The 288,358-nt window shown below is 31.9% G+C and overlaps 3 protein-coding genes and 1 long non-coding RNA gene across 6 annotated transcripts; 1 reads left to right on the top strand and 3 right to left on the bottom strand.

The window, feature by feature from the left end:
• Window positions 1–4,238: 4,238 nt before the first annotated feature.
• Window positions 4,239–25,023, bottom strand: LOC139486583 (FSD1-like protein). The gene is made up of 4 exons (XM_071271508.1): window positions 24,203–25,023; window positions 10,033–10,080; window positions 8,861–8,908; window positions 4,239–4,269 (listed from the first exon to the last, which is right to left on the bottom strand). The coding sequence occupies exons 1-4, from the start codon at window positions 24,694–24,696 to the stop codon at window positions 4,248–4,250; spliced, it is 612 nt and encodes a 203-aa protein (XP_071127609.1). The 5' UTR covers window positions 24,697–25,023; the 3' UTR covers window positions 4,239–4,247.
• A 22,661-nt stretch (window positions 25,024–47,684) lies between these two features.
• Window positions 47,685–53,231, bottom strand: LOC139486566 (uncharacterized). Its single transcript, XR_011655605.1, has 4 exons — window positions 53,122–53,231; window positions 51,488–51,644; window positions 50,622–50,699; window positions 47,685–49,311 (listed from the first exon to the last, which is right to left on the bottom strand). It is a non-coding gene; the product is annotated as an uncharacterized lncRNA (long non-coding RNA).
• A 25,179-nt stretch (window positions 53,232–78,410) lies between these two features.
• LOC139486565 (E3 ubiquitin-protein ligase TRIM9-like) lies at window positions 78,411–250,282 on the bottom strand. 3 transcript variants are annotated; one of them, XM_071271488.1, is made up of 5 exons: window positions 249,457–250,262; window positions 238,920–238,967; window positions 237,851–237,898; window positions 230,027–230,048; window positions 215,955–217,804 (listed from the first exon to the last, which is right to left on the bottom strand). In XM_071271488.1, the coding sequence occupies exons 1-4, from the start codon at window positions 250,230–250,232 to the stop codon at window positions 230,027–230,029; spliced, it is 894 nt and encodes a 297-aa protein (XP_071127589.1). In that variant the 5' UTR covers window positions 250,233–250,262; the 3' UTR covers window positions 215,955–217,804. The 3 variants fall into 3 exon arrangements, with proteins under 3 accessions (XP_071127590.1, XP_071127591.1, XP_071127589.1); XM_071271489.1 differs by lacking the exons at window positions 215,955–217,804; window positions 230,027–230,048 and adding an exon at window positions 78,411–79,070 and having other exon boundaries at window positions 237,847–237,898; window positions 249,457–250,282; XM_071271490.1 differs by lacking the exons at window positions 215,955–217,804; window positions 230,027–230,048 and adding an exon at window positions 203,175–203,773 and having other exon boundaries at window positions 237,847–237,898.
• Window positions 94,434–106,019, top strand: LOC139486564 (uncharacterized). The gene is made up of 5 exons (XM_071271487.1): window positions 94,434–94,821; window positions 95,818–96,531; window positions 97,232–97,580; window positions 98,805–102,701; window positions 104,006–106,019. Exons 1-4 carry the CDS (start codon window positions 94,558–94,560, stop codon window positions 99,545–99,547), a joined length of 2,070 nt encoding a protein of 689 aa, XP_071127588.1. The 5' UTR covers window positions 94,434–94,557; the 3' UTR covers window positions 99,548–102,701; window positions 104,006–106,019.
• Window positions 250,283–288,358: the final 38,076 nt, after the last annotated feature.

The raw sequence follows: 288,358 nt of genomic DNA, 5'->3' as shown, positions 1-288,358 counted from the left end.
CGGGGTTTTCTATAGTTGATGTGTTTCCCTGAGTTTTAGTTTGTAACCCGGATTTGTTTTTTGTTCTAAATCGATTTATTAATTCCGAAACGCGGTGTACTACTGATGTCTTTATTTGTAGAATGAAGGCAACAGTAGTATACCGCTGATAGAAGTTCATAAATCAATAGAGAAAAAAATAAATCCGTGTTACAAACTAAAACTGAGGGAAACACACCAAGTATAAGAGGAGAGTTACAACATGTTAAAATGTATCACACAGAGAAACGAATTATAATATAACAATGGCCATTTTCTTGACTTGATTCACGACATTTTAAGAAAAACAATGGTAGGTTGGACCTGGTTTTTTGGCCTTTCAAACCTTCCGCTGTTATAACAATGTTAATCCTAACAGTAAAATGACAACATTACATGATAGGACTACAATACAAATAAATGGGAGAGCCTATAGAACAGAGAAACAAACGAATAATAGCTAACATTAGGTGCCAGGTTTAAAATTTAATACGCCAGACGCGCACCTCGTCTACACAAGACCAACCAGTGTTGCTCTGATGAGAAAAGTTCGAAAGCCAAAACAAAGCTACAAAATTGAAAAGAATTGAGGACATACAGTTCCAAAATGTTGTGCCAAATATAGGGTTTTCTGTCTAAGATAAGAACATCCTTATCATTTAGAATAATTCATACTTTTCAAACAGTATTTTTTTTATAAAATAACTATACATGTACATGTATAATAGATATAAATGATAAAACTGGTGACTAACTACAAAATGAAAACTGATAGATACATATCCTATCACAAGCATATAAAAATTCGCAGCCGTGTTAGCCAAATCGATAAAAGCACAAATTTAAGTGACGTCACAGTGGAAATTCGAAAAATTTCCTAAATAATAGGATAGAATTCGGAGAGAATTCAAGATTGGGTTTGTAATGTTGATATAACATTTATTAATAACAATAAACATTAAAATACTAATTAATATCAAAGAGTGATAGTAATTAGATAAACAATTTAATATCTAGCTATATCGGTATTTCTCTTAATCAAACTGTAAACCAAATATATCGTATAAATTTAGTTGAACCAAATGAACTGGATGATTAATTATCTCTACCATAACACACGAAAACAGAAAAAAGTTAGATTTACAACTACAAACGATAAAACATTTGACAAAATCTGAAGAGAATAATAAATATTACATCAAAACTAAATGCATGGATTTCGGAGAGAAAAGTACCGTGACACGTCTTATAGCAATGCGAATTCAGACTCAGCAAAACAGTCACAATAGGGTATAAGTCACGTTCGGTAATTAAAAGATGTAGAAAATATGAATATCAAAAAGAAAAACAACTGGTATTTTTTCTTCTTTCAGTCTTGATTCCTATAGATTGTAAACTTTTAAGTGATATTTCAATCTCATAAAATTGTAAGAATGTCGGTTTAGAATATATAACATTTACCAAATATTACGATTCCCATCACTGTCTTTGTCATGCTGCCTACCGTCTTTGCTTTAATTCATGTATTCAACCAAAATATGTGTCAAGTAGTTAATTTACTACCAAGATAGCTACCTAAATTCTACATTACCGTATACAGATTATCTTGCATGCTCATTGGGTTGTTATTATGTGGGAACTTTACATGAATAAATTTTATAACGTGTCTTCTTACGACAGTGTTTACAAGACGTTAATACCAATATTTCTAGTGAAACCTTGTATTAGTTGTATAATAATTGTTTCTCTTAACTTGGTGTACCACAGTTTGTTTACACAAAGGAAGAGTGTCCCATTATGCACAGAGGTTTCAGACTTTGACAAGTATCCTCTAACAGTGATAGGTCTCACCCATGAACTCAATGATTGATTGTTGATCATTTGTCATATTTCTTGTATAATAAAGTGTTCTAATATAATATGAAGCTTATACTTACGAAGGTTCTTCTCTGAAACAAAATCAATATGATGAAAAATTAAACTGCATCAAATTATAATGTATTAAAACATAAGGAATAAAAATAAATAAATTTGTCATTGTTTTTGCCACTCACAACTATGAATAAAATGAATTGTAATACTACAGTATACGTTACAGTAAATGATAAACTATGTCTTGGATCTATGATCAGTCCCTGGGGTGTCCACTCTTTATATACAAGATGATAGGACATGCCGCTGGAATAGGTAACTTTTTCAAGCTTGTTAATATGTGAACAGGTCGGAAAAACTATTAAAAACATATGATAATGTCAATGAAATTCCCATAACTTCGTCTTTCATCTTTATTGGTGTTCCTGGCTGTATGTAATCAACCATTATTTCTTTTTATCTTTTGGCACTTTGGTTTCCCACTGTCACATTATACACCAAGCGAAACCCAAACAATATGGGAAAAGGTAACATTTTTACTTACTCAGTATATGAAAAGGTTACATTTTTACCTACTTAGTATGTGACAAGGTAACATTTTTGCCTAGTCAGTATATAAAAAGGTAACATTTTTACCTACTGAGTATTTAGAAAGGTAACACTTTTACCTACTCAGTATATGAAAAGGTAACATTTTTACCTACTCAGTATATGAAAAGGTAACATGTTTACCTACTCACTATATGAAAAGGTGACATTTGACCTACTCAGTATATGGAAAAGTAACATTTTTACCTACTCAGTATATATAAAAGTAACATGTTTACCTACTCAGTATATGAAAAGGTAGCATTTTTACCTATACACTATATGAAAAGATAACATTTTTACCTACACAGTATATGAAAAGGTAACATTTGTACCTACTCATTACATGAAAAGGTATCATTTTTGCCTACTCAGTATATGAAAAGGTAACATTTTACCTACTCACTATATGAAAAGGTAACATCTTTACCTACTCTTTACCTACTCAGTATATAACAAGGTAACATTTTTACCTACTCAATATATGAAAAGGTAATATTTTTATCTACTCAGTATATGAAAAGGTAACATGTTTACCTACTCACTATATGAAAAGTCACATTTTTACCTACTCATTACATGAAAAGGTAACATTTTTGCCTACTCAGTATATGAAAAGGTAACATTTTTACCTACTCAGTATATGAAAATGTAACATTTTTACCTACTCAGTATATGAAAAGGTAACATTTTTGCCTACTCAGTGTATGAAAAAGTAACATGTTTACCTACTCAGTATATGAAAAGGTAACATTTTTACCAACTCACTATATGAAAAGGTAACATTTTTACCTACTCAGTATATGAAAAGGAAACATTTTTACCTACTCATTATATGAAAAGGTAACATTTTTGCCTACTCAGTATATGGAAAGGTAACAGTGTTACCTACACAGTATATGAAAAGGTAACATTTTTACCTACTTAGTATATGACAAGGTTACATTTTTGCCTACTCAGTGTATGAAAAAGTAACATTTTTACCGACTCAGTATATGAAAAGGTAACATTTTTACCTACTCAGTATATGAAAAGGTAAGATTTTTGAAATTTGAATTATATAAAAAGGTTCAGGTAACAGAAACCAGGCGTCACCCCTATCAACTAAGTATTGAAGTGTGCACCTGCGCCCGAGGATTAATCGGTCATATTATTCCTTTAACTCCAGATCTGTTGTGAATACATTTGTGTTTATGTCAGATACTCAAATATATAAGTATGTACTGTTGTTAATAATATTTTCGTGTACAAGTGAAAATGATAATGCAAGATATTCTTTGTGTTCATCAAATAATCATTGTCTTTTCATATCAAGTTCGAGAACAAATTTTATGAAAAAAAAACTTTTCAATATTCCAGAACAGTTCTTTGGAACAGTATTCCTGTAGAAATCAAAATGATAGAAACGATAGAACAGTTCAAACAAAGTTATTATAATTTCTTGTATCTAAACTAAAAATGTAATTATCAGATGAAGTTTGACTACGGTCTTGTATATCTGAAACTAACAAAATATGTTCATGAACCATTTCTGTATGTTTTTCGCCATTTGTTTTTGAATTTAAAGTTGTATGTATGTCAACGTATATATTATATTATTGTAAAATTTTGAGTTATTCAGAGGGCATCGGGGGATATTAGTAATGATCTTTCTGAGTTTACCCTCTTTAGATAAAGTATTTATTATTATTATGTTATATCACATTTCTGTATCAAGTCAATATGACTTTTTCAGTATATTTTTCGTTAATAAATTTAAATAGAAGTACTTACTCAGAAGTTATTTCTGTCCTGAAATGTACACAATTTAGAGTTAAAATTATATTTGTAAATCAAAACACATATCAAAGAACCTAAGACAAAACAATAAATAATAGACACACATATGTTTGTTTTGTAAAAGTATGGTCTATTGCTATTTATACACACCGATGTGATCATACCATTTATAGTTTACTTAAGGGACGACATCAAAAGATCGATTTAGGATAAACTCCCCATGTTGTTGATGTTTCTGTTATAATGATGGAGACAAAATCTCCTTGTTGTTCAATGTTTCTGCTATAATGATGGAGACATAATCCCCATGTTGTTCAATGTTTCTGTTATAATGATGGAGACATAATCCCCATGTTGTTCAATGTTTCTGTTATAATGATGGAGACATAATCCCCATGTTGTTCAATGTTTCTATTATAATGATGGAGACAAAATCCCCATGTTGTTCAATGTTTCTATTATAATGATGGAGACAAAATCTCCATGTTGTTCAATGTTTCTGTTATAATGATGGAGACATAATCCCCATGTTGTTCAATGTTTCTGTTATAATGATGGAGACAAAATCCCCATGTTGTTCAATGTTTCTGTTATAATGATGGAGACAAAATCACCATGTTGTTCAATGTTTCTGTTATAATGATTGAGACAAAATCCCCATGTTGTTCAATGTTTCTGTTATAATGATGGAGACAAAATCCCCACGTTGTTCAATGTTTCTGTTATAATGATGGAGACAAAATCCCCATGCTGGTCAATGTTTCTGTTGTAATGATGGAGACAAACTCCCCATGTTGTTCCATGTTTCCGTTATAATGATGGAGACAAAATCCCCATGTTGTTCAATATTTCTGTTGTAATGATGGAGACAAACTCCCCATGTTGTTCCATGTTTCCGTTATAATTATGGAGACAAAATCCCCATGTTGTTCAATGTTTCTGTTATAATGATGAAGACAAAGTCCCCAAGTTGTTCCATGTTTCTGTTATAATGATGGAGACAAAGTCCCCATGTTGTTCCATGTTTCCGTTATAATGATGGAGACAAAATCCCAATGTTGTTCAATGTTTCTGTTATAATGATGGAGAAAAAATCCCCATGTTGTTCATTGTTTCTGTTATAATGATGGAGACAAAGTCCCCATGTGGTTCCATGTTTCTGTTATAATGATTGAGACAAACTCCCCATGTCGTTCAATGTTTCTGTTATAATGATGGAGACAAAATCTCCATGTTGTTCAATGTTTCCGTTATAATGATGGAGAGAAGATACCCATGTTGTTCAATGTTTCTGTTATAATGATGGAGACAAAATCCCCATGTTGTTCAATGTTTCTGTTATAATGATGGAGACAAAATCTCCATGTTGTTCAATGATTTTAAGATGGAGACAAAATCCCCATGTTGTTAAATGTTTCCGTTATAATGATGGAGACTTAATCCCCATTTTGTTCAATGTTTCTGTTATAATGGTGGAGACAAAATCCCCATGTTGTTCAATGTTTCCGTTGTAATCATGGAGACAAAATCCCCATGTTGTTCAATGTTTCTGTTATAATGATGAAGACAAAATCTCTATGTTGCTAAATGTTTCCGTTATAATGATGGAGACAAAATGCCCATGTTGTTCAATGTTTCTGTTATAATGATTGAGACAAAATCCTCATGTTGTTCAATGTTTTCGTTATAATGATGGAGACAAAATCCCCATGTTGTTCAATGTTTCTGTTATAATGATTGAAACAAAATCCCCAATGTTGTTCAATGTTTCTGTTATAATGATGGAAACAAAATCCCCATGTTGTTCAATGATTCTGTTAAAATGATGGAGACAAAATCCCCATGTTGTTCAATGTTTCTGTTATAATGATGGAGACAAAATCCCCATGGTGTTCAATGTTTCTGTTATAATGATGGAGACAAGATATCCATGTTATTCAATGTTTCTGTTATAATGATGGAGACAAAATCTCCTTGTTGTTCAATGATTCTGTTATAATGATGGAGACAAAATATCCATGTTATTCAATGTTTCTGTTATAATGATGGAGACAAAATCCCCATGTTGTTCAATGTTTGTGTTATAATGATGGAGACAAAATATCCATGTTATTCAATGTTTCTGTTATAATGATGGAGACAAAATCACCATGTTGTTCAATGTTTCTGTAATAATGATGGAGAAAAAATCCCCATGTTGTTCAATGTTTCTGTTATAATGATGGGGACAAAATATCCATGTTATTCAATGTTTCTGTTATAATGATGGAGACAAAATCACCATGTGGTTCAATGTTTCTGTTATAATGATGGAGACATAATCCCCAAGTTGTTCAATGTTTCTGTTATAATGATGGAGACAAAATCACCATGGTGTTCAATGTTTCTGTTCTAATGATGGAGACAAAATCCCCATGTTGTTCAATGTTTCTGTTATAATGATGGAGACAAAATCCCCATGTTGTCCAATGTTTCTGTTATAATGATGGAGACATAATCACCATGCTGCTCAATGTTTCCGTTATAATGATGGAAACAAAATCCCAATGTTGTTCAATGTTTCTGTTATAATGATGGAGACGAAATCCCCATGTTGTTCAATATTTCTGTTATAATGATGGAGACAAAATCCCCATGTTGTTCAATGTTTATGTCATAATGATGGAGACAAAATCCCAATGTTGTTCAATACTGCTGTTGTAATGATAGAGACAAAATCCCCATATTGTTCAATGTTTCCGTTATAATGATGGAGACAAAATCCCCATGTTGTTCAATGTTTTTGTTATAATGATGGAGACAACATTCCCATGTTGTTCAATGTTTCTGTTATATTGATGGAGACAAAATCCCCATGTTGTTCAATATTTCTGTTATAATGATTGAGACACAATCCCCATGTTGTTCAATGTTTCTGTTTTAATGATGGAGATAAAATCCCCATGTTATTCAATGTTTCTGTTATAATGATGGAGACAAAATCCCCATCTTGTTCAATGTTTCTGTTTTAATGATGGAGACAAAATCCCCATGTTATTCAATGTTTCTGTTATAATGATGGAGACAAAATGACCATGTTGTTCAATGTTTCTGTCTTATGCATTTACACGTTTACATTGATATGCGTGTACTTATGTAACATAATCCAAATTAAAGCAAACCAATCGGACAGGACAAAAGAAATGGTCAACATGAATATATTGGGTTAGGATAATTAAAACGGAAATACATCGATATCATTAATCAACAGCCATCTAGATCCCAATCATAGGTCTTTCAATGATCGTAGCCCCATTCTCGGAATTTCATTAAGAAGACAAATTGAAGTGACAAACCAGGTCAAAACATTACTTCGAGTATAGAGAGTTGACGTGGTATGCTTCTTCTGATATACATGTAATACCCTCAATTTATACCCAGTAAAGTATGTTACTATAGTTCAAATTGCTTTTGAGACATCAATGCTCCTATACAGAGATCTAAAACTGCGATAACATGGCACATATATGGACAATTGAGACAAAAACAAATCGGGATCGTTAAACATATATAATTTAAAACACTCTCTCAATGTTTTTGTGTTAGGAACATCGAATCGCCACCTCCTCTTTTCACACTAATAATGACATTTAGATGGGACGAGCGTGGCATATAAATTGCGACAGACAAGTATCGATATTTAAATCAATCAGCTGTAATTAGTCCAGAGGTAGAGAAAAGAGGATATGAATAAATTAATAGATTTTAATATAATGCAACCACTGACAAAGTCACTGTATGAGGACATGTATTTTTTATGTCTTACATATTTGAGGTTCACTATTAACATAAAGAGGGCTTAACATATTTTAAAATGATGTCTGCTATTATCACAATGTTTTTTTTTGTTCCAAAAGTTAAAAAAAATTTCTACTGCTCTACATTGTTGAATTAACTATTGTGTCCTCTTTATCATGGTGGTATATTTGTTTACTCAGGAACAGTCTCTTATATGTACTGATCAAAGTTATAAGTTATTATAAAATGTGCGCTTGTCTCTTCAAGTGGCGTCTCCCATGTTAGAGTTTGTGGTTATTTGATAAATATTGTATGTTCGTTGGAGTTTACGAATTAGAACTTATTAGTAAAAACATAAGAGTAGAATACATATTCCCGAATATATCCTATCACTTAAAATAGGTAAAGGTCAGAGTCTGACGATAAATATCTAATTAAGAATGAGAAGTGGAAATGATTTTTATCATCAATACTCAAAGATATAATATTTGGATCTATGACTGATAAAGGGTCTAAAATAAAATATGCCATGTTGTTATCTATATATATACTATACGCGCGTTTTCATAATATCATTCAGGAAAGTCGAATCAATGTGTATTGTATTAACAATAAAGGTTAAAAATTGATAGACACAGATCTGTTTCAATAATTGTATTATAACATCTTTAACATAAAATGAAATTGTATTGAAAGGGAAAAACTTGTTTTGTGCTTTACATATCTATGTTTTTCAAATTTGCATATCTGATTTCATAATGAACTGTGCACTTGTACTTAGTCTTTTGTACTCTTCCGAAAGAGAACTACATAACATCACACTTACTTGCAATAACTGCATCTGTATCTGTATTGTTTGGCTGTTCTTGTAACTCTATAAAAGACATCATATTTAGATATTCTCAAGGGAGATGTCTAACTTTCATAGAACTTGATTTTATATAAATATTCGAACGCAATTATTATTTGAATACTCACCTTTCATTTTGCTCAGAGATTTTAATATCATATCAAAAAGTAAAATCACAAAAATACTGAACTCAGAGGAAAATTTAATCGGAAAGTCCATAATCACATAGCAAAATCAAATGATAAAACACATACAAAACGACTGGACAAGAACTATCATTTTCCTGACTTGGTACGGGCATTTTCAAATGTAGAAAACGGTTGATTGAACCTGGTTTTATAGCGCTAAACCCTGTACCAAAATTATGCGCCCTAATTAGTCAATCTTTCAAAAGTGTCATTTTATGTCTTTGATCTCTTTTCTGGACAATTTTTTATCATGAAAACTTTAAGGTATGATATTTTGGAAGCTAAACTAAACGAATTACGTATATTAACCTTGTTTATATATGTCGTGCCACGCTTTAGTCGTATCTATCAAAAGTAAACAATATGTATATTCTAAAACCAACGTCGCTAACATTAGTCGATTACGCACAAAAAGAGACACAATTTAAAGCAATTTATGGTACTGCTAATCACTGATTAGTTTTTAGGGTTTGCTATATAATAATAACATGTCTACAAGAGAAAGAACCATTATTTAACATATGACAACTTAGTATTACCTTAGCCGTATTTGGCAAAACTTTTTGGAATTTCGGGTCCTCAATGCTCTTTAACTTTCTACTTGTTTGGCTTTATAACTATGTTGATTTGAGCGTCGCTGATGAGTCTTATGTAGACGAAAAGCGCGTCTGGCGTATTGAATTATAATCATGGTATTTTTTATAACCAATTAGTATACGTGCGTATTGTTAATATCATACTCATCGTTTCCTTTGAAATCAAGACCAATTGAACAAAGGATAAGTATAGAGTTCACGAACAGTACAACGCAATTTTATATGTAAATATAACTTACAATGACAAACCTAGGTATTTTGATTATTTGTATTAGTGTAGCCAAAGTCAAATCCACAGAAGAGATGAACACGAAGACGGGAATAATAGAAACAACTTTGTTAAATGTCTATTATAAATACAAACCTGACGTTCTCCTTAGGTTTTGGGTTTTCTTCTTTTTTGACAGTTTCTCTGCGTAAAAAAAATGATCTTATTAACAATTTCATTCACATCTTATACATGTTGTATTGACGTTAAAATTGTAAATTATTATAAAAATCAAATAAAACAGTGTATTTCTAAATATAAACAAATCGAATTAGCTATGTTATGAGAATCCAAAAATATCGCAAATTAGTTTTCAAATTGCATTTAAAGTACTGCTTTTTTATTTTTTATTTTTTTTTTAATTGTTAAATAAAGTTTGAACTACCACTTTTTAATTGAAAACTGCAGGTTCAAGTATGTCTATTATTAGTTTGTACTAAAACTTCATATATATGTCTATTAATAGTTTGTACTAACACTTCATATATATATATGTCTATTATTAGTTTGTACTAACACTTTATATATATGTCTATTATTAGTTTGTACTAACACTTCATATATATATATGTTTATTATTAGTTTGTACTAGCACGTTATTTATATGTCTATTAATAGTTTGTACTAACACTTCATATATATGTCTATTATTAGTTTGTACTAACACTTCATATATATGTCTATTATTAGTTTGTACTAACATTTCATATATATGTCTATTATTAGTTTGTACTAACACTTCATTTATATGTCTATTATTAGTTTGTACTAACACTTCGTATATATGTCTATTATTAGTTTGCACTTCATATATATGTCTATTAATAGTTTGTACTAACACTTCATATATATGTCTATTATTAGTGTGTACTAACATTTCATATATATGTCTATTATTAGTGTGTACTAGCACGTCATTTATATGTCTATTAATAGTTTGTACTAACACTTCATTTATATGTCTATTATTAGTTTGTACTAACACTTCATTTATATGTCTATTATTAGTTTGTACTAACACTTCATATATATGTCTATTATTAGATTGTACTAACACTTCATATATATGTCTATTATTAATTTGTACTAACACTTCATAAATATGTCTATTATTAGTTTGTACTAACACTTCATATATATGTCTATTATTAGTTTTTACTAACACTTCGTATATATGTCTATTATTAGTTTGTACTAACACTTCATATATATGTCTATTAATAGTCTGTACTAACACTTCGTATATATGTCTATTATTAGTTTGTACTAACACTTCATTTATATGTCTATTATTAGTTTGTACTAACACTTCATATATATGTCTATTATTAGTTTGTACTAACACTTCATATATATGTCTATTATTAATTTGTACTAACACTTCATATATATGTCTATTATTAGTTTGTACTAACACTTCATATATATGTCTATTATTAGTTTGTACTAACACTTCGTATATATGTCTATTATTAGTTTGTACTAACACTTCATATATATGTCTATTAATAGTTTGTACTAACACTTCATATATATGTCTACTATTAGTTTGTACTAACATTTCATATATATGTCTATTATTAGTGTGTACTAGCACTTCATTTATATGTCTATTATTAGTTTGTACTAACACTTCATATATATGTCTATTATTAGATTGTACTAACACTTCATATATATGTCTATTATTAATTTGTACTAACACTTCATAAATATGTCTATTATTAGTTTGTACTAACACTTCATATATATGTCTACTATTAGTTTGTACTAACATTTCATATATATGTCTATTATTAGTGTGTACTAGCACGTCATTTATATGTCTATTAATAGTTTGTACTAACACTTCATTTATATGTCTATTATTAGTTTGTACTAACACTTCATTTATACGTCTATTATTAGTTTGTACTAACACTTCATATATATGTCTATTATTAGTTTGTACTAACACTTCATATATATGTCTATTATTAATTTGTACTAACACTTCATAAATATGTCTATTATTAGTTTGTAATTACACTTCATATATATGTCTATTATTAGTTTGTACTAACACTTCGTATATATGTCTATTATTAGTTTGTACTAACACTTCATATATATGTCTATTAATAGTCTGTACTAACACTTCGTATATATGTCTATTATTAGTTTGTACTTCATTTATATGTCTATTATTAGTTTGTACTAACACTTCATATATATGTCTATTATTAGTTTGTACTAACACTTCATATATATGTCTATTATTAAAGACCGTTTAGTTTTTCTTTGGTTCCTGACTTCTTGGCGAGAATCCCAAAGTCTTTTGATAAAACTTCAACTAGAAATGCCAATGATTCAATGAAACTTAAACACCTAATACAGTCTATACCATGTATACGGAATAAAATTATGTATAGGTCTTAGTCATAATAATTTAAAAAAAACAGTTTTGAGATGTCTATATTACCGTACAACAGGATTCAGCAGGACCCTAAAACAACCTTTTATAAATTGGAGTTACAGTTTCCTATGAATTCATTTAACAGCAAAACTTTTTTGCTACAAGTCATTCATTTTTTCTTAAATTTGTTATATCATTAATCAAATTATAACTTCATTTTTGGACTATAACTTAATTTGCTGGTCAATTGTGAGTAATTGTAATGACAATATTAACAAAAACCAAAATGTATTCAACGTATTTGACATGTTGTCTTTAAGATAAAAAAATCATTATTATAGTATAACGACGTCTTCTTTGCTTTAGTAGCTATCGTTGATCCTACTAGAAATTTACTACAAATTCAGAGGTCCGTGTATATCTGCGTCCATTCGTTTTTCGTTTTGAAATATCAAAAACAAAAAACAAAAAGCGTTTTCATTTTTCGTTTTTTATTTCTTAAAAACCAAAATGAAAAACGAAAGTGTTTTCATTTTTCGTTTTGATTTCTTAAAAACCAAAATGAAAAACAAGAGTGTTTTGGTTTTTCGTTTTTGATTTCACAAAACAAAAAACGAAAAACAAAAGTATTTTCATTTTTCATTTTTGATTGCACAAAAACAAAAAAACAAAAACGAAAAACTAAAGTGTGTTCAATTTATCTTCCCCACACCGTCTTTAATTGTCATTCAAAAAAATGACAATGTTGTCATTTGTCATTCATTTAAAGGTGCTTCACACAATGAAATTATAACAATGTTGTCGATTTTTGTTACATACCAAAAGGGTGAACATAAAGTTTTGTATATAATTTTAATTATTTCTCGATTTAAAATGTAAAATGTTTTCTTTTCTTGATGTACAGTCATTGATAGTAAATGTTGCTAATGCAAACACTCCGGTATTCATTTAACATAATGTAGACAAAATAGACCGTATGACTTCTGAATTGAACTACGGTGATAAAGTAATCAAAGACTTTCAAATTACCTTGTTTATATCTTTGATAAAGAATAAATTATTATATTTAAATATTAAACGAATCACAAATTTAAATATAATACAATATAATATTATATAAAGGTGGTACAAATAAATAGATTGATGACAAATGATAAGGCTTTTTTCCAACTGATCAAGCGAAATCAATCCAGTATAAAGAGCAATGGTCCTGAAATTCTGATAGATGGCGATAAAACAGCAAAAACGCCTTCAAATCAAAGAGAAACTTTCGCAGACTACTTCAAAAATCTAGCCACTCCACAAGAAAATCGAAATTTCAAGGACGAATTACTTTCTAACAGCACAAATAGATGCAAAAAGAGGTCTCCAAAAATAGTACCAAAAGGAAAATACTAGTAAACCAACAAGTAATATTAAATGCTATTCAAAAACTTAAAAATGGAAAGTCGCCAGATGAATATGGTATAACATATCAAATATGCAGGGAATGAAATAACCCATTTATACCAAAACATTTTCAACCAGATATTTAAGGAAGGAAAAGTTGCAACCAGCTTTAAAACAGGCATAATAACGCCAGTTCCAAAAAAGGGGAAAGATTTAACTCAAGCTACAAATTACAGAGGCATAACAGTTACATCTGCTCATGGGAAAGTATACGAGTACGTGCTGATCGAAAAGACAGGTTTAAAGAATATCAATCAATCAAACCTACAAATCGGCTTTACTGAAAGACTCTCACCTACTATGGCGGCACTGATATTATCAGAAGTATACTCAGAAATCAATGGAAAAGATTTATTATTCATAACAACATTAAACAGTCAAAAAGCATTTGATGTAGTCAATCATCAAATCTTGCTAGACAAACTCTACTATCTAGGAGTAGATATTGAGTATTGGGATGTTATTGAGGATATGTACAATGGTGAAATGGCAAGGAGACACAAGTCTCGCGTTTAGTATTGATCAGGGAGTAAGACAGGGTGGAATCCTATCTTCACATCTATACAAACAATACATCAATGAATTACTCTCTGAACTAGAAACTTATAACATGGGCATATCTATAGGGAATACTTATGCAGGATGTCCTAGCTGTGCAGATGATATTGTACTTCTCTCAAACGACCAAAATGAAATGCAAGAAATGCTCAACACGGTGTATGATTACTCAAGCGACCATAGATTCTTAATCCATCCAGTAAAAAGCAATACAATAGTTAAAAGTGTAAACAAAAGAACTAGTGAAAGAATACAACAATCAACAGAAAATTTTACTTTAGGCGATAACATTATGAAATTTAAATCAGAAACAACACATCTAGGTCTTAAAAGAACAACATCTGAGGAAACTAAAATTAATATCAATGACAGGATATCACTAGCACGAAGAACTCTGTACTCTCTGATCAAGACTGGCGTTCATGGTACAAATGGACTCAACCCAAGAACTTCATGCAAGATTTACCAAGTATACGTCATTCCACGTCTTCTATATGGCTTATAAACTTTAAATCTCCATAACAAGGACACAGTAGCACTATGCAGTTTTCATCTTAGCACTCTGAAGCATATCCAATCACTTCCAAATAGAACAGCTACATCAGCAGTCTACTTGCTTCTTGGAGCGCTGCCAATAACTGCTGAGCTCCACAAAAGACAGTTGAGTCTGTTACACTCAATAGCAATGAGTCACAATAACTCAATACGTGAAATTGCATCGAGGCAACATACAGCAGGTCGACCAAATAGCTTCTTCAAAAGAATAAATGACACACTGGATATGTATCAACTCCCATCATTCAACGAAATAATGAATCAACATTACAACAAGCTTGACTGGAAAAACATCGTACGAACAGCTATTTCATCTCACTGGACAGTCAAACTAAAAGCAGATTGTGAAGAAAAATCAACACTCAACTTGCTATCAAAAAGAAACCTGAATATTGTACAAACTCACAACGTATGGGATGCAATATCGAGCTCCGTCAACGATGTTAGAAAAGCAGCGACAAAAGTACGCATGTTATCTGGAACATACATGCTTCAAACCTTAAAAGCAAAATTCAATCAAGCAGAGATAGATCCTACCTGCCCAATATGTAAGATTGAAGCTGAAGATCTTCCACCTTCTAACAAGTTGCCCAGCGTATAGACACATTCGAAAATCGCACTTTCAACAGATAAAAGAATATATTGTTAGCAAAATTGGAAGTAGTGTATGGACAATCAATTTCAATAGCAAATTGGCTATCACGGAATTATTGATAGACTGTCAAAGCTTTGTTGAAAGGAATATTCTCCCGAATGACAAACTGATATTAAGAACAATAGAAATGAAATCAAGGGACTACTGCCACCTAATCCACATGAAAAGAATGAACATTACTAATGCCTAGCTAGTGCGTGGAGTTAGGGGTATATCTCTGTGTAAGGTCATGCCAGTGTCATTTCAAAACACTTAAAAGTAATACGCCATACGAACATTATTAAACTAATCAAAATAATACTTCTATAACATCAAAGTCATGATTTCAGTTTATATAAATTTTCATCTTATCAGGAAACTTAGATACTTTATTCTTACACTAAAAGTACATGACAATTATACTATATCTTGGCAGTTTAAATTAACCTTAAGCATAATCAAATAATGTAACTCAACATCCAAATTAGTCATGCTTATGTTTTATATTGCATTGAAAAGCACCTGTTTAAATTTATGAGTCTGCGAACATGTAATTTATTTAGTATATCTCTTGCAAATTTAATACTACATTACTTTAAAAGTCCCTATATTAATGCTTATATATAAATTCACGACTTTTATGGTGGAGGATGCTGTTCATTCATATTTTACAGAGGATTTATTGTGTGTTTTAATGTACATATACTGTTAACATTTATTGGTCTCATCCGAGTGCTCCTAAACAGGAGGGAATTACGAAAGAAGAAGAAGAAGATGACAACACCACACTAACAATGGAGGTAACTATTTTTAAAACTGACACGAAAACTAGCCCGGTCGTTAAAGTATACATGCACAGTGGTTGTGAGATCAATACTACTTAATCGAAGATAATGTCGACGGATGCAAAAGTCTTTAACAATCTGAACAATATGGGCGGGTGAACTTTACCTTTAAGTTTAGAAAGGTGGATCAAAGATTATTAGAATTGATTACCAAGGTCAATCTGCCAGTATTTTACGAACATCGAGGACGATAATGTATTTTGCTGGATCAATTGATTAAAAAACAAATTTCTGCAATTTCACAATTCAAACCGGGATATTAAAAAATGGAAAACAACACGTATAATATTTTACTGCGTCCGAAGCGCTTTTCTGGATTTACCTTCATCAGGAACGCTCAAAGCCAAACATTTGAAATCCGAAGATGTATAAGTACCGAAAATTGTTGAAGAGCTCTTATACGTCAAAACTACCTGAAATTAAAGCACTCAATTATTTTGCCATTTGGAGCCTATTCGGTATTAGTTTTGCTTATTTGTGAAGACTATAAGGTGATATTAACTAGAGGCCGTTCATAGGGGATATTGGAATTGAGAATAGTGGACAAAAATATAAATGATAGAGACAATGGACCAAGAAATAAATAAAATAGCTAGAATAATGGTGTTAAAATGTGATGTAGTTTGTCTCTGGGAGATTGTTATTGGTTATTATACGGTTTCTATTTATTTCTATGTCTATTACTTAAGAAGCGTGCTTTCATTACTTGCCAACATATTACTTATTTTGCAAACTACGATAGATTTCGGGTAATTGTTCTGCATAAAACCACATTGGAGTCCCTGCATTTTTTTTTCTCAAGTGGACCTCGGTTACCCAACCTATCCCATCATTACATAACAGTTAATAAACAAATTTCTACGGCAATACTTTTGTCTGCACAATGTGTAAAGGGGAGCTGGGAAGCTAGATAAAAAAACCAAGGTTGCTGTTTGGCTTATTTTTTCAAAGATAGGTCCAAAGTTGGGGTCGAACACCCAATCCCATCCTTACCATAAATGTAATAAACATTGTCCCCACTAAGTGCAAAGGGAATCTGGGTAGCTGAAGGATACAGTAGAAAAAATCCAGGGTGTTGTTCTGCTTAGTTGTTTTTTCTAAAGTAGGTCTAAAGTTAAGGTTGGATACCCTACCCAACCCTTACCGGACAGTTAATAAAAAAAATCTGCGGCAATACTTTTTTCTGCACTAGGTGAGAACGTAAGTTAGAGATCTAGGGCCTACTTGATCAACATTACAAGTTAATTTATAACACGGATTAATCTTTTTTAGCTAATAAATAATGTTCTTGCCCACCATACTTCGAATACAAAAAATAAACCTGTTGTCCAATCATATTTAAGCGGAATCCACTAGTTCAGAGGTAGAATGTTTTGTAAAAACAGTTTTGTGTGGCAAAAAGTTAAAGGTTTCTTTTAATGCAGAATAATTATTATTCAGTTTCATGAACTATTTGACAGGATGCCGATAATAAGGAAAGCTATTTCACACAATAGTGCAATTTTGCCATCATTTAAAAAAAATAAAAATATTTACGATTCTATAAACACTCAAAAATGTTGACTATTTAAAACGTAAAGCGGGCAGTACGCTGTGTAATATATCGAAAGCGATTGATTTGATAATATAGTGGCTATTTATTAATTAAAACATTTGAAGTACGTTTGAGTCTTATGCAACATTTGTGTTTATATAAATATTTGAAAACTGGCTGCTTCCGACTGGCTGCTTGAGCCTGGTCTCACAAACTCCGCATTTTTATTACAGCTGATTACATTGAGTGTGTAGACAAAGGTTATATCTTTGTTGCTTGCTTGTTAGCTGCACCGTGAAGTCATTATTAGGTAAGATATACTACCCTCCTGTAGAATGATCCTAGTCCTACAGACAGATTGATTGGTTATCTGTCAAACTAATCAACTCTGAAAGGAGGGTAGTTTACCTAATCTAATAATACAAGCAAGCTAACCAAGGATGCTACCTTTGCCTACACACTCAATGCAATCGGCTGTAACTTCTTTACATAAAAGGTTGCAACACCTTGCCAAATTATGGGGTTCCAATAAACGTTTGGAAAATGAAAGTGCTTTCCCATAGGGTTTTCTGCAGAACAATTACCGGAAATCTATTATGGAAGCTTGCAAAAACAATATCAAAATCGAAATAATACTGAACAATGAAGTTGCTCACATTAAAAAAGGTTGAGACATCGAAGGCCAAATAAGTTTTCATATTTCATATTCTTGCGTGTCTTATTTTAATCAGACGGTCATTACAAAGAAATTTAATATTAAGACAAAAACTAATGTAGAGTTTCATTGGTGATATTAACACTACGATACAAATAAAGGATTCTCAAATGATATGACTTTACTTGAAGTAAAATGATCAATCCATCAATCAATCAATTGATCAATCAATAAAATTGAGAATGGAAATAAAAAATGTGTAAAAGAGACAACAGCCAGATGCAGGCTTCAGCTGGTCTCTAAATCAAAATATATACTAGTTATGTGCAAATGGACCTCACACTTAACTTAGATAAAACACATAAAAAACTAACAAAGACCGGATTCTCCTGACTTGGGACAGGCGCAAAAATGCGGCAAGGTTAAACATGCTTTGTGAGATCTCAACCCTCCAACTATTCAACTAAAGCCAGCTAATGTAAAATAAACAAACACACACAAATATGTACAGAAAAACTCAGTTTAAAAGAAATCCGAATCCGATGTCAGAAAAGTAAACAAAAGAAACTACGCAAAAAAAATATGATTCATCAATTGACAAAGAAATACTAGCAGTAACTGACATGCCAGTCCCAGACCCCAATTAAACATATCGAAATGACATATAGATATAATAAGATGTGGTATGAGTGCCAATGAGACAACTCTCCATCCAAGTCACAGTTTGTTAAAGTAAACTATTATAGGTCAAAGTACCCTCTTCAACACGAATCCTTGGCTCACACCGAATAGCAAGTTATAAAGATCCCAAAAAATGACTAGTGTAAAACCATTCAAACGTGAAGATCAACGGTCTAAACTATGTAAAAAACGAGAAACGAGAACCACATCAACAAACGACAACTACAGTTTTTGTGTGTGATTATTTGATCACTAGACCAAATATTTCATGATTTTTTATTATCTAGGACTGTATTTTGATTAATGATTGATTACCAAGTTTAATAAAAACCTAGTGTATGCATAGCAAACATATTAACTTCAGCTTGAAAGACGTTTATTTGTTTTTGCCTCGGCCAAATTGATAAGAATAAAATCCTAAGATTAAACGCGTTCGTTCAATAATCTTATTAAAATTCATATCTATATAAATGTTCTCATACACGTAAGTATAACGAAATCAGAGATATACCTTTTTATTAGATTAGTTCGTCTAATTTACAAATGTAGTATTTTTATCTGAAGTAAATTTACTAACTTCTTTAAAAAAGAATTTGAATAAGAATATGTCCGTAGTACATACATGACCCACTCGCACTATTATTTTCCATGTCTAGTGGACCGTGAAATAGAGGATCAGAACTCTATATTTGGCTTTAAAATTAAAAAGATCATATGATAGAGAATATGTGTACTGAGTTTTCCTACTCAAATCCAATCCATTAGAAAAATCGAGTTATTACAGAAGAGTGTCCACCATGCACTTGCACTGTACTATTATTAATATAGTAAAATAGAATGATATACAAATGGATGAAAATCATATGTACAATATGTAGTAACTGTAATATACAAATATTAATATAACATATACAAACAAACCAGAATGTACTGATTTGTATCACTACAATATACTACAGGACATATGCAAGATATTACGTTGAATTTGATTCCCTGTCATTTATTCAACATACACCCAATAACTTGTCTCAGAAAGAAAATTTTATCTGTATATCGACCTCACTTTCAGGTATAGAGATGTGATATTTTTTTCTGAAACAAGTGCTTGTGACAATCAAAAGAACTTGCAGTCATTCGATGTTCAGTACTTCAGTACTTTGATTGTTTGAAAACGATGTATAAATACCCTGCCACATTCGGTATGTGTTTTTGTTAGATGTTTTTTTCATCTGTTTTGTATCGATCTCATGCGTTAAGCCCTTTTCCGATGATTTGTATAGTTTGTTCTTATGCTGTGCTGTAACAAACTGTTTCAGGTTCAGGGGAGGATTGAGCGCTCACAAACATGTAAAACTCCGCAATATATTGCATGTGCCTGTTCCAACCCAGGAGCATGTAGTTCAGTGGTTGTCGTTTGTTGATGTCTTCATATTTGTTTTTCGTAATTTAAGTTGTTTTAAAATAGGCCGTTATTTTTCTCAATTGAACTGTTTCACATTTTTTATTCCACGGACTATTGTAGCCGACAATACCGTATGTTTTTTCTCATTGTTGAAGGTTATATGGTTGCTTGTATATAACTGCTTACATCCACTACATTTGAACTGTGTGGAATAGTTGACTCATTTGCAATAATACCATATCTCCTTATTAAAAAGATGAGGTGGGGGGGGGGGGGGGGGGTGTATTTCTTTGGAAAGTTTCAATGTTTTTCTCCCAGGTAATCCAGTTTGAATAGAATATTTTGACATTTTGCTGTGCTCTTGGATTTGAATTAAGAGCCAACCAGAGCTCACGGCCTGTTGATGGGTAGTTGATGACTATGGTAAGCTCTGGATGTCTTTTTGAGTATTACATACATGTACGGTGATTTGGTGATGTCTTCATGTCATGCATTGTCCCATTACTTTATATAGACAGCTTATCAGTCAACCTGATCTATCAAAGTAGTTCTCCTAGCCTTTTGTATAGTCAGACGAGAAGCAAGATATAAGCTAACTTAGCTTGGTGTATACATGTATATTTAATATACTCATATAAATATAAAAACGAAGATGTGGTATGATTGTCAATGAGACAACTCTCCACAAGAGACCAAAATAACACAGAAATTAACAACTATAAGTCACCGTACGGCCTTCAACAATAAGCAAAGCCCATACCACATAGTAAGCTATAAAAGGGCCCGAAATAACAATGCAAAACAATTCAAACAAGAAAACTAACGGCCTAATTTATATACAAAAATTTAATGAAAAACAAAAATTTAACACATAAACAAACGACAACCACTGAATAACGGGCTCTTGACTTGGGACAGGCACATACATTTGGAATGTGGCGGGGTTAAACATTTCAGCGGGATCCAAAATTTAAGTCAAATTGATATTTTAAAAGAACATAAAAATAAAAAAATGTAAAAAAAAATTATTTTAATAATTATTGTTGAAAATATTATTGTGTTTGTGAGTGGAAAACTGCTTGAAATTGTAGAAATATTCGAAAGTAGCTCTCTCGTTTTAGTCTGCAGCTACGTTAAAGGAACAACAATAAAGTAATCGATCTTTATGACTATGGATTCAATATTCAATGGTATACAATATCATGTTCTACTTGTCGCACACTCAATAATACTTAAGTTGGAATAGATCTACGAAGACTCAAGAACGGTCATGTGTGGTTTGGCAATTGTACATGCCTACGGCACAGATGTCCAGATATTGCTCGGAAGATGTTTTGAGAAGTTACGATGCTACCGGACATGGAAAATTAAACTGTTACAGTATATTACAGAACACAAAACTGGCTATCTTTGCTGTAAACACAAGTTCAAGCTGAAAAGGGTTACATTAAAGCTAAAAATCCCAATCCCACGGCATCAAATAATTAAAAAAAAAACATATGACCTAGGCCTTTAGCATTGGAGGGCTAAAACTAGCATTGAGCCGTATCCAGGTCCTAAAAGAAAATAAAAGATGTGGAGTAAATGTACACGGGACAAAATCGCACACAATGTATAGAAAAAATACAACTTATTAATTAACAGGGCTTTTATTCCTGTTCTTCATCTTGAAAGTAGCGGGAGGGTCTTCAACGAGGAACCGGACCATTGATACTCATTATACAAAAGTAACATGGGTTAGTGCATCGGACTACAAAAACAGAAGTTCCTGTTTCGATCCCCGTTCCGGGGAGAACATTGCCTATCCACTATTAATAAATAAGTTTAAACTAACAATAGTCACACACTTGACTATGTAGATTACATTGTTTTTTCTTCATCCTACATATGTCTTTTGATATTGCTTCTACATGTAAACACTAAAAGTCTTACACTGTATCATATATTTTGCTCCGAGACCAGAACATAATAAAATAAATAAGACAAAACTTGCGCTTTAGATTAAGAAAAGGTCCGAAAATTTTGTAAATTTTTTTCCAGTTCTTCCAGGGTCCTTGAGCCCTTCCCTCGCCAACATATAATTTGCTTTATTTGTAATAGAGGCTAGTTACGCTTCTATATTATCATCTTATATCAACCTCTCCAAACTTAATAGTTAAGATCACGCATCCTAAGTGTTTAGATTGATAAAGACTTTTGCATCCGTCGACATTTTCTTCGATTCAAATAATTTTGATCTGACAACCGCTGTTCATGTATACTTTAACGACCGGGCTAGTTTTCTTGTTAGTTTTAAAAGTAGTTACCTCCCTTGTTAGTGTGATGTTTTCATCAATTTTTTATTTGTACCATCTTTATATAATATTATATGGTAAAATTTAAATTTGTGATTCGTTTAATATTTAAATATAATAATTTATTCTTTATCAAAGATATAAACAAGGTATTTTGAAAGTCTTTGATTACTTTATCACCGTAGTTCAATTCAGAAGTCATGCGGTCTATTTTGTCTACATTATGTTGAATGAATACCGGAGTGTTTGCATTAGCAACATTTACTATCAATGACTGTACATCAAGAAAAGAAAACATTTTACATTATAAATCGAGAAATAATTAAAATTATATACAAAATTTATGTTCACCCTTTTGGTATGTAACAAAAATCGACAACATTGTTATAATTTCATTGTCTAAAGCACCTTTAAATGAATGACAAATGACAACATTGTCATTTTTTGAATGACAATTAAAAACAGTGTGGGAAAGATAGTTTGAACACACTTTCGTTTTTCGTTTTTCGTTTTTTGTTTTTGTGCAATCAAAAATGAAAAATGAAAACACTTTCATTTTTCGATTTTAGTTTTTGAAAAATCAAAAATGAAAAATGAAAATACTTTTGTTTTTCGCTTTTTGTTTTGTTAAATTAAAAACGAAAAACAAAAACACTATTGTTTTTCAATTTGGTTTTTCAGAAATCAAAAACGAAAAATGAAAACACTTTCGTTTTTCATTTTGGTTTTTAAGAAATCAAAAAAGAAAAATGAAAACGCTTTCGTTTTTTGTTTTTTGTTTTTGATATTTCAAAACGAAAAACGAATAGACGTAGATATACACGGACCTTCAGAATCATTCTTTTGCACATTTGGATATTTAATGTCCAGTAGTAGATATTGGAATGCTGATTTGTACTGAATTCCAATTTAAACTGTAAACATATATTTAGGATTCTATTAAGTCAACGCATAAATTTCATTGTTTTTTAACTCATGAAATGCTGATTATATTAATCAATGATCCGAGAACATTGACAATTTTGAATAACAGTGTATATTGACATTGCATTATCGCATATTCTATTAAATCTGGAGAACTTTGATTATCTGAGATACGAATACATAATATAATTGAAACAAAAAGCGGAAATGCCATAATTGTTCAACACTTTGCAGTCGAAAAGAGACTGCTTATATACCAAAGTTCATATGAAAAAAAAGGAAAAGACAATAAAAGTTTTCACAGCAATTTCATAGAATCAATAATTAAGAACAAACTTACCCAAATGTTAGTTCCCCAAACAGTTTTACTATTTCTCCCTCTGCTACTGTCTTTTTGGCATATCTGACTGATGGCATAATAGGAATCTTCATTTCTTCTATTTGATCGATTTGTGACTTTATTTGTTTTAGCTTTTGTAACAACTTCGTAGTATCTTTTATCCCCTGGGTGTCTTGATAAAATTTCTGCTGCTCCTTTGCCTTATCCAAAGCTGTTTTTAACTCATTGCCAACAGACTGTAATGTTTGAACATTCCTTCTATCTTTCTCCTTTACAGTATTAATAAGACCTTCGACTTTCTTATCAATCATCTCTTTCAAGTGTCTGCCTTCTTCTTTTATAGCTTGGACAACTTTGTGTACATCAGCTTGATATGTATGGGTACCTTGGTCAATATCTGTTATCTTTGACTGCAGGTTTCTCATCTTCATGTCGATTACCATTTTGACCTCATTTTTGATTCCTTCGATTGATTCCGATTTCAGCAAAATCATGTGATTTGTGTTTTTTAATTACACATATTTTGCAAATCGGCATATTACATTCCTTGCAGTAATATATAAAGTTTTCATCATGTTCTTTACAATATTGTTTAACTTCCGGGTTTATATTTGGACCACTTAGAAATGTGTGATTCTTTGTCATCTTTGTCCGTAAATGAGATATTTTACATCCATCACAAAAGAGCTGGTCACACTGTTCACAATAGTTATGCCCAGGTCCGGAAACACAAATTTCACACGTTTTAGAAGCAGCCTGGGCCATTTTGATTTTGTGTTTGCAAGTTGTTATGACAATGTTATTTAAATCCCGACCATATACGGAGATAGAATAACTTTTTTTCCGGATCATCAATGAATTTTCGTTTAATAAAAGGTAAAAGTCTTAATTATTCCTTTCATTAATCATTATTGTCATTAATGTTTTAAAAGGTTAAACTGTCATTTGTTAGAAGGATAAATGTAATCAGTTGTTACTGTTGTAAATTATCACTTCAATTCCATAATTTAATATACAAGTAACAATTAGTGGTTATCCTATATTTAATATCTTTTAATAGTAAAATGGCAATTGATATACATGATGTATTTGGAATTAGGCTACATTAGAAATAAGACGCTGGTTTTAAATTTTGACTGAAAGACAAAATTTTGCTGCTTCGTTTACTCCACATTTATTTTACTTCAAAGTAATTTTTGAATATGGTGGAATTTACAGTGTGACATAAAGGAATTGAAAGAGCAACGAATTTTTGTCGATGCCCCGATGGTACACTTGGCCAACATTTTGTCATATGTATATATATTTGGGCACCAAAGCTTTTCGCTTATGAAGTTCTTATTCCATTTAAAAAAAACGAATAAAATTATTCTTTTTATAGGAAATTTGACCGACTTCAACTGTTTCTTTGTAACCATGTACACATGAAATAGGTAAATATTTCTTGTGATAAAATAGTCAGAAGATATAAATAGTTGATTTACCTCTGCGGTCAACAACATTGAATATATTGATTTATTTAGCTACTCCACTATGTATATTTGTTAAAGGGATAATACAGTAAATACAATAACGACGATTATATTTCTATAGCATATCAGGCGATACACTAGTCAGATAGAAATAAATGTATGTAACAGGTATTATCGATGTTATACATGTTAAGATAGTACACATGGCTATGCATTCACCAAGCCTATATATCATGTAACTGTTAAATGCTAAATATGGTGATAATAGTTAACAAATTTTCATATCTAATATAAATCGATATGGAAGAGACAAACCAAAGTAAACACATAAAAAAGTGATTGAATTACATGAGTTCTTGATATTAAAAAAGTATAATATAGTTGCATAGTAAATTGACAAATGACGCGGACAAAATGACTTTCCTTAGACGATTGAAATTGACCATCATAGCAATAATTTGTTGTGATATAATTAATGAGTTACTTTATTATACTTTATTTCGCACTGCTGATGTTGAAGAGTTCACGGTAGGTATAATGTCCGGCTATTATCGTGGTTTTTCGAGTAATTCGGTTCAATTTTTTCGAGTGTAGTTCGGGCATTTTAGAGTGATAAAACACGTGGTAAGTTCAATTAACTGCTATTTCGTAATGATTATAGTTTTTTACATTACTACCCATCTCATATTGAATACTATACATGTTTTGTTCAACAAAGAAGCACAATTTCCTTGAATTTATTCACAGAAATCAGAGTTTGGTATTGTCAGGTTTTTTTTCGAGAGCAGCTGTGAACAAATGGTCTGTTTTTTTTTATCGAAAATTTGAATAAGAAAATAGACTTCAAAAAATTACTTTTTCTAGTTTATAGAAGGACAATATCATATATTCCCAATTAATCATCAAACACATAATATTATTACTACGTTTATCAAAAATTGGCTTTTTTCAATTTAATGCAGTATTTCCTGTTCGAAGAACTATTTCAAAGTGTTCATTTAGAAATTACTTCATCCTTTAGTAAACGGTGTTTAGAACATAGTTTAGTGAACTCATATTCATTGTAACTTCATTTCATGTTACTTTTGATTTTACAATAATAACATTTCCTTTGGTGAACCCTGGAGATTAACTAAAAAGGAGTAAAAAACATAATAGACAGCAGTAAAGAATCAGAAAAATGCTACGATACAAAATATATTCTACTAAAAGGGGCATGCCCCCGCCCCAATAAAAAAAAATCCATTAATAATAATATTTAAAAAAACACACACACGTTATCCACCCCATTGTTATTGCCATTGAAAATAAAGTTTCAATAAAATTTCATAATAATCAACAATGAAATGAATAGTCCATAAGCATGAATATGATCCTTTAGACATGTTAGTAAAAAGCAAATTGTGTATATTATATGCTTTCACCAGATAGATTTTCCAGTGCTTCGAACGACATCAGGAACAACATTGTAATGTCTTGATATATCTATATATATTATATCATATTTTTCATTGTTTAGGCAATTTTCTTGTATCGAAAGGAAGTTATGATGTTGTTTAGTTGGTGTATGACCAATTATTATATATACATAATCAGACTCCTCCTCACAGTAGTAGCATTTACACAATTTCAGTTTCCATTTCTAATACAATAAGACAAATGATTAATGAAATATTTCAAATAAAAAGCAAACTCTTTTAAAAACAAACACATATCTAACCTTACACAATATAGTTAGGTATGTACGTCTCAATCCGAATTGTCTATGCTTACATTTGATTTTTGAAATCACGAATACATTCGTTACATGCAATTTATAGGATGTGAGAAAAAGAATATATACAAATATACGCACTCGTAAAAGAGATATTGCCAAACATTTGCCTGGATTTTCCGATGACATTATTTCTTACTGTAACGCTTAATCTTGTCTAAGAACAAATTTACTTTCATTATTTGGTTATTTCAAATCTGGTTCATTACAGGGTTGTGCATGTTGCAGCTTTTGAAAGAAAACCTGTACTTGTGAGAATTGCGAATTAGCAAGCTTAAATATTTAAGAATGTAAAATCTTGTCTACTAATTATACATGTATTTATGTTTTACTTGGCAAAGTAGGGGGACATACACAGTATGAGAAATAATACACATGATATTTTTACTTTTAATTTGCACTAAAATGGCAATTAAAGATTTACTATGCTCAACATCAAATTTTCATGGGCTCTCAAGTCAAGCAAAATGTAAAGTAACTGAATAACTAAAAAACAACATTTGGTTGTAATTTTCTTATATCATATGTAAAAAATAATGTGATCAAGGATTACACTGAGTCCTGAAATCTGGTATTGTGCAGGTAATACATTTGTATTAAAACAAAGGTTAAGATATTTACCTGTCAAAATTACAATTTTTGATTATGTCTAATTGACACATACATAAGTTATGGTTATTGTAAAAAGTCTTTCTTAGTTTATCCTTTAATATAATATAGTCCTTTATATTATATATAATTTATTTTTGTGTCCTAAAATTCTGGTGGTATGATGAACAATGTGTAAAGTATCCACCCAAAAAATTAAATTGGGGAAAATATGAAACCATTAATTATAAAAAATACCACCCTAATTTAAAAAAAAAAAAAATTTAGGAAGAAGTCAAAAAAAGAATATAATGCTTTGAATCCACACAATGCATACTCTGTAATAAAAAAGGTGTTTCACGGCTGTTCCAAAAGTACTGAGTCTCCTCCAGGGATGGCACTTTTTTTTAATTATATGTGGGTGGTTATAAACTGTATTTGAAATACTTAAATGCAAATAATGTGGTTTCATAATTTATTTTTATTTCTGTGGTTGGTTTGGGTTAAAAACAGTGATGTCCATGAGGGAGATATAGTTTTTTTCTCGAACAGCCTTCATTGGTTATATATATTCTACTCCTAAAAAAAATTTGCTGCAGGAAAAGAACCTATCCAAAATCTACTGATGTCTATTCACATTTCAATATGCTTAACAAATAATCGAGATTCATTAGAATGAAGCATCGATGGTTCAGAATAGATGAAAATAAGGCCACAAAAGGAATATTTAGCTTTAAAGGATACAACATCTACTTGGAAGTAAACATACTTATGTTTTATCAGCTGAAGGCTTTAAACGATAAAAGTTCATAACAGATTGTGGATAAAAAGTGAGTATGAATTAATTGATAATATGGATATTTAAACAATTACAAGTCGGGCAAATCATCATCATCACTGTCAGAGTCACTGTTGCTGTCAATGTCATCATTGCCGAAATCTACATGATCCGAAAAAAGCCGATTTACAATGATTTCAAGGTCAATCTTCATCTTACTGCCATCAATGCAAAAATATTTTTACCAAGTTTCTCAAATCCTTCATATTTCCTTCCTAGAGTGAACTTGAAATATTGTAACTCTTGTAACACGTCCGACAAAACCTGTTGTTCTCCTGGTGATAATGTTTGTGTATGCCTTGAAGAATTGGGTGCAATTTCCAACGAAATGGTAATGGCTTCAGCAGCTGCACATGCTCTTTCTATTGTCGTCTGTGTCTTATTAGCACAACGCTGTTTAATTAAACACTGCTGGTTTCTAACTGATTGTTCTTGAAGGAGTTAACTTTCTTCATTGTTCGACCTCCCTCACAAATGATCCTTCAAGAACACGCAGTTTCATCAGGGGAGACAATAGGTACTCTACCTGTACAACATAATTAATGCATTCAAGCAGATACTTTCTTAAAGTAGAATGATTATAAAATAAGGACAAAGACATTAACAAATTAGGTATGATTCTGCTAAAGTCGCCATCCTTAGCTATTTTGTTAAGTACGTCAATGTGTAAAAACCACTGGGCCAAAACATTAAAATAGTTGTACATTTAATACTTGTTATGGCATAAAAAACATTATCATTAACAGAAGGTACATAATCAAGTTTTGAAATAAACAAATCTAAAATTTCATTTAAAGAGTCGAATTTGTCATCATTATCCTCTATTTGAATGTCTTAGTCACTTATGACTTGTCTTCCTTGTTCTGCAATAACAGATTCACCAACAAATGATAGAAACGCCATGTAGGATTTGAAGTGTCTTTTCACTTTGCAAGACACATCTGTTCTCTGCAGCTTTGCTTTGAAATATGCTAAACTGCCCTCGGCACGTACACTTCATTTATCATACATGGCCTTGTAGAATTTCTGAAGTTTAAATAAGGAAAAAATTACACAAATGTTATATTTCGTGTTGGCTGGCTGTTCTGTAACATTGAACATGGACCAATATTTGTTTACATATATGTGTGAATATGAGTTTAATGAAGAGAGATATTGGTAACTGGCTTTTGTAAATGATAACGAAATAGAGTATAACCTGTTAAAGTGTTTGAATATGCCATTTTACTTTTACTGTTGCATTTAAGGTCATGAAGGTAGATAGGCTGTCTAAATTATTATCCATAGAATTTGTTAAATATTTGCCAAACTGGAGATTAAATTGACAGATTTTGTACTGATGATGCATGGATAACCCAATTTTCTGCATTGAAGCGTAAGCGACACCATAGAATTTTGAGATGACATATGAGGAGACATCTTTTAGTGTGCTTTCAGTCAAGAAAAAGAAATAAAAAAGGTCACCGGACTTGTTTTCTTGCTACATTCATGACATTATTGAACAGGTAAATTCCTATCAGTAAACATATTCTATTGTTAAAGTACACTTACCTGAATTGTCTGCCCTTGTGTTTGAATTGCCTCCCCTAATGTGGTAAAAATACAGCCTTAAATATGATAAAACATGTCATTTTTTTCTATATTGAAATAAAAATACTTACAAATGAATTTCTTACTATTCTCAAAATTCTCAAAAATTGCACATTCTATTAAAGATTTATGCTTTGTTTTCTGGAACATTTTTGTGTATTTCTAAATCCAAGATATAGGAAGAAACACTATCTACCTCAACACTAATTGAAATTAAAAAGTTTGTCGAAGTTTCTAGGGATCAAAGAAGTATTCAAATGTCAGCGTTGCAGCATACAGTATTAATAGTTTGATTACTGAAGAATACCTCAAGCAAATTTTGTTTCACATGCCATAGTTCAACAACAAAAGGATCAATATCATCAAAACGCTTCTTGTAATTTGGAGACAAGCTTCTTAGGGCTTTTCACTCTTTCAGCCGACTCCTTGTCAATTAATCTCCTCCTTTGACTACCTTGAACTGCCTCAAATTTCATCTGAACCTGAAAAATCTGTAAAGAGAAACTTGTTTGGTTATTGTTAGCTTGTGCAGTTGAAGTTCATGTTTGCAACTATATGTAACAATGCTTCCGATGACAATGAGAAAAAAACATACCGTATGGACGGCTGCAAAAATCTATGAATGAAAATTGTGGGGGAAAATTAAATTTATAACAACCTTATTTATGACAAATAATTTATGAGAAACTGTTATGATATGGTAATTGTTGTATTTATTTATGTTGGCCTGATTTGTGTTGTGTGGCCTGATAGTTGTTTACAGAATAATCTTAGAACTGTGCAGTTTAGAAATCACTGGAACAATAACAGAATGATAGGAACTTTCCAGAATGATTCTAATAAAAGATGCGTTATATAAACTTCTACATTTTACTAGAAACGTCCGTTGTAACTTTCTAGGACGTTCCATTATAGAATGTTCCAGAATTTTCCGTGACAACTATAGATATACAGACACTAAAGTTAAACACACTTAGACTTAGACATCGATAGACATTAATATTCATAGTATTTGGATTGACACTTTTATTCTACAAACAAAATCATACTGGATTGTGACCTTAGTAGTGAACGTAATATTCAGATTGGATTCCCAAAGATTTCTGGATACAGATAAAGATAAAAGATTGGACTCATATTTTGACGGTTAAGTTGACAGTAATATTTGTGTAATACTTTTTGTAAAGTTTTGTATGATAAATATTGTTAAATTTTATTATTGATTTGTGTCTTTTGTTGGCTACAATTTAAAGGTCATTTCTGGCCGTAACAGAAATTGGGGGCTCGTCCGGGAGACTGAAAATATCTAGAATTTGTTTAGTAATTTTTATTATAACTAGCCAACGAAATTCTACAAAATGGCATTTGATGCCGGTTAATTTTTGAAAACGCCTGACCTGGAGGTGTTTGATAATTTAAAGAAAGAGGAATTAGTGTTGCTTGCTAAACATCTGAATTTAGACTTTTAGAGTATCTATGAGAAAACAAATTATAAAAAAATTGGTTATAGACAAATTAGTTGACATAGAAATTTTAGGTCAAGAGAAGCCTTTAAATTAAAACAGCTTGAATAAGAACATGAACTCAAATTAAAAGAACTGGAGATAAGAAAAGATGATTAACTTAAATTAAAACAGCATGAATTTAAATTAAAACAAGCAGAGCTGGAAATGAAGGAAAGGTTGGAAATAGAGAAAAAAAAGAAGATGAATTTAAATTAAAAGAACTGGAAATGAAGGAGAGGGAGAAAATAAAAGAAGATGAATTAAAATGAAAAAACTTGAAATGAGAGAAAGGCTAGAGATGGAAAAACTGAAAATTGAAATGGTCAAAGAAAAAGCAACTCTAAAGTCCAGTCGAAATCAGATTATTTTGATGCAGCAAAAAATATACGTTTGGTTCCCAGATTTTGTGAAAAAACAGTCTATAAATATTTTCCACAGTTTGAGAAAATTGCTCGTAATTTGAATTGGCCAAAGCCGTATTGGACTGCAATGCTACAAAGTGTTTTTGAGAGTAAGGCCGCTGAAATATACTCCGCACTTCCATCAGAAAAAAGTTCCGATTATGACACGGTAAAACAAAAAGTTTTGAAAGCTTATCAGCTAGTACCAGAAGCATATAGACAGAAATTTAGATCTTTTAAAAAGTTTGATTCACAAACCTATGTGGAATTTGCACGGGAAAAAGAAGATCAATTTGATAAATGGCTTACTTCAAAGAAAACAGATAACAATTTTGATAACCTTAGACAATTGATGTTATCAGAAGAATTCAAACAATGTGTTCATTTAGACTTAAAACACATTTAGACGACAAAACTGTTGGGACAATACATGATGCAGCTGTAATTTCAGATCATTATACCCTTTCACATAAAAGAAGTTTCAAGGGTCAAAAGGCGTTTTGTTATTTGATTTTGCCATGTGATTATGGACTTTCCCAATAGATCTTCCTCTAGGTTCAGTATTTTTGTGATTTTACTTTTTAATACTTCAAGTGGAAATAGCAAAAACCAAAGCACTGAGCGTACTGACAGTAAGCCTGTTGCACAGAATAAGAGTCAGTCCAGTTACAATATGTCTAGTCCAAAATTTGAAACTTTTGAGAAGAAGTCACTATTTGTGTTTATTGTAAGAAAAATGGTCACCTGATGGCTGATTGTTTTAGACTCCAGAAAAAGAATGAACGAGATAATAAGCCGAAGTCCAGTGCTTGTACGACACCTTATATTACCAGTGCGTTGGAATGTCCTGCGAGTCAAGTTTTTGTGATTACATGGAGGAATATAAACCCTTTGTGTCTGATGGGTTTGTTTCTATTGTTGATGATTCTACTCTTCAGCCTATTCAGATTTTACGAGACACTGGAGCTTCTCAGTCTTTATTGTTAGAAGGTGTGTTGCCTTTGTCTGAGAAGGCTTCTGTCGGTGCCTCCGTTTTATTACAAGGTGTAGAGTTAGGTTGTATAGATGTTCCTATCCATCGTATTTATCTGAAGTCAGATTTGATAACTGGACCAGTGATTGTGGGTGTTCGTCTTAATCTCCCTGTTGAGGGTATTACATTATTGCTAGGAAATGATCTAGCTAGGAACAAAATGGTTGCTGAACCAATTGTTACCAGTGAACCGGTGGTGGATGTTAAATTACCTGAAGCGGATGCGGAATTGTATTCAGCTTATGTTGTCACTAGGGCGATGGCTAGAAAACAACAAAATGAGAATTTGCAATAAAACCCGTTTGATTACATGGACCTTTCTGACACTTTCCTAGCCGACATTGAAGGTCCTGGTAGCTCAGAAAAGGCCATAATAAGACCACTAATGTTAACAAGAATGTAATAATGCCATGGCCAGACGTAAACGGCCATTCATTAAACAGAAAGAACCTTTTCGAAGAACAAAATAAAGACCCTGAAGTTCTTCAGCTCCGCAAGAGGGCACAACCACAGGAGGAAGCAGACAAAGTGGCTGAATGCTATTTCCACCAGGAAGGCATTTTAATGAGAAAGTGGAGGCGTCCTGATGCTACCCCAGAGGAGGAATGGAGAGTGGTATACCAAGTGGTGCTGCCTAAAGTTTATAGGCAAGAAATTATTGGTCTTGCCCATGACACCCCTTTGATGGACACTTAGTTATAAGGAAGACTTGCCTTAAGATCTTGCAGCATTTCCACTGGTCAAGACTTAGAAATGATGTTGCAGAATACTGCAAATCATGTCATATATGCCAGGTTGTTGGTAAGCCTAAACAGAAAATACCACCAGCACCACTTCTGCCTATTCCAGCCTTTGACGAACCTTTCAACAGAGTTCTAATTGACTGCGTTTGACCTTGACCAAAACTTGAAATGCGTATTTATTGACAATCATGTGTACATCCACTCGCTTTCCTGAGGCTATTCTGCTAAGAAATATCAAGACATCTACTATTGTCAAAGCACTTATCAAATTTTTCACATTAGTAGGACTTCCTACGTCTATACAGTCCGACCAGGGATAAAATTTCATGTCAGGTTTATTTCAGCAAGTCGTGTACCAGTTAGGGATTGCTCAGTATAGATCAAGTGCGTACCATCCAGAATCTCAAGGTGCCTTAGAACGTTTTCATCAAACATTGAAGAACATGATTAGAACTTTTTGTCTTCAATTTGACAGACTGGATGATGGAGTTCACTTTCTACTTTTTGCTGTCCGAGAGGCTGTTCAAGAATCCCTTTGATTTAGTCCCTTTGAGTTGGTATTTGGCCATACTGTAAGGGGACCGTTAAAATTGATTAAGGAAAAGTGGCTTACTGAACATACTGACTTGAATCTTTTAGACTGCTCAGAAAAACTTACAACATGTACAGAACAAGATGAACATATGGTATGATAAAGATGCCAGGGACAGAGTTTTTGAGCCTGGTGATAGGGTACTTGTATTTTTGCCAGTCCCTGGACATCCTTTTCAGGCTAAATATTGTGGTCCTTATACAATAGAGAGTAAAATCAATGATTTGAATTATATTGTAAAAACTCCAGGTCGGCGCAAACAAAACAGAGTGTGTCATATTAACATGTTAAAACCATATTCTGAGCGTACTAATGAATGTGAGAGTAAACCAGTTGACACTATAGGCATGGTTAAATTTGAGAACAATCATGACAAACCAGATGTAATTGAACCACCTGTTAGTACTAAAACTATGGAAGAGACAGTTAGATTGAAAAATTCAAAAATTTTGTCGAATTTAGACTCAAAACTTGCACATCTGTCTTTTGGTCGTAGATAAGAAATAAAAACTTTGGTTTTTTTCTTTTAAAAATATTTTTCCAGATGTGTCAAACAAATCCACTGCTGTTTGTCATGATGTTGATATAGGAGATACTTCGCCAATTCGGCAACATCCTTACCGGCTCAATCCACTCAAACTTGAAGCTATGAGAAAAGAAATTAAATATATGCTTGACAATGATATTATTGAGCCGAGTAACAGTGAATGGAGCTCTCCGTGTCTCCTTGTGCCAAAACCAGATAAAACCTTTCGTTTGGTGACTGCTTTCAGAAAAGTAAATTCAGTCTCAAAATCTGATTCCTATCCGATTCCAAGGATAGACGATTGTATTGACAACATTGGTCAAGCAAAATTTGTGAGCAAATTTGATTTGTTGAAAGGTTATTGGCAAGTTCCATTGACACAGAGAGCTCGTGAAATATCAGCTTTTGCTACACCAGATGGCTTATTTCAATATACTGTAATGCCGTTTGGCATGAAAAGTGCACCAGCTACATTTCAAAGAATGATCAATAATGTTATAAAAGATTTATACTGTTGTTATGCTTATATTAATGATCTAATTGTATGTAGTGATATCTGGGAACAGCATTTAGCACATTTGTATCATACTTTTGATAGATTGTCACAATCAAATTTGACTATTAATCTTGGTAAAAGTGAATTTTGTCAGGTCATTGTTGATTATTTAGGGCATACAGTTGGCCAAGGTCAAGTGAAACCTATTATGGCTAAAGTGGAAGCCATTTCCCAATTTCCTCCTCCTACAAATAGAAAACAACTTATGAGATATTTAGGCATGACTGGATTTTACAGAAAATTTTGCTCAAATTTTGCTACAGTAACTGTGGTTCAACCATTGACTCATCTTTTACGAAAAGATACTAAATTTATCTGGAGTGAAAATTGTCAAAACGCTTTTGAAAATAGCAAATCACTTTTAATTAATAGTCCAGTTCTGATTACTCCAGACAGATGATAATGTTGAGAAACATATATCATATTTTTCCAAGAAATTAGATAAACATCAGAAAAATTATTCAACTATTGAAAAAGAGTGTTTTGCAATGTTGTCAGCACTTCAACATTTTGATGTATATTTGGATCCCACTGTATATCATATTCTTGTTTGTACTGATCATAATCCTCTCACCTAAACATATACATAAAATGAAAAACAAGAATCAGAGGTTGACTAGGTGGAGTTTATTTTTACAGGAATAAGATGTAATTGTAAAACATATCAAGGGTTAACATAATGTAATAGCAGATGCTTTATCTAGAGCTTTTTAAAACATTTTGTATATACTATGTATATTTGTTCATATTATTCATGATACGTTTTTGTTACATAAAAACTTCTTTTAAGGGGGGAGGTGTTATGATATTGTAATTATTGTATTTATTTGGCCTGATTTGTGTTGTGTGGCCTGCTAGTTGTTTACAGAATAATCTTAGAACTGTGCAGTTTAGAAATCACTGGACCAATAACAGAATGATTGGAACTTTCCAGAATGATTCTAATAAAATTTTACTAGAAACTTCCGTTGTAACTTTCTAGGACGTTTCATTATAGAATGTTCTAGGGTTAGGGTTAGGGTTAGGGGAAGATTTTGCGTGACAACTATAGATATACAGACACTAAAGTTAAACACACTTAGACTTAGACATCGATAGACATTAATATTCATAGCATTTGGATTGACACTTTTATTCTAGGAGATTAATGAAGTATTCAAATTTCAGCATTGCAGCATGCAGTATTAATAGTTTGATTACTGAAGAATACCTCAAGCAAATCTTTGTTTCACATGCCAAAGTTCATCAACAATAGGATCAATATCATCAAAACGCTTCTTGTACTTTGGAGACAAGCTTCTTAGGGCTTTTGACTCTTTCAGCCGACTCCTTGTCAATTGATCTCCTCCCTTGAACTGCCTCAAATTTCATCTGGACCTGAAAAATTTGTAAAGAGAAACTTGTTTGGCTATTGTTAGCTTGTGCAGTTGAAGTTCATGTTTGCAATTATATGCAACAATGCTTCCGATGACAATGAGAGAAAAAAACATACCGTATGGACGGCTGCAAAAATCCATGAGATGAAAAATGTGGGGGAGAATTAAATTTATAACAGCCTTATTTATGACAAATAATTTATGAGAAACTGTTATGATATTGTAATTATTGGATTTATTTTTGTTATAATCTTAGAACTTTGCAGTTTAGAAATCACTGGAACAATAACAGAATGATTGGAACTTTCCAGAATGATTCTAATAAAAGATGCGTTATATAAACTTCTAAATTTTACTAGAAACTTCCGTTGTAACATTCTAGGACGTTCCATTATAGAGTGTTCTAGAATTTTCCGTGACAACTATATATATACAGACACTAAAGTTAAACACACTTAGACTTAGACATCGATAGACATTATTATTTATAGCATTTGGATTGACACTTTTATTCTACAAACAACATCATACTGGATTGTGACCTTAGTAGTGAACGTAATATTCAGATTGGATTCCCAAAGATTTCCGGATACAGATAAAGATAAAGATTGGACTCATATTTTGACAATTAAGTTGACAGTAATATTTTTGTAATACTTCTTGTAAACTTTTGTATAATACATATTGTTTAATTTTATTATTGATTTGTGTCTTTTGTTGGCTACAATTTAAAGGTAATTTCTGGCCGTAACAGAAACAAAAAGACCAACACAGACCAGAAATCTCGATCCACTTATCATTTAAATACATGTGCTGACATCTGTACATCTAAATAAAACACAGTCGAATATCAGTCCTTTATACATGCATACGGTAATAGGTTACTAAGTACATTTGCTTTTGTATATATATATATATATTTCCAAAAGATACATAAGACCGAAGTAACAACATCATACTGGACATGTACAGGTACAATTTCAATTCTTCTGCTCTATTTTGTAAAAATGAAAAACCTTCTATAGTTTAACTCATTGAGCAATTATTGTTTTAACTGTAACCTTTCATTTGTGTACCCAATGTTTTATTTATGTAAAAATATGGCTTTGCTCACAAATTGGAAGACAGCTATTGTCTTATACTTTTTAGATAATTATGGTAATAACTGTTCCTACAAATTACTATGTCCTTCACAGGAACGTTTTGTATAAATTTCATGCAGTTGGTTGTATTTGAGATACTAAAATGCACAAGGGGTGTTGCTCTAATTTATTATTATTTCCTTGGATTTTTTTTGGGGGGAGGGGTAGTTATTTAAAGAACATCCCTAATATTGTTGTTAATACCATGAGCCTCATTATATAGTTTTGTGAGGACTGTTTCATAGTGATCCATGATCTTTAGACAGTCTTCATGCTTGGACTCGTTAGCATATATCTGCAAGACATCACACATCCATCAGCAGCCATCAATATTTTGGCAAAAATATTGGCAATGATTGCCTAAAAGGAAGGGATTTATTTCTTTTGATAAAATTTCTTCACACAAACATTAGGTAATATTCATTTAATATGAAAATGTTACATTTAAACAAAGTAGCTGTTTACTATACATATGATATATGTCAATTTGTTTTATTTTCAGTTTGTAATAAAAAATAATTCAGCTGTTATCAGGATTTTGTGATGCAAACTAAATAAACCAGAAAAAAGAAAGGTAATAATATTGCTAGTACAAAAATTTATTAATTAACTTCACTGTTATTGGACTTAATATGATGAAAACTGCCTATGAAATATAAGGTGAAAATTCGACCAATACAGAAATACTTAAGTAATAATATCATAGTATATACATGTTACAATTGCTGGAATGTATAGATAATCTTTATTTAGCTGATTAAATTGTAAAGCATAATCCTTGGAATATTTAGGGTTTGATTTATCACAAACAAATCATTAGAGTTTGAATCATTAAGATTAAGCCCTTACCTTATACGAATTTATTAGGTGAACTCGTTGTTGACTCTTCATTTCCAAATTTTTTGCAGATATGTGCGGCAGTTTACTAGGCTCTGCATTTGAAATGGAAGTGTTTGCAATTCTTGGCAGTATAATGTTGGAGGCAAACAGATGCAGATCTTTTTTCCTGGTGATGGCTGTAATTACATCTCTTTTGATGTAAACATCTAAATTGCCTCCAGTGATTTTAATCAAAGGGTTGCCGGACAGCATGCTCACGATTAAATTTTTGCTGGATATTGGTGCCTCGTCCCGCAATCTCAACTTTGATGTAGGCGAAAGGGCAAGTCCATATTGAGAAAGTTTTGTTAACGCCTACAAAGCAAAAGATGTAATGATACAGGTAATCAAGAGAAATTGGGAAGTTTATGTGAGACCTGCTTATTCTTCAAGATCGTGCAGCATTTATAACCCCTGGTGTTTCCTTTATTTAATTTACAAATTTAGACATTTTAAAATTAATATTGAAAATGCATAATTTTTACAGGTGAATACAATTTCAAGCAAATGAAATTACAGGTGTCATTGTATTTACATGTTTCACCGGGCTTTGCTAGATGTGATAATTTAATAATTAAAACAGCAGTTTTTAAAATAAATTCCAACCAAAATTTCAATTGACCAGTATTTGCTGCATTTTCTTATTTAAAAGCATGATAATACTCAACACAAAAATTTAATGTTTGAAATATTAACCATATTTATTTAGTCTTTTAATTAATACAAATTGGATCTTCTTTATTAGTCTATGGAGAAATGCTAAGTTAAAAATATTCTAAATAGTAGTTATTACCGAATCGCCCACCTGACCTCTGAAGCAGACAGCTGAAATACATCTCTGCCATGCTGACATCATATGGTTCCTTTGAAATATCAATAAACCGTATACTGAAGATATTGGAGCTAAAACTGACGATGACATTTTACCAGCTGCAGCAACAAGTACGTTAAACAAAATTGATGCTCTGTGATTAGATGAAATATTTATAAGTACTACATGTAGAGTATCTTGATCACATGACTTATTTGTGTATTACTGTGGATTCATTTTTATTCGTGGTATACCAATTTTGGTGGGTTTCGTGGGTCACAGCGAACCACGAATTTAAGAATTCAAGGAAAAATAATCCCGAGAAATGTGTATGGAGTCGGTTGTTTGTTTCCGGTTATGTTATGCAGTTCTAGTATAGTGTTGACCAGCGATAAACATTGTAACATAACACATGTTCTCTATTGAAAGAAGATACAAGTATTTTAATTAAATCTATGATAAATATATCGAATATCAAAGATAATTTACTTTTTAAAATTGATTAAAACTGTTCATGGGAAATAACTGCAAGTTGTTAATTACCGTGTCATAGTTTGGTTTACCAGTGATTAAAAATCAATAGGATTAAGTACAGGGATATTGCCCGTAGGTAATATTGTTTATGACAGGAACATTTATTTTCACACCTTATACCTCTATCACTGTTTATTATATCGTGATTAAGGAAATGAGTTTTCAATCATAAAGTTTTGAATGCCTTATAGAATTCAGACAACAACTTATAAATTGTAAAACAACAAATAATTAGTTGTCTCTGTCCATTATTGTAATCGAAGTTATCAATGAACACTTTAACCTAGAATGACCAAGCGAGGATTATGACAATTCACAACTTTTTCAATAAAATCCTTCTTTTTTGTTTTATTTATTATTGATCCAAACAAGGAGGTTATATGATCTCCTAAATCAAAAAGAAATCCAAGAATTACGTATCTAATTTTTTTTGTTGTAATCAGCGATCCACGAATTTACGTATACCACGAAACGTCTTTTATTCTCTATCCACGAAAATTGATACCCACGAAAATAAATGAATCCACAGTATGTCATTACTTTCCTTCAGATGTCATTTTGAAACAAATAGGCCAGTTGACAACTGACTTAGATCATACCTAAAAATATTTTGGTTTGCCCAAACCTTACCCAAACATTGACAAAGTGGGTACATGTAGGTAGGCATTTTTATTAATTTTTTTGGCATAGAGACAGGTATATAACTACTTAAGGAAGGTTTTGATTGATTTTGGGGTTTACGGTTCCGAAATGTTAAGGAGTTAGGGACAAAAAAGAGCTCAAATAAGCAATAAGTTTTTGTTTTTTTCCAGACAATAACTTGTGTTAAAATGTATGAATTTTTGAATTTATACCCAATATGTCCATACCTAAGAAAGGATGGTTAGGATTGACTTTGACAAACAAATGAGGAATCGGGGCAAACACATTTTAATAAGGTTTTATCTGTTTAAAGGAAAATTGAGGCCATTTAAAAGCAATGTACGGGAGGTGATCTAAATCAATTTAAAGAACACTGTTTGATTACCATTAAATGTCATTTTATATTCTAAACCTTTTATGATGTATTTAAAGGTGTACTTATGGTTGCAAACTCCAAGTTAATTTGAATTGAAACACTGAAAATATCTTTAAATATTCTTTAAATTTAAAGTAATAGTGACATATTTTGCGTGTTTTTGGGCGACACATATATTTATAAACTTAAATCTTAGATTGACCTCAAATAGTATTAGAACACATAATGGCATGCTTGCTCCTTCATAATGCAATTTGTAAATATATTCTGCATTTGTTTTTAATTCAACTGCAAGTCGAGATACGTTTTAATAGCAATTTTTCATAATTTGATAAAGAAATTAATACATGCAAATAACACAAATAGTATCAGAAACAAATGATGTATTTTATATCTGACAGTGTTTAAAATTTCTAATAACTAATATATTTTGTTTTGTTTTATTTTCAATCATCTTTCCTTTTGGGCTTCTATGAGACATATGATCAATTGACATTGTCATTCCTAAATGATGTCGCCAACATCTAGAGCATAACAAGAAAACAATGGGATTCATTACTGTTGTTTAGGTATTATATATAAAGTATATATTCTATTGCAGGAATACATCCTTGTTTTTAGCTTACAACTAATGTTTTCTGAACAAAACGGGTGTCTGTTATTTTCTAAAGCTAGTTATCAGCCATATTGCCTTCAGTAGCAACGAAAGGTCAATCCAGGTCAAACATCTTGAAGAGCGGGCTAAGAAAAATGCCGAAGGCAGTGATTATTGTAGAATAGTATGCAGACCCGTATACGGATCGGAACTGGAACTGCCGGGGAGTTTAACTCAGATCATCGTACCTATGAATAGCAGTAATATCCGTACACAACTGTGTTCTGACTGTTCTACTACAAAACATTTTACACTGTAATGACTCTGATCATTTCTCAATGTTAACCAAAATAATACAAAAACTGCAAATTTTTATTACATCTGTTCAATTTACAAGCAATTGAAATTTAAAAAAAATCTCTTTAGCTGAAGCTTCGATGATCTGAATTGTAAATCTTAAAATCCCCGTCCCAACTAGAGTGTAACCTTTGTGGATTGGTAAATGTCGGTAAAACAAAACAAAAATCTGCATAAACGCTCGAAGAGCCATAAATCAGACATTAACAACAATGCAACAATTTTAGTCAGGATGATCAACCAATCAATCATGTGTTTGCAAGGTCGCTTCATCGAAACAATATACCACATGACCAACAAAAATATATATGCTATATACAAAAATTAAGACTACTAGATTATTGAATATCGAACTATGACCCTATACAGTTACAACATGAACAGTATAAGTACATTACATAGTTCTTCCTTACTTCGTTGACTATAATGATCAAGTTCACTCTACTCCTCGACGAAGACGCAATCCTGGTCATCGTCATTAATCCGTTTCTCTATGAGGTTAATGTTGTCAGATTTATTAGTGACATTCTTCGATTTATATATAAAAAAAGACTTTTCAGACTTGTTGATTAAAGTGATATACAGCCCTGTGTAAATCTTTCTTTTTTCTCCATTCAACAACTTGAGCGATATCCTTTATCATGAATACATACCTCCCTTCTATAAAAATCTGTGACAACGTATCATTTCTTATACTTATATCAAACCAATTGCAACTAAAATGGTCAACAAAAACACGTGCTTCAGTGTCATGACTAAGATCACAATAGTACTGGGGACTACTTATTACCAATAACACTTGTCCATGAAATATGTATCCCAAAACCCAAAATAAATCAAACAATTGGAAACGACACTTTGAAATACTGATTGATTAAGTCTATGACATGAAAAGACAAAGGGGACAAGAGGACGGAAATGCTCATTCTGAATTGACTAAGACTGTGCGATCGTTGATATCAAACAGAATTATAAAACTGAATGGATAAATGAATATAAATACATGTTCACATGTTACATAAATCTTTTAGACAAAACTATTGCACTTGTCTTACCTCCATGTCAAATACGTTATTGTCACCATATAATAAGCCTTAAAGCGACACTAGCTACGAGATGTATACAAATCTAAAGTATGATTTGTTTTTGTTCAATCAATAATAAAAGTGAAATAGTGAAATAATAATTCGGTTTTAGCAGCCAAATTGGGTCAATTTTGTCAAATTAAACTAAATAATATTGATAATGAATTATTCACTTGCAAGTGAAGAAGTGGACCTCATTAAATCCGTATTTATGTGAACTTCAATTTAACCTCTTAACTAGAGATGAACAACGCATGCTTTGTAAGCGTACTGTTTAAGGATGTTTGCTCCTCTATTTTTTGATTTTTTGCCAGATTTTCGGAATCCTCTGGTTTTATCCATGTATTAACATTAAAAAAATTGCCCACTAACCCCTACTTTTCTTTTCGTATTTTTATTACATAGTGTTTAAAAAGCCATATTTCAAAATCTTATGAAATCCTTGTTATTTTCATAGCTTTTTAAACAAAAAAGTGCCAATGTTAAGTGAAAGAAAAATCTAGAGAGAATTCTTTCCCGCCAAATTTTCAATAACCTATATCACGAAAACAAGCACACGGACCCTCCATTTTTTTCTGCTTATTTAGTTTCTCTATTTATATACTATCAATTTATAACAGTCTTTAGAAAAGCTTGTTATTTTAAAACAGAGTAGCAAACATCCTTAAGGAAAAGGAATGTCAACATTGAAAGTGAAACAAAGGTAAACAATGGTAAATCATTTGATGACTGATTCAATCCACTTAAAATCGTTTTTCTACATGTAAAAACGATGAAAAACATATATTTTTAACCTATAAAAAAAAATTAAACAGACCTATAAAAATCCAACTGCACGTGTTGGCTGAATGTATTTATATCTAATCATTAGTATATTTTTGTTTATATCACTTATATGGTCATCTGAGGTCATCTCTTTATTTAATTTGACTCGACTAAAATACACACGAAACGAAACCTCATATTGTTGACCCTGTGCTCTGTAAATTGTATATTTCACACTTTTGATTGTTTGGATAAATGTTTTACATTGTTAAAAATAAAATATGAGAATTTGAGTCAAATCGGTGAACATAAATTTGACAGCTAGTGCAACTTTAACACATATATCAGTATATTGTATTTAGTAAAACATCATTTTGATTCTAATAATAAAAAAATTCTTCCAACTACCAATATCAAGATGCTAATTTATTATCTTGATTGACAACGTATTAGTTACGTTTGGTCTAAAAAAAGATGTTTTTTTTCCACAAGAAATTGAATGAAATGTTTGTTTCACAGATGGCAACAGACATGTTCAAATTGTCGTGATTAAAATAACATCAATTTTAACCCGAATTTGACCTTCCGAATTATACTTGTCAACAGGTTTGTAATTACATAAACAACACCACAGCTTGTACCACATGTAGAACAGGATCTGCTCTCTCTTTTTGATCACATGAGATCACTCCTAGTTTGTGGCGGTGTTCGAGTTTCTTGGTGTTTAAGTTTGCTATGAAATATTTTTTTTGTACTGACATCCACTGCATGAAATGATGCATTTAATATAAAATATTATGCATATGTTATGCATATTAAATTTCAAATTACAAAAAATATTATGCATTTACTTTGCTGGAAAATTTCTAATTTAATATAGATTTAAACTAAATTTAATATTGCAAATAAATTCCCAAATTTCAACCTAGTTTAAAGGTATTTTTAAATCTAAATAAATTTCAAATTTAAAGAATTTAAGTATAGACTAAATTTGAATAAATTTCTAATTTAAAGAAATGTTTATGTAAATTAAATTTGAATAAATTTCTAATTTAAAGAAATGTTTATGTAAATTAAATTTGAATAAATTTGAGATTTAAAGAATTTTTAATATAAATTAAATTTGAATAAATTTCAAATTTAAAGAAGTTTTGATATAATTTAAATTTGAATAAATTTGAGATTTAAAGATCTTTTAATATAAATTAAATTTTAATAAATTTCAAATTTAAAGAATTTTAAAGATAAATTAAATTTAATTAATTATGTAATTTAATTACATGTAAATTCAAATAAATTTCTTGTTTATGACTTATTTAAATTAGAACTTCCATCAAATTTAATGCAATTTAAAGTCAATATAATCCTGTATAACTACTTGCAAAACAATAGTACAAATGAATAATAAAGAAAAGGCAGAATTTTTCCCTCTGTTTTTTGGAAAAGGGAAGTTGGGGATTTGTTTTTACTTTAACCCAAATATCTGGTTTGAAAATATCTAATTAAATAAAAAAACAAAAATTAGGAAAAACAGGAATTTTTAATGGTGATAACTTTGTAGCTACTGTACATATAAAATTGATCCTCCAACTTTTCTGATCCATGTTTACAAAGTATTAGACTTGAAAGGATTGCTGCTCTGTGTATTTACAGTAGAATAATATTTGTGGTTTCAAATGGCAATGTGCAAATGTATAATTTGTCAGAAAACATTGAAGACTGTATTTTACAGATGAAACTTAAACAATAATCCAACGAATACATGTCACTCATTTGCAAAGCTCAATACCATTTTGTAAATATGCCTTTACCTATATGTAAAGAATGGCAATGCATCTGAATTTATATAAGAACTTGAAGAGTTAGAATCTAAGACATACAAAAAACACAAACACCAGATATAAACTATAGGACAAGGCTATCTATGTGTGATTTGGATTTTGACAATGGCAGCAATATACAATAAAGGAGATAACAAAAATTTTTGGACAAAGCATAACCATACACAACAATTTCTAGCATTTTCTTATTGTCATCCTGTCTAGGGCATAGTTATTTTTATCACTTCTAATCGGGTCAGAATAATAAAAAAAAAAACAATTTTGAGTTATTTCCCTTTGTATATACTTCAATAAAAGAAACAAAGTATCTAACAAATTAATTTTATTCAGATACTGTCAGACAAATTAGAGTTGTTTTGGTGATAAATTAAAACAAAATGTCAAAAAGTTTGTTATACAATTTTAAAAACATTTAAAACAAATAAAAAAACACTTTTGTATAAAAAAAGTCAAGTTCTACATCAAAGAACCTCATCAAATTCAAACTAATTAATAAAATAATGGTTATTGACAAATTAACATGCTTACTTGTATAGATTATTTAAGAATCATAACAATTGGGTTATAACAAATAGCAAACATAGGCACCTCTAAATTTCAAGTTTGGCATCATAAAAATATTAATGAATAATCTCCCCTGCTAGCATTATTTGTCAATTTTAAAAACTTCAAAAAGCAAAAAAACAAAAAACATAACATTATTTACATGATTAACATAATTCGTAAATTCACAAGAGTGCACACACTGAAATGTCTCGCCTTCTTTACTTATCATTGATATTATGTTGATAGTCCTAAGTATAAAGCTTTATTAAAAACTGTCACATAAACTTAACATTAACCAAGATAACTAAACAAAGAGCAATGAACCATGAAAATGAGGTCAAGGTCAGATGAACCATGCCAGGCAGACATGTACAGCTAACAATGCTTCCATACAACAAATATAGTTGACCTATTACTTATAGTTTTAAAAAAATAGACCAAAACACAAGAACTTAACACTGAGCAATGAACCGTGAAAATGAGGTCGAGGTCAAATAAAACCTGTGCGACTGACATATAGATCATAAAATATTTCCATACACCAAATATAGTTGACCTATGGCATATAGTATTAGATAAAAAGACCAAAACTTAAAAACTTAACTTTGACCACTCAACCATGAAAATGAGGTGAAGGTCAGATGACATCTGCTCGCTAGACATGTACACCTTACAATCATTCCATACAACAAATATAGTAGATCTATTGCATATAGTATGAGATAAATAGACCAAAACACAAAAACTTAACTATAACCACTGAACCATGAAAATGAGGTCAAGGTCAGATGACACCTGCCAGTTGGACATGTACACCTTACAGTCCTTCCATATACCAAATATACTAGCCCTATTGCTTATAGTATCTGAGATATGGACTTGACCACCAAAACTTAACCTTGTTCACTGAGTGAAAACCGTCTGACAGGCATGAGGACCTTGCAAGGTACGCACATACCAAATATAATTATTCTATTACTTATAATAAGAGAGAATTCAACATTACAAAAACTCTGATCTTTTTTTTTCAAGTGGTCACTGAACCATGAAAATGAGGTCAAGGACATTTGACATGTGACTGACGGAAACTTCGTAACATGAGGCATCTATATACAAAGTATGAAGCATCCAGGTCTTCCACCTTCTAAAATATTAAGCTTTTAAAAAGTTAGCTAACGCCGCCGCCCGATCACTATCCCTATGTCGAGCTTTCTGCAACAAAAGTTGCAGGCTCGACAAAAAAAACATCCTGCTGCTCGAACATTGATTAAAATTTCATTCTAAATGCTGTATGCAAGAATAAAAATAATAAGGTGTAATGAAATACTTCAAATATGTACAATTGAATAAAATAGCACACAAATAAACTTTTATCAACAAAATTATGTAATGTGAAGCAAAAAATTATCAATATTGAATATGTACTTGGACAATTGAAGAAAATAATAAGTTTATATGCTTATAAATATATTTGGTGTATTGACTGTCTCCTGATTAGTTAAAATTTTTTAGTTTTATTTTCAATTTTTTTTGTTTACAAATTTTATGAAGTCAACATGTGCATGATGTGTGTACTTTGTTATTATTTATATAAATAAAATAAAAAAAAATTCTTTGAGCCTTATTTTTGATAGAAATTTATTTATAATGAATGGCAATAACTTATTTTGATTTTATTGAACCATAAAATTAATTTTCAACTATTTACATTTTACATAATCCTCTTCGCAGATTATCTAATGTGAAGATTCAAAAAGTTATCTCCCTTTGACCAAGCGATTATAAATAATGTGAAATCTTACAGGAAAAATTTTGACAGCAAATACAAGACACTGAAATGAGCAACACTCAAATTATTATTCAGCATTTAATTAATTAGAAAAGGCAACAGAAAGTTTAAGTAAAAAGAAATATGTAGCTTAACCAAACACATTAACATAATCTGATGTCACCGATATGCTGCACTTGTAAATAATTTTAATAAAAAATGCAAATGTTGAAATAAAAGAGCAGTAATTCATTTTTTTACTTTAAAAAATAATCAAATTCAATAAACCAAACCACTTCATTTTAAGGGTTCCCCCCTTAAACTGAAAACTGTCAACTATAATTCAAAAGTAAACATGAAGGTATTTTTGTTCTTGCAAATTCCAAAAGTGTACCTTTGAATTGGTCCTTATTAAAATTTAAAGAAGTTTTTATTGATATCTCTCAATTTTGTGTCATATGCCCTTAAGTAAAAATCCATGCAAGTTCTGTACATTTCTTGTGACAAGGCCTCTCTGATTTACTTGGACCTCAGCTCTTTGCCCTGTGCATTCAGCTGTCTCTGGTATTTACAGTCTAGTAAATGACTTTAGTTTATCCATGTAAGATTTAAAATCTTGTGACAGTCAAATCCCAGTTGTGATCAGGCGAGTTTATCTACAGAATCACTGTCCCAACTTGACATTAAATCAATTTGCATGGCCTTTCTAAATTTCTCCTTTTCTGACACTGGCAGTTTCTTGGCTTAAAGGGCCTTAGCTCTATTTTGTAGCTTCTGTAATAAAGTAATAAAAAAAATGTTTAATTTTATTAAATTGACAAGTGATATATATGTGACAAAAGCAATAATTTTCTGCATGCAATTATTCTATCTTAATGCAGTTGTAATCAAAATCATATATTTAAAAGATATTCTAATGAGTGACCCAAAAATATCTCGTGGAATAACTCTATAAAAAGAATAGCTAGAAGTTGTGATAAATTTTCTATTTTCAATGGACCATGAAATTGGGGTCAAACCATTAATTTATCCTTTGAAAGATCATAACATAAGGCACATGTATATTTATTTTTAAGTTGATTGGTCGTTAACATCATTAACAACTATCCTGACCAAAAACTTTTACCAAAACTTGAACCTAAAGCAGAACAGATGAAAGAATAAACAAACAAAAGCATGGATCATTAAACATAAACCCCTTCTACTATTGTAGGCTGGCATACAACTATTACACATTGTGATTTATTTATCAACATCAAAAAAAATATTGATTTGTATCAGTTTAGTTTTTCAATTATATTTTAAAACTAACTCCTTCTATCATTGTTTGGTCTTATTCACGGTGTAGAATATATACAACTTTTATAATTTAATGTGTGATCCCCTCAGGGGTTCAGGCTTATATTTTGGCAAGTGTTTGATGTGTCTATGGGCACTATGGAGGTCTAAAATTAGGTAGCACCCCATTTTTTCCCTAGGGAGATTGATATTGGAATAGCTCATTATTGAGTTTGTTGTCTTTATCAATTTCAATATAAATCACAATATCAGGTACAGCAATTTTTTTTTCTTTTGACATATAAGAAGTATTTGTAAATAGTATTAAAATACAATCAGCTGTATACAATATAACCAAAACAAAAATCTGAGACTGGATTACTGCCCTTTTATCTATTTATTATTTGATCTATAAAATAATATTTAATCAATAGAAATGTGAAAATTTCAAACAAGATTTAAGTCAGTTATTGTTTGATTTGGCTAATTCTACTAAATACACAATTATTTTGATTTTTGTTGTTTTTTTTTTTTTCCTGCAATTATTTTGTAACACTCTAATAAAAATGAGTATGAATTCAATCCTCCATGACTCTATTCATGCTATTTGTTAGATATCTCTACTCTCATTGGCAACAACACTTCATCTCCTTATAAATAAATTTTTGCAGGCCTCAACTAACAGTATTTTCCATAAAATATATAAAACAATAAAAAGCTAGTACAATCATGACAATGAGTACTATTAATTTATCCCAAGACTTGGTCTGGTCATGTCAAATTAATGTAATCACCAAATAGCTTACTTCAAAATAGAACCAGCTGCTGTTTTACATGTCCAGACTAGATTGTTTATGCCTATAAGCATCACAAACAGCTGCTTACTGCAAAATAAAACATAAAAAGTTCCTAAGAGGAGATAATTAGTTGAATTTAAACATTCATATTATATTTGTTAAACTTGGTCTAAGGAAAGGGTGTACAGGATTTCCAATACTCAATATATATATATATGTCTAGCGGGACGGCTGCAGTGTAGGCGATTTGGTGTCACAATATCACAGTAGCATGGGTTCGAATACCAGCGAGGGAAGAACCAAAAATTTGTGAAAGCAAATTTACATGTACAGATCTAACATTGTTAGGTTGATGTTTAGACGAGTTGTATATATATATATATATACATGTATATAGCCCAGGTGGTCGTGTGGTCTAGCGGGACGGCTGCAGTGCAGGCGATTTGGTGTCACGATATCACAGTAGCATGGGTTCGAATCCCGGCGAGGGAAGAACCAAAAATTTGCGAAAGCAAATTTACAGATCTAACATTGTTGGGTTGATGTTTAGACGAGTTGTATATATATATATATATATATTACAATGTTTGGCTATTTGAAACATTATGATCACATGCATATATGTATATATTCTGACAGACATTTCAACATACATGTAATATACATAAGGTATATTTATAGATTTTAACAAGGCTAAGTAAGTATATAAGCTGATAATACTAAAAAGGCATACATGTAACTCTATCTTTTATCAAAGACAATGGCACGTCTCTATTTGAATTACATGACTTACAATGTACATTTATATCTTTTGAAAGATTTTTAAAATCATAAATTCAGAAAATGTAGACAAAATATATATATACAATATATACCTTTATATGTGAAGGAACATGGATGGCTGTTGTATTCCCTTATCTTTGAGCATCTGTTTCTGCTTGAAATCGATTCTCTGTAACAATTGGTGCAATTCTTCAATTTTTTCACTGTCATCAAGATTTCTGTTTGGGAATCCATCATCTTCTTTATTAGCTAAGTAAAATAAAAACTTTTTGAGAAAATGTAAATATTCAACATGATGTTCATACAAAATGATATTAAGTTTAAATTCTTTTATATAAATGCCTTTTAAACTTGAGTCGCTGAACTGTAGTAACATGTATATGTTACAGTAAATACATGTAGGTGAAATTAGGAATTACATGTAATTACTAAACACTTGAAGTTGGTCAAAAATTATCTGTATTATTATGCTCAACTTAAACTATTTTGGATTAAAACTAAAGTTACTCTGATTTAACCAAATATTTGAAAGTCCATATTTATTTAAGATATTTTTTATACATATCAACCATTCAAAATTTTAAGAGTACTAACTGATCTTCTAGTTAGTATTACACAGCTAAAACAATGTTGTATTATGGTCAGGTGATCAAAAGTTATGGTTGTTTTAGCAGTCAGTAAATAGGTGTAAATATTCATTTTAAATTTAGTAATTACTGGTAATAACTGGGCCGTTTAAGGAATTACTTGTATTAACTAAGTGCATCAGGAATTACCTGTAATTCCTAAATTTTAGTAATTACATATAATTCCTAATTTCACCTATTTACTGTAACATATATATAAACAGTATGTAAAGGTTTGAAATGTTTCCAAAAAAATACTCAACAATCATAATATAAATGAAGGAAGTATGGTAACCTACATGTATGTATCATTTGTTTGGCTATAGTAATTGGATCAACATCAGTTGGTCTTTAGCGGATAGCATTTATTTTGGAAACATACCACATTGTTTACTTTAATCTAATTAATCTTCATATACAACATGTACAATGTACATATACATGTATCTTAGTTTTCTCGTTTGAATTGTTTTACATTGTCATATCGGGGCCTTTGTGGTATGGGCTATGCTCATTGTTGAAGGCTGTACAGTGACCTATAGTTGTTAATGTCTGTGTCATTTTGGTCTCTTGTGGACAGCGGTCTCATTGGCAATCATACCACATCTTCTTTTAATATATCATTAAGCATTTGAATAACAGGCACTTGTTTCTATCCATTGGAAGACCCACTATCAACGTATATTTTCGAGAAGGTACCCAAGTAATTTTTTCACCTCTCCGCTTAAAACCATTATTTCTGGTATATATATACGTTAATAGTGGGTCTTCAAATGGATAGAAACAAGTGCCTGTGATTTGAATTGATACCAATATCAAGGGTACAACTGATATGTCACCTGGGTAAGTAAGGTACATGTACCTATAGAACAAGTCAATTATCCAATAATCTTAAAAACTATAGCACAGTTTGTAATTATTCCGTGACAATAAACAATAATTTGGTTTGCACGACACTTTGACTATGTCCCCTCCTTTTTAAATAAGGTTTTGGGAATAAAATATATTGGGCATGCATCTATCAGATTAATCATAAAAAGTAAATTGATTGTGTAAGGTTATGTAATATATAATGATCTATATTAAAGTAATGCGGTTACCAAATCGAAAATCATGTTGAATTTGAAGTGTGTTCTTCTTTTGGGATTTGAAAATCCCGCAACATGACGACTTAAACATTGCTATAATAGAAAACACTCGAGACTACCGAAAGGTGCACGGTCGCACTAAATACCAATAATATGTTATTAAGCCAAAAAAAATAATGTATCCTTGATATGATGCGTATATAATATAATTGTTTAAAAGATGTGAATAACAGAATAAATGACAGACACATGATCTCCAGAAATTAACTATTAAAGATAATAAAGTATTTTCCTGGTCTACTTTTTGGTCTTAACTTACACTGTTATTATAACAACAATACAAAAAAAACCGCGGGACATGACCAGATAATAAATATAATTTTTCATACGTACAAATCAAGTTGATCGAGTTACCTGGACTCATAATATTCACATATTAGTATAACCTTTAATATATATTTCTCAAATTATTGCTTTACAAATGTAATAGTAAGCATAGGTACTTGGATACAGGACATTTTTTTTACCCTACCCTTTTTTTCCAAAATCTGTTATATTTTCGTTTTCTCACTTTCGTATTATTTATTTTTTTCGCGTCTGTCTGTACGTGTCATTAGAACATAAATACACTACAAATTACTTGGTTTTGCTATTTACTATCAATTCCAAGTTTACTATCCACAGCAGTCACGGATATATTACTAAAGAGAGTGAATTTTAAAATAGAAAACGAAAAAATAACGGATATTGGAAAAAAGGGGGAGGGTAAAAAAAATTGTGACATCCCATTAGTCTGACAACCATTATTCGGACAGCCCAATACTCCGACAACATGTACTATTGACAGCCCATTATTACGACAACCCATTACTCCGACAGCCCATTATTCCGACAATATGCGTTTTTCTTAGTGTATGGATAAATTTTCTCTAAAAAAAAAACCAACTCCGCTCTCTGATATTTGTGGTTGTCCGTTTTGATTCCAATTATTTTTTGCATGCGGACATTAATTTTGTCTCAGTATATTGGAGTTGATACACATGATTATAGCAACTGCTCAGTCCTTAACCTCGCCCCTCTTTCGTTTTGCGTGTCTAGTTACTTTATTTATCTTTATATTTCGTTGTTTGTGTGTCTACTATCAGTCTGTGCTGTTCTAGCTCGCTATTTCTTGCATGTGTGTCTTGATCTACCTTCTTTTCACTAGATCTTCGAATCCCCCTTTTCGCGTATCAGGGGAGTGAGGTTCCCCCACTATGAACTACATAAATAAATAATACATCGGAGTTGGAAAACACTACTCGCCCTCTTTGGTCGCAACACTTTCTCTCCTTGTATCACTCATCTGAGTTTTATTTAAATTTATTTTGTTGCAGAAATAATGGGATAAAGTAGCGTCAGTCAAAATAAGAAAAACAAAGAGACAAATACGTACCCAGAACCTAAAAAATAAGAAGACAAATAGGACGAAATATGTGCTAAGAAAAGATGAGCAATTCCAATCATGATCAATCATGAATACGGTATCATGTTCGGGAATGAGAATCCACGAAATACGGAGACAGTACATGTAGCACTTCTAATAGCGATCGTTCAGACATAATCCGAGAGATGACACTCAATATTTTGTTGGGAGACTGATTTTGTATCCTAAGATTATTTTAAATTCTAGAAAGATATGCCTCTTTTTTAATGATTGGTGGAGATGCAGGACTGCATGATGATTTACAACAAAACTTATTACGAAAAACAAATATGACGGACATGAATATTTCGGCAATTTCTATCTAAATATGCATAAGGAAAAGTGATATCGGGTCAGTGACTGTATATGTCATAGAAATATACAGTCAACGCATTTTGCCGGACTGCTCAAGTAGAACGAGTGCAGTATAAAAGACAATAACAAACTAGTAGAATAAGACAATGTGTGACATTCTTGTCCTTGTGTCTTTGTCAAATTGTTTAATTGTAAAAACTTAGTAATATGTGTTTTGTGGGAAACTTATTTTTCATTTAAAAATTGGTTTCAAGAAGAAACATATTTAGATATCATTGATTTTAAGAAAGGTAATTTATATGTTAATTCAGAATCGGTGCTCTTCCATTACATGAAGAATTGAAAATGCTAAATACTCAAAAAATCGTATTGTACAGCTGATAAAGTTTAGGATGAGCGTCATTTTTCAATCGACTGCTCACTTCATTATAATTTGAGGGAGGAATTCTTTCGCCATATTTCTAGCACATATCAGAACTTTAAAACGTTAGACAATTATGATTAATTTCGAAGTGAACACAAGAAAACTTTACTATTATGGAGAAAAAAAATGAGGATCATATCGTTAGTTCTTTTGAATAATGTAGTACATGTCTGGATACTGACTGTTAATTGATATTAATACGTATTTTTTTTTTATATTTTGTCTTAGCTCCGATTGTGACTGAGGCTTATAGTGCTATAAATATAATTATATCATATTAGTATTGTAATGTCTTAATGTTGACACAATCATTAGACCGCCGCTTCGAAAAAGTGGGGGTATACTGTTTTATCTCTGTCTGTCCGTCCGTCCAACCGTCCATCCGTCAGTTCCCTGCCCGTCCCATAACTATTTTCGTTGCATCTTTTTCATGAACTACATTACAAGGATTTCTAAAAGGTTTATTAAAGTCAGTTATATCGTGTGATGCTTTTTCAAACTCATTACTCATTACATGACAGCCAAGTTGAAAACTTTTGTCACATTTTTCTCAGGTACTACAATACCATGATTTCTGATATTTAACTTCAAGGTTTATATAAGTCAGTTATACTGTGTAATGCTTTTTCAGATTCACAACTCCAAAACTTTCTATCTACCGAAATCTTTGGGCAGGGTATCATCAGTAGCTCGCGCCATCAATGCTTGTTGTTGATTTTCATAGATCCTTTAATTTGAAAAATAAAATATTATGTTCTGTTTTATTCTATATACAGATTTCGAATTGAGAATTAACATTGAAAGTATACGAACTACCTTATTATATATATGTATTATATATACGGAGTTATTTCTTAAAATATGTTATTACAAATATAAACGTAATAATACAGACAGACACATTTTATTTTACCCTGATATCCTGATATTTGACTTGATAAGTGTCGGAATTATAGGTTGTCGGAGTATTGGGCTGTCGGAGCAATGGGTTGTCGGACTATTTGGTTGTCAGACTAATTGGTTGTCGGACCAATAGGCTGTCTGACTAATGGGCTGTCGGAATAATGGCGTGTTACCAAAAAAAAACAAAGTTCCGATGATAGTAAGACCCTTATTACTATACACATCCTTGATTCATGACAGTGATATATGCATTATAAACTGTATACAGATATGTCGTCTGGCGGATTTGCTTGTCTCTCACATTCTGAAGATGATGATATTCCTCGTAGTGAAATCGTTAATACAATGTACCAGTACTTAAGTATATCAGTGTCCATCTCCATGCAAGACTCGGGTCTGATGAAGGTTCTAAAACAATTAAAGATTCGTCTATACAGTCCTTCTGAAAGTCTTCTCGGTCAGATGCAAAAGAATGCCCGGTTAGCGCCTCTGGATTTGCCCGGGGTATGTGGAGGATCAGTAGATATCGACACACCAAATTCAGTTATTCGACGAAGAATTTCAACACCTATCTCATTTAACACCAACATTACACAATAATGTCAACATGGAGTCAGTAACTGAGGTAACATTAAGTTAATTTAGAAGTCAATATCTTGTATATTTCCAGACAGACTTAGTCAATGATGCAAATAATATTCTTGTATACTTGTAGCCAGACTGGTATATATATATATATATAAGCAGACTGGTGGACGTGTAGGACATGAAGGCAAACTGTTAGAAACGTAATCTGGCGGGTAAACATGTATATCGACTTGTAAACACGGAGACAGACTGACGGACACATAGAGACCGCGGTTAAAACGTAGTGACTTGTGGACATAGTCAGACTGTTGAAAATCATATGGACAGACTAGGGGGCTATAAGAAAGACTTGTGAAAGTAAAAACAGACTAGTGGATAATTGAAAAACTGGTGAACATGTAGACAGACTTGTGAAAAAGTGAATTGACAGAAAATATTTGTCAGCCTAAAAATCTAATTATAACTCTATTGGGTTTGATTTTCAGACTTACATTAGACATTATTTTATTAAACCAATCATGGGCCCTTGTCAGGCAAGATACAAAAACATCATACAGTGATTATATAAACATTAGTGAAATACACAATATTATAAGTAATACACAAATAACAAATTGATAACATGAGCATTGTAGGATATAATTACATGTATATGAATACGAAATCTATATTCTTGGGGGGGGGGGGGGGGTATTATGTTGTAGGGCAAGCTAGGGTAACAGTTATCAAAGCCCCCCCCCCCTTTTTTTCAAATAAACGATTTTTTTGTTATTAATCTTCATTTTGTCGGATTAGAAATGTTCTATGATCTCATTTATGATTTAAGTATAAACTAAAGGACACTTTTTTACTTGGTTGTGCTATAATGGATTTAGTATTACCATTTTTTTCAGTTAAGAACAAAAATGAAAATAAGGGATTATTTAAGGTTTTCTCATTTAAAATATTCAACATAATGATTCTTTATTTGCAAAACAAACAAAAAACAATTTTGATTATTGCAAATACATAGACTCACTAAACAAACATAATGAAAAATTGTAAGGTTAAATTAAGTGTAATATTTCCAAAATAAATTCAACATCATGTCAGCTCATCGGGTCAATTTAATTAGCCGGATATCGTTGCCTTTACCAATTATTTCACACCACATTTTACACTAGTTTAACAAATAATTCATACTTTTTATACTGATTCAGAAGCGTTGTCTATGTGGTTTATTTATTATAAAAGTTGTAGGTCACTGGGTCATTATCAAACACTACAGGAAATTAAACAATGTATAAATTTGTCTTTGGTATACACGTCTATATACTATACTGACTAATATAAGTTCAGCAGCGCATATTTTAATATATTTCAACAAATAAACAATACATATTGTCTGTGTGTGTGTTACAAGTATGCAAGTGATCTAATTATTACAGGAAATAAATGGAACCATAATGCGTGATTTTCTTTACTTGAAAATGGAAAAACTTGACAGAAATTAAGATAGATTTGACTTGAATGTATCTGTTGTTTTACCTTTTTTGTAAAGCAGTATATTTTGAATTTGTTAATAGTATAGAATTTTTTATTAATCTAATCAAGAACCCATAAAGGGCATCATTTTACAACACAATATGTTAGTATACTAGTATATATAATGCGACGTAGGTAAAGATTTTTCTTTATAAAATATTGTCATTTCCAATTTTAATGAAAACACATTATGTGGTCAAGAGGATAGCGTTGAAAAACTAAAAAAATGTTTGCACTTCGCCATTTTTTAAGTTAAACGGTCAGTTTCATTTGGCCTTATTAACATTTTTTAGTCGAGCGTCACTGATGAGTCTTTTGTAGACGAAATACCCGTCTGTCGTGAATGTAAAATTTCAATCCTGGTATTTATGATGAGTTTATTTACCATATTTACAAATATCTTTCTATTAAATATACCAACCGAGCTATACACTAGCTGTTGGCGCTTTTAATCTTGGTTGCAGTATTGAAAATAAATTGTAAAAATGAAACAATGTTACTTTTCTTAAAAGAGGATTTACGTATTCAGCTTCTTTTTTTAGAGTGAATGGCAATATATTTGTATTTTTTTTAAACAAATACTTGACAGGGTGCTGCCTGAACTAAAGTGAGGGGTATCTCCAGTCAGTTATTCCCTTTATGGTATATAATCAATAAAAAAAATCCCACAAACGGGGGACCCGGCCCCCCCCCAAAAAAAAAAATTGGATCCGCCTATATCAACCGAGCTATACACTTGCTGTTGGCGATTTTAATCTTGGTGTTATTTAACATTTGCAGCTATTGAGAATAAATTGTAAAAATGAAACAATATTGCTTTTCTTAAAAGAGGATTTACGTATTCAGCTTCGTTTTTAGAGTGAATGGCAATATATATATATATATATATATTTTTATATATTTTTTAACAAATACAGGACATGGTGCTGCCTGACCTAAAGTGGGGGATCTCTCAAGTCAGTGAATCCTTATATAGTATATAATCAATAAAAAAAATCCCACGAAAGGGGGACCCCCCCCCCCCCCCAACTGGATCCGCCTATACCAACCGAGCTAAACACTTGCTGTCGGCGCTTTTAATCTTAAGCTATTGAAAATAAATTGTAAAAATGAAACAATATAACTTTTCTTAAAAGAGGGTTTTTAAAAGTATTTAGCTTCGTTTTTAGAGTGAATGGCAATATATTTTTTTTCTTTTAACAAATACATGACAGGGTGCTGACTGACCTAATGTGGGTGGGGGTCTTTCAAGTCAGTGATTCCCTATATAGTATATAATCACTAAAAAAAATCCCACGAGAGGGGGACACGCCCCCCCTACACTGGATCCGCCTATACCAACCGAACTATACACTAGCTGTTGGTGCTTTTAATCTTGGTGTTATTTAACATTTGCAGCTATTGAAAAGAAGTAAAAGAGACAACGACTCGAAAACAAGCAGACGATAGACGAAGGCAATTGGGTCTTCAACGCGGCGAGAATTCCACGCAAAATACGGATATAACAGAAAATGTTCTATAATTGCCGATCCGACACATGTATTGTAACTATCCATGCAACCATCGATTCAATCGAAAAACTCGACGTACGACCTTCGACAATAAACCAACACATGCGAAATGTATATGCGTAACAATTTATAAAATGTCCCGATGTGACAAAATGTGAAACAATAGCGTAGAGTATGTAAAAACAAGAACAAAACAAAAAACAAAATTTGATAGAAAGCAACCATTGCATCCCTGAAAAATAACTTTCAATTCAGAAACTCAAATGTATTACGATCTTAGAAATCTTAGAATTCATGGCTATAAAGCTGAAGAGAAATGTTTAAGAATACTGAGCACTATGAGGTTTTGATTTTTTATAAGTATCAACTGCAATTTCAAGCTTATTTTATGACCTCACTTTCATCGAAGGGTATATTAATGTATCACCTACAGGTTCGTTCGTCTACCCGTTCGTCTGTTCGTCAAGCTATTATAGATTGGTTTGTCTGGCTATCACCTCGTACAGTTTTTGAGTTGCAACTGAAACATTTTAAGTCAAATATCCTCAAAATTCAAGGTAGTTGGATATATTTTATTATAAATGCAGAGAGAGATCATGGTTTGTCCTGCTTCCTCTTCCGACATTTTTTTAACTATAAATTTATAGTTTTAATTAATATTTCAGAGGTTGCCTGAACATACAATTGAGATGTTCATGCATGTATTCCTATATATGCATCTTGATTTTTGTCAAATATTCTTAAATGCCAGGAAGTTGAACCTTAACAATTATGTATATAACCAGCATCTATAGAGCTACTCCTACATTTTTTTAAGCAACGACCTTGATATCTTGTAGGATGCAGAGGCGTATCAAGGAATGCGGTAGCAGGTGGGCCTCCCCCCTTTTTTTTGTTACTGATTATAAAGAGAAGCACTGAAACATGACTGGCACAGGCCCCCTTTTCGGCAGTACTGAGACCCACTTTTGAAAATTTCTAGTTCCGCAACTGGGATGTTTATACGCATAATAGTGATGTGCAAGTCCATATTTAGTCTTAGATACATGATTTGTTTTATTAGTTGTTGGTGGCTTTGAACTAGCTGTCAGTTAACTGCGAGTACTTTGAGATATGTTCCTATAGTGTCTTTTTGTTGGGGGATGAACAAGTACCCGGCCACGTCCACTTGTAGTTTTGTCATCTGATGAGTTAAGCCATTTTCAAACGATTTTAATAGTTCGTTCTTATGTTGTTCTGTTATACTATTGTCCCAATGTTAAGTGCATGGGGTTGGGATCCCGCTAACAGGTTTAACCCCGCCACATAATATAAGAATGTGCCTGTCCCAAGTCAGGAGCATGTAATTCAGTGGTTGTCGTTTGTTTATGTGTTACATACTAGTATTTTTTTTCGTTCAATGTTTTATATAAATAGGGCCGTTAGTTTTCTCTTTTGAATGGTTTTACATTGTCATTTCGTGGCCTTGTATAGCTGACTATGCGGTATTGGCCTATCTTATTGTTGAAGCCTGTAGGGTAACCTATAATTATTAATTTCTGTGTCATTTTGGTCTCTAGTGGAGAGTTGTCTCGTTGGCATTCATACCACATCTTCTTTTATATATATATAGGATATTTTTTTCAAATATACATTCATATACATTATAACTAATAATTGGACCAAATCAACTATGGCTGGGGTATTTAAACGTGTCTTATAGACACACATAATTTACGTTTTACTTCTGTATTGCTTTTTGCTAAATGAAATGTATGCAAACCTATGTTGTTTTATGCAGTGGTGTCACAAGGGGGATGGGGAGGGATCTTCTGCATGCATATGTAGTTCCTAAAATTTTATACTATATTCATTTAAATCTGAATTACCCGGCATAGTTTTCTCGTTTGAATTGTTTTACATTGTCTTATCGGGGCCTTTTATAGCCGACTATGCGGTATGGGCTTTGCTCATTGTTGAAGGCCGTACGGTGACCTATCGTTGTTAATATTTGTGTCATTTTGGTCTTTTGTGGATAGTTGTCTCATTGGTAATTGTACCACATCACCTTTTTTATGTCGTCTTTCTAAAACATTCGATGAACATCTTTTCATTTTCGCCAATACATTATTTTTTTTCATTCGCCCAAATTTTAGATACATGGCGTAAACACACACTAGTTATTTAATAAAAAAAAACACACTTCTTTCTGCTATTTGCACCCGCCTTGTTCGCCATGGGACATGACTGTGTGATAATCATATATAGGCGGTATGATATAACTTATAACTTTTTGTGAACGGGATGACGATCGGAATTCATTTTTGTTAACTTCGGAAATTAGTACATACATGTACATGTAAAAAAAAAAGTTCTTATTTATAATCGTGTCAAAAATATCGCTCTACTATATATTTTGACAACCTGGCAGTCAGCACTGTTCTTCTTTATATTTCTTAAATGTACCACCCTACGCGACATGCGTTGCGGTAGACATAAAACTTTTTCACGGGCGTCCGAACGTGTCCGTGTTTCTGTCCAGCCACCTCTCATGTAAAATTCTTGTCAATTGTGAATCAAACTTATATATATCAGAGATGAATCGTCACAAATGGCTCGGACCAGTATTGAATTTTAACATTTTTTAAAATATTTAATCTCTATTTTGCACCGATTATTATTACTATTATCATCATTATTATTACAAACCTATACTGTTCGCTATTTATATACACATGTTATAAATTGTCATAATAATTGTTGTTCCTTGCAAATAGGCTGCTGTCGTTTTCATCTGCCGCAGAAATAACTGGTGTATGTGTGTGGGGGGTTTGGGGGGTTTGGGGGGGTCCAGTCTGTTGGGCTAGTAGAGAGAAAACTCAAGTGAAATTGGTAAATGGCTATCGCAGTTTTGCGGTGACCATTCCTTCCCCCATGAAATCGAGGATTGCTTCACGTTTGACATTATGTCTGACGCTCGAAGCCGTCATCCATGCATTCTAAGATGTTGTACTTGTATATGCTGAACTTCAAGTTAGCCATCTCATTGCTGGTCGGCTGCACGCGTTGAAAACTGTAAGAATAACGGTGCAGTTTTTCATGGATGTAAACAGAGTGCTTTTATCTTAATTTTACTGGTATGTTTTTAAACAGTTATACCATTGGCATTGTCCCACGTTAGGGCGATGGTTGGGATCCCGCTAACATGTTTAACCCCGAAACATTATGTAATGTGCCTGTCCCAAGTCAGGAGCTTGTTATTCAATGGTTGTCGTTTGTATATGTGTTTCATATTTGTTTTTCGTTCATTTATTGTACAAAAATTAAGCCGTTCGTTTTCTCGTTTGAATTTTTTTACATCGTCAGATAGGGACCTTTTTTAAGCTGATTATGAGGTATCGACTTTGCTCATTGTCGAAGGCCAAATGGTGACCCACAGTTGTTAATTTCTGTGTCATTTTTGTCTTTTGTGGGGAGTTGTTTCATTGGCAACCATACCACATCTAAATTCTTTTTTATAATCCTGCTCGGAAGCCTACTTTCACCTCCTCTTGAGTATGTTACAACAGTTATATACATGTTATGATTGACAATTTATAACTTATGTACTGGCTAACGGAAGAGATTTATAATGATCAAAACGACCCTGTAAGTAACATGTACACAAACAACGCAAATGAAACACAAATTCGGCAAAAAAGAAATTAAAAAAAAAATCAGCGCAAAAGAAATGCAGATCAGACCTGTGCAAATGATGAGTAATCAATGATAGCGTTAAATTAGTATTTGAATGTTATGGTCCCATATCATGGTTTAAAAGAATTAGGGACCAAAAACTGGCCATAATAAGCAAAACAACGTTTTTCTGGTTTCCGGACAATAACTTGTGTAAAAGTGTATTGATTTCTATAAAATTATACTACAAATATTTGCACAACGGAGGGAGGGTTGGGTTTTATTTTGTTGGTTATAGCTCAAACCGTTCAGGAGTAAAGTGCAAACAAGAATGTAAACACAATACACGGATGTCCAACTCGCACTATCATTATCTATTTTCAGTAGATAGTGAAATTGGGGCCAAAACTCTAATTTGGCATTAAAATTAGAAATATCATAGTATAGGGAAAATGTGTACTTAGTTTCGAGTTGATTGGACTTCAACTTCATAAAAAAAACTACCTTGACCAAAAACTTTAACCTAAAGCGGGACAGACGGACGACGAACAGACGAACGGACGCACAGAGCAGAAAACATAATGCCCCTCTGCTAGCGTTGGTGAAGAATACAAATGGGTATTTTTAATGATTTTCGGAATATCAGTATACTAGTAATAATATCTATAATTTAAAGCACAAGATTCATAAGACCCAGAGGCCCCCTCCCCATTTTTGTGGGAACAAAATGGTTGATTGTATAGGGAATCACTGAATCATGACTGGAGCGCCCCCTTTTATAGGTCAGTCGACGGGCCCCTCCTTATGAAAAATTATGCATGGATCCGCCACTGAGGTTTCATTCCACAAAAGAAAGGTTGGGTCGATTTAGGGGTTAAGGATATATTGCTTAAAATTGTTATAATAATAGAGGCCAAAACAAGACTTTTTGAATACTTTGTAAAACCTAGATAGTTATTAATCAAAGAAACAAAAACCCTTTACTTCTCCGAAATCATTCCAACTGAAAATGTCAGTTTAGTTGTATACATAGAGATGAACGCGTTACGGACATAATTTTGCATTTACTAATCAATACATGTTGAGTTGTACAATTCATATTTCAATAACTGTTTTTCAATTTTCACTGAAGTTATATAAATATATATTTTTCAGTTCGTGTTCCTAAATTCATGTCTTTAATGTGTAAAGATGTTTAGTAACTTTTTATCACAGTAGTATTGTCAGTTAAAATATTTTGGTTAATCTTTGGTGATGTATTTTTTTCCCTTAAGTTAAAGGTATATAGAGTAATGATCTCTTTTTAAAATGCATCAATATACTTTTCTATTGAACCGTCTAAAATATATTATAAGCTTATATTACACATTCACCTTTTAAATAATTTCAATACATCAGTTTTATTTAAAATTAAAGATAATTCTTCTTCTGAACACCCCCCCCCCCTTTTTTTTCTTTTTTTTATATGTTGTATCGGAAAGAAAGGATCTGAATCAGAATTTACATCTATTTTTATCTGTGATCATGTTTCATTGAACGCAGCTGTGTACCTAGTTGCATGGGGTTGATATAAATGACATGTTAATTTGAAGTTATGCAGTTACTGATAAGTTTCCTTGTCAGTTTTACTGGATAATTTAAGAGTGTTCAGACTGGAGCGTTGTCAATGTGCACAACTTGTGTTTTTAAATTATAAAATTTCAATAGCAAGGTCAACATTCCAAAACTGAATGATTACCTTTGGAAGACAAAACAAAAGTTTAGTCGGAAGAATAGCCTGCTACAATATTGTACAGATGCTCGAAAAGCATCTTTAACTGTTGTTTTTGGGAGAGGAGTCGTCAAAATTATAAAAGAGGATGTGTCAAATTCAGAGGCGGATTTAGAGGGGACCAGGGAGCCCCCCCCCCCCCCCCCCCCCCGGGTTTCTGGGGGAAGTTTGGTTGATTATATAGGGAATCACTGAAGCATGACCAGAGTGGACCACCCCCCCTAATCTTAGGCAGTCAGTGTGCCCCCCACGTATAACATTTCTGGATCCGTTAGTTAAATTCCCCATTCTCATACTATATATTTTTCTTATCATGGAACTTAATGCATTAATTCCCAGGGGAAGGCTATAGGGATAGCTTGAATAGGTCTTTCAAGCTTCATTAATATATGAAAAGGGTGGGAAATTTAAAACGGTCAGGGTTATTTCTAATTAAGTGTCTGATGCTAGTAGTATTTATCGTGTTGCGGTTAAAACCACATTAAAATTTTGTAAATGTGTCAGATGTTTCCGGCATTATTTGTAAATTTGCACCCATTTGACATCAAAAATAGACTGTAGGAATTTGCAAGTGTCGATAAGCTTTGTTTTAAAAATGTTTTAAAAGGGAATGGCAATGTAGCGCAAATCAGATCATTATATAGGTGTAGGTCTCCATTTTGGTATATAAATATCTGGAAATATACATGGACATTTATATCATGTTTAAACAAAAATATACATTAGAAAAGGGACAGGTTATAAGCAGATCCGGGTGGGTGGGGTTAGGGGGGGGGGCACGGGGTCGCCCCCCCCCCCCCATTTCCTGAAGAAAAGATTATATAGAAAATCACTGAAGCATGACTAGAGCGCCCCCCCCCCTCCTTTAGGTCAGTCATTGCCCCAAACCCCTAATGAAAAGTTTTGGATCGCCACTGCAGGTATATGGAGTCTTAATGGCTGACATCTACCTCCAAATAAATGAACAAATTAAATTCAAGATTAAACGGCCTTTTGGGAATAACTTTTTTGAAATGCCTATTTATTTTGATATTTATAAACATCATACAATAATATTTCAATAAAATCTTACTCGCAATGGGGATTCCTTGAAAATAAAGAGAAATTGTCTTTCAAATGACAGCACGCAGAACATGTATCTATATACATGTATGTTACTGTACGGCTTCGTTATCGATCCGTAGCATACCACATCGTCTTGGTTACATGTATATGCATAATTGTGTAAATTATGTTTGCATTTTAACCCGTTTGGGTATTATGGTTTGCAAAAAGATTATCAGCTAATTAAACTACTTATTTGGGTTTTTTGGGCCGCTAATTTGGGCTTAAATTTTATTTAAAAATTACCAACTTGACTGCCAAAAAAAATCTAAATATGTATATATTATAGTCCAGGCATGTTTCATATTAAAGAATTCCCATAATCGAGTTCTTATCAATATTAAAGTCAAACATCGAGTAAGAAAAGAGAAGATAAATGTTTAAGTATCGAGTTAACGAAGTAGGTTCACATTGTCGATCAAACTCAATCAACACTGATCGATGAAGCCACCAGAAGATCGATTTGACTCGTTCAACGAAAATTTTCGGGTGTCTATCTTGCTTGACACTGATTCCAATTTATTTGAGGTAAACGGACAGAAAGTCACAGGACAAAAGTCACAAGACAGAAAGTGAAAATTTGATAGGACAAACTAACAGTCACACTTACAATCAGTCACGCCGTTGCCGAGGAGGCATTAATTTTTAACCTTGTCTGTTCGTACGTATACGTAAAAATGTACTAATCTTATCGGGGCCTTTTATAGCTGACTAGGCGGTATGGGCTTTGCTCATTGTTGAAGGTCGCATGATGACCTAAAGTTGTTAATGTCTGTGTCATTTTGGTCTCTTGTGGACAGTTGTCTCATTGGCAATCATACCACATCTTCTTTTTTATAAATACGTCCGTACGTTCAAAAAAATGTATCCGTTCTTTAACTTTAGTTTGCCTTAACCAAATGTAAGAATCTCACACACAATGCTTATCACCACATAACACATATCAAGTTTGAATTTTGGTCTCAATAATTTTCACCGTTCCAGAGTTATGCCTTTTACAAATATGCAAAATTGCTGAATATTTCGTTTCCTGTCTCTAACTCAAATTTGCCTCAACCAAATGTTATGAAGTTTAAAAATGCTTACTGCCACAAAACTCACATCAGGAACACACTTTTAATGTTCTTGATTTATGAGCCTTTATAACGTCTTATGCAAGCGGGGGATTATCTGCATATGGCCCATGCACACATTCCCTATTATGTTTTTTTATTAAGTGTTTTCTTTTTCAAAGAAAACTAATCTCAGAACTAAATGACTATTTTGCCAAGTGACTTTTTGTCCGTGACTTTTTGTCTAGTGACTTTCTTTCCTACATATTTTAATGGTCAGTACTTGATAAGCTTGACTTTTACTTGATAAATAAATATGTACGACGCTTGGAGCTCAATGCCATTAATCTGCGTTTTATCTGTTTTCTAGATTTATTCGAACAATACTTCTTGATCACTGGCTGACTACTGCCACCATTAATAAATCCAAACCTGACCTATATTCGACTCTACCAAACTCGATCGCCTTTTGATTCCTATACTTAACCATGCACATGCACGAGTACAAATGATCGCTACAAGACTCTATGAAAGATATCCACATAGATAGGAAGATGTGGTATGAGTGCCAATGAGACAACTCTGCATCCAAGTCACAATTTATAAAAGTAAACCATTATAGGTCAAGGTACGGTCTTCAACACGGGGCCTATGCTCACACCCAACAACAAGATATAAAGGTCGATAAAAAAATACTGGTGTAAAACCATTCAAACGGGAAAAACCAACGGTCCAGGTCTGATCTATATATAAAAAAAAAGATAAACGAGAAACACTCTTTCGATCGAGGTATAATATATATCTGTTATTAGGGGCTGAAGGGTCCTGCCAGTCCATTCTATTATTCAAAATATTCATTTCATTATTTAAAATTGGCTATTTTTCAATGTTCACGCGTAATTCGATATTTAAGTCCTTGGTTACTCCTGTAATATCCGTTGCAGAAAATATTGACTATATACCTTTTGTTCCTCTTTTAATAAGCTTTCGATTGAGGTATAATATATATCGGTAATTAGGGGCTGAAGGGTCATAGCAGTCCATTCCATAAATCAAAATATCCATTTCATTATTCAAAATGGGCTAACATGTTTAACCCCGTCACATTATTTATGTACATGTATGTGTCTGTCCCAAGTCAGGAGCCTGTAATTTAGTGGTTGTCGTTTGTTTATGTGTTACATATTTGTTTTTCGTTCAGTGTTTTACATAAATAAGGCCGTTAATTTTCTCGTTTGAATTGTTTTACAATGTCTTATCGGGGCCTTAAATAGCTGACTATGCGGTATGGGCTTTGCTCATTGTTGAAGGCCGTACGGTGACCTACAGTTGTTAATGTCTGTGTCATTTTGGTCTTTTGTGGATATTTTTCTCATTGGCAATCATACCACATCTTCTTTTTTATATTTCCTCATTTTTACGCATGTTGTTGCATTTAGGTCCTCCGTAAACCCTCTTATGGTCATTGTGAATCAAAATATAGCTATAGTGTCACAGTCAAATTTTTTTTATATTTATTTCACTATTCACCGCTTCGATTTGAATAATGAAACATAAACCATTTCATTATTCATCATTCATTTTTTAATATTGAATAGTGAATAGTGAACTATGAATAATGGACGTACTTCAGCGCGGTTCATATATGATATATGGGTAGGCCCAAATTGAATACTAACTTTTTTGCAATCTTTATAATGTTCATGTCGTGTTTTTGATACTTTTCGTATTTCATCGAGCACCCATAATATTTCATAATTGAAGGATGGCTAAAATATAGAAATAAGAAATATATTGTTTATTTTCAAATACCACAAATATCTGCCAAAGACCAAACGACGATAAATTAAACAAACAAGTTGATAGACGGCCTTCAACAATTAGCAAAAGCCATAAAATGTAATAAATTGTTAGACAATTCAAACGAAGATCACCAACAGCCTTCGGTATGTTATGATAAAACATGATAAGACAGAAAGCAAAAAATCAGGTCCCTGAAAATTTGATTTTACCCTGAACACAGACTTTAATTTTACATGTGACAGAATCACGTTGTTTCATACTTCGTGCTTAAGAAAATAGACACATGCATGGCCCAGAGGCGGATTTAGAGGTTTTTTTTTAAGTTGGCAGCCCCCCCCCCCCAATTTTTGGTAAAACAAAAATGGTTGGTAAAACAGGGAATTGCCGCGGCATGATTGCAGCAGCGTACCCCTCTTCGGCAGTCAGTGATCCTCCCCCTTATGAACATTTCTAAATCCGCCACTGCATGCATGGCAAATTAGAAAATAAAAGTCAGGAATAAAAGACCAGTTTAAAAATCTTTGTTTTCTACTAACACTGTGTATATTTTAAAAAGAATATTTAAGATAACATCTTATTTGAAAACTATTTACTAGTAGGTTTGTTTGAAATTGGTGAGAGAAAACAATGTTGCAGGGAGAATAAAGAATTTCATTGAACTTTATATTTCACTCTAAGTCATAAGCCCTGATTTTACACATAATTTACAGTTTTATCTCAGCATGTTATCAGTAATCTGTTACATATATAAACTTTGTGGTCACACTTTCTCTATGGTTCACTAATTGTAACCAGATGTATGTTGACTAAGTAAACCTCAATGTTAAACTGTTTTTATCAGAAATTGTTTTGTATAATTGGTATGTCCCTGTCCTTCCACAGGTTTCATTGTATTTTCTGCTCTCTCTGGTCAAAAATATGATGATTTAAAAAAAAAATCTGGGACTATTAGACCCCGTTTACACTGACAAATAAGATCGATCTTATCGAACGCGGCCCTTGTCTTTTTAAGATCGATTCAAATAAAGATCGATTTAGTTTCGTTGCCAGTGTAAACAGGGTCTTATACTAATAGTATAATAGTCCAGATAACATTTATAATAAGAAAAAAATACAAGATTGATAATGAAAAAACGAATATTTATTTTCTATTCCTTGTATTTCTTAATCTAATTTAATTTAATAAAATGTATGGAAAAAAAAATCTAGATAAATTTCTCATTAACTTAATGACTTCCTATTTTTTAAAACTATTGTTGAAGTGAATTCAGGAAAAAACAAAGATGTACCATGATAAACAATTATTCCAGCATCGACAAAGGATCTGATATATATATATATATTCGTGCGTAAAAATTAACTCTTAAGTAGACACGAGGTATGCATTGCCCTGCCTGTCTAGTTTGTTTAAATGATCAAACAAACTTTCAATTCCAAGTGTAATACGTAGCTGTAATTAATAGAAAACAAATACTAACAGATCTTGGAAAAAGGGGGAGGGCTAAACAAAAATATTGTCCTTGATCTATGGATTCATTTTTTATTTATTTTAAATTTTAGATATTGATTGAACTTAAACATACTTTGGAGTAAAGTAGTTTTGACATTTTAGCTACCATTTATTTTACTTAAACTGCGGAGTCCTTGGGACTTTTCTGCGTGACAATTTCTTTTTGGCTTACGGTAATTCATCTTCTTGAATATTTTGTTTTCTTGGGAAAAAAGTTCTCCCTTGATGTCTTTAGCAAAGGTTTTAGGTCCAAAGTTGCATTCACTTTCTCCTGATTATAATTTTGATAGACACCCTTGACCCTAAACAAGAAAATCTGGAATAGGTGCAAAATGAAGACTTGCTGACAAGAAACCTGTATTTGAAAGACAATCTACTGTAACATTTTTTTGCAAGTGTTTGAACGGTTTATTCAATTTCAGTTCATTTTGAATATTTTATAAGTTAATATAAACTATACGAAGATTTCAATTGAACAATTTGTTTAACTTTAAAAATCATCAGAATTAATTAATCTATAAGTAAATTTGATAATTTCCAAGCTGGAAACGTTACAAGGTTTAAAGAAAATCCATAAAATAGGGTAACAAGAATTCTGATGATTTGTGACCATAACGAATCACCTTCACAATGTTATTCTATGAAACCCTACTATAGAAAATTCTAAAAGGTTCTATACGGAACTAGATACTAGCTTTTGATCATAAACAAGGTTCTATCCAAGTTTGGCAGAAATCAATGACAGTTTGAGAAGGTTATTATCATTTTTAAACCTTTTACCACAGAATGAATATTTGTGGAGGCCGCAACCAACTACGACGGAATGTAGGATGGCTATGTATCGCTTTTGCGACAAAACTTGCAGGCTCGACAAAAAGGGAGAAATATTAAAAACAAGAAAAATATCTGAAAAAACTGAAGAAAATAAAACATAGTAAATTAACTAACATGCGATACAAAATTTCAAGAAATTCCATCAAGTAATATGGGAGAATATTACAGCACACACAACTATATAAATCGAGATATAAATGTTGAAAAATAAACTTTGAAGTCCAAAGAGAATTTGAGCAAACTGGATTTTATGACAATATGCACATGACTTTGTTTCATTTTAAGATAACAAATCCATATTTATTTAAGTACAAATGCAGTAACAGCAACACATGATTTTCAAAAACTTGAAAAACATGAACTTGTTTCAGCTACCTGTATTTACCTATCTGGTTAATTAGTATGATTGTTTTGATAAGCATTCCTTTTTGTTGTAATAACTACTTGCACCTTTTTTTTTGGCATTTCTAAAGATATCTTACATATGTCTTCCTATGCAAGTCAATAAAGGCATATTGCCAAATTCCATTTCTACAAAAACTGAGGTAAATATGTCATTTGATAAATAACAAATAGCTTTTGGTGTCATTTCAACATCGCACACGCCCTTGTCAAAATCAATTTTATCAAAAGATAAACGAAAAATATTAATTACACCCCAAATGACTATCCCCCTTTCTCCCCCATAACAGTACAATGTATTTATCAATTTCTTCTTTTCCAGCCTGCCCATTAATGCTTGACAATATCTGAACCTATGTCATTCTCTTTTTAAAAGTGTGTAATATTTGCTACTGTGCAAAACAATTAAAATTGCAATACAACATAATCCCTTTGCAGTTGACATAGAATAAATTAAAGTTTAATTATAAATATTTTAATATATTTCTTTTTCTATATCAACTTCTGATATCAAACTTTCACATAGAATCGATTCTAAATGGGCTAGATTTGATTTAGTCAGTTCTATACATAGAACAGTATTAAGAACTCTTTATCTTAAATGTAAATAAGTCTTATTAATAATAATATATACATATTGTGAAGCCAAGGTGGTCGAGTGGTATATATAAATATATAAATATATACAACTCGTCTAAACATCAACCCAACAATGTTAGATCTGTATCTTTGCTTTCGCAAATTTTTTGTTCTTCCCTCACCGGGATTCGATTAAAACTGACGAGGAAAGGTAACACACGGGCGCTGAAAGCTTTATTTTTGTGAAGCCCAGGTGGTCTTGTGGTCTAGCGGGACGGCTACAGTGCAGGCGATTTGGTGCCACGATATGTCAGTAGCATGGGTTCGAATCCCGGCGAACCCATGCTACTGAGATATCGTGGCACCAAATCGCCTGCACTGTAACCGGCGCGCTAGATCACACGAACACATGGGCTTCATAAAAATGAAGCTTTCGCTGGCCGGGTGTTACCTTTCCTCGCCAGTTTTAATCTAGAATCGTACTACAGTACATGCTATAAAAGGCATGAAGATGTTATTTTTACAGATCAGCTAAATTATCTATATATATAGTGAAGGATCCTACAAATTAATGTAAGATACAGTCACAGAAATAATTATATTTACAAGTACGTCTGAACCAGTGACAATTTTACAACAGATGTATCCATCGGATCACCAGCAGTGATGGTGATACATGACTGTGTACATTCTGTATATACAACTCGTCTAAACATCAACCCAATAATGTAAGATCTGTAAATTTGCTTTCGCAATTGTTCTGTTCTTGTTATATATATATATATAGGGCAGAACAAAAAAAATGCGAGAGTAAATTTACAGATCTAACAGTTCTACCTATAACAGTTTAATACAGTTCTATCTAAAACTGGTTCTGACAGTTCTACTAAGAACAGTTTTTGGGGTAGAACTGTTCTAGGAGAGTTTACAACAGCTCTATGACAGATTATTCTGACAATTCTAACGAGAGATCAGAAGTTATATCCACTGTATGATTCCAAAAGAAGGTCCTGCATTTATTGTTCCCCTTCTTTTTTTTTAAATCAGGTCGTCATTTTGCACTTTTTTTTTTAATGACTCAGAGGACATAAGAGAAAAAGGTAAGCACGTGTAACCTGCCCCAAACGTTAGATTGTGTTTACGATAGAAACAAAAAGAAAAAAAAGCTGTTTACTTAATAAAACAGAATAAAAAGGGTGGGTTACCCCAACCTTGATATCCTTTTCCCAGTCTAGGCGTATCAGTGCATGTTCATAGATCTCCGTTGTAGAAAAACATCTTCCTATATCTATTTGAAATACATCCAATTTTGGGTCTTCATTGCGGTCTGCTTTTAAATCATTTCGATTTCTTTCAGAAACAAATGAAATACAGAATTGTGAAAAATATAAAATTCAACTTTTGAACATGTTCAGTTCAATATAACTAAATATGTACAGTCATTTTAAAAATGAATTATCTTAATTTACTTGTCATAGTGTTTCTGAAAAACTAATGCGCGCCAATGTAATTACGCAAACGTAAAAAAAACCAAGAAGTAATTGTAACAGGATGCTGTTACGAAGTCTCCCAAACAAAGCTCCCATAACTCGCCATTCCTATGGTACCATCCATTTACAAGTATTCAAACAGGAGGGGGTGGTGGTGAACACCAGGGACTTTACCTACATTTCATTAGATTTGTTTTATCGTCCCATACAAGAATATATATGGTTTAGGGGTGGGGATCTCAATCATTTAAAAGTTGTGGGGTGGGGTTGACCCCATGGACTCTCCCTATATTTCATTTGATGTGCTTTATTCTTCCATTCAAGAATATATATCGTTTAGGGGTGGGGATCTTGACCGTTTACAAGTTTTCTATCAAGATGGGGGTGGGGTGACTCTCTAGGGACTTTCCTTTTATTTCATTTCATTTGTTTTATTGACCCCTACAATAATATAGATGGTTAAGGGATGGGGATCTGGACTGTTTACAAGATAATAGCACATTCTCAAATTGAACAGGGTGGGGATGACCCCAGGTACTTCCCTTTAATTTCATTTGATTTGTTTTATCCTCAAATTCAAGAATGTATATGGTTTAGGGGTGGGGATCTGGACCGTTTACAAGTTCTCAAACAAGAGGGGTGGGGTGACTCCCTAGGGACTTTTCTTTTATTTCATTGCATTTGTTTTATTGTCCCCTACAATAATATAGATGGTTAAGGGATGGGGATCTGGGCCGTTTACTAGTTAATAGCACGTTCTCAAATTGAATGGGGTGTGGGTGACCCCCATGACATTCCCATTAGTTTTATTTCATTTGTTTTATTGTTCCATTCATGAATATATATGGTTTAGGGGTGGGGATCTGAATGGTTTACAAAATAATAGCATATTCTCAAATTGAAAGGGGTGGGGGTGACCCCATGGACTTCCCTTTTCTTACATTTGATTTGTTTTATTGTCCTCTACAAGAATATATATGGTTTAGGGGTGGGGATCTGGACCGTTTACAAGATAATAGCACATTCTCAAATTGAATGGGGTGGGGGTGACCCCCGGGACTTCCTATTAGTTTCATTTGATTTGTTTTATTGTCCCATTCAAGAATATATATGGTTTAGGGGTGGGTATCTGGGTCGTTTACAAGATAATAGCATATTCTCAAATTGAAGGGGGTGGGGATGACCCCCATGGGACTTGCCCTATGTTTTATGCAATTTGTTTTATTGTCCTTTGAGCATTTCTGAAGACTGCATGTGTCTATCACTTATAGTTTTCAAGTTATATTCTTTTGAAAATTTTAGAAAATAGAATCCTATGCCCCTCCCTTCTTTCTGCCCCCCCCCCCCCCCCCCAAAAAAAAAAAATAACCCTAAATAGACCCCAATGCACAAACGAACAATTATAAATTGCTCATCTAGACATATAAGTCTAACATTCTATGAAACCCTAAGTTAATCTGACAAGCGATTTGGAGAAACGCTGCGGACAAGTTCATTTTTAAAGTGGCGGAAGAAGAGGAAGAAGGAGAAGAAGAGGAAGAAGAAGAATAATAAAAATAATAAGAACTGAGCAAAAACAATAAGTCTCCAAACTTTGTTTGAGAGACTTAATAATCACAAAATGCGCGCAAATGAAATGCGTCCGCATAACTTTCACTTACGGAAAAGCGATTTATGTTGTACAAACGGGTATCATTATTTGCGAAAGAGTCGTTAGCAAAAGACGACGACTGGGAAAAAAAATCCCGTTTACTTCGTGAATATTGTGAAATTTGCGCTAAAACAGCTTTTACTTTTTTTTAGTGTGCCCTTTTATACTAGTATGCGGCACATTTGGTTATTTTTTTTTTAAAGAATTATCCACCCATCTGTAAAACTGTGTTGAATATATTAAAAAGAAAGACAAATTTTAAAATGTATAATCTTAAATCTTTACGCTTTTCCAATGTAATGGGAGATAACTTATTTTTAAAATAAATATTTTCCTCTGAAACAGATATGATTGTTGACAAGAAGAGTTACATCCCATCATAAATATTATCAAAAAAGTAATACGATATTTAAAAAATATCTGACAAAGTGCACTGTATAGAAGTAAATTTCGTATATATATGATTATTATAAATATCAAATGAAAGAAAAATGTCAAAATGTCAAAATATATTTAGTTTATAATAAGGGGGATAATCAAAACTGCTTGTTTCTAAAAATATATTCTATTTGTGTTGTTGATATGTACATATGTACTTCGATAAATACATGTTGTTTAAACTATTCATAACTAAATTATTCCTTATAAAAGACGATAAAAATCAATCCATGAAATTTAGCCATTATCCAAGCTCTTGTTATTTGTTGTGTTTTGTATTTTCTGTTACTGGGATAAAAGATAACCAGAACGTCCATGGAAATCTGACGAAGACCTTTACTTACTTGAAAATCTCTAAAGGTTTGGGGGATTTTCAAGATTTAGATATTGATTTACGTAAGTTGTAAATATTTTTTCAACGAAAGTTTCTTTTTTCTTCTTCTTCCTTTTGAACAATTATAATAAGCCCGATCGTAAAGTCGTCTTGTTTTCTTAATAACGTTTTCGCTCCATTTTATTTGGTACAACATGTATTCATATGACAGTAGTGAAGCCTTGTTGACCCTTAAGAAGAAGAATTACTTCATCATTGAAATTAAACAAGAAACATAATATAAAAAAGAAGATGTGGTATGATTGCCAATGAGACAACTATCCATAAAAGACCAAAATGATACAGACATTAACAACTATAGGTCACCGTTCGGCCTTCAACAATGAGCAAAGCCCATACCGCATAGTCAGCTATAAATGGCCCCGATAAAACAATGTAAAACACGTTACCAAAACTGGCATTAAATTTCAAATTTACCGAACAAAAATTGATCCGTATAAACTTGTTATTTAATCTAAATTAAAATTCAGTTAAATCGTTTGATATTAGTAGTTTCGATAAAAAATAAACGTATACCAAAACTGGCATTAAATTTCAAATTTACCGAACAAAAATTGATCAGTATAAACTTGTTATTTAATCTAAATTAAATTTCAGTTAAATCGTCTGATATTAGTAGTTTTGATAAAAAATAAACGTATGTTTAAACGAAAAATTTAACGGTGATAAACTAGATTTAAACCTTTTAAATAACAAATTTAAACTGCTATTATTTTTCAAATAAATAACAAGTTTAATAACCCATAAATCGGAATTAAACTAAAGAAAATAAGAAATTTAAAAAAATTATTAAACTTTCATAAACTACTAAAATAATTCTTCATAAATCAGACCTTAAATTCAAAACTAGAAATTTAATTTATGAATAAACTTTGTAAACGTATCATTTCATGCAGTGATCTTTCTACCAGAATACAAATATCGCAGAAATAAGCCACTGAACATGTAGAGCAATTAACAATTGGAAAACCATATTTCGATTTTATTACATTCGTATTTATTTGGCAGTTTATTTAACGTCTTAGCTAGAGATAGGTTAACTGATTCAATCCACAAAAAATCATTATGATACAGTCAGGTGTAAACTATGATTAATATTAATATGAAATCAAACAAATCTGAATTTTTGATTGAAATTTGATCGAACTTTCCTTTTTTGAATTTTACTGAGAGTGCAATGTTTTAGTAAATGTTTGCTATCCGATTTTATTTGTACTTATGTTTATATCGGGTTATATGAGTGTCAACAGTTTTCAGAAGTCACCTTGATCGTAAGATAGATGGTGTCGAGACGATAATACACATGAAATACTCATACCTTTTTTTTTCGAGCGCATGCATTTTAAAATGATTATTTTTGATTTGTGTAACTTCAATACATTTAGTAGAGTTATAAATTTCATATGGAAATTTGTATCAAATCGATGAACATAAATTTGACAGCTTATGCCTATTGATACATAGAATAGAGCATCGTTAAATTATGGTCAAAAGAATGTAGGGAAGAGACAAAGCAACACAAAAAACCCAAACAGACAGGCATAAATATTGGGTGGTAAAGGTTATTATCTTTACTAATTGGACTATATAGCACATATGTTAATAATAATGATAATCTATGCACTTTAATGTCTCAAAACATGTATGTAGAACATGTTTTTTTCTAAAAAAAAGTATAACAACCAAATAAACATTTATTCAATGATGCCACTTCTCGATTAACTTTATATTAATTAAAACAAATTAATAAGATATTTAGTACAACTATCAAATGTTTGGTCTAACAAATTAAGAAGACAACCCAACAAAAAAATAAATAAACTACATCTTGAAAGTAACACTCATAGAGAAATTCAAAATCTCGAATTATTGAAATATAACAAAGACACTTTTTGATTGATGAAGAATATATTTATCGACTTCTATTGGCTTAATAGACACCAGGTTGCTGTTACATGGCTATACACTTTATCTCGATTCATTTTGTATGGCCTCTCAAGAATATTCAATTTATTCATTTGTTATTATAGAAAATGCAAATTTGAGCTGTTTGAAAAATAGAATATTTTGTCTTTTTTGATATAATTATTGAATTTTCGGCATATCAACGTACTTGCTCTTATATTTTAAAGACTAACAGTACAATACTTTAACATGTATTGAAGAAAAACTTGAGAGTATAGAATGTCGTATAATATCTGCGAATATGGATTTGAAAAACAATTAACAATAATTTCATCAAGTGATAACATTTACGTAGCTAATTGTACAGCACCTGGTGCTTATTTCTTCAATAAATTTCTAATTTCTGATCCCCGAGTCCTCTATTTTTGAAAATCCTAAACGCAGTACAAACATAGAAGATCTGATGATAATGAATCTATTGATACTAGGTAATATTTGAAAATCCTTCAAATAAATTTCTGGTCAAATGCTTTGCATGGTCATTTTGTACTACATTTCCTCCACCAATTTATGATAGCGATTCCTTCTAAAAAGTAATAAAATACCGAGTAAAGTAGACTAAACAATATGCATGCCATAAATTACTGTATTTAACAATTAAAGATATCTCCTCAAATCCATATTTTTTTCGGTGACATGTTATATTTATAACACTAAAACTTGCTTGCTATGATAAATATATCAAAAAGTAAAATTTAGACCATCTCGATTTGTTTTTAATCCACTTTTTTAAACACACGAAAATGCTTGTACAAAGTTATGATTATGATAGTTGTTATCCATTTGATTGATATGTATGAGCTTTTCATTTTGTTATTTCGTTACGGACTTTAGGTTTTGAATTTTCCTCGGAGTTCGATATTTTTTTTTTTTTCTTTTTTAATAAAGATGGTCCTGATATCAGTCTGCATAGAAAATGTCATTGAACAATAGGTACTTACTGTGATGAAATAACTTAAGCATTGTGACACAGGAAATGTACCAGAATGTTCACGATAGAGAACGTCGTCTACAGAACGTACGACACGACATTCGTATATATACCAATAGATGTAACGGAATTTAATGGTTGGTTCTGAAATCACTCTTATTGGGAGTTTTTTTGTTTTGTTTGTTTTTTTGTTTTCGACGACTCATTGGCACATGTGGAACAGAATCTGATCAACCGTCCAAATCACCATAGACTACCGGAAGGGGCTTATGTCGTTCCGTCTTTTAACTTCGATGTTTTGTAAACTGTTGTTTGTATTATTTATCATTTTCTTTTCTCTTCTTATTGCTAATGCGTAGTCAATTACTTATGTATAGGTTTGAATACCCTTTGGTATCTTCAGGTTCTCTTTTGACCAGTTTGAAGTAAGATATGCGATAGTTATGAAACCAAAATAACAAATATCTCAGGTTAAGATATACCATTGATGGATTTGACTATACATGATTGTCTAATGAACAAGAACGGATTGAAAAAAAAAGTTATCCGTTCGGGATCCGTTCGTGCTGTCCGTTAAGGTGTGACCGGGGCTTAAGACGTTGATCAACATAAGTTTTAACCAACGAATAAAACATTTATATGTCAACAATGACCTGAAATGCGACTTTTCAAATAATTTTTTGGCATTATTATATAAAAGACTAAAAGCAACCAACGACGAAATAATAAAAAAGTGACAACACAAAAACAAAGACATACCATAGCTTCACGAACATCCTCAAACAAAACGTACTCAAAACATAAATTCAACTGTAGTCAGTCGAAGTTCGCCTTCTTCAGTCAGTGGTTTACTAAATTATGAAAAAAGAGGCATTGTCTTTAGAGAGATTATTTAGAACGATCCACGTTGATGTCAATTAATATGTCTGTGTGACGTTAGCAAATGGCAAAACTACTCCATTATTTTCTACTAATAATATACTAAGTGTACAGGTAAGCCTTTTCGCTCTCTATTCCAATTATAAGTAAGTGGTCTATAGTTTCTGGTTCATCCTTACTAAATGTTCATACATTACACTGTACATTACTGGTTCATTTTTAAAAGTAAAGTATAAGTACATACCGTAAAACAATTCGTCGGTATTGGAACAAACAGAGCTTGTTTTTTGTCAGCTGTGTATATTGTTTAGCAATGTCGTACATTGTTATTAAATATAATCTCCGAATTTCAACCAGCTACAATTTCAACCTATGTCTCTTTTTTATATTTGATAAAATTGTAATATACATGACTTTTGAACCTTTGTCCGACTTGTAGAAGTGATGATTCCTATAGATTGTAACATTTCTAATGATATTTCTTTGATAACGTGTCCTCTTACAACATAGTGTACTAGAGGTTAATACCAATATGTCTAGTGGGATCTTATACTAATTGTATAACAATTGTTTCTTTACATGGTGCATCACAGTTCATTTACACCACCAGAGAAGTGTTTCCCGTCATGAATTAAGCAGGTGCAGGTTTCAGACTGTGACATGTGTCATCTAACATAGATATGTCTCACTTATGAACTCAATGTTGAACTATTTGTCTTATTTCAGGTATAATTAATTATTTTAATGATATGATGCTTATACTTACATTCTAGGTGATTCTCTAAAAAAAAAATATAATGATAACATAAACTGCACAATATTGTGCAATATTAAAACATAATAAATACAAATAAATGCATAATATGCTTCAGTTTTTGCCACTAACATATATCAGCTTTGAGTAAAATGTATTGTAATAAATGACATACGATTTCTTGTGATCTATGATCGGTCGGTACTATCATTCCGTTAACTCCTTATCTGTTTTGTTGATAAGCATTGTTTGCACTAAAAGATATGATGGATATATTTGTGTTTATGTGAAATACTCAAATATATTCGTACGGGCTGGGTTTTTTTTAAATATTATTGTGTACGAATGAATATATAACATATCAGTATCCATTCAATAAGACAGACTTTTTCAGAATAGTTTTCGTTAATTAATTTGAAAAGAGTTACTTACTCAGAAGTTGTGTCTGACCTGAAATGTAGACAAGTTAGAGTTAACATTTTTTTGTAAATCAATACACATATCAATGAACCAAAGACAATATAATAGACACACATACATATGTTTGTTTTGTATAAGTATGATCTATTGCTATTAGTTCACACCGATGTGAGCATACCATTTATAGTTTTCTTAACGAGTTCCGGTTAAATAAAGGCAAAAGTAGTATACCGCTGTTCGAAACTCATAAATCGATTGAGAAAAAAACATATCCGGGTTACAAACTAAAACTGAGGGAAACGCATCAAATATAAGAGGAGGACAGCGACACAACAGAAATACAACATTTAAATGTAACACACACATAGAAACGATCTATAATATAACAATGGCCATTTTCCTGACTTGGTACAGGACATTTTAAGAAAAACATGGTGGGTTAAACCTGGTTTTGTGGCATGCCAAACCTCCCGCTTTAATGGAATGTTAAATATAACATTAAATGACTACAATACAAATAAATGGGAGAACATATAGGACAGAGAAACACACTAATAATAGCTAACAAAAGAAACCAGGTTTAAAATTAAATACGCCTGACGTGCGTTTCCTCTACATAAGACTAAACGGGTAAAGTATGCATTCGGATAATACATTCTTCTTCTCAGTTAATAAACATCTAATCTCATAAGAATTGAAATATATAATAATATAACATCATGCGGAAAGCATCAAATACTACTTTGCAATGTATTAAGAATGATGGATAAGGAATCTTTAATGTCTTAAGGTCTACCAAAATACATATTTGTTATGCACACACTCCAAGGTTTAATACGCAATAACAAACCTGTTTAAAATCATTGTATTGAGACTAGAAAAATTACGAAGAATAAGGGTGGACCATAATATAGAAATAAATAGTTTGAAGATGGAGACAAAATTCCAATATTGTTCAATGTTTCTGTTTAAGCATTTAAACGTTTACGTTGATATGTGCATACTTATTTAACATAATGCAAAACTAAAGCAAACCAATTGAACAGAACAATAGGAAAGGTCAACATGAATAAAATGGGTTAAAATAGCTAAAACGGACACAAATCGATATCATCAATCAACAGGCATCTATATTCCGATCTCTGTTCTTCTTTTAATTGTCCGGTGCCAAATTCTCGAAATTCCATTAAGAAAACAATTCAAAGTGAAAAACCAGGTTATCACATTACTTCCATTTAGCAGAGATGCCCACTAAAGTTTGTCATCAATTAAATTTAGTTCAGACATATATTCTCTTGTCCAAAGACATAAAACCTGGATAATATGGCGCATATACGGTTCATTGAGACATACACAAACCGTTGGGAAACTCATTCGTGATGGGGATCGCAAAACTGCCGCTATGTATATCTTTAAAAACTATCTAAACGTTCTTGTGTAAGGAGCATCATCACCTCCCATTTTCAAGTTAATAATGACCTTAAAATGATAACGTTGACGAGCGTTACATATAAATTGATAAATGTCAATGCCATCATATGCGACAGACAGGTACCGATATTTAAATTTGATAAGCTGTAAGTATTCCCTGAGGAAGTGAAACATGTGAAAAGAGGATATGAATAAATTGATACATTTCTATATAATGAACCAATTACCCGTTACTGAATGAGGACATGTATATTTAATGTTTATTATATTCGAGGTTAAATATTAACACAATCAGGGCTTGAAGTATTAATGCTGTCTGCTATTATATCGATGCTTGTTCCAAAAGTTCCACAGACTTTACACTATTAAATTAACTATTGTATCCCCCTTATCAGGGTGGGACATTGTTTACTCAGGAACAGTCTTTTATCAGTCAAATATGTAAGTGTCAGAGTCAGACGATAAATAAGAATGAGACGTTGATCATCAGGAAAGTTGAATCAGTGTGTATGTTATTGACAATTACTGTCATATATTGATAGTTAAACATCTGTGCCTACAATCTCTTTATAAAGTCTTCAACATAAAATTCTTTTTTTATAAGAATCGATACTTGCTTTGTACATTTGTTTTTTTCCGATTTGCATGCCTTACTTTATGATAAACTTTCCACTTATAATTGGTCTTTTGTACTCTTCCGAAAGAAAACTACATAACATTAAACTTACCCACATCCATTGCATCTGTATTTGTATTGTTTAGCTGTTGTTGTAATTATAAAAAATATCATATTTAGATATTCTCAAGGGAGATGTCTAAATTTCATAGCATTTGTTCTTATACATATATTTCAACGTAGTTTCTTATTTAAATACTAACCTTTAATTTTGCTTTAATATTTTACTCTCCTATCAATATTCTGCGCCACAATTAGGCAATCTTTCAAAAGTGCAATTTTATGTTGTTGATCTCTTTTTTAGACAAATTTTTATCATGAATACTTTAAGGATGTACTTAGGTGAGGGTTTGTGAAATTAAAAAAAATCAAGAATCAAAATAAGCAAAAAATATTGATAGGTCATGGACCCCCTTTTCGAGATATTTGAGAGTTAAAATATGGCCGGAAAAGGCTGACAGAGACTTTTACCTAATATTTGCATTGGTATAACTTGGGTCTCAACTGAAAAGAAAGAAAATCAACAATATTTTTTTGTAAATAACCTTTTATGAGCTATTAAATCTTGTATGAAAAAATAAATGGGTGTTATGGAGGACACATTTTACCTTATATTAAATGGAAAACACCGAAGAGACCGAATATTTGACAAGAATGCCAAAACCTCACCTAAGTACATCCTTAAGGTATAATTTTTTGGAAAGCTAAACTGAACGAATTACATATATTTACATTGTGTATGTATTTCATGCAACTCATGAGTCTAATCAATCAAAATTAAACCATATTCTAAAATCAACGTCGCTAAAATCGTTCATTACGTGCTAAAAGAGAATCAATTTAATTATGCCTAGGTCACTCATTGATGGATCACCTCGCCGGATCCACTACGGATTAAATCTCACGGATGATTCCGAAAATGCAGTTTTCGTCATCCGATACGGATGCACAAATACGGGTTTTGATGTTACTACCACAAGTAATAAATGACATGGGTAATTTGGGGACATGGGTGATACGGGTTCTTATGATGAGACACGGTTTGATATGGATATGACACGGTTTAATAGACAACGACACGTGTCGGGGCGTACATGTATGTACTGCTGATAAACATGGTTTACAAGGGTTTCAGTAAGGGTTAGTACGAATGAGAACGGTCTGAAATGGATCAGTTCGAACCGACACATTATCTAAAAGCCGTTATCATTTATAATTTAGCACCATGTGGTGTATTCGTATTCCGCGGACCAACGACAAGAAGCAATTCTTGAACATATTTGGGACAAATCTTATAAAGTTCTTCAATTTATTTGGAATTTCCGCACAAAATTCAGTCATGAGGAGCTCATATCGGTCATGGATAGGAAGTCCGTCTTTACACCACCATCTACTCTGCCTCCGGTGACCTCTACGTCCTGTCTTTAAATAGCGCAATTACAGCCCTGGCATTTTGTGCCATATCAATATCCTATTTCAGCCAATTAATTGCAGTTGTTTATCATTCATCTTGGATAATGTTATGCATACCTCAACGAGAGACAGAATACGTTGGACCCTATACGTAGAAGAGTATTTTTTACAGAATCCTTATGATAGTTTCATGTTGACCGTACTATCTGTATCGTTCCGTGTTGTAACGTATTAAACAGTTACAGACTGTCAAGGATATACAAGTACTACTATGTATGACTACGGCTAATATACGGAAATCTACGGACTAATATAGAATGCCATGAACGATGCCGGGGTCGCATCCGAAGCTGAACCGGCATCAAATCTGTGAATGTGTTATCTAGGCATAAAGCAATTTACGGTAATGCAAAAACTCTGATTAGTTTTAAGAGTTTGTTATATAATAATAGCATGTCTACAAGAGAAAGAACCAGTGAATACCATATGATAACTTAGCATAAAATACGCGCGTTTTGTTAAAATTATTCTCATCGGTTGCAGTGGAATCCAAACCAATTAAACAAATGATAATTAAATAGATGAAGTATAATACAACGCATGCTATATGTAACTTGACGTAGGAAAACAAACCTAGGAATTTTGATTGGTTGTATTACTGTAGCAATAGTCAATCCACGGAAGAGATGGACATGGACACGGGAACAAAAGAAACAACTTTGTTGAATGTTTATCATAAATACAAACCTGACGTTCTCCTGAGATTTTAGGTTTTCTTCTTTTTTAACAGTTTCTCTGAGAAAAAATAATGATTTTGTCAACAATTTCATTCTCATCTTATATTTGCTTCAAAATGGTTAATAAAAGTAAAATCAAATAAAACAGCGTATTTCAAGTATCTTGTCTTAGGAATAAATTCTAGTTTGTAAAGGATCACTCTGATTCAAACAAAAAATTCTCTGAAACTGATATCAAGATGCCTGATTTCTTGATCGACAACATATTTGTTACGTTCGGAGACTGTCGCCATTCCAATGGGAACAAACTGTGCCCCTCTACTTGCCGACTTGTTTCTTTATTTTTATGAGACTGACTTCATGAAGGAACTCCAACTCTATTTTCCGCTATATAGATGATGTTCTTTACTTAAATAATTCAAAATTTGTTGACTATGTGGAACGCATCTATCCCATCGAACTAGAGATAAAGGATACTACAGATACAGTTAACTTGACTTACATCTAAAATTGACAATGGGGGTCGGTTGAAAACACAACTTTACGACAAAAGAGATGAGTTTAGCTTTTCAACTGTGGACTTTCCATTTCTAAGTAGCAACAATTCAGCAGTACCTGCATACGGGGTATATATCTCCAAATTGAAACGATATTCCCGTGCTTAAATTTCCTATCATGATTTTCTTGACAGAGGGTTGCTGCTCACAAGGAAGCTATTAAACCAAGAGTTCCAAATGGTGAAGTTGAAATCATCACTTAGTAAATTTTACGGACGCCATCACGAGTTAGTTATGGAATAGCCGTTTCACAAATGATATCGAATATGTTCCTTACGTCGTAACTACAATCCCCTTACCTTTCATGGATGTGACCTACCGAATAAGACTATTTATCGGATGTGTTATCACAAAAGTAACACGACGGGTGCCACATGTGAAGCATGATCTGCCTACCCCTCCGGAGCATCTGAGATCACCCCTAGTTTTTTGTGGGGTTCATGTTGTTTATTCTTTAGTTTTCTATGTTGTGTCATGTGTACTGTTGTTTGTCTGTTTGTCTTTTTCATTTTTAGCCATGGTGTTGTCAGTATATTTTAGATTTATGAGTTTGACTATCCCTTTGGTATCTTTCGTCCCTCTTTTTCAATATATAAACAAACCGAATTAGCTGTATTAAGATAACCAAAAATAACGCAAACTAGTTTCAAAATTTAGTTCAAATGCAAAAGTGGAATTATAATAAACACAGTAATTTTGAAGAAAAAAAACTGTTTTCATTATGTATTTCCTTACGGGATTTATTTTTTATGACGTATTTGATGAAAAAAATGGGTAAAAAATGATAGAGTTAGATTGCACTTTATAATTAAACTATATCTCTATTCTAGAACTCCGAAAATTCAAAATAGAAAGTCCCTAAAAATATGGTCGAATCAAAAGCTTAAACATATCAAACGAATTAGTTCATCAGAAGTATGGTATGGTTATCGAACTAGAAATTTAGTTCAATATGGAATAATTTTTGGAAAAATTTGGATAGATTATCCACTTTGTACTGGATTTTAATAAGTTTAACAAGTATAATTATAATCCAGTACACAGTGGTATCTATGATGAGTTTATTTATATTCAGAATAACATTTTCTACTACATGTACTAGTAGACTTTTTAATTTCGATTCTTGATCCTATTGAACTCCAATTTGTACTGTAAACATATATCATGGAATCAAAACAGTCAACGCATAAATTAGTCTGTTTCCCGGCCGTTATTGAAATTCTTGACAATACCGTCCGGTATGGGCTAATTTTACTATTTCAAACAGCCGATTTCCGAGCATGCGCATTCACCCTGGCCGTTCAAATTCTTCGCTTCAAAGATGTGAGAGCAGGACATAAAGCACTGAAACTGTTGACTGAAGTAATTTTGTGTTGCCCAAGTTGAAAATAAGAAACTTATATATCATCTGAACGATATTATTCGGTTTTTAAATATGCAAATCCTATATTCTCAGATGGGCAAGCTTTTGAAGTGGCCAATTTGTCCATTTTTTATGTTTTACTCGCAACACCAGCTTCAATTACACTGATAGGAGACGAAACAAACAATGTAAACCATAAATTATCATAATTTTCACTGTATTTTCACTGTATTTTCACTGTATATAGATTTCTTCATGAAAAGAACTGTATAAATAGCTACTTAAACGAAAAATGAGCTGAAAAACATTTTTTAATCGTTCTGACATCGCGAGTCTTGACCAGTTTTTCAGAATTTCTTGCAATCACCTTCAGCCCACTATTTTATTTTGCACTTTTTATGGTGTGAATATGGGTGAGGATTGGCCTTGTAGAATTATGTCCCTAGACAAAAGGTTTTGATTGATGTACTTGGGTCAAATTGAAAATAATTAAGACACATAATATTGACACCATGGAAGGATGGATCCAAACCCCACAAATATGAAATAGATTTTAAAGGCATCTTTTTATATATAGAAGAAGGGCTAGTGAGAACCTTTCTAATTCACAGGCTGATTGTTCCCAATATTCTACTCCTAAAACACAGATCAAAAATTTATTGCAAATTAAAAAAAAAGAACTGGCTACAGTTTATAGATGAAAATGTAACAATACAACTGTATTATAAAGAACCAAATATTATTGTTACATTCATGATGAATTGGTTCCTTACCCGACATTGCATTCCCACAATCACCCTCCAATGTTACAATAAATTTTATATTAGGCCACACCAATTTAATCCCTTGTTCGACGGACCCGCCCGCACCTATTTTTTTTCAAAACAGATTTTTTTTTTATTCCCGCATCGGGAAATGTAATCGTGTCCATTTTCCGCACCGTTTTTTGTAAATATTATAAAAAGATATATACAGTCTTACCTTTATATAACGATTTTAAACATATAAGCACCCCATTTGTGTAAATATCTGAAATAATATTTGATTCAGCATGATACACATTTACACCCAAGACTAAAGTGGGAGTGCTCCGATAGAAATATGTAACAGAGGAAAATACCAGTCAAAACAAAACATTGGTTTCCTTCCCCTTACTGAAATTCTCTATCAAGAAATTTTCGTTGTTAGAATAAACTTCAAAGAACTTCGGAAAGAAATGCCTTCAACTGCAATTATATTGTATGCTGGTAGTGGTAATACAAAACTAATCCATACCCGCCGCATGTTTAAGCACCTTTCCTGATTGCTTCAGGGGCCTGTCATTCAGCAGTTACAATGTAGATATCGTTTGTTGATGTTTGAAAATTATTTGTTATTTTCCCGTTTGTATATATAAATAAGATCGTTGGTTTTCCAGTTCGAATTGTGATTGCTCTATGGTCGGGTTGTTGTTGCTTTGACACATTCCCAATTTCCTTTCTCAATTTTACTTATAATTTTGTGTCCCTTATAGCTTGCTGTTTGATCTGGGTCAATGCCCTGTGTTAACAGAGCTCATATGGAATCATTTTACTGTTGTAGAAAAGAAATACTAAGGATTTGTATAGTGCTTCTATACAAATCAATTGAAAAACTTCAATTTTATTACTTAAAAAGAGGTGAAATACATCATATTTTAAACAACTAGAGGTGTCCACTTGTTTTAAATAATACTAAATAAAATGTGTTAAAATGTCTAAGGTCCAGGAATATATCACAAAATTCTTGGACATGTTTTTATCATTTAATACCAGATAGATATAGTTCTTTGGGAAAAGATGAGGCCTTTTGTACTAAAAAGTGTTATTTACAAAAAAATACATTATAACTTATATTGACCCCTCATTAAAAGGGATACTTATAAAATTGTTTTTAGGATGAAGAATTGTCTCATTAATTGGCACACATACATATAGCAATTCCAAAAAATAAAGAAATGTCAACATGGTCAAAGTACAAGTGATAAATCAAGTTTTAAAATTGTCAAAACCTACTATTTTATGTTTACAAAAAAAAATATAGTCGCTCGCCTTTACTTTTCAAGCTTCGCCTCAAAAATTTCCAAATCAAATATTTTTTATTTAAATTTTCAAATCGCTCACTCGCCCTAATTTTTGAAGTCCAAAAATCTGTAGAACAAGAAATTAAATTGGTGTGGCCTTACTGTTACATTTACATGTAACCATACTGAAGGAATATGACAGCTTATTTAACCTCTATTTTGGGGCTCACTTGGAAACAGATATAATATAGATTATACTCAAGTTTTATCATTTTTATGAGTACAACAAAACATGAAATTACTCAGGGTCAGAAGTAAAAACCAAAAGTGTAACATGTAATGTAATTAATTTATTAATTATTATTTAACAATACAATATATAGATGTTCATTATGTCCTGATCAGGATACAATCATGACTTTAGTATAGCAACTTACACAAACAATGCATGCATTTCAAAAATACAAATACAAATTATGATACAAGTACACATGTAGGAGAATATCAATATAAACCAATATGGACCTCTAGATATCAAGTTACTTGCAATGCCTTCTTGAAACTGAATATATAATGTAGTGTTAACAATTTTTTTGTGTGATTAAAATATTGAATGGTGGTGGTATAAAACAACAAAGAACAATATTCAAACATGTTTTGAAAAAGATTGACTCATCACATTTAAACAACAATTGAAAACATCTTAAAAATAAATATCAGGAAAAAAGAACAGAAGTAATCCAACACCTTAAGATAGGTTGCTGATAAGAATATGATTTAAAGTCTAGACGCGGGTCATGAAAAGATAAATTGAAAATTGGAGGCAAAGAAATACTAGGCATATGAACAAAAGGTTAACAATATTTTGTTACTAAAAGAAAATTATGAAAAAAATATAATTTTGGACAATTTGTTAGAAACACACACATCCATGACAGCTTTATGATAAAAGGCCTTATCGGAATATAATGAAGAAATGGACACTTACTATTTTGGTCAAAAATCATAAATGAAATATAATGGACAGTTACAAAAAAAGAAATAGTAAAACTATGCAAAAATAAAGACTTTTAACTGTGTACTATCTTAAATGTTATTAAACATGATTAGTGTTGATTTAAGTGATAAAAAAAAGCATATATTTTTTTTTTCAGCTCCTGAGTGCAGTGTATGATTATTGTTTGCTGAAGAACAAAAGATACTGGATAGCCTAAGATGGCAGATATAACATATTTAGAGGTGAAAGCTATACATTTTATCAATCACAAAGTCTTCATTGACATTCAGATTGTGCTCTCTCCAATTTTTTCAAAGCCAACTAAAATATTCAGATGTTGAAATAAATTACTATGACATTTAAGAGATAACTGTATTGTATTTGAAGCTTTAAGGACGTCCATCGGTAGTTTTACTGTCGCAAATTTAGTTTACCTGGCGACGCGGATTTTATAACGAGATTCTAATGTCAAACAAAAATATAAGGTAGTTAAGGTGATTTTATTTTCGATGATTGTTTATATTGCAAATGATATTTTTCAGATAGAAGGCTTTCTAAAGAGAAAAAGGGAAAACACAGCATCCCCATCAATATCTCCTCTGAATAAAAAAACACCTGAAGTAAGTCTAATTCAATACAATTTTATTAACATGTTAAAAGTACATCTAATAAACTACCATAACTGCTGAATTGAATACAATACATATATTTAGTGCTTATACTCCTAAGAATAATGGTTATTGCTTGAATATTATAAGTTATCTACGTTCATATCCATATCTACGGGTATGAACGTGGATAACGAATTTATCCCCGGTCTTAGTCCGAATCGCGCGAGTTTTATGGAAATTCGGGTACAAAGTGTAACACAAAAACAACGTTTTTTTCGTTATCTAAAAAAGTTTTATTGAAATTTGGAAATTTTACATATTTTTTTACGGGGTGTAGGGTACTACCTGTGGTGGTAGAACCCTACAGGTAGTCAAATATAAGACGTTTTTAATACGGAGACGGAGAAACTGGATTGAGTCAAAGTTAACCAATCAAAATCCTAGATATATACTAAGCCGGGGATAATGGGGAATATTGTCCAGAGTAGAATTTCATATTGCACTAGCTTCTGAGAATGAGAGCTTATATTCACTGAGACAGTAATTGTTTTATTCCATATTTTGAGAGAAATGTATGTAATGGCAATTATTTACCAAATTCAGACGTTAATCTTTTACCAAAATTATGCACGTAAAAGCACGCAACGTTCTTTGCCGTGAATATCCCTTTCTGCAGGTGAATATGCTTATTTATTGAATAATTATTCAAAATCCTATTCATATAGAAAACCCTACTAAAATTTTATCAATATGGAATAATCCCAAATATTCATGCAATAACCATTTTATTGTATAGCAATATAACATTTGAATGTAAAAATCGGTTTCAACTAAGATTTTGTTGTTCATGATGTCATGAATTTTGAAGATTTATTGCACTAGTGCAATATTGGAATTTAACGCTAACTTTTGGTTACTTTCTGTGGGAAATATTATAAAGTACTTCATTGTAAAATATACAAATTGGTTTAAATTTCAATAATCTATTGTTGTAACGCTTATATCCTATATACACCATGTAAGCAGTGCAGCTGTTAACTGCTCAAATACATGTACCGGTACTTTTTACTGTAGATATGTAGTGTTGATAGAAATAATAATTATAATAAATGGACACCAGAAGAGAAGGAGAATCTTCTCGCTACAGTTACAGAGTGTACTTTTAATGACAGTACTGAGTGGAAGTCAGTAACTGAATCACTGAATGTGATGTTTGGAAGTAATAGAACTGGTAAGTAAATTATTTTCATAGTATTTTATTAATATTTGATATATGTTTGTAAAAATATCTTGTGTGTAGAAGTATAGGCATTGACATTTATTTGACATTTATTAATTATTTAAAGATTTTATGATTAAGTTCAGCAAGTCTTTTTTATTGACTTTGAAATTTTTGTACAGTCACATATTACAGCCTGTAATAACTTCATTTTAAGGGAACCAACTGCATGTACAAATGTATGTTAGTAAGTCTGTCATATTTGGTTCAGAGGTTTATGTACATGTATGACTATGTTTAAACCAAAAATTGCAGAAAGTTTTTCTTTACATAAGAAAAGTTCCTGGTACTGAGTTATGTTTTTTGCAAATAAAGTATTCATTCTTTATACCTCAATAACAGCAAAATCATGTCAGAACCAGTATAAAAGGATTATGGCTTTTAAAGACAGTGAAAATAAAGTGGAGATGGTCAATGCAAGTTGTCAAACTGATATAACGCTGAATCCAAAGTAAGTATTATACAGCAGTATTCAGATTGTGATATTGTGTGAAAGTGTGATTACATAATGCTTATTCTTCTGTACCTTTTACATTAAAAAAAATGGAAACTGGAAAAAAGCGAGGCTATGATGAGCATTTATACCTGTTTCCAGATGAGTACAAATAATAGTTTGTTTCGAAACAATGTATGGTTATTCTTCATATACTGCAACTCTTATAACTGTTCTTAATGAAATATATAAGGTAAAACTTTGCAAAAAGTACAGCTGGAAGATATATGCAATTTCAGTAGATGGTGGTTTAAATTAAAATCCAAACCATCCTGTATTAAATAGTAATCAGCAAACCTTTCAGTTTATATCCTTTGATTTAAAAGAAATATCCATTCAATTTTAGTCTTAAAATTTTTTTTCTCACTCATTCAACTCCAATTTTGAGTTTATGCTAAATAATTAATTGAATATCAAATATGAGAAGATGCATGTCCTATAAACTTATCATCTTTCTATATTGCAGTGATAACTTTGTTTTCATGAAAATGGATGAAGAAATTTTAGAATTGAGAACTAATTCTTCTGATTCACATGATTCAGTAGATACTGCATATGAAAGCGAGTCCTGCAGTTCAGTTCTGCGAACAATGTTGGTGAGTTTACCAAAAAGTCTTCATTTGTCAATTATAATTTTAGACATTTTTATGATGTTGTCTTTAGATATCGGATTTTGTGTTAGAGCCAACGAGACAACTCTCCATCCAAATAACAATTTATAATAGTAAACAATTATAGGTCAATGTCTGGCCTTCAACACAGAGCCTTGGCTCACACCGAACAACAAGCAATAACGGGCTTAAAAATTACTAGTGTTAGACCATTCAAATGAGAAACCCAATGGTCTAATCTATATAACATGATATTGTCTTTGTATATTAAGAATCTGTTTTGATGCAGCTTTATGGATGTCTTTACCAAGCCGATTGTTGTATGCCGTCAGAAGACTGAAATAACCAATTTTAATGTAATTCATTGCAACCAATGTAATAATTGTTTTTAATATAAAATATCTGTGTTTGATGACACCTTTTCAGCTTTTCATTTGATTACATTTGCAGCTTGATGACAGCTTTCTGCCATGCTTGACATCAACACCTAAGAAGCATGAGAAGATTGTTGATGAAAAAGGTGAAGGTAAAGTAATGCCAAAAGAAAACAAAGCAAGGGTAGGTAGTGACCATAGCTACATATCTGCATTGCAAATTAAACCTGCAAAACGCCATATAGGAGCACCAGGAAAAAGAGTGGAAAAATTCAACAAAATCATACCCCATTTGACAGATACTACAAAGTCCAAAGTAATAACTACCAAAGACATTGTAATGTTGAGACATACAATGTCTACCACACGAAATACAAAAAATATGTCGAAGATTATAATGTCTATTGAGCCGTTAAGGGAAGCTATTTTAGATAATATATCTAACTCAGTGGGTGACAGACCAAATGAGATGCGTAATAAAAAAAAGGCTACACCTCATACCTAATGGAGAAAGGTCCAGAGTCGCTGGAAGAGCTAAATTTTGAAAAAGTAATTGAAGAAATGAAACAAAAATTTCCTGAAGTATTGCAAATTTTAATATGTATTATGCTGCCAAAAGAAAAGAGATCTTCAGAAATTGCTCTGGCAAACATTCTGCCCAGACTGGCAATGATATATGGTATGATGATGCAGTCAAGGTACCATGAGTTAAGCAGGATACAGCGAGTCATTGCTATGTGCCTGGCTGATAACATATGTGACCAAAGTGTTAGTATCATCAATATTTAGTGTTCGATACTGTTCAATAATTACAATGCATGTTTCTCTTTGACGTGACTGTCCTAGTTCTAAAATACGTCCGCTGTGATTTAAAAATGTGTTAAAGTAACATCATGGTTAGAAAATATTTGAATATTGGGGGCTAACATTATGTTAAGGAGATCAAGTTTTTGTTAGTTTTGTCCTGTTAATACACCTTTTACTTCTTTTTTTCTCTAATCAAAGATGATATTTGCTTCAGACAGATGCTTAATTGAAGACAGTATTGGGTAAGGTATTACTACATCTGCCTATTTTTTAAATATTAAACATATCGGCTTGAATCATCAAAATGCAAAGTGTGAACATGGTTTATATATACAATGTTATTGGTATCATAAGTAAGCACCAAATTATTTTTAAGTGTTTATTGAATATATCTAAATGTTTTAAATATCTGTGAGAGGTCAATCTGTGTGGTTGAACTCTTCCAAATGCTTGCATACAGAGGTTTTAAAACGCCCTTGTAGTACAACTGGTTAGTACACCTAATGGGATTTTAGGAAATGTCAGTTCAATTCTGGCCAGGGACAAATTTACAAATCCTCAGCTAAATATTGCAGGCAATGGACAGTTACATATTCTGTTATAGCATGAAGTTGATTATGTTTTTCCAATCACATGGATACCAAATATTAAAGTTTGACTTATTTGCTTATAGATTCATAAATTTATTTAATCTGATTCAATAGAACGGTACATTTATCTATTTCTCTCCTTTGTGTCCTAGCATTTACACATTAAATATTCATTTTAATGAATAAGAAAAATTTTATGTATTTTTTTCAAGACAAATATAAGATCTATGACAAATTATTTATAAAGTGTGCTCCAATTGAATTGTTTAAATGCATTACACCTCCAGGGTGTTTAAATATGCAGAAATATACAGTTATTCTTTTCCATCTTTTATACAAGTGATGACTGATTTCTTATTTGTTATAGGTTTATGACAGATTAAACAGACTTGGTGTATCATCTTCATACTGTGTTGCAGTTGATACTATCACCAAACTTGGTAAACGGTATACTGGTTTCCTGGTCAAATTTTTAGAAGAAGGGAAGTTTATCCGACTAATAGGGGATAACTTAAATTTCACAGTTGGAACTAGTCATGAAACAAAAAGTCAACACAAGCATATGGTCCACATGTTCACATCATTAGCTCTCATTTCAGACCATCACTTTTTAACTAAGCCAGTTGAGCCAGAAATTTCACTCAATCATTTGAGCATTGATAATATTCTACTGAGCAAAAAGGAATACAAAATGATCAGACATGAAGTAATTGGATTAATAATTGACACAGCTGTTAAATTCCTCCCCAATATTTCTTTCCTCAAAGAAAGTAAATCATTAGAATATATTTCAGCTAAGACAGAGGTAATTCCTCTACCCTGTTTACCTTATAACGAAAACAAATATCAGGATGATGTAAAAATCCTTGCCTGGTACCAGCAGCTTCTGGATACCATCAAGAAGGAAGCTGGTGCAGATGCAGACCTCAAATTTGTCATTGGAGGAGACCAATTGACCAGAGAAAGGTTATCAGAAGCTATGTTACTTCGTTTCGGAAATATAGATCCACAAGACCAGTTTTCCCACATAAGAAGATGTGTTGCTGAATGTTTTCATCTTGGAATGAATTATTTAGAAAAGGTTATATAAGAGCAAAAGTAACAATTCTCCTAATCTGTTTAACTGAATGTCTGCAGAATAAATTGATATTAAAAGTGAAAAATTAAGTTAGAGGTTTTTAGTCAAGTTCAATAGTTTGCAGAAACACAAACTAAAGATTTTTTCAATACTGTATATATACTCTTTCAAGCATATGAATACATGTACTACAAAATGTACATATAGGACAATGAGATCAAAACCTAATATTACACAAGAAACACTATAGGACATCAAACAATCAAACCATGTTTAAGTTTTCAATATAAAAAAAAGAATATCTGTTATGAAAGTCAATGACAAAACTTTACTCAAGAGACTTAATTTCACATAAATTATTTATAGTAGGTTGAACCACTTTGCTTGTACACAAACCTCTTTCCATTACCTATCTTTCAGGAATATTAAGCAAAAACACACAAAAAACAACATCACTGTTTACTATCAGAAAGAATCATGTTAATAAATTGATATATATATATATAATAAAAACTATAACACAATTTCCCATACGTTTTGGCCATTATATATATATATATATATATAGCTTTTGTAACAGTTATCTTATCAATTCCTTTATTGAATGCATTTTGCAAATCTTGAAATAATTATTACCTTAAAATTTATTTCCTGTTTTGGCAATTATGAAATTGAAATGAAAATTAATGAATTTTTTTTCCAGGTCGTATTTGGTGAATTATGGAATGTGGAAGGAGTGGTTGAAAAAGGCACCCTCCGAGGAGAATGTGAACGACTAAGTCGTAAAACAGTTGACCCCAAAGTGATGAAGGCATACGAAGCAGACAAAGACTTTGTAGATAATTATTTGTCTGCAAATATTATTGAAGCACTAATGAGCTACTTTGGGATGGATAACCAGAATGATTTCCCGACACAAAATTTGCCACCAACATCTTTTGATGATGACAGAGCACGAGAGATATGGACATACAACACATTAGAACAATTTGTCGACACATTCGTTTTTCCATCTTGGAGTGGTCATGTTCAGGATGACCAGGTTTTAGAAGGTATTTAGCTAGTGTTACCAATATTTATTCATTTTCTATGTATGGTGAAATCACCTATAGCAACGTATAGTCTTCTTGAAATTTTTACCTGTTGTTGAAATATATATAGAATAACCATACACTGTCTCGAAATATCAATATTGTTTGTACAAGGCTTAGAAACAGGTAGAAAGTGAGGCTGTGCTGAGCATTTCTACCTATTTCCAGCCGAGTACGATGGACGTCCGCAAAGCTTCAAATACAATACAGTTATCTCTTAAATATACGGTCAGTGACTGTATATCAAATATGAATATATATATACGGTCAATGCAATTTGACTGCTCAAATAGCACAGCTGCAGTATATTTAGACAACATACGTATAGTGTCTTGAAATATGAAATTTATTTGTATGAGGCTTAGAAACGTGGGAAATGCGAGGTTTGGGGTATTTCCCTATGACTGTTGTCCAGTCGGTAAGACATTGACATGTTAATGAATTAAACAGGGATAATGAACTTAATTAATAACATTTTACAAACATGGTATATTAATGACCAATTTGAAGACATAACAAGTTTAAATTCGTAAAAGTTTGAACATTGTTAATACACGTTCTCATGGTTGTGATGTGACGTTGTTGATGAAATACAGTAGTTCCAGTAAGTAGGCGGGGCTTAAAGGTTAGTTGAGGTCATTGACGTATAAAGCTTATGTGTATATGTATAGCTTTATCTGTATAGTAAAATAACTGATTGCAGTATAAAATACATTATTATGTCAGCAAACCACCGATCAAAATTAGAAAACAGTTCTAGATAGAAACATACTGATCTCAATTATAGGCATTTTCCATACTATATGAAACAAGTAGACCAAAACAAATTTTTAACTTGATTTTTTAATTGTCATAATAAACCATATACAAAATATCAAATGAATATCTTCAAGCATGAAGAAAAAATTATGGAACACTAATGTGCTGGACTAACAGATGGATCAACAGACAGATGGACTGAGTGAAAATCTAAAGTCCCCTTTGACTTTGTCATTAGGGGACTTATAAAGCTAAAAATCAAACAATCTATGTAGAACACCTGAACCTATACCCTAAATACAAAATCCATAGGACCATGAATTTAATTTCTTATTTTGACTTGCTCAATGTAACATACATGTATATATTTGTATAATCAAATTGATAATTATATTGGATGAAAGGATTTTGTGATTTATTTTACAGATCCAACAGAGATTAATGAATACATAGAACTACTGCTAGATAATGGGCAAACAATACATATTCCTGTGGCAGTATCTGAGTATACTTTCCAAAAGTTGAAACCTGACAAGGTAAAATATTATGCCCATTACTCATTGGAAGTAGGACTGATCTTCCGATATTTTCTTAATCTTTGTAAGGAACCAGTAAGGGAACAGTTTCTCCCACTCCTTAAAATGATGATGGTGCAGCTCAGAGGCCATAGTATATGTGCTAAGTACCATAAGGAGATTTTACGAATGCTAATACAGCAATATTCTGTAATGGGTTTACAAGAAGCCTGTCAGGTATTCTGTGCTAGCTTTGTAAACCTTCATGGAAGGAAAGATGGCAATGTTCCCGCTGATTTAGTTCAAGAATGGAACGTAAAAGAAAGCAAAAAACACATTAAACATATGTTTTCAAACAAAGAAAATTCAACAATTGAGCATAAGACTTCAGCTCTACCAAGCATACACAAAATTGCAAGTAACTTTGACACTGAAGTTGGAACTCTTGTTAGAGCCAAACGACACAAAGATAAAAGCTATGATGATGAAGTATGTGTTATTATGGAGGATTTAAGAGAAATTTTGCCATTTACTCATCAAGAAGGAAGATCATATGAAACTTTTAAAAATATTCCTAAGTCACTGTGTGAGAAAGTCGATGGTTTGAAATTACAGAAGTGGTTCAAGAAACACAAAAACTCTTTTCCCTTGTAATCCTTTTGAAATTTATCATTATAGTTGCTTAACACACATTGATTATATCAGACCTACTCCAGGTAGTATGAGAGCATTTCTATAAATTATTTGCTCACAAAATGCCAAAATGTAGTTTTCTAAATTTTATAAAACTATAAATATAGTGCTTATTTTTATTTTTTTAATTCACTATGTGCAGTTTGTGCTTTGCTCATTGTTGAAGTCTGTACATTGGCCTATATTAAACTTTAAACAAAATGTAGTTTGCAAAGGTGATTGTATTGATAAATTTGAGAAAATATATATACTAAATTTTTATTTCTTCTTCGTTTAGATATTTGTATTATTTACATCTGTAATGGAATAAATAAATGTTTACATTACTAATTGCATTAATGCATCAAATTTATTTTTTTCATACTAAAATATAAAAAGTTAACAACCGTCAGCAAATCAAAATTACATTGGTCTCATACTACCTTGAATACAAATTTAAATAGACACTGTATTTGTACAGTCATATCTAGATGCTTTCTACTCTGGCTATAATTTTAGAAATGTTAAGAACATAACTCTGCTTTAAATCTGGGAAATCCTCTGATACTACCTGAGGGTCTGCATAACGCTTATTTACAGAAATTTTAAGAGCAAGATTTTCAGACAAACCTGTATAAATTTGTGGCAAAACAGAATTTTGAATACAATTTTCAGATCTGAAATAGGTTTTCAACATATTTAGGGCCACAGCCTTTTGGTTTTTTATTAAATAACAAAGATTCTAATGCAGAAGTGATTTCAATGTGTGTGGAAATACACAGTGAACATTGACATGTTCTCCTGCAGATGTCACAGCAGTTGTGTGCATTTCTTGTTTTATCTACTTCTGCCTCAAAGTGGTTAAGTAATACTTGTCTGCGGCATATTGATGTGTTTTTCACATACATTTTCATTTTTTCATTTAGATTTGTTGAACATAAATCTGTATTGTTATAGAAAAGAGTTGCACTTGAGGGCTCACCATCTCTTCCACATCTTCCGATTTCATGAACAAAAGCTGTAAGTAAAATATCAGTTGATCAAACATTACAGAAGAGCCTACACAACCACTCTATACTTATACATATCCAACATAGAAATTATCTTAATTGTAATAATGCCTACCCATGTTAAACTACAATAAAGTGTGGCTTACATCAGCTATTTCTTAAACTTCCATTTCTTAGTTACCATTATAGGTTGGATCAACTCAATCAAATAGTTGAAATAATTGAAAGTCTATCTTGCATGATTCATCTGACCTTGAGGTTATTTCATTTCATGGTTAATTGATTAAACTTTTCATTTTACATGTATTTTGCAGATACTTAAAATTACAAGTCAACTAAATCGTTTATGGATTGGACGAACAATATGTGATTAAAAAATAAATCTAATTCTTTAAATTTAAGACCAAGAACTGTGTTTTAACTTAATGTTTAATAGGAAAACAGTTGGATTTCAATATTGTTTTCATGTAACATACTTTCCATGGTATTTGGAGGCCCAATATGTACCACATGCCTCACATCAGGCACATCGATTCCCATGCCATATGCCTCAGTTGCATACAGTAGTCTTAGACTTCCTTTTTCCAAATCCTTCATGTCTTGGGTGATCCAAGCTTTTAGTGTGAAGGAGATATGGTTTCAAAACTTTGATAAGAACAGATCTCAATCATTGTTTAACCAAGGTTTTATAATTTTAAAATAATGACAAATGTTATAGATGATATTCACTGTTATAGGAGGTTTCTTCCTTGAATCTTAATATATTGAGAAATGGAACCTAGAAAATTCCAAAATGTTAAAACAAAATTTAAAAAAATACAAAGGATGACATAAATTTATGGCTTACTTTTACAAAGAACTATTGTCCAGAGAAATAAATAGTAAAAAATCAAGCAGGGTAATAAATGAAATTGGAATTTTGGTATATTTATGAGTACCTGCTGTGACTGTGGTGAGTGATATTGAGAAACTATAGGAGAAAAACTCTCTGCCTCAGTATCTGAAGTAACATTTCCAATAGATGTCACAGTTCTCTGGTGAAGCACCCCACACCATTTTAAGGGTACATATACTATTGTTTTTCTGTAGTTTTCCATTTTTGTTTTAAGTTCTTGGATTATGGGATCCACTGTTTTGAACATTGACTCCTCTGCAGTATTTTCCCCTCCAGTAGATGGGGGTCTTTTTTCTACACTGAGGTACACATTTGGTCTATTTACAAGAAAATGTTATGTGTATTTTAATGAATTATTTGTACAACCAGGGTTATAACAGATAAACTCTAATTTGATTTTGAAGAATTTTTTTATGTAATTACACCTTATGTAAGAATCTTGGATTTTGATTGGTTGATAGCTAGTGTATTTTTTCACCAATTTACTGTTATCAAATGAATATCGTTCATTTTTAAACACCGCCAGTGTATTTACCTTAGGTGCTACAATGGTGCGAGAATAGGTATATATTTTGCGTATACATTTTTATTGTAAACCTTAACTGGTTCACCATGGGTATGTTGTCCACATGGCTAAGAATATTGTTTGGGGATTACTGGAATACAAGGAATGCTTTAGTATACAGTCCAATTGTTTTAAATGACTTTATAATTTTTGAAAATATTTGATAAACAAACAAACAATCAGTTTGTATATATTCCAGTAGAGAAATGTGTGTTTTATATATGGTTAAAATAATACCATGGTCTCGGTGACCTACGAAATTACATATTGGGGCACCCGATCAAGTGGTGTAGTGCTCTTGTATTTAAGACTTAAAGACTTTCGGTGAGTCAGGATTTTATAAGAAGAATGTGCTTCTTAATTAATTCCAGTGTCTGACTGAGTATCAGAGATAAAACTGAAATTTTTTAAGGCTTGAGAAATTTAGCATTCCATCGACTGGTATTTTTTGCAAATACTCATCATTAACATAATATATCTGTTTACAAATGAATCACAAAAAAATAGAGTTATTATTGATAGTTAACTGTTATAAAATATTCATAATGTATTGTCAGCTTTATAGTCACCATTCCCAAGTTTTAATAAATTGATACTATGATATATGTAATGTATAATCAAAAGTTAAATTATAACATACATACATGTATATTGAGATATTTTCATGTTTTTATACGCCCGGGACGGGACGTATTATGGTATACCGTTGTCCGTCCGTCTGTCCGTCCGTCCGTCTGTCCGTCCGTCCGTCTGTCCGTCCGTCGTCCACACTTCGGACAATAACTCAAAAACACCTACACCAATTTCCATGAAACTTAAGTGAATTGTTTATATCTATTGACGTAAGCTCCCTTTCGTTTTTTTTAATTTCAGATTTTAAGTTTTGGATTTATGGGGCTTTATTCATAAAAAAAGGGGGGATTTTCAACACTTCGGACAATAACTCAAAAAGGCTTTCAACAATGTCCATGAAACTTTGGTGAATTGTTTATATCTATTGATGTAAGCTCCCTTTCGTTTTTTTTTAATTTCAGATTTTAAGTTTTGGATTTATGGGGCTTTATTCATAAAAAAGGGGGGATTTTCAACACTTCGGACAATAACTCAAAAAGGCTTTCACCAATGTCCATGAAACTTTAGTGAATTGTTTATATCTATTGATGTAAGCTCCCTTTCGTTTTTTTTTAATTTCAGATTTTAAGTTTTTGATTTATGGGGCTTTATTCATAAAAAAGGGTGATTTTTAACACTTCGGACAATAACTCAAAAAGGCTTATACCAATGTCCATGAAACTTTGGTGAATTGTTTATATCTATTGATGTAAGCTCCCTTTCAATTTTTATAAATTTCAGATTTTAAGTTTTGGATTTATGGGGCTTTATTCATAAAAAAAGGGTGATTTTTAACACTTCGGACAATAATTCAAAAAGGCTTTCACCAATGTCCATGAAACTTTGGTGAATTGTTTATATCTATGGATGTAAGCTCCCTTTCAATTTTTATAAATTTCAGATTTTAAGTTTTGGATTTATGGGGCTTTATTCATAAAAAAGGGTGATTTTTAACACTTCGGACAATAACTCAAAAAGGCTTTCACCAATGTCCATGAAACTTTGGTGAATTGTTTATATCTATTGATGTAAGCTCCCTTTCAATCTTTATAAATTTCAGATTTTACATTTCCGTGTTATGAATTTTTATGCTTAAAAAAGGGGGGATTTTTCCAATTTTGGGACAATAACTAACACTTTCACAAAATTTTATGTATGGATAAAAAATTAAAGACAACAAACTTAGTTAAATTTGAGGTAGCCTTAAAAGTTCCAATTTTTTTGTGCATTTTTATTTATTATTTGAGGGGGGGGGTATTTGACAGGGCTCACACTATTTCTAGTTGATCATATAAATTCATTTAAAGCATAAAAGACAAGTTAAAAGAGCAACAGGCGTATCATGCGCTAAAGCGCAGCCCTTTATTCATTTTGTTATTGGCTGTGAACTAACTGTCAGTAGATGTGTGTACAATATATCAGATATAGATTTAGTGTCTTTTTATTGTGGGGATGTGTAAGTACATTGCCAACTCCACTATATTTTTTGGTTTAAATGTTTTTTTATAAGTATCCATCTGATGAGTCAAGCTCTTTTCATTTCATCTCTGATTGATAGTTGTCTGATTGGCAATCATACCACATCACATATCATAATATCATGTTTCTAAATTTTTAATAAGCTTATGTCTCTACCTATCTGGTGATTCAACAATAATTACTGGCTCTTTCATTCTCAGTGATGAGCAAATATTTTTTTGAGACATGCCATTTGCTGTTGCTGCTAGAGCTAAGATGTTTGAGTCTTTCATTACAGCTCTGAGTAGACCTAGCTTCTGGTAAGCAGGCCGAAAATCAGAGTTTCCCCAGGATAGGACGCAATGTGCTTCATCCACCACAAGATGTGTTATCTATAAACAAGTAATTTTATCAGTTGGATGGAATATTTCAATTTTTTTTACGGATCAACTCTTCAACATCAAGGGCATTTTTATTTTATTTTTTTCATACTTTAAATTTTCCTTTTTTTTTCTTTCATCTGCCTGACCACAATGCATTTTATCATTAAAAATAACATACATACATCTTCACCCCCTTTAAGTAGTTAAGTAGTTTGTCCCTTTATTTTGTATTTATTTTGAAATTAAACTGGTTTGTTGGAATTTTGTATCAAATTACACGTTACTGAAGATTCTCCTCAACATTTGCCTTGCACTACATGACAAAAATGTAAGACTATACAAAAACTCAGACTTTAAACAAACATTAATACCACAGTTTTTCAATTTGATGATTAGGCTGTAAGCTTGCCATACAACACAGTGGTCATTTTTAAAATCAACCAATGGAAAACAACTAATGTATAATTTGTTTCACTAACGAATACTGGTACCTTTGGTGTGGTCTTATACATATATCCAAACACATTTGTAACGAATATGTTGTCAAAGTAAATCTGACAAAGATGTTTACAGGACAAATTTTATTTGGTTAAATCATGTCCAGGGTATAGATCTGTGTAAAATAAAATTTTTACCTATTTTTTTAATGTTCTTGGCCAAATTGGTACAAACTAAGCTATCATATTAATGCAGCTTGAACATTTTACCACATATGTTGTGCTAATATTATTGTTTACTCTGTAACTACTGTTCTATTTTATTTGTCGTATATTGTATATATTTTTGTTTGCCATATATAATTACATGTTTCAAATTTCATGGTTAAAAAATTCAAGGTTTTAGGGGAGTAAAGAATAAGAGATTTGAATAATGGGACACTTAAGAGGATAATTTTATACAGTGGTCAAAATTTAATTTCATAACAGAGTTTGAAATTGACAGTAAAATGTATAGCAATCATTTGAGGTACATGATGTTAGAATAATTTTCCGTACCATACCCCTTATTACTTTTGAAAGTGTCATCAGACATATGGCTATATACATATATATAAATGTCTCATATTTATTTTAAATAATGTTGGTATAATAGTACATACACGATTAGCAATATTCTTTTTCATGAGAATCTTTTTAACCTCAGGATGAACAATATGCTCAGGATGAGATATGATATAGTTAATTCCTGCATCACCGTCAGTTAATCTTTGCACAATGAGTGCAGTCTGAAATATTTAGAAGTATGTGTTGAGTTTTACAGTTATTATCTGATTTCAATTTTTGTTTTGTTCATTGATTGTTTATTACCATTGTCAAATGTACTTTTAGTCATGTGAAATAAAGGAATGAAGATGTAATAAAAATGTATTGATAAAGATATTGTCTAATTATTTTAATGTATTTAAATCTAATCAATGAAGTTTACAAGATAGATATTAACCTGTCAATATAAGTGATTCCTTTACATGTAGTACAAATGTAATTAATTCATTGCCAAAAAGCAAGGTTAATAAATTGATACCATACACATATAGTTATTTTCAATGATTGTATCAAATAAAAAACTGCAATTGCTTGCTTTCAATGTACAAATGTTTTCAACATGCAACATTAATATAACTGATATTTTTTAAGAAACTGAACCATTAAATGAAAAAGATTACACTCATGTATGCAGAACACTTCATCGGATAAACAAACCAAAGAAATAAATGTTCAGAAATATCAATTTACAAAAAGCAGTAGTTTAAACAATCCTTTAAGTTTACATGAGAGACAAAGGACCAGTTGAATATACATACTCCTAAGTTAAAAGATGGTTGTCAACACCTTGACAAAAAAGGTGAAATATTACAAAAGTAAAACAAAACACAATATATCAAGAGAAGTTAGTTCAAACTCTTAGAGTTATGTTAAAATTCAAATCTTGAAAGTTACAAATGAACATACCAAAGTATGCACAATTTATCCCAAAATATATTTTATGTATAACGATTAGAAAATGTGGTATGGTGGCCAATGAGAAACTGTCAACCATCAATGAAATAGTATTGATAAAAGCAACTATACAGAAGGTCACCATTTGGTATTCAGCAATGAGCAAAGTTCGCTATATTTGGCTACACATGAAAAATAAAGAATTGAAAAGAATGGTGAGGTGTATGCAATAAAGATTAAAGGAAACCCATTATGACCAATCGGTAATCAATTTCATTCTGAAAAGCTAAAGTAACAAGTTCTTCATGCATTACAGATAACAATCAAGATGTTCACATATAAAAAAAAAGTCTGATTGTGTCTGAAACATCTGTTCACAGGCAGTACTGCACAAAATCTTAGAGCAGACATTAATATAAATAAGAAGATTTAATATGAGGGCCAATGAGACAGGATTGTTTTTACAAACTTTATAATTTAAATTGTATATGAATGTATATATACAACATTACTTTACATTCTGTGGTGTATGTCTGACACTCTAAAAATCTCAGAAAGTTTTAGAACAGTTGAATTTTTTCACGAATTTATTATCGCTTCCCAAGTTAAATAAAAGAATAAAAACCAACAGAATGAAAAAAGTTGTGATAACCCTCACTTGTCAATTAAACAAATTTTTCACTTTCTCCAAATCATCAATCTGTGATTATCATTGCAACAACAGTTAATGCAACAGTAGAAAGCACATATTTGCATGAAAAGTTATTGTCAATGCCAAGAGTATCAGGACATATTCTGGGTGTAACATTAACCAAGGTCAATGTTAGCTTAATACCCAGTCCCCAATCATGTATATCAAATAACTGAAAATGCCAAATGTGCAATCTATTGCAATAACTACATTAACTGCAGGCAATGGAAACTGTACTTCGCTATTTATTTTATATTTGAATGATTTTACAATGACACAGACTCACACTATCACACTAGGCTTTATAAATATAACTTGAACAAGAAAACAGTAACACAATAACATTTTTGAAAAAAAAAATAGAACTTTTTTTTTCAATACCTGTTGGTTTTTACTATTTGGAGTTGGGAGGTCCTCTAAATATTTAATAATTTCATCGTCAATTACAATGGCTTTGTCTCCAAATCTAGTTTTTTGTTCTTGAATAATGCTTGTGAGGCCATTAATAATGACCACACAAGCATTTTCAGCTGTCAAAAATGGAAGAGCCTGTAAACACAAGTTCTCATGTAAAAATACACTCAAATCTTGAAAGATAAAATAACAGTAGCCTCATCATGAATAAAAATGTATGTGGGATATGATGCAAAAAGGAAAGCCTTCATACATCTTAAATTCTATGGTATAAACAATTAAAGAAAAGTAGTCTAAATAGAATTGGGACATTTTTTCAGCATTTAACTGAACACTAAAATAAAAAACTCTTAATATCCAGAAACAATCTATACAATAATCAAATTGCTAGCAACGAATTTTCTATTTCTTTTTAAATAATAATATAAATACCGTTGTCTTCAAACATATATCGAATTGATAAAAGCGGACTGTCAATGAGTCATTGACCAGATAAAAAAAAATCAATTAAAAACAACTGAGCGTTGCTATCCATTCTCTTAAATATTTATTATCATATCATGTTGATTCTCAATTGAAAATTGAATGATACAGCTTAAACAGCAAAAATAAAATAAAAGTTTGACAGCACATGAAACTAAATCTGCATTTGCCTGTATTATGACGGTTTTGCCGTATCCTGTTGGCAAAACTACTAGCACATCATTCCTCTTTTGACATTCTGTAATTGCTGCTGTTTGTTTATTTTTTAAAGATGAATACTGTGTAGTCATCACAGAGTTCATACGCTGCAAAACTCCAGAAACGTCGTCTATAGACGCTGACGACATTTTCAACTGGTACCGTATGTGGACGTCGTCAAACCGGGAACCGAAACGTTCAAGTTCAAGGCCATCATTAGCTCATACCGACCGTTAATATTTGTATATTCCGAAGGCATACTGAATGTTTTACGGAGGGGACCAACCTACGCATAAATTAGCTTGTTGCACGACTAATTATAATGCTGATCATGTTAGCCAACAATTCAATTTTGATCAGAAGATGCAGCATGCAATTTAATCCAAGAAATTCTAATCAGCAGTGTTTTACATTGCATTGCTGTTTCACAAGTTTAATTTAATTTAGTGGAGACCTTTTGATTATCTGATATACAAATGTAAATGAAAAAAGAGACAGAAGATGACATACTTGTTCAACACTGTATTGTCGAAGAGAAACTGACAACGATATGGCAGGAATTTTAAAATAAATAACGAATGGATCACAACAGTTTTCAAAACACTTCATAGCAATCAATAACTAAGTACTAACTTACCCAAATGTTAATTCCCCAAATAGTTTTTCTATTTCACTCTCTACTACTTTCTGTCTAACATATTTGACTGATGGCAAAATAGGAATCTGTATTTCTTCTCTTTTGTCGATTTGTGACCTACTTTGTTTTAGTTCCTGAAACAGTTTCGTGGTATCTTTTATCCCCTGTGTGTCATGATATGTCTTCTGTTGTTCCTTCGCCTTATCCAAAGCTGTTTTATTCTCATTGTCAATTGACTGTAAAGTTTGTAAATTTTGTGCTTCTTTCTCTTTCAAAGATTTAACAAGACTTTCAACTTTCTTATCAATCAGCTCTTTTAAGTGTCTCCCTTCCTCTCGTATAGCGTGGACAACTTCATTAACATCAGCCTGATATTGATTTGACTCTTGGTCAATATCTGCTATCTTTGACTGCAGGTTTCTCATCTTCATGTCGATTACCTTTTTCACCTCACCTTTGATTCCTTCGATTGATTCCTTGATTTCAGTAAAATCATGTGATTTGTGTTTTTTAATCACACATATTTTACATATCGGCGTATTACATTCCATGCAGTAATATATGAAGTTTTCATCATGTTCTTTACAATATTGTTCAACTTCAAGGTTTATATTTTGGCCACTTAAAAAAATATGTTTTTTGCTGATCTTTGTTCGTAAATGTAATATTTTACAGCCATCGCAAAACAGCTGGTCGCACTGTTCGCAACAGTTATGCCCAGGACTAGACACACATATTTCACACGTTTTGGATGCAGCCTGTGCCATCTATATTTGCTTACGTTTATCTATCTACTGCAGAAAATAAAAATTCAATTACAATATCATAAACGTCATAAATTAAAGTAATGTATGTATCTATTGTTTGATTAAACGTTGATATTGTTGTAGTTTTATTCAAATGGCACATTCCATTTATGACATTCATATTAAGAATTTCCAGTTACAAAAGACGCATTCCTGTTAGACATTCCAGAAACAAAAGAAATATTCATGTTACGAGATTCCAGTAAAAAATGTCGATTTTTTGTTTAATAAAGTTGTGGCTTATCTTACTTGTCATTAGAAAAGATTACAAAATTGCATGCTATATATTTCTGCTCGCTTAACCGGTGTCCGCACGGATGACGTCAAAGAATAAGTGTTTAGACCACAATTTCTTGTACTACCGATTTTTTGACTCCACAAATTGGGACGAGCGAGCGATTCGAAAGCTTTAATAAAACTAAGTTTGCATATTTTCAAGGTTTATTTGGTTGAAGCTGTTGGTTGATGTGTGTACATTTTAGTTGTTTGTGTTCTAAGTTGGTTGTCTGTGTCGCTGTCGTTTTTGTGGTCTCATTTTAGTTGTTTGTCTTCTTTTTTTGCACTATATCAATATAATATAATATGTATATAAATAAGATGTGGTTTGAGTGCAAATGAGACAATTCTGCATCACAGTCATAATCAGGTGGGAATAGTTATCAAAGGTACCAGGATTATAATTTAATACGCCAGACGCGCGTTTCGTCTACATAAGACTCATCAGTGACGCTCAGATCGAGATTGTTATAAAGCCAAACAAGTACAAAGTTGAAGAGCATTGAGTAGCCAAAATTCCAAAAAGTTTTGCTAAATACAGCTAAGGTAATCTATTCCTTGGATAAGAAAGTCCTTAGGTTTTTTAAAAAATTCAAAGTTTTAATTTGTGACAGGAAATTTATAAAAATGACCATATAATTGATATTCGAAGTGCTGACTACTGGGCTGGTGATACCTTCGGGGACGAAACGTCCACCAGCAGTGACATCGGCCCAGTGGTGTAAATAGTTATCAAAGGTACCAGGTTTATAATTTGATACGCCAGACGCGCGTTTTGTCTACATAAGACTCATCAGTGACGCTCAGATCAAAATAGTTATAAAGCCAAACAATTACAAAGTTGAAGAGTATTGAGTAGCTAAAATTCCAAATAGTTGTGCCAAATACAGCTAAGGTAATCTATTCCTGGGATAAGAAAATCCTTAGGTTTTTTTCAAAAATTCAAAGTTTTGTAACAGGAAATTTATAAAAAAATGACCATATAATTGATATTCATGTCAACACCGCAGTGCTGACTAATGGGCTGGTGATACCCTCGGAGACGAAACGTCCACCAGCAGTGGCATCGACCCAGTGGCGTAAAAAGTTATGAAAGGAAACAACTCCTCAAGTGATTGGTAACACCTAAATGTTAAAACTATCCTTTTTATGAGGGTAAATTTAAAGTTATAAACGGTTTTTGTTAAACCACTTTTAGTACAAAGGCGTGCATATTTATATTTTATGTTATATTTCCCAAAGAACTACAGATGGGTGCAGTCCTAACCTGTACAGCAAGTAAACTTGATGACCAGTCATTTGGACTGGTCAAAGTTAACCTGTGACCGAACTTAGGACTGCTCTGACCAGTCCTTGGACCTAAATCTAGTTAACTTGAAAAGCGGACTTGGTCCTAGGACTGTTTTTATGTCTGCCAAAAAGTTAACTTGGAAACAGGTCCGCTATTGATATAAGTTAACTTCGAACCAGTCCTGTCAAAAGTTAACTTTGGAACCAGTCCTGTCATAAAGTTAACATTTGCTTTGACAAATCCGATCGAAACCAGACCTGTTCCCAAGTTAACTTTTGACTGGTCTGATCAACACTAAGTTAACTTGTAACCAGGACCGCTCTATACGATTTTTTAAAAATATTTTTAATATCTTTGTTTCGTAGTGTAAACATCGAAAATAAAGTAAAATTAATACTTCCGTTTTATATCAGTATTAAATACAAAATGAATTATTTGAAAATTAAGTACGCATAAAACTTGCTTGTAACACAAATTTATCTGTGATCTGACTATCTATCAATTATAAAAACGATCTTGGTTACAATGATAACGGGCACTAAATATATATATTCCATTACCTATCAAATTCAACCATATTTGCACTTTATTATGTATATCTTTGGAAAGAAGTATATTTGAAGTTAGTTGTATACGTTCTTGTTAGTAATACATCCTTGAACTACGCAGTCACAATCTGCAATAGTTTGATTCATTTACACACATGACCACAAATTTTTGTTCGCATAAATTTCCGTTGCCAGCATGTCCTCCTTTAATTCAAAACATTGATACGTAACAAAATTTCAGTAGTTTTGATACCTCATGCTGATTTGTAAATCAAAATTATTTGACCGCATCAACCAAAACTGACCATATGTGCACTTTAAATTGTAAATCTATATACTCGCATAGAAAATCAGCCATATTTTTATGTCAGGATTCAATGTATAATACAATGGACAGCAATATCGCAATATAATAAGAACAAATTTTGGTTTGCATAAATTTAGGGTTCCAGCATGTCCTCTTGTTACCCAAAATACTGATACGTAACAAAATTTCAGTAGTTTTGATACCTCATTCTGACTTGTACAACAAAATTATTAGACCGCATTGACCAAAACTGACCATTTGTGCACTTAAATTTGTAAATCTATATACCCCCATATTAAATCAGCCATATTTTTTATGTCAGGATTCAATGTTTAATACAATGGACAGCAATATTCCAATATAATAAGAACAAATTTTTGTTTGCATAAATTTAGGGTGCCAGCATGTCCTCTTTTTTACTCAAAATACTGATACGTAACAAAATTTCAGTAGTTTTGATACCTCAAGCTGACTAGTACAACAAAATCATTTGACCGCATTGACCAAAACTGACCATATGTGAACTTTAAATTGTTAATCTATATACCCGCATAGTAAATCAGCCATATTTTTTTATATCAGGATTCAATGTTTAATACAATGGACAGCAATATTCCAATATAATAAGAACAATTTTTTGTTTGCATAAATTTAGGGTGCCAGCATGTCCTCTTTTTTACTCAAAAATACTGACACGTTTCAAAATTTCAGTAGTTTTGATACGTCATGCTGACTTGTACATCAAAATTATTTGACCGCATTGACCAAAACTGACCATATATGCACTTTAAATTGTAAATCTATATACCCGTATAGTAAGTCAGCCATATTTTTATGTCAGGATTCAATGTATAATACAATGGACAGCAATATTGCAATATAATAAGAACAATTTTTTGTTTGCATAAATTTAGGGTGCCAGCATGTCCTCTTTTTACTCAAAATACTGATACGTAACAAAATTTCAGTAGTTTTGATACCTTATGCTGACTTGTGCATCAACATTTTTTGACCGCATTGACCAAAACTGACCATTTGTGCACTTTAATTTGTAAATCTATATACCCGCATAGTAAATCAGCCATATTTTTTATGTCAGGATTCAATGTATAATACAATGAACAGCAACATTCCAATATAATAAGAACAAATTTTTGTTCGCATAAATTTATGGTGCCAGCATGTCCTCTTTTTACTCAAAATACTGATACCTAACACAATTTCAGTAGTTTTCATACCTGAAGAGTACTTGTATTCCAAATTATTTGACCGTATTGACCAAAACTGACCATATGTGAACTTTAAATTGTAAATCTATATACCTGCATAGTTAATCAGCCATATTTTTAATGTTGGGATTCAATGTATAATTATAATCGACAGCAATATTGCAATATAATAACAACAAAGTTTTGTTCGCATAAATTTAGGATACCAGCATGTCCTCCTTTTATTCAAAATATTGATACGTAACAAAATGTCAGTAGTTTTGATACCTCATGCTGACTTTACAACAAAATTATTTGACTGCCTCGACCAAAACTGACCATATGTGAACTTTAAATTGTAAATCTATATACATTCATAGTTAATCAGCCATGTTTTTAATGTCAGGAGTTTTTAGTAGGACCATAAATGTACATTTTGTCGTTGAATAATCCAGAGTTCTCTAAATATACTTCAGAAATTTACCCAAACGAACTTACTTTAACTAAATCTAACTAAAACAGCAGCAGTTGTCCTTTTCTAGATTTAGACATTTCAATTTCAAACGGGAAACTTCACACTAAAATTTACGACAAAAGAGACGATTTTTCATTTCCTATTGTTAATTTTCCTTTTTTAGACGGCGATGTGCCTGTGGCTCCATCATACGGTGTTTATATATCGCAACTCGTTCGGTTTGCCCGTGTGTGTTCTGATGTCATACATTTTAACGAACGTAATCAATGCATCACTGGTAAATTGTTGTGTCAGGGATTTCGATACCATAAATTACTTAAAACTTTTACTAAATTATTTCATAGATACAAAGATTTGATTAGTAAATTTGGCTATACCCGTAGAAAGCTAATTAAAAATGGTATTTCACATCCTAAATTTTATGGTAATATTGTACTTAAAGCGAGGAAATCACTATGTGATCCTTGTAAACTCATCGAACCTTTAAACAAATGGTTTTACACTAGTAATTTTGGGGCCCTTTATAGCTTGTTGTTCGGTGTGAGCCAAGGCTCCGTGTTGAAGGCCGTACTTTAACCTATAATGGTTTACTTTTTAAATTGTTATTTGGATGGAGAGTTGTCTCATTGGCACTCACACCACATCTTCCTATATCTATTATAAGTAAGGGTTATCGTACCAATATTGTAATAAGATCTCTGAATATAGTTCACATTGGCACTAATATTGATATTGTCATTAGCAAATTAAACCATAACTAAATTTCATTATCTTTTGAGGCGAGATGTATAGAGACACAGGCACGTTAACTTTTATTTCTAAAGAAGTCGCTCTTCACTATACTACTACCTGTCGATACATTTATTTTTGGCATTGCACAAGTCATGTCTTCTTTGACTATTAATGACGTTAAAATACTAAATCCCTGTGATGTGTTTTAGTCGATTTTAGTCTCTGATGCATAATTTTTTATTATTAATTGGTTTTGGCTTTTAACTAGCTGTCAGTTACTGCGAGTACTCTCAAATCGTATTTTCTTGTTAATTCGACCTGTTGATACTGTTTATAATGCTTTTTTGTTATTTTTTTATTTATATGGATCTTGTCTGTACACCAGCTTTGATTATTTGTAATATCTTCAATTTTTCACTTATTCTTACAACATTTGTATAAACTTCAAGATTATAAAAAAAACGTTTTTTTTTTCTAAAGTGAACATTGATTGGTTAAATATTTCTCAGTCATGTGTTTGAATTTGTTTGTTAGCTTTTTGGTCATGAATGTTTGTCTCTAATATTTAATTAACTGTGCATTTGTATTCAGATATCGCAGATCGAATTTATTCGTTCATTGTTTAATCATACGTTTTTTGATTGAGTTAAATCTGCCAATTGATATTTTATCGTATGTTTTTCTTTGTTGTGATGTTATGCTATTGTTTCAGAAAAAGGGAGAAGGTTTGGATCCATTTTAAAAACGTTTAATCCCGCTGCAAATGTTTGCACCTGTCCTAAGTCAGGAATCTGATGTACAGTAGTTGTCGTTTGCTTATGTAATATATACGTGTTTCTCGTTTCTTGTTTTGTTTATATAGATTAGACCGTTGGTTTTCCCGTTTGAATGTTTTACACTAGTAATTTTGGGGCCCTTTATAGCTTGTTGTTCGGTGTGAGCCAAGGCTCCGTGTTGAAGGCCGTACTTTAACCTATAATGGTTTACTTTTTAAATTGTTATTTGTATGGAGAGTTGTCTCATTGGCACTCACACCACATCTTCCTATATCTATGTGATCAATAATATTGGGAAACTATATAAACATGATAAATGAAAAAAAATCCGCATAAAATGAGTGTCAGCATTTCATCTCTTTATTCAAAATAACAGTCACGTCATATATAGTAGTTCATGATGGTGTGTAAAACAAAACTATTATGCCGCATCACCAAAGTACCAACACTGACATGTCTGAATACAACTTATAGCTAATCACGGCTGACCCAGACGATTGAACTTTTGACGCATACAAAAATCACTTTTCCATTGTGGCGTCAGATATTCTGTTTTATGACATCCAGATTTTTTGTGTTATTAAATTTGCTGTTACAAAATGGTTAAAAAATATTATAAATTAAGGAATGTATCTCCCTCGTGCAAAGCTCTGATTCCTTTCACGGATTTGGCTATACTTTTTGGAACTTTTGGATTATATAGCTCTACATCTTTTATATAAGCTTTGGATTTTACATATTTTGGCCACGAGCATCACTGAAGAGACATTATTTGTCGAAATGCGCATCTGGTGCAGAAAAATTGGTACCGTTAATGTTATTACTACCACTGGGTCGATGCCTCTGCTGGTGGACTGTTAGTCCCCGAGGGTATCACCAGCCCAGTAGCCAGTACTCCGGTACTGGCATGAAAATACGAGTTTTTTGTGTTATTAAATTTGCTGTTACAAAATGGTTAAAAAATATTATAAATTAAGGAATGTATCTCCCTCGTGCAAAGCTCTGATTCCTTTCACGGATTTGGCTATACTTTTTAGAACTTTTGAATTTATAGCTCTACATCTTTTATATAAGCTTTGGATTTTACATATTTTGGCCACGAGCATCACTGAAGAGACATTATTTGTCGAAATGCGCATCTGGTGCAGAAAAATTGGTACCGTTAATGTTATTATATAGTAGTTCATGATGGTGTGTAAAACAAAACTATTATGCCGCATCATCAAAGTACCAACACTGACATGTCTGAATACAACTTATAGCTAATCACGGCTGACCCAGACGATTGAACTTTTGACGCATACAAAAATCACTTTCCCATTGTGGCGTCAGATATTCTGTTTGATGACATCCAAATTTTACGGGAACCTGTGTGGTATTTAGCAATGGCGGACAAATAGCGATATTAAGGTGTATTCATTTGTAAATACTACCCTAGTTACAATGATTTAATAAAAAAGGTTTTCTTCTGGGAATAGTATACTGTTTATCTATTATGTCGGTTGGTTGGTTTTGCTTATAGTTAAACCTCAAGTGGCAACTATTTCATCAAAGTGCGCATTGAGTATAATTCTGGGACGTCCCATATCTCAATTAATCGACAAAGACAAATCTCTTGACCAATCTGACGAATTTGACGAGATTGTTGATAGTTTTACCACACCGTATGCTTACGGACACTGTACAATTTCTGTTAGAATATTCTGCGGAAAATAGAATAGTTAATCCAATGCAAACAAGTTGAATAACAATGAAATATCCATGCATGTACATTTATGCATAAAGTAAAATTAAGGAAGGGACAGGTAAAAAACGGGGAACAAAGCAACGTCGACAATGTTGTTGATATCCCGTGAATATTGCTCGGAAGCGTTGAACAACCTTTCTATCCGCCTTCTAATAAAAAAAAACACTCTATGTGATTGTATAGGCATTTTTTTTTGATTTATTTAAGAATACATTAAATAAAAAAAAGAGAATTTGTATAACATCTAATAAAGTCTAGCGAGTAAATAATAAATGATATCTGTGGAAAAAGAATGCGAATGTTGTTTACGTATTTTAATTAAAGTTCAAGTCTGATATGAAAACTCTTATAACGATATACTGTCATAAGCAGACCTGTCCTCAGGTCTGGTCAATAGCAGACTTGTCCACAGGTCTGGTCAAAAGCAGACCTGTCCTCAAGTCTGGTCAGGAGCAGACCTGTCAACTGGTCTGGTCAGGAACAGGCAGACCTGCCCTCAGGACTGGTCAAAAGCAGACTTGTCCACAGGTCTGGTCTGGGGCAGACCTGTCCTCAGGACTGGTAAAAAGCAGACTTGTCCACAGGTCTGGTCTGGAGCAGACCTGTTGATAGGTCTGCAGCAGTCCTAAAAAAAAAACAGACCGTAGGTCTGGTCCACCAACGACGAAGTTAACTTGCTTGACTGCTTATAAATTCTCAAGTTAACTTAGAAAGCAGTCAACAAGTTAACTCTAAGTTAACTTTTGTCAAGGTTAGGACCGCACCCATCTGTATGCATCTATCAGTTATAATATGGTCAAAACATGTCCGAGAATTATGTAATATTCCTGGACTTTTATATATTTATCTTCTTTATTTTAAGAATTAGAGTACGCCTCTTTTAGAAAAAAATGTTTTAAATATTTTGAATTTCCAGCCATTTAAGGTAAACATTCAAAGTTTTCCTTTTCTTCAACAGTGAAATTACCCCTCATTTAAGGAATTATGCATTTGGAGGGTTGTTCCCAACCTGATAATGTACAGCATTTAACGCTAATACAGTTACAGGTCATAGACATAGTATGGCCTTTAACACAGGGCTTAGGTCTTGACCAAACAGCAAGCTATCAAGCTACCCAAAAATTACTAGTGTAAAATAATTCAAACTTGAAAACCGTCGATCTTATCTATATTAAAAAAAGATCTATGAACCACACCGACAAACGAAAACTACTGAACAACAGACTCATAGCTCAGGACAGGTGCATAAACATGCACCGGGGACGGATAGGTTTGTTGTACAGGCAAACATTAAAGCAGTTAAAGGCAACAATTCTCCTTTAGAAGTTCTGCGTACTTTATTATAACAATGAAAATCAGCATGATTTTGCAGGAGAATGTAAGTAAGGGGAAGGAATTGAAACCAATGATAATATCTTTATATTATGTTTGTAATGTTTACAAGAAAAGGCGCGGGAAATACACACGAAGATTTTTCCGGATGCATTTAGCGGGATTATAAAAAATATATTTTACTTTTTTTCGTTAAGAAAATAACATGTGTGGGTTGGTCGGTCGAACAAGGAACAAAATTAGTGTGGCTTTACATTTGCATCTGTCAATCTTGTGTATTCATTTTAAGTGATAAACATGATTGACATTGAATGCTAGTGACCGTTATTTATACTCATTGTTATGTGTGATTCTTTGTATAACGAAGTGATTCAAACTTACAAAACCTTTCTTTGAAATCATTTTCTGAATAAGGTATAATTATTTTCACACAAGCAAATATATTGATGATGCATTACATATATTTATTGTGCCTGCTGTTTGAAAGAAAAGTTTTTACAACTGCAAATTCAGAAATTATTGCGTGCTTTTTTAGTGCAATTGTTTGAAGATTGAACAAAACGCAAGTCTATCTTTTGCGATTTTGGGGAACGCTACAAAAAGATATATATGTATCAGAATGGAAGTTTTACTCAATGAGTCGCATTGTTCGCATTAATGAAAACCTCGCATATCATTTCTGAAACTACAGTTGTATGATTCTTATTTTCCGAAGCTATTTATTCGGTTTTTCTAGTGAGACAACTCTCGTCAAAGGAATTCGGACATTTGATAAATATAATTGAGGCAAAGACTGAAATCAATCTTCACAACCTTGGAGGATTACATATAGTTGAATGCTCGAACCTCAAAAGATGAAAAAAATGTTTAACCAAATATTAAAGTGTACTCTATTGTACAGAATTCATGCTATTTGATAATGATTTTGATTGATAATTGGCATTTCAGTATTTTTATAACTGATTATGCGGTATGGAGTTGGCTCATTGTTGAAGGCCATACAGTGACCTTGAGGTTTTGATCTATGCTGAAGATATCTCATTGGCGATAATACAATATTCTCCTTTTGTTTATATCTTTTGAGTGTATTAATCCAATACAAGTCTTATTTTGAAAATAATTCAAAATACGAATTGAACAGTGTCCTTCCTATATTTAAGCTAGTTTATTTAACTAAGAAGCTTTTATTACATTTAACATGATACGATAATGTATCGATACTGTTTAGAACACATTTGATTGATCAAACGATATTTGACAAAAAAATATTACGACTTCTGATATACAAGTACAAGTTTTTACTCTATCTAATAAATTGATCGTCAATAATACAAAGGTTTATAAAGGAACTTCGATGAAAACAAACAAAAAATATCTAGTAAGCAGTCTTCCTAACATGGTGCACGGAAACAAAATCACGAAATATAATGTATCACTGTAAAAAGATATCAAGATACGTGCATTCAAGTTTTTAACATAAAAACGTTATAACGGCAGTTAGTGTTTTCAAAAATGTAGATTGTTATATATTATATTTAAAAAAAGGCCGTAACATTAGGTGGAATGTTTTTCTTGTATCTAATCTTTTTGCATCAGTTGCATACAACTTTTTGGTTTATGTCGAAAAATTAATTAAAATATGAGAATGGTATAAAATTAAGATCACGAATAACATGTTGACCTCATATTTGTTTCGGAAAAATGATAATATTGTCATACGTTTCCAAAAAGAAGTGAATACTGTGAACTGCTAAAACGTGTAATCAGAATGATAGGTCACTGATTTTTTTAAAGCTACATGCAGTCATAAATGACACAAAGTGTATGGAATTTACAGATCAAACGAATATCATTTTAAAATAAAGATATGAGAGAATAGCTCTAATAAAATGTATTCAAAAATGAAATCAAAACAGTTGTCACCGCCCGTTTTTCAGCCATAACATACCGTTAACGTGAAACAGGAACACAACATCCAGATATCTATTACATATTTCATGATTACCAAACTACGTCCCCTCAATATGGTTAATGAACAATAATTGATTTAACCAAAACTATCTTTGCAAAATTGTAAGTAGCTACACATGTATAAAGTAAAATTGTATAAATTTGCTGAACTAAGTGAGTTTTTTACTACCTATATCGAAATTTGTTGACTTTGATCATCTCAAACCGTAACTTATAATGTTCTTCTATTTTACATAAAAAATATCGAAAGACTCCCCATCTTTATAAACAAATCAACTATTTTGTCAATTTCAAGAATCAAAGTTGATCATTAACGTTATCAACAAAGTGCTACAACATGTATAATCAACTTAGAGTGCTCAAGAATAAATATAATCTGTATACCAAAATAAGTTATCTTACGCCGTATTTACATTACGACTGATATAAGATATATTCAAATTAATGACTTTAGTATGTACTATGTGTTTGATAATTATGGCAGGATCATTGTTGACATTGAACACAGGTATACTTCTATTGTCCTTGTTTGACAAAGAAACTACTATAACTTAGACGTATCCCCTTATTTCTTGTGTCATTGTGGTAACCTAAATGTATACCGTGGTGTTATTCATTGATGGTATACGGATGCAAATAAAACTTAAAAATCTAAACTACCTGTCACTATATCGACTAAAATTTAAAATGTGGATTGTGTGAATAGACAACAAATGAATGTTAAAAACAACGGCAGACATTATCTGTTAACAAAACTCTGTTCGTTACCGGTTAATAAGTTAAATAAAATTTTGGAGGATTGCAACACAATTTCATATAGCAGTCCTAAGTATGAAATTGTTCAAATTATTATGGCATATTGTTATTCTAAATTATTTCCAAAAATTGATCGCCCTGAAGATCATAAAAAACATTTTATTAAAATTAAGTATGTCAATAAAGGCTTTGATTTTGTAAATATTGCCGGTATATTTAACGACCATTCTGTTAAAGAACAAATTCCTGGATATTTTGACAATACTGAGCTACCTCTTATTTGTTATATTTACAAGAAATCTACCCGGAAATTTGTGTTTAATTATAGTCAATTGTGTAAAGATGTTAATATCAGTGAAAATACACCTACTTCATGTAATTGCAGTAATTCCGAATATATTTATGGACCCATGTCCCATGTTATAACAGGAGATCTTAACATCGTTCAAGACCGAGAGTTAAAATCATTCCTCAGTAAAGGACCTAAATATCGTCCCCCGTCAATTATCAATTGGAATGAGTGTCGTAATATCATCCACGACTCTCTCCATACTTACTGTACGAAATGGATAAAACGGGAAAAGGCTGACAAAAAATCTTTGGACTCTTTTTTTAATTCAGTAATGAAGATAGTTGATATACGTATTCAACATTTTAAAGAACATTTTACCATTAACAATAACCACAATAAACCCATTTCTCGTATCAAACATAAACTAAAAGAACTAGCCAAGGAATTTGTTTTTGTCCCGGCCGATAAAGCTGCTAATAATATTATCATTGTTTGACGAAAATTTTACATTTAGGTTCTGAACAAGGAAATCACCAATTCACCAACATTCCAACTGACTCCATTTTCAGAAAACGAAATCTGTAACAAACATAAACTTCTAGCCACCGCTTTACAAGCAGAGCCAAATACAATGAAAGTCCCAACTATGTATTGGCTTCCGAAGCTACACAAAACCCCTTACAAATATAGATTTATTTCGTCTTCAAGCCATTGTTCAACTACTAAATTGTCTATTCTTCTTACCAGCACACTTGGTACAATTAAAAACCTTATAATAAATTGTTCAAGTAAGGCCTTCGAAAATAGTGGAATAAATTACTTTTGGAGTGTCAAGAACTCGTTGGAAGTACTTGATAAATTGCATGCTTATATTGGTGATTTTGAATCTGTTCAAAGTTTTGATTTTTCTACCCTGTATACCACATTGCCTCACATTCTCATTAAGAAAAAAATCACACACCTAATTAAATGGGCATTCAAAAAATCAGAATGTGAATATATATGTTCAAACTCTTTTAGGTCATTTTTTAGTAGCAATAAACAAAAAAACTATGTTAATTGGACATGCTTTGATACTATATATGCCCTTGAATTTTTACTAGATAACATTTTTGTTCGCTTTGGGGATTCCGTATATCGTCAGATTATCGGAATTCCAATGGGGACTAACTGTGCGCCACTTATTGCGGACCTCTTTTTGTATTGTTATGAGTTACAATTTATGACAAAAATAAGCAAAGACCCATCAAAACAACATCTGATAAACAAATTTAATAATACTTTTAGATATTTGGATGATATTTTGGCTCTCAATAATGACGACTTCAGTATGTATATTAATGAAATTTATCCTGCTGAACTTACTTTAAATAAAGCTAATACTAACAATGACCACTGCCCTTTCCTCGATCTTGATATCTATATCACTAACGGAAAGCTGAATACTAAAATTTATGATAAAAGGGATGATTTTTCATTTCCTATCGTTAATTATCCGTTTTTAGATGGTGACGTTCCCTTGTCACCATCTTACGGTGTTTATATATCTCAACTTGTACGATTCGGTCGTGTATGTAACAATGTTTTAGATTTTAACGAGAGAAATTTATGTATTACTGAAAAATTATTACACCAGGGTTTTCGATATCACAAACTAGTCAAAACATTTACTAAATGTTATCATCGGTATAAAGACATCATTCGTAAATATAGCTCAACATGCAGACTTCTTATACGTTCAGGTATTTCACATCCAATTTTTTATGGAAATATTCTGTATAAAGCACAAAGGTGTCAGTATTCACCTCAGAAACTTACAAAACCTTTGAATAGACTAATTAAGAAGGGATATAATTACGATACTGTTGTCAAGTCATTAAAGATTGCATATTTTGGCGCTAATATTGAGTCACTGATAAGGTCTTTGCATCGGAACTAAACACATTTATTCTAAAAACGGTTGTTGGCTTGACACGGGTTATGTTCTTCTCATATATGTTATGATGGTATGATACTAAACCCCTAACGAGAAGGATTGTGCCTGATGTTCATATGATGAAATCATAATCTTTCAGTCAGTTTGATTGAAGTCTGGAGCTGGCATGTCAGTTAACTGCTAGTAGTCTGTTGTTATTTATGTATTATTGTCATTTTGTTTATTTTCTTTGGTTACATCTTCTGACATCAGACTCGGACTTCTCTTGAACTGAATTTTAATGTGCGTATTGTTATGCGTTTACTTTTCTACATTGGTTAGAGGTATAGGGGGAGGGTTGAGATCTCACAAACATGTTTAACCCCGCCGCATTTTTGCGCCTGTCCCAAGTCAGGAGCCTCTGGCCTTTGTTAGTCTTGTATTATTTTAATTTTAGTTTCTTGTGTACAATTTGGAAATTAGTATGGCGTTCATTATCACTGAACTAGTATATATTTGTTTAGGGGCCAGCTGAAGGACGCCTCCGGGTGCGGGAATTTATCGCTACATTGAAGACCTGTTGGTGACCTTCTGCTGTTTTTTTATTTGGTCGGGTTGTTGTCTCTTTGACACATTCCCCATTTCCATTCTCAATTTTATTAAACGTACGTTATCGTCTGTTCTGATATGACAGGAAAATAGGAAATAAATGTATCTCATCCGATTGGTACAACAAAAAAACATTAAAAAACACTACTTTTGCCGTTTTAAACTCAAATGAAAGGTTTCAATTTGTTTAAACTTTTACTTATTTTGTATTTTTTTGGGAAAGCGTTTACTATATCCGTAATGTACTTTCAACTTTAACAACTGATTTCTTGGCGTCTTTGACAGATTTATGTCTGTGTTTGTATGATTTTTAAGTCAGTTTGAATGCATGTAATACCAGGATTAGCATAATAAACCAGATCTTGTGTGTTTGACCTCAAATATCATTGATAATATAAAACTAAGAATAAGTGGTATGATTGCACATGACACAACTATCAACAACACTACAAATGAAGTGGATGTAAACAATACTAAGCATTCGTACAGCCTTCGACAGTAAGGAAAAAAAACATAACGTTTAGTCAGCTACAATTATTCACTTGAGAGAAAAAAAGGCCTAAATTATAACATAACAATACATATATACACCTTGAAAAAAGTATTGCAACACCTTGAAAAATCAGCCTCTCATTTTGGACGGAATACGGTAAAGTATTTATAAAATAATATTCAAACGTAGTTAATGATAACATTGGCATAAAAATGATAAAAAAAATATATGAAAACAAAATGTTTTATCTAATCAAAATTTGTATAACAAACGAAGTGTTTTTTTTATACAAAAATGTATTCTACAACTTTTACTGTAGTCAAACTTTACAATGTCAGACATTTCAAAATTAATCTTTAGATGATTGTTCGCATCATAGTTGATCGTTATACGTCAAAAAATAAGTACCTTGTGCGCAGCATCAATTCAAACTGATAACCGCATCTTAACGTCTTCTGATTCCGGCCATAAGTCGACTAATTTGTTGCAAAGGTATGAGCAACCATTCCTGACAAAGAGCATTGTTTATTTCATGACGTGTTTGAACTTGGGTGTCCTTTACTCTCAATAGTGTCCCATATATGCTCAATATGGTTCAAATTCGGGCTACGATCGGGCTAAGGAAGATAAACCGAATTTCATTGGAATAATGGATCTTCTTCCACGATGCTAATTTCCATCTTTGGTAAGGTCTGCACTATCTTTGATACGGGCAACTGTGTGTCTGTTCGTAGGCAAAGGTCCCCGAAATGGTCTTATCGCACAACAGTCGGGGCACTTAGCGAACTCCATAATATTATGGAATTGGCTAAATTTGACTGCTTTATGAAAAGCCATAATATTATGAGATTAAATAATATTTCCCGTAATATTATGCGTGTCCATAATTTTGAATATTATTGAATTTCATAATTATGCATGAAAAAATAAAATTTGATGTGTCGAAAATCAATGTTTTGGGTACTGCTAACAAGTTCCGTTATTTATTAATCTTAAAATGCTATTTTTATGATCATCTATTGATTATATTCATCCGACAATCGTCGCCTTTCTCGCGTCATAATTAAAATTCTTCCGTCTTCAATGTCTTTTATCTAGAACAGTTTTTGTACAAGGGAGACAAATCGTGTCGTCTTATAAGCCATATTTTTGTTAAATGTATTATCGTTCCTTAAACAATGAATCTATCGTGTTGTAGAAAATAAATGTAGAAAATAAGTGTGTCAGTTGACCTCGTTTACAATACATTAGTTTTATCAGGGGGAAATGTTATAAAAATAATAGTAAACATCCTTCAGACGTCTTTTTAAATTATAAATGACTATATAAACAATAGGTATAGAAACACATTACTTTCTTGGTTTATACGTCTTGATTTGACGAAATTTAATTAATGGTCAGATCCACAAAAACTCATTACATGCAATTGTTATTGTTTCAAATTCAGTTTATGTTGTAGACCGTTTTAATGTTGCTTATATGTATTTGTGTATATTGGGTAAGGTGGGTACATTAATTCGAATACACATACAACCTATTTTTTCTGTCACCATCAAATTTGAAATGTTTATTTTCAAATCCTTTAAAATTAAAATTGTGTCTGTAAAAGAAAAGTATCTTGTGTTGTCTTACATGTAAATAAAAATTACATCTTAGAATAAAAATCGAGACATCAAGACAGAATTAAAAAAAAATCATAATCTATAAACATAGGCAGGTAGAAATTAGATATTCATTTTGATGTATTATCAATAAATATTTATTTCGACGTCGGTCAATATTTGATGATAGATACACCTGAGTATTTAAAAGAGCACTATGACATGTATGATTGTTGTTTTCCTACATAACACGTTGCATATCAAAATTCAGCTATTGTCCATTTGACTTCTATATATCTGCAGTAAAAAATTCTTAAAAAATTAAGATAACATATTGGTTCTTGAGAACCACAAAATTAATTTATATACAAGTATAAAAACAGCAGAAGAAATAAATTGTAAGTATTAAACTATATTTCAATGCGAAGCAAGGTCATGTAATACAATATTATTAAGTTCAGCAGTATGATTAATTGGTAAGAAACAGATGACATAATTTACGTTTGATATGAAAATTTATACACATTGCAGAATGAACTCATAATATTAATGCCTAGTTGAAATTATATCACAACGTACTAATGGGAGTGCAATCTGTCAAAATAATCTTTTAGGAATAAAGATATAAGTACTGTATGAAATGTGGATGGTGACTTATGCATGACGACATTAATAGTAGACTTTTATTTTTGTTTGTTAATATATAATATTAAAATCGAAAAAAAATATTCTATTTCTATTTATCCAAATTTATTCGTTGACTTCTTTGCACATCATACTAGTCAAAACACGAAGTTTGTTAGTCAAAATTTAATATAGAATAATATAAATAAATATATTAAATATTTATAATATAGAGATTTGAACACTCTAAAGGAAAACAAATATCAATCACTACGTGTTAATCGCAATTCATTGAATGGTAAATCAGTTGATTCAAACAATAAAATATAATATAAAAGCTACGAGAAATGTTGTATAAAGGTTTAAAAATTGTTCTATTATCTCGGCTAATATTCTTAAACTATAACACCTGTATTCCTTAATTTCCGAATTAAGTAGTATTTTTTTATTGAGAGTAATGACTTATTGCTCCGGATTCACAATAATATGTCCGAGTAGGACGTCATGTCTAATTATATAAAATTGAGATCGAAAGAGGGAATATATGTTGTAAAAGAGACAACACTCCAGCCAGAGAGTAGACAACAGACTAACACTTTGTGAACTAGCAAGACTTGAATCCTGGTCAACATTTCAGACTAATAAAAAAGCCGGGTTGATATGGTATTATCGCGTTTTGTCGTAAGGAAACTGTTTTTCTCCAATTTAAATTCAAACGAGTGAATTCATATAAGATATATGACGTCCCATTGAATTGCTTTAAACTAATACAATAATAAATTACATATATGAATTAAGTTTACAAAAATGTCGCGCTTACAAAATACTAAAACAATGTAACTACTCTCTGTGAAAGATGGGCGACAGGTTCCAGAGGGACAGTCAAAACTTATAAATCGAAAATAAACTGACAAGGCTATGGCTAAAAACGAAAAGACAAACATTCAAATAATAGAACCCAATACACAACACAGAAAGGTAAAAATTGAGCAACACGTACCCCAACGAAAACTGTGGATGATATCAGGTGCTCCGGAAGGGTATGCTGATCCTGATCCACATGGGCACCCGTCGTGTTGCTCATGTTATTACAAACCCGGTAAATACTTTAATTCGGTATGTCATATACGTGAAAAGGAAAGGGGATTTTAGTTATGAAATAAGGAACATATCCGATATCATCTGTAAAACGGTTAATCCATAACTATCATTTATCATCTACAAAATACCACATTTAATAACCATACTATATCGACACCATTCAAACTCTCGTTAATGGTCATCTTTGAAAAACTAAAGCTAATGATTGAAGAGTTTTGAAGAAGGCTTATTTTCTTTGGTAAAGTGCTAGTTACATTACACCATAACGAATATTATGGTACACCATAATTTAAGATATATTATAAAAATCAATAATATTATAAGATAGCATAATGTGTGGATTAATATTATGAAATCAAATAATTTTGAAAATGCTTATAAGATATTAAAAAATCGATCATATCGTGATAACGATTTTATTGGAATATGTTTTTGTTTCGGTAGACATGTCTATCATTTGGTGCTCTCATAAGATAAACACTGGCAATGTTTTCAATTTGACATAGGTAACAATTTTTTTTAAATAAACAATTTATCCGCCATTTCCTTTACTTAAAAAAAAATCATAACTAAAAAACAGGCAAAGGATACCCAGAGGACATAAAAACCCACAAGTCGAAAATAAACTGACTAAGCCATAGCTAAAAAAGAAAACTAAAAACATTCTGAAAACAGTAAACATTACAGAAGAATAAAAAAACGTAGACAATTTCATCTAACATTTACAACATACCAAATTTAATAACCATACTCTATCGATGTACTCTTCGATTCTATTATATAAGTGCATTAATTTTAAAGCTGAGCAATGCACTGATTCGGTCATTCAAATAAAGCAGTCAATATAAAAGTATCGACACCATTCAAACTCTGGTTCATGGACATTTTTGAAAACTAAAGCTTATGATCGGAGAGATTTGAAGAAGGCTTATTCTCTTTGGTAAAGTGCTACCCAAAGTATTTTTTCGTGAAAGCAGCATACCATCTGTATATACATTGGACATCCGTTCTGTCCGGACATCTTTTTTTCATCCGTTAGGCGTCCGTTCGTGCTATCCGGTGAGGTGTGACCGAAGCACGAACGGACGCCTAACGAATAAAAATAAAAGTTGTCCGTTGACAGAATTGTTATCCGTTGGGAGTCCGTTGATGTACTGACCTAATACAACGGACGTGTAACGGATGCCTTACGGACACATACCGGATATGCAAAGTACGAGAAACAGAAACGTACCGGACAGAACGGATGTCGAACGTACATCCAATGGAAGAGTACCGCATAAAACGCACACCTAACGGAAGCGTACCGGATAAAACGGATGAACAATATATACGGAAAAATAAAAGGCAACAATAATAATACATGTACATCGCATAAATATTCAAAATGTTTAGGTGTAACTGTTTTTGGTTTATTCTTCAAAATACCGCAAACGGTCAGTGTCTTAAATAAGAGCTGCTTGATTGTGAAGAATCGCCCTTACTCTAAGGTTGATTATGAATAATAAGAATTCATGAACCTTAAGAAATCTGACATACCAATAATTGGCATTTCTGACGCAAAATTTTCAATTGGCATATATCCGTTTCAGATCCGTTGATCATCCGTTTTATCCGTTATACGTCCGGTAGAAGTCCGTTTCTCCTTCGTTCAACATCCGTTTTATCCGTTATACGTCCGGTTGAAGTCCGTTGGTGAGTTTATCATCCAGACCACCAACGGATGTATAACGGACACGTAACGTATACAAAAAGGAAACGAAACAGACGAGTACCGTACAAACCGGACGCCTAACGGACGTTCAACGGACATTTTATCCGTTGGACGTCCGTTCAACGTTTTGAATATGCTCAAAATTTTCCACCGGACAGAACGGACGTCGACGGATAAAACGTACGCCGCTTAACGGACATGCAACGGATATGGACGGACGTCTTACGAATAAGAACGGACGTCTAACGGACATGAACGGATTGAAAAAGGTTTTCCGTTAGGCGTCCGTTCGAGCTATCCGGTAAGATGTGACCGAGGCTTTTCTTGCATCCTTATTTGCAACACACTATAAAACACGATTTTACATTTCTAGCGATAGACTTTACATCTACAGCGCTTGAATTTACATCTTCAGTGCTACACTTTATACGGATTTGGCTATACTTTTTGGACCTTTTGTATTATAGCTCTTCATCATTTTTATAAGCTTTGGATTTCAAATATTTTGGCCACGAGCATCACTGAAGAGACATGTTTGTCGAATTGCGCATCTGGTGCAAGCAAATTGATACCGTTAATTTTATTACTACCACTGGGTTGATGCCTCTGCTGATGGACTATTAGTCCCCGAGGGTATCACCAGCCCAGTAGCCAGTACTTCGGTACTGGAATGAAAATACGGATTTTTTATGTGTTATTAAAATTTGCTGTTACAAAATGATAGAAATTGTTATAAATTAAGGAATGTATCTCCCTTATGTAAAGCTCTGATTCCTTTCACGGATTTGGCTATACTTTTTGGACCTTTTGTATTATAGCTCTTCATCTTTTTTATAAGCTTTGGATTTTAAAAATTTTGGCCACGAGCATCACTGAAGAGTCATGTATTGTCGAAATGCGCATCTGGTGCAAGAAAATTGATACCGTTAATTTTATTATATCTTCAGCGCTAGACTTTACACTTTAGACTTTATCCAATATTTACAACATTTATTATAATTTCACAACATTGTTTTCGCTGTAATAAACAGCGAACTGTTTACGTCTGCAACATTAGACAGAAAATTTCACACTAAGTTAACCTGATTCCCAGAGATGATATAAACAATGTAATGAATATCCACCAGCTGCATTTGCAGACGACTATTATTTGAACTCTTAATGACTAGACTGACCTACTGAAGGTGTCATAACATTTAGGAATCCCATTAAGATTAACGTTCAACTTTCTACACTGTAATAAACTATTTAAAAAATACTGTTATTTTTAAACGAAATTGTAACTTTGTTTCAACATAATTCATATTGTACTGAAAAATAACGATTAAATTAATTTAACTTGCAAAATTATAAGTAAAACTATAAAAACGAGTTCTACTCTACTTAAATTCAATCATATTCCTTGAAACTATTTAAAACTATTAACTATTGTTTTTCAATAATTTAAAACTACTTAAGTTAAGATATCTAATCGGATCCTACTAAAAAGCGTCGGGAGCGCCCGGATAAAGAAAAAGCGCCCGGGAAAAAATTAGCGCCCGGGGAAAATATATAGAGATGAATGTTTCAATTTTAACAATAATATATGAATACTATTTCGAAAAGATAATAATGGATCACAGTTTATGCTGAAGATTTATAAATCGTTAAACACCGACAGATACGTTTCTCAAATTTCCCAGATAAATATTAATTTTATAAAATTAAAAGAGTTGCACATTATTTAAGAACGGTAAAAGTAATTGAACAAGTGTTCACCATGCAGTTGCGAATATTAGACCTCGGGCACTGATTTTTGTAAACTAACTAAATATACGTTTTGATCGAGAACAATATCATTCATGATTCTTCTATATACTTATATTTACCAACTTATATACAATTTTTAAATCTAAAATGTAAAAGTAAAACAACACTATCTACACACTTTAGATTTAGCATCGTAAATATCCCCATTTATACGGGTGAAACACGCAATGTTTGTTTTTTTTTTCATTCAGGAAATCACTTATTCTCCCGGGCCTTTTTTTCTTTCTCGGGCGCTTTTTCTTTTCTCGGTCGCTATCGGGCGTTCCCAAGCGCCTTTTAGTAGGACAGACCGTATCGTATTATTTATTTATCGTAGGACATGTAGAAAAAAATCCGTCCTTTCGGATAAGTAGTTTTATACATATCAGCTCACGGTTATCCTAGTAACGTGTCGAGTAACGAGTAGCAGCACAAAAACAATTAAATGGTGGTGTCAAACTGTCAAATCCAAATGTATCTGTGTTTCCCCCCAAAATGTTTTTATACGGAGCACTCAGGGGAGGACTAGATAACTTCTTTAACACGGAAAAATATATTAGAAAAAAAAAATGAATAAATGATATGTTTTAGAAATTGTAATCACAATGACTGACATGCTTGAAATCCTAAATTGGATGCGCAGTTGCTTATTATTATTTTTTCTTCAATTTAACCCCACCCCCCTTTTTTTTAAGAAATGAATATATTTCATAGATTAGACTACATCCATTTTTTTGGGTAAAATATGGTTCTTTAACTCCTAACATTGGTAGAGCCTTCAAACACCAAACCCTGGATCAGTGCATTTAGTCTGTTATGATTATGACAGAAGACATGCAAAGAAATGACTAATGACCAGTTCATAATAGGATTTACATTTTTCCTTTTGGTCAATCATCTTGCAGGGTCCACACGAGTTCACCTGTATGTGTGCCATTTGTTTTCTTAATTTCTTTATCAGCTATTGACTTGGTATCTTCTTATCAAATAATGTGTGTGAAATTTAAATCTCATTTAGATATACATTAGTTAGTTTCTTACCCTTTCTACTTAAAAAAAGCCATTTGCCAATGTAATAAAAAGTTAAACTTATATAGTTAGGCACTTTTGTTGTATGTTTATATCATTCGTGTTTTTTTAGACATTTATTTCTTCCATTAGTTCACTGTTGTAGCCTAAACATATATTCAAAAGGCTAAGTCTAAGAAATCAAGTTGAACCCCATCATGAGTTGAAACATCAATATATATAGTCTTAGATCTCTACTTTTTATATTTTGTTGTAAGAGATGTATAAGGGTCATTTTAAAAAAATGTGGATATTTCAGTTGTGAAATAACAATACAAAAAAATATTCAATTTTCAACTTTAATATATGATATTGAATAGTTTAACAACAATACAACCTGAAATAAAAATATGCAATCTTAAATACTACTACAAAAATATTTTAAAAAATAACATAGAAACAAGTATGGAACATATGTCAACTACATAACGGATTTAGTTTCGGTCCCTAATTTTTTTTTAATTATATTTACATTTTGCTTGATATATATTTCCATAAAAATCATCACACTTTTTTCAAAACAGTTAACATGTTTAAAATAACACTTTTTAGAAACATATTTTAAAGTGAATTTAATTCAGCATTGTCAACTACATAACGCTTTTTGTCAACTACATAACGATTCACTGCGTTATGTAGTTGACCGTTATGTAGTTGACCTATTTGTGGTTTTTGGATGTTTTTCTTGACCCTAATACTACCAGATAAATGGTTTTTATTGAATTATAGTCAGTATTATAGACTTTGAATGATTTATGTAAAAAAAAATATTTATGCCAAAATTTATCAATGTTTTTGCCATTACAAAGTTGAAATAGAATAAAATTACGGAGTAATTTGTACTCACCAAAACTAATCTATAATGAAATGAATCAATGATGTCATCCTGTAACTTTAAGCACGTCATCAGAGGATGAAGAGTAAGTAGAGAACACTTCCTTAGTTACAAGGGATATAATCAGTTGTTTATTGGCAACATTATTTCATTTGTGTTATGTAGTTGACATTTTTTTAAGTACGAAATGAAAAGTAAAAAAAAAAATGCTAATAAAATTTAATAATTCCCTGTATTTGTGTATACATACCTGCAGTGATACCTATATATTTATAATAACAAAAGAAAAATAATAATTTCCGCTGGGTATGAAAACCAGCATTTAAAAAAGACTAGTTTTTCAATTTCGTACAAGCAATTTTGGGGTTTTTGGACCCTTTGAAACCCACTGGAAGCAATTTCTGTAGCTAAATTTCATATTGAATTTGCTGGAACTTGTTACACACACCAAAAACTAAATGGTGTATCTAAGAATTGGATAAAAATATTTACACTTTTTTAGAAATATTGATTGTACAAGAAAATCCACATTTTTTGAAAAAGGCCCATAAATACTCTGTCACGTCCGGTCTATGTTTTAGTTAGTTTTTTTTTCTGTTTGTATCGATCTGATGAGTTAAGCCATTTTCAACTGGTTTCTATAGTTTGTTCATATGTTTAGAAGGTTGAGCGCTCACAAACATGTTTAAACCCGCCACATTATGTATGCGCCTGTCTTTTGTATAGAACCTGCAATTTAGTGGTTGTAATGGTTCATGTCATTAATTTTTGTTTTTCCCAATTGATTTGTGAATTATGCCGTTATTTTTCTCAATTTAATTGTTTCACTTTTTATTTATGTCGTGGCCTTTCATAATTGACTTTAAGGTATCGGTTTTTGTCATTGTTGAAGGTCGTACCGTTACCTCTTATTGCTAACATCTACTTAATATGAACTTTGGTGGAAAGTTGTCTCATTGGCAATCATACAACATCGCCTTATATTTATAATCTTAGGAAAGGTATAGGAAATAGTAAGGAAATTGGAAATATATATGCACGCCATTTAATAAAATTCATGCTAGTGCTTTATTACAGAAAATAACATGCAAAACATTAAACGTTTGAAGTTGTAAATTGTGTTAAAGCTTGCGGAAGAATATCTCAAAAACGTTTTACGACACTCCCGGTAAGGACCGGTAACTCTGTATTTTTTTGCGAGAAAATATGAATGGCTTCTCATATCTAATCTTTCAGAAAAATCGATTTCGTACAAAAGGGTGTCCACCATGCACTTACACTGCACTGTTAAAAGCATAGTAGAATATATTGATATACAAATGGATGAAATATAAAAAAAGAAGATGTGCATGGTATGATTGCCAATGATACAACTATCCACAAAAGACCAAAATGACACAAACATTAACAACTATAGGTCACCGTACGGCCTTCAACAATGACCAAAGCCCATACCGCGTAAACAGCTATAAAAGGCCCCGATAAGACAATGTAAAACAATTCAAACGAGAAAACTAACGGCCTTATTTATGTTAAAAAAATGAACGAAAAACAAATTTGTAACACTTGAACAAACGACAACCACTGAATTACAGGCTCCTGACTTGAGACAGGCATATACATAAATAATGTGGAAATTATATATACAGCCCTTGGATGGTGTAAACTTTCCAAAAAAAGTGTATAGTGTACTGGTGTAATGGTGTAATGGTGTAAGGTGTATGGTGCTGTGGTGTATGGTGTAAGGGGAATGGTGTAATGGTGTTTGAGGAATGGTGTGATTGTGTAACGTGCGATCGGGAATGGTGTGAATGATGGTGTACGACATCTCATTGGTTGAAAAGAATTTCTTTCTATTTTATTTTTTTGAATTGTAAACATAAACAATAATAATAATCTTAATATTTGAAATTTAATTGCATTATGGGTAATTTCGGATCGTGTAGATAGAATGGGGAATGGTGCATGGTGTAATGTGTAAGGTATATAGTGCAAAGGTGTAACGTGTATGTTGTAATGGTACAAGGTGTATGGTGTAATGCTGTATGGTGTATGGTGTAATGGTGTAATGGTGTATGGTGTTGGTGGTAAGTTTACACCATCCAAGGACTGTACATGTAACTGTTATATTAATATAAAATAACAACAAACCAGTGCATACTCTGTGACGTTTATTATATTAGTATAATAGTCCCAGGTATACTGATTTGTATCTCAACAATATAATAGTTATTACGGTGCGGTTGAATTTCCTGTCATTTATTCATCATCCGCGCAAGAACTTGTCTCAGAAAAAAATATACTCTGTACATTAAACTCAGTTTCAGGTATAGCAAATGTACAGAGGTGTGATCTTTTTCTGTGACATCTGCTTTTGACCATCCACAAGAACTTGAGTCATCCGATGTTCAGTACTTCAGTACTTTGATTAAGTTGGAAGTTTTCAGTTCAAAATCGATTCATGAATTTTTTGGTGAAAATAAGATTTTTGAAATAACAATTATTGCAACAACAGAAATCGCGTATTTGTCTTCAATAGTTTTAATAAGAACATAACACTTTGTAAATATAGGACCAATTGGCCTATTATTTTCCTTATTACAGTGTATCCAATTTAATGATATACATTGCCTTATATTGTTTCTTGTGTTCGTCCGGAACCATTCATGAACTTATTTGCCACTGGAGTCCAATCAAATCGTTTCCTTTGTTGACTAGTATATATTAATCGATTGAAGCTTGTTTATATCAAGTGACTTATTACATGTAATATTGTTTTTTATAAACTGTAGTATCAAAGCTCCTCTATGCACACAAGACGTAATTTATTATTAATTATGGACTTCTTCCAGTAGTTATTTTATATCTATGTTAATCTTTGGTACACCATTCTTACATGTCAGTCCTCTCCCACCATAACACCACTCGATTTTGGTTAATAAGTTGAAAAGTTAAATTTCGTTTATCGTAAGTGTAATGTATCAAGAAAACAAAGACGGGTTAAAACAGAAAGGTTTTGAAATCAAAGATAAATGTGCACCTTAAGATCAGCATGGGTTTATTAGTCGTCAATACGTGTACTTAAAGGCCAGTCTAAAAATAAGCATACTAGGTACTTTGATTCAAGGAAGAAACCACGATGTCTAGTCTTACTAAAAATATAATCAATATATTCAAACTCTACTTATGAAGATTAGAACAGATTATACCCATGTCATATCTTTTACCACTTAATCATAAAAGAATCGAGTCTTGTCATTGCCAGTGGCGATCTATGATAGGGCGTGTGCAAGATGTTCACCCCCTCCTTTCATCGAAATAGACAGAAAATAGTATGGTTCTCACAGTTATATGTATCTAAAGGATAAAGTAGTCCTTCACCTAGCTCCTCTCGCCAGTATGAATTGCCTTTTTGGGATTTACACTCCCTTTTCACATTTCATGGATTCTCCCTGATTGTACTAACCATTGTACAGAAATGAGTTAAATCAGTCTAGAAAATACTTAAGGTGGTATGGGAGTCTAAAATAAAAATGATAGAATTTGTTCGTAACTTTGCCAAAACGTAGTATCTATAATTGATACATGTCGAAAAATATAATAAAAATGATTAGTCAACGCGCATTTTCTCAAGCTACAGGACGGGACAAAATGACACATTTTGTTTGGATTATACAGGAAAAAACACCATTTTGTGATTAGAAACTAAACAAAATGATAGAATTATTAAATACTTCAGGAAATATAGTTTTCAGACACTGCTTTGAGAATATCAAAAGAAAAGATAGGGTCACCGTACTTTTTTCCGGCTAAAATACAAAATAGGAAAATTCCATGAATCCTTCAGAAAATGCACTGTTTTAAAGATACCTCCCCCTAAAATGGCAATTAAAAAAACCTAAAAACAAGCCAAAATAGTTAACATTTGCAAAAATATTAATATTTATAATTTCTATTCCTATTAATTGGCTCTTATAAATGAAAATTCACATTAAATATCTGCATTCCTGCATCAAATTTTGCTATCTTGATGGAAAATCTGGATCTTTGGTTCTCTGTTTTTTACAATCCAAGATGGAGGAAGACACTAATAATTTTCTAAACTTGTAATTTTTTAAGAAAAATATGTATTAAGTTTTCAATCAAATTAGTATTATCACAACTGCATGTGACCATGATGACTTTGTGTAGTTTTGAAAATATTACAATTACTGTTACACAGTAGCATATCAGATTCCTAACCATATATATATCTATAGATGAAGGCTATTCATTGGGGAACCGTCGTGTAATGCATTAAATTTTTGCTCGCGTAATTAACATAATTTAAAAAAGGATGTGATATTGTAATCAATGAGTCAATTTTTCACAACAGACCAAGTGACACAAAAATTAACAACTTAAGGTCACCGTACGGCCTTCACTAATAAAAAAAATACCAAACTGCAAAATCAGTTACAAAGCCTCGAAATGATAGGTAAAACAATTCAAACAAGTTAACAAACAGCCTGACTTAATTATGGTTTAATTGGTGAACGACAAAAAAAGAATTATACTTCATATGAAAATGCAATATTTTGATGGCTGATACGAGGGTGTTAATTTACTCTATCACATGGCCGAGAGGGTGACAATTTTTTTTAATGTTACCTTTTCGTCTAGAAAATCGATAGTTTAAAGGACAATGGGTTGAATATACATCAAGTAAATAAAAACAAGGCTAAAGTTCCGCTACGTTTTGGCTCAGATTTTATCATTTGACTGTCAATCCCCTCCCCCCCCCCTCCCCCCCTCCCAAAAAAAACCAAGACCGTTCCTGTTTGTATGGTTTAACACTAGTAATTTTTAGGACACTTTATAGCTTGTTGTCCGGTGTTAGCTAAGGCTCCGTGTTGAAGGTCGTACCTTGACCTATAATGGTTTACTTTTATAAATTGATACTTGGATAGAGAGTTGTCTCATTGGCACTAGCACATGCCACATCTTCCTATATATATGTATACTATATAAATAGAAAAACTGATTACCAAAACAAGATGAATAAAAAATATCAAACAAGAATTACAAATACATCATTTAGTGAAATATTCCATGTGGAACACCTAATAAAATTATTATTTAGTGAAACAATATTGGCAGGAACATATATTAATTTGCATATAGGAAAACACATCACTTAACATTGAATACAATGTTTCTTTGAGGATTTTATATTAAATGGTCTTCAAGTGAAATGTGCCAATTTTCACCATTGAAGTGTTCTGTTAGGGGAACATACAAATATTACACTAAGAACACATTTACATTGTACAAGTTACAGTTTGGTAAATAATTATCTAGGGAACCCACACACCTTTTAAAAGACACATATTTATGGTAAACAAATACATGTATCACTTAAATATGAAGCAATCCCACATAACCCGTTATTTCCTGAGAGACGGACTGAGGTAAAGGAACATGGGAAGGGAAGCGGGGGTTAGCGGGCGGGCAGTTGGGGTCAAGGGATTAGGAACTGGATGAAGAGAAGAGGTAAAAGATGAGATATTCTGGTGAAAATGATTTGACGGATTTTCGTATAGGGGTTAAGAAAATTGAAAGTAGGAATATTCCCTCTTTTCTGTAACGCCAAACGTATTTTTTATAAATAATTTAACGACCGAAAATAGCAGATTTTATATAAACATGTACATACATGTATGTTATAAACATAAACATGTTTACCCCCACCACATTTTTGCGCCTGTCCCAAGTCAGCAGCCTCTGGCCTTTGTTAGTCTTGTATTATTTTTAATTTTAGTTTCTTGTGTACAATTTGGAGTTTAGTATGGCGTTCATTATCACTGAACTAGTATATATATTTGTTTAGGGACCAGGACCAGGTGCGGGAATTTCTCGCTACGTTGAAGACATGTTGGTGACCTTCTGCTGTTGTCTTTTCTATGGTCGGGTAGTTGTCTCTTTGACAAATTCCACATTTCCTTTCTCAATTTTATGACTTCCTCAAGTTTTATATTAAACAAAATGGAAACAATTTTCATGCGAGTAACTTTTGTAGATTTGTAAATTAAAATTTTACTACATTTTGGGGATTCCGGAGTGGAGGTGGGTGCATGAGGTTCTGGGGTTTGAAACCCCCCTTTTTTTAAAACTATTTTGCATTTGAATTGGGACATATGTTTGGACCCCCCTTTTTAAATGGCTGGATCCGCCAGTCAAGTAAACGTTATGTTAGGTTTCGTTGCAAATTTATTGTGTAGCATTTTAAAACAACATATTTTATAAAACCTTGAAAATATATGTCAAAGTTCACCAATATTTACCGCAGATAGAAAAAGGCGCGTTGTTGAAACAATCAAATGTGATTATCAAACAAGATAGGAATGTTAAAGTTAGGCTTGTTGCTAATTAGAATAAACAGGCTGGGAGTTCCGATAATAAATCTCAGACAAACGCTCCAACTAGACTGTCAACAATTGAGATTTCCTGTCGAAATAATTATCCGCTATACTATTAAAAGAAGAAATGCATGTGTTGGACGTTATAAAATGCGAGTTTAATTTTAGTATACTAGCTTTATACATTTTTTTTCTAAAACATTATTATATTACTACATATTACTTTTAACTGATTCGCTGTAATTGATTGTTATTTTCTTTACGTCCAGTCACAAATATTTCGAACATGTTCAAGACGAGAAGAGATAAATCATAAGTACAACATGTACAAAAAATGTAGGTCCTTTAAACATCACGCATGATTTTAGTTGTTGTGAAATAATTCTGACGATGACCATTTAGATATTGACAAATATAATGTCTATCAATATTAGAATAGTATAAAGCATGACATTATTCTCATTGGAAACTTTAGAACTTAAAATTGAGAATGAAAATTGGGAATGTGTCAAAGAGACAATAACCCGTCCAAAGAGCAGAAAACAACACAGGGCCACCAATTGGTCTTCAACACAGTGAGGAAATCCCACAAGTGAGGTTTTGCTTGCATCTAAACAGTATGTTTGTATCCAAGTTCAGCAAATATGAAATTTAATAAAAAAAAATCTCCGAAACATAAAGGAACCAAAATAAGTAGTAAAAAAAACATACTAAACTAACATAGGCCAGAGAATCCCGACTTAGAATAGCCGCACAAATGCGGCATATATATATATAATGGCAGTCAGCAGGGTTAAAGAACATCAGTTGTTCGACCTGTTAATCAAATGCGTATTGTTTAAATATACTTTTTCACTATTTTGGTCTTTTGGAAAATGTTGTTTGTGCTGTTTTTAGACCCTTCTACAACGAAATTTAGGTTACATGCACACGTATAAAAATTTCGTTTTTTATCCAACGCAATCATAAGTTTGAACGTAGTTTTCAATTTAGACTCGTATAAATATATATATATATATAAAACTCGTCTGAACATCAACCCAACAATGTTAGATCTGTAAACTTGCTTTCGCAAGAGACACCAAATCGCCTGCACTGCAGCCGTCCTGCTAGACCTCAATTTATATATAACTTGTTTAGTGAAATCTGACACCCCCCCCCCCATGTATACATCTATCCTATGTGGAATCAACAAACACACAGCAATATGCATAGTAAAAAGAAGTCCGGAACCGATCTTAGAATAGGTAACACAAGAATATTTTAAGACACGTTCGAAAGGCGGCTATTGTGATTGTGTCAGCTCGACAGGGGCACATTCAAATGTCTGAATGTGTTGCAAAACTGCACGAAAAACGTATCGCATGTAACACACCCACGAAGAGGCTGCCCATGACAACGGAAATAAACCCTAGTACTGAAATGTTTTAAAACTACAAAAAGACAAAGAGTACACAAAACAACATTAAATACTGAGTAACAAAACACCTACAAAAAACAACAGAAAAGTAAACAGATGAATGCATCTCTCACAAAAAAAATAATTGTTTAGCTCTACCAAGATTTATTCTGAAAGTTATAGATTTTTTGGGGGGAAAACGATCGTGGATTTAAGACTTGTGCCTGATCAAACATATAAATTGAAAATCAGTATTTGCTGCTTTTCCGCTTGACAGGTGTAAAAGAAAATCATGTCTGCCAGGAGTCAGAATAATGTATTCGAGTAGAAACTCTTCAATTTCGAACTTTATTCGATCGTCACTGATGAGGCTTTTGTAGACGAAACGCGCGTCTGGCTCAAATACAAAATTTAAATCCTTGTATCTACGATGAGTTTATTAGGCTTACTGCGAGTACTCTCATATTTGTACTTAGTGTCTATTTGGTTTTTTTTTTTGGATGTACAAGTACCCGGACACGTCCACGTGTATTTTCATGTAGTATTTGTATCTTCAATCATCTGTCGAGTTAAGACTTTCAACTGATTTTTATAGATCATTCTTATGTTGTACTATTACACCACTGTCTCATGTATGGGAGTGTGTTGGGGTCACGCAAACATGTTTGACCCCGCCACATTCAGTATGTATGTGTCTCCCAAATCAGGTGCCTGTAATTCAGTGGCTGTACTCGTTTGTTTCTGTTACATATTTGTTTTTCGTTCATTTTTTGGTACATAAATTAGGCCGTTATTTTTCTCGTTTAAATTGTTTTACTTTATCATTTTGAGGTCTTTTATAGCTGACTTTGCGGTATGTTGACCTATAGTTGTTAATTTCTGTGCCATTTTGGTCGTTTGTGAAGAGTTGATGCATTGGCAATCATACCATTTCTTCTTTTTTTATATTTGCCTTGTGAACTAGCACGCTTAATAAACTGACCCAGTGCGTCATTGTAGTACAAAGTTTTGAAAATTTTCAAATCTCATATATCAATTTCCGTCATAAGACGGCATGCTGGACTCAGTCGTATCTTGGACTGTTCGCATTCGGGATGCAATCTGGACTCAATCGGCAAAAAAACAGCAATGGTAAATCTTTCTAGATCATGCCCGTTCCACATGACACTGTCCAGAAAATAGTTATCAAAGACACCAGGATTATAGTTTTTTTAAGGCAGACGCGCGTTTCGTCTACATAAGACTGATCAGTGACGTTCAGTTCCAAATAGTTATAAAGCCAAACAAGTACAAAGAAGAAGAGCATTGAGGACCAACAATTCCAAAAAGTTGTGCTAAATACGGCTAAGGTGATCAATTCCTGGGATAATGAAATTCTTAGTCACAGATCATTGTTACGATTTTGATCATCGCGATACTAGAGAATTTGTCACGACCTAAAAACGATTGTAGTTCGACTAGACAAAATTGATTGAGACTTCCTGAATGTTAAAGGACGCACCTAATTGTCGGGGTGCTTGTCCAAACTCTCCGATCCGTAGGAGTCTGAGTGTTACGAATGTATACTACAGCGTTCAGGCAATAACAGGACATTCCATATCATTGAGGATGGTAATCCGACTTTTTAACTTTTCGAGTCTTAGCGCAGTCTGATCTCAAACGGGAGCAATAATCGGCACTGTTCAAACCCCGCTTTACATATCATAGAACGATTCTAGCACGCATATGTCGTCCTAATCACGCACGTCTTACGACCTTACTACGTTTATACTACGACCATTTTTACTTATAGCCATGCTCGGGCGCATTCTCATTGTCAAATAAAGCATGTAAAAGCTCTCCAGGTTTTGTTCGTCAGTATATAATTTGGACCTAATGTCGCTAGTCTCCAACAGCTCGGCCATGCTTGACACATTTGTATCATCGCACTATTAATTGTTCAATAAAATATCTTCATTTGATCTTGATAAATCAGCAATATACGTTGTGATAGGTTAATCCGACATCTCATCTGGATCAGGATTCGTATCAGAGGCCCGACTAACTCTACCTCTATCCGTATCATGCACAAATACAAAATATTGTAGATTTTGGTGGCCTGTCTGTGTTGTTATCGAGAATTCTACGTATAAATGAAAATAAGGAGGAATGGAACAGTATTTATATTGACTCCGACAACATGATATTGACGTTATTACCGAGGCGTAGTAAAATCGCCATATGAACAAGGTAAGATCGTAGAATGATCGTGATAAAATCGTTCTTTAATCGCAGAAGAAACGTGCTAAGATCGTTTTTAAATCGGATAAAGTGTGGTATAATTGTAGTAAGAACGTGATGAGCGTAGAAAGATCGTGATTATCGTAGTGAGGTCGCAGAATAAGCGTGGTGAAAACGGGGTATACTCTTGGTGGAATCGTTGTAGAAAAGTAATGAGGTCGTAGTAGCATCGTGAACACATCCAAAATTTACATTTTCATGCCGCCCATACCGCGACCTCAACACGATCTGAATACTTTTTAGATCGTGCTGAGCGTGGTGCGATCGTGGTCTAGTGTGACTTGTTCATAATACCCCAGTCCCACTAGGCCACGACCGCAGTACGATCTGTGAAAAAAATGCAAATTTTGATGATCGTGGTACGATCGTGTAGGTCGCAGTAAGGTCGTACCACGGTCGTGGTGATGTCTTCAAGATCGTGAAGAGCGTGGCCAACTTTGAACATGTTCAAAACAATCGTGGTGCGGTCGTGGCGAACTTATGTCGTAGTAGAAGCGTAGTGAAATCGCACTAAGATCGTAGTAAGATCGCAAAGGTCGCTGTACAATCGTAGCGAGAGCGTATAGCGTTTACTTTTCGTCATTGGCTAGAGGTATAGAGGGAGGGTTGAGATCTCACAAACATGTTTAACCCCACTATTTTTGCCCCTGTCCCAAGTCAGGAGCCTCTGGCCTTTGTTAGTCTTGTACTATTTTTAATTTTAGTTTCTTGTGTACTATTTGGAGTTTAGTATGGCATTCATACTTTGCTCCCTCTGGCTCTACACCAACCCCTACCACCACGCCCATGTATTCTAGTAGATTTTGGTGGCATGACTGTATTGTTTCCGAGAAATCTCCGTTTTAATCAGAAATAGAAGGAATGGAACTATATTGATATGAAACACGATATTGACGGTATTGCTGAGAACGTAGTAAGATCGCGGTATGAACGTAGTATAATCGTGGTAAGAACGTGCTATAATCGCAGTAAGATCGTGTTGCAATCGGATAACTCGTGGTATGGTCGTAGTGAGAACGTGAAGAGCGTACAAAGATCTTTATAAGCGTAGTGAGGTCGCAGAATAAGCGCGATGAGAACGTTGTTTAATCGTAGCGGGATCGTTGTAGAAGCGTAATTAGGACGTAGTAGCATCGTGAAAGCAACTAAAATTAACATTTTCATGCCGCTCATACCGCGACCTCACCACGATCTAAATTTATTTTAGATCGCGGTGAGCGTGGTGCGATCGTGGTCTAGCGGGACTGGGGCTTAAGATAACAGCGGGCAAGCTAAAGAGATGCCGTGCATTTACATTGATCCATGTATACATTGTATTTTTAGTATTGACCATTTACTGAAATAACTATCTATTCTGTCTTTTTGGAACATTACCATTGAACTTTCATTGTAATTCTTTTGCACTATTGAGGAAGTTATATAATATAAAACGTCGTAAAGCTTAACTTATAGCTGTTTTGACTTTAGCCAGTGGCGTTATCTCCGAAATCTAAAAATAACAGGAAAGACGAAAACACCTGTTATATTTACCTGAATGTGTGATCTTGGATTGGGTATTAAATAAAAGGACACTTTTCTATTATTACTGTTACTATTACAAAATAGAAAAGAAATGAATTTCATCTTCAAATTGGTTGCAGTGTTTGCTTAATCTTTCTTCTATATATATTGGCATTCTAAGATATCTTCCTTTTTCTATTAATAAATTATGATATCTTATTCTAGTTTTGTTATTAGTTTTCTAAATTAAAATTTTGAGTAAGTTAAATATTTTTCATTTGTATTATTTAGTCTTACACGATTATAAATAGTGAGTTTGCTGTTATCCTTCATATCTTATCATTCACAATCTTTTCATAAAAATCCTTCAATTTTAATTTTATTTGCTCTCTAATAGTTTTAGTTATCTTATGAGAGGAATATTTCTTGAAAGTCTATACCAGTTTCTTCTGATACATGTTTTACATATGAGAACCAACTGAAGAATAAATTCGCACAGAGTCTAAGCTTTGAGACAAAATAAATTATTATTTTACAAGAGGATAAATGGCATGAGAATATAAACGTATACCATACAATATAGATTGAAATTTATTATGTAGTTCCAGGGGAAGTCTCTCAAGATCAGCTCTTAGATATAGGAAGATGTGGTGTGCAGTGCCAATGAGACAACTCTCCATCCAAATAACAATTTAAAAAAAAGTAAACCATTATAGGTCAATGTACGGCCTTCAACACGGAGCCTTGGCTCACACCGAACAACAATCTATAAAGGGCTCCAAAATTACTAGTGTAAAACCATTCAAACGGGAAAACCAACGGTATAAATTTTATGAAACTATGCTTAAGCCACGTGTATATTTACAAAATTGTAAGTGTGACATCCTTATACTTGTATTGATTTTCCTGATTTAATAAAAACTTGAAACTTGAAACTTGACTTTTTAAAAGGTGGTTTGACATGAAGTGAATAAAATTATCAGAGGGTATCAATTAGTTGCAGGGGCGGATCCAGCCATTTTAAAAAAAGGGGGAAGGGGGTCCTAACCCAGGATAAAAGGGGGGGGGGGGGTTCCAATGACATGTCCCCATTCAAATGCATTGATCGTCCAACAAAAAGGGGTTCCAACCCCCGGACCCCCCTCCCCCTCTGGATCCGCGCCTGAGTTGCCACTGACACATTGAGTCTTTTTTAGTTTCATACTCTCTTAATCAACTCAATATCCAGAAAACTAGTAAATGGTACATATAAGACTGTACTTTGACCTTCAATGGTTTATCTTTAAAAATTATGAGTTTAATGGAGAGTTGTCTCATTGGCAATCATATGTTATCTTCTTATATCTATAAAGGTCATGATACGACTTTCAACTATGAGTAAAATTCGTGCAGCATAGTCTGCTATATGAAAGGCCCCGAAATTACAAATGATAAAACAATTCAAACGAGATGCATTATGATTAGTTTGGGTTTTTTTTTTTTCAATCCAAGAAAATATGTGTAACTGTGTATATAAAATTTACAAATTGCCAATATCTCCTTTTAAGCTCACCAGGCCAAAAGTGGCAAAGTGAGATTATTTATTAAACTCATCAATTGTCGTCCTTCGTCCGTCGTTGTCGTCTGATAGCTTTTACAAATATATTCCACTCTGAATCTGCTGGGCCAAATAAAACCAATTTCGGCCTAAATTATTATTAGGGTATGTAGATAAAAAAATAATTCCGATGCATATGACCACGCTTGTGCACCGCGATGGCAGTCATCGCTAAAAATAGAACATCGGGGTAAAATGCAGTTTTTGGCGTATAAATCTCTGAAACTAAAGCATTTATAGCAAATCTTATGTTCGTTCAGTCAAAAGTTATCTGCCAATGCATTAGACAACCCGTTGTTGTGTTGTTTCCCCTTGAACTGATAGTTGAAAGAAAATTTTGCAGTTTTTGGCTATCATCCTGAATATTACAATGCATGATGAAAAACTGTTGACAGCAAACTTTTTCAGCAAAACAAGGTCTACAAAAAGTAGTAATGGCCTTTTACAGTTAATTTCCCACAATTTGTCTTACATTTCGGTAATCCTTTGTAAAAAAAATTCTCCTCTGAAACTACTTGTCCAAATTAAAAACAAACTTTGCATAAACAATCCCTAGGGTATCTGGTTCAAAAAAATGTATCCAATGACCAAACATCAACCAAGATGGCAGAATGGCTAAATAGTAAATAAGCGGGGATGCAGTGTTTGATTTATATCTCTGAAACTTAAGCATTTAGTCCTAAATAAGATATAAATGAGAGAAACTGAACAGACTTAAATGACCGCCAATATAAGATAAAAAAAACCATAATTATCTGTTTTTGTCATTAATACTTTTCTCGTCTACAATGTTGAAGTGTGTCTTTGTCTAATATGATATAGACCAAGATGAGCAACACAGGCTATTTTGAGCCTCCAGTTATTATTAAACTGGCGTTTCTTTGTGTTGTTTTAACTCGCACAATATTCCGGGACAGTAGTGAAAATAGAGGTAATTCGAATCTTTCATTACAGTGCAGACAATGAATGAATAAATAAAATTGAAAGACTTTGTCTAGCTGCAATATTCCTTTTTTCCTCTTTCAGATTGTGATTACTATGACGAAAAAATTATCTTCGACACACAATCAGTACATGCAATGCTAAAATATCGAAAAAGCACATGAACCGCGCTTTAATTGCTCGTCTTCAACTTGATATATTAGTTAGGACTTCGATATGGGGAAAATATCACTCACCTCAAGTTCAAGAAAAACAATTTTCACTGTGTAAGTGATTCTTGATGTTGAAAGATTTCAGAAAATCATGAACTAAACTTTATCTTATAAAAATATGTTGTATGATTGCCAATGAGACAACTCTCCACAAGAGACCAAATGACATAGAAACTAACAATTATAGGTCACCGTACGGTCTTCAACAATGAACAAAACCCATACCACATAGTCAGCTATAATAGGTTCCGAAATGACAAATATAAAACAATGCAAACCTAAATTACGTACAAAAATGAACGAAAAACAAATATGTAATACATCAACAAACGACAACCACTGAATAACATGATCCTGACTTGGGACAGCTTGTTTGTAGTTCTTTTGTGTGATGAATGCAATAATATTGAAGGTCGACTTGTTACTCATTTTTTTTCCTGCAGGAAATATTAATTCTCTACCGAATTATTAGATTAAGCAAAAACTCCTAGAAAAGTTTAATAAATTAATTGAACATATGAACAATACTGCTTATGTTAAAAGAAAGATTACAATAAATGTATTGCAATACAATTAAATGTGTCATGTCATGTTCAAACCGACCCGTCAGTTTCGTGCTAGCATAGACATCTTTCGTATGAGTGATTTTTTTCGAGGCAATTAATAAGAACTATTACATTAGCGGATCCAGGGGGAGGGGTCCGGGTGTTTGAGCCCTCCTCTTTTTGGCCGATCAATGCATTTGAATGGGAACATATAGTTGGACCCCCCCCTTGTCGTCCTGAGTTGGGACCCCCCCTTTTAATATGGCTAGATCCGCCCCTGTATTATGTCAGAGGAAAGACTGTGGTGCTCGCGGATTCATATTAAGTTTTGTTGACTATTTAAATCTACATGTACATTAGCACGTAAACAAAATACAGCGCTGTCGTCGATTAGTTTGTTTTCCTTCAGAAGCATATTAACAATTAAAGTTAAAACAAAAATAATAATTTATAACTAATATCTACGCTTGTGTATTGTGATGCGTTGGCGAATAATCTCTAAACTTTTATCACAAAATATTATTTATTAAAGTGGCAAGTGCAATTTGAGGGATCAGCGTACCAATATGACCTCTGAGAAATGTCTAATCGTTAAACTATCACTAGTTATAATGAGGTTTCCTGATGCACTTGAGCCATTAAAATTCAAATACCTTACACTACACAGATGTATTAGTATCATATTTCACTTCATTGATAAAACACAATATTTTGTAGCTCAGACGATTTATAATTACACAGTTTATATATCTCTGCAGATTATAATGTATTTATAGCACACATATGGAAACAAATACGCATACGTCAATGTGATTGCATCAACAATTTGTCAATAGTTGTATTTATGTCCTGCAATTATACTATCTAATATTTTTCGATAATTAAAATACGAATCGAATATTTCCGCTTAGGTCTCATTTAAAATTCTCCCAAACAGAGACAGGTATGCCATGATCAAGATCAGTTTTCAAAATCTTACACTTTAAGCTAATCTAAGTCATTCCCTCACCATTTATACCGTCAGAGCATATATATTTTCATCAGCAGGACTGTTAGTTACAAATAAAGTTGAGAATTAGCCTCATCCCAGGCACAGTTGTCAAGATACTTCTTTTAGATCAGACAAATTCAATGCACCTTATGTCGACCCTCAGAAAATTATTAAAGTCATCAGTGATCATCAGTTAGTTCAAACATCACCCCTTTGTTGATTATTTTAAAAATGTGTTTTTAACGGTCCTTTAATACTGTTGTTTGAGTAATAATTTTTCTATAGATATCACTTAATTACTGGATTACATAATTATCAGTTTACATAATAAAATAAGAACATGTATGTCATGTATTAAATAAGCTTTTAATTATGATTTATATGGTATATAATTCATATTATCTAGTCCATTGTTATAATGTTGAGGGTTTTACGTTTATAAGTCCTTAAATTCTTTATTGAAAAGCACTTTACGCCCATATGAGCCAATGGCTTAAAACATTATACATAATATACAGTTTACATATATAAAACAATGAAAAAGACAACGACCCACAATACATAAAATGGATATAATTTTGTGTTTCCATTTTGTAAATGTTTTACCGAGCGAGTACTCTTCACCGAGGTAACATCCCTTCATGTTATTATACATTTTGTTCCATTGTATTTAAGAAAACAATAAATATATTTCATTTGTCTCCCTTTTTTGTTTTTAGAGAATCAGTTTCAAAATATAGTTATCTCCCATCTTAAATTTAGCCTGTTAGTCAAAGGGAGACAACTTTAATTTTCCACAAAAATTACGGAATTCCATAATATTATGGAGTTCGCTAAGTGCCCCGACTGCACAATAACCAGAAGCGATGAGCCGATGTCAACCAGTTCTCGTTTAAAGGCTCCTGTATGGTCATCACTCTCTTTTTAGGATTGTATTGTTGCAAAATCTTTTCTTCTAACCAACCTTCATTATGCTTGATTGTCCCTAGCAGTGTTATAAGGGATTTTCTTGATCTTGGAAGATCTTTAACATCGTTTGTTGCCTGTTTTTTATTCTCAAAAAGTCTTATAGTGGAATGGTGATGACCAACAATACGTGCAATTGTCACAGCGACATACCTGCTTCTCTTATGCTGATTATCTGGCATATAAACTTGTTTATTTAAAGTAGTGAAAAAAGTGAGGATAAAAACATCTGTTTTATTGTTTACGATTACAGTAGCTGCATGTTTGATAAGAACTTATCGAGTCGATATTTATTGATTAAGCTCAGGTGATATTTAAACAATGTTTAACTAGTTCTATTTCAACAAATTATATCACAAAACAATAAATAGTGTTTTTTTTAATTTGAATTTCAATTTGGTGTTGCAATACTTTTTTCCGTGTGTATATGTAAGTGAACTAACGAAAAGCAGTGAACTATAGGTTTCTTGACTTGTATTAAATTATGTGACTGGGTGATACATGTGTGTGAGTGTTCAGTCGTTCCTTCAATTTGGATATTATCATAACAGCATAACAGAAGAACAAAACTATTAAAATCCTTGAAAAAAACCTTATTGATACATAAAAAAAAACATAACAAACACACAGACAGGAAGTGACATGTTATATATCCATCTCTCATCCTTAGCAACAACAAAGACACGGGTCAAATCTAATAGTTTTCGCAGTTATTGACATATAGTTCCAAGCCAGAAACATCTCATAAATAATCATGTATCTAAGACTAAGTTATCAATCAGTACTCATTCCAAATCCGATGGATTTCGAAATTGTTCATTGTCCATTAATCCAATATTCTTTATATGTTTAATTAGTCAAAACGCTATTATTTTATAACCAGGGAATATATTGAATAACCATATCTGGTAAAACATTCCTTAATTTATAGTTTTGTTGTTCTTGAACTTCGTATTGGTTATTGTTTTAGCGCATGGTATCTTTATTAGGTTTTGTTATCTTGTAACTAAATACAGTGTATTGGAACATTGGTAAAACTACTTTTGCCGTTTTCAACTCAAATGAAAGGTTTCAATTTGTGTAAACTTTGTGTTTATATTTTACTGAATTTGTATTTTTTCGAGAAAGTGTATACTATATTCGGTATGTACTTTTAACTTGAACAACTGTTTTGTTGGCGTCTTTGACAGTTTTATGTCTGTGTTTGTATGATTTTTTTAGTCAGTTTGGTTGTATGTCTGTGATGTTTGTTTGCAGAGTTTGGGCTGCTGGTTCACAATCATTTTCATTTTAACCTATCATGTCTATAAACCCAGGTTTAATCCAATATGTCCTATATTTGAAAATGCCTTACGAAGTCAGGAACATGACAGTTTTTGTCCATTCGTTTTTAATGTGTTTTTTTTTATTATTTGATTTTGCCATGATTAGAGACTTTCCGATTTGATTCAGTTCTGAGTTCAGTATTTTTGTAATTTTACTTTTTTCTTCATCCAGTTTTGTCAGTAGACCGGAAGTAGATAGCTACTGAGTTCCACTATAGTTAGACTGGTTCCCGATCGCAATATTCAGTATGTTACACATATACCAATATAACGACCGGGACGAGCTTAATGTTACCTTGAACCTGTTTACGACGTTCTTCAAAATCGGAGGTATTTCTAAACCAAACGTCGTCTATGGGCGAACTTTTTTATTTTGGCGTCCCAGCAGACGCTCCTCACATAATGAATTCTGAGACCAATCTCTCGAGAGTGTTATCATAAAATCATAATTAAAAAGATAAATAGGAACAAATGAAGATAAAAAAGAAAATGTTATGAATAAAGAAAAAAACAAAAAACTTGGATCTAAACAGTGAAATGAAGAGACCTGAACGGACAAGAACTTCAATAACTGTTTTTATTTTTCAATGGATTTTTTTCAACACTAACAAAAAATCCTATATATATATAAGTAATAATTTAAAAAGAAATTATGAAAAATATTGTCAGTTACTGTTGCCGCGGCTCTGCCTATTAAAATATCTCTAGAAATGGCTATTTCACCGGCAACAGCAATATATAGTGAATGTGTTTCGGCTACTGAAAAAAAAATAATGTATATGTTTATTTTGTTAGCATGAGGTAAGCAAAAGCCCAACTAAAAACTATTTACAAATAACTGACAAGTATTTTAAAAGCAAGTTTAATTTGAAAAAAAATTAATTTTGAAGATATGAGATTGACTTTCTTCTATTTCATATAAATGTTTTATCAAATTTATGATGCAATGACATTTTTAACTTCTTTTTTTTTAAACAATTAATAAATCTGAGATTTTATTTTCATACATGCATGTATACATGAGGGACTCCGGGATCGGATGTTTTTAGGCAGTGGCTATTTAACCGTCACCGACAAAATAGCAAATTTTCTATTTGACCGGCTCTGATTAAATTATATCTAACTGGAATTAAAATTTAAGAATTAAATATCAAAATTTTCTATTTAAAAACATTTGTTACTGTTGCTCATATAAACACTTAAACTCTTATCTAAAAAAAATTAAAAAAAACTGTGTACACATCGAAAATTTGACAAAAATAAAAATATGGTGAATCTATTATAAATAGAAGTGAAATAATAAGATAAATTAAACAGTAAAATATAAATAGGATAATAGTCACTTTGTAGCTATACTACATTCCGGAAACTAGTATACTCTTTTTATTTACGGAACCAGCATTGTGATGGTGTTGCCGATGCAATCGCAGAATGGTCTTTCGTTACCATGAGAAGACTTGAGAAATACAGTTATAATCAAGAGATTATCTGGCTTGGTCTTAAAAAATAAAAATTTCATCAGACACATTTTTTTCAGTAAAAGAAGGAAATGTCCCTTGATTTTTAGAATTATATTTGAGGATGAAAAGGTGAAAAAGACCAAAACAAAGAGAAATGTAATTGTATTTATTTAAGTATTTTTCTCATTTTGAAAAATAGCATGCAAGTTGCACAGACGCTGCTCCTTATTATCCAATCTAGCTCAACCCAATACACATTAGAAGTTTGTTTTTCTCTAATAATTTTTGTTCTTGAAATTATTATATGATATTTATGAGGTCATGTTTAATAAGTTCCAGGAAATTGCGAGAATGCAGAATTTTTCACTATTAACACCAGAGCTTCCAGGGGCCTTGAGGGACCCATGACCCTCGCCATATGACTTACCCCAGCTTTGAGTACACTTCATTTTGGCCTAGCTACACCCCTGGCTGGTTAGAGCGTATATAAAGAGGAGAAAAAGAACCCTGTCTACATATCAGAGACATATAATATGTCTCTGTACATATGTAACATATGCACACAAGATGTAGATTCAAAGGAAGCCAGTGTAATGTGTAGTTCCTGTTTTGAGTGGCAACATTTATCTTGTGCTAGACTAAACAACTTCCAAAGGCAATTACTTGGTTTTGTAACATTTGCAAATGTTAAATCATGTGTCCATTTGAAATTCATAGCAAACTGTTATAGTAGTCTCAGTAGCAAACAACTATTAATATTGTCTGTCATATCTGTTTTATGATGTAGTTTTGCATAACACTTTTTTATCACTGGCAGAATATTTAAACCATAGATTTTACACAGATTTAAATTTGAACATCAACATTTTGTTATAAATATTTTAGAAAAAATATATTCAATAATTAAATGTATTTACAAATGTGTTTTCATGCTTTTAATTAATATTATAAAGTTATAAATTATTCAATTATGAAAATCTTTTATTTTTTATTGTAATATATTTTTAATGCTTGATATTGTGATAAAATGATTTTAAATTATTATTAAGCTTTTTTATTCTCCACTAATCACATCAATTAACAGTTTTATTTAGTGCCGGCTAAATAGCAAATTCGCTATTTAGCTGGTGCCGGTCAAATAGCAAAGTTGCTATTTTGCCGGTGCCGGTCAAATAGCCACTGTCATGTTTTTAAGCTCGGGATTTAGGGATTGATCCTTTCGGGATCCTGGAATTCTATTTCGAATTTTGGGATGTCGGGATATAAATTTCTTTACATTCGGGACCTCGGTATTTCATGTTTGTAAGCCCTTGATTTCGGAGGCTCATGTATATGTGGTGGGGGGTAGGACGGGTCCTGATCCCGAAATCCCAGGCAAGCTTTAAAACACGAAATCCCGAGGTCCTGAATTTAAATAAGGTAAATCCCGACATCCCGAAATCCGAAAAAAAGAATTCCCGGATCCTGAAAGGCCGGGTCAATCCCGAAATCCCGAGCTTAAAAATACCCCATCCTGGAGTCCTGATAAAGGTCCTATCCCCCCTTGTATGGGCATTGGCGCCGTGGCATTTATATAGTCAGTGTCACGGACTAATTTGAGAAATAATTTCAACTACATGATTGTTTAGATATGACTTTATTGGAACAAAGGGATGCTCAATACTTATATTTGTTTATGATTATAAATTCTTTATAGTAATTTATATATACTTAAAGGTTTGACTGATAAATGTTTTGAAACGATTATGTGTCTTAAATATTGTTTGCTGTATTCCTATTTAACTACTGGTACATCAGTAATTATTTAATTCTTTAATTTTGACAGTGTACACTTTCATAGTACTTTCCAAAAGTCAATATTAAAGTTCACTCTTTACAAAGAACCTACAAAATAGCAAATTAACTATATTGCTGGTAAAACAGCAATTTCTAGAGAAATAGGCCATTTTGCCGGCTTGAATTAAACTATTTTACATAATCAGAGCCGGCAAAATAGCCACTGCCAATTAAAATATTTTACCTGAATTGACCAGATAATTTCCGATCAAATTCTATACCTGCTGTAGTTTGCAAGCTATCATTTTGAAATTTGAATTTTGTTATAGAATAGGTAACATATTAAAATGATGAAGAATATTCATAAAAAAAAGTGTTTATAGCTCAAAAACTCGGACAGAATTTGAAAATGTAGACCTGAACTATGTGCTATAGTAGTCTCAGCCTGAACGGACAAGACTTAAATTGACCTTATAAACACGGGTAGATGTATTTAAACTGTTTATATTGTATTTATATAAAGAGGTCTTCAACTGTTTCATTTGTAGTATAATTTCCACATACAGCATGTAAATTAATCGTCGATTGAAAGTTTAATTGAATAGACTTATTAAGAAGGGATATAATTACGATACTGTTGTCAATTCATTAAAGATTGCATATTTTGGCGTTAATATTGAGTCACTGATAAGGTCTTTGCATCGGAACTAAACACATTTATTCTAAAACAGTTGTTGGCATGACACGGGTTATGTTCTTCTCATATATGTTATGATGGTATGATACTAAACCCCGGCCTAACGGGAAGGATTGTGCCTGATGTTCATATGATGAAATCATAATCTTTCAGTCAGTTTATTTGAAGTCTGGAGCTGGCATGTCAGTTAACTGCTAGTAGTCTGTTGTTATTTATGTATTATTGTCATTTTGTTTATTTTCTTTGGTTACATCTTCTGACATCAGACTCGGACTTCTCTTGAACTGAATTTTAATGTGCGTATTGTTATACGTTTACTTTTCTACATTGGTTAGAGGTATAGGGGGAGGGTTGAGATCTCACAAACATGTTTAACCCCGCCGCATTTTTGCGCCTGTCCCAAGTCAGGAGCCTCTGGCCTTTGTTAGTCATGTATTATTTTAATTTTAGTTTCTTGTGTACAATTTGGAAATTAGTATGGCGTTCATTATCACTGGACTAGTATATATTTGTTCAGGGGCCAGCTGAAGGACGCCTCCGGGTGCGGGAATTTCTCGCTACATTGAAGACCTGTTGGTGACCCTCTGCTGTTGTTTTTTATTTGGTCGGGTTGTTGTCTCTTTGACACATTCCCCATTTCCATTCTCAATTTTATTTTTTACAGAGTTTGTCTTTAGTGCCGTGTGGAGGCAGTAGAGTGCCTCCCCGTGCTTCAGGTTTATGCTCTTATAATATACTAGATTATGGAGTGTGTGTCCGAGCGAGAACTGCTCTAATGCATTACTTTAGGAATATTTATCAAAAAGTAGTATTTCAATATTCAGCCCCATTCTACTATTTAATACTGATAGCGTTTGACATTTTTAGCCGAACAAATTTATCTATTTTATATAACTTCAATTATTGTATGCTGGTTCATATTCTGGACGCCAATCTTTGCTCCTTTATTATATAATTCACTAACAAAACAATTATGAAGCTTAGAAATGGAAAATTACTAAATACTACACTTGTTCAAAGGGTATCCACGTCTCAATCTTCAAAATCGGTTATCTAAAAATACTACCATCGCTAACATTTTTAACAATAAAAATCGTGGTTACCCTTCTATCGATAAGTGTCATGCCAAAAAATGACTTACATGTCCCCGTCTTTCCACCAACAATACGGTAAGGTCCACGTTTAATGGTCGCACATTTTCCTTAAATTTTGAAACTGATATAACTTGAAAAACAAACAGTATTATTTATTTACTCACATGAAACAAACCGGGGTGTGGTATTCAGTACGTAGGAGAAACTGGACGATATTTATCTAAACGCACTCAAGAACATCTGTATCGTTTTAAAAGACCCAATAAATTCAAAAGTATCATTTACCAACACCTTAAGAAGCACAACCATCCTTTTAAATATTTAGCAGTTCAACCTTTAGAAGTAGTAAATAAGCAGCCTGGTGAATCGCATTCAAAGTTTGTACGATCACGGAAAATAATTGAATTAAATTGGATTAAAAAATTACAGACAGTTTACCCTCTCGGTCTAAATGATAATATCATGGGAATTGGTAATATATCTAGAACCGATTCCGTTAACATTTTGGATATAGTTTCTAAAACTGTTCGTAAAAAACGTTCTCACGGTCGTAGAACAAATCGCAATCAAAGAAAATTTCGGGCCAATCATACCAATATTTCGGACCTAATTTCTATTTCAAAAAACAACGGCAGACATTATCTGTTAACAAAACTCTGTTCGTTACAGGTTAATAAGTTAAATAAAATTTTGGAGGATTGCAACACAATTTCATATAGCAGTCCTAAGTATGAAATTGTTCAAATTATTATGGCATATTGTTATTCTAAATTATTTCCCAAAATTGATCGCCCTGAAGATCATAAAAAAACATTTTATTAAAATTAAGTATGTCAATAAAGGCTTTGATTTTGTAAATATTGCCGGTATATTTAACGACCATTCTGTTAAAGAACAAATTCCTGGATATTTTGACAATACTGAGCTACCTCTTATTTGTTATATTTACAAGAAATCTACCCGGAAATTTGTGTTTAATTATAGTCAATTGTGTAAAGATGTTAATATCAGTGAAAATACACCTACTTCATGTAATTGCAGTAATTCCGAATATATTTATGGACCCATTTCCCATGTTATAACAGGAGATCTTAACATCGTTCAAGACCGAGAGTTAAAATCATTCCTCAGTAAAGGACCTAAATATCGTCCCCCGTCAATTATTAATTGGAATGAGTGTCGTAATATCATCAACGACTCACTCCATACTTACTGTATGAAATGGATAAAACGGGAAAAAGCTGACAAAAAATCTTTGGACTCTTTTTTTAATTCAGTAATGAAGATAGTTGATATACGTATTCAACATTTTAAAGAACATTTTACTATAAACAATAACCACAATAAACCTATTTCTCGTATCAAACATAAACTAAAAGAACTAGCCAAGGAATTTGTTTTTGTCCCGGCAGATAAAGCTGCTAATAATATTATTATCGTTTGACGTAAATTTTACATTGAGGTTCTGAAAAAGGAAATCACCAATTCACCAACATTCCAACTGACTCCATTTTCAGAAAACGAAATCTGTAACAAACATAAACTTTTAGCCACCGCTTTACAAGCAGAGCCAAATACAATGAAAGTCCCAACTATGTATTGGCTTCCGAAGCTACACAAAACCCCTTACAAATATAGATTTATTTCGTCTTCAAGCCATTGTTCAACTACTAAATTGTCTATTCTTCTTACCAGCACACTTGGTACAATTAAAAACCTGATAATAAATTGTTCAAATAAGGCCTTCGAAAATAGTGGAATAAATTACTTTTGGAGTGTCAAGAACTCGTTGGAAGTACTTGATAAATTGCAAGCTTATATTGGTGATTTTGAATCTGTTCAAAGTTTTGATTTTTCTACCCTGTATACCACATTGCCTCACATTCTCATTAAGAAAAAATTCACACACCTAATTAAATGGGCATTCAAAAAATCAGAATGTGAATATATATGTTCAAACTCTTTTAGGTCATTTTTTAGTAGCAATAAACAAAAAAACTATGTTAATTGGACATGCTTTGATACTATATATGCCCTTGAATTTTTACTAGATAACATTTTTGTTCGCTTTGGGGATTCCGTATATCGTCAGATTATCGGAATTCCAATGGGGACTAACTGTGCACCACTTATTGCGGACCTGTTTTTGTATTGTTATGAGTTACAATTTATGACAAAAATAAGCAAAGACCCATCGAAACAACATCTGATAAACAAATTTAATAATACTTTTAGATATTTGGATGATATTTTGGCTCTCAATAATGACGACTTCAGTATGTATATTAATGAAATTTATCCTGTTGAACTTACTTTAAATAAAGCTAATACTAACAATGACCACTGCCCTTTTCTCGATCTTGATATCTATATCACTAATGGAAAGCTGAATACTAAAATTTATGATAAAAGGGATGATTTTTCATTTCCTATCGTTAATTATCCGTTTTTAGATGGTGACGTTCCCTTGTCACCATCCTACGGTGTTTATATATCTCAACTTGTACGATTCGCTCGTGTATGTAACAATGTTTGAGATTTTAACGAGAGAAATTTATGTATTACTGAAAAATTATTACACCAGGGTTTTCGATATCACAAACTAGTCAAAACATTTACTAAATTTTATCATCGGTATAAAGACATCATTCGTAAATATAGCTCAACATGCAGACTTCTAATACGTTCAGGTATTTCACATCCAATTTTTTATGGTAATATTCTTTATAAATCACAAAGGTGTCAGTATTCACCTCAGAAACTTACAAAACCTTTGAATAGACTTATTAAGAAGGGATATAATTACGATACTGTTGTCAAGTCATTAAAGATTGCATATTTTGGCGTTAATATTGAGTCACTGATAAGGTCTTTGCATCGGAACTAAACACATTTTTTTTTTTTTTTTAAAAACAGTTGTTGGCATGACACGGGTTATGTTCTTCTCATATATGTTATGATGGTATGATACTAAACCCCTAACGGGAAGGATTGTGCCTGATGTTCATATGATGAAATCATAATCTTTCAGTCAGGAGCTGGCATGTCAGTTAACTGCTAGTAGTCTGTTGTTATTTATGTATTTTTGTCATTTTGTTTATTTTCTTTGGTTACATCTTCTGACATCAGACTCGGATTTCTCTTGAACTGAATTTTAATGTGCGTATTGTTATGCGTTAACTTTACTACATTGGTTAGAGGTATAGGGGGAGGGTTGAGATCTCACAAACATGTTTAACCCCGCCGCATTTTTGCGCCTGTCCCAAGTCAGGAGCCTCTGGCCTTTGTTAGTCTTGTATTATTTTAATTTTAGTTTCTTGTGTACAATTTGGAAATTAGTATGGCGTTCATTATCACTGGACTAGTATATATTTGTTTAGGGGCCAGCTGAAGGACGCCTCCGGGTGCGGGAATTTCTCGCTACATTGAAGACCTGTTGGTGACCCTCTGCTGTTGTTTTTTATTTGGTCGGGTTGTTGTCTCTTTGACACATTCCCCATTTCCATTCTCAATTTTATACCTATTCAAAGTCATTGTATTTTCATAGGTTATCATAGCTTCCTATAGCTGTATAATGAAACCTATGGGAACGCAAATTTCACTATCTTTGGTATAATTTTCAAAGTCATACCATGATTTTGTTTTTCATTGTCTAAATGATAAGAAAACAAAAATAGCAAGTGTTAGTTTTGTTTATTTTTTACATTGGAACAACATAGTCAGTGTGGGGCCATTAAGCTAAACTGCCCGTTTTGCACCAGCTGATATAAATGAATGCTTAGGGTGGGAATCGAACCCACATACACCAACTCTGTTGTCCTATATTTTTAAATGAATTAAAATTTGCTCAAAGAAGAAACAACCAAACAAATTAAGTATAACAAAATTTAAAAAAATGCTCCAGGGCACAGCTTCATACAACCCAAGAAGTATTATAACTATGTTAAGGAGTTATAATAGGTAGAATTTTTGAAATGAAAAGTCTATAGTTGGAAGTTCAATATACTATGCAAGGGGGGGTCAAAATATCATGGCAAAACAAAAATTTTAAAACATCTTTTCCATCATGTTTAATACATTCAAACTACTTATTAGAGTATTATGACTATGTTAAGGAGTTATAATAGGTAGAATTTTCGAAATGAGAGGTCTTAAGTACGGGGTTCAATATACCACAGGGGGGTCAAACTACTTATTAGAGTATTATGACAATAGGAGGAAGTTCAAAATTTTACTATAGCCATGGTATTTTGACACCCCTGCCATGGTATATTGAACCCCCTGCAGTATATTGAACCCCCTACTAGACCTTTAATTAAAAAAAAAATCTGGCATGAATTTTAACTCTTTTTTGTACATGTAGTTAGAATACACCAATAAGTAGTTTGTATGTATTAAACTTGATGGAAAAGATATTTTGAAAATTGTACTTTGCTATGGTATTTTCACCCCCTGTGGTATATTGAACCCCCTAATCTAGACCTTTAATTCAAAAAAATCTGGCAATTCTAACTCTTTTATGTAGTTAGAAGACACCAATATGTAGTTTGTATGTATATTTTACTTGCTGGAAAAGAAATTTTGGAAATTTTACTCTGCCATGGTATTTTGACCCCCCTGCGGTATGTTGAACCCCTACTCTAGACCTTTGATTGAGAAAATTCTGGCAATTCTAACTCTTTTATGTAGTAAGAATGCACCAATTAGAAGTTTGCATGTATTTAACTTGCTGAAAAAGATATTTTGAAAATTTCACTTTGCCATGGTATTTTGACCCCCCTACAGTATATTGAACCCTACTCTAGACCTTTAATTTTAGAAATTCTGGCTATTTTAACTCTTTTATGTAGAAAGAATACACCAATAAGTAGTTTGTATGTATTAAACTTGCTGGAAAAATATTTTGAAAATTTAACTTTGCCATAATATTTAGACCCCCCTGCGGTATATTGAATCCCCTTCTTTAGACCTTTGATACCAGAAATCTGGCAATTCTCACTCTTTTATGTAGTTAGAATACACCAATAAAAACGAAATAGAAGTCGGAGACACAACTAGTACCACTACATCACCTTTCTATTATAGAAGCAAATGCATTTCAGTGAGGATCAAATCGCATTGATCCATTTTGGATGGATCAGAGCAATGTAATTGACATCAATTCGGGGTAATTCATGACTTTAGAAAGTAACATGTTCGTGTGGGTATACAGGGTACAACATGTAAGCGTTTCTTACAGTGCATGCATTAAGTTGTTGATAAAATAACTATTAACTACTTCTTATTTGATAACGTATACTTTGTTTTACTTGTAAATGCGTTACGAACATTTGTAGTAATATGGTAAAAATTAAGAAATCTGAATTTTAAAAACACTGATACAGCGTCTACTTGCTTTCAATACTCGTACACGTACCATTGACGCAGTTTCGTCTGAAATGGCAGATATTCCTTTATGAACAGATAAAACAAATACCTCGCATACGACACATCAAAATTTTCGTACTGATGAATAGCCTTAGTCTTTGTACTCTGTCAATTTTAATAAGAGATGTTTAATTTACTAGTAATTGAAAATCTCATTTACCAGAAGATACGGAAATCTCTACATTGCAAGACACAGAAGTTATATCTTTCAACGAAATGTTTATCCGAAGATCTGAAATATCGTGAGTATAAATCCAACAATCGGAAAGACCACTTCAAATTACTGATTGATGTAATCACTGACATGGAAATGTTAAAAAGCACAAGAAGACGTAAGTACTCTTTTCGAATGGATTGAGACTGTGAGGTCATTTAAACAAATCAGAATTATAAAAAAAAATGCATATATGAATATAATAAATATAAGAACATGATATATGAGTGTCAATTAGAGAACACTCAATCACATATTCTAAATCTTCAATCATTCTAAAAAAAATCAATACTTCATACTGACATTATCAAGATGCTGAATACATGTCTTGTTTAACATTGACTTAGTAGCATTAAGAGGACGTATTTCTTTTCAACATACAATCGTCATGTTCATGTGAAGCAACTATGCTCCTCTTCTTCAATGTTCTTGTCGTTTTGTTGCTTTATTCATATGAAGTTGACGTCATATAGGAGCTTCTTATGAATCTATCACTTTAACGTCATGTCCCGCTATATAAAGGATGTCTCATCACAAAATAATTTGTTTACTTTATTGAAACATCCGACATGAAACAAAGGATATAACTGACGAAGTTAAGTCTGTATTATATATTGACTTACACCAATCAATTGACAATAAGTGTTGGTTGGGAAGATTAGGAAAAAAACTTTACGACAAAATAGATGATATTAGTTTCCTAATTTCAAATTAAACATTCTATGTAGTAATATTCCACCAGGGCTTATGACATACTAGTATATATCTCAAGTTAATATGACATTATATAGTTTGCATTTCATATTATGATTTCTTTGATAGATGATTGATAGTGAAGTTGAAATCATCACTTGGAAAATTTTGCGGACGCCATAACAACCTGGTTAAAGTTTTCAGTTTCACAAATGGCAATGGAAATGTTTAATCCGTCGTGACTAAAGTACAGTCCGCTTTAACCCGAATGTGACCTACCTAATAAGACTTGACACCATGAGTGTACTTACATGAGTAACACAGCATGCGCCACACGTAGAAGATGATCTGTTTACCCTTTAGGAGCACCAATCGTCACTCCAAGTTTTTGTTTGAGTTGCTCGATCTTTTAAATTGCTGTGTTATATTTCGTGTACTGACATCGTTCCAACGGATTGCAAATATCGTAAAAATAAGCAATGGTAGATCACATTTACCCATTAACAATTGGTGAACAAACAGTAGATATCAAGCACTATACAAGGCTATGACATAAAAAAACAAATAATTCAAACACAAAACTAGATCTAAATGCACAATTGTAACGCAAACGGCAACATATAAAAGTTATTAAAGGTACCAGGCTTACCCCAGACATGCGTTTCGTCTACATAAGACTCATCACTGTCTGCTCAGATCAAAACAAGCCAAACAAATAAAAAGTATAAAAACTTTGATGACCCAGAATTCTAAAAAAGTTATGCTAAACACGGCTCTTGTTATCTATGCCCTGGATAAGCAAAGCCTTAGTATTCATGTATTTCAAATAATTCATACTTATTGGTAAAACTGTTTATTTATATGATGAAAACTTGCTGAATAAAGGCAACTGTAGTATACCGCTGTTAGAAATTCATAAATCGATTGAGGAAAAAACAAATTCGGGTTACACAACACAACATTAAAATGCAACACACACAAAAACGAACTATATTAAAAAAAGTGGCCATTTTCCTGACATGTAGCAGGCCATTTTAAGAAAAAATGGTGGGTTGAACCTGGTTTTGAGGGCTAGTTAAACTTCGCACTTTTATTGCAATGTTAAATATAACATTAAACGATAACACTTCTTGACAGGACTACAATACACATAAATGCAAGAACATTACGGACAGAGAAATTTACAAATAATAGCTATAATTTAATAGGCCAGATGCGCGTTCCGTATACATAAGACTCATCAGTGACGCTCAGACAAAAAAAGTCGAAAGTCAAAACATGTATAAAGTTAAAGAGCAGTGAAGACCAAAAATTCCAAAAGGTTGATTGATAGCATTATCCAAAATATTTAAACAAATATCAAACATTTGTATTTAAGAAACAAAATCAACTCTTTTAGATATTTTTTTTTTATACTGGAATGATAGGGAAATTTATATTTATTACTTGTAACAAGAAAACAAGTTCGGTGACACCATTTTGTTTTATTTTTATTTTCTTAGAACACATTATAAAACCTATCTTCTCACAATTTATTTCACAAATTCTAGATTTCTTTGTATACCCAAATATTCGTGTTTGTATGATCATTCTAAACAAATTTAGGCAATATTCAACGACTCAAAAAACCGCGGTGAACCATCCTTTTTATTATATTTTTGAAAAGTAATAGTAAAATCCTCATGTTAACAAAGTATAAGAAAATTAACTCTATGGAACATATACCGATGATATACCTTACGCCATTTCAAATGCTATTTTATAGTGTGTCTTTCTATGTTTTGATGTAACACTATTGTTTCAGATGAGGGTGAATGTTGGTACCTATTCAAATGTTAAAACCAGTTGCATTTGTTTGCACCACTTCTTAGTCAGGAACCTGATGTTCAGTGGTTGTCGTGTATTGATGTGGATCATACGTTTTCTGTTTCTTGTTTTTTTTTATTTAGATAAGACCGTTTGTTTTTCACGTTTGAATGGTTTTACTCTGGTCATTTTTGGTAACACATGAAATTATTATCGAGAGCATGCAGTTTACAATGATTATTTGATATTTTTTGTAACTTGGATATAAGTTTGAGTAGCTTATGAATTAAATTTGAGAAATTGAGTCAAATCAATGAATATGAGTTTGACAGATTATGCCCCTTGAAATAAAGAATAGAACATTATATTTAAAAAAAAGTAGGAAACGAACAAAGCAAAAAAAACCCCAACAATATCAAAATAGCACACACACACACAGAAATAGTGGATGTTATAGATTAATATCTAAATTATTGGACTATACATTTATTTCATTTTAATGTAAATATTTGATCAAATGAAAAAATAACATTAGTTATCAGTTTAGTATACACATGTGCCTTTATAAAATCAAATGCATACATGTTATTCAATATACTCTAGGCACTATAATTTCTCAAAAAATGTATGTATAACATTATGTATTGTACTGCCTTGTTCTGTTTACAAGAAAAAAGGTACTAGTACACAGAGATAAATACAGTAATTGAAAGTTTTATTTTATTCATTAGGTAATATTGCAGATAAACACAAAATGACTTCTAATCTGACTTATACGTACATTAACGACAACGTTTACATGTTTTAGTAATTGACACATGAGATTTAAACTTAAACTTAAAATTTAGGTACATTTCTTCTTTTTTTATTGAAAAAAAGTTCAACAGCAAAAATACATTAATTCAATGATTCCACTTCTCAAATAATTTCGTATGAATCATAACAAATTAATAAAGTTATCAAATATTTGTTCTAATACACCAAGAAAACAACCCAACAACAAAAATAAACGAAATGCGTGTCGAGGGTGTTCATAGAGAAATTGAAGTTCTCGAATAGTTGACATATGACAAAGACACTATTTGAATGTTAAAGATTATAAATCGACTTCAATGGACTTTTTAGACACATACTATAAGTACAATTTTGTATTTGTAATGTCTTGTTCTATATTGACAATATATATCAAGTGATTATAAAAGTTCACAAACATTAGGATTATAGGACAACAAAAGATATAAAATTGAAGAAAAACTTGAAAGTACAAAATTTCGTATAATATATATCTGTCAAATATTGATTTGCAAAATAATTAACAATCATTTCATGAAATAATAAAATTAACGTAACTAATTATACAGCCTTTATGGCTTATTCCCTCAGTTCATTTCTTATTTTTGATCCCCGAGTGCTCTATATTTGAACATAATTTTGTCATCCTAAACGCAATACAAACACAGAATATCTGATAATTAACAATATATAGATAACTACTCGTTAGTCTGTCAAAGTAATTTCAGGTGAAATACTTCGCATGGTCTTTCTGTATTACTGTTCGCCAATAAATTCCTGATAAGTATACTTTCTAAACGTTAAAATAAACCGAGTAAAGTACATTTAGCAATATAGGCATGCCATATATTTCTCTATTAAACAAAATTAATATAAATATATACTCAAATCCATATTGTTTTTGGTAAAAATATAATATGTATTACTCAAAAACATGCTCGCACAGATAAATGTATCAACAACAGTTAAATATAGACCGATTTGTTTTTGTAAATAAGTTACACCAGGTTTAATACACTATTTTCTACATACGAAAATGTCTGAACCAAGTCAGGATTGTGACAGTTGTTATCCATTTGATTGATATGTATGAGCTATGATTTTGTTATTTCGCTACGTACATTACGTTTTGAATTTTCCTCGAAGTTTCTGTATTTGTGTTATCTTACTTTTTACGAAGGTCGGCCTGGTGTCCTTCTACTCAGATGATGTAAAAAACATAAACATTGTGACACAAGAAATGTTACAGAATGTTCACGATAGAGATCGCCGTCTATAGACGTACGACACGACATTCAGATATGACGGAATATAATGGTTGGTTCTTATTAGGAGTTTGTTTTGTTTCTTTGTTTTCGACGACTAATTGACATATGTCATGAACCGTCCAAAGCACCAGATACTACCGGAAGGGGTTCATGTAGATCAGTCTTTTACCTTCGATGTTTTGTAACCTGTTGTTTGTATTATTTATCATTTTCTTTTCTCTTCTCATTACTATTGCGTAGTCAATTACTTATTTATAGGTTTGAATACCCTTTGGTATCTTAAGTTCTCTTTCAAACCAGTTTGAAGTAAGATATGCGATAGTTATAAAACTATAATAAAATTTCTCTCATTGATGGATTTGGTTAAACATGATTATTATTATACTTTAAATGCCCGTATAATAGATATGTTTTCTATCAGAATATATACTTAGCTCTCAAAATGTTTCGTTGCGAACGTTCATTACATACATTTAACAAAAGTCATATATCAATGTTCTGATGTAGCACAAATAATTGTTTAACCTTTTTTTTTGTTGATATTAGTTGCAAAACACCAAAAAAATCTTCGTAAAATGAATAACAAAAAATATCCTTAAATGTGCTTCATTTCTTACAAGGGGCAGTTATGTTGTTCTAATTTATAAAATTGGGTTTCGACTTTGTATTATTAATTTTCTGTTCATATTGCAACTGTTGTTTTTTTATCATGTTTATATTTGTCTTTAACTTTGAATCCCATTAAATCTGTTACGATTTCTGTACAATACCAGACCAGTGTTTATGTTTGTCATATACAAGAAGTAATTTTGTAGAAAGATCCTTTCTTTTCCTTTGCTTCAGCAGATTTATCTGTTTTCAATGTTTATTCTGTTAAAACAAGCAGCGTATATGTTACTAGAATTTCTGGTTTAAAATATTTTAAAAGGTTGACGTATCACGACTTTAGCTAGCTGTAGAACCAGGTATAACCCACAATTTTCTTTTAAAAAATACCTGTACCAAGTCAAGATTATTGCTTTGTTTTTCACTTGTTCCGTTGATTGATGGTTTGATTTTTTTTCAGTTGTTTAACTCACACTATTTACTTAATGTACTATTAATTATGACAAATTTTTATAGCATTTGACCTTCATCATCAAAAAATCAAGAACTAAGAAGCAAAAAAAAACTTACCCACAAACCTTACAATAACTGAAAATGAAAAACGATTGAAAATAACAAAGATAACTATAGTATGGTGATGGTACTTTTACATGTTATATACATGTGAAATGCTTATGTGTCTTTTAAATGCAAAAGATATTGAAAGATACAAAAATCTGTTTCTATACGACGGTTTGATGAAAGACACCAGTTGATGAAAATATCATTAGTTTAAAAAAAAATGGTTCATCGTAGAGTTAAAAACAAGCATAAAAGTAAACATTGTTTAAAAGAGATATGTATCAAAGGTAGTGGATAATTAATCAATATATGCAACAACATAAAGTCATTATTTGTCTATCACCGTTCTGGTCAATGATTTTTTCAACATTCTGTGTTTCCTCATTCTAGTATAACAGGTTTATTATTTACTGATTAAGTTATAGGGAAAACAAATGACATTGTTTACGATTTTTTTTTGTTTTGTTTGATATCTTGATTTGTCGCTTTAATGATCTAAGAATGTAAAGATTAATGAAACAGTTTTGCTTTTATTGAACAGGCCAACATTTTTGTGATCGTACGGTAGAAATAAATCCAACAGTAACGTTATAAAAATAATTATAATTGTTTGTTTCAGTATTTCAAAATAGTTTGTCAGCCTAAAATCTATTCTATGGGTATGCGTTATTATTTAAGCTAATTGGACTATACGTTTTTTTTCTTTCATTTCAATGCAAATATGTCACCAGAGAAATAAACTATAGCTATCAAGTTAGTCAACACATGTACTTTTACAAAGGGACAAAGTCCCCCTATTAAAGTAGAAAAATCAAAAAAAAAAAAATTAAAAAAATTAATATTAATAATTTCCCGCATAATTTTCATTGTACTAATGAACTCAAAATCGTTAACTTTTTTTCAGACTTTTTTATATTCCTGCATTTGCGCAGAAATCTACTTTCTTCTTCCAGTCTCGTTTGTCATGAGACTTTGAGTAAAATATCTTTGTTTACATTAAATTTGTCGTTGTTACTTAAATAACGTCACAACTACAATCCCTGAAAACAGAACTAAAATCGGAAACATTACGGTATTTTCGTTTCTTATTTAACAGATTTTGAATAAAACAATGTTTGAATTAAAAAAAATAACTCATACGGACTCCGTCCCCTTTCACAGGTTATGCCTGCCTCATATTAAAACCAAATACACACATGTTTATAATAATACTCTATGTTCTATAATTTTTCAAAAAGTTTATGTAAAACATGTTGTATTATACTGTCTTGTTCTGTATAAAAGAAATAAAGGTACCCAGAGATAAACATCTATTTGAAATCTATTCTATACAAATATAAAGAATAAGTTGTTGTTATGCCCAAAAGGACAATGTCATTTACAGGAAGAACACGACCGTTGGAAAAGGTCTAAGACATAACATGAAATGCAAATACTTATTATAATTATATACCATACCATTACAATACTTACAAAACTTGGCCTCTGTAAAAGATTATAAGAGATAACAAATGAGTATTTAATTTAACGAATTAACTCAATATGAAGACAGATCAATTAATGATTAATTTTAATATAAAAAAAAAAAACAATAGCAGAAATCAAAACTCTGTTCCTAAAAACTTTTAGTTTTCTATCTTATTCTTTAAGATTTTTAACTACTAGTAATACTTAATAGATTTCTGATACATTACATAATGAAAGTATGTAAATATTATCTAATATTCCGCTGTCTATAAACCATAAACTTTAATCTGAAGCAGTCTTAGTAACTATTCCAACGGAAATTTTATTTATTTGTCCTCATTTGTACTAACATCATTAATGGTACAAAAGCCTTAGTTCCAATCACAACATAAATTATTTTTTTTTCTCTTTTGTATTTACTGCACCAGATCTATATTTCGACATTCAATATATCTTCAGTAATGCTAGAGTAAAAAGATGTTCCAGTAATTCAGAACTAAAAAGTAAGACCGACAAAGGTACCAGACATGCTCCGTCAATTTGAGTCGCACATCATCAACATATTTAAGTGAAAGCGACTGATTAGTGTACTGCACCATCTTAGCGACATTTGATGTTTGTATTTAAAACAGGGGCTAAAATCATATCATGTAAACACCATATCCCTGAAATTTTAATGTAAGGCTGAAACACTTATACGGCAAAAAGAACCCTTGGTTTTGCTCTTTTGGTTTGTGTTATAATTTGTTATGACGGACAGAATTACACAGTCAGGGTTTGCTCATTGACCTATAGTTGCGTACATTTACTTAATTTGGTATCTGACGAACTGTTGTCCAATTTTCATTCATACCACATTGTTTTATCTTTACATAAAGCACTCTCGTCGTTTTTCATTTTGATAATCGAAAGTTTGGTGCAGTGAAGCGTCAAGTGTTCGGCCTTTCTGAAAGTTGGAAATTGTATGATACTGTAATTGTCAAGTTATTCATCCTGACCTAACTTGTTGTGTATGGCCCGAAAAGATGTTTATATGATTGGGTTGTTTACCATTGATACTTGTTTACAAAAAAATGTTAACAAATCACTGGAGCATATTTTGATATTGATGGAATGATTATAACTTTGAATTTGACTTGCACAATGATTCAAGAACGATCATTATCATGATTAGAAAATGTATACTTCTACGATGTTCTAGAAGTTTCAGTAATAACAATATATACAGACACAAAAATTATTCAGACATAAGATATATATCTATATTCTTAGAAGTTCTCTTGAGTTGTTTGATTGACACTTTTAATCTATTAACAACATCATACTAGTTTGTAAACTAATTTTAGATAATATTCCGCTTGGATTCCAAAACAGTTGTAGAAAAAATACGGACAAAGAAAAACTATTAACGGACAATCAGATATTTTAAAAGTCGAGGTGGCATTTTAATTTGTATAATATTTCTGGTAAAATTATACAATAAATTTGGTTAAATTTATTATATGTTGTTGTCTATTGTTGGCTGGTACTCCAGTTCCATTACTATGGTACTACTGCCGTGTAACTCATTACAATACAGATGACAAAGAATAAAATAATACCTAAATGTGTCAGAATTAGACGTATGGTTTTGTTTACAAAAACGGTTTCAAGCTCAATATGGGAAGAACTTTAGAAAAATATCCTGATAACTGTTATTATCTGAATACTTTTTGGACCCTTTGGATTATAGCTCTTCATCTTTTATATAAGCTTTGGATTTTAAATATTTTGGCCACGAGCATCACTGAAGAGACATGTATTGTTGAAATGCGCATCTGGTGCAAGAAAATTGGTACCATTAATTTATTATTATCAAGAATTCGTCAAAGTTCAGATTCCGTGATTTCGGTAAAAATCAGAGCAATGGAATTCATGTCAACACGATATGTAACTCATCATAATAGACTTACAAACTCGAAATCAACTCAAAATGTTTGAATAGTTATGGAACAAAATGTATATACATGTAATTATCACGACATTTTTGAAGTCTAAAGTCCTTAAATTCTGTCAAAATCAAACGAGGAAACTAACGAACCCAATCTGTAGCTCATCATATTAGATTCACATACTAAGGACCAACTCACTCTGTGAAGGCGTTTAGAAAATTGTCCGTATATGGTTTTAGATTGATTGAATAATGGAATGACGAACAAGGGTAAAACTACATGATGATTCTCAGTAGTACATGTATCGAATAATACATGATTATACCATGGCCAGTATCAATAAAGGACACTGTAATCGATTTCGAAGTATGAAAAAAATGGTAACATTTCTACATAAAAATCCTGTGAAAATACTGTTTATTCAGACCTAGTGACAATCAGATACAAGATTAAATCAGATATGTTCCTACAACGAATATCTTAAAAGGATAAAAGGAAAACATATACTTACAAATCAAAGCTGCAATAAATAGAAAGATATTACATTTATTATACAGTAACTATCGTAATCAATCAATTAAAATGTATAAGATAATGCAAATACAGAATAAAATTGAAAATGGAAATGGGGAATGTGCCAAAGAGACAATAACCCATCAGAATACCATTCAAAGGAAAATGTTATGTTATTTCTGAAAACAAAAATAAACTAAGCATGTTAAGAACTGCACAGTATATTTTAAATACTTTAGTCAACAGATTTCCTCGCATGCTTCAAGAAAATGTTTGATAACGACCCTCATTTAATGATTTTACCAAAATAAAATGACCTTTAGAAGGGTGTAAGTTACTGGATCATATAAAAATGAAAATTTGGTATGATTGCCAATAAGAGAACTTTCTACAACAGACCAAATGACACAGACATTTATAGGTCACTGTACGACAATAAACAATGAGCAAAGAACATACCGAATAATCAGCTTTTAAAGGCACCGAAATGACAAATGTAAAACAATTCAAAGGAGAAAATGACGACCTAATTTATGTACAAAAAAATGATGAAAAACAAATATGTAACACATCAACAACGATCATTGACGATAACCATTAACATACAGGCTCCTGACATTTGAAAGGCAAATACATACAGAATGTGGTGGGGTTAAACATGTTAGAGGGATCCCAACAAACCCCCTAATCTAAGACAGTGGTGTGACAGTAAAACATACGAACGTAATATAAAAATCAATTGAAAAAGGCTTAACTCATCAGATGGATACATATAGAAAAACATATAACAAAACACAGAGTGGACGTAACCGGGTACTTGTATATCCCAACAACAAAAAAACTAAAAGTCCTGATCTGAGAGTACTCATAGTTACTGACAGCTAGTTTAAAGCCACTAACAACTTATTAGAAACACTCATGCAGCTTAGACAAAATTATCAATTAGTACACATCTGCTCATTTAGGGGCCACCTAAAGGACGCGCTGAGGGTGCGGGAATTTCTCGCTACATTGAAGACCTGTTCGTGACATTCTGCTGTTGTTTTTTCTATCGTTGGGTTGTTGTCTCTTTGACACATTCCCCATTTCCATTTTCAATTTTAACATCTAACATCCAATGCATTTAATGTATAGATGTCATAAACAGTCAGTTAAAACATGACCTTGTGCAGTGCAAAGATACAGGTATAGACAGATTGTAGATCCATGAATGTGTATGTGCATATAACAATAATGTTTAGTTTGCTTTAAATTTATTAATAACACAATCAATAATTTAATACCAATGAAAACAATATTTAATGATCTAATTACAGTATTGAATTGGTAACCTTTTAGAATAGGTTTATTTATGGGATCGATAAGTTTACCAGGATCGTTTCTTTATTTCTTGGCACGGTAAACAGCTTTTCTGTAAAAATGAGGATGTGTTATGCCGTTTGAAATAAATTACAATTAAAAGGTACAACCAAACTTCAAAACCAAGTCTTTATATCTTTTCAAGAATTTGGTAAAGGTTTTAAGTAATTTGTGGAAACGAGATACCAGATTATTAATTTATCAGTAATACATAGATTGCATTCGTTGAGATAAAAAAAAGAATTTCACAACAGACACGTGCATAGTGAACTAGTTGTGAAATATAAACACCGTAAGATCTGCCCTTCTCAAGTCTGGAGCATGTAATTCGATGGTTGTCGTTTGTTGATGTGTTACATATTTGTTTTCGTTCTTTTTGTGTACATCAATTAAGCCGTTAGTCTTAGGTTTGAATTGTTTCACATTTTTCATTTCATTGCCTTTTATAACTAGCTATGTAGTATGGGCTTTGATCATTGCTGAAGGCCGTAAGTTGACCGTTAGTTGTTAATTTCTGTGTAATTTGGTCTCTTGTGGAGAGTTGTCTCATTGGCAATCATACCACATCTTCTTTTTATATTGTCAAAAAACATCAATTAGTGCGCAAGACATAACCATGGACGTTATGAAATAAATTATCTTTTTCCCGTTAACACATCGTGGATTTATTTTTTTTAGACAAGAACTGTAGCTCCATGTGGTACTTCTGCCTTGAACTCATTAAAATACAGACGACAAAAAGTAAAATGAAACAAAAACAGAATGACACTTATGTCCCAGTTTTCAAAAACGGTTACAAGCTCAATACGTGAATAACTTTAGAAACAAGTCTTTATAACTGTTATTATTACGAATTTGTCAAAGTTCAAATGCTGTGATTTTGGCAAAAATCAGAAGAATGGAACCTAATGTAAACATGATCTGTAACTTATCATAATAGACTCAAACTAAGGTACTAGAATATTCAGTAGTAACCATATATGCAGACGAAACATTATTCAGACATGGATGTATTCGTATTCTTAGAAGTTCTCTCCAGTTGTTGGATTGACACTTTCAATTTATAAACAAAATCTTACTAGTTTGTAAACTTATTTTATATAATATTTCGTTTAGATTCCGAAACAGTTAGAAGACAAATTCTGGACGAAGAAGAGACTGGGGTCGGACAATCATATATGTTAATAGTCGAGCTGATATTTCAATTTCTATTATATATCTGTTAAATTTGTCAAATAAATCTGGTTAGACTAATCATTGGTTCGTGTCATTTTTAGGCTATAATCTAAAGGTGTTTTTTCGCAATACAGTACTCTATTGTTATGAGGATGGAAACATGGTGCAAAGGTCATCGAAAAAGTTATGACGGCATTGGCATTTGTAGGTTAAATTAAAAGACAATTATAAGGTAAAGCCATGAAATCAAGCACTGTCAAAATACAGACAATAGCGCGCAAAACAAAATAACCATCAACAGGATAACATACGCTATCTTTTACACGTAAACACTGCGTGACAATTTTAACTGTTATGTCTGTTTTGTGCAAGCATCGTGGTATATACAATGGATTTTGTTGTGACTGTCATACAAATTAGAGGTTTATCGCTATCAAAACCAGGTTTAATCCACCATTTTTCACACTTGACAATGCCTGTACTGAGTCAGGAATATGACAGTTGTTGTCCATTTGTTTGATGTGTTTGAGCTTTTGATTTTGCCATTTGATTAAGATTTTTCCGTTTTGAATTTTCCTCGTAGTTCAGTATCTTTGTGATTTAACCATTGATGCAAAACTGGTTGCAAGCTTAATATGGGAAGGACTTTCGACAAAATTCTTTATAACTGTCATTATCACGAATTTGTCAAAGTTAAAAATTTGGCAAAAACAAAATCAGAGGAATGGAACCTAATGTAATAAATGTTCTATACATTGTAGCTCATCACAATAGACTCACAAACTAAAAATCAACTCAAATTATTTGAATGCGTTAAGTAAAAAAGTGTGTATAAAAGTTATTTTTATGAAAGTCAAAAGTCCTTAATTTCGGACAAAATCAGCGGAGTTGAACCAAACGTGAATCTGTAGCTCATCATATTCGATTCACATACTAAAGACCAACTCAATGTGTGTAGGCATTTAGGAAAAAGTCCGTATATAGTTTGTTGTCGAATGATAGAATGACGAACAAGGTAAAAGTATATGGCCCGATGTTTCTCAGTAGTACATGCAACGATTAATCTATGATAATAACATGCACCGTATTAATAAGGGACACTGTTATCCTTTCTGAGTTTGAACATTATATTATGGTCAAAACATCATATGAAAATAATATTTTTTTAGACCTAGTTACCAACAAAGAATATCTGAACAAAGCAAAAGGAAAATAAGTACTTACTTATCTGCAAAGCTACAATAGAAACAGATTTACATTTAATTTATTGAACAGTAACTATCGAAATCAATCAAATAAAATTAAAAATGTTCAAAACTTTTAACCGAACAGACCGAACGACAACGGATAAAACGGACGCTGAACGGACATGAAACGGAAATGAACAGACGACTAACAGATAAGAATGGATGTCTAATGGACATGAACGGATTGAAAAAAAAAGTTATCCGTTCGAGATCCGTTCGTACTGTCCGTTAAGGTGTGACCGGGGCTTAAGACGTTCATCAACATAAGTTTTAACCAACGAATAAAACATGTATATGTCAACAATGACCTGAAATGCGACTTTTCAAATATTTTTTTGGCATTATTATATAAAAGACTAAAAGCAACCAACGACGAAAATAATAAAAAAGTGTCAACACAAAAACAAAGACATACCACAACTTCACGAACATCCTCAGACTTAACAAAACGTACTCAAAACATAAATTCAACTGTAGTCAGTCGAAGTTCGCCTTCTGCAGTCAGCGGTTTACTAAATTATGAAAAAGAGGTATTGCCTTTAGAGAGATTATTTAGAAGGATTCACGTTAATGTCAACAAATATGTCTGTGTGACGTTAGCAAATGGCAAAACTACTCCATTATTTTCTAATAATACTATACTAAGTGTACAGGTAAGCCTTTTCGCTCTCTATTCCAATTATCAGTAAGTGGTATAGTTTCTGGTTCATCCTTGCTAAATGTTCATAAATTACACTGTACATTACTGGTTCATTTTTAAAAGTAAAGTATTAGTACATACCGTAAAACAATTCGTTGGTATTGGAACAAACAGAGCTTGTTTTTTGTCAGCTGTGTATTGTTAAGCAATGTCGTACATTGTTATTAAATATAATCTCCGAATTTCAATCAGCTACAATTTCAACCTAGGTCTTTTTTTATATTTGATCAAATTGTAATATACATGACTTTTGAACCTTTGTCCGACTTGTAGAAGTGATGATTCCTATAGATTGTAACATTCCTAATGATATTTTATTGATAACGTGTCCTCTTACAACATAGTGTACTAGAGATTAATACCAATATGTCTAGTGGGATCTTATACTAATTGTATAACAATTGTTTCTTTTATCATGGTGCATCACAGTTCATGAATTAAGCAGGTGCAGGTTTCAGACTGTGACATGTGTCATCTAAGATAGATATGTCTCACTTATGAACTCAATGTTGAACTATTTGTCTTATTTCAGGTATAATTAATTATTTTAATAATATGATGCTTATACTTACATTCTAGGTGAATCTCTAAAAAAATAAATATAATGATAACATAAACTGCACAATATTGTGCAATATTAAAACATAATAAATATGAATAAATGCATAATATGCTTAAGTTTTTGCCACTTACATATATCAACTTTGAGTAAAATGGATTGTAACAAATGACATACGATTTCTTGAGACCTATGATCAGTCGGTACTATCATTCCGTTCACTCCATATCAGTTTTGTTGATAAGCATTGTTTGCACTAAAAGATATGATGGATATATTTGTGTTTATGTGAAATACTCAAATATATTCGTACGGGCTGTTTTTTTTAAATATTATTGTGTACGAATGAATATATAACATATCAGTATCCATTCAATAAGACAGACTTTTTCAGAATAGTTTTCGTTAATTAATTTGAAAAGAGTTACTTACTCAGAAGTTGTTTCTGACCTGAAATGTAGACAAGTTAGAGTTAACAATTTTTTTGTAAATCAATACACATATCAATGAACCAAAGACAATATAATAGACACACATACATATGTTTGTTATGCACAAGTATTATCTATTGCTATTAGTTCACACCGATGTGATCATACCATTTATAGTTTTCTTAACGAGTTCCGGTTAAATAACGGCAAACGTAGTATACCGTTGTTCGAAACTCAAAAATCGATTGAGAAAAAACATATCCGGGTTACAAACTAAAACTGAGGGAAACGCTTCAAATATAAGAGGAGAACAACTACACAACAGAAATACAACATTTAAATGTAACACACACAGAAACGATCTATAATATAACAATCGCCATTTTCCTGACTTGGTACAGGACATTTTAAGAAAAACATGGTGGGTTAAACCTGGTTTTGTGGCATGCCAAACCTCCCGCTTTTATGCAATGTCAAATATAACATTTAATGACTACATTACAAGACAGGACTACAATTCAAATAAATGGGAGAACATATAGGACAGAGAAACACACTAATAATAGCTAACAAAAAAAACAGGTTTAAAATTTAATACGCCTGACGTGCGTTTCGTCTACATAAGACTAAACGGGTAAAGTATTCTTTCGGATAATACATTCTTCTTCTCAGTTAATAAACATCTAATCTCATAAGAATTGAAATATATAATAATATTATATCATGCGGAAAGCATCAAATACTACGTTGCAATGTATTAAGAATGATGGATAATGAATCTTTAATGTCTTAAGGTCTACCAAAATACATATTTGTTATGCACACACTCCAAGGTTTAATACGCAATAACAAACCTGTCTAAAATCATTGTATTGAGACTAGAAAAATTACGAAGAATAAGGGTGAACCATCATATAGAAATAAATAGTTTAACTATTGAGACAAAATTACAATAATGTTCAATGTTTCTGTTTAAGCATCTAAACGTTTACGTTGATATGTGCGTACTTATTTAACATAATGCAAAACTAAAGCAAACCAATTAAACAGAACAATAGGAAAGGTCAACAAGAATAAAATGGTTTAAGATAGCTAAAACGGAAACAAATCGATATCATCAATCAACAGGCATCTATATCCCGATCTTTGTTCTTCTTTTAATTGTCCGGTGCCAAATTCTCGAAATTCCATTAAGAAAACAATTCAAAGTGACAAACCAGGTTATCACATTACTTCCATTAAACAGAGATGCCCACTAAAGTTTGTCATCAATTAAATTTAGTTAAGAAATATACTCTTGTCCAAAGACATAAAACCTCGATAATATGGAGCATTTACGGTTCATTGAGACATACACAAACCGTTGGTAAATCCATTCGTGATAGGGGTCGCAAAACTGCCGCTATGTATATCTTTAAAAACTGTCTAAACGTTCTTGTGTAAGGAGCATCACCACCTCCCATTTCAAGTTAATAATGACCTTAAAATGATAACGTTGACGAGCGTTACATATAAATTGATAAATGTCAATGCCATCAGATGCGACAGACAGGTACCGATATTTAAATTTGATAAGCTGTAAGTATTCCCTGGGGTAGTGAAACATGTGAAAAGAGGATATGAATAAATTGATACATTTCAATATAATGAACCAATTTCCAGTTACTGAATGAGGACATGTATATTTAATGTTTATTATATTCGAGGTTAAATATTAACACAATAAGGGCTTGAAGTATTATGCTGTCAGCTATTATATCGATGCTTGTTCTCTACAGACTCTACATTATTAAATTCACTATTGTGTCCCCCTTATCAGGGTGGGACATTGTTTACTCAGGAACAGTCTTTTATCAGTCAAATATGTAAGTGTCAGAGTCAGACGATAAATAAGAATGAGACGTTGATCATCAGGGAAGTTGTATCAGTATGTATGTTATTGAAAATAAGTGTCATATATTGATAGTTAAACATCTGTGCCTACAATCTCTTTATAAAGTCTTCAACATAAGATAATTTTTTTATAAGAATCGATACTTGCTTTGTACATTTGTTTTTTTTTTCGATTTGCATGCCTTACTTTATGATAAACTTTGCACTTATACTTGGTCTTTTGTACTCTTCCGAAAGAAAACTACATAACATTAAACTTACCCACATCCATTGCATCTGTATTTGTATTGTTTAGCTGTTGTTGTAACTCTATAAAAATTATCATATTTAGATATTCTCAAGGGAGATGTCTAACTTTCATAGCATTTGTTCTTATACATATATTTCAACGTAGCTTCTTATTTAATTACTAAACTTTAATTTTGCTTTAATATTTTACTCTCCTATCAATATTCTGCGCCACAATTAGGCAATCTTTCAAAAGTGCCATTTTATGTTGTTGAACTCTTTTTTAGACAAATTTTTATCATGAATACTTTAAGGATGTACTTAGGTGAGGGACTGTGAAATTAAAAAAAAAATCAAGAATTTAAAATTGATCCTATATGTCAAAAGAGCATTGGTTAAGAATCAAAATAAGCAAAAAATATTGATAGGTCATGGACCTCCTTTTCGAGATATTTGAGAGTTAAAATATGGCCGGAAAAGGCTGACAGAGACTTTTACCTAATATTTGCATTGGTATAACTTGGGTCTCAACTGAAAAGAAAGAAAATCAACAATATTTTTTTGTAAATAACCTTTTATGAGCTATTAAATCTTGTATGAAAAAATAAATGGGTGATATGGAGGACACATTTTACCTTATATTGTATGGAAAAACACCGAAGAGACCGAATATTTGACAAAAATGCCAAAAACCTCACCTAAGTACATCCTTAAGGTATAATTTTTTGGAAAGCTAAACTGAACGAATTACATATATTTACATTGTTTATGTATTTCATGCAACTCATGAGTCTAATCAATCAAAATTAAACAATATTCTAAAATCAACGTCGCTAAAATCAGTTCATTACGTGCTAAAAGAGAATCAATTTAATTATGCCTAGGTCACTCATTGATGGATCACCTCGCCGGATTCACTACGGATTAAATCTCACGGATGATTCCGAAAATGCAGTTTTCGTCATCCGATACGGATGCACAAATACGGGTTTTGATGTTACTACCACAAGTAATAAATGACATGGGTAATTTGGGGACATGGGTGATACGGGTTCTTATGATGAGACACGGTTTTATATGGATATGACACGGTTTAATAGACAACGACACGTGTCGGGGCGTACATGTATGTACTGCTGATAAACATGGTTTACAAGGGTTTCAGTAAGGGTTAGTACGAATGAGAACGGTCTGAAATGGATCAGTTCGAACCGCCACATTATCTAATAGCCGTTATCATTTATAATTTAGCACCATGTGGTGTATTCGTATTCCGCGGACCAACGACAAGAAGCAATTCTTGAACATATGTGGGACAAATCTTATAAAGTTCTTCAGTTTATTTGGATTTTCCGCACAAAATTCAGTCATGAGGAGCTCATATCGGTCATGGATAGGAAGTCCGTCTTTAAACCACCATCTACTCTGCCTCCGGTGACCTCTACGTCCTGTCTTTAAATAGCGCAATTACAGCCCTGGCATTTTGTGCCATATCAATATCCTATTTCAGCCAATTAATTGCAGTTGTTTATCATTCATCTTGGATAATGTTATGCATACCTCAACGAGAGACATAATACGTTGGACCCTATACGTAGAAGAGTATTTTTTACAGAATCCTTATGATAGTTTTATGTTGACCGTACTATCTGTATCGTTCCGTGTTGTAACGTATTAAACAGTTACAGACTGTCAAGGATATACAAGTACTACTATGTATGACTACGGCTAAAATACGGAAATCTACGAACTAATATAGATTGCCATGAACGATGCCGGGGTCGCATCCGAAGCTGAACCGGCATCACATCTGTGAATGTGTTATCTAGGCATAAAGCAATGTTCGGTAATGCAAAAACTCTGATTAGTTTTAAGAGTTTGTTATATAATAATAGCATGTCTACAAGAGAAAGAACCAGTGAATACCATATGATAACTGAGCATAAAATACGCGCGTTTTGTTAAAACTATTCTCATCGGTTGCAGTGGAATCCAAACCAATTAAACAAATGATAATTAAATAGATGAAGTATAATACAACGCATGCTATATGTAACTTGACGTAGGAAAACAAACCTAGGAATTTTGATTGGTTGTATTACTGTAGCAATAGTCAATCCACGGAAGAGATGGACATGGACACGGGAACAAAAGAAACAACTTTGTTGAATGTTTATCATAAATACAAACCTGACGTTCTCCTGAGGTTTTAGGTTTTCTTCTTTTTTAACAGTTTCTCTGAGAAAAAATAATGATCTTGTCAACAATTTCATTATCATCTTATATGTGCTTCAAATGGTTAATAAAAGTAAAATCAAATAAAACAGTGTATTTCAAGTATATTGTCTTAGGAATAAATTCTACTTTGTAAAGGATCACTCTGATTCAAACAAAAAATTCTCTGAAACTGATATTATCAAGATGCCTGATTTCTTGATCGACAACATATTTGTTACGTTCGGAGACTGTCGCCATTCCAATGGGAACAAACTGTGCCCCTTTACTTGCCGACTTGTTTCTTTATTTTTATGAGGCTGACTTCATGAAGGAACTTCTGAGGAAGAAAGACAAAAAGTTAGCAATATCCTCCAACTCTATTTTCTGCTATATAGATGATGTTCTTTACTTAAATAATTCAAAATTTGGTGACTATGTGGAACGCATCTATCCCATCGAACTAGAGATAAAGGATACTACAGATACAGTTAAATTGACTTACATCTAAAAATTGACAATGAGGGTCGGTTGAAAACAAAACTTTACGACAAAAGAGATGATTTTAGCTTTTCAACTGTGAACTTTCCATTTCTAAGTAGCAACAATTCAGCAGTACCTGCATACGGGGTATATATCTCCAAATTGAAACAATATTCCCGTGCTTGAATTTCCTATCATGATTTTTTTGACAGGGTTGCTGCTCACAAGGAAGCTATTAAACCAAGAGTTCCAAATGGTGAAGTTAAAATCATTCCTTAGTAAATTTGATGGACGCCATCACGAGTTAGTTATGAAATAGCCGTTTCACAAATGATATCGAATATGTTCCTTACGTCGTAACTACAATCCCCTTACCTTTCATGGATGTGACCTACCGAATAAGACTATTTATCGGATGTGTTATCACAAAAGTAACACGACGGGTGCAACATGTGGAGCATGATCTGCTAACCCCTCCGGATCATCTGAGATCACCCCTAGTGTTTTGTGGGGTTCATGTTGTTTATTCTTTAGTTTTCTATGTTGTGTCATGTGTACTGTTGTTTGTCTGTATGTCTTTTTCATTTTTAGCCATGGTGTTGTCAGTATATTTTAGATTTATGAGTTTGACTATCCCTTTGGTATCTTTCGTCCCTCTTTTTCAATACATAAACAAACCGAATTAGCTGTATTAAGATAACCAAAAATAACGCAAACTAGTTTCAAAATTTAGATCAAATGCAAAAGTGGAATTATAATAAACACAGTAATTTTGAAGAAAAAAAAAACTGTTTTCATTATGTATTTCCTTACGGGATTTATTTTTTTATGATGTATTTGATGAAAAAAATGGGTAAAAAATGATAGAGTTAGATTGCACTTTATAATTAAACTGTATCTCTATTCTAAAAGTCGCTGTATCATAAAAAGTAAAATCACAAAAATACTGAATTCCGAAAATTCAAAATAGAAAGTCCCAAAAAATATGGTCAAATCAAAAGCTTAAACATATCAAACGAATTAGTTCATCAGAAGTATGGTATGGTTATCGAACTAGAAAGTTAGTTCAATATGGAATAATTTTTGGAAAAATTTGGATGGATTATCCACTTTGTACTGGATTTTAATAAGTGTAACAAGTATAATTATAATCCAGTACAAAGTGGTATCTATGATGAGTTTATTTTATATTCAGAATAACATTTTCTACTACATGTTCTAGTAGACTTTTTAATTTCGATTTGTACTAGGTGGATTCTTGATCCTATTGAACTCCAATTTGTACTGTAAACATATATCATGGAATCAAAACAGTCAACGCATAAATTAGCTTGTTGCACGACTAATTATAATGCTGATAATGTTAACCAACAATTCAATTTTGATCAGAAGATGCAGCATGCAATTTAATCCAAGAAATTCTAATCCGCAGTGTTTTACATTGCATTGCTGTTTCACAAGTTTAATTTAATTTAGTGGAAACCTTTTGATTATCTGATATACAAATGTAAATGAAAAAAGAGACAGAAGATGACATACTTGTTCAACACTGTATGGTCGAAGAGAAACTGACAACGATATGGCAGGAATTTTAAAATAAATAACGAATGGATCACAACAGTTTTCAAAACACTTCATAGCAATCAATAACTAAGTACTAACTTACCCAAATGTTAATTCCCCAAATAGTTTTTCTATTTCACTCTCTACTACTTTCTGTCTAACATATTTGACTGATGGCAAAATAGGAATCAGTATTTCTTCTCTTTTGTCGATTTGTGACTGTATTTGTTTTAGTTCCTGAAACAGTTTCGTGGTATCTTTTATCCCCTGTGTGTCATGATATATCTTCTGTTGTTCCTTCGCCTTATCCAAAGCTGTTTTAATCTCATTGTCAATTGACTGTAAAGTTTGTAAATTTTGTGCTTCTTTCTCTTTCAAAGATTTAACAAGACTTTCAACTTTCTTATCAATCAGCTCTTTTAAGTGTCTCCCTTCCTCTCGTATAGCGTGGACAACTCCATTAACATCAGCCTGATATTGATTTGACTCTTGGTCAATATCTGCTATCTTTGACTGTAGGTTTATCATCTTCATGTCGATTACCATTTTCACCTCAGCTTTGATTCCTTCGATTGATTCCTTTATTTCAGCAAAATCATGTGATTTGTGTTTTTTAATCACACATATTTTACATATCGGCGTACTACATTCCATGCAGTAATATATGAAGTTTTCATCATGTTCTTTACATTCTTGTTCAACTTCAAGGTTTATATTTTGGCCACTTAAAAAAATATGTTTTTTGCTGATCTTTGTTCGTAAATGTAATATTTTACAGCCATCGCAAAACAGCTGGTCGCACTGTTCGCAACAGTTATGCCCAGGACTTGACACACATATTTCACACGTTTTGGACGCAGCCTGTGCCATCTATGTTTGCTTACGTTTATCTATCTACTGCAGAAAATAAAAATTCAATTACAATATCATAAACGTCATAAATTAAAGTAATGTATGTATCTATTGTTTGATTAAACGTTGATATTGTTGTAGTTTTATTCAAATGACACATTCCATTTATGACATTCATATTAAGAATTGCCAGTTACAAAAGACGCATTCCTGTTAGACATTCCAGAAACAAAAGAAATATTCATGTTACGTGATTCCAGTAAAAAAAAAATTTTTAATAAAGTTGTGGCTAATCTTACTTGTCATTTGAAAAGATTTCAAAATTGCATGCTATATATTTCTGCTCGCTAAACCGGTGTCCGCACGGATGACGTCAAAGAATAAGTGTTAAGACCACAATTTCTTGTACTACCGATTTTTTGACTCCACAAACTTGGACGAGCGAGTGATTCGAAAGCTTTTATAAAACTAAGTTTGCATATTTTCAAGGTTTATTGGGTTGAAGCTGTTGGTTGACATTTTAGTTGTTTGTGTTCTAAGTTGGTTGTCTGTGTCTCTGTCATTTTTGTGGTCTCATTTTAGTTGTTTGTCTTCTTTTTTTGCACTATATCAATATAATATAATATGTATATAAATAAGATGTGGTATGAGTGCAAATGAGACAATTCTGCATCACAGTCATAATCAGGTGGGAATAGTTATCAAAGGTACCAGGATTATATTTTAATACGCCAGACGCGCGTTTCGCCTACATAAGACTCATCAGTGACGCTCAGATCAAGATTGTTATAAAGCCAAACAAGTACAAAGTTGAAGAGCATTGAGTAGCCAAAATTCCAAAAAGTTTTGCTAAATACAGCTAAGGTAAATAAAATTGAGAATGGAATTCCTGGGATAAGAAAATCCTTAGGTTTTTTTCAAAAATTCAAAGTTTTGTAACAGGAAATTTATAAAAATGACCATATGATTGATATTCGAAGTGCTGACTACTGGGCTGGTGATACCCTCGGGGACGAAACGTTCACCACCAGTGGCATCGACCCAGTGGTGTAAATAGTTATCAAAGGAAACAGCTCCTCAAGTGATTGGTAACAATTCAATGTTATAACTATCCTTTTTATTAGGGTAAATTTAAAGTTATATACGGGTTTTTTTTTAAACAAAAGCGTGCATATTTATATCATATGTTATATTTCCCAAAGAACTATGCATCTATCAGTTATAATATGGTCAAAACATGTCCAAGAATAATGTAATATTCCTGGACTTTTATATATTTATCTTCTTTATTATAAGAATTAGAGTACGCCTCTTTTAGAAAAAATGTTTTAAATATGTTGAATTTCCACCCATTTAAGTTAAACATTCTAAGTTTTCCTTTTCTTCAACAGTGAAATTACCCCTCATTTAAGGAATTATTCATTTGGAGGGTTGTTCCCAACCTGATAATGTACAGCATTTAACGGTAATACAGTTACAGGTCATAGACATAGTATGGCCTTTAACACAGGGCTTAGGTCTTGACCAAACAGCAAGCTATCAAGCTACACAAAAAGTACTAGTGTAAAATAATTCAAACTTGAAAACTGTCGATCTTATCTATATTTAACAGAAAAATATCTATGAACCACACCGACAAACGAAAACTACTGAACAACAGACTCATAACTCAGGGCAGGTGCATCAACATGCACCGGGGACGGATAGGTTTGTTGTACAGGCAAACAATAAAGCAGTTAAAGGCAACAATTCTCCTTTAGAAGTTCTGCGTACTTTATTCTTACAACGAAAATCAGCATGATTTTGCAGGAGAATGTAAGTAAGGGGAAGGAAACCAATGATAATATCTTTATATTATGTTTATAATGTTTACAAAAAAAGGCGCGAGAAATAGACACGAATATTTTTCCGGATGCATTTAGCGGGAATATAAAAAGTATTTCTCTTTTTTTCGTTAAGAAAATAACATGTGTGGGTCGAACAAGGAATACAATTGGTGTGGCTTTACATGTGCATATGTCAATATTGTGTATTCATTTTAAGTGATAAACATGATTGACATTGAATGCTAGTGACCGTTATTTATACTCATTGTTATGTGTGATTCTTTGTATAACGAAGTGATTCAAACTTACAAAACCTTTCTTTGAAATCATTTTCTGAATAAGGTATAATAATTTTCACACAAGCAAATATATTGATGATGCATTACATATATTTATTGTGCCTGCTGTTTGAAAGAAAAGTTTTTACAACTGCAAATTCAGAAATTATTGCGTGCTTTTTTAGTGCAATTGTTTGAAGATTGAACAAAACGCAAGTCTATCTTTTGCGATTTTGGGGAACGCTACAAAAAGATATATATGTATCAGAATGGAAGTTTTACTCAATGAGTCGCATTGTTCGCATTAATGAAAACCTCGCATATCATTTCTGAAACTACAGTTGTATGATTCTTATTTTCCGAAGCTATTTATTCGGTTTTTCTTGTGAGACAACTCTCGTCAAAGGAATTCTGACATTTGATAAATATAATTGAGGCAAAGACTGAAATCAATCTTCACAACCTTGGAGGATTACATATAGTTGAATGCTCGAACCTCAAAAGATGAAAAAATGTTTAACCAAATATTAAAGTGTACTCTATTGTACAGAATTCATGCTATTTGATAATGATTTTGATTGATAATTGGCATTTCAGTATTTTTATAACTGATTATGCGGTATGGAGTTGGCTCATTGTTGAAGGCCATACAGTGACCTTGAGGTTTTGATCTATGCTGAAGATATCTCATTGGCGATAATACAATATTCTCCTTTTGTTTATATCTTTTGAGTGTATTAATCCAATACAAGTCTTATTTTGAAAAAAAATCAAAATACGAATTGAACAGTGTCCTTCCTATATTTAAGCTAGTTTATTTAACTAAGAAGCTTTTATTACATTTAACATGATACGATAATGTATCGATACTGTTTAGAACACATTTGATTTATCAAACGATATTTGACAAAAAGATATTACGACTTCTGATATACAAGTACAAAAGGATAATAAAGTGTTTACTCTATCTAATAAATTGATCGTCAATAATACAAAGGTTTATAAAGGAACTTCGATGAAAACAAACAAAAAATATCTAGTAAGCAGTCTTCCTAACATGGTGCACGGAAACAAAATCACGAAATATAATGTATCACTGTAAAAAGATATCAAGATACGTGCATTCAAGTTTTTAACATAAAAACGCTATAACGGCAGTTAGTGTTTTCAAAAATGTAGATTGTTACATATTATATTTAAAAAAAGGCCGTAACATTAGGTGGAATGTTTTTCTTGTATCTAATCTTTTTGCATCAGTTGCATACAACTTTTTGGTTTATGTCGAATAATTAATTAAAATATGAGAATGGTATAAAATTAAGATCATGAATAACATGTTGACCTCATATTTGTTTCGGAAAAATGATAATATTGTCATACGTTTCCAAAAAGATGTGAATACTGTGAACTGCTAAAACGTGTAATCAAAATGATAGGTCACTGATTTTTTTAAAGCTACATGCTGTCATAAATGACACAAAGTGTATGGAATTTACAGATCAAACGAATAATATCATTTTAAAATAAAGATATGGGAGAATAGCTCTAATAAAATGTATTCAAAAATGAAATCAAAACAGTTGTCACCGCCCGTTTTTCAGCCATAACATACCGTTAACGTGAAACAGGAACACAACATCCAGATATCTATTACAAATTTCATGATTACCAAATTACGTCCCCTCAATATGCTTAATGACCAATAATTGATTTAACCAAAACTATCTTTGCAAAATTGTAAGTAGCTACACATGTATAAAGTAAAATCGTATAAATTTGCTAAACTAAGTGAGTTTTTTACTACCTATATCGAAATTTGTTGACTTTGATCATCTCAAACCGTAACCTATAATGTTCTTCTATTTTACATAAAAAATATCGAAAGACTCCCCATCTTTATAAAGAAATCAACTATTTTGTCAATTTCAAGAATCAAAGTTGATCATTAACGTTATCAACAAAGTGCTACAACATGTATAATCAACTTAGAGTGCTCAAGAATAAATATAATCTGTATACCAAAATAAGTTATCTTACGCCGTATTTACATTACGACTGATATAAGATATATTCAAATTAATGACTTTAGTATATACTATGTGTTTGATAATTATGGCAGGATCATTGTTGACATTGAACACAGGTATACTTCTATTGTCCTTGTTTGACAAAGAAACATCTATAACTTAGACGTATCCTCTTATTTCTTGTGTCATTGTGGTAACCTAAATGTATACCGTGGTGTTATTCATTGATGGTATACGGATGCAAATAAAACTTAAAAATCTAAACTACCTGTCACTATATCGACTAAAATTAAAAATGTGGATTGTGTGAATAAACAACAAATGAATGTTAAAAACAACGGCAGACATTATCTGTTAACAAAACTCTGTTCGTTACCGGTTAATAAGTTAAATAAAATTTTGGAGGATTGCAACACAATTTCATATAGCAGTCCTAAGTATGAAATTGTTCAAATTATTATGGCATATTGTTATTCTAAATTATTTCCAAAAATTGATCGCCCTGAAGATCATAAAAAACATTTTATTAAAATTAAGTATGTCAATAAAGGCTTTGATTTTGTAAATATTGCCGGTATATTTAACGACCATTCTGTTAAAGAACAAATTCCTGGATATTTTGACAATACTGAGCTACCTCTTATTTGTTATATTTACAAGAAATCTACCCGGCAATTTGTGTTTAATTATAGTCAATTGTGTAAAGATGTTAATATCAGTGAAAATACACCTACTTCATGTAATTGCAGTAATTCCGAATATATTTATGGACCCATGTCCCATGTTATAACAGGAGATCTTAACATCGTTCAAGACCGAGAGTTAAAATCATTCCTCAGTAAAGGACCTAAATATCGTCCTCCGTCAATTATTAATTGGAATGAGTGCTGTAATATCACCCACGACTCTCTCCATACTTACTGTATGAAATGGATAAAACGGGAAAAGGCTGACAAAAAATCTTTGGACTGTTTTTTTAATTCAGTAATGAAGATAGTTGATATACGTATTCAACATTTTAAAGAACATTTTACACGTACCATTAACAATAACCACAATAAACCCATTTCTCGTATCAAACATAAACTAAAAGAACTAGCCAAGGAATTTGTTTTTGTCCCGGCCGATAAAGCTGCTAATAATATTATTATTGTTTGACGAAAATTTTACATTGAGGTTCTGAAAAAGGAAATCACCAATTCACCAACATTCCAACTGACTACATTTTCAGAAAACGAAATCTGTAACAAACATAAACTTTTAGCCACCGCTTTACAAGCAGAGCCAAATACAATGAAAGTCCCAACTATGTATTGGCTTCCGAAGCTACACAAAACCCCTTACAAATATAGATTTATTTCGTCTTCAAGCCATTGTTCAACTACTAAATTGTCTATTCTTCTTACCAGCACACTTGGTACAATTAAAAACCTTATAATAAATTGTTCAAATAAGGCCTTCGAAAATAGTGGAATAAATTACTTTTGGAGTGTCAAGAACTCGTTGGAAGTACTTGATAAATTGCATGCTTATATTGGTGATTTTGAATCTGTTCAAAGTTTTGATTTTTCTACCCTGTATACCACATTGCCTCACATTCTCATTAAGAAAAAATTCACACACCTAATTAAATGGGCATTCAAAAAATCAGAATGTGAATATATATGTTCAAACTCTTTTAGGTCATTTTTTAGTAGCAATAAACAAAAAAACTATGTTAATTGGACATGCTTTGATATTATATATGCCCTTGAATTTTTACTAGATAACATTTTTGTTCGCTCAGATTATCGGAATTCCAATGGGGACTAACTGTGCACCACTTATTGCGGACCTCTTTTTGTATTGTTATGAGTTACAATTTATGACAAAAATAAGCAAAGACCCATCAAAACAACATCTGATAAACAAATTTAATAATACTTTTAGATATTTGGTTGATATTTTGGCTCTCAATAATTACGACTTCAGTATGTATATTAATGAAATTTATCCTGCTGAACTTACTTTAAATAAAGCTAATACTAACAATGACCACTGCCCTTTCCTCGATCTTGATATCTATATCACTAACGGAAAGCTGAATACTAAAATTTATGATAAAAGGGATGATTTTTCATTTCCTATCGTTAATTATCCGTTTTTAGATGGTGACGTTCCCTTGTCACCATCTTACGGTGTTTATATATCTCAACTTGTACGATTCGGTCGTGTATGTAACAATGTTTTAGATTTTAACGAGAGAAATTTATGTATTACTGAAAAATTATTACACCAAGGTTTTCGATATCACAAACTAGTCAAAACATTTACTAAATTTTACCATCGGTATAAAGACATCATTCGTAAATATAGCTCAACATGCAGACTTCTTATACGTTCAGGTATTTCACATCCAATTTTTTATGGAAATATTCTGTATAAAGCACAAAGGTGTCAGTATTCACCTCAGAAACTTACAAAACCTTTGAATAGACTAATTAAGAAGGGATATAATTACGATACTGTTGTCAAGTCATTAAAGATTGCATAGTTTGGCGTTAATATTGAGTCACTGATAAGGTCTTTGCGTCGGAACTAAACACATTTATTCTAAAAACGGTTGTTGGCTTGACACGGGTTATGTTCTTCTCATATATGTTATGATGGTATGATACTAAACCCCTAACGGGAAGGATTGTGCCTGATGTTCATATGATGAAATCATAATCTTTCAGTCAGTTTAATTGAAGTCTGGAGCTGGCATGTCAGTTAACTGCTAGTAGTCTGTTGTTATTTATGTATTATTGTCATTTTGTTTATTTTCTTTGGTTACATCTTCTGACATCAGACTCGGACTTCTCTTGAACTGAATTTTAATGTGCGTATTGTTATGCGTTTACTTTTCTACATTGGTTAGAGGTATAGGGGGAGGGTTGAGATCTCACAAACATGTTTGACCCCGCCGCATTTTTGCGCCTGTCCCAAGTCAGGAGCCTCTGGCCTTTGTTAGTCTTGTATTATTTTAATTTTAGTTTCTTGTCTACAATTTGGAAATTAGTATGGCGTTCATTATCACTGAACTAGTATATATTTGTTTAGGGGCCAGCTGAAGGACGCCTCCGGGTGCGGGAATTTCTCGCTACATTGAAGACCTGTTGGTGACCTTCTGCTGTTGTTTTTTTTTATTTGGTCGGGTTGTTGTCTCTTTGACACATTCCCCATTTCCATTCTCAATTTTATTAAACGTACGTTATCGTCTGTTCTGATATGACAGGAAAATAGGAAATAAATGTGTATGTGTTTGTCTCCTTAAGGCTTTGTTAATGGGAAAATCATCAGACTTTGGTACTTTCAAAGAAGTGCACCACCATATGATTTTTTTTTCTTCACCAATTATTTTGTTAACAGTAATATAAACTAAAAAATCCGGTTAAGAAAAAAATGTAATTCTAAAAGTATTCAGCTCCTCAGAGGTGTACATCCTTAATGAACCGGACCAACCCTATATATTCAAAGAAAAATATCGGTAAATGTTACTAAAAATATTACAACACTGTCACTGGTAGCATATATATGAATACATATTATTGTGTAAACCAATATAACGATGTTTCGACAGCTCCGATAGCAGAAGTATTTAAGGTCAATCAGATTAGTCGATCATTTTGTACCTCAAAATATAACTGTTTAAAATAGGAGTAATGTGGACAGGTTAGCCATTATTGTGATGTAATTTTGACTGTTTTTCCACGTTTTGAGGTTTTTTTTATGAAAATGTGGTTTTTGTTGACACTTGAAAAAAAATATATCGCTAGAAGGTTGTCGATGCTGTCAAGATACTTTAAGTTTTGACAGTGTCAAACGTTTATCCTTTGTGTATTCCCACCTTTTTCTATAATGGACACGCTAAAAATAAAATCAGGAAACTCTTGTTTCGTGCAATGTTTATTCTTAAGCAATTTTACCAGTTTGAAATTTCTGATTTTTAGGACGCCACTTCTAGCTCTGACGTGTCCGCGCCAAAATCATTCGTGACGTTTCATAGAATTTGAAATTATTTTAAACGTAACGTATCAATAGTGGAAATGCATTAGAATCGAAATAACAGTACTGTAGTCGTAAAATTGCCGCCGTCATTTTTTATTTGCATTTGCGATCATGTTAACAAATTGACGATCGTCACAGCGCTTTCTTTCCTAAAAACAATAAAGGTGGTACTTCCACTAAAATGACATTGCTTCCTGTTGACTGCCTTGAAATTGTTATTCATTTTTAGCCATATTATGATAGTGATCAAATGTCTTTGTAAAATATAGAATAGCCTTTAAGATGGAAGGTATAAAGTAAAATCACAAAAATACTGAACTTCGAGGAAAACGGAAAGTCCCTAATCATATGGCAAAATCAAAGGATAAAACACGTTAAACGAATGAACAACTCACAAATTCCTGACTTGGTACCGGCATTTTTAAATGTAGAAAAATAGGGGATTTCACCTGGTTGTATAGCGCTAAACATCTCACGTTCATGACAGTCGCATCAAATTACGTTATTATGCGTGAAGAAAACAGACATATTTGGTAAAATAGTCTAAATATGGTTACAGCAGTCATCACTGTGTTTCAATTATAATTACGCATGAGAATGGTGGTATGCATGGTTATAAAGTCAAAAGTTATTTTAGAATTAATTAAACATTCCGCTCGAGATAAAAAATAATCAAGCAGTTCTTTAGAATTTTAAGAATCGATATATATATTAAAATACTACTACGTGAATGAAATAATTTTGTCATTTGTCGTTCAAAGTATTTTCAAATTCATAATAGAACAATAACATAATGACATATAATATGGTAGTACGTAACTGTAGAGACATACTTTTAAAGAAAACAATCACGTTATCTAACATTGCCCTGTTTCTTATTATCTAAGATATTTTTTTCTTACTGAATTTAATGAAATTATAAAAGATTTTAATAGTTTTACAGTCTGATAGAAAAGGGAATTTTAACGTTATATGAAACAAGTGACTAGTGAAAAATAATGTCATTCCAATTCTTGAACCAATGCATACAAACATCATAAACTCTGTCTTCTGTGAACGATTTTATCATTTTTTTCGAATACATTTCGTATAATCATCACTTTTTTTTCAATCGGCCAGTGTTGTTGTGAAAATATGGCAGGTAATTTAAATTCGTGTTTTGAAGCCGAAGTTTTACGATTGTCACCAAAAGTCGAGCAAATGTCATCAAACTTTGGTAAAACAAATAATTGTCATTTGAATTTTTTCGTTTGCCATACTATGGTGCTAAATTTAACGTGATTTCATTAAACCTGTATCTTTCTTCATAGAATGGATTGTTACAAACAATCTAGTTTCTAGTAGTAGTGTCACGATATTTTTGTCGTTTTTGATAGTTCAGTTATTTAAGAAAATGAAGAAACCTTTAGAAAACATACTTACCTGACAAGTCAGTCAATACAATATGTGTATTATCTCTTCTCGTAATAAATTTATCTTGTTTAGTATTTATTTGATAACTTTAAGCTGATAGAAATAGTGTCCCAAATTTCGACATCAGTATTATGCATTTAATGATAAATGTAATTGTCCCTTTTGATAACAGTGAATGATAACCTAGAACACTAAATTTGTATTTTTGTTTCATGTTATTATTGATGTTTGTGTTATGTTATTCTATATGTTTGTTATATTAATACATGTTTTATGTTATTTTTGATGTTTGTGTTATTTTATTCTATAAGTTTGTTATATTTATACATGTTTTATGTTATTCTATAAGTTTGTTATATTTATACATTTTTTATGTTATTCTTGGTGTTTGTGTTATGTTATTCTATATGTTTTTTACATTGATACATGTTGATTGTTATTCTATATGTTTGTTATCTTAATACATGTTTTATGTTATTCTATATGTTTGTTATATTTATACATGTTTTATGTTATTCTATATGTTTGTCATATTTATACATGTTTTATGTTATTCTTGCTGTTTGTGTTATGTAATTCTATATGTTTGTTACATTGATACATGATTTATGTTATTCTTGGTGTTTGTGTTATGTTAATCTATATGTTTGTTACATTGATACATGTTTTATGTTATTCTATATGTTTGTTATATTGATACATGTTTTATATTATTCTATATGTTTGTTATGTTTATACATGTTTTATGTTATTCTATATGTTTGTCATATTTATACATGTTTTATGTTATTCTTGCTGTTTGTGTTATGTAATTCTATATGTTTGTTACATTGATATATGTTTTTTTTTGTTATACTATGTGTTTGTTATATTAATACATGTTTTATGTTATTCTTGGTGTTTATGTTATGTTATTCTATATGTTTGTTATATTTATACATGTTTTGTGTTATTACATATGTTTGTTATACTTATACATGTTTTATGTTATTCTTGGTGTTTGTTATATTGATACATGTGTTATGATATTCTATATGTTTGTTACATTAATACAGGTTTAATGTTATTCTATATGTTTGTTACATTTTTACATGTTTTATGTTATTCTATATGTTTGTTATATTAATACATGTTTTATGTTATTCTATATGTTTGTTATATTGATATATGTTTTATGTTATTCTAAATGTTTGTTATATTTATACATGTTTTATGTTATTCTATATGTTTGTTATATTTATACATGTTTTATGTTATTCTTGGTGTTTGTGTTATGTTATTCTATATTTTTGTTACATTGATACATGTTTTATGTTATTCTATATGTTTGTGATATTTATACATGTTTTATGTTATTCTTGGTGTTTGTGTTATATTATTCAATATGTTTGTTATATTTATTCATGTTTTATGTTATTCAATATATTTGTTATACTTATACATGTTTTATGTTATTCTTGATGTTTGTTATATTGATACATGTGTTATGTTATTTCATATGTTCGTTATATTAATACATGTTTTATGTTATTATTGATGTCTTATTGCTAGAATTAAGAATGGAAACAAAGTGTGTGCAAGAGACAACAACCTGACTTAAGACCAAAATGTGTACCTAACCTTCCCTTCAGTACATAACAAAAAAAAATAGAAAACAAATAAATGATTCACTATTCATTCGTTGTTTTATATTTTATTGTTTTACGTCATGCTGGCTAATAAATTTTTATTCTTTTTATTTTAGTCTTAGAGATCTTTAGATTATTTGACATTATTGATGTTGTTTCATATGTTCTGACCGGTTTGTCTGTTAATATACATGTACACAGTTAGTAAGTGTTGCAATGCGTGACTGCCTTTTTTAAAAAACTGAACTATTGGCATAGAGGCAGAATCATTCTAAAGTATAGAGCCTAATTTTAAAGCTTTCGAAACACTCTGAATTTTTAACCAAAGAATTGATTATAATTTTTCACCTGTATTTTGACAACTTTCGTAATTTTGTGTCCTTAATGCTCTTCAACTTTGTTCTTGTTTGGCTTTATAAATATTTCGATATGAGCGCCAATGATGAGTCTTATGAAGACGAAACGCGTATCTGGCGTACTAAACTATAATCCTTGTACCTTTGACAATTTTTAACACCACTGGGGCGATGCCACTGCTGGTGAACGTTTCGTCCTCGCGGGTATCACCAGCTCAGTAGTCAACACTTCGGTGTATATCATTAATATGGTCATTTTTATAAATTTCCTGTTTACAAAACTTTGAATTTTGGGAAAAACTATGGATTTTCGTATCCCAATCATAGATAACCTTAGCCGTATTTGGCACAACTTTTTGTAATTTTGGATCCGCAATGCTCTTCAACTTTGTACTTGTTTGGCTTTATAAATATTTCGATATGAGTGTCATTGATGAGTCTTATGTAGACGAGACGCGCTTCTGGCGTACTAAATTATAATCCTGGTACCTTTGATAACTACTTAATGTTCTTTAACTTTGCAATTTGTACGTTTTTGATTCGAACACAACTGTTGAGTCCTTTTTACATGTTGTGGACGTCAAGCGCGTTTGATTCACACAAGTGTTATCCTAGTTACTATGATAAGTTACTTCATAACATCATATTGAAATTTTCATGATTGTTATCTTAAATAAGTTAGTACCAGTTATTCCATTAATAAAACTTTGTCGAAACCTCTAAACGCAGAAAGACTTCGTTTACGGCAGCGACATCAACAAAGTACTAGAAGATTAATTGACCCTTTTTGTTTGGTTTTACTTTTATCAGGAACGAATAATGTAAAACAAGTTAAATAAAACCGACATTTGACTCTTCTTTTCATTAAGGATTCCGAACCTCAGTTTTATAACAATTTCTCAATATATAAAAAGAGAAATGTGAAAAGAACTATTATTTCCTTCCTTCGTCTATCAAACTGTAGAATAAGTTTCCAGATCAAACGAGAAATTCTACGCTATTAGGTATTCTTAAAAGTCGTATAAAAACCAAAAATAATAAATGCCCTAATTGTTATTACACTGGTACACGAATGGGTCAAGTATTTCATGCTAGGTTACGGATGAATAGTAGTTCTCTAAATGAGCATTTGTTCAAACGAAAATCTAGTAGATTATTCAAACAGCTGCTTGTGTGTTTTAATCGCGTCTACAGCTCATTTGTTATGGCATGGTAAAATATATGACGAGTTGCGTAATGACATTATTTTCTCAGTAAACTATCCAGTCACCCTAAACACGAACTTACTTTCATTTGGATCAACTTTAGCCAAAAACAAAGATATTTTTGAAAAAGTACAAAATTTCTTACTGAAGTGCAAGAGATTTACAAGTTAAATTGTTATTAAATATTTTCACAAAGTTGCATTTCACCTAAATATGTGTGTAGTATTTAAGTGTATTCTTTTTTTTTGTCTTCTATTTTTCGTCTTATTTTGTTGTATTTTCATTATTTTAGAATTATATTTTGTTTCTCTAATTTTTTTCTGTTATATAGTTACTTAATTATTCTTGTTCCATATGATTGTAACATTGCATGCTATATTTATGTAATCGTTAACTGGAGTTATTATTTGAAGGAAACGGATTAATATAAGCTATGTACAGCTTGTTTCCGAATCCTATTATTATACACGTGCAGGAATTTTGATAAAGTCGGTGTCCATATTGTTGTCTTACAAAATCACAACGTGAAATGTATCAACAACATTTATACATTTGTTGTTTGAATTTTGATGATTGGGAGACAATTTACGAACGTTTTTGTGCCTTCTTTACATCTGTTTTTAAAATAATTCATTCTAAAATATTTCAGATATATAGTATGCGTATACCTCGATTTTTTCAGTAAGAAATGAAGGCAAGTTTGGTGCAAAATTATATCAACCTGTGACCTAGATATTAAAATCCTAATATATTTTATGGTGGTTAATTCTGTTAAATGATTAACATTATTCCCGTAGTAAGTATAGTAATGTTTGGTAATATTTTTTTTTACATTTCAGTTGTTTTAGATTTGTTATAAGTTATTGGGATACAGAAGTAACTGATCTTACATCACAGAAATAACAATAAGCATATCAATAAATAAAACCACCAACAGGACAACAAGGATGGCGTTGACCCCAACCAAGGCAAAAAAAAAATAGCCTGTAATTCAGTGGTTTTCGTTTGTTTATGTGTTACATATTTGTTTTTCGTTCATTTTTTTTTATATAAAAATAATGCACTTAGTATTCTCGTCTGAATTGTTTTCATTGTCTTAATGGGGCCTTTTATAGCTGACTATGTGGCATGAGCTTTTCTCATTGTTGAAGGCCGTAGGGTGACCTATATTTGTTAATCTTTGTGTCATTTTGGTCTCTTGTGAAAAGTTGTCATACTGTATCTTCTTTTTTATATTTAATAAAAACCAACACATAACAAAGGATAACAAACTAACTTTTCCTTGTGATGTTTCTCTTTTTACCGGACCAGTTTCGGCGTAACATCTTACAAGTCTATCCAAATTATCTTTACAAAGAATTCCGCAGAAGTTGGAGCTAGGGACGTCCCAAACGTGTAGTGGAGTTAAAGTATTTGATTCGGTTTTGTGTACAAAACTTGAAAAAGACACGCGATACCTATGTTTGGTTCTCATTCCTTTCCACGTAAAAGTTTTAACTTTAAACATTTTATTGACACGGAATCAATATTCCGTTATTTAAACAACAGACCGTACTGGCCATCGGAATTTTGGATACACCAAACCAGGTAATTCATATCTTATTAACAGGCATTAACTGCCTTCAAATTTACAAATAATTCATACGTTTTTGTATTTTTCAAAAGTATCATTCAATATGTGTTCTACAAGACCAACATTTCTTCAACTGTCTTCTGATACCTTAAACACTATTATAAATTATACGTAGCTGTATATTTACACCTATACATAGAGACTATTTTGTTAACATATTTTGTTTTGCCGCGCATGTAATTATTTTGTGTCATGGATGAATACCCCATAATTGTTTGTGTTTCTGTGACAATAAACCTTATATCAAATGTTCTATGTTTGTCTTTTTGATTTATTTTCACTTCAATAAACGATAACTTTTAAAAAGATAATCATATAAAATGTACTATGTAAAATCAGTGTCCTTTCTTTCCAAATATGTTTTAGGCACAATAAACCGCATAGAAATTAACAAAAACGGTCAGTTAAACATTTTTTGTTTCGGTTTACATAAAAATTGTGTGTATCAATAGTATAGCACTATATGTGCATTCAAGGGCCAAGTATAAGTTTATTAGGAAAGTGATATTATTTTCAGGACTTTCTAAAGATTTGAAAGATTCATATCAATAATATGCTCTTCAACTTGGTACCTTATTTGGCCTTTTTAACTTTTTGGGTATTTTAGCGTCACTGATGAGTCTTTTGTATACGAAAATGCGAGTCTGGCATAAATACAAAATATAATCCTGGTATCTGTGATGAGTTTATCTATATTTTGAAGTCGTTTAATTGCATTTATATTGTTGCTTGATTGTACATGGTCGCCTATAGACATTCAGGGGCATTACTTAAACAGGTAACAATTAAAACTACCTGTTCAAGTAATGTTGAAAACGAGGCTATTTTAAATATTACTTATAAAAGTGACTTTTCTGAATACTATTTTTAGAGGTGTCCACTAATACAGATTTTACTAGGTTTAACAATTTTTCACAGTCATCTGGTTATTTTTCCCCTGACAAATTAAATCTAATCCTTCTGAAATACTAATTAACTTTCTGACGCACTTATCTTTCATACCGACGCTTCTTGGTCAAAGATTGGTATCTTTGGACAATTAAATTCTTATTTTCCTCTAAAATCTTGAAGGTAAACTGATATAAATAGATAGATACTTGTGAATTGGTTAAGACTTGAAGTTATCTATAATTTGTAACCCAAACCAAGTACACATGTTCCTTTAACAAGTTTTAATACTCATTGTATTAAGAATGTATCAAATAACTTATTCGAGTAATATTTTTGTCATTATTATTGAATTAACCCTTTATCTCTATAATCCTCTCAAATATAAGAAATTCTTGACTTTATGATATGAAATTATGTAAAAACTCATCAAAACTACATTTAGTCTATGTTTTATTGAAATTTAAAATAACTCTACTAAGATTTTTTTTTATTTTCAATAACAAAAATTACTTATATAAGTAACTTTAAAAAATTAATTGTTTAAGTAATGCCCCTGACTGATGGAAACTAGTAATATTCTCCTTAACAGAGAAATATGAATGATTGAAAAAGTCGGTTATAATTGGATACCAATTATACTAGAAACCATGTACTAGGTCAGAGGTCAGACTATTCTGTTACAATAGACGACGTCCGACTCAGTATTCATTTAGAAATTTCATCGAAAATACTCATTTTAGCGGATTATAGCTCCGAAGATAAAATGGAAACTTTGCTCAGTTTTTGATAGTTAAAAGAGACTATCAATATATATTGGACCAATTAGATTATACATAAACAATAAGCATACGGAACCCACGGGTCATATTTACTATTTCCACCAATCGGTCTTAAAAGAGGGACGAAAGATACCAAAGGGACAGTCAAACTCATAAATCTATAACAAACTGACAACGCCATGGCTAAAAATAAAAAAGACAAACAGAAAAACAATAGTACACACGACACAACATAGAAAACTAAAGAATAAACAACACGAACCCCACCAAAAACTAGGGGTGATCTCAGGTGCTCCGGAAGGGTAAGCAGATCCTGCTCCACATGTGGCACCCGTCGTGTTGCTTAAGTGATTACAAATCTGGTAAATAGTCTAATTCGGTAGGTCATATTCATGAAAGGGAAGGGGATTGTAGTTACGACGTAAGGAACATATCCGATATCATTTGTGAAACATTATTCCATAACGGTCAACCAACTCGTGATGGCGTCCGTAAAATTTACGAAGGGATGATTTCAACTTTACCATTTGGAACTCTTGGTTTAATAGCTTCCTTGTGAGCAGCAAACCTGTATCAAGAAAATCATGATAGGAAATGCAAGCACGGGAATATCGTATCAATTTGGGAGATATATACCCCGTATGCAGGTGCTGCTGGAATGTTGCTACTTAGAAATGGAAAGTTCACAATTGGAAAGCTGAAATCATCTCTTTTGTCGTAAAGTTTTGTTTTCAACCGACCCTCATTGTCAATTTCTACATGTAAGTCAAGATATGAAGCCGACTTAACTGTATCTGTAGTATCCTTTATCTCTAGTTCGATTGGATAGATGCGTTCCACATAGTCACCAAATTTTGAATTGTTTAGTGAAAGAACATCATCTATATAGCGGAAAGTAGAGTTAAAGGATATTGCTAACTTCTTATCTTTCTTCCTAAGAAGTTCCTGTATGAAGTCAGCCTCATAATAATAAAGAAACAAGTCGGCGAGTAGAGGGGCACAGTTTGTTCCCATTGGAATGCCGACAGTCTGTTGAAAAACACGTCCTCCGAACGTAACAAATATGTTGTCAATCAAGAAATCAAGCATCTTGATAATATCAGTTTCAGAGAATTTTTTGTTTGAATCAGAGTGATTCTTTACAAAGTAGGATTTATCCCTCCCTAAGACAAGATACTTGTATCTACGTTGGCCATTCTTTTTTATGAAGCAAAGTAATATCAACTCTTTCAATTTGTCTTTTAGTTTGGAATGTGGAATACTTGTGTACAGGGTAGAAAAGTCTTAAATGCAGCGAGAAACTCTCGCACCCGAAAGGCGTCCTTTAGCTGACCCCTAAACAAATATGTATACTAGTTCAGTGATAATGGTAGTCATACTAAACTCCGAATTATACACAAAAAACTAAAATTTAAAACAAGACTAACAAAGGCCAGAGGCTCCTGACTTCGGACAGGCGCAGCATTGCGGCGGGGTTAAGCATGTTTTATGAGATCCTAAAGGATCTAGGTTTCAGCTTCGACACTTTATCTTTTAGTTATTTGGGATTTGTGCTTTGATCCTATCTAGCTACATGTAGTTAATCCTTTACCATCTAATTTTTAAAGTTTAATTTCATCTTGCGCTAATGCACAACCGAACAAGGTCAACCACAAGTATGTTTAACTAAGCCATATTTTTATGCGCCTGTATCAGAGAAGGAGCCTGCAATTTAGTGGTTGGCGTTGAAATTGTTTAATATAGTGTTTGTCACTGATTATTTTTGTATACATATGATTGCTCAGGTTTCTTTTTCAAATATATTCACATTTTATAATCCTGGGATATTCAACAGTTAACAAAATGGTTCGGGATTTACAAAGATTATAATAAAATTAACGGTACCAATTTTCTTGCACCAGATGCGCATTTCGACAATACATGTCTCTTCAGTGATCTTTACTGGCGTTTTGTCATTTCTCCAAAATTGTATGTACCGATATGGGCCCGGACAACCAAAATACTTCAAAATTAGTATCAAAAGGTAAAAGCAAATACTTATTGACTCTAAGTCACAATCATGTGTACTGATGGGTGACATGTCCTCGTGCGGACTCCTACATTGGGATCTAACATGTTAAAGAACACGATAATCGTGTGGGTCAAGTACACATCTGGGTAAATATTCATATCACATTTGCATGTTCTTCTTTTAAATATGCATTTAATTTGCTGCTCGACATTAAACAGTTATCCATCATAATCATCATCTGGTGTACTTTTAGATACAGGTTTTTCAACTTTTTATTATTGCCTTGCTTTAAATGAAATATGATTTCAGTTTTCCAATTTTTATACATTTTCTAATGCAGTAACATTCCAACATCTGCATATGGAGTATATAACTTCCAGTTAATACGATACTTCATGGCTTGTACTTCTGTACTTCCTATCCTTGATATAGGGTTGCTGCAGACAAGGAAGCTAGTAAACCAAGAGTTTCAAGTGGTAAAGTTGAAATCATATCTTCGTAAATTTTACGGATGCTATCACGAGTTGTTTGACCGCTACATAATATCATTGTATATGTATATCATGCTGTATTTTTCTGTTTTGTTCTGTGTAAAATAAAGATAGGTACCCAGTGGCAAATAGAGTATTAGAAAATTTTACGTTATTTATTAGGTAGTATGCCAGATAAACACATATGACTTCTAATCTCACTTATACGTACATTAACGAAATAGTTAACATGTTTTGGGAATTGACACACGAGATTGAAATAGAATATCTAAGTAAATTTCGTCTTTTTCTTATTAAAAAAAATGTATATTATAACAAACAAAAATACATTAAGTCAATAATGCCATTTCCGAATAATTTCGTATGAATCATACCAAATGTATGACATTATCAAATATTTGTTCTATTCGATAATAAGGAATGTAGTGTACGTCAAGCAGACAACCAAAACAAAAAAATAAGCAAGATACATCTTGAGGGTAACGCTCATAGTGATATTCACTATTCTTTGATGTTGAAGATTATATTTAAAGAACATGTTGAACGTATAAAATGTTGTATAATATATATCTTTCAAATTATAATCTGCATAACATTTAATAATAGTTTCATACAAAATAAAGTAATAACATTTACATTACTAATTGTACTACATCTGACTCAAATTTCGACATTCATTTCTCTTTTGTGAACGCAAGACTTCAATACTTAAAAATACAAAATGTAATACAAACAGTAATTACCAGGCGATAAGACAATCTTTAGATAATTGCTTGTAATACCTGCGAAGTGATATGTTGTCAAACATTTATAATTGTCATTCTGTATTACAGTTCACCAATCATATCATGCCACGTAACGTCTCTAAAAATATAAAAGTACAGAGAAATGTAAAAAGAAATATGGTGTATTGATGTCAATGAAACAACTCTCCGTCCAGTTCACAAAGTATAATAAGTTAAATAACAAAAATTCGTAACTAGAGGAAAATTCAAACTGAAAGTTTGTAATCAAATGGCAAAATCAAAAGCTCTTACACATTAAACAAATGGATAACAACTGTCATATTCCTGACTTGGTACAGTATTTTCTAATACTTCCACTTGTATGACACTCGCGTTAAATTCCATTATATAGACAATGATGTGTGAACAAAACAAGCATACATTCAAAATGAGCATACCGTTGGTGGTCTTCGACCAGTTTCTGCTCTTTGGTCGGGTTGTCGTCTCTTTAATATATTCCCCATCTACATTCTCAATTTCATACACAATAGGATAAAAATGTCAAAAAATGTGGTACAACAGTCAATTGGCTTACATCTAAAGCAAACTAGACTAGTGTAAACAATTCAACAAGAAAACCACTGGTGTACTTTATACAAAAATTATGAAACGGGAAACCCATATAAATACCAACAACTGACGATTGAACAACTTCTTACTCGGAAAATCTCAGTTTTTTTAACGTTTTAACAGGCACTAACCTTCCATTAAATTTAACCAGTAATGTAACATAAAAACATAAAAAGATACTAGGTTTAATTCACTATTCTATACTTACGAAAATGTCCGTACAAAGTCAGGATTATGGCTGTTGTTATCCATTTGTTTGATATGTATGGGCTTTTTATTTTGTTATTTCGTTACGGACTTTCTGTTTTGAATTTTCCTCGGAGTTCGATATTTTTTTTAATTTTTTTTTTACAAAGGTGGTGGACCTGATATCATTCTGCATAGATAATGTCATTGAACAATCGGTACTTACTGTGATGAAATAACTTAAGCATTGTGAAATAGGAAATGTACCAGAATGTTCACGATAAAGAAAGTCGTCTAAAGAACGTACGACACGACATTCGTATATATACAAATAGATGTAACGGAATTTAATGGTTGGTTCTATAATCACTCTTAGTGGGAATTTGTTGCTTTTTTTTTTTTTCCGACGACACATTGGCACATGTGGAACAGAATCTGATCAACTGTTCAAAGCACCATAGACTACCGGCAGGGGCTCATGTAGTTCAGTCTTTTAACTTCGATGTTTTGTACACTGTTGTTTGTATTATTTATCCTTTTCTTTTCTCTTCTTTTTGTTAATGCGTAGTGAATTACTTATGTATAGGTTTGAATACTCTTCGGTACTTTCAGTTCTCTTCAAATCAAACCAGTTTGAAGTAAGATATGCGATAGTTATGAAACCAAAATAAAAAATCTCTCAGATTAAAGTATTCCATTGATGGTTCGGATATACATGATTATACTTTTAAGCCCATATATTATATATGTTTTCTACCAGATTATATACTAAGTTCTCCAAATGTTTCGTTGCGAACGTACATTATATACGTTTAATAAAAGTCATATATCAATGTTCTTATATGGTACAAATAATTTGTTAACCTTTTTTTGTTGTTGATATAAGCTGCAAAACACCAAGAAATCTTCGTTAAATGAATAACAAAAATATCCTTAAGTATGCTTTCATTTCTTACAAGGGGCAGTGCTGTTGATCCAATTGATAAAATTGGGTTTCTACTCTGTATTTTTATTTTTCTGTTCATATTGCAACAATTTTTTTTATCATGTTTATATTTGTCTTTAACTTTGAATCCCATTAAATCTGTTACGATTTCTGTACAATACCAGACCAGTGTTTATGTTTGTCATATGCAAGAAGTAGTTTTGTAGAACTATCCTTTGTTTTCCTTTGCTTCAGCACATTTATATGTTTTCAATGTTTATTCTGTTAAAAGAAAGCAGCCTTTATGTAAATAGAATGTCTAGTTGAAATATTTTAAAAGGTTGATGTATGACGACATTAACTAGCTGTAAAACCAGGTATAGCCCTAATTTTCTTTTAATAATACCTGTACCAAGTCAAGATTATTGTATTGTTTTTCACTTGTTCCGTTGATTGATAGTTTGATTGTGTCGGTTTGTATGGACTTCCCCTTTTTGAATGTTCTGAGGTGTCCAGTATATTGGGATACTGTTTAAACACATACTATTAAGTTATATGTTCAATTAAAGTTTATGACAAATTTTAATATCATTCTACATCTTCAAAAAATGGAGCAACAAAAACTTACCCACATTTCTTACAATCACTGAAAATAAAAAAAAAAATGATTAACTAATATAACTATACTGCACTGATACTAATATACATGTGCAATGTTTTTTGTGTCTTTTAAAAGCAAAAGAAATTGCAAGATACACATATGTATATATATAACGGTTTGATGAAATACAACAAAGGAAGAAAACATCAGCAGTTAAAAACAAATATTTTGCGTTTCCTGAATCTAGTATTATATGTTTATCATTCACTGATTAAGTTATATTTTTTGTTTGCTATCTACATTTGGTGCTTCAATGATTTAAGAAATTTTAAGTTTGATGAACAAATTTGCTATTATTAAAAAGGCCAACATGCTTGTTATTGTACAAAAGAAGTAAATAAAACAGTTTCTTATAACAAATAATAATAATTGCTTGTTTCAATATTTCAAAATAGTTCTAACAGTTTGTCAGCCTAAAATCTATTACTGACGAATAAATAACATAAGTTGTTGGTATGTCCGTTAGTGTAAAGGCCGTTTAGAGAAAGAACACGAGTGTTAAAAAAGATCCAAAACATAACATGAAATGCAAATACTTCTAATAAGTATATGCCATAACATAACAATACTTACAATTGTCGACCGTGACTGTAAAAGATTATAAGAGATAATAAAAGAGATTATAATTTAACGAATTAACTCAATATTAAGAAAGAAGACTATCAATCTTTGATCTTAATTTAATAAAATAGCAGAAATTAAAACTCGGATCCAAATAGACGACTTATGGTTTTCTATCTTTTTATTTGAATTACACTTTGAAATACATTACAATCACATTCATGTTATTTTTTCCATGGGAATTCATTAACCTTAAACTTTTATTTAATAAAAACTTTCTGATCTTTAACTACTTATTGATAGTTTGATTTCTGATACATTACATAATAAAAGTATGTAAATATTATCTGATATCCCGCTGTCTATAAAACATAAACTTTAATCTGAAGAAGTCTTAGTTCCTATCACAACGGAGATTTTCTCATTTTTTTCTCATTTGTATAAACAGCATTAATGATACAAAATATTTTGCACCATTTCAACATTTTGACATTTCATAACCCTTCAGTAATGCTGGATTTTTTAAAAAAGTATTTAACATGATTTCGTAAAACGTGGAAGTGCTGATGAAACCAACAAGAACAACGTGTAAAACTGAAACTCAGTTTGACATGATGTGTTGTTACTGTTGTCAGACGAACATATACCCTACGTCACTGTTTATTTGATACAAATATACCAGTTATTCAGAACCAATTAAAAAGTAAGACTAAGAAAGAGTAAAACCGACAGAATTATTGAAAATAAAGATTTCGTTGATATTTCAAATTTCACCGGGAAAATCATGATAAACTTAATAATAATATCAGGACTGCAAAACTTTTTAAAGATACCAGGCATCCTTTGTCAATGTATTACGCAAGCCCAGTGGAGCTCAAATAACAATTAACATGACTTCTTTTAACACGAAGTTGAAAAGCATAAACAGAAAAACGAAGAATCATTAAGTTATATGACCACAAGGCTGTACTGTTACTGTACGTATTGTAGAATTGTACACAAACATACCTTTCTTGTGAAACAGACGTAAAAAATTGCGTAGTGATTGAAATAATACCAACCACTATATGCAGAATTCATCAAGTCAAATAAGACCACATAAAAGCATTGATTAATGACAAATTATGTTGATGGACACATTAATCGAATATTGGCGTTTTATTTTGATCGGTTGTTGAACTTTGAACCTGAAAGTGATACAGGTTTAGATATATAAAACCTATCTTTGAGAGCCGCACAGCGTCAACATATTTTAGTGAAAGCGACTCATTAATGTATTGTACCACCTTACAAAAAATGATATTTGAATATAAAACAGGGGTTAAAATCACATCATTTAAACACCATATACTTGTAATTTTTAATGTTAAGCTGTTACACTTATAAGGCAAAGAAAACCATTGATTTTGCTTTGTTGGATTGTGTTATAATTTGTTTTGGCGGGCCTTATTACACAGTAAGGGATCTGTTCAAGTGTTGGAGTGCTGATCAAACTAACAAGAACAAGCTTTAAAAGTTAAACCCAGATTGACATGATGATTTGTTACTGTTGTCAGACGAACAAAACCCTTACGTCACCGTTTATTTGATACAAATATACCAGTTATTCAGAACCAAAAAGTAAGACTTAATTATTGAAAATGAAGATTTCGTTGAGTATTCAATTTTTTACCCGGTAATTCATGATAAAACTTAATAATAATATCAGGACTGCAAGACTCATTAAAGATACCAGTCATGCTTTGTCAATGTATTACGCATGCTCAAATAACAATTGACATGACTTATTTTAACACGAAGTTGAAGAGCATATACCGGAAAAAGAACAATCATTCAGTTATATGGCTACAAGGCTGTACTGTGACTGTACTTAAGGTAGATTGTAATAAAATACCTTTCTTGTTACACAGAGGTAAAAACAACTCGTGGTGATTCAAGGAATACCAACCACTATATACAGAATTGATAAAGTCAAATGATACCACACCAAAACATTGATAAAAGGAAAATAATTTTGAGGTACACATGAATCAAATAATGGCTTTTTTTATTTTGTTCCGTTGTATGTTGAACTTTGAACCTGAGTTTGATAAAGATTAAGACATATATAAACCTATGTTTGAGAGTAGAACGTCATCAACATAATTTAGTTAAAGCGACTGATTAATGTATAACAAACACCACCTGATGTTTGTATTTAAAGCAGTGAGTTCAAATCACATGATGGAAACACCATATACTCGTTAATTGTAATGTTAGGCTGTAACACTTATACGGCAAAGATGACCCTTGGTTCTGCTCTTTTTATATTGTGTTATAATTTGTTATAATAGGCCAAATAAAACAGTAAGGGCTTTGCTTATTTACTTAATTAGGTACCGGTGGATAGTTGTCCAATTGTCAATCATACCACATTGTTCTATCTTTATATAAAGCACTTGTCGTTTTTTTTTTGTATTTTTTTTGTTAAACGAAAATTTGGTGAAATTAAGCTTCATGTCTTTTGTATTTCTAAAATCGCCGCAATGTACCATTGTTGTGCTAATGCGACGTGAAGCAACCAATAATTCAATTTTTTTTTTTACTTTGTTAGTGTTATGATATTGTAATTTTCACGTTAATCATCTTGACCTAATGTGTTGAGTATGGCCCAAACAGACGTTAACTAATTGGGTTGTTCACCATTAATGTTTGTTTACAAGAAATGTTTACAAATCAGTGGAGCAATTATTGATATTGATGGAATGATAAGAAATTTCTATTCATCTTAGTCTAATTTGTTGTATGCGGCCCAATACGATTTTTCATGATTTGGCTGTTTATCATTTATACTTGTTCACAAAAGTTGTTATCAAATCACTAGATCAATCATTGAAATTGGTGGAATGGTTACAACTCGATCATAATATACGGTTCGAAACTTAATTTTTTATTGTGTTCTAAAAGTTCAGTAGTAACCAGATATACAGAAACAATAGTTATTCCGACATCGATATCTTGGTGTTTATAGATGTTCTTTGGAGTTGTTGTATTCATAGTTTGAATTTATGAACAACATCATATTACTTTGTGAACTAATCTTAAATATTATTCGGTTTGATTTTCGAAACAATTAGGAAAAAAATCCGGACAAAGAAAAGACATTTTACAGTCTAGGTGGCATTTCAATTTGTATACTATTTCTGGTAAAATTGTACAATAAATCAGGTTAACATTTATCATTGATTCTTTTCATTGCTGGCTATAATCTAAAAGATATTTATGACAATAACTATTGTTATGGTGGAAACCTGATGCAAAGGTCATTGTTGCTATCAAAAAAAAAATGTGATTGCATTGAGTAACAAAACCAATACGTAACATTAATGTGTCAGAATGACTCGTATGGCCTCGTTTTCAAAAACGATTGCAAGCTCAATATGAGAAGGACTTAAAAAAATAGTCTTAATAACTGTTATTATAACGAATTTATTAAAGCTCAAATCATAGCTTTGATTTTGGCAAATCAGAGGAATGGAACCTAAGGTATACATAATCTGTAACGCATCACATTTAGTCCTGGTATCTATGATGAGTTTATTAAGAAAGCAGGTAGTCTTAAAGTTATTAAGCTTTAAAATTCAACATACAAGGTGTTTCCCCTTTAGGCAGACAAATCATGAACAATAACTTCTTGTATCATGATTTGCGTTTCGACGATTTTTAGCTATTTCATATAGCAATTATAAGTCGGTTACTCTTTTAAAGTTTTCAAAGTTACTGTAGTTATTGTTCTTTTGAACACGAACAGAACCCTAAAAACCTATACCCGGACAAATTGTTGATACAACATATGGATTGGCATATTGGAAATTTTTAATTTAGAGGCATATATAACGCTAATGTAATGGCTGCAGTTATGATAAGACAAAATGGTCGTTATGCAAATAAGCAAAATACTCCAAATTTTGCCATATGTTCCGCCTTCTAAATTCAGAGGATTACTCAGTGATGACAAAGATACAATGCCTCTATAGAAAGATTATTTAGAGAAATTGATCAATGTCATCAAATTAATATATGTCAGTGCAACGCCGGAAATAATACTATTCTCAGTGATTTGGAGCTTTTATGCCCTTCATTTCCTGTGACATAATATGCAAATTTTATGCCTCATTTATTGTGTTTATCATCCAATCAATGTGTGGTTTAAGATATGTAGGACCAACGGAGTTTAAGATATGTAGGACAAACGGGGTTTTGTTAAGATATGTAGGACTAACTGGGTTTCGTTAAGATATGTAGGACCAAAGGAGTTTTGTTAATATATGTAGGACCAACGGGGTTTTGTTAAGATATGTAGGACCAACGGGGTTTAAGATATGTAGGACCAACAGAGTTTAATATATGTTAAACCAACTTGGTTTCGTTAAGATATGTAGGAGCAACTGGGTTTTGTTAAGATATGTAGGACCAACGGGGTTTTGTTAAGATATGTAGGACCAACAGGGTTTTGTTAAGATATGTAGAACCAATGGGTTTTTGTTAAGATATGTAGGACCAACGGGTTTTGTTAAGATATGTAGGACCAACCGGGGTTTTGTTAAGATATGTAGGACCAACGGGTTTTTGTAAAGATATGTTGGACCAACGGGGTTTTGTTAAGATAAGTATGACCAACCTGGGTTTTGTTAATATATGTCGTACCAACGGGTTTTGTGAAGCAAATATTTTAAATTTTGTATCATCCGACGAAAACATAAGAAGCCACAATAACAATATTCAATTAAGAAACTCCAACCAATCAAACCGTTCAGAAAAATAAACGAATAAAAAAAATCCGCTTTGAAACTGCAAACTGCAAGCAAATAGGTTCCCAGGACTACACGAAGAAATATTAGGGATATTCGAATATTACATTTTGAAAATATTTTAGAAATGAATCTATAAAGTGACTTTTTTCTATATCGTTTTCTTCCTCATGGATTGACAAGCATTGTACATATTCATCTCTGGTTGCACACAATAAAGCTAGCCAGTAACATAAGCATAATCAAGCAAATGAGAGAGAAAAAAATCAATACGATACGACATTACAGATATAATCATATAAGTATAACAGATTCACTCAGAAAGATAATTGTAATTACAGTACAAACAAGCATATCGATACATCAATAACTATTTTCATTCAGTGACTTTAATCTAGGAATTCTGTGTTCATTTACACACACAAAAAATCAATATCAAAACATAACACCCGGTCAATCATTCGGTATTGAAACGAACAAAGCTTTATTTGTTTTTGAAAAAAAAAATCTGATTAAATCCATCATTGGTTCTTGTCATTGTTGGTTGTAATCTAAAGAGGAATTCTGGCAATATTGTAATCTGTTTTAACACCTATGGTTATGAGGATGGAAACATGGTGCAAAGGTCGATGTTGTTATCCAAAACAACTTGAAACGGCATTGGCAATCGTAGGTTAGATAAAAGGACAATTATAACACCAAGCAACGAAATCAAACATTGTCAAAATGCAGGAAATATCGCGGTAGAAATAACCAAATAACCATCACATGATAAAATAAACTATCCTTCACACGTCAACACTGCGTAGATCGATTACGCTTTCTTAGATAGGAACCCCAGCTCCACTTGGTACTCCTGTCTTGTAACTCATCAAAATGTTGATGACAAGGAGTAAAATGAAACAAAAACAATACCAAGATGTGGTGTCAGACAGACACTTAATTATGGTCCCGTTTTTAAAAATGGTTGCAAGCTCATTATGAGAGGGATTTCATGAAAAGGTCTTTATAACTGTTATAACTCGGATTTGTCGAGGTTTAAATCTCGTGATTTCTAAAAACTTAGAGGAATGGAACCTATTGTAATAAATGATATATAGCTCATCACGATAGTCATGATAGACTCACAAACTAAAAATCAACTCAAGTGTGTATACATGTTATTTTCAAGAAAAGTCCTAAGTGTCTACTTTCTGCTAAATTCAGCGGAGCGGAACCGAACGTGAACTCAATTTGTATCTCATAATATTAGGTTCACATACTAAAGACCAACAATCTAAATGCATTTAGGAAAAATCCGTACATAATTCGTTGTTAAATGATGGAATGATGGAATGATGAAATGATGAACAAGGGTTAAACTACATGGTCCCAATGTTTCTAGGTAGTACATGTATCGATTCATGTATGATTATAACACGAACAGTATTGTAGAGGAACAATGTAATCCTTTTCGAGTCTGAAAATTATGGTTCAAAACATTATGTGAAAATAATGGGTTTTCAGACTAAGTTACAAGTAGATGAACTCAGGTATAATTATACAACGAAAATCTAAAGAAAGGCAAATAAAAATGTATACTTACGCTCCAAACCTACAATAAATAGAAAAACATTGATATTTAATCTATAGAACAGTTACCATGATTGGTATAACAAGTATAAGATAATGCCAATACAGTAAAATTAAATGATATGGACAAATGTAATGTTATTTGGAAAAAAAGATATAGAAATAAGAATGTCACATCACCTTTCAGTCAGGATCCTACTTCGTCAAAATTATCTCCCCATTACGCCAGTTCATTTTCACAATCGTAGAAACGGAAGCCATTGTAGGGATGACGCGCTACCAATTTTGCTCTTGGAAACCGATAAATGTATCCATATTGCACCATTACCATCCTTATATGTCAGTTGTATTTTTAAAGACAAATGTATCAACTAGCTAATGAGCATCAGTTAATTATCTTGTCTGCATTGATTCAACTTAAAACTATTGATTGATCGGTTGTCAGGTGGAATTTTCGAAAATTCATAAACATTTAAAAAAATTCTAAATAAATATTTCGTGGAAGGGCAGACTAGATTTTTTTAGTGTATGAAGACTATAAACTCTAGTTATCACACATAAAAAATTGGAATTTTTCGAAGATATGCATTTTCATCATCCAACTTGAAAGACTGTCGTCAAGTACTTTCAGTTAAAAAATAGCTATTCGAACACACCTTCTCTGTTTTTGTGACTCATTAGATAGGTATTTCACTTGACCTATATAGTTCATCTTTTAGTACTGTGATTTTTCTGTGTTATAACGTCAACCTGTAGCTTTAATGTATAAAAATGATAGAATTTGAAGCGAGACAATGTATGAAATATTCTTGCTTTGTACGATATCAAGACCAAATACTCAACTCAGACACGCCCTACATAAAACGGGGCACTCGATTTTCTCTTTTCGATCAATTGTTACCCATTTTTGGAATTTTTTCTTCAGTCACATAATGGAAGGGCAGACACGAAAATTACTGAAGTAATAGATTGATATGATTTCCGTCCGTGGTAATTTTTTCAAAAAAAATCGGAGGTTATGCATTTTTGTCTTCCAACTTTAAAGATACCCATGTAGTCGACTTGATATCTAATTGTTCTGCTTAACTATGAACTAGATAAATTGAAAACTTATGCAAATGGTGTTTTTAAAATAAAACACCTCGTAATTGAGAAGAAAATTGCAATTTTGTTTGTTTCTATTAACTTTTAAAAATTTTGTCACTATGGTAAACAATACAGTACACATTTATCGCCTTCTCTAACAAAGAGCTTCGATTCTTTTGTTCTATTTCAACCTGGTTTCCGACTGCTTTGAAATACTACATTAAACAAAATTTTCAGCACGCTTCTAGGAAAACGTTCAACAACGATTGTCATTTAATATTTTGATTAAAAATTGTCTGTAATAAATCAGTGAATGGATCATGTTATCATGCATACAGTTATATAACTGGTTAAAATTTTACAATTGTTGTGATTAAATGTGTAGTACTTTTGACCTGTAATACAAATCTAGTCACTCCATCAATGAGGTTCGAATCATTTTCTTATAAACATGTTAACCTTTAACAGGTTGAATTTCTATATTTCCTATACAACTACAGCTTACAATTGGACGTTGTTAAACATACAATTCAAACAACAAATAAACAAATGTATTATTTCAATAATTACGTAAAATGTGACATTCTGATATTAAAGACTAAAACAACAAATGACGAAAATAAAAAGAAGTGACAATACAAATTGATGAAAAAGATATGCAACAGCTAAATGAATGTCCTCAGTCTTACTGAACCGTATCCCAAACATATGTTCAACTGTAATCAATCGAATCATAGGTACTTTATTCATTTGATTTGCACCACGCGGATAGTTACGTCCATTTCCGTCATGGATCTAAGACTATTGTGTTTTGGAAAACTTCATTTGACGGATATTTTCAAAAATGTTTTGTAAATCTGAGGGAAAATGCTGAAAATTTGACTTTTTACCAAATGGAATGGTTGAAATCGTCATGCCCAGTGGAAAATTATTTTGATGTACACATGAATCAAATAATGGCTTTTTATTTTGTTCCGTTGTATGTTGAACTTTGAACCTGAGTTTGATAAAGATTAAGACATATATAAACCTATGTTTGAGAGTCGAACGTCATCAACATAATTTAGTGAAAGCGACTGATTAATATATAACAAACACCAACTGATGTTTGTATTTAAAGCAGTGAGTTCAAATCACATAAAGGAAACACCATATACTCGTTAATTGTAATGTTAGGCTGAAACACTTATACGGCAAAGATGACCCATGATTCTGCTCCTTTGAATTGTGTTATAATTTGTTATGACGGGCCAAATTATACAGTTAGGGATTTGCTCATTTACTTAATTAGATATCTGGTTGATAGTTGTCCAATTGTCAATCATACCACATTGTTATATTTTTACATTAGGTGGTATGGGTGTCTTCCTCCATCTTTGATTGTACAAAACAGAGAGCCAAAGGTCCAGATTTTGCATCAAGTTAGCAAAATTTGATGCAGGAATGCAGATGTTTAATGTACATTTTCATTTAAAAGTACCGATTTATAAGAATATAACTTCTAAATATTGATATCTTTGCAAATGTTAATTATTTTTTTTTTATTTTTGGTTGTTTTTATTTATTTTTTTTAAATTAGCATTTTAAGAGGAGGTAACTCTAAAAAAAGTGCATTTTCTGAGGGATTCTGTATGGAATTTTCCTATTTTGTATTTTAGCCGGAAAAAACTTACGGTGACCCTATCTTTTCTTTTGGTATTCTCAAAGCAGTGTCTGAAAGCTATCTATTCCTGAAGTATTTAACAATTCTATTATTTTGTTTAGTTTTTAATCACAAAATGGTGATTTTTCCTGTATAATCCGTACAAAATGTGTCATTTGGTCCCGTCCTGTAGCTTGTGAAAATGTGCGGTGACCTATCATTTTTATTATATTTTTCAACATGTATCAATAGATACAACAATTTGGCAAAGTATCAACAAATTCTAACATTTTTATTTTAGTCTCCCATACCACCTTAAGCAATCTCGTCGTTTTTTTCTTCTTTTTTTTTTTGTTAATCGAAAATTTGATGCAATTAAGCTCCATGTGTTTTGTCTTTTTAAAATCGCCGCCATATAGCATTTTTGTGCTATTGACATGTGAAGCAACCAACAATTAATCAATCTGTTTTTTAATTTGTTAGTGTTATGATATTTTAATTTTCACGTTAATCATCTTTACCTAATGTGTTGTGTATGGCCCAAACAGACGTTACATAATTGGGTTGTTCACCATTTATATTTGTTTACAAGAAATGTTTACAAATCAGTGAAGCAATTTTGATATTGATGGAAAGATAATTTGTTGTATGCGACGCAATACGATTTTGCATGATTGGGCTGTTTATCATTTATACTTGTTCACACAAATGTTATCAAATGACTAGATCAATCATTGAAATTGATGAAATGGTTACAACTGGATCATAATCTACGACGGTTCAAAATTTAAATTTTGACTGTGTTCTTAAAGTTTCAGTAGTAACCAGATATACAGAAAAAAAGCTATTCAGACATCGATATATTGGTGTTTATAGATGTTCCTTGGAGTTGTTGTATACATAGTTTGAATTTATGAACAGCATCCTCTTACTTCGTAAACTAATCTTAAATAATATTCGGTTTGATTTTCGAAAGAGTTAGGAGAAAAATCCGGACAAAGAAAAGACATTTAACAGTCTATGTGGCATTTCAATTTGTATACTATTTTTGGTAAATTTGTACAAAAGATCACGACAGGTCAAAATTTATCATTGGTTCTTTTTATTGTTGGCTATAATCTAAAAGTTATTGATTGACAATAACTATTGTCATGATGAGTTATTGTCATGATGGAAACCTGATGCAAAGGTTATTGTTGTTATCCAAAAAAAAAATGAGACTGCATTGGTAATCGTAGGATAAATAAAAAACGCAATTATAAGGCAAAGCAATGGAATCACACAAAATACAGCCAATAGCCCGGAAGACATAAATATCAACATGATAAGATAAACTGGTCCTTACATGTTAATACTGCCTGGATTTATACTAGTTTTTTAAATAGGTGTTCAGCTCTATTTTGTATTCCTGCCGTGCAACTCATTAAATTAAAGATGACAAAGGATAACAAAAACAATATATTGATGTGTCACAATGACATGTATGGCCTCGTTTTCAAACACGATTGCAAATTCAATATGAGAAGGACTTTACAAAATAGTCTTAATAACTGTTATTATATCGAATTTATTAAAGCTCAAATCATAGCTTTGATTTCGGCAAAAATCAGAGGAATGGAACCTAATGTATACATGATCTGTAACTCATCACAATAGACTCAAATGATAGACTCACAAACTAAAAATCAACTCAAAATATTTCAACTCGTTTAGGAACCAAACGTATATACACAATGTACATGTTATTTTAACGATCTCTTAAGCATAGCGATTAATTTCTGCCAAAATTAACGGAGCGGAACCAAACGTTAACCAATCTGTAGCTTACCCTATTAGATTCACATACTAAATACCAACAGTTTGTAAATGTGTTTAGGAAACAATCGTCTATAGTGTGTTGTCGAATGATGGAACGATGGAATAACGAAGAAAGGTTTAACTACATGGTCTCAATGTTTCTCAGTAGTACATGTATCAATTTATTGATGATTATACCATGAACAGTAAAATTGAGGAACACTGTAATCTCGTCGGGATCTACAAATTAGGGTCCAATACATTATGTGCAAAAAAAATGTATTTTCAGACCTAGTTACAAGCAGATAACAGACTAACTCAGATATAATTATATAACGAAAATCTTACGAATGGCAAATAAAAATGTATACTTACAAAGAATCTCTACAATAAATAGAAAAAAAAAACATTAATCGTTATAAAATGTACAAGATAATGCAATTACAGTAAAATTAAATGATATGGACAAATTTAATATTATTTGGAAAAAAAATATAGAATGTCAAAATCATCTTTGAAATACTAAATTAAACAAGATTTTTCAGCGCGCTTCTAGGAAAACGTTCAACAACGATATTCATTCAATATTTACAATTGTTGTGATTAAATCAGTGTAGTACTTTGGACCTGTTATACAAATCTAGTCACTCTCATCAAAGTTGAGGTTTGAATCACTTTCTTATAAATATGTTTACTTTAACAGGTTGAATTTCGATATTTTCTATACAACTACAGCTCACAATTGGACGTTGTTAAACATACGATTCAACTAACAAATAAACAAATGTATTATTCAATAATGACGTGAAATGTGACATTCTGATATTAAAGACTAAGACAACAAATGACGAAAATAAAAAGAAGTGACAATACAAATTGATGAAAAAGATATACAACAGCAAAACGAATATCCTCAGTCTGACTGAACCGTATTCCAAACATAATTAAAAGAAGAGGGACGAAAAATACCAAAGGGACAGTCAAACTCATAAATCTAAAACAAACTGACAACGCCATGGCTAAAAATGAAAAAGACAAACAATAAAACAATAGTACATATAACACAACATAGAAAACTAAAGAATAAACAACACGAACCCCACCAAAAACTAGGGCTGATCTCAGGTGCTCCGGAAGGGTAAGCAGATCCTGCTCAACATGTGGCACCCGTCGTGTTGCTTATGTGATTACAAATCCGGTAAATAGTCTAATTCGGTAGGTCACATTCATGAAAGGGAAGGGAATTGTAGTTACGACCTAAAGAACATATCCGATATCATTTGTTAAACGGTTATTCCATAACGGTCAACCAACTCGTGATGGCGTCCGTAAAATTTACGAAGGGATGATTTCAACTTCACCATTTGGAACTCTTGGTTTAATAGCTTCCTTGTGAGCAGTAACCCTCTATCAAGAAAATCATGATAGGAAATTCAAGCACGGGAATATCGTATCAATTGGGAGATATATAACCCGTATGCAGGTGCTGCTGGAATGTTGCTACTTAGAATTGGAAAGTTCACAATTGGAAAGCTGAAATCATCTCTTTTGTCGTAAAGTTTTGTTTTCAACCGACCTTCATTGTCAATTTCTAGATGTAAGTCAAGATATTAAGCCGACTTAACTGTATCTGTAGTATCCTTTATCTCCAATTCGATGGGATAGATGCATTCCACATAGTCACCAAATTTTGAATTGTTTAGTGAAAGAACGTCATCTATATAGCGGAAAGTAGAGTTAAAGGATATTGCTAACTGCTCGACAGTCTGTTGAAAAACACGTCCTCCGAACGTTACAAATAAGTTGTCAATCAAGAAATCAAGCATCTTGATAATATCGGTTTCAGAGAATTTTTTGTTTGAATCAGAGTGATTTATCTTCTCCCTAAGACAAGATACTTGTATCTACGTTTGCCATTCTTTTTTATGACACTTTTTTACAACACTCTAGTCAATCATATCATATGGCAAAATCAAGGGTACTTTATTCATATGATTTGCATCACGTGACTATGGCCCTTTTGATTAAATTACTTCCCCTAGTTTAAGATTAAAATTTTAAATTATATTATATTTTGTGGATAATCCAGTCCATTTCCGTCATGGATCTAAAACTAATGTGTTTTTGGAAAACTTACTTTGACGGATATTTACAAAAATGTTGTGTAAATCTAAGGGAAAATTTGAAAATTAAACTTTTTACAAAATGGGAAGGTTGAATTCATCATGTTTGGAAAAGAACGTGGACGAAAACTTAAGAAAGCAGGTTTGTTAAAAGTTATTTAGCTTTAAAATTCAACCTACAATGTGTTTCCCTATATGCGGACAAATCATGAACAATATCTTCTTGTATCTTGATTCTGTTCTGAACCTTGCGTTTCTAAGATTTTTAGCTATTTCACATGACAGCAGTTATTAGTCGATTACGCGTCCGATTTTCAAACTGAAAAGAATGAAAGTTTTCAAAGAAGTCAAATGAATGTTCTTTTGAACACTAAAAGAACCCTAAAAACTGTACAATTCACCTTTTTTTGAACAAATTGTTGTAACAGCATATGGAGGGGCATATTGGCATTTTCAATTAAGGAGCAAATATAATGCTATTGTAATGGCTGCCGTTATGATGAGGCAAAATGGCCGCTTTGAAAATAAGCAAAATTTTGCCATACGTTCCGCCTTCTTAAATCAGTAGTTTACTCGGTTATGATAAAGGATGCCATGCCTCTATAGAATGATTATTTAGAAAAAAATCACGTTAAAGTCATCAAATTTATATATGTCAGTGCAACGCAGGAAATAATACTATACGTAGTGATTTGAAGAGCCTTTATGCTCTTCATTTCCTGTGACATAATAGATTTTGTTTATCAATGTGTGGTTTAAAATATGTAGGATTAACGGATTTTGTTAAGCGAACGTTTTAAATTTTGTATCATCTGACGAAAACATAAGAAGCCATAAACACAATACTCAATTTAGAAATTCCAACCAATTAAACCGTTCAAAAAAATAAACGACAATCGAATTAATGAACTAAAATTAAATCAGCTTCGAAACTGCTAACTGCACGCAACTAGTTTCCTTTTAAAAGTCAATATGAGAACACAACACCTGGTCAATCATTCTGTATTGAAACGAAGAAAGCTTTATTTGTTTTTGAAAAAATAATAATCTGGTTAAATCCATCATTGGTTCTTGTCATTGTTGGTTGTAATCTAAAGGGGAATTCTGGCAATATTGTAATCTGTTTTAACACCTATGGTTATGAGGATGGAAACATTGCGCAATATTCAATGTTGTTATCCTAAACAACTTGTGACGGCATTGGCAATCATAAGTTAAATAAAAGGACAATTATAAGACCAAACAATGAAATCAAACATTGTCAAAATGCAGCAAATATCGCGGTTGAAATAACAATCAACATGATAAAATAAACTATCCCTCACACGTTAACATTGCGTGGATTGATTACGATTTCTAAGTTAGGTACTCTAGCTCCACTTGATACTCCTGTTTTGTAACTCATCAAAATGTAGATGATAAAGAGTAAAATGAAACAAAAACAATACCAAGATGTGGAGTCAGACAAACTTAATTATGGTCCCGTTTTCAAAACAATTGCAAGCTCATTATGAGAAGGATTTCACGAAAAGGTCTTTATAAATGATATAACTAGGATTTGTCGAGGCTTGAATCCCGTGATTTCTGAAAAAATGAGGAATGAAACCGAATGTAATACATGATCTATAGCTCATCACAATAGACTCACAAACTAAAAATCAAATAAAAAATTGAATGCGTTTAGGAACAAAGTGTATATACATGTTATTTTCACGAAAAGTCCTTAGTGCCTAATTTCTGCCAAAATCAGCAGAACAGAACAAAACGTGAACTCAATTTGTATCTTATCATATAAGGTTCACATACTAAAGACCAACAGTCTGTAAATGCGTTTAGAAAAAACAATCCGTACAGAGTTCGTTGTGAAATGATGGAATGATGGAATGACGAACAAGGATAAGTTACATGGTCCTCAGGTATTATTAGACAACATAAATCTAAAAAAGGCAAATAAAAATATATACTTAGGTCAAAGCCCTACATTAAAAAGAAAACATTGATATTTAATCTATAGAACAGTTACCATGATTGATATAAAATGTATAAGATAATGCCAATACAACAAAATGAAATGATATGGAAAAATGTAATGTAATTTGGAAAAATGTAATGTAATTTGGAAAAATGTAATGTAATTTGGAAAAATTTAATATAATTTGGAAAAAAAAGATGTAGATATTAAACAAAATTTCCTCGCACGCTTCAAGAAAAAAACGTTCATCAACGATAATCATTAAATATTTTAAAGAAAAAACTGTCTGTAATCAATCAGTGAATGGATCATGTTTAATATTTTAAATACAAATATATAACTGGTTAAAATTTGACCAATCTTGTGATTAAATGAGTGTAGAACTTTAGACCTGTAATACAAATCCAGTCACTGCCATCAGCAGTGAGGTTTGAACCATTTCCTTATAAACCTCTGAACCTTTAACATGTTAAATTTCTATATTTTCGATACAGTTCACAATTGGACTTTGTTCACATAAGATTCAACTAACAAATAAAAAAATGTATAATTCAATAATGAAGTGAAATGTGGCATTCTGATATTAAAGACTAAGACAACAAATTACGAAAACAAACAGAAGTGACAATACAAATAGATGAAAAAGATATACCACAGCTTAACGAATATCCTCAGTCTTATTGAACCGTATTCAAACATAAGTTCAATTCTAGTCAATCGAATCATATGGCAAAATCAAGGGTACGTAATTACTATGATTTGCACCACGTAAATTTGGCCCTTTTATTAAAATTACTTCCTTTAGTTTAAGATTAAACTTATTAATTATACCAAATTTGCGGATAACATGGTCCTTTTCCACCATGGATCTACTATTAATGTGTTTTGGAAAACTTCCTTTGTCGGATATTTACAAAACTGTTGTGTATTTCTAAGGGAAAATGCTAAAAAATTGACTTTTTACAAATTAGGAAGATTGAAACCATCATGTTTTTAAAAGAAATTGCCGAAAACGTATGTTAAAAATTATTTAGCTTTAAAATTCAACCTTCAAGGTGTTTCCCTGTATGCGGAAAAATCATGAGCAATATCTTCTTGTATCTTGATCTCTGTTTTAAACCTTCCGTTTCTACGATTTGTAGCTATTTTATTTAGAAATTATCAATCGATTACGCCGATTTTCAAACAAAAAAAAAGCAGAAAGTTTTCAAATTAGTAAATGTTCCTTTGAACACAAACAGAAGCCTAAAAACTGTACAATTCACCTATATGCGGACAACTTGTTGATACAGCATATGAATTGGCATATTGGCCATTTTAATTAAGAGTCATATAAAATACTATTGTAATGGCTGCCGTCATGATAAGGCAAAATGGCAACTATGCAAATTAGCAAAATACCCCAATTTTTGCCATATGCTCCACCTTCTTAAGTCAGTAGTTTACTCGGTTATGACAAAGGATGCAATGCCTGTATAGAAAGATTATTTAGAAAAATTTACGTTCATGTCATCAAATTAATATATGTCAGTACATCGTCGGCAATAATACTATACTTAGTGATTTGAAGAGCCTTTTCGCCCTTCATATCCTGTGACATAATATAAAAATGTGATGCCTCATTTACTGTGTTTATCATCCAATCAATGTATGGTTTAAGATATAAAGGACCAACCGGGTTTGTTAAGATGTGTAAGACTAACAGGTTTTAGATGTGTGGGACCAACGGGGTTTTGTTAAGATATGTATGACCAACGGGGTTTTGTTAAGATATGTAGGACCAACAGGGTTTAAGATATATACGACCAACGGTTTTTAAAATATGTAGGACCAACGGGGTTTTGTTAAGATATATAGGACCAACGGGTTTTGTTAAGATATGTAGGACCAACAGGGTTTTGTTAAGATATGTAGGACCAACGGGGTTTTGTTAAGATATGTAGGACCAACAGGGTTTTGTTAAGATATGTAGGACCAACGGGGTTTTGTTAAGATATGTTAGACCAACAGGGTAATGTTAAGATTTGTAGGACCAACGGGGTTTTGTTAAGCTATATAGAAACAACGGGGCTTTTGTTTAGATATGTAGGACCAACAGGGTTTAACATAGGTAGGACCAACGGGGATTAAGATATGTAGGACCAACCGGGTTTTGTTAAGATATGTAGGACCAACGTGGTTTTGTTAAGTTATGTAGTACCAACGGGGTTTTGTAAAGATATGTAGGACCAACGGGTTTTTGTTAAGTTATGTAGGACCAACGGGGTTAAAGATATTCAGGACCAACGGGTTTTTTTGTTAAGATGTGTAGAACCAACGTGGTTAAAGATATGTAGGACCAACGGGGTTTTGTTAAGATATGTAGGACCATCGGGGTTTTGTGAAGATATGTAGGACCAACGGGGTTTTGTTAAGATATGTAGGACCAACGGGGTTTTGTTAAGATATGTAGGACCAATGGGGTTTTGTTAAGATATGTAGGACCAACGGGGTTTTGTTAAGATATGTAGGACCAAGGGGGTTTTGTTAAGATATGTAGGACCAACGGAGTTTTGTTAAGATATGTAGGACCAACGGGGTTTTGTTAAGATATATAGAACCAACGGAGTTTTGTTAAGATATGTAGGACCAATGAGGTTTTGTTAAGATATGCAGGACCATCCGGGTTTTGTTAAGATATGTAGGACCAACGGGGTTTTGTTAAGATATGTAGGACCAACGGGGCTTTGTTAAGATATGTAGGACCAACGGGGTTTTGTTAAGATATGTAGGACCAACGGGGTTTTGTTAAGATATATAGAACCAACGGAGTTTTGTTAAGATATGTAGGACCAACGGGGTTTTGTTAAGATATATAGAACCAACGGAGTTTTGTTAAGATATGTAGGACCAACGGGGTTTTGTTAAGATATATAGAACCAACGGAGTTTTGTTAAGATATGTAGGACCAACGGGGTTTTGTTAAGATATATAGAACCAACGGAGTTTTGTTAAGATATGTAGGACCAACGGGGTTTTGTTAAGATATGTAGGACCATCGAGGTTTTGTTAAGATATGTAGGACCAACGGGGTTTTGTTAAGATATATACGACCAACGGGGTTTTGTTAGAATATGTAGCACCAACGAGGTTTTGTTAAGATATGTAGGACCAACGGGCTTTTGTTAAGATATATAGAACCAACGGAGTTTTGTTAAGATATGTAGGACCAACGGGGTTTTGTTAAGATATGTAGGACCAACGGGTTTTTGTTAAGATATGTAGGACCAACGGGGTTTTGTTAAGATATATAGAACCAACGGAGTTTTGTTAAGATATGTAGGACCAACGGGGTTTTGTTAAGATATGTAGGACCAACGGGGTTTTGTTAAGATATGTAGGACCAACGGGGTTTTGTTAAGATATATAGAACCAACGGAGTTTTGTTAAGATATGTAGGACCAACGGGGTTTTGTTAAGATATGTAGGACCAACGGGGTTTTGTTAAGATATGTAGGACCAACGGAGTTTTAAATTGTTTAAATCATCCGACGAAAACATAAAAAGCCACACACTCAATTTAGAAATTCCAACTAATCAAACCTTTCACAAAAATAAACCACAATTAATGAAATTGATGAATTAAAAAAAATCAGGTTTAAACTGCAAACAGCACGCAACTAGTTTCCTCGATCTACACGAAGAAATATTAGGGATATTCGAATATCACAGTTTGAAAATAATTTAGAAATACAAAAAGTGGCTTTTTTCTATTTTTTTTTCTTATTCATGGATTAACAGGCATTATACATATTCATCCATTATCACTGTACTATTATGCATATTTTAGGGGCCAGCTGAAGGACACCTACGGGTGCGGGAATTCTCGCTACATTGAAGACCCATTGGTTGCCTTCGGCTGTTGTTTGCTCTATGGTCGGGTGGTTGTCGCTTTGACATATTCACCATTTCCTTTCTCAATTTTATTGCACACAATTAAGCTAGCCATAGAAAAATCCCAATCAAGCAAATGGGAGAAAAAAAAAACAATACGATACAACATTACAGAATAAATTATATAAGTATCACATTTTCAATGGGTAAAGATATTTGGAATTACAGTACAAGCATATCAATACATCAATACGTAATTTCATTAAGTGACTTTAACCTAGGAGTTCAAGTATATATTTTGTTCATTCACACACATTATTTTTTTGGGGTTCAAATATGCTATATAAAGTCAAATCGTCTTTTTTAAAATCGTAAGTCTCTCTATATGAGGCTTTTTATCTTGCATCTTTGTCGTGTGTACTATTGTTTTTCTGTTTGTCTTTTTCATTTTTAGCCATGGAGTTGTCAGTTTGTTTTAGATTTATGAGTTTGACTGTCCCTTTGGTATCTTTCGTCCCTCTTTTGATATATTCTTTGCCAGTAAAGTGACTATCATAGATTATAGTTTCCATATGGGCTAAAAGTAACAATATCCACATTCATTGGAAGATCAATATGTGTTGCTTCATAAATTCAAACATTCAGATAGAACCATATTGATTTCTACTACAATATGACAAACCACCCACAGTGGATATTCTTTAGTTTCTGGCACTTTCTTGCACTGTAAAAGCTTCATTCTTAAAAGTCAATATGTGTAGATAAAACCCTGTCAATCATTCGGTATTGAAATGAACAAAGTTTTTATTGTTTTTGACAAATTTAAAAACACAATTATGTATTGTTTTTGCAATTTCAAACATTTTTATCTCAAAATTTTGATCATCTGCAATTTCAACTGAACTTTACCTTGGTTTAAAATTGTATTATGCATGACTTTTGAACCTTTGTTTGACTTGTAAAAAATGGCCATTGTTATCTTATAGTTCGCTTCTGTGTTTGTTGCATTTTAGTGTTTCTGTTTTGTCGTTGTTCTCCTCTTATATAAAAAAAAGAGACAAGAGACCGAAAAAAACACAGAAATAAACACCTAATGGTCACCGTACGGAATTTAACAATAAGCAAAGCCCATACCGCTATAAAAGGCCCGGAAATGACTATGTAAAACAATCCAAACGAGAAAACTACAAAGTTGAAAAGCATTGAGGACCAAAACTTCCAAAAAATTGTGCCAAATATAGGGTTTTCTGCCTAAGATAAGAACATCCTTATCATTTAGAATAATTCATACTTTTGCAACCAGTATTTTTTATAGAATGACTATACATGTATAAAAGATATAAATGATAAAACCTGCGACTGACTACAAAATAACAACTGATAGATACATATCCTATCACAAGCATATAAAAATTCACAGCCGCGTTAGCCAAATCGATAAACGCACAAATTTAAGTGACGTCACATTGAAATTTCGAAAAATTTCCAAAAAAATAGAATAGAATTAGCATAAAATTCAAGATTGGGTTTGTAATGTTGATATAACACTTATTAATAACAATAAAAAATACAATACTAATAAATATAAAATTGTGGGAGCAATTAGATAATTAATTTGATATCAAGCTATATCGGTATTTCTCTAAAGCAAACTGTAAACCAAATATATCGTATCAATTTAGTTGAACCAAATGAACTGGATGACTAATTATCTCTACCATAACACACGAAAACAGTAAAAAAAAATAAGATTTACAACTACAAACGATAAAACATTTGACAAAATCCGATTAGAATAGTAAATATTACCACAACATAGTACCGTTACAACTTATACGTCTTATAGCAATGCGAATTCACACTCAGCAAAACAGTCACAATCGGGTATAAGTCAAGTTCGTTAATTAAACGCTAAAGAATATATGTATATCAAAAAGAAAAACAGCTGGTATTTTTCCTCTTTCAGTGTTGAATCCTATAGATTGTAAACTTTTTAGTGATATTTCAATCCAATGAAATTGTTAGAATGTCGGTTTAAAAAAATTCACATTTACCAAATATTACGATTCCCATCACTGTCTTTGCCATACTGCCTTCCGTCTTTGCTTTCATTCATGTATTCAACCAAAATATGTGTCAGGTAGTTAACTTACCACCAAGATAGCTACCTAAGTTCTACAGTACGGTAAACAGATTATCTTTCATGGTCATGTGGTTGTTATAATGTGTCAGGTAGTTAACTTACCACCACGATAGCTACCTAAGTTCTACAGTACGGTAAACAGATTATCTTTCATGGTCTGGGGTTGTTATAATGTGTCAGGTAGTTAACTTACCACCACGATAGCTACCTAAGTTCTACAGTACGGTAAACAGATTATCTTTCATGGTCATGTGGTTGTTATTATGTGTCAGGTAGTTAACTTACCACCACGATAGCTACCTAAGTTCTACAGTACGGTAAACAGATTATCTTTCATGGTCATGTGGTTGTTATTATGTGTCAGGTAGTTAACTTACCACCAAGATAGCTACCTAAGTTCTACAGTACGGTATACAGATTATCTTTCATGGTCATGTGGTTGTTATTATGTGTCAGGTAGTTAACTTACCACCACGATAGCTACCTAAGTTCTACAGTACGGTAAACAGATTATCTTTCATGGTCATGTGGTTGTTATTATGTGTCAGGTAGTTAACTTACCACCACGATAGCTACCTAAGTTCTACAGTACGGTAAACAGATTATATTTCATGGTCATGGGGTTGTTATTATGTGTCAGGTAGTTAACTTACCACCACGATAGCTACCTAAGTTCTACAGTACGGTAAACAGATTATCTTTCATGGTCATGGGGTTGTTATAATGTGGGTGGGAACTTTTCTTAGAAACAACTTTGTAACATGCCCTCTTACAACATTGTTTACAAGACTTTAATACTAATATTTCTAGTAGACCTTATATTGAAAACAACAAATGTCTTTCTTATCTAGGTGCATCACAGCTCGTTTACACCAGGGAACAGTTCCCATTATGCATTAAGCAGGTGAAGATATCAGACTGTGACAAATATCTGTTGAAATAGACAGGTCTCACTTATAAACTAAATGTTTAAGTAGTTGTCTTATATCAGGTACAATTAATTATTTAATGATTTTATACTTATACTTACAGATTAGGTGGTTTTCTGAAAAAAAACAATATAATTATACTTAGTATAAAAGTGACATCTAACATCTACGTATTCCAACATCAATCCGAATTAAGATAGCAAACAATCTTATTCGGTAAACTCCGTATACATACTATAAGTATTTTATTGTAATTATATTACACAATGTTGATCACATGATGCTAGTATTACTAGACTTTTAATTGCTTTACATCAATCCAATACTGCACAAATATTGTGAAATATTGAAACATAAAGAACACCAATAAATAAATATGCTGCAGTTTATGCCACTAATATATATCAAATAGAAATAAAATTGATTGTAATACTACAGTATATGGTACAGTAAATGATAAACTATGTCTTGGACCTATGATCAGTCCCTGGGCTGTCCACTTTCTATAAGAGGTGACAGGATGTGCCGTTGGAAAAGGTTTTCTTTTCAAACTTGATTATATGTGAATAGGTTGGGAAAACTATCAGAAATATATGATAAGGTCAATAAAGTTCCTACAACTTCGTCTGTCATCTTTATTGGTGTTCATGGCTGTGTTTAATCAACCATTTGTTTTTAATTTTTGGCACTTTTGGTTTTCTACTGTAACATTATACACCAAACGAAACCCAAACAATACGGGAAAAGGTAACATTTTAACCTACGCAGTATATGAAAATAAAATGAAATTTAAATTATGTAAAAAGGTTGGGGTAACAGAAACCAAGCGGTACCCCCTATCAATTAAATATTAGAGTGTGCACCAGCCCCCGAGGATCGGTCGATCATATTGCTCCTTTAACTCAAGATCTGTTTTGTTTATAAACATTATTTCAACTATAAAATATAATGAATACATTTGTGTTTATGTCAGATACTCGAATATATAAGTATGTACTGGTGTTAATAATGTTTTAGTGAACAAGTGAAAATGTTAATGCAAGATATTCTTTGCTATCATCTTATAATAATTGTATTTTCATACCCCGTATGAGAACACATTTTATGAAAAAAAAACCATTGAATATTACGGTACAATTCTTTGAAACAGCATCACTGTAGCAATACAAAACATAGAAACGATAGAACAGTTCAAACAAAGTTATCATAATTTCTTGTTTCTAAACTAAAAATGTAATTATCAGATGAAGTTTGTCTACTTTTAAAAAATTAATATAGATATTTGTCTTGTATATCTGACATTTACAAAATATGTTCATGAAACGATTTTGTATGTTTTTCGCCATTTGTTTTTGCATAAAAAGTTGTATGTATGTCAACGTATATATTATATTATTGTTCAATTTTGAGTTATTCAGAGGGCATCGGGGGAGATTATTAATGTTCTTACTGATTTTACCCTCTTTAGATAAAGTATGTATTATTATTAAATTATATCACATTTATGTATTCATTCAATATGACTTTTTCAGTATATTTTTCCTTAATAAATTTGAATATGAGTACTTACTCAGAAGTTATTTCTGTCCTGAAATGTACACAATTTAGAGTTAAAATTATGTTTGTACATCAAAATACATATCAAAGAACCTTACACAAAACTATAAATTATAGACACACACATTTTTGTTTTGTAAAAGTATGGTCTATTGCTATTTATACCCACCGATGTGATCATACCATTTATAGTTTATTTAAGGGACGACATCAAAAGATCGATGTAGGATAAAAAAAAAAAAACTTAAATCAAATTCTGCAAGTTTTGTATATCTAAAATCGATTTATATACATATATCCCTATTGTTAAATCAATGTTTCCCACATTAAGTTAAGAGGGGGGTTGGGGGTTCAGTGAAAAAACTATGTGAATTAAGTTTCTTATCCTACGTTGAACTTTTGATGTCGTCCGTTACGAGTTACAGGTAAATAAATTTAAAAATACAAAGCATTCGGATAATACATCCTTCTCCTTAATTAATAAACATTGATAAACATAATAAGATTAGATAACTAAAATAAAAGTTTGGATTGAAACAGTTACTAGTAGCTCATTTGGAAAGCACCATATAATACTTTGCAGTAGCCAGTACTGCGGTATTGGCATGAAAATACGGATTTTTTGTGTTATTAAATTTGCTGTTACAAAATGTTAAAAAATATTATAAATTAAGGAATGTATCTCCCTCATGCAAAGCTCTGATTCCTTTCACGGATATGGCTATACTTTTTTGGAATTTTTGGATTATAGCTCTACATCTTTTATATAAGCTTTAGATTTTACATATTTTGGCCACGAGCATCACTGAAGAGACATTATTTGTCGAAATGCGCATCTGGTGCAGAAAAATTGGTACCGTTAATGTTATTATATTGAAAAATGGATCAAGAGACTGTCTTTAATGTCATTTAAGTCTACCAAAAACTTAAGATGTTTGTTATGCACAAAATCCAAAATGTAATGTGCAATAACAAAACTTGTTTAAAATCACTGTATTGAGACTAGAAAATTTAAGAAAAGTCAACGTGAACTATCATATAGAAATAAAAGGATGTGTTATGCTTGTCAATAAAACAGCTATTCATCATAGTTCAAATGATGGAGAGAAAATCCCCATGTTGTTCAATGTTTCTTTTATAATGATGGAGACATACTCCCCATGCTGTTCAATGTTTCTGTTATAATGATGGAGACATAATCTCCATGTTGTTCAATGTTTCTGTTATAATGATGGAGACGAAATCCCCATGTTGTTCAATGTTTCTGTTATAATGATGAAGAGAAAATCCCCATGTTGTTCAATGTTTCTGTTATAATGATGTAGACAAAATCCCAATGTTGTTCAATGTTTCTGTTATTATGATGGAGACGAAATCCCCATGTTGTTTAATGTTTCTATTATAATAATGGAAACGAAATCCCCATGTTGTTCAATGTTTCTGTTATAATGATGGAGACAAAATCCCCATGTTGTTCAATGTTTTCGTTCTAATAATGGAGAAAAAATCCCCATGTTGTTCAATGTTTTCGTTATAATAATGGAGAAAAAATCCCCATGTTGTTCAATCTTTCTGTTATAATGATGGAGACAAAATCCCGATGTTGTTCAATGTTTTCGTTATAATAATGGAGAAAAAATCCCCATGTTGTTCAATGTTTCTATTATAATGATGGAGACATAATCCCCATGTTGTTCAATGTTTCTGTTATAATGATGGAGACAAAATTCCCATGTTGTTCAATGTTTCTGTTATAATGATGGAGACAAAATCCCCATGTTGTTCAACGTTTCTGTTTTAATGATGGAGACAAAATCACCATGCTGTTCAATGTTTCCGTTATAATGATGGAGACAAAATCCCTATGTTGTTCAATATTTCTGTTATAATGATGGAGACAAACTCCCGATGTTGTTCAATGTTTCTGTTTTAATGTTGGAGACAAATCCCGATGTTGTTCAATGTTTATGTTATAATGATGAAGACAAAATCCCTATGTTGTTCAATATTTCTGTTATAATGATTAAGACAAAATCCCTATGTTTTTGAATGTTTCTGTTATAATGATGGAGACATAATCCCAATGTTGTTCAATGTTTCTGTTATAATAATGGAGACAAAATCCCCATGTGGTTCAATGTTTCCGTTATAATGATGGAGAAAAAATCCCCATGTTGTTCAACGTTTATGTTATAATGATTGAGACAAAACCCCATGTTGTTCAATGTTTCTGTTATAATGATGGAGACACAATCCCCATGTTGTTCAATGTTTCTGTTATAAATTATGGAAACAAAATCCACATGTTGTTCAATGTTTCTGTTATAATGATTGAGACAAAATCCCCTTGTTGTTCAATGTTTCTGTTATAATGATGGAGACAAAATCCCCATGTTGTTCAATGTTTCCGTTATAATGGTGGAGACAAACTCCCCATGTTGTTCAATGTTTCTGTTTTAATAATGGAGACAAAATCCCCATGTTGTTCAATTTTTCTGTTTTAATAATGGAGACAAAATCCCCATGTTGTTGAATGTTTCTGTTATAATGATGGAAACAAAATCCCCTAGTTGTTCAATGTTTTCGCTATAATGATGGAGACAAAATCCCCATGTTGTTCAATGTTTCTGTTATAAGATGGAGACAAAATCCCCATGTTGTTCAACGTTTCTGATTTAATGATGGAGACAAAATCCCCATGTTGTTCAATGTTTTTGTTATAATGATGGAGACAAAATCCCCATGTTGTTCAATGTTTCTGTTTTAATGATGGAGACAACATCCCAATGTTGTTCAACGTTTCTGTTTTAATGATTGAGACAAAATTCCCATGTTGTTCAATGTTTCCGTTATAATGATGGAGACAAAATCACTATGTTGTTCAATGTTTCTGTGATAATGATGGAGACAAACTCCCGATGTTGTTCAATGTTTCTGTTATAATGTTGGAGACAAATCCCCATGTTGTTCAATGTTTCTGTTATAATGATGGAAACAAAATCCCTATGTTGTTTAATATTTCTGTTATAATGATAGAGACAAAATCCCTATGTTTTTGAATGTTTCTGTTATAATGATGGAGACATAATCCCAATGTTGTTCAATGTTTCTGTTATAATGATGGAGACAAAATCCCAATGTTGTCAATATTTCTGTTATAATGATGGAGACAAAATGCCCATGTTGTTCAATGTTTCTGTTATAATGATGGAGACAAAATCCTCATGTTGTTCAACGTTTCTGTTTTAATGATGGAGACAAAATCACCATGTTGTTCAATGTTTCCGTTATAATGATGGAGACAAAATCCCTATGTTGTTCAATGTTTCTGTTATAATGATGGAGACAAACTCCCGATGTTGTTCAATGTTTCTGTTTTAATGTTGGAGACAAATCCCGATGTTGTTCAATGTTTATGTTATAATAATGGAGAAAAAATCCCTATGTTGTTCAATATTTCTGTTATAATGATAGAGACAAAATCCCTATGTTTTTGAATGTTTCTGTTATGATGATGGAGACATAATCCCAATGTTGTTCAATGTTTCTGTTATAATAATGGAGACAAAATCCCCATGTCGTTCAATGTTTCCGTTATAATGATGGAGAAAAAATCCCCATGTTGTTCAATGTTTCTGTTATAATGATTGAAACAAAATCCCCATGTTGTTCAATGTTTCTGTTATAATGATGGAGACAAACTCCCGATGTTGTTCAATGTTTCTGTTTTAATGTTGGAGACAAATCCAGATGTTGTTCAATGTTTATGTTATAATGATGGAGACAAAATCCCTATGTTGTTCAATATTTCTGTTATAATGATAGAGACAAAATCCCTATGTTTTTGAATGTTTCTGTTATAATGATGGAGACAAAATCTCCATGTCGTTCAATGTTTCCGTTATAATGATGGAGACAAAATCCCCATGTTGTTCAATGTTTCTGTTTTAATGATGGAGACAAAATCCCCATGTTGTTCAATGTTTCTGTTATAATGATTGAGACAAAATCCCCATGTTGTTCAATGTTTCTGTTATAATGATTGAGACAAAATCCCCATGTTGTTCAATGTTTCTGTTATAATAATGGAGAAACAATCCCGATGTTGTTCAATGTTTCTGTTTTAATGTTGGAGACAAATCCCGATGTTGTTCAATGTTTATGTTATAATGATGGAGAAAAAATCCCTATGTTGTTCAATATTTCTGTTATAATGATAGAGACAAAATCCCTATGTTTTTGAATGTTTCTGTTATAATGATGGAGACATAATCCCAATGTTGTTCAATGTTTCTGTTATAATAATGGAGACAAAATCCCCATGTCGTTCAATGTTTCCGTTATAATGATGTAGAAAAAATCCCCATGTTGTTCAATGTTTCTGTTATAATGATTGAGACAAAATCCCCATGTTGTTCAATGTTTCTGTTATAATGATGGAGACAAACTCCCGATGTTGTTCAATGTTTCTGTTTTAATGTTGGAGACAAATCCCGATGTTGTTCAATGTTTATGTTATAATGATGGGGACAAAATCCCTATGTTGTTCAATATTTCTGTTATAATGATAGAGACAAAATCGCTATGTTTTTGAATGTTTCTGTTATAATGATGGAGACAAAATCTCCATGTCGTTCAATGTTTCCGTTATAATGATGGAGACAAAATCCCCATGTTGTTCAATGTTTCTGTTTTAATGATGGAGACAAAATCCCCATGTTGTTCAATGTTTCTGTTATAATGATTGAGACAAAATCCCCATGTTGTTCAATACTTCCGTTATAATGATAGAGACAAAATCCCTATGTTTTTGAATGTTTCTGTTATAATGATGGAGACATAATCCCAATGTTGTTCAATGTTTCTGTTATAATAATGGAGACAAAATCCCCATGTCGTTCAATGTTTCCGTTATAATGATGGAGAAAAAATCCCCATGTTGTTCAATGTTTCAGTTATAATGATGCAGACAAAATCTCCTTGTTGTTCAATGTTTCTATTATAATGATGGAGACAAAATCCCCATCTTGTTAATGTTTCTGTTATAATGATGGAGACAAAATCCCCATTTTGTTCAATGTTTCTAATATAATGATGGAGACAAACTCCCCATGTTGTTCAATGTTTCTGTTTTAATGATGGAGACAAAATCCCCATGTTGTTCAACGTTTCCGTTATAATGATGGAGACAAACTCCCCATGTTGTTCATTGTTTCCGTTATAATGATGGAGACAAAATCCCCATGTTGTTCCATGTTTCTGTTATAATGATGGAGACATAATCCCTATGTTGTTCAATGTTTCTGTTATAATGATGGAGACAAAATCACCATGTTGTTCAATGTTTCTGTTATAATGATGGAGACAAAATCCCCATGTTGTTCAATGTTTTTGTTATAATGATGGAGACAAAATTGCCATGTTGTTTAGTGTTTCCATTATAATGATGGAGACAAAATCCCTATGTTGTTCAATGTTTCCGTTATAATGATGGAGTCAAAATCACAATGTTGTTCAATGTTTCTGTTATAATGATGGAGACAAAATCCCCATGTTGTTCAATGTTTCCGTTATAATGATGGAGACAAAATCTCCATGTTGTTCAATGTTTCTGTTATAATGATGGAGACAAACTCCCTATGTTGTTCAATGTTTCTGTTATAATGATGGAGACAAAATCCCCATGTTGTTCAATGTTTCTGTTAAAATGATGGAGACAAAATTCCCATGTTGTTCAATGTTTCTGTTATAATGATGTACTATTTTCAACATAATCCGATTTAAAGCAAACCAATCGGACAGAACAAAAGAAAAGGTCAACATGAATACATTGGGTTAAGATAGATAAGACGGAAATACATCGATATCATTAATCAACAGCCATCTAGATCCCAAGCATAGGTCTTTTAATGATCGTAGCCCCATTCTCGGAATTTCATTAAGAAGACAAATTGAAGTGACTAACCAGATCAACACATTACTTCCAGTTTGGAGAGTTGACATGGTTATGCTTCTCCTGATATACATGTATTAACCTCCATTTATACCAAGTAAAGTATGTCACTTTAGTTCAAATTGCTTTTGAGACATCTATTCTCTTATTCAAAGATCTAAAACTGCGATAGCATGGCACTTATGCGGAAAATTGAGACGAAAACAAGTCGTCTCAGTTAACCCGTTTGTGATCGGGATCGTAAAAAATGTATATCTTAAAACACTGTCTAAACGTTTTTGTGTCAGGGGCATCGCCACCTCCTCTTTTCAAACTAATAATGACCTTTAAATGGGAACATGTACGAGCATGACATATAAATTGCGACAGACAAGTATCGATATTTAAGTTGATAAGCTGTATTTAATCCCGAGGTAGGGAAAAGAGGATATTGATAAATTAATAGATTTTAATATAAATAAACTCATCAAAGATACCAGGACTAAATTTTATATATAAACCAGACGCGCGTTTCATCTACAAAAGACTCATCAGTGACGTTCGAATCCAAAGAGGTTAAACATGCCAAATAAAGTACGAAGTTGAACAGCATTGAAATCCAAAATTTCTAAAAGTGTTGCTAAACACAACTAAGGTAATCCATGCCTAAGGTAGAAGAGCAACCATTGACTAAGTTACTGAATGAGGACATGCATATTTGATGTCTTACATATTTAAGGTTCGGTATTAACATAAACAGGGCTTAACATATTAATGCTGTCTGCTATTATCACAATGCTTTTGTTCCAAAAGTTAAAAAAAATTCTACTGCTCTACATTGTTGAATTAACTATTGTCCTCTTGATCATGGTGGTATATTTGTTTACTCATGAAAAGTCTTTTATATGTATTTATCAAAGTTGTACAAAAGTCGAACATGTAAAAATGTTGTTTGCTTATAGTTGACACGTGCTTTGTAAATTGTAGTATTGTCGGTTCAATTGGGATATTGAGTTCACGCACCAGTGAACTCAGATGGTTTAAAGTCATAAGAGCATTTGAAGTCAAAGTGTACAGTAGCATTTTGCCAAATAAAAAATATTATTAATTATATTATTTATTTTAGGTTTGTAGGCCACTAGTATTGGAAAACCAGTACAAGCTGCCTAATACATGTGTATTTTTACGAACTTTAAACAATATTATACTCATATTTTTGCCATATGATTATGATGCGTTCGTTTTTTATGTGTTTTGTTATTTGATTTTTCCATGTGATTATGGACTTTCCGAATTGATTTTCCTCTGAGTTCAGTACTTTTGTGATTTTACTTTTTATTATGAAATGTGCGCTTGTCTCTTCAAGTGGCGTCTCCCATGTTAGAGTTTGTGGTTATTTGATAAATATCTTATGTTCGTTTGAGTTTACGAATTAGAATTTTAGCGTAGAATACATATTCCAGAATATATCATATAACTTTAAATAGGTAAAAGTCCGAGTCTGACGATAAATAACTAATTAAGAATGATAAGTCGAAATGAGTTTTATCATAAATAACCAAAGATATAATATTTGGACTAATAAAGGGTCTAAAACAAAATATGCCATGTTGTAATCTATATATACTTTACGCGCGTTTTGATAATATCATTCAGGAAAGTTGAATCAATGTGTATTGTATTGACAATAAAAGTTAAAAAATTGATACACACATATCTGTTTCAATAATTTTTTATAACATCTTTAACACAAATGAAATTTTATTAAAGGGGAAAAACTTGCTTTGTGCTTTACATATCTATGTTTTTCATATTTGCATATCTGATTTCATAATGATCTGTGCACCTGTACTTAGTCTTTTGTACTCTTCCGAAAGAGAACTAAATAACATCACACTTACTTGCAGTAGAAGCATCTGTATATGTATTGTTTAGCTGTTCTTGTAACTCTATAAAATATATCATATTTAGATATCCTCAAGGGTGATGTCTAACATTAATAGCATTTGATCTTATATAAATATTTGAACGTAACTTATTATTTGAATACTCACCTTTAACTTTGCTCAGATATTTTACTCTCATATCAATATTCTGCGCCACAATAAGTCAATCTTTCAAAAGTATTGATTTCTTTCCTTGACAAATTTTTATCATGAATACTTTATAAGGTATAACATTTTGGAAAGCTAAACTGAACAAATTACATATATTTACATTACTTATCATGCTATATATGACGTGCAACCCATTAGTCTTATCTATCAAAAGTAAAACATATGTTTATTTTAAAACCAACGTCGCTAAAATTAGATGATTACGTGCAAAAAAAAAAAGAATCAATTTCAAGCCATTTACGGTACTGCCAAATTACTGATTAGTTCTAAGGGTTTGTTATATGATAATAGCATGTCATTCAGTGAAAGAACAGTATTTAACATATGATAACTTATTAAGTATATTATACATGCGTATTGTTAAGGTGGTACCTTGACTAAAATTAATGTGTCTCGTTTATTTTCATAAAATTTTGACAAAATATTTACTTTGACTCTTTGACAAAAATTAAAATTTCAAAAAACTTGAACCAATCATTTTCTCAGAAAAAAATGGTTTGATATATAGCAGTTTAAAAAACACTAATTTTGATCAATGATAAGCTTACTATTTTCTTAACTAAACAACTTAATTAAAACGTTTTGCTGATTTCACAGAGTTCCTTGTAGTGTTAGATACCACTGAAATATCATACTCATCGGTTCAAGTGGAATCGAAACCGATTGAACAAAGTATAGTTAAAGACATGAAGAACACTACAACGCAATGTCAAATATATGACTTCGAATGTCAAACCTTTGTATTTTGCTTTTATTATTGTAGCAAAAGCCAATCCACAGAAAAGATGAACGAAGATTAAAAAAACGGAAATAAAAGAAACAACTTAGTTAAATGTCTATTATAAATACAAACCTGACGTACTTCTGAGGTTTCGGGTTTTCTTCTTTTTTTACAGTTTCTCTGCGAAGAAACTCTTTTTTGACAGTTTCTCTGCGTAAAACAACGATCATATTAACAATTTCATTCTTATCTTAAATGTGCGTCAAAATTGTAAATTATTATAAAATCAAATAAAACACTGTATTTCTAAATATAAACAAACTGCATTAGCTGTGTTAAGATAATCCAAAAATAACGCAAACTACATGTAGTTCCCAAATTGCATTAACACCCAATCTTTGATAGAACCATGCAAAATATGTATAAGTGGGTCCACATGACATGTGAACCAAATGAAATGAAATTTTGCACACATGTAAGTCAAGAGAAAAAAAATCTAACTTTAAAATTTTATTTTAGGCTATTTTTAGATTTTTAGCGCCATTTACTGGAAATGCCTCAATTTCCCCAAAAAACTTTTAAAAATATCACAATTGTGTTACTCTGAATATGCTAGATAAAGTTATATTTAACTGGTATTTGAATTGATTTTTATAACAAGCATCATTGAGCTGGGGTCTCTTTCACCATTACCATGGCAACGGAATAAAAATGGGTTATTTTCATATATTTTTCACAATAATCTGAGTATTTAATCATAAAATCTTATTCATCTTTTGACACTATCTGATGATATTTGGCATGAAGGTGTATAATAATAAGACAGTATATCTCATAAAATGAAAACTGCCAATTGACCTTGACTTTTGACCTCAAGGTTAAAATATTTGATTTTCCCCGTTTTTTACAGAAGCACAATCCTCGATGCTGTTCAACTTTGTACTCGTTTCGGCTTTCAAACTTTTGTATCTGGGCGTCACACGTAGGTCTTGTGTGGACATAATAGACTTCTGGCGTATTAAAATTTTGAACTTGTTGCCTTTTGTTGGCTGTTGTTCGTGTGATTCTTTGTCAATTGTGTTCTCCAATTTATTTATATTGTAGTCCTGTGTTGTCATTTTGATGTTATATTTCACATGGCCATAAAAGTGCGAGGTTTTGCATGCCACAAAACCAGGTTCAACCCACCATTTTTCCCTTTAAAAATGCCCTGTACCAAGTCAGGAATATGGCCATTGTTATACTATAGTTCGTTTCTGTGTGTATTACATTATAACGTTGTGTCGTTTGTTTTCTCTTATTTTTGAGTGTAAATTCACATTGCGATAAGACGTGTCACGGTACTTGTCTATCCCAAATTCATGTTTTTGGTTTTGATGTTATATATATATATATATCTTATATTTGTTATTCTCGTGGGATTTTGTCTATGTGTGTTACATTTTAGTGTTATGTCGTTGTTCTCCTCTTATATTTAATGCGTTTCCCTCGGTTTAAGTTTGTTACCCCGATTTTGTTTTTTGTCCATGGATTTATGAGTTTTGAACAGCGGTATACTACTGTTCCCTTTATTTTTCTCTTCATTTAAGAAGTTTTTTAATACTTGACACACAATGTCATCACCTAAAAATGATGTGTTGTTTACCATGGATAATGACCTTGATTTTTAACCGTCAAAGTAAAATAAAAGGTCAAGGTCAAATAAGTAATTCTCTAAGTAACCTAAAACAAAACATTCTTTCTTGCCATGTCAATATGAAAGAGAAATATACTGACTGCTTATTAGACAACTATCCACCACAGTTAAGTTGGAGTGGTAGTAAGCAATTTATAGGATACAGAACGGGCAAGACCTTTACAGTACAGCTAATGATTTTTCCCTGGGGTCATGTCCTGCTCCTTCATATAATGACGTTGCTATTTAGATTTATTTTTCAAAAAAAGTTCAGAACCCCATCCGTAACCCATATTAAACTTAATTGCCTTTCTAGTTCATCATGCGGGTCTTGCCCTGCCCCTACACACAATTGATGGTTAAATAGCTTGAAACATGTTCATATGCGTTCCTTTAATCATATATACATTTTCAATCAGGCCTTTGAATACATCAGATACCTACCCATTAACTATATACCCTAATGAATATTATCAGGACAAGACCAATTCAGTGTACCATATATTTTGTTCCTCATATCATAACCCCTCGATTCCTTAATTCTTTAATTCATTGGAAACTGTGCATACTTCCACTCACGCACCATATATTTTTATTTGCAATTGAGGTCTTTTTTGACAAAAGTGACTTCTACAGGGGAGACATTAGTTTTGAATTACTAAAACAGTTCTAACGAATGAACGAGTTGTAGTTAAACTAAAAAAAAGTCGTAAAATTTTGGCTTAATGCAGGAACTTGAAATACTGCAATTTCAGAACTTAATGTGTGTATTAATATTATAATTGCGCACTCATGGTGACCGTCAAAAATGTGAGATAGATCAAAGCAAATTTAAATTATACTGTAACAGAATATTGTACAAAAAATGAAAATGCAACTTTGGTTATTGCACAGTCTGTGCCATCCATATAGAGCTAACTACATGGTGTCGGGTTTCCCAGTTTGTTGCAGATCGTGTAGCGACCTATGGGTGTACATTTTTGGCTGGTTAACTTCTGAGATGAAATGTTGTATCCTTGACATATACCCAATATCTATTATCGTTTTCCCCCTCGGCATCACATTGCGGCCAGGGATATATAAAAATTCTGTTCGCTCGTCTGTCTGTCCGACCATCGGTTCAGATTGTAAAGTATCTAGTATAATTAATCGTTATTTAATTTTGACAAAGTTTATGTCATTGCTGTCTTTCTAAAGAAATCCGGTCAAGGCTGAAGATAAGCCCAGTTCAAACATTTAGAAGGTTGGGGACATTGAAAATATGTTGTGTTATTCATATTGCAATTATTTTTAAATTTATAGAAAGTCTCTATAGTCAGTTGGTTAGATTTCCCAAATATAAACTAAGGAACCATCAAGATTTAATAAATAAATGCTGTGTTTTGAAAGGCTCAAGAAAGTTATAAAATTTCTTGAAAAAATGAAAAGAACTAATTATAATACCACATCGTCTTACTTTTATATTGTATGCTTTGTATACAGCCTCAAACAAAATTGGGGAATCGTATAATGGAATGATGTCGTCATTGGTTTCCGGATAATAACTTTAGTTTAAGTGAATGGTAAATAAAATTGAGAATGGAAATGGGGAATGTGCCAAAGAGACAACAACCCGACCATAGAAAAAACAACAGCAGAAGGTCACCAACATGTCTTCAATGTAGCGAAAAATTCCTGCACCCGGAGGCGTCCTTCAACTATATACTAGTTCAGTGATAATGAACGCCATACTAATTTCCAAATTGTACACAAGAAAATTAAAATAATACAAGACTAACAAAGGCCAGAGGCTCCTGACTTGGGACAGGCGCAAAAATGCGGTGGGGTTAAACATGTTTGTGAAATCTCAACCCTCCCCCTATACCTCTAGCCAATGTAGAAAAGTAAACGCATAACAATACGCACATTAAAATGCAGTTCAAGAGAAGTCCGAGTCTGATGTCAGAAGATGTAACCAAAGAAAATAAACAAAATGACAATAATACATAAATAACAACAGACTACTAGCAGTTAACTGACACGCCAGCTCCAGACTTCAATTTAACGGACTGAAAGATTATGATTTCATCATATTAACATCAGGCACAATCCTTCCCGTTAGGGGTTTAGTATCATACCATCATAACATATATGAGAAGAACATAACCCGTGCCATGCCAACAACTGGTTTTTGAATAAATGTGTTTAGTTCCGATGCAAAGACCCTATAAGTGAATCTCTTTAATTTTTTTTAGAAGGTGAAATACCAAAAAGGAAAGTTAAAATTGATTTTGGGGATGATGGTCCAAACCGTTTGGGAATTAGGGGCCACAAAGGGCCAAACACAAGCATTGTTCTAGTTTCAGGATAATAACTTGTGTGTTAGTATTTCTATTGATCTCTCAGGAAAGTACTACAAAGGAGAGGCTGGGATTGTGATTTGGGGTTATTACTCCAATGGGGTTTCAAAAAGATAAAGGGGGATTTGTTTTTACAATTCATTTAAGGGATTCATATATTTTTTTCCAAAATTTTTCAAATTGAGAATTCATTAGCACAGTATTGCGCAATAGAATTAAATGATCTTTGTCCACATTGTTTTTGTGAAAGAAAACTATATTATCTAAAAAATGCAATTTCAATCCAAATTCAGACAGTGTGAAGCTTGAGTATTGTGTCCAAATTTGACCAAACTGCGGTCGTATCAGGCTGCCCCTCATTAAAGCATTTTATTTGAGCAACGTGGAAAAAAAAGATTCATAGAAAACTACTGCCTCAAACATGGGAATACTGGTTCCCGGTACATTACAGCAGTTCCAAGCTGAAAGACATAGGAACCAGATGATTTTTTTATAGACTTGTTGTTTAAGCACTCAAAGTTTCAATCGAATCTGAAGACCCCCTTGTGGACTGTTTTGCATGGTTTTATGGGAGACTAGGTGTTAAAAGTACTGTTTTCCTTAAGATTGACTTGATAAGATTTTGATGATAATAATATGGACATGATTGTACAAATCGTGATACAAGCATGAAATTTGGAATATGGGAGGACTAAATGATAATTAAAAAAATTTAGCTGGTGGCCATAAAAAACACATTTTTCAGGATGGCCACCGCTCATTTTACAAAGGGCGTCATTATCCAATTACTTACATTTCGTAAATCTTTTGAAAGCTGTGTAATAGGTAAAATCCAATGTTAATTTTGATAAAACTTAAATAACACTCCCTAAAGTACGAAAAAAACAATACCAAAATGAAGAAAACAATAGTAACTTCCGGTCCCAAAATGGCGGCAAAACGTGGAAAATGGCAATTTTATCATTTCTATTAACATAACAAGAGATATCACTGGTTTTGTTAAGTTCAAATGCATATATAGTTTGTTTGTTTAAAAAGACAGGTTGCTTATCTTATAATTATTTGACAGTTACCAACACACACACCGGTACACGGCTGGCCAGAACGGTATTTTATAGTTACCAACACAGCTGAATTTCTTACTTCCGCATTTCCAAAAATCATGACACGAGGATCAGCGGCCACCAAAGAATTCTATTTTGGTTTCCAATATTATTGTCATTAATTTTTTTCTTTAACCGAACTCCTGAGTTCATGACTTGGTATATGAACCTGTCGAATGAATAATTCCGGACGAACCAAAACATGTCCAACTTGATATGCTTCTATTTTGGTGTGCTCCAGAAGAAGATTAAAATCGCTTGCAAGGAAACAGCGGCCTTATGATGCTATTCCGCCTACCACAGGTAGTGTTAATGATTGTGTGCAGAATAGCATCATAAGGCTGCTGCTTCCTTACAAACGATTTTAATCGTGCCTCCTTAACAGCAACGGAGATGTTTCCGTACATGATGCAAACAAATACGTCTATGATGTCCATATCTGTGTCTTCATACAAAATCGGGCATAAGCGTCATTTACATCTGAGAATACTTCCAATGTATTGAAAGCTGACTCATCACTTTCCGATGAAATGCCGACACAGTGTCACACCCACTAAATGCATGGAAGAAAGATTAAGCTGCTACCCGAGGATCAAATGCATTTGATATGAAGTGTACAGGAAGCCATCAAATGTCTTTATTCCTTCAAAAACCTTTCCAAAAATTGCGCACACCTAATCTTGCGAGGACTGCAATTCCTAATACTACTACATCTATGTCAGTACAACTTAAAATTACTTTTTACAACCATTTACAGCAGCATGCTTATTATGGAAAATCATTATCTACTTTTTCATGGTAACAAGGAGATAGCTGAGAAGTGCAAGTATCCGTATTGAAATTGTAAAGAATATTTTCATATTGAGTAGCATAAACATTTTCATTAGTCTCTAAAGCAGCAATTCTGTCGGCAAGAAACTTGAACAATCCCGTTTTGTTATCTTCACAGAAAAACTACTCCAAACCCTTGGCGTTCTACCAGAACCAACAACTTTCCGTCTAGCGCCAGTACTTTGCCTTTTGTTTTAGTCCTAGCCTATATATAACTAATTTGTCATAGATAATATTATGATAGTATCTCTTGAATACTTATCGAAGAAAGATTTTATTTAAAGCAGTATGATATCATTTGCACAAGTGGTGGCAATAAATTAACCATTGCTGACCCACCAACGATAAATGCGTCAGAATTTGGATCAGTCGATGGCAAATCACAGAATGTTTCAAGTATACCTATTAGGTTTTAGTTTTAAACAAATTTATTTATACTGGATTGGGAAGCAAGTTTTGCAATTTATATTAATCAATGCCAGTCGTTATTCACTCAGAATTTTTTTTAAAACCATTTTAATGTACAATCCACCAAACATGGAGATAAACTTATGTTCTCCGTACAAATCTGTCCATTCCAACTGAAATTGCTTAGCCAATACCAAGGGGTTTATCGGCAGCTATAATTGATATTTGCCCGATATTATGAAAGTTAAACACCCTTTTCACCTTTATCCATCGATCATTGCAACTGAAAGGGGGTGTTATCAAACAGTTGAATCAAAGAAGTAACACTTTATACTCAAACAGAAGAACCTAGATCCTTAGAGGAATAAATGACGACCAAGATATGTTTAAGAAATTCAAATGCTCAGCTGTTAGATGAACTACGATTTCCAGTATTGTGCCCATGTAGTGCGTGTAACTAGTTCTTTATTTATGAATAGTTTGCGCATTGCGCATGCGCGAAATTGTTAAACGCATGTGTATCATAACCTTAAATAATGTCATAAAACAAATCATAACATCATTACCAAGAGTGCACATACTGAAATGTCTCGTTTTCTTTACTAATCATTGATATTATGTTGATAGTCCTAAGTATAAAGCTTTATTACAACTGTCACATAAACTTAACATTAACCAAGTTAGCTAAAGAAAGACCAATGAACCATTTAATGAGGTCAAGGTCAGATGAACCATGTCAGGCAGACATGTACAGCTTACAATGCTTCCATACAACAAATATAGTTGACCTATTACTTATAGTTTAAGAAAAATAGACCAAAACACAAACACTTAACACTGTGCAATGAACCGTGAAATTGAGATCATGGTCAAATAAAACCAGCGGGACTGACATATAGATCATTAAATATTTCCATACTCCAAATATAGTTGACCTTTGGCATATAATATTATATAAAAAGACCAAAACTCAAAAACTTAACTTTGACCACTGAGCCATGAAAACGAGGTCAAAGTCAGATGACATCTGCCCGCTAGACATGTACACTTTACAATCATTCCATACAACAAATATAGTAGACCTATTGCATAAGTATGAGAAAAACAGAACAAAACACAAAAAAATTAATTATAACTACTGAACCATGAAAATGAGGTCAAGGTCAGATGACACCTGCCAGTTGGTATCTGAGATATGGACTTGACCACCAAAACCTAACCTTGTTCACTGATCCATGAAATGAGGTCGAGGGCAAGTGAAAACTGTCTGACGGGCATAAAGGCCTTGCAAGGTACTCACATACCAAATATAGTTATCCTATTACTTATAATAAGAGAGAATTCAACATTACATAAAATGTTAACCTTTCTTCAAGTGGTCACTGAACCATGAAAATGAGGTCAATGACATTGGACAAGTAACTGACGGAAACTTCGTAACATGAGACATCTATATACAAAGTATGAAGCATCCAGGTCTTCCACCTTCTAAAATATAAAGCTTGTAAGAAATTAGCTAACACCGCCGCCGCTGGATCACGATCCCTATGTCGAGGTCTCTGCAACAAAAGTTGCAGGGTCGACAAAAACTCAAAAGCGCTAAGCATGTAATAAATAGTTCAAATGTTTGTGTGTGAATTTAATAATATTTTCACACATGCGCAAACCCAGAACATATCAAATATAAATTTCTAGTATATACGTCACATATAAAGAAGGTATCAACCAAATCTGGTAATATTTTTTATTCAAAGAAGGTGAAAGAAAAAGTTTTTTTCAGAAAAATAAGTTTTTTAATCTGGAAAAGACAGCCTTTTTAGAAAATGTGTTGGCCATCTTGTAAAAATTAAATTTTCTTACGGCCAGCAGGTTTTTCTTTAAAAATTTATAATAATGGTGCTTCGTGCTATGTTTCATGCTTGTATCATCATTTGCACAATTCAATTGATTTTGATTGCTAATATCGATCAATAACTTCCACATAAAGTTTGTACTGACACGTTGTAATTGAAAAATGTAGTTTCATTTATGTCCCTTATTAAATACCGTTTAGTTTTCTTTGGTTGCTGACTTCTTGGTGTGAATCCCAAAGTCTTGAGATAAAACTTCAACTAGAAAGGCTAATTATTTAATGAAACCTAAACACATAACAAGAAATAATTGTAACAGTTGAAGGGATTGGTGGTGACCCCCCTCCCCCCAGGGACTCACCATATATTTCATATGATTTGTTTTATTGTCCTGATATCATTTCTGAAGACTGGGTGTGTCTATCACTTACAGTTTTCAAGTTCTAGTCGTTTGAAAATAAAAAAAAAATCGAATCCCAGAGGTTCTATAGTAAACCCATTCCTTCTTTATGCCCCCAAAATACCCCTAAATAGACCCAATGCACAAACCAAATATTGATGGCTTCTCTAGACATTTTATGAAATCTTAAATAAATCTGACAAGTGGTTTTGGAGAACCACTGCGAACAAGTTCATCTTAGAAGAAGAAGAAGAAGAAGAAGAAGAAGAAGAAGAAGAAGAAGAAGAAGAAGAAGAAGAAGAAGAAGAAAAAGAAGAAAAAAAATAATAAGAGCTGAGCAAAAACAATAAGTCTCCAAACTGATTTTCTCTGATTTTTTACGAAGACCTATTCATCTATTCATTACTTCACTCCGTAAACGCTTAGTTAGGTCTCCCAAAGAAAGTATGGAGACTTATTGTTTTTGCTCAATGTGAAAAAAGATTGAATATTATAGGATTGAAAAGGATCCTGAAACATCCTTTAATAAATCGGAGTTACAGTTTCCTATGAATTCATTTAACAGCAAAGCTTTTTTTCTAAAAGTCCTTCATTTTTTTCTAAAATTCGCTATATCATTGGTTTATGAAAGGTCCTTTATGGTTTTGAAATCTCTTTAGAGAGCAGGTATGTCATAACTTTTAATCAAATTATCACTTCATGTTTGGACTATAACTCGATTTGCTGGTCAATTGTGACTAATTGTAATGATAATATTAACAAAAACTAAAATGTATTCAACGTATTTGACATTTTGTCTATAAGATAAAAAAAAAACATTTGTAATGATAATATAAACAAAAACTAAAATGTATTCAACGTATTTGACATTTTGTCTATAAGATAAAAAAAACATTATTATATTATAACGACGTCTTGATTGTTTTAGTAGCTATCCTTGATCCTACTTGAAATTTAGTACGATCCAGAATCATTCTCTAACACATTTGGATATCTTATTTCTATAAGTAAATGTTGGAATTCTGATTTGTACTGGATTTTATTTACAAAAGAATAAACCGGTATTCCAATTTCTATTAGTAGATAGTTAAAATTCAAATGTGTTCTAGGAGGATTTTAAATCCTATTGTATTCTAATTTAAACTGTAAACATATATTTAGAATTCTATAAAGTCAACCTATAAATAATCTTGTTTTAAAACTCATGAAATGCTGGTTATCTTAAAGGGGCACTAGCAACGAGATACATAAAAATCTAAAGTTTGATTTGTTTGGGTTCAATCATTAATGAAAGTAAAATAGTGAAATAATGATTCACTTTTAGCAGCTAAAATGGTTCAATTTTGTCAAATTAAGCTAATAAAAATTGATAATGAATTATTCACTTGCAGGTGAATAAGTCGACCTCATTAAACATGTATTCATGTGAACTTATTCGATCCACCAAAAATCATTCTTTTTTAGGAAATAAACCACGATAAACATAAATGTTTAATCTATAATACAAAATTTAGTAGACCTTTAAAAATCCAACTGCACGAGTTGTTTAATCTATTTATATTCATGTTTATGTTTACATCGCTTATATGGTCATAGAAAACTCGAAATTTAATTAGATGGCGTCATTGCTAAAATTCACACGAAACAAAGCTAAATCTAATTGAGACCTTGGCCTGTAAATTGTTTATTTTATTCTTTTGATAGTTTGGAAAAATGTTTTTCATTGTTATAAATAAAACATGAGAATTTGAGTCAAATTGATGAACACGAATTTGACAGATAGTGCCCCTTTAATCAATGATCAGAGGACACTGACAATTTTGAATAACAGTTTATATATAGGCATTGCATTATCGTGTATTCTATTAAATCTGGAACACTTTGATTATCTGAGATACAAATACATTATATAATAGAAACACAAAGCGAAAGACGCCATATTTATTCAACCCTATGCAGATGAAAAGAGACTTATATATTCAAAGATCATATGAAAAAAGAGGAAAAGACAATAAGAGTTTTCTAAGCACTACATAGAATCAATAACTAGGAAACAAACTTACCCAAATGTTAGTTCCCCAAACAGTTTCTCTATTTCACTCTCTGCTACTGTCTTTTTGTCATATTTGACTGATGGCATGATAGGAATCTGTATCACTTCTATTTGATCGATTTGTGACTTTATTTGTGTTAGTTTTTGTAACAACTTCGTAGTATCTTTTATACCCTTGGTGTCTTGGTAGAACTTCTGCTGCTCCTTTGCCTGATCCAAAGCTGTTTTTAACTCATTGCCAACAGACTGTAAGGTTTGGACATTCCTTGTGTCTTTCTCCTTTACCGTATTAATAAGATCCTCAACTTTCTGATCAATCATTTCTTTTAATCTTTTGCCTTCTTCTCTTATAGCCTGGATAACTTCTTTAACATCAGCTTTATATGTATGTGTACCTTGATCAAACTCTGCTCCATTTGACTGCAGCTTTCTTATCTTCGTTTCGATGTCGTTTTTAACCTCCGCTTTAATACCTTCCACTGATTCCTTGATCTCCGACAGATCATGTCTTCTGTGATTTTTAATAGCACATATCTTACAGACTGGTGTACCACATTCCATGCAATAATATATAAAGTTTTCATCATGTTCTTTACAATATTGTTTAACTTCCGGGTTTATATTTGGACCACTTAGAAATGAGTGATTTTTGCTAATTTTCGCCCGTAAATGAGATATTTTACATCCATCACAAAACAACTGGTCACACTGTTCACAATAATTACGTCCAGGTCCAGAAACACAAATTTCACACGTTTTAGAAGTTTTAGAAGCAGCCTGAGCCATTTTGATTTGTTTTGTTTGCAAGTTGTTATGACAAGGTTATTTAAATCCCGGAGATAGAATAACCTTTCTGGATCATTAATTTTTGTTAAACTAACAGTAGAATTTTAAACTTGGGTTGTTTTATCTGCATGTAGTTATGATAGAGTATATTTAGATATCGATAATAAACGGAGAAGGCTATTAAACTCTTCCGGAACATGAATATATTGTCATTAAATAAAAGGTAAAATGTATAATTAATCCTATTAATAACAAGTATTTTTTATTTTTACATGGAATATATTCATGTGTTATATTTTAAAATATAATTGTTGTCAATTCATATTGTTGTAAAATGAAATTATCACTTGAATACCAAACCAAAGATGCAAATTGATATATGGGAAATCAGAGAAAATTAGAAATAAGCCGCTCCATTTTTTACAAATGTTTGTCTATTTTGGTTAGGTTGATTATGTGTGATTTGCTGTATATTATCTACAATTTTACATCTTATTTTATTCATATAATTTACGGATATTGTGTAATCGTCAGTTTTAAATAAAGAAAGTACAAAACCTTGTACCTGTTTGTCTATAACTAGTCGGTTTACATAAAAAAAAGATGCCAAAATTATACTCTGAATTACCATGAGAACATATACACGTGTTGCAAGAAACTTATTATGTTTACAAATATCAACAGTGTGGAAGAACTAGAATATTGAAAAGCATTCAGAAAACAAAATTTAGGATAAAACTGTTTATTACTTTAAGCTTCGACGGAATCAATTGGTGATTTGAATGTCGGAAATTGAATTTCGCTTACTGGTGATGGGGTATTTGAGACCATCACACACTAATTGGTGCCGTCGAAGTTTAAAATTCAATGTAATCTCCATTTTTATGAAACTGACAAAACAACGTCTAATCCTATATTCAAAATCTGTCATTTGCGTGTACATTTTCATGACATCAATTGTGAATTGATGCCATGGTATTTGATGACGTTATTCAATCAAAATGAACGTTACAAACGATGTTTGACAATTGACAACAATTAATGCTATGAAAAAAAAACGACCAATGACAGATTTTAAATGTATGATTTGATGTTGTTTTTGTCAGTTTCATCAGATGATGATAACAAGATTGAAATTTAAGCTCCAACGGAATCAGTTTTTTAGTTGATAGTATCAAATACCCGTTTACTGGCTCCGCTTACCCGTTGCAATTAAACTTAATTTTCGACCATCAGATCACCTATTGATGCCGTTAGAACAAAATAAAACACAGTTATCTCCTGATTTCGCATTATAACTGTTTAGACATAAATGCCACTGATGAGTCGTACGTCCGGTGGTACAAAAATTATAGAAATGATCAGACTTGCACTCTGATATGTGGGGGATATTTTTACGAATTTAAAATTAAGAACGATTTATAAAAACATTACAGATTTAAATAAAGTTAAAATCAAAATATTTAAATGTATTTTCACTACATATTTACTACTTGAACACAACTTTTGTATTTTAAATTTGAACGACTTTGTCACTTAGTACAATAATTATCTTCTACGTTTAAAACAAATCATGCAATACAATGGTCAACTAAAGTAGTTGTTTAGTACTGTAGTTTATGGTAAGGTGTCAAAACAATAAACATATCGAACCATTAAACAGCTTCAAATCCCCTATCTGGTAGGAGTACAATGGTAGCTACAACAAAAGTTTAAACCATGTTATTCGATTCATTAATCAATAATGAATATGAGTATTGATTTTGGTACATTGTGTTATCTTAAATCATTTAATTTTCGTATTTTTAAAATTATGCGTACCGTCTGTAGACACGAATCGTAATCACTTTATATGTAATATACATTATTGTGTTCTTTACAAATATACTTATCCTGATATCGAAAGACATTACATATAAAACTATAAATAAAAAAGTAAAAAAATACTAAAATCAAAAATCTTTTCATAACAATTTTAAAAATGCAGACAACAAATATTAAAAGCTTAGTTCGAGAAACGGTTGCGATTTGTTCTGTATTCTTACAATTGATTCGAACATTAAAAACGATCAACACACACCATGCCTTATTTTCGACATCCAAGAATTTTTTCAGGCTGTATCCTCAAAAGCAAAATATCTGTTTTAGAATTTCTTAATGTATCGTTTTTTTTCGGCTGTAAAAAATTAAAGACAAAATATAAACCTATATAAAAGAATAGTGTGTCGGTTTTTTCACCCTGGTATGTTTTTATAGGAAAGTATATAAACAGTCAATCCGTAATAATTCTTAATCTGATACATGTCAAACGGAAATGAAAACAATGCCAAAGGGACTTTCAAAATAAGAAGTCCAAAAATAACTGGAAATGTCATGGTCAAAACCGACAAAACAAACAAAATACAAACAACAGTACACAAAACACTAACGCTATCAATAACTGAGGAAATATCTGGTGCTCCGTAAGTGTAAGCTAATTCAACTCCACATGTGGCATCCGTCGTGTTGCTCGTCTAGGTATAAATTATGTGATCAGGATTGTAGTTTGGACAATTTTAGCATATCCGGCGTCATCTGTCAACAAGATATTCCATGAAGGTCAACTAACTTGTAAATATGGAACGCCACAGCAGTTTTATGTGGAACTCTGATATTACTTTATGTTGTTTTATTATTACTTAATGATATTTTGTCTTTACTTAATATGGTTTTGGCATTACGTTATGATAATTCGATATAACTCAATATGAAATATACATTACTTATTGATATTTCGATATTACACTATATCATGTATATGCTTTCGTAATAACTTGACATAGGTTTGTCATTTCTCAATATGGTTTCACCGTTATTTAATACGGTTGTGTCATTAGTCAATGTGGTTTCATCATTACTTGATGTGTATGTGACTTAACGTAATGTAGTTGTTCCATTACATGAAGTGGTTTTGTTATTTCGTAATGATGATTTGTCTATTCTTTATATGGTTTTAACATTACGTAATGATGTTTCAAAGTTTGACGATTTTACACCACTTGATGTGTTTGATTCATTATTTGATGTGGTCCTGTCATTCTTTGATGTGGTTATCCCATTACTTGATGAGGTAAAACCACGTGACCAATTCGGAAAAGCCTGTTATATTTTTAGATACATATCCATGTTGTATGTGCCTTGAATGCGTGTGGCCATCCATTTGGTTAGTGTTCAACTTAAAGTTCGGGTAACTGTTGGAGTTAAACTTTGAATTAGTTTTCGAATTCAAGTCATGCTTAGAATTAAAGTTCTAGTTAGCATTGAGTTTCGAGTTTGAGTAACATTTAAAGGCAGAGTTCTAGTTACAACTTTGAAAATGAGTAACTTCTTGAGGTAGAGTTTGAGTCGAATGTAAGTCTCATTTAAATTAATTAAGATTTCGAGTTGAAATTTGAGCTATTTTATATGTCTTTTTGAGTTTGTAATTAAATTTTGGTATCGCGGAACAAGGGCTTTTTGTTCGGGCTTCCGAAAAGAGGGTTCGGGATATTCTTACTTAATATACACAATCTAACAATGTTTCAGTTAACACAACGCAACATAGGAGTTGAAATATAGTTAGATGTTGTGTGATTGCCAATGAGACAACTATCCACCAGAGTTTAAATGCCGTGGATATAAGAAATCATATATAGGCAACCGTACAGCCTTCAACACTACGTATAGTCAGCTACAAAAGGCCACCATGCACTATGTGAAAAAAAATCTATTTTGTAACAGATTTCAATATGTCGTTTGTTAAATGTGCTTTGGATGGGTATCGCCAAAGTTAAAGTTAAAACTAAAGTTCGAGTGGTTGTTCAGAGTTATTTGGTGTCAAAAAGGGGGAACGGCACACAATAATAATAAAAAAAAATCCTGAAAGTTTTACAGTATTTCGGACATACATGTAATTGGGATATCCCCAAACCACTTGGTCCTGTTATTTGATCCGGAGTTCTCAAATAGAAGCAGTATTATAATAAATGTGTAAAATATTCCACGGAAAGCTGTGTTACGTCTGATATTGCTGCTTTCAGTGTAAAAGCGTAATGTTGATCGGCTATACATATATCGGTCAAAGAAAATAAAAAAGTGTTTTTTCTGTAGATGCTTTTTATTGAAACACTTCATAGAGGTAATAAATGTATCATGTCAAAACAGTTTAATTCAGTTGTATTTAACTAAAACCAAACTGTATGGTTTTCAACAATGAGCAAAACCCATACCCAATAGTAAGATATAACAGGTCCCGAAATGACATTGTTGTGTATAACTGCCGCTACATTGATGACGCAGGCTCGACACAAATCAAAAGACTATTACTTTATTGTTAACAAATGAAACACTTCATATCAACTCATACTTAAGTTACAGGAAAATCGGGAGCGGGGGCTCGGACTAAGTGACGAAGCATCACTACTATAAAATAAGAATTATCGATGATAATTTGAACATATATACGAACATCAATCTGTTACTTTTAATCAATTGAATTCTCTGATCTACCTCGCACTAATTGAAAAATAATTTTGGAATATCAGTTTCACATGTGGCGACGAACATGTTCCAGTTGTCGTAACCATAATACCTTCATCTTTTACTCGAGTATGAACTTCTAAATAAAACCAAATCACTCGGTTGTAATTTCGCGAATAACACGATGGGTGCCACACGTTGCGCAGAATCTTCTTACCTTTTTGGGGAACCCGAGATCACCCCGATGGATTAAAATTACCCAGTCATACCAATTTATTGAGTCAGTCAATTGAAACTGTTTTTAAGCCACCGCAACTTTACTCAAACTGAAAGTTGGGGGCATAGTGTTTAACATCTGTCCGTCTGTCCGTCTTTCCGTCCCATTATGGGTATATATTTATTCTGCGTAACTCCTCCAACAGTTTTCTCTTTACAGTCTGTTTGTACATAATTGAAGGTGTGCTGCATGTGGTCAAGGTTTAATTTTTATTAATGTGTGCTCTTTTGGGAGAAAGTTGAACTTTATCATTTTGGAAAATTACTTGCATAAGTAGGGCGTTTCCATATAACTCCTCCAACAGTTTAAATGCTAGGAATATATCACTCTGCTAGATGTTTGTACATGTGTCGAAGGTGTGCATGTGGTTAGGTTTTTTTTTTTTTTATTATTGTTCCTCTTTTGGGAGAAAATTGAACTTTGCCCTTGTTGACGTATAAGCGGTTAAATGAATGTGGGGGGGGGCATCACTTTGTCTAGTGTACATTTTTTTCTTGTGTTGTGCTGTTACACTACAGTTTCAGTCCGATGTTCGCTCACATACATGTTAAACTCTCCAACATGCACTTTCTTATGTACCTGCTCCAAGTCAGGAGCATGAAGTTCAATTGTTGTCGTTGTATACATGTGTAATTTTATTTTATTTGGGTAAAAAAGACAGTTAGTTTTTTCGTTTATTTTTTTTTTCACATGGTGCATGATGGCCTTTTGTAGCTGACTATATATGATTCTTATATACACTGCATTTAAACGCTGGTGGATAGTTGGCTCATTGGCAAATACAACACATCTAACTTTATTTCAACTCCTATGTTGAGTTTTGTATACTGCAACATTGTTTATTTAGTACGCATATCCCGGAGCCCTATTTTCGGAAGTCAGAGCAAAAGCCCTTGTTTCGCAATAACAAATTTTAATTACGAACTAAAAAAGACATATAAAATAGGTCGAATTTCATCTCGAATTCTTAATTAATCTAAATGAGACTTAAATTCCGTTCTTACTCAAAATCTACCTCAAGAAGTGACTCAAATTCAAAGTTGCAACTAGAACTCTGTCTTTAAATATGACTCAAACTCAAAGTTTAACTCGAAACTCAATGCTAACTAGAACTTTAATTCTAAGCATGACTTGAATTGAAAACTAACTCAAAGTTTAACTCAAACAGTAACTTTAATTTGAACACTAATTAAGGTGGTACCCAACACTTTACACTTTCACTAAAATTAATTTGGCTCGTTTAATTTACACAAAATTTTTACACAGTATTTACTTTGACCCTTTGACAAAAATATAAAAATTTCAAAAAATTTGAACCAAGCATTTTGTCAGAAAAATTACACTGGTTATATAGCAGTTTGACAAACACTAATTTTGATCATTGAGAAGCTTAATATTCCCTTAAAAACACAACGTCATTAAAACGTTTAGGTGATTTTACAGAGTTATCTCCCTGTAGTGTTAGGTACCACCTTAAAAGGATGGCCACACGAATTACAGACACATACAACATGGAAATCTATCTAAAATTAGAACCGGTTTTTCCGAATTGGTCACGTGGTTTTACCTCATCATGTAATGAGATAAACACATCAAAGAATGACAACATCACATCAAAGAATGACAAGACCACATCAAATAATGAAACAAATACATCAAGTAGTGTAATATCGTCGAATTCTGAAATATCATTGCGTAATGTTAAAACCATATAAACAATAGACAGATCATCATTACGAATAACAAAACCACATCATGTAATGAAACAACTACATTACGTTAAGTCACATACACATCAAGTAATGTTCAACCCACATAGACTAATAACACAACCATATCAAATTATGGTGAAACCACATCGAGTAATGACGAAACCATATTGAGTAATGACAAAACTATATCAAGTCAATACGAATCTATATCGTGTAATATCGAAATATCATTAAGTAATGACTATTCCATATTGAGTTATATTAAAACATCATCACGTAATGTCAAAACCATATTAAGTAAAGACAAAATATCATTAAGTAAAAATAAAACAACATACAGTAATATCAGAGTTTCACATAAGACAGATGTGGCGTTCCATATGTAAATGTTTCAATAACATCTTTGTAGGGATAATTTTAACCTCACTACTTGAACTCTTGGTTTATTGATTTCTTTGTTAGAACTGTCACATGTACATTTCTTGTCATATTTTTATCAATTTAGTCTAGGTATATCTGGTGAATTTATTTTCATGGCTTGACTACTTTATGGTTTTAATAAAATAGTATTTGAGATGTTCACCACGGATATTAAATGTATACATCGCGGAAGACATGGAACTCTGTTCTTTTATTATCTTTATGATTAAGGTTAACATGGTGCAGTTGTATTAAACAATAAATAAAAAACACTAAGGCACAATGGAGACATTGTTCTGTCAGTTTAGATTTAACATCCGACGTAAAAAATGGGTTGTGACAAAAATAAAATACAAATGTCATGCAATCATCATGACTTTATTCAAATTTGTTAAAAGTTTTTTAATCATTTATTACATAATAAGCACTGTACAGAAAACATGTATTACATTACAAAATGAAGAATAAAGGTGAAATAAACTCAGCTAACAATGTCAGACAGGCAAGAAAAGTCTTTCGATTTGCAGAATAATTACAGCAAATTTCTATTAAACTGAGACATACTTCATTATACTGCACCTTGCTCCGAAGATCGTTATATATCTAATGGTAATCGGCCATTTTTCCTTTATTAAATATAGTAAGGTTCAGTCAGATTGTTTGACTATTCAGTTGTTATAAATTTGTTATTGTTGACCTGAAAAAATCATAACAGTTACTTATCTTACCTTACATCAATGAAAACAAACAATGTTATAAACAAACATACCAGGTATAACAACTAGAATCGAATTGATGTCATACGAACAAAACAGTTAAACTAAAAACAAACACAAAGACAGGGAATAAAGAAAGAAAAATCAACGCTTATTTGAAATGATATTTCTTTTACTGAAAGGGTAAATCTTAAAACAATATGCCTTTGTCTTTATATTTTTGTTAAAGGAGTAGGTCCAGTAAGACCCCTTTTTGGCCCCAAAATATAGCAGTTTTACAAAATTGTTAAAATGTTAACTTTTAGTTATTTATTGGATAGTAGAATGGTTCTGCTACATAACTATGGGCTGTTTTCGACAAAACAAGGCACATTTATTGGGTACTAGCACCATTAAGTCATGCTAAATTACTGAAATCTTCACAATTCCAGCATTTTAGTTACATTTTAGACGGTTTCCGTGTAAAACGAAAGTGGCCGCATTCGTGTTCATCCAAAATATTGAAATGGAAGTTGTATTTGATGATAATACATAACATATATAAATATTGAGGATGAACACGGATGCGGCCACTTTCGTTTTTGACAAAAACCATCTGAAAAGTGACATTTTTATCGCAGTTTTGTAGATTTTTCATATTTGAGCTTGAATCGGATCGTTTTTAATGACTATTTAAGTTAAAATCTTTCACATAATTTAATTGAATCATATGAAATAGACACTTAAGTGTTTAAAAAGTGGTCAAAATCTTTCGTCAGATTAAACTGAAATTTGAGGCCAAAATCGGTCCTTACCGGATCACTCCTTTTTACTTTGTTGAAGAGCAATTATTTTGAAAGATTAACAAAAAAAAGTTATTATAAATATTCAGACATATTATTCTCACTCAAGAACAAAGTTAAACACACACACATGTTTAACCCTTCTCTTGTCCAAAATAATAAGCCTTCATTCTGTTTTGGCGTTAATACTGCTTGCTGGTTTTGTCACCGTCTTCATTTATTTTAGTAAAGAAAAGTTGCCAAGGTTTCTCGTTTAAATTATTTACAATTAAACAGCTCATAACGCATCATGGTTTTTGTTTTGCAAACCTAATGTTCAGCCACATATAACTGACGGCTTGCAATATAACACAATGTCTTGTCGAAGGTCAAATTTCAACTATACGCGGGACAGTAGAAGGATGATTTAATGTTATTAAAACTGAGTATTTGTAAAATTGCAGTAGACATTTAGTAGAGTTGCTTGACGGGTTTATCGGAGTTCAATCTATTTGGTCATACTGAATTATCTTAGTGTAAGTTATAGGCAATTCATAACACCAAATATTAATAATTTCGCGATAGTTATAAACATATTGCCAGTTATATTTAGATGGTGCTTAGCTTTTTGGGGGACTGTATACCTAGTGTGGACATGCAGAACAAATGACTTTGAAACTGATATTTGCTTAGCATATAAAATCAAAAGAAAGAGCAAATACAGGTTGTTTCAGAGTCAGACTTGTGTGTCTGGGAGAGTAAGATTTATTCCTGCATACTGTTGCATTCAGATCTAGTACTTTGAAGATAGGATTTAATTTGCTGTTTTAGTACAAAGCCAGGTAAATAATCATATTCTCTTCCTGAATACTCTATGGTCGGGTTGTTGTCGCTTTGACACATTCCCCATTTCCTTTCTCAATTTTATTCATAAAACAGCATTGAAAGATGCTCACCATTATATGATAAACCCTTATATATAGGTGTTTCAATTGATTATATTTATAATATACATGCTTTACATGTTTAAAGTCCCTCTTTTACACATATATTTGGTAGACTCAAAATGCAATTCAACAAAAAAGCAAATATGTTAATCTATATTAACATATACAATCTATCTAAGCATAGTGTATATATATCTACAATGCAATAATATTATTATATGTATTATTAAGTTTTGACAGTCTTAAACACAGCGTTTTAAATACATTTATTTTCAACTGAAATGCAGGGAAAGAATGAATGAATAAAAACTTCTATAAAACAAACATCAAAATCAAAATAACACAAACAAATCTTTACTGTGGAATCAATATTACCATTTAAACAATTTAAACTTTACATTTATTTCATTTTAATTCAAAACATATACATGAACTTTGACTTAGTGATTACTAGTAGTAATTATATTAATGTACACTCTCTAAAGTAAAAACAACTCCTAGCATGTTAATGTTAAAATATGTACTCTGTAAAAAAATCTATTTAAATGTTCTTTATTTTGTTATTCTGTGATATACTATGTAAACACAAACTGTTTTCTTATCTGATTGAAACGTACATTAACGAATTTGTGTGTTGGAAATTGACACATCAGAATATAAAGAGAAATTTAGGTAGATTTCCTTTTTTAACAGGTTTAATTTTAGTGAAATAAACGCCAACAAAATTATCATAAACACAAATACATTTACTCACTGGTGCCACTAGTCGAATATCTTTGTATAAATTAATCATATGTATGCAATGATCCAATAAAGGTTCTTTAAGATAACACGGAGTGTAGGGTCAGTGTCAAGAAGACAACCCAACAATGAAAATATGCAAAATTAATTTTCGATGTTCCCTTTTCAGAGAAATTCATTTCTCGAGTCATTGACATGTGGTAATGAACCGTAATTACGTTGAAAATTATGATTCGATTTCAAAGAGCGTCTTGAACGCCAAATTGCTGTTACTTTGATTTGTACTCAATCCCGCTCCTTTTTATATCTGACGGATACTCAAAAACATTCCCTTAAAAAAAAGAATAAAAGCAGATTTGAGTCTTTTAAAAAAAATAAAACATAACAAACAAAGAAGATGTCGTTTGATTGCCAATGAGACAATTTTCCACAACATACCAAAATAACACAGAAATTAACAACTATAGGTTACCGTACGGCCTTCAACAATGAGCAAAGCCCATACCGCATAGTCAGCTGTAAAAGGCCCCGAAATGACAATGTAAAATAATTCAAACGAGAAAACTAATGGCCAAATTTATTTTAAAAAAATGGACGAAAAACAAATATGTAACACAAAACACACGACAACCACTGAATTACAGGTTCTGACTCGTGGCAGGTACATACATACAGAATATGTCGAGGTTAAACATTTAAGCGGGATCCAAACCCTTCCCCTTACCCGGAAAAGTAATATAACAGTACAACATAGAAACGAACTATGAAAATCAATTGAAAAAGGCTTAACTTATTTTGTTTGTTCAAGGTAAATTCATGACAAATTATTACAATTTAACGTACCTGATCTTATTATGTTATTGTTATTAAGAATAATAATAACTTCAAGTACAATACTACTCTATATTGCAAAACGCTCTAATTGACACTAGGAGTTGACTTATGATCGGATACTGTAAATCAACTTATTTTCGCGAACGATTTTTTTCGCGACTTTCGCGAGTATAAAAAATAAATCGGGAACATAAATCGTCGCGAATATGTAAAACCTGAATCTCTTATTAAACTGCATCAACGAAATTAAATAATCGCGAAATTAAATAGCTGCGAAGTGGACTAGAAAGGCTAAAACGCGAAATAAAGTATCCGCGATAATAAGTTGGTTTTCAGTAATAAGATTATAAAAGCTAACAAATGGATGAAAAGGTTGAAAGAAGGTTGAAAGAACAAAATGTAATATAAAATGTCTTCTTATCAGGATCTACAATAGTACAACAATTTCATACAAAAGAAATTTACCAAACTGATTGTTTTACACCTCATGATTATTTCGATACGTAATGTCTCTTTTATGATCACCAAAGCCTCGATATTTGAAAATCAAAACAAAAATACAAAATTTGGAAAAATGATGTTAGACAATCAATTAAGTCATGCAAAAAATCTTATGTAAAATTCTTATCATCATGATCATGGTCATACTGTATTATACATGTTATAGTTCTCCAATGAATCTATGGAAAACGCCATTTCTAAAATAGAAACAATACAAAGTAAAGTACATTAAGCACTATGCATGCCATATACATCTTTATGAAACAATAATAGATATATACTAATGCACATAGCTTGTTCAGTAAATGTAATACTTACAACACTTAAACATACTAGCTAAGTTTTAAATATTCAAAGAGTAAAAAAAAAACCAACCTCGTGTTGTTTTTGTGAATGAGTAACACTGGTTGATAAAAGTCAATCGGCGTAAATGACGTTGATACTGTCACGTAATAACATTAGCATTGTGGCATAGAAAATGTACCGGAAATCACACCAATGTGAAAGTCGTCTATATAACGTACTACACGACATTTATGATACATGAAGATGTGGTATGAGTGCCAATGAGACAATTCTCCATCCCGGTCACGATTTTTAAAAGTTAAACATTATAGGTCAAGCTACGTTCTTTAACACGGAGCCTTGGCTCACACCGAAAAGCAAGCTATAAAGGGCTCTCAAAATATTACTAGTGTAAAACTATCCACATGGAAAAACCAACGGTTTTATAAAAAAAAACTAACAACATATACAAAAATAATTCACCTAAAAACTAAATTATGATTCAGTACACATCCAACATCCAATGGGTTTAGTGTAATACGTCATAAAGAGTCAGAGAAAAAACATGATCTAGTGCAATACCAAGATACAGGTATCTACAGATTGTAGATCCAGGAATGTTATGTATATAACCACTGTGCTTAAACGTCTGTGGGTAACTTAACACAGCCCAAGATGGCGCACTCTAAACTCGTTGATATTTAATTCATACAAAATGTACCTTTTGCGACGTTTTTCATGCAGAATGTAAATATTTATAGGATTATTGAATATAGAAATGACTATCAATTACCATAAATTTGTTAATAAAGAGTTCACTAAAGCACAAGGTCAACTTTAAAAAATGCATAAGATGTCCGTAACTTTTTGATCGAAACTAAGCATACTGTCCGTAACTTTATTTTTAGATGTGGGTAACTTTTGATTTAAAATTTTAAGAATTATAATTTCAACAATTAGAAGACAATTAACATCATATTTGTAACCTTCACGGCCGTTTATACTACTCATTCACCACCAAATGTGATTTTATTAACGCATCATACTTACACCACAGAAGTTTTATGTGGGGTTTGTGGTACTCCATCCTGGTTATGGTTTGAACTTTTATTAACTGATGTGCGTCTTATCGACGTTTTTCGCTTGTCAGACCAAGGCTTTTCAATACTCTTTAATGTTTTGAGTTTAATTATATGTTTGCAGTTTACCTAATCACCTCTGTTTCTTACTATGTGTATTTTGATGAATACTCTTTGACGTGGCTCGGTATTTATACATCCCACCATTTAGTTATAGTGTTATGATTTTTGAATATGTTTTCTTGTATGTTTTTTTTTCTCTCTTAAAGTTTGTATGTTATCAGGGGTTGTTAAATTACCCTGTTGTCCTACTTAGTTATTTATATTTTTATATACTATGTCGAATTGTTACACTATGTTGACTGCTCTTTTCCTTTTATTGTCACTGACTTTTACCTATTTTAGTGTCTTTTAGTTTTATTCAGTTTAATGAGATTTAATGCAACTTGCATACAAATGAAATATGCAGCTAGCTGTAAAACTAGATTTATTCATTTATACAAAATGTCCTTTTTTTAAGTTTTCCCATTAACTGTAAATCTTGGCCATGGTGCCGCAATATCACCGTGCGCAACGTCCCAGTGTGTCCAGATTGACACCCCTTTTATTTTACTGCCAATGCTAATGGGATTTGTTTTTGTGGGGATGAGAGAAAAGTGTTTTTGGCTTTTTCAAAAAGATGGAAAAAGTTTGAGCACTTAAGTCTCGTATAGTCTATCCACTGCATGCCTGGGCAATTTGGGTTCCCCTCCAAAATTCCAGATTTACGCTACCCTTGTCGTTGCTGGCAGACAATCAGTTAGTGTATACATGCTACATGTATGTGTAAAAAATACGTGTGTAGTCTACTTGTTCAAAAATAAAAACGAACAATGATGTTTCAACAGTTTATCTGCTATGATCGGAAACAACCCTCCGAACTAGGCGATTCGGGTACCCCGACGTTATACAAAATGAGACCCGAGTTTTGCGGATTTATCTTGATTTTTTTCATATTTTTCCAAATTTTTTATATCATACTAGACATCTACTTCGTTTTGTGAATATGTATTCGATGCAATCTCTATCATCAGTTTAAACATTACATCCGCGTATGTCGATTCTTTGAAAGTTACGGACATCTCTATTGGTATGATGAAAAAAGTTACGGACAAGTTGTTTTGAAGTTACGGACAGCCTAAGTGTTTTTTAAAATCGTGCTGTGATCGTTTATTTTGTAGAATTTAATCACCTTTCCAGTTTAGGGGTTTCCCTAAACGATTAATACAACTTTTAAATTCAGTTGTTTAATTGATGCATTCGTGGTATTGTTATTCTATAGAAGAAAAGTATCGAACCGACGCAAGGCGGCTCCATCTTGGGCTGTGGATAACTTAAGTTACCCACAGCCGTTTAAGCACAGTGAGAACAATAATATTTAAAAAACCCGTTTTTGTTGCTGTAGAAATTTACACTGTGACAACTCGACACAGTGTTTTAACCGAAGGCAATTATTGGTGCACATTCTTTAAATAGCCTTTCTACATTGCGTTTTTTTTTTTTTTTTACTTTTCTGTTCATATTGCAACTGATACTATAGTTTATACAAAAGTTGTGTACTTGTCTTGCATTTTTTTCATGTGCAAAAGTCAAAATTGTACTGTTCTAATATCAATTGTAGTCAAGTTTATACGGAAACAATAATATTCAGTATCGGCCGAATACAGTTGAGACAAATTTGCATATCACCATTATGAATCAAAAAATATAAATCTCTTTCAATTCCTGTACAATACAAGACCAGCGTGTTTTCATTATGTACGTATATATTTTTTGTAACAATCGTTTTCCTCTGCTTTAACACATTTGTATGTTGCCTATGTTTATATTGTTTAACAAACAACATTTATGTTGAATGAATTTCTAGTTCCAATTGTTTCAATACGTTGATGTACACGCATTTAAATAGCTTTTACTAATACATATAGCCCACCATTTTCTCCTCTCTTCTAAAATACCTGTACCAAGTCAGGAATATTGTGTTATTTACACTTATCCGTTGATTGATGGCTTTATTTTGTCAGTTTTAGTACTTCCCCTTTTAGAATTTGCCGAAAAGTTCAGTATGTTGTTACACTTTTCAACTCATACAATTTACATATATTTTTAATTAAAGTTAATGAAAATGTTGATACCAATCAGAAAAGTACTAAGAAGCAAATAACTTACCTACATTTCGATCAATAACTGGAAAGAAAAAATAATTTAAATAACTAAAATAACTACACAGTGCTGATACTTATATACATGTTAGAATACTTTTTACTCAAAAGATTATCCAAAAAATCCAATATGTCATGAATCGCATCTCTATCCGACGGAGGGATCCCAAATGAATAAACTTCATTTATTGTCAAAGAAAATTCATTTTAATTTTAAAAGAAAACCATTATAATAGCAATGCATTTAGGAAAAGTTAATAGAGGTAATATATAATTATTCACTTTTACAGTAGGTACAAAAATATGCAGTCACTAGATGTTTGTCGACGATTTTATTTTATTATTGGGTGTTTAATCAATCTAGTACATTGTAATATATGTTTATTAATTATTGAGTTTTGTCAGTTTTAGAACTTCCCCTTTTTGAATTTGCCGAAAAGTTCAGTATGTTGTTACACTTTTCAACTCATACAATTTACATATATTTTTAATTAAAGTTAATGAAAATGTTGATACCAATCAGAAAAGTACTAAGAAGCAAAAAACTTACCTACATTTCGAACAATAACTGGAAAGAAAAAATAGTTTAAATAACTAAAATACCTACACTGTGCTGATACTAATATACATGTTAAAATACTTTTTACGCAAAAGATTATCCAACAAATCCAATATGTCATGAATCGCATCTCTATCCGACGGAGGGATCCCAAATGAATAAACTTCATTTATTGTCAAAGAAAATTCATTTTAATTTTAAAAGAAAACCATTATAATAGCAATGCATTTAGGAAAAGTTAATAGAGGTAATATATGATTATTCACTTTTACAGTAGGTACAAAAATATGCAGTCACTAGATGTTTGTCGACGATTTTATTTTTATTATTGGGTGTTTAATCAATCTAGTACATTGTAATATATGTTTTTTAATTATTGAGTTTTTTTTAAATTCTAAATGAACCGCAAGACGTATTAAAACCTACACGCATTAGAAAGGAATAACCCACTTTGTTGTTGTAGGTAAAATATAATACTAAATTTTGCAAAGGAGTAGGTCCAGTAAGACCCCTTTTTGGCCCCAAAATATAGCAGTTTTACAAAATTGTTAAAATGTTAACTTTTAGTTATTCATTGGACAGTAGAATGCTTCTGCTACATAAATATGAGCTGTTTTTGACAATACAATGCACATATATCGGGTACTAGCACCATAAAGTCATGCTTAATTACTGAAATCTTCACAATTCTAGCATTTTAGTTAAATTTTGGACGGTTTTCGTGTAAAACGAAAGTGGCCGCATTCGTGTTCATCCTTAATATTAAAATGTAAGTTGTATTTTATGATAATACATAACATATATAAAGGTTGAGGATGAACACGGATGCGGCCACTTTCGTTTTTGACAAAAACCATCTGAAAATTGACATTTTGCGGCATATTTGGTAGATTTTTCACATTTGAGCTTGAATCGGATCGTTTTTAAAGACTAAATCAGTTAAAATCTTTCACATAAACTAATTGATTCAAATGAAATAGACACTTAAGTGTTTAAAAAGTGGTCAAAATCTTTCGTCAGATGAACCTGAAATTTGAGGCCAAAATTGGTCCTTACCGGACCTACTCCTTTATATAAAAAATAATATTTTTTTGGGCGGTATACAAGTCAGATAATGCATATTTGAAATTTTTTCTCGTCGTAGAACACCCGACCGTAGGGAGGTTTTGCTTTGAGCAATCCTGACACCCAGAGGTGTGTTCTACGATAAGAAAAACCTTAAAATATGCATTATGTATAACTTATTTGTTTTTTTTCCTTTTTGATTTCCTTTCCATTTTTTTTATAAATTATAAACGGTGTGAGTGTTCCTTATATACTGTTACCAATATAAATACATTTCATTGTTTCTGTTTCAACATGTGTTCCCCTGGGTATCAACACCTCCGAGTTGACAATATGATACACTGTTATTGTCATTTTTCTTTAATTACAGTTAGTCGAATTTTGATTTTTGATTAGAAACTACGGCTTCTTAACCAGAGGCATATATATTCATTATTATATTTGCTCAAATATTCAGAACTTTTGAGTCCATTGCAACGTGTTATTTGCCATCTTACTGTTTCGATATTAGTGTATCATAGGAGTGTTACCTCCTGTGGTACAACATTAAGATAAAACTGATATTTTGGAAGTGCTTTTATAGCAATATTAAAAAAAAGACGCATCCAAAAGTACAAACAACGCGCGTAAAACACAATACTACTTGGTTTCACAAGCCCAGTTACCAAAGTACTTCGGTACTGGGATGAAAACTTGGATTTTTTGTAATTAGATATCATGTTATAAATAGACAGTAATTTTCTTAAATTATGGAAAGTATCTCCCTAATACAAAGCTCTGATGCCTTACCCGGCTTTGGTAATACTTTTACCTCTGATGCCTTGCCTGGTTTCGGTAATACTTTTGTACCATTTTGTATTATAACACTTCATCTTTTTAATAAGCTTCAAATTTTCAAATATTTTAACTCAAAACATCACTGAAGAAACATTTATTGTCGAAATGCGCATCTGGTGCAGAAAAAAGGGGGAGGGTGTGTGACAAGTAATTGTGATTAAAATGAATAAGGTTCCATAAAACATTACAGATTTAATTAAAATGATTAGTAGGGCATTTAAATGTCACTTCAATACATATTTACTACTTAAACACACCTTTTGTATTTGAAATTTGACCGAATTTGTTACTTTGTACAATGATTATCTCTTACATCTAAAACAACTGGTGCAATACCATAGTATTATGGTTTTTAATTCTGTAGTTTGCAGACATGGGTGATAGGGTTTAACTACTGCAAAGTGTTGATCTTTTTATTGTCCGTTGGTAACGATGAACAAAGATTTAAACCTTATTTGATACATAAAACAGATATGAATATGTTTATTGTTTTTGGTACATTGTGTTACAAACCGTTACATTTCTCTATGAAGAAACGAATATTAAATATCTGATATATTTCATACACAATTTATTATTATTTTTAAATATTTGTACCTGATCATGAAGGACATAACGTATTAAACTTCAAGACAGAAGATAAGAAATACAAAAAACAAATCCATGTATTTAACAGTTTTCCAAAAAGTAAACGAAAAAGATTAAAAGCCTGGTACGAGTTACGTTAGTGGTTTGTTTAGTATTCCTACACTGACTGGAGCATTGTACAATTACTGTCTTTTGATGAGGTAAATATGCGGTTTTATTGACTTTTGAAAAACTGATATTCACTGAGGCCGACGGCCGAAGTGAATATCAGTTTTTCAAAAGTCAATTAAACCCCATATTTACCGAACCAAAAGACAGTAATTGTTTTATTTCATATTCCGAGAAAAGAAAATGTATTTAATGACAAACATATACCAAAACTAATTTTACACGAAACATTTTACCATCACGTTGCATGTAAAAGCGCGTGACGTTTAGCGCGGTGAATAACACTTTCTCGGGTGATTATGCTTTTTTATTCAAAATGCAATTCATATAGAGTAACCTACTAAAATAATACCAATATGGAATAAGAACTGTTATTGTCTTTATGACTAAGGTTAATATTTGTACAGTTGTAACAAACAAGAAATTCAGAAATCCCCTAGAAATAGATATAAAAACTAGAATTGTATCTTATTGGACAAAGTTAATTACCGGTAAAGAAAGTCAGCTCGCTGTTGTAATGTTTAGATACCTTTTCAAGTTGGCACAAGAAACAACATCTCGATCGCGATCGTTAGACAAGATGAAAAAGTATTCTAGCCAATTGTGGATTCTCTTACTTATGGTCATTCCAAAACTTATCACCTAACATTAAATCGATAATCAAACAAAGACTAGAAGTTCAGTTTACACAGTCATGGTCGGAAAAGCTAAACGTCCGCCTAAAACCCTTTATTATCGCCTAAACAAGACATCACAAAATTTCGAACACTACCTTAACGTACTTGATGATAAAGATGTAATAACAATGTCGCGGTTTAGGACAATGAACCATAAACTGCCGATTAAAAATGGTAGATGGCAAAACATTCCCCGAGAACAGAGAAAGTGTCCGTTGTGCAGAGTTGCTATAAGTGAATACCACTATGTAATGGAATGCATCAGTCTCTTGACAGATAAAACACACCTCGGGGTGTCAGGATTGCCCAAAGAAAATCCTCCCTGTGGTCGTTCTTTCGTTTGGTTAATCCTGACTCCCCTCGGTGTGTTCTACGATAAGAAAAACCTTAAACAATGCATTATGTATAACTTATTTGTTTTTTCCTTTTTGATTTTCTTTCCATTTTTTTTTTATAAATTATAAACGGTGTGAGTGTTCCTTATATACTTTTAGCAATATAAATACATTTCATTGTTTCTGTATGAACATGTGTTCCCCTAGGTATCAACAGCTCCGAGTTGACAATATGATACACTGTTATTGTTTTTTTTTTTTCAACTACAGTTAGTCGAATTTTGATTTTTGATTGAAAACTACGGTCTTTTAACCAGAGGCTTATATATTCATTATTATATTTGCTCAAATATTCAGAACTTTTGCTTTCCATTGCAACGTGTTTTTGCCTTCTTACTGTTTCAATATTAGTGTATCATAGGAGTGTTACCTCCTGTGGTACAACATTAAGATAAAACTGATATCTTGGAAGTGCTTTTATATAGCAATATTAAAAAAAAGACGCATCCAAAAGTACAAACAACGCGCGTAAAACACAATACTACTTGGTTTCACAAGCCCATTTACCAAAGTACTTCGGTACTGGGATGAAAACTTGGATTTTTTGTAATTAGATTTCATGTTATAAATAGATAGTAATTATCTTAAATTATGGAAAGTATCTCCCTAATACAAAGCTCTGATGCCTTACCTGGCTTTCGTAATACTTTTAGCTCTGATATCTTGCCTGGCTTCGGTAATACTTTTGTACCATTTTGTATTATAACACTTCATCTTTTTAATAAGCGTCAGATTTTCAAATATTTTAACTCAAAACATCACTGAAGAAACATTTATTGTCGAAATGCGCATCTGGTGCAGAAAAAAGGGGGAGGGTGTGTGACAAGTAATTGTGATTAAAATGAATAAGGTTCCATAAAACATTACCGATTTAATTAAAATGATTAGTAGGACATTTAAATGTCACTTCAATACATATTTACTACTTAAATACACCTTTTGTATTTGAAATTTGACCGAATTTGTTACTTTGTACAATTATCTCTTACATCTAAAACAACTTGTGCAATACAATAGTAAGATAATATGGTTTTTAATAACGTAGTTTGCAGACATGGGTGACAGGGTTTTACTACTGCAAATTGTATATCTTTTTATTGTCCGATGGTAACGACGAACAAATATTTAAATCTTATTTGATACATAAAACAGATATGAATATGTTTATTGTTTTTGTTACATTGTGTTTAAAACCGTTACATATCTCTTTGAAGAAACGAATATTAAATATCTTATATATTTCATACATAATGAATTATTATTTTTAAATATTTGTACCTGATCATGAAGGACATTATATATTAAACTTCCAGACAGAAGATAAGAAATACAAATAAATCCATGTATTTAACAGTTTTACAAAAAGTAAACAAAAAAGAAGAACTGTTATTGTCTTGATGACTAAGGTTAATATTTGTACAGTTGTAACAAACAAGAAATCCAGAATTCCCCTAGAAAGAGATATAAAAACTAGAATTGTATCTTATTGGACAAAGTCAATTACCGGTAAAGAAAGTAAGCTCGCTGCTGTAATGTTAAGATACATTTTCTGTTGGCACAAGAAACAACATTTCGATCGCGATCGTTAGACAAAATGAAAAGTATTCTAGCCAATTGTGGATTCTCTTACTTATGGTAATTCCAGAACACATCACCTAACATTAAATTGACAATTAAACAAAGACTAGAAGATCAGTTTAAACAGTCTTGGTCAGGAAAGGTAAACGATTCGCCTAAAACCCTGAATTATCGCCTATACAAGACATCACACAATTTCGAACACTACCTTAACGTACTTGATGATAAAGATGTAATAATAATGTCACGGTTTAGAACAATGAACCATAAACTGCCGATTGAAAATGGTAGATGGCAAAACATTCCCAGATAACAGAGAAAGTGTCCGTTGTGCAGAGTTGCTATAGGTGACGAATACCACTATGTAATGAATGCAGCAGTCTCTTGACAGATAGAACACTACTTATTGACAAGAAATACCTAACGAACTGTAATGTTTTAAAATGTAATGCTATTATGAACCAAAAAAAGAAATCTAAACTTCAAAAATTGTGCCAATTTATAATAATTATAAATGACAAACTGGATTCTCTCTGATGTTAACCTGTCTGCTATACTGATCATACCGTTGTAAAAAACTCATATTTAATGCTTTCTCAACAAATGTACATATATGCAATGTAATGTAAACTAATGGGTTTTTCTGTATACCCTTGTCCAACTTTGGTAATACCAGAATAAAATGATATATAGAACACTTACATGTTGACATATAACATGGAGACATATTTTGTTTTAAGGAAAGAATGAAAACCCGCGGTAAAGAATGGGCTATGACAAACAAAACCACAAATACCATGGTTGTCCAACCAATATGACTTTATTTAGATTTGATGAACGTGCTTTTTTATCATTATTTACATAATAAACATTGTACACAAAAACATAAAGTTAAAAACTGAAGTCTATAAAATGCAATCTAAACATGAGACACTGCAACTGATAAGGCATTGGATAGTCCCAATACATTAGTATCAAAAGTCATATCAGATTTTGTTGTAGTAATGCACTTCAGAGTTTCAGGAGGGAAAATTTGTTTGCCTAATTTTGACGATTGATATCTTTAGATACTAAACTAGTCGTCCGATTAGTGATTGTATCGATTGAATCGTATTCTCGAATTGGACATTTTGACAGAATGATGATTCGTTTTGCGCTTGATCCATTGAGTCTATAATCTGTACAACCGGTATTACTCCTTGTGGATTTAATGTGATTCCCTCAGGTTTTGTTTGTCACCTTGATTCGGCTTTAAACTGACTTGATTCAATCGCCACTTGTAAGTTGTATGTTCAAAATAGGCATTTAAGTACCAAATTATAGGTTTGGTGTCTTTTACGAAATTTTAGAGCTACTGATTTGATACTGCTCCTGTTAGTCGTTTCGTTATCGATGTTATCTCCAAAACGTAAACATGATAAATCACTTCTTGTGTGTTGACTTCAAGTACCATTGATAATATAAAACTAAGAAAAAGTGGTATGATTGCACATGAGACAACTATTAACAAAACTACAAATGAAGCGGACATAACCAATACTGAGCATTAGTAAAACCTTCGACAGTAAGAACAAAACATACCGTATAGTCGGATATAATTATTCACTTGAAAGAAACAAACGGCCTAAATGTTAACATAACAATTTACGAAAACCATATATGTACATGAACTAAGGAAAAGCAGTGAACAATAGGCTATTGGCTTGTGATAGATTATGTGACTAGTTATACTTGTTTGTGAGTTTTGAATCGTTTTGAATCGTTCCTTAATTTGGGTACTATCATAACAGCATAACAGAAGAACAAAACTATTAAAATTATTTTAAAAAAGGTTATTTTATCAGATTGGTACATCAAAAAACATAACAAACACACAGGCAGAAAGTGGTATGGTATATATCAAGACCTTAGCCTTAACAACAACAAAAACACTGCTCAAATCTGATAGTTCTCGCAGTTATTGATATATAGTTCCAAGCAAGAAACATATTATAAATAATCATGTATCTAAGACAAATTTATCAATCATTATTCATTCCAAATCCGATGGATTTTGAAATTGTTCATTCTCCATAAATCAAATATTTTTGAAATGTTGAATTAGTCAAAACGCTATCATTTTGTGATGTTGGGTGGCAAAGTTTGGGCTACTGATTCACAATCATTTTCACATTAATCTACCATGTCTGTGTGGGTTCTTCGTCCAGTTTTGTCAATATGCCGGAGGTAGATAGCTACTGAGTCCAACTATATTATTCTCATTATGGTGTTTGAGAACATTTGATTTTACCAATATTTACTGGCCTCCCCTTTTAAAATTAATTTGGAAGTATTTTTTTTATACGTTTTTGCTTTCGGAGACGCCTCCAATATCATAATGAAGAATAGATAAATGATAAGACACATGCAACTGTTTTGTTGTCATCTGTTTACCACCAAATAACTAAGTCGTTATACCATTACGGTACCATTAGATATGTGTGTTGACTGTTAAAATTTCATCGCTGCGGCCAACATATTATTTAAAGATATAAAACTTGCTCATCAATTGAAAAGCTTACAAAAAAAGACAAAATAATAACCAATTCTGGAAAAGGAATTCATTACCCTAATTTACATAAATGCCTCATTCAAAAACGTATATGATAACAACGAAACGATAGATCAAAAGTTTCTTTTTTGAAGATGACTCTAAATACAAAAAAAGAGTGATCCGAGCTGATGACGTCTCAATGAAAGAACACTGTTGAATACATATATATTCCAGATCTTATGTAATGGAAATACTTTAAATGTGCAAATACGTCACGTGTAGAATCGTTTAGAAACGTGTAAAAACCAATGAAACCAATATGCATTATTATAACAAAACAAGAGAGTTTATATCAATATTTGAAGGAAACTAAACTAAACAGGATGAGTGATGTTGCAGCTTTGTCCTGGCAACATGATGGCATCTCGCCTGAAGTGCTTAACAGTATTCTAGTATTTAATGATGAAAAAGAACCTTTATAAATAGTCTACATATATGTTACCGATATGTTCAATTTATCGTTTATTTTTCTAGCAGATGTCATCACTAAATTAAATTCATCGTATACTGTATACCTACATCAATACCACTCAGCAGCACTGTAAACCAACCACATATTTGGTGACTTTTGAGTTGTTCATTTTTCCATGTACTGTTTTTGTTATTTTATGGTATTTTCTTCTTATTTCGATTTTTTTGTACATTAGTGTTTTCAGTTTCTCACAATGTGTACATTCAAGAGCAATATATGCTGAATACCCCGGAGCATCCGAGACCAATAATATATATAATATATACATTTTTTTTTATTGTTACAAAAAGTTTTTTTTCATTTTTGCAGTTGGAAAATGAAATATTTAATTGTATTTTCTTTTAAAAATAATTCATATTTAAAAATTCTCCCAAAGAAACTTTAGAATAAACATCAGAAACATTAATTGTTGTACAAATACATTTGATTAGTATCGATACATTTCAATTTTGAATCCCCCTTACCCTCCAAATTTTTTGTTTTTTTTCTTCTGGCAGCTCCAATATAGAATGTATTTTTATTTGGAATTCAGTATCTTCATTTTTTTGATCAATCCCTAATCCACCTCTTTCTCATAACTGTTATTTCTATTGATGGTCAGTAGTCGTTAAGCTGTCAAATGAATCTATTGATTAACCGCAAAGTACTGCCCACATAATCGCAACTTGTATCAGCAAGACACATGATTTGCTTATAAAACTTATTATCATCAAAACTCATTAACGGTTCACGATATGTAAATATTTTTTTTTCTAATGATTTGCAATATTAAGAAGTACAAAAAACAGCTGTAAATGAATTTTTGATAAAACAAAATAGATGCTTTTGTATTGTGCTACCTTAAATGCACACTAAAGATATCATTTATGTGTTTTGGAATTAACCCATAAAAATATATAGTAAATTTCCGAATTTCCAATCTATAAGAAAAACTCAGAAATTGTTTTTAATAAACGCAAATAAATCCAGTCAATGGTTTACTTATATAGCATCCATGTAGGACTCATATCATATTGATGAAAATATCAAATATTTGTTCTAATAGATTATAATGGCATAAAGTAAGGTACAGGCCAAGAAAAAAAAAAGCAAAATTTAATTGCCATATGATAAAGACACTTGTCGAAGATTTTTTTTTATTTCAAAAAATAATTTGGATGCCAGGTTGCTGTAACATTGCTCTTTACTCAAATATTCCCCCCCCTATAATTCCTATTCACGAATGTTCTATGTAATAAACAAGTTTTAGAAAATGCAGGCTTTTTCATTGTTGAAGGCCATACGGTGACCTATAGTTGTTAATGACTGTGTCATTTTGGTCTCTTGTGGATGGACGGTTGTCTCGTTGGCAAACATACCACATCTTCTTTTTTATAGTGAACCTTTGAAAAATACAACATAATATTTGTTTAAGACCTAAACATTACATTATTTGTTCATGTACTTGATCTTATATATAGTTTTTAGAGAATAAAGTATTTATCTATATATCTACATGTGAAAGACTAAATTAAAATGCAATTTGGTAGTTGTACTGTCTTGGTCTATATTAAAAAGTGTACCAAGTGATTATATGAATTCACAAACATTAGGATTATAGGATAACAAAAGATATTTATTTAAAGAAAAGCTTGAAAGTATAAAATGTCGAATAAAATATGTCTTTCAAATGTGGATTTGCAAATCAATTAACAATAATTTCATAAAGTAATAACATTTTTGTAACTAATAACACAGCACATGGGGCTTGCTACTCCAAATAATGTCTCATTTGTGATCCGCGAGTCCTCTTTATTCGAAAATCCAAAACAAAAAACAAACACAGAAGATCTGATGATAAACAATCTATAGACAACTACTCGTTAGTCTGTCAAAGTAATTTCAGGTGAAATACTTAGCATAGTCATTCTGTATTATAGTTTTTTAATCAAAGTATGAAGCTTCCGTTGTCTAAAAATAGTAAAATACCGAGTAAAGTACATTGAGCAATATACATGTCATATATTTCTCTATTCAACAATTATAGATATATACTTAAATCTATACTTTTCGGTGAAATATAATATTTAGTTCAATAAAACATGCTCGCTGAGATAAATGTATCAACAAAAGTAAAATATAGACCATCTCGATTTGGTTTTTTTGTGAATAAGTTACACCAGGTTTAATCCACTTTTTTAAACACATGAAAATGCCTGTACAAAGTTATGATTATGATAGTTGTTATCCATTTCATTAATATGTATGAGCTTTTTATTTTTTATTATTTCGTTACGGACATTCCGTTTTTGAATTTTCTTCGGAGTTCGATATTATTTTTTTTTATTTTTTTTATTTACAAGATGGACCTGATATCATTCTGCATAGAAAATGTCATTGAACAATAGGTTCTTACTGTGGTGAAATAACTTAAGCATTGTGACACAGGAAATGTACCAGAATGTTCACGATAGAGAACGTCGTCTAAAGAACGTACGACACGACATTCATATATATATACCAATAGATGTAACGGAATTTAATGGTTGGTTCTGAAATCACTCTTATTGGGAGTTTGTTTGGTTTGTTTCTTTTTTGTTTTCGACGACTCATTGGCACATGTGGAACAGAATCTGATCAACTGTTCAACGTACCATAGACTACCGGAAGGGGCTCATGTAGTTCAGTCTTTTAACTTCGATGTTTTGTAAACTGTTGTTTGTATTATTTATCATTTTCTTTTTTCTTCTTATTGCTAATGCGTAGTCAATTACTTATTTATAGGTTTGAATACCCTTTGGTATCTTTAGGTTCTCTTTTAACCCAGCTTGAAGTAAGATATGCGATAGTTATGAAAACAAAATAAAAAATCTTGCAGGTTAAGGTATACCATTAATGGTTTGGCTATACATGATTATACTTTAAATGCCTGCATATTATATATGTTTTCTACCGGAATATATACTATGTTCTCCAAATGTTTCGTTGCCAGCGTACATTATATACATTTTCCAAAAGTCATATATCAATTTTCTTAAATAGTACTAATAATTTGTTAACCTTTTTTTGTTGATGTTTGTTGCAAAACATCAAGAAAATATTCGTTAAATGAATAACAAAAAATATCCTTAAATATGCTTTCATTTCTTACAAGAGGCAGTGATGTTGATCCAATTGATAAAATTGGGTTTCTACTTTGTATTATTATGTTTCATATTGCAACTCTTTTTTATCATGTTTATATTTGTCTAACTTTGAATCCCATTAAATCTGTTACGATTTATGTACAATACCAGACCGGTGTTTGTGTTTGTCATATGCAAGACGTAATTTTGTAGAACGATCCTTTGTTTTCTTTGCTTCAGCACATTTATACGTTTTCAAGACTTGTTCTATTAAAAAAAAGCAGCCTTTATGTTAATAGAATTTCTAGTTGAAATATTTTAAAAGGTTGATGTATCACGACCTTAACTAGCTGTAAAACCAGGTATACCACACATTTCTTTCAAAAATACCTGTACCAAGTCAAGATTATTGTATTGCTTTTCACTCGTTTTGTTGATTGATGGTTTGATGTTGTCAGTTGTTATGGACTTCCCCTTGTTGAATGTTCTCAGGTGTCCAGTATACTGTGATACTATTTAAACACAAACGATTTAGTTATATTTTCAATTAAAGTTTATGACACATTTCGATATCCTTTTACATCTTGAAAAAAGGGAGCAACAAAAACTTACCCACATTTCTCACAATAACTGAAAATGAAAAATGATTAACAACAACTAATATAACTATACTGCACTGATACTAATATACATGTGCAATGTTTTTTTGTGTCTTTTAAAACCAAAAGATATTGCAAGATACAAATATGTATATATACAACGGTTTGATGAAAGACACCAAAGGAAGAAAACATCAGCAGTTCAACAAAATATTTTGTGTTTCCTGAATCTAGTATTATATGTTTATTATTCACTAAATAATTGGCTTTTTTTTTCTCAATATTTCAAAATAGTTCTAACAGTTTGTCATCCTGAAATCTATTATTGACGAATATATAACATAAGTTGTTGTTATGCTCTATAGTGAAAAGGCCGTTTAGAGAAATAACACGAGAGTTAGCAAAGGTCCAAGACATAACATGAAATGCAAATACTTATTATAAATATATGCCATAACATAACAATACTTACAGGTTTTGACCTCTGTAAAAGATTATAAGAGATAATAAATGAGTTTATAACTAAACGAAATAACTCAATATTAGTAAAAGGTGACGGACCAGTCTATGTTATCAATATAAAACATATTAGCAGGAATTAAAACTTGGTTCCAAATAACTGGGAATTCATTGACCTTAAACTTTTGTTTTATCAACACTTTCTGGTTTTTAACTGCTAATTGATAGTTATTTTCTAATACATTACATAATGTCATTATAATCTTACATGCCTCTCTATATAAACCATAAAATCTAATCTGAAACAGTCTGAGTTTCTGTTGCAATTTCTTATTTGTATTAACAGCATTAATGGTACAAAATTAACTGTACCAGATCTACATTTCCACATTTAATATCTCGTCAGTAATACTGGAGTATTAAGTATTTTAAATGTTTTTTTCGAAAAACGTTGAAGTGCTGATGAAACCAACAAGAACAAGATGTAAAAAATGAAACCCTGACTGACTTTATGTGTTGATGCTGATGTGAGACGAACATATACTCTACGTCACTTATTATTTGATAGAAATATGCCAGTATTTTAAAACCAAAAGTAAGACTTAGAAATAGTAAAACCGACATAATTATTGAAAATGAGTTTGAGTATTCAAACTTTTACCTGGTAAATCATGATAAAACTTAAAAAAAACAACAAAAAAACGGACTGCTACACTCATTAAAGATACCAGACATGCTTCGTCAATTTTTTATGTTTATGTTTATGACTACTTTTAAGACGAAGCTGAACAGAATAACAAGAAAAAGAAGAATCATTAAGTAATATGACCGCAAGGCTGTCCTGTGATTGTACTTTTTGTAGAAATGTAATAAAGATACCTTTGTTGTTACATAGAGGTAAAAACAACGCGTAGTGATTAAAAGAATACCAACCCCTATATGCAGAATTGATAAAGTCAAAGAAGACCACACAAAAGATTTATGACAATTAACCTTGATATACACATGCATCGAATAATGGCGTTTAATCTTCCTTGTCGAACTTTGAACCTGATTGTGATAAAGATTAAGAAACCTATTTTGAGAGTCGCACATTATCAACATATTTAAGTGATTGCGAGTGATTAGTGTACTGCACTACCTTAGCAAAATTTGATGTTTGTATTTAAAACAGGGGTTAAAATCATATCATTTAAACACCATAATATGCACGTATATTTTAATCTAAGGCTGAAACACTAATACGGCAAAGAGAACCCTTGGTTTTGCTCATTCTAAAAATGTACGCACGGTCAACGCTTTTACACCCCTATGAAGTTACAAAAAGAAGCATTCAATACTTATAATTACATTTTTTTTAGCTAGGATCATGAAAACACGAATTTTATATTATTTTTTGTTTAATTCACCTGTGTACTTTATTGTGGGACCACGTGTTATCATGGATGATAAGTTTTATTGAGTGATGCAATTGCTGATGGAATAACATGTGATGTGCAATTAGCCAATCAGAATAAAGTATTATAATGAAACATCCATCTAATGTAATTATATGATAATAATTGTTTGTTTCAATATTTAAAAATAGTTCTAACAGTTTGTCAGCCTAAAATCTATTATTGACGAATATATAACATTAGGACCTTTTAGAGGAAGGACACGAGCGTTAGATGAGATCCAAGACATAACATGAAATGCAAATACTTATTATAAATATATGCCATACCATAACAATACTTACACAAATATAACTTTTGGTTTCTATCTAATTCTTTGTATTTGAATAACTCTTTAAAATGGATCCATAATTGTAGTATCATACAATCACATTCATGATATTTTCCCTGGGAATTATTCACCTTTAACTTTTGTTCTATAAAAACATTCTGATCTTTTACTGCTTATTGATAGTTAGATTTCTAATACGATACATCATATATTCCGCTGTCTATAAACCATAAATTTTAATCTAAAACAGTCTGCGTTTTTACTACAATTTCTCATTTGAATAAACAGCATTAATGGGTACACAATTTTCTGCACCAGATCAACATTTCGACATCTTATATCTCTTCAGTAATACTTGAGTATTACGTATTTAGTATGATTTCGAAAAACGTTGAATTGCTGATGAAACCAACAAGAAAAAAAGATAAAAGTGAGACCCAGATTGACATGATGTGTTGTTGCTGTTGTCAGACAAACACATACCATACGTCATTGTGTATTTGATATAAATATACCAGTAATTCTGAACCAAAAAGTAGAACCGAATGAATTATTGAAAATGAAGATTTGTTGCGTATTCAAATGTTTACCTGGTAAATCATGATAAAACTTAATAATAATATCAGGACTGCAAAACATATCAAAGATACCAGACATAATGCATGCTACGTCAATTTGTTATGTATGCCCAGTAGAGCTCAAATAAAAATTTGCATGACTTATTTTAACACGAAGTTGAAAAGCATAAACAGAAAAAAGATGAATCATTAAGTTATATGGCCACAAGGCTGTCCTGTGACTGTATTTATTGTAGAATTGTAATACAATTCCTTTTCTTTTTACACAGAGGTAAAACAACGCTAGGTGATTCAAACAATACTAACCACTATACGAAGAAGTGATAAAGTCGAATGAGACCATACAAAAGCATTAATTAGTGACAAATAATCTTGATGTACACATGCATCGAAAAATGGGATTTTATTTTGTTTCTTTGTTGAACTATCAACCTGATTGTGATAAAGATTTAGACATATCGAAACCTAGCTTTGAGAGTCGCATATCATCAACATATTTTTCTTTTATAGACACAGATTAATGTATAGCACCACCGTAGCAACAATTCAAACAAGGGTTTACATCACATCATGTAATCATCGTGTACTCGTAAATTTTAATGGTAGGCTGTAACACTTATAAGGCAAAAAAAAACTCTTTTTTTTGCTCTTTTGGATTGTGTTATACTTTATTATGATGGGCACATTAAAGCCGTACATTGACCTATAATGGTTTACTTTTTTAAATTGTTATTTGGATGGAGAGTTGTCTCATTGGCACTCACACCACATCTTCCTATATCTATACATTAAGGGATTTGCTCATTTATCCAATTTGGTGTCTGTTGGATAGTTGTCCAATTGTCAATAATACCACATTGTTTTATCTTTATATCAAGCACTCTTGTCGCTTGTACTTTTATATCATTCGAAAATTTGATGCAGTTAAGGTGGTACCCAACACTTTCACTAAAATTTATTTGGCTCGTTTAATTTTCATAAAATTTTGACAAAATATTAACTTTGACCCTTTAACAAAAATATTAAAAATTAAAACCATTTGAACCTACCAATTGATCAGAAAAATTACATTGGTTATAAAGCAGTTTGACAAACACTAATTTAGATCATTAAGAAGCTTAAGATTCCCTTAATAACACAACGTAGTTAAACAATTAAGCTGATCTTACAGAGTTATCTCCCTGTAGTGTTAGGTACCACCTTAAGCGTCATGTGTTTTGCCTTTCTTATATTTGGTAGTATTATGCCACTGTATTTGTCAAGTTATTTATCTTGGCCTAATTTGTTGTGTATGGCCAAAACAGATGTTTACATGATGGGTTGTTTATCTTTTATATGTGTTTACAAAAAAATGTTTATAAATCACTGGATCAATCAATGATATTGATGAAATGATAAGAACTTTCTATTTGACTTGTTTATTGATTCAAGAACAATCATAATCTACGGTGTGAAATTTAAATTTCTAAAAGTTGCAGTAGTAACCATATATACAGACACACAAGTAATTCAGACATTGATATCTTGGTGTTCATAGAAAGTTCTTTGGAGTTGTTGGATTGACATTTTAAATTTATGAACAACATCATCTTACTTTGTGAACTAATCTTAAGTAATATTCGGTTTAGATGTCGAAACTGTTAGGAAAACATCCGTTCATAGAAAAGACAAGAATATGACATTCAGACATTTAACAGTCTAGGTGGCATTTCAATTTGTATAATACTTCTGGTAAAATTGTACAATAAATCTGGTTAAATTTAGCATTGGTTCTTGTATTATGTTGGCTATATTCTAAAAGTGATTTCTGGCAATCCAGTAATGTGTTTAAACAACTATTGTTATGACGGAAACCTGATGCAAAGGTCATTGTTGTTATCCAAAATAAATAATGACTGCATTGGTAATCGTAAGATAAATAAAAAGACTATTATAAGGCAAAGCAATGGAATCAAACATTGTCAAATAAGGCCAATAGCGTGGACGACATAACTATCAACATGATAAAATAAACTAGTGTTTACATGTTAACACTGCGTGGATTGATAATAATTTCTTAAATACGTGTTCAGTACTATTTTGTATTCCTGCCGTGTAATTCATTAAAATACAGACGACAAAGAGTAACAAAACCAATACATTGATGTGTCAGAACGACACTTATAACCCTTTTCAAAAACGGTTGCAAGCTTAATATGGGTAGGACTTTAGAAAATAGTCTTAATAATTGTTATTATAACGAACTTGTTTAAGCGCAAATCATAGTTATGATTTCGGCAAAAATCAGAGGAATGGATCCTAATGTAACAATTATCTGTAACTCATCACAATAGACTCACAGACTAAAAAGCAACTAAAAATAGTTAAATGCGTTTAGGAACCAAACGTATATACATGTTATTTTCAAGATATTTTCCAAGTTTAGCTCTTACTTTCCGCAAAAATCAGCGGAGCGGAACCAAACGTTAATCAATCTATAGCTTATCGTATTAGATTCACATACTAAAGATCAACAGTCTGTAAATGCGTTTAGGAAACATTCCGTATACAGTTTGTTGTCGAATGATTGAGTGATGGAATAACAAACAAGGGTTAAACTGCATGGTCCCGGTGTTTTTCAGTAGTACATGTATCGATTTATTTATGATTATTCCATGAACAGTATTATTGAGGAACACTGTAATCCTTTTCGAATTATGGTCCAAAACATTATGTGAAAATAATGGGTTTTCAGACGTAGTTACATGCAGATACCAGATTAACTCAGATATAATTATATAACGAATATTTTACGAAAGGCAAATAAAAATGTACACTTACTCATAATAACCTCTACAATAAATAGAAAAACATTGATCGTTATAAAATGTATAAGATAATGAAATTACAGTAAAATTAAATGATATGGACAAATGTAATGGTATTTGGAAAAAAAAGATGTAGAAATAAGAATGTCACATTATCTTTGAAATACTAAATTAAACAAAAAATTTCCAGTACGCTACAAGGAAAAACGTTTAACAACGATATTCATTAAATATTCTAAAATAAATAGTCTATAATAAATCAGTGAATATTATCAGATTATTACATGGCATTTTTCATATCGCATGTATTATCAGCCCTAGGTTCAATATCAGCCCAAGAGCCGCATGGTTCGAGGGCTGATATTGACCGAGGGCTGATAATACATGCGATATGAAAAATGACATGTTATGATCTTTTTATCATATGCTTCAACAATGGAGAAAAATAACAGATTCATATATTGAATACAGATCCTTTCATAAGGTTCCCAAATAGAAGTTCAAAGAGTGAACGTTCACGATGTGACGGACGTCGGACCCCAAATTTAGTACATTCGATATGCAATCTTTCTATCATATGCATCAAAAGAAAAGAAAAACAATTCAATATGGACGAATGAACAAAAACAAATAATTTAACAATCTACATGTACATAATGAACACTGTTTGGAAAAGTCAAATGTTATAAAAGTTACTTTCTAAATTATGTTTGATACTTTTTAAAATGCATTTATTTTGGTTTTTTTACACAATATACTTTCCACTAACCAAATTATTGTTTTGTACACTACTTTGTGATGTTTTTCACTGAAAACGTAGCATTGAGGTGTATTTTCCGGAATTTGCCGAGTATCAACGGAATGCCATGCGATAACGTTACCGAAAGGCATGCAATAACGTTCGAAGCATGTGATAAACTTTTCATATCAGCCCGCTAAACACCAATTCGAAAAATATGAAATTTACGTTAATTTTATGCTATTATCATACAGTAAAAATCATATGTTATTTAGTCTAAGTATATGATAAATCATGTTATCTTGAATACAGGTAAATATAACTGGTTAAAATTTTACAATTGGTGTTGTTAAATTAGTGTAGTATTTTGGACCTGTTATACAAATCTAGTCACTCCCATCAACTTTGAGGTTTGAATCATTTCCTTATAAACATGTTAACCTTTAACAGATTGAGTTTCGATATTTTCTATACAACTATAGCTCACAATTGAACGTTGTTAAACATACGAATCAACTAACAAATAAACACATATATTATTCAATAATGACGTAAAATGTGACATTCTGCAGGATATTAAAGACTAAGACAACAAATGAGGAAAATAAAAAGAAGTGACAATACAAATAGATGAAAAAGATCTACAATAGCTAAACGAATATTCTCAGTCTTACTGAAAGGTATTCCAAACATAAGTTCACCTGTAGTCAATCGAATCATAGGTACTTTATTCATATAATTTGCACTGCGTGACTTTTGCCCTTTTGATCAAATTACTTCTCTTTGTCTAAGATTGAAATTATCATTATATCAATTTTCCGGGTAATCCAGTCCATTTCCGTCATGGATCTAAAACAAATATGTTTTGGAAAACTTCCTTTGACGGATATTTACAAAAAATGTTTTGTAAATCTGAAGGATAATGCTGAAAATTTGACTGTTTACAAAATGGGAAGGTTGAAATCATCCTGCTTGAAAAGAATTTGGACATACATTTACGAAAGCAGGTAGTTTTAAAGTTATTAAGCTTTAAAATTCAACATACAAGGTGTTTCCCCTCAATGCGGACAGATCATGAACAATATCTTCTTGTATCTTGATTTCTGTTCTGAACCTTGCATTTCGACGATTTTTAGCTATTTTATATAGCATTGATAAGTCGGTTACGCTTCTGATTTTTAAAACTAAAAAGACAGAAAGTTTTCAAAGTTACTGTAGTCAATGTTCTTTTGAACACGAACATAACCCTAAAAACCTGTACCCGGACAAATTGTTGATACAGCATATGAATTAGCATATTGGTATTTTTAATTTAGAGGCATATATAATACTAATGTAATGGCTGCCGTTATGATAAGACAAAAACGCCGTTATGCAAATAAGCAAAATACCCAAAATTTTGCCATATGTTCCGCCTTCTAAAGTCAGTAGTTTACTCGGTTATGACAAAGCATGTAATGCCTCTATAGAAAGATAATTTAGAAAAATTAACGTTAATTTCATCAAAATAATATATGTCAGTGCCGCGCCTGTAATAATACTATTCTCAGTGTTTTGGAGAGCTTTTTCACTCTTCATTTCCTGTGACATAATATGAAGATATGATGCCTCATTTATTGTGTTTATCATCCAATCAATGTGTGGTTATATAGATTTACGAGTTTTAAACTGCGGTATACTACGTTGCCTTTATTTAAGATATGTAGGATAGAGTTTAAGATATGTAGGACCAACGGGTTTAAGATATATAGGACCAATGGGGTTTAAGATATGTAGAACCAACGGGTTTAAGATATGTAGGACTAACGGGGTTTAAGATATGTAGGACCAATGGGGTTTAAGATATGTAGGACCGACGGGTTTAAGATATGTAGCACCAACGGGGTTTTGGTTAGATATGTAGGACCAACGAGTTAAGCGAACGTTTTAAATGTTGTATCATCCGAAGAAAACATAGGAAGCCATAAACATAATACTCAATTAAGAAATTCCAACCAATCAAACTGTTCAGAAATATAAACCACAATTAATGAATAAAACTAGAGGCTCTAAAAAGCCTGTATCGCTCACCTTAGTCTATGTGAATATTAAACAAAGGTCACAGATGGATTCATGACAAAATTGTGTTTTGGTGATGGTGATGTGTTTGTAGATCTTACTTTACAGTCTTGCTGCTTACAATTACCTCTATCTATAATGAACTTGGCCCAGTAGTTTCAGTGGAAAATGTTACTGAAAATTTGTTAAAATTCAGTAAAAAACTTAGAGCAAATCATACAAGGGGAAATCTTGCTCATCAGGTCAACATCTATCCGACCATCTTGGTTGGTTGTTTAGTTATTAGCCAAAAACTGCATTTTACCCCTTTGTTCTATTTTTGGCCATGGCAGCCATCTTGATTGACCATTTTGGTCATGTTGACTTATTTTTAGGTCTAACTTTGATGTACATTATTGCTGTTTACAGATTATCTCTATAGAAATATTCAAGATAATAACAAAAAACTGCAAAATTTCCTTAAAATTATCAATTCAGGGTAAACAACCTAACAACCGATTATCCAATTCATCTGAAAATTCCAGAGCAGGTAGATGTTGACCTGATCAACAATTTTACCTCCTGTCAGATTTGCTCTAAATGCTTTGGTTTTTGAGTTATAAGCCAAAAACTGCATTTTACCCCTATGTTCTATTTTTAGCCAAGGCCGGCCATCTTGGTTGGTTGGTCGGGTCACTGGACACATTTTTAAAACTAGATGACCAAATGATGATTTCGGCCAAGTTTGGTTTAAATTGGCTCAGTAGTTTAAGAGGAGACGATTTTTGTAAAAGATTATAAAGATTTACGAAAAATGGTTAAAAAATGACTATAAAGGGCAATAACTCCTATAGGGGTCAACTGACCATTTTGGTAATGTTAACTTATTTGTAAATCTTACTTTGCTGAACATTATTGCTGTTTACAGTTTATATCTTTCTATAATAATATTCAAGATAATAACCAAAACACAAAATTACCTTAAAATGACCAATTCAGGGTCAGCAACCTAACAACGGGTTATCTGATTCATCTGAAAATTTCAAGGCAGATAGATGTTGACCTGATAAGCAAGATTTCTACTTGTATGATTTGCTCTAAGTTCTTTGGTTGTTTAGTTATTAGCCAAAAACTGCATTTTACCCCTTTGTTCTATTTTTTGCCATGGCAGCCATCTTTGTTGTTGCCCGGGTGACCGGACACATTTTTAAAACAAGATACCCCAATAATGATTGCGGCCAAGTTTGGTTTAAATTGGCCGAGTAGTTTCAGAGGAGACGATTCTTTTAAAACATTACAAAGATTTACGAAACATGGTTAAAAATTGACTATAAAGGGCAATAACTCATATATGAGTTTATAGTATGTATATAAATATATGTGTATTTTATATAAATATACCAGTAATTCTGAACCAAAAAGTAGAACCGAATGAATTATTGAAAATGAAGATTTGTTGCGTATTCAAATGTTTACCTGGTAAATCATGATAAAACTTAATAATAATATCAGGACTGCAAAACATATCAAAGATACCAGACATAATGCATGCTACGTCAATTTGTTATGTATGCCCAGTAGAGCTCAAATAACAATTTGCATGACTTATTTTAACACGAAGTTGAAAAGCATTAACAGAAAAAGACGAATAATTAAGTTATATGGCCACAAGGCTGTCCTGTGACTGTATTTATTGTAGAATTGTAATACAAATTCCTTTTCTTGTTACACAGAGGTAAAACAACGCTAGGTGATTCAAACAATACTAACCACTATACGTAGAAGTGATGAAGTCGAATGAGACCATACAACAGCATTAATTAGTGACAAATAATCTTGATGTACACATGCATCGAAAAATGGGATTTTATTTTGTTTCTTTGTTGAACTATCAACCTGATTGTGATAAAGATTTAGACATATCGAAACCTATCTTTGAGAGTCGCATATCATCAACATATTTTTTTTATAGACACAGATTAATGTAAAGCACCACCGTAGCAACAATTCAAACAGGGATTAACATCACATCATGTAATCATCGTGTACTCGTAAATTTTAATGGTAGGCTGTAACACTTATAAGGCAAAAAGAACTCTTTTTTTTGCTCTTTTGGATTGTGTTATACTTTATTATGATGGGCACATTAAAGCCGTACATTGACCTATAATG

This window comes from Mytilus edulis, chromosome 8 (assembly GCF_963676685.1).
Source record: "Mytilus edulis chromosome 8, xbMytEdul2.2, whole genome shotgun sequence".
Taxonomy (NCBI): Eukaryota; Metazoa; Mollusca; class Bivalvia; order Mytilida; family Mytilidae; genus Mytilus; species Mytilus edulis.
The sequence above is the reverse complement of the archived record's forward strand: the minus strand, read 5'-3'. Positions and strand labels throughout refer to the sequence as shown.

What these genes read in the sequence shown, in the direction of transcription:
- LOC139486583 (XM_071271508.1), bottom strand. Translation starts at nt 24,696, where the DNA reads ATGATTTTGCTGAAATCGGAATCAATCGAAGGAATCAAAAATGAGGTC. An exon ending in TTTGGGGAACTAACATTTGG is followed by an intron (nt 10,081 to 24,202) that starts GTAAGTTTGTTC and finishes TTTTTTACGCAG; the next exon opens with AGAAACTGTCAAAAAAGAAG. An exon ending in TACAGATGCAGTTATTGCAA is followed by an intron (nt 4,270 to 8,860) that starts GTAAGTGTGATG and finishes TGTACATTTCAG; the next exon opens with GACAGAAATAACTTCTGAGT.
- LOC139486565 (XM_071271488.1), bottom strand. Translation starts at nt 250,232, where the DNA reads ATGGCTCAGGCTGCTTCTAAAACTTCTAAAACGTGTGAAATTTGTGTT. An exon ending in TTTGGGGAACTAACATTTGG is followed by an intron (nt 238,968 to 249,456) that starts GTAAGTTTGTTT and finishes GTTTCTTCGCAG; the next exon opens with AGAAACTGTAAAAAAAGAAG. An exon ending in TACAGATGCTTCTACTGCAA is followed by an intron (nt 230,049 to 237,850) that starts GTAAGTGTGATG and finishes TGTACATTTCAG; the next exon opens with GACAGAAATAACTTCTGAGT.
- LOC139486564 (XM_071271487.1), top strand. Translation starts at nt 94,558, where the DNA reads ATGGAGAAAGGTCCAGAGTCGCTGGAAGAGCTAAATTTTGAAAAAGTA. An exon ending in GAATGAATTATTTAGAAAAG is followed by an intron (nt 96,532 to 97,231) that starts GTTATATAAGAG and finishes TTTTTTTTCCAG; the next exon opens with GTCGTATTTGGTGAATTATG. An exon ending in GGATGACCAGGTTTTAGAAG is followed by an intron (nt 97,581 to 98,804) that starts GTATTTAGCTAG and finishes TTTATTTTACAG; the next exon opens with ATCCAACAGAGATTAATGAA.